The sequence below is a fragment of the Rhyacophila brunnea genome, unplaced genomic scaffold, assembly GCF_057557595.1.
Source record: "Rhyacophila brunnea isolate RB1 unplaced genomic scaffold, BYU_Rbru_1.0 scaffold_2, whole genome shotgun sequence".
NCBI lineage: Eukaryota > Metazoa > Arthropoda > Insecta > Trichoptera > Rhyacophilidae > Rhyacophila > Rhyacophila brunnea.
In genome coordinates, this window is record NW_028232859.1 from 9,130,401 (window position 1) to 9,418,758 (window position 288,358).

At 33.8% G+C, this 288,358-nt stretch overlaps 7 protein-coding genes and 1 long non-coding RNA gene across 19 annotated transcripts; 4 read left to right on the top strand and 4 right to left on the bottom strand.

The window, feature by feature from the left end:
• Positions 1-420: 420 nt before the first annotated feature.
• Positions 421-120,110, top strand: LOC147071818 (uncharacterized). Of its 2 annotated transcripts, none has more exons than XM_085946645.1 (4): positions 421-2,808; positions 52,826-52,975; positions 71,436-71,789; positions 119,306-120,110. In XM_085946645.1, exons 1-4 carry the CDS (start codon positions 1,749-1,751, stop codon positions 119,854-119,856), a joined length of 2,115 nt encoding a protein of 704 aa, XP_085802771.1. In that variant the 5' UTR covers positions 421-1,748; the 3' UTR covers positions 119,857-120,110. The 2 variants fall into 2 exon arrangements, with proteins under 2 accessions (XP_085802771.1, XP_085802770.1); XM_085946644.1 differs by having other exon boundaries at positions 489-2,808; positions 52,823-52,975.
• Positions 66,391-70,763, bottom strand: LOC147071819 (uncharacterized). Of its 2 annotated transcripts, none has more exons than XR_015070595.1 (3): positions 69,186-70,763; positions 68,256-68,869; positions 66,391-67,664 (listed from the first exon to the last, which is right to left on the bottom strand). It is a non-coding gene; the product is annotated as an uncharacterized LOC147071819 (long non-coding RNA). The 2 variants fall into 2 exon arrangements; XR_015070596.1 differs by having other exon boundaries at positions 66,738-67,660.
• Positions 120,111-132,680: 12,570 nt separating the features above from the next.
• Positions 132,681-140,502, bottom strand: Sec22 (vesicle-trafficking protein SEC22). Its single transcript, XM_085946475.1, has 5 exons — positions 140,270-140,502; positions 139,934-140,043; positions 137,106-137,226; positions 135,166-135,355; positions 132,681-134,178 (listed from the first exon to the last, which is right to left on the bottom strand). The coding sequence occupies exons 1-5, from the start codon at positions 140,342-140,344 to the stop codon at positions 134,030-134,032; spliced, it is 645 nt and encodes a 214-aa protein (XP_085802601.1). The 5' UTR covers positions 140,345-140,502; the 3' UTR covers positions 132,681-134,029.
• Positions 140,503-147,114: 6,612 nt separating this feature from the next.
• Uck (Uridine-cytidine kinase) lies at positions 147,115-171,958 on the top strand. 2 transcript variants are annotated; one of them, XM_085947762.1, is made up of 6 exons: positions 147,115-147,288; positions 149,584-149,840; positions 150,548-150,693; positions 153,117-153,214; positions 154,551-154,599; positions 170,290-171,958. In XM_085947762.1, the coding sequence occupies exons 1-6, from the start codon at positions 147,193-147,195 to the stop codon at positions 170,493-170,495; spliced, it is 852 nt and encodes a 283-aa protein (XP_085803888.1). In that variant the 5' UTR covers positions 147,115-147,192; the 3' UTR covers positions 170,496-171,958. The 2 variants fall into 2 exon arrangements, with proteins under 2 accessions (XP_085803888.1, XP_085803887.1); XM_085947761.1 differs by lacking the exon at positions 170,290-171,958 and adding an exon at positions 158,775-160,137.
• Positions 171,959-184,486: 12,528 nt separating this feature from the next.
• On the bottom strand, positions 184,487-193,175 carry ubl (Ubiquitin-like protein 5). Of its 6 annotated transcripts, none has more exons than XM_085946658.1 (4): positions 192,916-193,173; positions 192,390-192,521; positions 187,602-187,805; positions 184,487-185,091 (listed from the first exon to the last, which is right to left on the bottom strand). In XM_085946658.1, exons 3-4 carry the CDS (start codon positions 187,777-187,779, stop codon positions 185,048-185,050), a joined length of 222 nt encoding a protein of 73 aa, XP_085802784.1. In that variant the 5' UTR covers positions 187,780-187,805; positions 192,390-192,521; positions 192,916-193,173; the 3' UTR covers positions 184,487-185,047. The 6 variants fall into 6 exon arrangements, with proteins under 6 accessions (XP_085802784.1, XP_085802785.1, XP_085802782.1 ...); XM_085946659.1 differs by having other exon boundaries at positions 192,390-192,510; positions 192,916-193,050; XM_085946656.1 differs by having other exon boundaries at positions 192,390-193,175.
• Surf4 (Surfeit locus protein 4) lies at positions 188,196-203,348 on the top strand. 4 transcript variants are annotated; one of them, XM_085946650.1, is made up of 5 exons: positions 188,196-188,332; positions 197,284-197,547; positions 200,329-200,559; positions 201,385-201,564; positions 202,042-203,348. In XM_085946650.1, the coding sequence occupies exons 1-5, from the start codon at positions 188,282-188,284 to the stop codon at positions 202,126-202,128; spliced, it is 813 nt and encodes a 270-aa protein (XP_085802776.1). In that variant the 5' UTR covers positions 188,196-188,281; the 3' UTR covers positions 202,129-203,348. The 4 variants fall into 4 exon arrangements, with proteins under 4 accessions (XP_085802776.1, XP_085802777.1, XP_085802779.1 ...); XM_085946651.1 differs by lacking the exon at positions 188,196-188,332 and adding an exon at positions 194,753-194,910; XM_085946653.1 differs by lacking the exon at positions 188,196-188,332 and adding an exon at positions 194,776-194,914.
• Positions 203,349-208,210: 4,862 nt separating this feature from the next.
• On the top strand, positions 208,211-223,708 carry LOC147071824 (uncharacterized). The gene is made up of 9 exons (XM_085946646.1): positions 208,211-208,474; positions 211,952-212,531; positions 213,102-213,624; positions 215,012-215,155; positions 216,691-216,834; positions 217,486-217,659; positions 218,454-218,557; positions 220,905-221,049; positions 221,667-223,708. Exons 1-9 carry the CDS (start codon positions 208,328-208,330, stop codon positions 221,677-221,679), a joined length of 1,974 nt encoding a protein of 657 aa, XP_085802772.1. The 5' UTR covers positions 208,211-208,327; the 3' UTR covers positions 221,680-223,708.
• A 10,623-nt stretch (positions 223,709-234,331) lies between these two features.
• On the bottom strand, positions 234,332-256,827 carry Nup205 (nuclear pore complex protein Nup205). The gene is made up of 16 exons (XM_085946643.1): positions 256,656-256,827; positions 256,236-256,387; positions 251,572-252,260; positions 251,101-251,350; positions 249,750-249,886; positions 248,179-248,361; positions 247,432-247,653; positions 246,668-246,861; positions 244,262-245,564; positions 242,974-243,172; positions 242,489-242,731; positions 241,870-242,085; positions 241,171-241,761; positions 237,738-238,896; positions 236,701-236,825; positions 234,332-234,729 (listed from the first exon to the last, which is right to left on the bottom strand). The coding sequence occupies exons 1-16, from the start codon at positions 256,669-256,671 to the stop codon at positions 234,646-234,648; spliced, it is 5,763 nt and encodes a 1,920-aa protein (XP_085802769.1). The 5' UTR covers positions 256,672-256,827; the 3' UTR covers positions 234,332-234,645.
• Between the last annotated feature and the right edge of the window lie 31,531 nt (positions 256,828-288,358).

Genomic DNA, 288,358 nt, shown 5'->3' on the forward strand with positions numbered 1-288,358 from the left:
TCAAAATCCTTCCTAAAATGATTTTGTTTATTATTCGATTTTTTTTAAATTTTGAAAGATAAAAATTAAGGTGCCTATCGAAAATGCATTTTACTGCACTTCTGTTCGGACCGTGAAGTTGTTATATTATTATTTTATTGTTCCTCATTGATGCAGGAAATCGTAAATAGTTGCATACAAAGACAACATGAGCAACCACACAACAAAAGTTTAGCTGGTATCCGTCGATCTCAGACTCAGACATACAACTCTTTACTATGTAGATTTGCTTTGATTTTGTGAACCTACAGTCCTACACCAATGTACGGCGCTGTAATAGCGGGCCGCCAGACGAAAAACGAAAGTTACCGACGGCGGCCGAGCTTTCGCGAACGCAGCGCCGGCCAACATATTCGCCCGAATGTGGGACAACGAAGAATCAGTTTTTCCTGTGCGTTCAGGTTGGGCGCATGAGAGTGACTCGGCGTGCCAAATAACACGATAAATAACACAAAAAGAACACAAATTGAAAATTCGAAAAAAGAACATCTCTCGATTTTCGCACTGGCCGTCGAGACTGACAGCTGAGCCGGTTAGTTGCTTGCCAGAACGCCGCCTCGCCGGGCGGGAAATTCATTGCAACATTTTCGTTCCAAATTCGAATTTGGTTTGAAAATTAGAATCGAAAGAAAATCCTCTGTTCGGAATTTAAAAATATATTACAAACAAACAACGCTGATTTTAACTGAAATCATTACCTTTTTACAAAATTGAACTGCTAAGAAATAAATTATAAACATAAACATTTTGCACAATTTAGTTTGTTTTCTTCTCTCAGTGACCGAGCTTGAGTCAGGTCAGGAATCTTGTTTTATTTTCGAAGTAAACTCGAAAATCAACATCATTGTGATAAAATTGTTTACGTTTATGGACTCTTGAGAATAATATATTGGAACTGTGTTAACTAATGGATTATTTGTGATTAATTGTGAAGAATATATTTTACGTGTGTTGGACAATAACATTGGACATTGTTGAGATTTGTGATTACTGACGTGACAATACTACACAAATAACGGATAATAATATTTACGTTGTGGAAAATTGACGACTATATTGTCATATTTTAGCACTCGTGACACTGGATTTTATTTATGTGATTTGTGTGAAGTTGTGCATGTGTGCTGTTAACAAGCAATAAACACACTTATGTGACAGACTTTCGTTAATATAGTGAACACTCATTGGATTTTTCTCGGTTAAATCTATGTATACTTACGAGTAACGTATACGATAGTTTTTCGGTTTTACTAAAGTGTATTTTATTCATTATCTTATCATATAACGGTAGTTACAGCCGAACCAATATTGACTTTGCCGAAATGTTTTAGTACACGGATATATAGATAAATTATTATTAAAACATTGTATAAAATACTCGTAAAAAATAACGCATCGACAACATAAAGCATTGAGACAAAAAAAACAAAACAAATCGAATTCAACAAGTGGTGGATTTTCGAATTTAGAAGAAGAGCGTTCTAAATTTGATAGTTTTTAAATATTTATTCGACGTACAAATTTTCGAAGGGTGCGGTTGACAACCAAAGAAAAAGTCATATCAACTTGTTAAATAAACAATATAATATTGTAATACCTGTGAATATAAACACTTATTATCTCTTAAAATGGAAAACAAAGTGAAGATGTCATTTTCCTCCCAAGTAGTACGATAGACGTTGAGAGTGGGGATATATCTGGATTATTTAATGCAATCACAGATCTTACGAAAGATGATGCTGCTGCAACAGCATCCGATGGGTACGGAGACCAGGACACCCGGCGGAATCACATTCTCCGTTGAAGTTCCTCGGTTCTCCCCTCCCCCATCTTCCCCTACACACTCAGAAAAGAATGTGGAATCTGCTTATATTAGCAGCGTGAAATCTGCTGTGGCCAAGAGGGAGTCGTTCCTCAAATACGCCGAAAGAAAACCATCATTTGAAGAACACCCACCCGCTTCTCCAAAAATGATGGTTAGGAGTCACAGTGTTGAAGACATGGACACACATTTTATCAGAAACTACCCGGAACGAAATGTCCACTCCGCTGGACCAAATGCTACTTCTCCTCACCCTTCAGATCCTATTGTGACGGTCACGGCTGCTGGCAGAAAGATGTATCCTCGCGAAGAAGCTATGGAAGTATCGTCAGCCTCAGCAATCGAAGACGGATACCGCGATCTTGCATTATCAGCAACTAAAGTCATATCCAAACAAGATGCACACATTACAAGTTCAGATAAATTCGTTGACAGACCTTCATTCGACAGTGATCACGAAGATGCGAAAATTGAACGCAAAACTTTCACTCCTGAAATCGTTGATAAAGATCACCAGGAAGAATCAGACTGTGAAACTCCTCTTGACCTCAGCATTAGCACTTCTGTAAAAGAAGAGAAATTCTTCAGGCACCCTCGAGAAATCACTGTCAGAGACTTCGCGAGAGAGCCTGCGTCCCATTATCCCAGCCACGAGCGCGAGGAAATGGCGGAACGAAGAGAATTCATCGCGAGATATTCCAACAACTTCCTTCGCGATACGCTCAAGGAATCCAAAGAATACATGATCAGGGACCCTAGAGACTTTGTGGCGAGGGATCCTCGTGATTTCATGGGAGTTCCCGGTGAATTCAGAGATCCCAGGGAATTTGTGAGACATCCTAGTGATTCTGGAACGGAGTCTGATGACTCAGGAGGTCGACTTAGTCCTTCTGATGATCCTCAAAAAAGCGGGAAAGCCTACAAGAAGAGCCTCATGAAGCGATATTGTAAGTGGACAAGTACAGTTTTTTTTTTTTGTTTAATTGCTTCTCATTAATAATTTGCATATTTTAGCAGATTTGCGAGCTGCGGATGTGTTACTGCTATTTTTGGATTCTACTTCCTGTATCGTGCATTTTTTATTATTGACTGGCTACGAGAAAGATGCTGATTTCTACACATTTTATTGATACCTACATATTTACATTATAATGGTAATTCTAGATAGTTGTGCTTGTTTTTTCTTTAGTTGCTACAATATTTTTATATTTCAGAGAATTCTCATATGAAAATTAAATATTCATATGAAAATTACCTACCTACACAAATTTAAATGATTTCATTGTTTTCGGTAGCTATTTTTATTATTAACTTGTACAATCATTAACTTATTATGTATTGCCACGAATAATAATAATAATAATAAATTTAGTAGTACTTAGTTTAACATACACACATGTAAGGTGCGCAGATCTTATTCATTTCATTGCGCATGAAGTGGGGGGTTAATTTGTATTTTGACTACGGTTGCTAATGTTGCTATTACTGACAATATTGACATCATGCCTATTAATTGTATTGGGTGTTCTCTTACCTTATCTGAGACTAAATTTTTTTTTATTTATTTACGTGCCAATACTAGCTTTAAATATTTGACTAGATACCTACTACCTAGTACTACGAGTAAATAAAATAAAAATATTCTATAAATAACCATTCCTTATGTCATAGAAAACAATACAAAGAAAAACATCATTTCTATTAATCAATAAAATAGTCTATGGTTTTACGATATTGCTACCAAGTTAATAGCAATAAAAAATAAACCTGCGCCCTTTGGACGACCAGATAAATTCATTTATCCATAGCCGTAAAACGCATAACTCGATTAATAAAAGGCTGTCTACGTCACTTCCGCCTGTAAAGTTGCCCTGTAATAAAACAGAGATGTCTCATACTGAACGTCTGTAGGTCAAGAATAGGTCATTGTTTGCTTTTTCATTAAAGTTTACAATACATTTATATTACAAGACCATTGATAACCTTGTGTTACCTATGTATATAATTGGAATATGGTATTGTATTTAATATCTCTAATATTATGTACCTATTAATCATACATTAGGCACGTATGCAGATAAATGGTTTATTGATAAATTATGTTAAAATTATTGAACATGCTGATTGTCTAATTTTAAATATATTAGAATTGGCAATTTGATAAACGTCGTTTTCTTTATAAACGTAGTTATTTCGTCAAAGTCAAACAGCCTCTTTCTCTTCCACAGACGAATTGGTGTTTTCCTTTGTTTTCCACGGTATTATAAAGTTTTATAACAATATGTGAAATTACATTGTATGACACTTACCTATATCGACTTGACTTACCCATGATATTTATTTTTTTGTTAAAGGAATGTGGTATATATTATAATACTCGTAGTATATCTAAGTATTTAAATCATAAAGGGTATTTTGAGATGTAAAGTTTTTTGAATATGTTACTTTACCTTATTAGTTCCACTGAATTCTTGACGACAGATTTAGTTTATTATTATTTAAGTACGATATAATATTATGTAAGTAATCACATAGGACATTTAGTAAAAACTCGGTCACTTTTTACGATAAAGAGAATCTATTAATTTATTTGACACAGAAATCGTTGGTTTCTGCGGAGGAAGTTATGACTCACATCAACTAATATTCTTAAGATTTTATCACGAATGTTGGTTATAGGTAATTATTTTATTATGAGTCATCGCTTACCTTTTGAAGACTCAACTTTCATCTCGAAATGCCGGAAATGTATCTCTGCTGTACATGAAATTAATATAAAATACAAATTCCGATGAAACTTTGTTCACTAAACGACATTAAAAAGAGGTGTCATCTCTTTCTCGCTTGAAAGATTTTCACTGAAGTGAATGAGGCGAAAGTCGTTTACCTCACAAATCGTAGGACGTATTGTGTAAAAGTATTATCAATAAACTTCGTTGTGTGCACATAGTAGATACAAACACTGTTATCTTTTCGAATAACCTTGAACCCGTATCATATATTTGTTACGTCTGACGCCACATCCCTAAACGCGATAGTCACATATTATTATTGCTTTAATATTATGAAATCTATCCAGTGATAGGCGATCGGATTGTAAAACTCGGGCTGGATAGCTCAAACGTAATCTCTTGGGAAAGTCTTGTAATGGGATAACGATATTATGTTCTCAGTTACATACCTACATATATTTGAGGGAGGTTTATCTTAATTATTAACTTTTTTTAAAATATAAACTATCTGGCAATATTTTAGTGTTCCTCAAAGTTCATTCTTGGGCCTTAAATTGTCCATGTTGTTTTTGATGTTTACATACAATACGATAATGTATATTATATTATTATGAATAATGCCTATTCAGCGCCATTGTTTCATTACACCCACCGCGACTGGAATGTGTCTAATAAAGGCGCATGGGGAGATGATAATAGGGTGAAATTTCAATAAATTCTATCAAAACCTATCAAATATCTTATAAATTCCTTAAATTAATATGCACGCAAGATGTAATCACTTTTAAGTTTTATTACATAGGTAGATGCGAGTTCGAATCGGGTTGGAAAAAGGTTCATTTTCAATATAAATCGTTGGATTCATGTTCTGGACAAAATCACTTGAACCAACAAAAAAAATATATAGAAATATGAAAGCTGGTCATCATGAACCAATGTTTTAAAGACAGATTTGCGACCATACAACCCAAGAAATACAAAAAAAATCGTCAGAATGTTCTTAAATATCAATTTTGAATGCGCGTTTCGTTTATCTGATAATATTTAATGTGTAATATGATACAGATGTAACTATTGAAAATAACACATTATTTAACACAATATGTTTAAGTTTATCCCGCATTTATATACACAAGAGTTAAACCTTGTTATAGCCTCATCCAGAAGGCGGGGGCATATATTATAGAACATGTGATGTTCTATAATATATGCCCCGGTTCGAAACTGAGTGCTATGTTGACAAATGTACATACTTTAATCAGAAAATATAGTTTTTTTAATATTAATAAATATATAATTGTAAGCGGAATTATTTATTAGTGTAACTTCAACGTCTGATAATGATGGTGATGGAACTTAATTATTGAAAGCACGTGCAGGTTCTAACAACCGGTTGAGATAGGAGATAGTTTTCATCTTAGAAAGATGTTTTTTTCTGCGTACATACATGGTTTGATAAAAAATATTTTTATTTAAATTGGTCGGTATAAAAAAGGTGAAATGCCATACATCCCTTACCTGACCCAAAAGAAAGTCTCCTGTTTCATATTATTTTCGACAAAAAACCCAATCCTATTGCAGTGGCGCACTTGAAAAGCTCACTATAAAATATAATTAAATGCACGCAAATAATGCCATATTCATATTATTGTAGTTGTAGATATTCATTTTGTTTTCGTCGATATAAAACTTTGTTATAAAAACTGAGAGCTTTAAAAGCTCTTCTAGGGAAATATGCCAATTGTGTTAACATTAGAAATCGATTTGCTTATTATCATCCAGCATTAGGGTAATAAATAATAGTACCTAATAAATTGACACTTATCTATGAAATGAGGTTTTACATAAAGAAGCGTTCCTCAGAATCTGAGCATTTAGGAACCAGAATATATGTACCTATGTATTATTATTTTGTACATGACTATAATAATTATAAACATACTTTCTTAATTGGCGTCGCAGGTGAAATAAAACCATGTTCTTCTTGTACCTGTATAGTAAGTATGTGATATTATGACATATAATAATAAATTAATAATAACATAATAAATGAATAGAAATTTCAATTGACGCGGTAAACTCTATAATGTCAATGAATAATGGGACAAATCAAAAAACATTAAGTTGAGTTATGGTTTCACCAATGTCATTTTGATTTAACTATGTACCTACCTATGTTATAAAAAATGATCAAATCTTAAAAACTGTTATTTTTTATATATTTAATATATTTTACCGTCTTTGAGATTGTATGTGTAGGTTCTGATAAATTTACATGTTGTTTTTCAATGTGTGTTTGGATCCAGAGCATGTGATTAATACCAATTGGCCAATATCCAGTTCTTGTAAAAAAAATGTTTAAAATATTTATCTTGGCGCCACACAGTTATTTAAGATTGACCACTAATGGTAAATGCTGACATTGAACTTCTTATTATTTCATATTTAATGATTCCACAATCACGACGATTTTGATAGACTTGTCCCGTAAGGATGATGCAGAGTTTGATATAATCATTAATTACATAACATACCTACCTACATATTATATATTAAAATAATGAATTACCTAAGTAAATTTTATAGAGGCCCTCTTATTCAATTTTCATATTAGCACACTTTTAATACGTGCCGCCTTTGTGTAAAATGTAGATAGATATTTTTTCAAACATTTTTTCTTCGAAATCTCTCTTCCGCACCGTCCTCAGATAACGGTGCATTTTTTGTTCATTATATATATATTTTTTATTCCAACTAAGGGATGCTTTTTTATCGATCAGGATATGTATTATTTCGGCTCGTTGGTACATGTTCCTTCGCCTACGCCCTAACCCAACGTAGTGTCTTTTTTTATTTATTATTTATTTCTATTTAATAAACGATAATCCTAACCCAACGTAGTGTCTTTTTTTATTTATTATTTATTTCTATTTAATAAACGATAATAGGGCCACATTGAATGTTTATAATGTGAAATGTAGGTCATATAATATGACGGATGCACCTTTCATTTCAGAAAATGTGTTTATTTGTTTATATAAAAATACAAAACCTACTTTGAAAGGTGTGCCGGTTATCCTTGGGTGTAATTTTGAATATTTAAAAAAATATTGAAAATTTTTATTAGTATCCTTGAATGATCTCAACCATAGCTACTAGCATGGCCCCCACAAAGGGGGGCTGATAGGATAGCTTTATCTTGGGGGCCCGGCCTCATGAGGGGCCCGACGTGGCGAGTCGACCAAATTAGTGAGATTCAGACACACATCACAAATTTGCTTTAATAGTAAAAAAGTTCCTTTATTAATGGTTATATTTTTAAATATGTAGTTGTACAATGGAATTTTTAGTTGTGTCATTACTTGATAATTCCCACATTCAAGTGAATGTATGTATTAAAAGTACACTAAATACCTACCCTTAATTTTGCCGTGAACACCATTTGGGAAACGCTACTGTAGAGCGTCACACTGCCTTTAACCTTGGTGATAGGTAGGGGGGCTGGGCGACAAAGACCCTAGCTTTGGGGCCCGCCATGGCTACTAGCCAATAAAAAAAATCTGTTTATGTGTGCAAGTATACTCGCTGATATACTTTCTAGGATTTGGCCTGGTCAACGACAGATTTCCACTGACTCCAGTTCCCAGACTTCCCCATGCGTATCACGTCATCATCAGCGCACTCATCCCATTTTACAAATATATCCAGTATCTATGAAACCTCAAAAGATGCGTCGAATCCATAATTACGTCACACAGTCTATATCACTGTGCTTACTGCTAATGTTGTTTAATGACATTAATATTATTAATTAGGTTGAATCTCATACAAGATTCGTGCCAAGTGCAAGTTGCAGTTTTGCCGCCATGCTTAATTATAATGCAATTTCATTCATTTTCTAAGCATCTAAGTTAACGGCGATATTATATTATTATTATTATGACTAACTGCACTTTCTAAACTGCACTTGCAGTTCTCAGGAATTTCTCACAAACTGCAGTGAATTTTCGAATTTACGCTCATCTTCAGAGGTTTGCATTTTGTATTTAGGTACATGCCCGCGAACAACGTGCCAAAGTAAATCATTATTTAATTATATACATACCTAAGCACTTTTCTATGATTTGAGCAACACCAAACTATGGTTTTCTAATAATTAAAATATGTTTCAGGCCATTAAGTATATTATACGTACATATTTTTTAAATTAAGTATTTAAATTATCTTAAAAAAATAGTTGTTATAGGTAAGCATACCATATAGGGGTGGAGTTCCATAGTTTTTTACAGAAAATATGACACAGTTAAAGCGATGCCGAGAGAGAGAAAACGATGCAATAAACTTCATGCAAGAGCAGTCGAAAATAATAATGGAAACGATATTTAAATTTACTCTCTATAATTCGTGCGCAGTAGAAGAAATCGCAATCTGCGCAATTTCAACGTTAAGTTGTTCCACTAAAGAAAAAAATACAATGACAGACGGTTCTTTGTCGGAATCTCGGAATAAAATGTTGTGGAGGTAAACTGGTAGATTTACCTTGTTTATTGGATTGCAAATGAATTACCTACTATACAATTAACTTTTTAACGTCCGTACCGTTTCCCGGCCGCGTGCGGCGGTTAACATCCCCTCACCCAAACATCTTCGGAGTAAATTTTCTTTCTCGCAGACAATGTCAGTTAGTTATTCCATGAACTATGGCACATGTCATATTACTTGTCATATTTATTTACCAACTGCAACACTTGCATTGGGAATAATAGTCATTATTAAGTTGGTATGTTTTTAATGTCATTCCAAACGCTTAATCACCTGCGAACAATGGCCGTCTGTGTTGCCATTGCATATAACGTATTTAGTTTGTTAAATGTTTCAGAATGACAACGAAATCATTTAAAAAAAAAAATGGCAAAATATTTTATTGGCTAATCTTTTGTGTTTTGTGAGTTTTTTGCAAATTACCTAAAATCCCACTCGCCCATTATATTTCTTTATGATTTCTTCCTTTCGTCATGTTGGGTATTTAAAATCCTTTTTGTTCAAGATCTAGGTAGGTAGTTTGAATTTGTTAAATTTACTCACATATTGTGTGAGTTATTAAAATAAGTGGTAGACCTTTGCTTAAACTTTTGGCGAATATCTTGAAAAAATTATCCTCTTAATTTATAATTTGCCGAACGCATAACGTGATCAAATGTATTTATTATTGACAGTATTATAAATTAGGAAAAGGATTATGAAATTCTAATGGATTTAAGTTTTGTACTAAGTATTTTATTTAAGTCGTTTTTTTTGCAACCCGGGTTTCGCCTTTCGGCATCTTCTGGCGCCGTGTACACTCACCAAAAGCAAACACACATAATATATAATAAATCAATACAATAAAGTAGGTAAAAACTCCATTACCTACTTATCAAGTCAAAGGTCACAAAAATTCAACAAACAAATTCTGAATAGCTGAAGAGTCAGTAAAAATCTAATTAGTAAAAACCCTATCTTATTAAATCCATTAGAATTTCAATTCAAATTCCATCAAGTACCTTAGGTCGATAGTATTAATAAAAGTATGATGATTTAAATATTTTTAATTAACGGGCTCCTCGAGTTATTTTCGGTAAGTATCTAGTAGGACCTACCTACATACATAAATATTGTGCAAAGGTAACCGGCTCGTAAAAAATAAACTTGTTACCTGTCGACGTTCCGCTGATTGTGATCTCTCACAAAAGATTTGCCGGCAATGCAAAAAAACTGCACCCGCATTTTTTAACAAAATAATTCCACCTTTGCAAAAAAAAACATCCCTTATTGTTGTGTAAGAAAGCATTTTATAAAATCAAATACCACAGGTACCTAGCCTGCTAACTACATTTCAATACAAGGTGTTTAGATATTTTATATAAGTTCTATTAGTTATTTATAACAATTAATTAATAATAATTGTAGGTAAAGTATTTTTAGTTTATTTTTTAAATTCAAATACGAGTATGTTAAACAATTTAGTGTATTAACGGCATTTTGTTTTTTTATAGTCATTCCCATCCCAATACCTCGCCATTGTTAATTGCAGAATAAAACACATAAACAATAATGAAGTTCACAATTTATTGTTTCAAGAAATATGTAGATAACTACCTAAATGGCACCATCTAGTTCAGGATTCGTCAACCTTTTTCGCCCAACGCCCACTTTTGTATCTCTGTCAGTGGTAAAATTTTCCAACCGCCCACCGGTTCCACAGTAATGGTGATTTATAAAGTAGCGAAGTAACTTTACTTTATGTCAGTCTTTCACTAAATTTGGCAGGAAACTTCGTTATAAACAGTAGTTAAATCTATATTTTTATTTATACTTCAATATAAATCTATCTTATAAGTCTGATGAAATTACATTGAATTACACGGGTATTTTATGAAAATATAACGAACCTGTTTTTAAAACCCCTACCGCCCACTATGAAAGCTGGAACGTCCACTAAAGGGGCGGTAGGGACCAGGTTGACTACCCCTGATTCTACGACTTCAAGACTTCTCCGCCCAATGACAACAAACAACCTGGCTCACCCCCAAGTCTTCTTTGTCGGGATCCATTATGGTTTACTGTAGTACATACTATTATGGAAACTATGTACTTACCTGTGTCTCACGAACTACGCCTGTTGACGCCTATCAATTTAATATCGCATTTTGTTTTATTGCAGTCGCTTTCTGATAGTCACAGTGTTTTTTTTCCATCAAACCATTCAAACCTGTCAGTCAAAATACTGCTGCAATTTTCCCGAGCACCGTGCAAATTTTTGCATGACTCTGAACAAAACAAATTTGGGTCAATAGGAGTGCAAAAAACACAACGAAAACGGTATTCGGTGTGGACACAAAAACTAAACATCCCGCTAAGTTTTTTTTTATTGCAGCTATAATAAATAGCATATTCGAACTGGGCTCATTTTGTCGTATTTTCTTCTCATATATTACTTGCACAGTAATAAAATAAATAATAAGGAACAAAGTAATAATAATGTTGCCAGTACCGTTAGCCATTTTTCTAAGGGCAGTGTATTATATTATTATATTGTTTTATGGCTCTCTTTTGAAAGTGCTTTCATTATTATATAGGTAATATTCTTTTAGACAGTTCATTCCCCTTACTTAACTCACTAAACAGTTATGTGAAAAAATACTTTTGACCGTTATTTCGGAAGAAATGAAACTGTTAATTATTATCATTTAACTAAGTACCAATCTGCTTACTGTACGTAAATGTAAATCACAAGGGTTGAATGCCATCGTAGTTTTTTCATGCCGAAAAAGCAACGCATTATCAACGTAATATAACAATATTAAATTCGATAAACTGATGTCAATAATAATTCTTGATGCAGTATTGGTTTCCCAGACACAAACTATCCATCATAAAGCATGATCCCTGCGGTGTAATTAATACCAAAACAATCATTAGTGCATGTATTTATGGTAGTACCTAGGTGTCATATTCTACGTCGAAGTCAGAATATTTAATGTAGACTGTAATATCCACATACACTTATTCTTCTTCGGCGATGTCCGCTCCTTAGCTGGACCATACGGAAATCACATGGTGCCTCCAAGAATCCCTGGGCTTTTTGTCAGAACTTGCGAGTTGTAGTCGCCCGGTCGACATGACGTCATATGACATCATTGTGACGTACTACCGGAGTGATAATAGCATTCGAGAAAATAACGCTACTAAAATAGTGGCGTTATCCATTGTCCCCATACACAAATAGGTGTTTCAGCATAATAATATATATGGTGAGCCGTGTGCGTTGGACGGCTTGCCTCGAGCGTGTATTGGCTGACGTCACAATTACATCATGTCGTCGGGTGACTTCATATCACTAGTTAGAACATTGGGCTGCCTGTCGCTCGCCTGTCTTCTTGCGTCATTCCAGGTCATACCAGCATCCTGTAGATACGCCGTATACACTATAGTCTATAGAATATATAGTATACTATTAGATAGTATTTAGCGGTCTTTCAGGTTGCCTCTTCACTCTCTTATCTCCTCCGTCACTCTTTTATCTTCTCGTTACTCCTAAAGGAGCACACCGCACACCCAGAATTCGTCGCAAACATCTGTTCTCGAAGCTCAGTATACGGTTGCCGAGCCTTCGTAAGGTGCCATGATTCGCTACCGTAAAACAGCACCATGAGAATGTAATCGTCGGATAGACGGTAATTAGTTTTAACCGAGTACAGTCGTAAGTCCTACACATACTTAAAAATACAATTTTGTTTTTTTGTCTACAGAAAAACTAACCCTTGAATAAAAAAAAAATACAGATGGCCTAGGAGAGTACCTAGTTAATTACCCCGTTTAGTACGGTTAATTATTATGATTAGCAGCAGATTTATAATTCTACGCACGATTAATAGCGACGTATCAAAACTACAGTGTATCTATCTATAACATATTTTGAACGTAGCAAAGCTGTGTACCCAGATCGATCTGTACAGTTTTTTTTATATGGTTTCCTTTCCACTGTTGATTTTGTGAATGTGGAGTACCTACATTAAAATTCGGCAATTAAGTCTTGATCTACCTCCACTATCAATGAATATTATCTACAACTCTTCAGCAGTTTCCGTATCCTCTGTGTCGAAAATTCACACAATATACACATAAATAATTAATGATGCTCTACCAATTCTAACGCCAAAGATATAGTTATATTGTTTTTCTAGTATCCGACAGTCGGTTTGTATAGTCGTTGCGAAATGCTTGTTTGCACCGGTGCTGTTTTCGAAAGTGCGTTGTGTCGAGATTCGCATCCGGAATAGGCAAAATGTTATTATTACCTCTTATTATTATTTACTCGACTGCACTAGCCGACTGCAATTCACGGAGTAATTCCAATTAGGCTATACAATACCTACTATTATAATATAATATGTGCAAATTGCTAAATTCATCGAAAATCATATCACATAATAAAATCTTATGTGTAGATATCTGCCAGCGACGAAGACTGCCTGTTGATGATCTGAAACTCTTTGTTTAAGCACTAAGGTGCATGATTGCTACATCAGTCCTGTGCAGCATTGTTTTCATTATGACACGTTTATAACGTTATGAAAGGTGGCCGTGCACTAACCGTGGCTGCATACAGATGGCGGGTGGTGATTGGGTAACTCAAATCATGTTGATTTAACCCGAAAAATTCAGAATGAACAGTTTATTTTATAAGTACCTGTAGAATCTTATGAACCTTTCTTATTTCCCCAAAGGTCGGTGCTATAGAGTAACAACTTAACTTAACTTAACTTTATTATTTCAGACTGCTGTTACATGAAGCATATTGCATCGTCTTCTCTCGATCTGTCAAAACTATCGAATTTCATGCTTATGTTATATGTTTATAGTTATATTAGTAATATCAGTCATAATAGTTACAGGAAAACAATTTAATTACTTGTGGATGCAATGATAATCGATTCTGACTAGACGTCGTTTATCAATTAATTCTCACATTTAAATTACTTTTTAAGAGTCAAATACGTTAAATAACCATTTAATTGCACGACAGATGTGTAGAGAATAAAAAAAAGATAGATGCTACATTTGAACAATGTCTAGCTACCTACTACCTACATGCATAGTCTCACAACACACGTATGTAACGGAATATTAATCCTAACATTTTTCATATCAACAGGTCGCAATTTATTTATTGTTCTGATTTGCTGAAAATCATTTCATATCCTACTTATTTTTTTAATATTATGTGCACACTAAAATCCCATATAATTATTGTTGTGTCTTTCGTATGCGTTCGAGTCACAGTTTCATAATAATTGACAAGTGTTATTCAAGTGTACATTATCAGTGGATTCTGATTCATAAAAGCAATTTTCCGACTATTTTTCTTCTGGGTACGCTATCAATGCAATCCTTGTCCACCCGAAGAGTGATTGCTCTTTTAGAGCATTTATTTTTACTTCTTCGTGGGTTCATTTATAATCCGTATAGGTATACTGGCAAATATTAATTTTCATGTTCCCACCAATATTACTCGTAACTCTACGGTTTTCACGATACCCCGGACAGATGTGATGTTTCATGATGCTGTGTATCGTGCGATTAACTTATTAGATGGCACCATAAAGGTTGATTTATTTTTTATTAACTATAAATCATGTTTGTGGACGTGTTAAATTGGTTAAATTTATAATTGTACCTATTTATCATTTAATTTAATATCTACATAAGCGCATACTTTCTTGTTATACTGGTTGTTGTTACTGTATTTATTATGTATTATGGCGCATTGGCCAATCGCTGTAATGCCATAATTACTCTTTTCTAAATAAATAAATACTAGTTCTTAGTTAGAATTTTAGTTCACAATTATTGGGTTGTATCAATAGTATGACAAACGAAGGGTGATGTTTATGTGGCCGGAATCCTTCTGTGAGACAGTCGCTTTATGTTGTTTTGCCTCGAATTATTTCCGACGCAAGAACGCCTTACCTCGGGGTCGATTTCAAAACAAATTAATAATCATTCCTTTTCACAGGCCTTGGTAAATAAAGTGTTTTGTATGGAAATTGTATTATAAATTATAGTGACTGAATTTTGATACTGTAGTAAAAATCCGACGCGCTGCGGTATTTGTTACGAAATATTCTAATTCGTACCTATTGCCAAACAGTCGAATGACCCAGACGGTTTAAACTACGTCAAAGTTTTCCCTCAGAATGTTAAAATAAAACTCATAATATCAAGGTTTGACAAGCCTAAATGGTGTAAGGAACGTTTTATCGAAAATGAGCAATTTATGAGGTTTCGAAAGTCATCTTCAGCATCCTAAAAGTGCGTCATCGAGAGTCATTCCATGACGAAGATAATATTATGTACATCCATTTTTTTGGTGGGGTAGTTGGAAACTTGGAAACCAAAAAAAAATATAAACTAACTGTCAAACTACTCTCGTGTAAAGTTGTGAATTGTTACTTACGGCCTTTTGACGTATGAAACTCGATATGTACCTTAATAAATATAGGTAACGTACCTACTGTTTCGGTTTTGTTATACTTTTTATATGACTCAATAACCAATGTTTCGTGATTGTGATTTCATTGCACTGTATGGAAAGAACGGAAGCGAGGGCCGGGTTATAATATACCGTACGTGAAAGCGCGAGGAGATTAATTATTATGCTGTTAAAATCCGACATAAATAGTGCACACTAAACTTTGTCATGACAACAAATAATTAGTATTGCCATGGAACTAAGAATACAAATTGCAGGTGGTGCTGGTCAGTTTTTAAAATTCAATTAAAACCTGCCTAAAGCAAACCATAATAGTTTATGTATGCTATGGGCGATCCGACCAAATTAGTGCATACTTTTTCAGTCGTACTACTTATTTATTTTCGTTTAATTAATAATACTTAATAAATATGATAGATGGTGTTCGTTAGTTTTTATTAAATTCATTAAGCCCTTGCATAGACCAAAACACAATAGATAAAAAATTATTCTATTTACAAAATATCTAAAATTATTTATGATTTAATGGCATAATTTTCGGTAGAGACGAATATTTTTTGACTTAGATCTATTTGGCACAGTTTACGCAGGGTTTAATTGAATTTTAAAAACTAACCAACACTATCTGCAATTTGTAGTCTTAGTTAAATGAAAACAAATATGTATGACTGACAAAGTTTCCTGGGCATTATTTATGTCGGATTAACAGTTTATCTCCACCCTTCGCCACTGTGAAAAAATACTTAATGGTAGTAATAAAATATTCGTCCCAGAAATATCCTTGCAGCGGATGGATGTTCGTCAAACTAGCGAAGTCTTCTTATGGGCTTCCATATTATCAAGAAATAATTTTTGCATGTGTGGAATAGGTATTTATTATTCTGCTATCTATGTTCCAAAAATCCTATATTTATAATATAATAAGTATAATAATAGTATAGTGCTATTTTCATTATTATTATTATTATTACATGTTAGTTTATTATTATAATAATAATATTATTTTCTTTCGCCTGTGATGATAATTTCCCCGAGCCGCCTCTCAGACGTAGTCCGTCCCGCTCGCACTCGTGCGCCCGTCGCTTGTTGCCCGCCTTGCCTCTCGCTCTCCGCGTCACGTCACGTAGGCAGGGATCTCCCTTTGCTGATTCAATGTCATGGTTAACGCTTTCTGCGCCGAGATTGGTTAATTTAATTTATTTGATATTTTTTGTTATCTATTGTTAAATTTTATATTTTTTTCAACAGCCTCAGAACAATAATGTAACGTACATTTTTTTTATAATTATTTATATTAAACTAAACGAAATATTCACGTCAAATAGCAATAAGAATAATACACCTACATATATATTTATTTGACACAAACACGGTCGCCGATTTCGACATCGTAAATTGGACGTAATATGTTTAACTTTTGGTTCTGAATTACACTTTCATATGTGATACTTTTGAATACGTCAAGTACCTACGTCCTCTCTAAAATGTATATATTATATGAGTTGGATTAATCCTAAAAACTAATATATTATTATTATTGATGGGTCTAAGAATGATCCAACAATGAACCAACCATTGATCGATGTTGTAAATAATGTAGACTAACTGTGCCAATTTTTATTATCATAAAATAAAACGCCGCACTTCTGCTTTATTTTTCATATAATCATGCTATCACAGCTTTTAATTATTGATTCCGGTATTTTATATCATAAATACTAAACATAAAACGTTAAGTTATTCTTAATATAAATGAAGATATTGGTAGTTAAACCAACTTTAAAGAATGCAGTTAATCGTTTTTTATGTATTAACGATTATTTTATTTCTTTACGTAGCAACTTTACACTTGTTTACAGTGTATGTTTATTTAAAAAAAAAAAGAAAGATAAAAATAGCCGCAGTTTCGTCCAAACACGTCCTGCCGGTGTTGAATTTTGTCGGTGGTTAACTCACACTCCGATCGCTGGGGCTGTATCGAACGGCACTCGGAATGTGCCGCCCTTGCCGGTTTAGCGCTATACCCGCATGGCAACAAACAGCTGATCGACTGCCCCACGTTGGGCGCCACCCGCCTCCCACGCGGAAACGTTTTGTTCGGCAGTTTTGTTTTTATTTAGCACGGGGGTGTGGGGTGTTAAGCATGACAAAGGTATACGCATCCGTAACGCCATTATACGTACGTATTATTAGTTATACGCTCAAGTCAATTTTGTTGTCATTTATTCAACAATAAATCCTCTTTTAATAATAATTTTAGGCAATTAAGATATCTTAACTCAACTCTTCTTTATGTGACACTGCTTAGTTATGTTTGAATAATTCCTGGATAAAAGTTACAACATTATGAAGATATACCGACATGACGAAGTATTTATTACAATATAAATCTCGATTAATAAAAATTTAATATAAACGTTTTAATGGGTGTAACAAGTCTTAAACTTTATTTGATATTTAATATATTGAGTACATTTTAAACATAATTATAATTGCCTTCTACTGAGTTAATGTCAAAATATTTAGACACCGTTTATTTGTGTTTCATATATTTAGATATTTTATAAATACTATTTTTTAAAACTTTATAAAAGATATTTTATAAAGCTTGATTAACATTTTTCTTCCGATTCACTGCGGAGCATTTAATTACTTAAGGATTAATACATATACAATTTTAATTATTCATTTTTAGAATTTTTAGATATTGGCGTAATATGTAGATATATGGGTACCTACCATAAAATGTAGTTATATTTTTTATTTCGCTGTCATGTGTAATATATTTATATATGGTACTCGTAGAATCAACTTTTGGAAGTTCTTTCTTTACCCAGAGGTGACGTGCAACTTTAATAATAGTAGGTATTCCTTATGAAAGACGTTACAGCTTTTATGTCGCCAGTGCTTATTCTAAAGTCGTAAAGCCTCCATCGTTTGTCTTCGTCATGTTGCAGAAACAACACTGGGTGACATTCTGTCACCTGTCAGTCGATATAAACAAAACCAAACTGGCAGCGAAAGCCGGAAGTTATCAACGGCCGGCGCGAAAATGTTTTCCGGAAATAAAGCCGCCGCAACCACCCGGACATGACGTCACGGTGGCCAGACGCCTTCATCGATCCGACGCCGGTTACTCACCGACCGACGAACCAACCTACCCCGCGGGCGTCGTCTCCACCCGAATTTTCCTACCGCTCTCGTGAGTCCGGATTCGCAGACTAATAAATTATTACCGAGTCATTATGAAATTATACTTAAACACATACTTAATAAAGTTTTCGTTTTGTAATATGACAAACAAAAGGGGTAGTTTTTAAAGTTATCCTAACATAATTAACTTTGACTTGTGAACGTTAGAGCAATTATGTATGTCGTACTGCAGACCACCGATCGGGGCGATCAGGCCTCCACTCTGAGGTGGATGAAACCGGTCCAAATTTATTTATTAAGGGGGGACATGCTCGTCGAAGGTCAAAATTGAGTTTTTATTGTATTTTCAAACCATGATCCTGGTCACTCCTTAAACGTTGTAGATAATCTATTTATATAATTTTGAAGCCTTATTATCCTTTATAGTTATTTTAAACATTTGATGACTGCATACAGTATTTTTGTTACATAAAATAGTATTCTTTTAAACCTCTCGCTCTAATGTTTTGAATATAGTCATATTTCGGTACATAACTGTGCAGTGGTGTTAAGATTTTTTACATTTATTAATTTTTAAACGCATTTATAAAACTATTAGTATAATTTATTACTAGATAATTTTTGTAAAATATTCACGATAAAAAAATATATTGATAATCTCTGTGATCCCAAATTTGACAAGAATTAGGCATTTTATTATTCAAAAAATCGGCAAGATTAACACATTTGAAGATGATTCTAAAGATATTTATTATAAGCTATGTCTTTGACCATTCAAGTGTGATAAACATCTTATGAATAATGATTGCTTTATAATAATTATTGACCTAAGAATAAGGTAGTGTTTTTTTGAAATACGCCATTACTTTTGGCATTCGCCAGTGGTTAAGCTACAACATACGGCCGTAGCCATAAATTGACAAACTATAATTAAAATAGGGAGTAAAATTATGTTAACGCGCGTGTTTGAACATGTACCTAACCGAATTTTTTTTTATTTTTTTTTAAACGGTAATTTCCTAAATCAAATCAATAATATATTACATTCCCCTTACTTTCCAATCTTCTGTAGTCCAGGTTATTCTGAATACCGTCAAGACACCGTATTTCCGCTGAACATAACTTATACGTATAGTTAGGTCCCCACTACCTCTTCATTTGTCCAGCGATTATCCAACCGCCTGTTGACAGGGCCATCTTCCAACTTTTTGTTCATATACTATGGTCTTCCGTGATATGCCCAGCATGCACATTTACATGTCGAGTATCGCTATTCTAAATTCGATTATTTTTTTAATCTTAAATTCTGGGCTCATGTTTCACATAGGTAGTGCATATTTTATTTATAACGAAAAAAAATCATGGCAACACTAATTTAACATAGATATCTGCACGATATCTCTATGAGTGAAACTTTTACTATTCGATTCCTGCCGAATTGCATCATGTGACGACAATTCGCGTAAATATCGACGCAATCCTTCACCCATCGTGGCATCGAGTCACGACTTCATGAAATGGCATCGGGTATTTAGTGCTGTCAAGCGAGAGCCACCCACACTTCCTCCTGTAATTCGACCTCAAGTTGACAGCGCCACTCGCCGCGTGACATTGAAGATATATTTCCTTACCCAGAAACTTTCGCCAGAGAGGGGGTTCCGGCGAAAAGCGACGCAGGAGATGGGGGTGCGTTGCTTCTCGCTCGCGCAGCCTGTCGCCTGCTCGCTCGTGCACCATTTTCACTTTTCGCAGTACCAACCCTTTTCAGAGAACTTCGGCGAAGAGGTACTCAAGTTTTCTATTGAAAATTGTTAATAATTTTTGTGAAGTTATCCATAATTTCATAACACCGATATATGTTTAATCCGGCGTGGACTTGGTTGCATTTTAAAAGTGCTTTTAATTTAAACGATCACTTTTGTTATTAAACTGACGTGTAACTGAAACTGTAAAACTGAAGCGGCCGACTGAAACCAAAACGGAGACAAGATGAGATGGATCAGTTATCGTACCAATCCAGTTGCCAGTTAAATTTACGTATAAATTACTATGTTGCCGTATTTTTAATACTACTTTTCTAATTTCTATTGAAATATTAGTATTTCTTCAAATATAGGTACTACCTAGGTTCCCACCATCACTGTATTAGGTATACCAACCAATATGTTTAGAAAGTTAATTGTCAACTGAGTCTTAAAAAAACAATTATAAATAATACGAAATAATAATTATGCTTATGAGCTATTTTCTCAAATTAATAAATGCTACATCTGCCTAAATGATGAATAAACAACACCGACGACCGAAATAAGAACCTCCGTGTTTGGTACAAGTGCAGCTCCACCGAACTGTAAGAACGATAAGAAGAATACCTACTATTTGCAAATATCTACTATTTTTTGTACGCCAGTGTAATTAATTCTTGGTGGCACGTTAGTCCTTTCCCAATACGGTTGATCACAATGCTCAGAGATCAAGCTCCTGGGATGGAGCAAAATAATATATCCAGATTGACAGTCCATGGCGTTTTATTCAGCAGCGTCGTTATCGAAAATCTCCCAATCCACGCCGCAGGAGGCGTTCCACTAATCGATTCCGGTCCTGTAAGTAGGTATTTATTTCCTCGGCGCAGCCAAAAAATCGGATAAATAACCGCCATATTAAGCTTCCCACGTGAACAAAAAAAGTCCACCCTGATTTTTCCGCAGCGGCTTCACACGACTCGTCATCTATATTGTTTTTACAAAAACATTCAATGTTTATTTAGTGAGTAAATAATAATATGTACTAAATTATGTAAATAACTTGGTATTCAATCCTGATTCCTGGTGTATTGGTTGTCTATGTATTTATCCACGCTATACAGACATGATCAATGCAGTGTTTAATGGATTTGGGTTAATTAATGGAGACCAATCAAATTAACAATCTTCTTGTAGGTACATTATTACAAATTACAAAGATAACCAACGGTGTTTACGAATTTGTCTGGTTGAATTGTTAACTATTGTAGAAAACTTCTTAATTATCTGTGGATTCAACACTGTAAATAACTAGATTTATTTTCTTATACAAAGGCTCAATCTCCATAGAAGAAAAACGTTCTTTGATATTTTTTAGCAAATATACGTACAATTTTCGTAGATATTATACGGTAATAATATGAGACAGCAACATATTGATCACATTGGATTAGAACCATCGATTAATTACGATTTACATATTCTGACTGAGCTGCAATTATTGAACCCAATATATTATATTATACGCTAGTCAGATGCTTCTTCGACTTGACTATAGAATACTACTAATGTAATGAACATATTTTGATTTTCTCGTATTAATTTGGTCAATAATTATCCACTTTTTGGACGTTTCCCATGCTCACAATCGCAATTGGAAAAACGGTGTCTTTTGCCAATTATTGCCAGTATAATAATATTGTTTTGTACATCTTTCATCGCGGGGTCATTAAATAGAGAATAATTTACACACGCGGACAAATTTGAGAACCGTGGTCGTAAATAACTATTACGTAAGTACACATGCTGTATTAATTAAAAAAAAATTACAAGATAAAAAGATTTTTTTATATACAACGTTTTTAAATTTTCTGTTGAATCATATAAACTTGACTTGACTAGCTTAAACGATCAAAAAAATTTGTACTTGATAGAAATAATACTAAAATCTCATTTTGACATGTCATATTGATTTCCATAGTAACGCACGTATATATTAATAATTTAGTTGCTAGGACCCCAGACCCCTAGCAACCAATAATGGTGTCGAAATAACTTTTCATACAAAACAGAATTAACTGAAAATGAATTCAATTCTACTTAAAGATGGTTAAAAGTATTAAAAAATGCATTGGCACCGTTTTCTGATATATTCTAAAAGTTTCAAATGTCTAGATAGTCGGGAAGTTAGTTAAAAATCGATTGCAAGATTTGTACTGGACAAAGAACCACCGGACAAATAAGAATACGAGCTAAGAAAAACGTTGTAATAACTAAATTTCCATTATCGCACCTGCGCATCTATTCTATAGATGAAACTGCTTTCGGCCGCTACGGCAGCTATCTGTAGTAGGTTTGTATCGAACTACACTTATTGTAACAATTACAATAAGTTAGCCGTCTAAAAAGTTAAAACTGTCTATCTCGCTCTAAAATTTAGCACGGCAAAGAGAGGTGCTGTTAAAACATAGCACTTATTATAACAATTACATCTAACTTATTGTAATTGTTACAATAAGTGCTAATATGCTAATACTTCGAAACAAACCTACCCTAGATAGCTGCCGTAGCGGCTGAAAGCACTCTTGTGTTGTGTATAGAATAGATGCGCTGAGCGGAGTATATATGCCTCCACAGAGTGACGGTAATATTAATATACTCGTACAATGAACTATTCGCCCAACCTACTGATTTTTTAAATTGCTCTGACACACATTAAAAATGACAACATTTTTTGCCAGCCGGGGAGGATTGTACTCGCAATCCATAACAAAATTCCTATAATTGTATAGGTAGAAGTGTCTCCTTTAGAAGAATACTTGCTAATAGTTGCTATAAGCGGTTTTATCGTTCTGTTCATTTCTGATTAATGCCACGATAAAATAAACAAACATTACTTTTTTAACCTGGAACTGAAATATTACTTAGTTTTTTTTTGTTCATGTTCAATTCTACGTGACGATAAAGTTTCCTTGAACCCCTTCAATTTCTTTACGTCGTTCAATTTCCGCATCATTAATACATAATATGTGTTATAATATAATATTATGTTATCTTGTAATGTATTTAAAATTTAAATAAAATGATTTACGGAAGAGAATTGTCCGAGCTCTCGAAGTGCTCGGCGAATGCCCACCGCCGTTTTTTTTTCAATGGCAAACACAGAATGTCTGACATTGAAAATTTCACGGTCGCCTCCGGAAAATCAGAAATAGGCGGAAGCTTTCTAAAACTCTTCCACCGTCACACATTTTTCACAATACAAAAGCGCGCAAGACTTTCTTGCGCGAAGACATTGATCACGCGTTATTTTTTTTTTCACTCTTGTCAGCTTATATATTATTATTTATTTATATTTTATCACATTACTTGTTTACACCATCGGCGATTACTCGATACTAGACGATTATTCAACGTTTATTTTGACATGTAAAATGGGAATGTAAATTAAAAACGAGAATTTATTTTACAAGGCACAATACAATTTCAGTGCAATTACCAGTGGCGAAGGGTGGAGGTAGGCTGTTAATACATTGACTGCTGACCTACTAATTACCCCTTAAATACCCCAATTCGATAACATGCTAATAACATCTAATGGCCTTGGGCCAAGCGCGGTGTGCGCACTCAATGAGTTCAGATCTGACATAAATAGTGCACATAAAACTTTGTTAGTCATACGTATTTGTTTGTATTGAACTAAGGCTACAATTTATTTACAGATGGTGTTGGTGAGTTTTTAAAAATCCATTAAACACTAGATACCTAAACCAAACCATAATAGATTGGTATCTTTAAGGCGACCAAAAAAAACTGTGCACGCTTTTTCATTCATACTTATTTGTTTTCAAATTATTAATACATACATACCCATGTTGATGGTTAATTTTTTTTAAATTCATTAGCGCTGCCTAAACCAAACTATAATAATATATAGTATTACGAAATATATTTATAAAATATCCAAAATTATGTATGATTTAGTGGCATAGGTAATTGTAGATATTTTATAGATATACGAGTATTTTTTGACTATTATCTATTGTGTTTTAATTTTCGCAGGGTTTAATTGAATTTAAAAAACTAACCAACACCATCTATCTATAAATTGTAGTAATTGTTCAATGAAAACAAATACGTATGACTGAATAAGTTTAGTGTGCACTATTTATGGCAGATCTTAACAGACTACCTCCGCCCTTCGCTATTGGCAATTACCATGAACAAACAGTACGTATCGATTTTCTATTCCATCCGTAAGTAATTCAATTACAACGTTCTAAACTAGCGATATGTTTAAAAACTATGAAATTATTGTTTTGTATGTATTTGTAACTAAATTTTTTTTATATAAAAATAACGAAGTTTCAGAAGTTTATATACAAAAATAAAATTTAATTGATTGGAATTTCAGCTTCATATTGATATTCAGTTTATTCTGAAAATATCCGCTTATGCCTATTATGCCGGAACAAATTACGTCGTGCTGTTAGGCGTTACTATCTACTGCAGCTTGTTATAATAATTGTTTATCTCCGTGTAATATGTAGTCTTCGCTGCTGGTTTATACTTTTTTAATTAGTAATAATGGTAGGTCTATGATTCACAATTTCATCGTACTTATATATACATACTTCGTTAATTAAATTTTTTTGAATTATAAATTAAGAGGAATTTTTACTTTCGACACTCTACAGACTTACCATAAAACAAATTAACAAACTATCTCAATTTCTGAGTTGAAAAACAATGCTCATTCACGTTTATGTAATCGGTTGTCATCTAATAGTATTTATAATATATTTACGATCAATTTTATAAAATTTCAATAAACTAGGGTCCTTGAAAATGGTGTTTTAATAACATGCATCCGAAAATTTGACCTTGAAAATATCTACTAATTATGTATCGTTACGTGTGTTATAATAAAATTTACAATTATTACAGATTTCTATTAATAAAAATAAAATCAGGTCAATCACCTTTAAATTACGAATATTAAAGATATAATGCATAATGCCATAATACGGAAACCACAAAAACAATTCAATATTCTACATTTAAAAGTATGTTTAATAATTATCAGTTGAAAGATAATTATTATGTAGGTTATTTTTTATCTATGATTTTCTCTATGCTCGTTACAAAAAATAGCACTGCAAAATTAAGTAGGTACGTACACCTGTAGAATCGTTATATTTAATGTGATATTGATAAACATAGTAATGTATTTATAAAATTGTTTTGAGAAGAACGCAAAGTCACGTAGGCCAAACTCGCAAAGCTGAAAATCTCGGAACTAAAATTTTCATAACGGCTTCTCCTCCCATCCCCACTTTCCTTTTTAGGCTAGGTATAGTTTCCCGGAAAGGTCGACTCCAGTGACGCTCCAAATGTAAAGGTATTACCTACAGCCTTTGTTGTCAAATACTAGCGGTATTCAAACTTCTGTTGGGTGGGTACGCAATTTCGGAACAAAGGATATCAGAAACAGAAATATTCAAATCGTTCACAGATTAATTAATTAACAGTAATATTGCGACGTTTTGGCATTCACATCTGAGTAATTCATTGCCTTCTCTAATATGAATTCCGACGGGTAATTATTTTCAATTTTTACCGCGCTTTAGACTGCTGATGGATTTTAATTCCTATAATGATAACGTCGCTTTTGAATTCTCTTCACGTGTTAATGTCAAAGTTGAAACAAATAATAATCGCATTTTCATTCTAAAGAAAATATTGATAATTTATTTTGTTTTCCTTTAATTTCTGTTTATCTACTATTTAAATTAATGATTCTTCTGTAAGGAAATCTCATGATTTTCTGCTAAATTGCTACTAAATTTTATGCTGCATGTTAAATAATATTCGTCTCTAAACTGCAACACTATAACGTAATATTATGTTGATTACTTGATCAATAGGTATTGGCTAGTAACTAACAACTTAACTTATGTCAACTTATATAAATATATCAATTATAGCTACTTATAATACATACTATATAAAATGTTTTATGAATGTGATCAGCTAAACATAATGATATAGTAATCGTCAAATATCAATATTACACCTCTTTGTAAAGTGTGCAAAAATGGAACGCGATGAGATTGGTCATGTGTCAAAAAATGATTACCGACAAATCAAACTATTTTACGGTTACGTAAAATTTATTTAAACTGTATTATTGTCATACTATGTTGTCAACTAATAAATAACAATCCATTACATATTTAAATATTTGAAAATAAATCCACTCTCATTGAATTATTTATTCATCTTTCTAAAAAATGTGTGATTTACTTTCTTTGTATGATTGAAAATAAATTAGCTTCACGTGTAGTGTGTAGGTAGCTATATTATTTTTACACAAAATGCAAACATTCTTTTTTTGAATACCTACACCGGACGGAAACGTTGTAGCTGTCAAGTGTGTTGCCAGCCCAACGTTGATATTCGTCCAAGAATATTTTAATATGAAAATTGTTGCCACACGTATTGTAAGCTTTTTCTTTCAAATTGTAGGTACTTACATGCGAATGCCGTTTTTATAATAATATCAACATAATATTCTTTAAGTATGTGCCCATATGCCAATGCATGAGGCTTTTTTTGTATCTTCAATAGTGGTAATCACAAGTCAGTTTCATAAAGTCCTTAAGCATTTTCAATTTAAACAAACGCTATCTAACGTATCCATTGAAAACAGTGTGATTAACAATACGTACTTATTCATTTTTTCCGATTTAAAGCTGAAAAAATAAAATCAAATTTCTATTGTTTTGTCAATATATAGCTGCTACATTAACGAGTCCGTTCACTTAGTTTGCAAAGTTAGTGTACAAGGTTTATAAGGCGTCCTGTCTATGGTATATTTATTATTTCTCACGTTAAAATCTACTGCTTATAATTCTCCGAACTTTGGTAGACTTCCGGACTCCTCTCGTAAGCCATGTTGAGCTGTATCCTATCGGGACCCATTCCTTCCGGTTTCGCCCGGTCCTCCACCCGCTCCCCAGCATATTTCCTCCGATCATAGCGTCTTTTCCGAATGACCTTCACCTCATACCAGTCCAGTAGCCTGAATAACGTTTTCAATATTATTTTTCGGCTATTTTCGACATAAAAAATAAACGACTCATGGCTGTAACTAAAACGTCACTTCTTGCGAACGAGGAGGTTTCACAATGTTTATTCCGATGGCGCCCATTAAAGCTTGAGGTTATCAAAATATAAAAATATCATCTCTGAAGTAACATTGTATTTATATTATGCATGCTCAACAATAAATCTTGTCACAACATTAACGATCAGAGAATAAACACACAAGTTATTAGGTGTATGCCTTATTAAATTCCACGAAATGTATTATTTTGATTACAGGTAAGCATTTCGGTTGTTATCATTATCAAGAGTCAAGACTGTAAAAATACACGTGAATAAATACTATGTAGTTTTGATCAGGGAACACAACATTTTGGGAGGTGGGCTGGCTTCTAAGTGTGACTGTAAGATAGCACAATTTTCGAATGTGGAAAAATATTAGATAAATTGGTACTGTTCGGAGCGGATACAGCGGAAAACGCATTTTGAAAATAGCCGATAAACTGGATTATTTGTTAGGTTAACCTAACCAAACCTAACCTAACCTAACCTAAACTAACCCAAAATAACAAATAATCCAGTTTATCGGCTATTTTCAAAATGCGTTTTCCGCTGTATCCGCTTTAACCGAACAGTAGCGATAAATTTTCAAGATTATTAAAATACTCGTGAATAATACTATAACTAACACATAATATACATTAAAATTTAACTAAACATTTATTACCTATTCGAATCAAAATAAAACACTTCTATAAATTAAGGGTTTTTTTATAATGTGCATTGGTTTTATTATTACATATTTGAAATATGTGTTGTAAATAAACGATTATTTTACGTTAGCCTAAAAATGGATTCTCAGTCTTCAGTTTGTGTTTGCATGGTTAATTGAGGTACTATTCTTTATCTGTGTACGATACAATGCCTCAGGATGCATACATAACTCGTCCGATCAGCAATCAAAAATTCACAATATTTTCCCAACGGAAGATTCCGCTTTGCACAACAACAGAGTAATAAACAAATACTAATTTTGAAACGTTCTAGCTTTGACTATCACTGACCCCATTGCGATAAAATACCTTGGCATTTTTTTTTCAGTATTATTATCGGTTCAACAGCCGGTCTCGCTCGCTCGCTATTTATCGGCCCTGCATCCATCGACCAAAGGCCGTCCTGCGTGGTTGCACTTTAAAATACTACCAGATAACACAAAAAACTATTCACAATGGATCTATTTTGCTGTAAACAACAATGTACAAAATAATAACGATGACAGCTCTGCTCACCTGTAGCGTATCAGAATTAAAATCGTTTAAACTTCGCAGTAGTCTATTGACGGACTGATTAAGGTGCATTGGCGTTGCCTACAAATTGTCACGTCGGCATTTTGATGTTGCACTTCTGTTTTTGTCACTACGATTGCGACACATTTGTTTTTTTTTACCTAGCCTTAAGTACCTATCTGACAAAATAGTACCTAAGATAATCTAAAGACATTGTATATTATAATATTTACATACCTAACTCATGAAGAATTATAACATACCTGTTACAATTAGATGAATCCGCTCTGTGTAAGGATCGTTAAACCATTTATGATAAAAGTCTTCCACGCTGTTATAAACTACAAATTGTCACGTCGGAATTTTGATATTGCAGTAGTTACATTTTACCACGTTTGTATTTTAGCTCGTATTCTTGTTTGTCTGGTACAGATTTTTTTCTTGTGTAACTAGTATAATTTTTTTCTTGTTTGTCTAAGATTTGTATTGGACGATTGAAGATTTTTAACTAACTTCCCGACTAGCTAGACACTTGAAACTTTTAGAATATATCAGAACACGACGACAATGCATTCTTTATTAATATACGTGCTTTTCTATGGAAATCAGTTTGAAATGTCAAAATGACATTTCAGTATTCTATATTTATTCAGTATTTCTATCAAGTACAATAAAAAGTTTTTATTAATACACCGTTCAAGTTTATATGATTCAACAGAAAATTTAAAAACGTGGTATATAAAAAGTTCTTTTTATCTTGTAATTATTTTGTAACTATAATTACGAAACATGTGTGTTTTTCTTTATAATATTAAAATGTCCTTAGGTAAATGGTAACATATTTAAAGATTATACTTTATAATATTAAGCAATATTTACATACCTAACATTAAAAATGTCCAAATTACAATATTTACAAATCAACAATACGTAAATGAATAGTAGGAACCTTCCTGTTACAATTCGATACTACCGTTGCACCGTTAGGAACCTTCTACGCTAGATACCTCTTTGGTCTTCTACGATCTACGCTGTTCCATTACTCTGAACGGCATTGTTTTATAAACGAACTAGAAATTTCCGCCGTTTTCTGTGAAGAGTTTTACTATGGTTTCGTAACCCCAGATTATTATTTTCGCCTGCAGTTGTGTTGAAATAATAAGTTGACCAAATTGTTTATCCTGTTTTCCTTATACTACACATTAAAATAGGAAATCTACAATATATTATTGTAATTAGGAATTTGCTGACTCCGTCCGTTAGTTCGTCCCGTAGAATCAGATTTTCTTATCATTACTAATGAAAGAGAATATTATATTTGTGCAAGAAACAATGCAATGTACAGGTATGTTTAAATTTAATATCTAATAACTATAACTAGGTATATACTTCTTTCAACAATGAAGTAAATACAAATTATTAATTGTATATCAAACTTTACTCTTATATGGATTTAAAATTTCTTAATATAAGTGGGTTTCAACGATTCAGCTTTTTCAATTAGAAGTGCTAAGTATTTAAATTATTTATCAACTTAATATTATCATAATGTCATAATCGAAATATTATTTGAATACGAATCTTATTAGAGATGTCTCTCATGGTCTCAGAATTGAAGTTACATTCACCTGTTGTCTAATGCAACGGCTGTCACCTTGCATCGATTATTTCAAGAGTCCAACGTCACCGTCCACTGTCATGACACCATATCGGATCGGAACTGTATCTACTGCGAGTGGGGCGATGCGAATTTATTGTACCTCTTCAAATAAATAAAATATACATTTATTGAACCGCAAAATTATAAATGAATCATTTTATTATTGGCTGTTATTTTTTTATCTCCTTAGTTTATAAGTCTTGTAGCTAGTCATCTCGTCGTATTTTCGCAATAGTATCTATATCCGTCAATATGAATTAAATACAAAAGTAGGTAAATTCAGTTGGTTCACATAGTTTATCGCCATTTTTAAATATGGCAGCGAAACCTAAATAAAACCTCACAGCGAAACCTGGTGGCGAAAAATTGGCAGGTTTCGCAAACACTCCATCCGGCGAAACGCAGGCAGTAAAACGATGTTGTTTTTTCCTGCATTGTCGCCACAGCAATGTCAGATATTTTCAATTCTTAATACCTATGTACATAATAATAATATTATGTTACACGAGCTCCTTAGTTGTATTATTTTATTCAAACGCTCGCATTTATTCAACAATTTAGTGAATTTAGTTTTATGTGTGTGTCGAATTTTTCAAAATTGGAACTTGAATTAGTGGTGTTTGAATTGATAAACCTACCCATGTAATCGAGAGATTTAAAACGTTTATTTTTGCTACGGATTCTCTCTCCAATGTAAACTAAATTCTATCATGCAGTGAATATTGTACCTACCTATATCCACAATTTTCCAGCAAATCAAACTACCTTAAATATATTGATTATAACATAAATAACATGCCCTTTATTACCTGAGTTAAAAGCAATAGTATCATAACATTGTCTAATTAATCAAAAAATATATTAAGAAGCTAATAATGGCATCTTATCATAATAATTACATTATATATTTGTCTTGATTTATCTGTCTGTAACGCAGCATAACATAGCTCAGCATGTTCACAACAGACACACTATGTAAGTTAAAGATGTGCACTGAACACATTGAACGCTTTGAGCGCCATCAACGAGAATGTTGACAGGTGGCAACCTGGTATTTTTTCTAGTATTGTGATAATCCAAAGAGCTTTTTTTGCTGTCAATTTATATTGAAAATAATACTTTCAATATAAATATATAGATAAAACGGGCCTAAATTGTATCAATCACACAGGAGGTAGGTATGTTCCAATTCCGCTTCTACTCACTATCATTAAAATAAATAATGTGTCGTTTTTATATAGGTATGCTTTTAAAGCAATCTCTTGATTATCGTAGCGTTGTTTTAGGATTGCGGTTCGCAGCTTGAAATATACTGCATTAAAAACCTACAATATTATTCATGCAAAGATATCTCGCAAGTAGCAACATTAACTGCCTCCTGCTTTCGTTGCGAATCTACATTACCTGCGACTTCGTAATAATTGTATCCATCCGTCGATTTGCAATCACTCTGTGGCCAAATTTCTGTGCAAATTAATATGACGGGCACGAATATACACCTCGTTTCATAGAACAAATGACGTTAGAACGTATGCGATCTGTGACTTCGAATTATTTCATAACCAAACAATTCGGACTAGGAGACTTATATATACATTAGTTCTGTTATGACATTTGAAATTATTTTACAAGCTAATGAAGTATGGTTAAGTTGGTATACTCCACAAATATTAAAATCGCTCAGTTACTATTCCCATTTTCTTATATACGTGATGGCGGCCATGGTTTATGGTCATTGTGATAACTTACCTGAGTGCAGTTTAAACGATTTTACACATTTTTAACTAAATAATAGATAAGTGTAGTATTATTGGCTGCTTATCTACTCATCGTGATGGATTGTCTTTTTCTACGTCCTGGAAATTGGCGAATAAATGTCACATCAGTAGTGTGAAGTTCTCTTCAAATGAGCTTGCAATTCGGGCATTTATAGCAAGTTTCATATCTGGACCACTAGTCCTTTTTTGCTTCAATTTCATACATTTAGGGCATTTAGGCTTTATCCCCATAGAATGAGGCTTTCAAAATCTTTATTCATAACAGATTAGATTTTGCTCAATTATTTTTAACTATCATTCCATTTAAAAAATAATATTTTAATGTCTTGGTTTTGTGTAATAATATACCTACGAACTTATAGCAAGGTACTCATCATCATCATCAGCCGGGGTCGGTCCACTGCTATATGAAGGCATCCCCTAATTCCTTCTACTCTTCTCGGTGCTGGTAGCTTATTAACAGTGGTATATAAACGTAATAAAGACACAAAGAAAATTATGTTGCTATCATTTTATCTTAGAAACCATAGTAAATTAGGCGTAAAAATACGAGAGAAGCGATTAGTCAGTTAAATTCCTAACTGATTATAGTAAAATGTGTTGGTATTTAGCATCCGTCGCTACGTATACGTCGAAATATTAAAACAAGTACAAGCGGTTATAGGGAAGCCAGCGGCAAACACATCTTAAAAATAGCCGATATATTGGATTTTTTGTTATGTTGGGTTAGTTTAGGTTTCCATTATTGAATTCATGAATTTTGCCAAAATCGGCAATGACAATTAGCGCGGTTGCCGCCTGGCTTCCCCATTACAGACTTGTACTTAGAAAAAGTGGTGGGTTTGGATGAATTGGGATGTTTAAAAACTGTCACCCGGCAGTGTTCTATTTAGCACTACACCACTGGTTATCAATGTATAGATGTATAAATTCGTTGTAAGAAAACCATGGTCCATTAATTGCCATAATAGTTTGGTTGTGTTTGCTCAGCCCGTCCGTCCCTACGAATTTAGCGAGAAGCGGTACGAAAAAGTGAATTCGCTTCTCGCGGCTTGCCACATCGCTCGCTTCATGGCGCGACGAAAATCCAGGTCAAGGGGAGTTTGTTGGTCGGTTGGTAAAACAGCGGCCGGCGTGGTGGGGCCCTGTTATTCGCCGCCGCGCCGTGGTCGCTGCCGCCGTATGTTTTTCCTCGCATTATCCTAAAAAAACAAACGCATACGTCACACTCTGCAACGAGCTGCCCGGAGCGACGCGTTTCGGAATACTGGCGACGCCCTCTCGAAATTTCATCGATCGCCGCGAATTTCGAAGGCTTCTCCTTGGTGACATCCACTTTCTTGGTTCTTAATTTTTTAATCGATACTGCAGGCTATTGGTCACCCTTTACTAATGTTGATATCTCTTGGGAAAGTATCACGATTTGTCCAGAGATTTTTGTTCGATACTTCTCTTGGTGCCTTCCTCTTACTCCTTGCAACTTTTGAAAAGGTTGGAAACCGTCGTACCTACTGCAAAATAATAATTGTAGTTTCAACTGGTTTACATCTTTTTGGCGTAGTATTATCGTAGGCTCGACGATTTAAAATAATACTCAATAAAAATACATAATTTACTATGTTCCTTCCAATCTTGTAACGCAGTCGATGAAATCTTATCTATTTCTTGTATTTATGTCACTGCGTTATCAATACCATGTTTTTGTTTTATTTTTGTAAGCATATTTTGCTAAGTATTTTACACTATATCCACACAAGTGTGCTTGATTTAATCCAGATGCATTACATAAATATTAACCATACGTAAATAGGTACCTACGTAATTAATAGAAAAATATGACAAACGCGAATGAAATATAAAAAATAATAATTAATTAACTTATATTGGGAAGTAATGACATTTCATAACATAACATTAACTTTCATTATCAATCCACTGCTGGAAGAATGTTTCTTTGAGCTGATTCTACTCCTCGCATAGTTTACGTTTACACTAATTGTTTTTAGTTTTTGTTCAGTCATTTTCATGTTATACATTATATTACTAGGTATCAAGTTAGTGTTGAATTAAGTAAGTCTCCCCGAATATTTAATTAACCTACAAATAATGCTTCCTAATTCAGATGACACATTCGGCATCGTCTCTTTTTAAAACATGGAATATTATATTTAAACTTTTGAACGCGTTGATCTCTCTGGTTTTTCGTTATAACGAATTATGTTACACACTTAACAGAAAGTGAAAATGATACGGATAACCACATATTATAATATTATTATTTAATTTTCCTAGCATGTCAGCAATGTTATACGACTGCAACACTTTGATTAATATAATGAATGCAATAAATCAAAACAGTGTCGTCGGCTAAAACATAACTTGCTTGCACTGTGTTCCAATTACCATTATATTTTTCAAACGTCAGCATTTTTGGCGGGATGATTGCTTTGTTGGGTATTAAAGTTCAATAAACTCTACAAGGCCCTGAGCTTCGGAAACTATGTATTTTTATCTGTCAATATTGAAACCCTCGATGTATTTTAGAATGAATTACGAACAATGAGTGTTTGTATGCGTCTAATGACGAAATTCTCGACAAAATCTTGTCAAACGCATTGTTTTTTTCTCTTGCATTGTTTTAAACTATCCAAAATAAATTCACACATTAAGATTTTTTTTAAATTACGTTGTCCTGATTAATTATCTTGCAGCTAGGTATACTTATCACTTAGGAAATACGATAAAAGTAACATTATTTTGAGAAATACAATATGAGTTTTATCGTACAATTGCCAGTTTTTCGCGATGTTTCGTTTTCTCTACAATATAAACTTGTTTTGTAACATTCATTGACCCATTGCAAAATGTCATTTATTGTTTATTAAAAACTAATAAACTCATCGGGGTTAAACGAGGGCACATGTTTTGACGAGTCAGATGTTGGTCAACTACGTATGTCGCTCATCCTTTTTAATATTTTAATAAAATTATTTTAATACCAATAAATATTCTTTTAATTGCAATCAAAGCAGTTTTACAATACTTGAACACTTCGGGCTGTATTTTTTTAAACACAAATAATGGCTAATCTATATTTGATTGGTTTGTCCAATTAATGATATATTGTTTTGACAACATAATTCGAATTCTTTTTTTGCTGTATGCACACTTCTCTTTGAAAAGAAAGGCTTCAGAAAGAAAGCAGCCATAAAAGATATAGTTACGTGTGACAAAAAGTTAATGCAGATCCATAGATAATTTTGGAAAATATTCAATATTAATAATTGTAGTAGGTATTTACTATAAATTTTTAATTATGTTTACTGTCCTATGATGTCAAAATGCATTGTATGAACTATTATGCATATTTGAGAGTAATATACTATATTTGAATTTGGAATTCCGTTTATTGCACTTAATATGACGTACTAAACAATCTATTTTTTTAATTAAATATATAGGTACCTACGCGTAGATCCAACTATTGTGAATTGTGATACTTAGGTACATAAAAGAATTTCATTTTCAATATTAATTATATTGACATTCAAATACTTCCTAGGGGTTTTAATAAAAATATAAGTTCATAGGTTCATAGTAAATATATATTTGACTACATGTAATGTAGCTTTTAAGATTGTCCCATTTCTACATTGGCCCAAGCTCCATTCTAGCGCGAGCTTTGGAATTAGTTCAACAATTTTAGGCGATGTCATTCTGCAGGTAGATGGGCCAAATAAATACTCGCCATTGCTAACATACACACTATCAAATCTTTATAAAGATGCAGTAATTATGCAGTTGCCTGACTACAATTATTGAAAACCTAATTTTATTTATAGTATGTCGGTTCATTATATTATTAGTGGTAGTGGTATGTTAACATCCTAGTTCTATACTCTATACTGGTAAATTATTATCAAATACGAACTTCATTGCAGTTCTGCGACGTAAAAATTACTGTAAGATTATCTGTAACCATCTCACAATAATTGTATTGGTCACATCACTAATCGTTTCATGCCAAAGATGCCGAAGAAATCTATCTTATCTCATTTCAAACTCTTTAGCATTATATATTATTTATAGATTATCCGCATCCTTCAAATAGTTGAATGAACTATCAAATGGATATACTAATATACATAGTAAGTGGAAATAACTTATTTAGATTTACATTAAATTAAAAAAAACAGACTCGTTTGGCCGGTATTTTGAAACGCACATTCCGGTATGATTGAGTCAACACAGAAAACAATATTGTTGATTTGTTTATTGCTTTACGTTCTCTCCTTCCGCGCCATTACTGCAACAGGAAAAGGAAATACCTATCCTACCATACTGCCTTTATTCACAGAACAATTACTAATAATAGCAATTTGAATAAATAAAATAGTTCTCGTGGCATTCATATTTTTATATTATATTAATCGATTTCATAAATAACTACGCATTTTATTAACTAACACAGCAGATAAATAATTCTATATTAATTTAAGATCATTGACATAAACAAAACTGCATGCGAAATTTCTGTCACCATCTGTCATATCTCATTCGCGTGAAGTTCGTTAGTAATTTAAAAAAGTGCATTTTTCAGGATGGGATTAGGTAGTTTTATGGCATTGTAAGGATATATAATAATATGTTAATTATTAAAGTAGTACTTACGAATAATAATAATATGCTTCGTTGGCTCCGTTGCTTTGTAATACATGGACTGCAGATATATCTCAGGACAGTTTCAACATGGCGTAGCACTGTCGTAGACTAATAAAATCATCGCTACGGTTGACACATCAATTACCACGAAGCTTTCTTCCTTTCTTTTTATATAATAATAACATTAATATTAGACTATTAATAGTGCAGCGAAATATAATTTGAATTACATACTTATTCACAGAACAACTTTTAAGCGATTTGTGAACGTAACGTATGTACCTACTTATACTTATTCATTTTCAGACAAGGCTTTTCATATTTATTCAAAATAGTTCACCATTTATGGAAATGTATTGAATATCTAAATGCGAATTTGCGTACATTATTGCGAGTGTACTTGTTGGCCGATTGGTGATTTTACAATACGTAAACGTGCCCGCGTGCGCTGATTGCGCAAGAGCGCCGATTATGTATGTAAGTAGGTATGTACTCACATACATTTTATTATCATTTTTTATTCATATGATGATAGTAGTTAAAAGCTCCCATACATACATACATCCAAACACTCACGACATTCATGACGTCACACTTTCGCATTCAGTATTTCACCAACGTGTACTACATACTTGTGTGCAGGTAAATGGTTAGAACTTCCATACTAATTCTATCAGACGACGTACAATAATATTGTTATACATCCAATCAATATGGATTCATTGATATGTTATTAATTATAATACATTTTATCGTTTACGCTATACTTAATAATAAGAATAATAAGAATAAATTGAGTAACTATTGTTATGTAAGCTTGTAGAGTTTTTTTTATTTTGACAATATTATACTAAATGAATGGCACCTGTTTTTTTTTAATTTATTGTCTGGAAAGTTTGACACTCGATTAAATGGTTGTTAGTGATTAGAGAGCGGACTATCTGATACTATTCCACCGCAGGCGCATAAAAAACAAACTTTAAAAATTGTCATTTAATTTACGTAAAAAATATTATTGAGCGTTATTACCTACATGAGTAATTTGAAGCTTTTGACAGATTACTATTTTTTTTTTTACATTTCAGCATAATTAAAACAGGTGCATAAAAATATTTTACATCGGTATATCTAGGTACGTTTCTATTTTCTTGATAAGATCTTGCTATGGGAAAATTTTTACGTTAGGTACCTATGTGAATATTTGGTGCGTGAGGTCGCGATTGCCGAATTATTGTCGAATGTCGGTATAGTTAGGCGTAACCGGTTGTCCACGACCGGTTCTTCGCGTTATCTCTGTGATGCAACTCCGCTTATCTGTCTTGATAATGTTATTGTTGAGTATTTACTTGACATGTAAGTAGGTTGAAATTCCTCATAGCCGAAAAACAACAATAAAGGCCCGTGTTTTGAACATTCTACCGGAAAATAGGCAAGCCGAGATATCAATAGGTATTGAATTTTCGTTTGTATTTTATAACTAGTAGGTACTTAGGTACACATTTCAGTCATTCGTAGCTACGTTGCAAATGTAACATGGCAGAAGTAATTTACTGATTTACAAGGTTTATTTTTACTTCAATTACTATAACTGATTTTTTATACTGGCATTAATAACATAAATATTAATAATGCCCTTCCCTTGACACGTGACTGTTTTTTTTTCAAACGTCACATTCAAAATAAGAACGAAACAAGTAAAATATTTTTGACGTGTTATATTATACCTACATCGGTATTATTTTCAATTGATATTTATGTATGTATAATACATTTATCGTCGTATTTGTACAAAACACTAAAATTATTAGATACAATATTTTATGTGTATCGGCATTGCATTTTAGGAACAGGTGGAATGATCATTGATTTTTAGTTAATAGATAATTAGGAAGCCTGGCAATGACGTTTCTAAAATATTCACCGCCAGCCGAAAAAATTCCAAATTTGAATAATCGCCTAGAAAATTCAACATGGTGTCTTCCATTATTTGTGTTTATGAGTTTATTTTTCAACGTCATTGCACTGTAAAATCGTGTAGGTACGCAATATAAGTACCCAACTATAATTTGGTAGGTATATCTACATTGTTGTTGTCTGATTCTGATATTATAAATGTCCGAATTATTAAAAAAGTGGATACAGTTATTAGCGTCCTGAATTATAATTTCGTTCCATTTTTGAAAATTATACTAATAAAAATATGTACTAGTATTAAAATTAAACAATAGTGTGTATTCGATTTACGTCCCTTTAGCACCGCGATTTTTCATTGGCTACGTCACGCCGAGAGTACGGCAGAAATGTGCAACAGTCTGTATTGATTCGTCTCGTGTCAAAACAACTCGCGTCCTTACAATCTTGGCGGCCCAGTTGGCATGCGATCGCGGTGGCACTTATTTACACTTGACATAACGGCGGTCGCCTCCGAGGGTCGCGGATGGAAAACATTTCGCCGAGATACGCGTTGTTCACGTTTGCAAATGGTCAAAAAATACATTACGTTATTTCTCACTGGTAAATAATAAATCATATAGTTATTTTTACACAAAAACACTTATACTTACTTCTCAAACAATGGTATGAAACAAATAATCACATTTTAATATTTAGTATTCAATAACTTGTAGTTTTTTCATTTAGAAATATGTAGTTATTAAATAATATAAGGTCAAGAGTATTTTTCATTGTCCATTTTATGTTCTGGATTTTATTTAATAAATTTATATTTTTAATTAATAAGTTCTTGTCCGCCAGCAAAATGTTGACGATACCATAAATTCAGCGAATAAAGGTCGCAGCCTCATTTGAAAGCAAAAGTTTTTCGCTTTTCGTTTCTGTGTCGAGTTTCGTCACGTAGTGCCCTCTCGCTCGCGCCAATGAATCCGTCCCTCCCGCACACAATGCTTCACACAAATTACTTCACTCTTCGTGCGAAATTATACCCGCGTCCCTTTCGCACTCGCCCAATTCGCGCACATCGCCGTCCCGCTCGAAGTATTATTTAATGTCAAATTTTGTATTAAGAAAATTGTGTAATCGCTTTTCGTGACAGTTTTCCTCGTCCGGCATACCCGAGACGAGTCTTCGTTAGTTTGTTAGTAATAATTATTGTTAAAAGTTTCAATGCTATTTAAAATTTACATAATATTTTGTTTTGTATCATTGTATTTTTCTTTTCTTTATAAATATTTTTTATTAGAACACACCTGTTGCATAATAGGACTCTATACATTTCGATTGATATAACAAACACGAGTATTATCTATTAGGTGGCTACATATTTCTGTACATTAGAGCTGAATGTGCGGAAGTCATATTTTTATCATTTTTTTGTTAAGTAGGTAGGTATGCAGATTTAAACGTGTATTCACGTTCTCTTAATGCTGAAAGTTTGGAAGTCCATTATCACATGGTTTTCAAAATACTTCTAAAACGATAGTAGTCCAATTATTATACTTTTAGAGCTGAAAGAGTGGATGTCCAATTTAACTCATTTTTTTCTTTAAGCTATAGCAAAAATATTAATTGCAAAAGTGCAGAAGTCCAGCATTACTGAGTTTTAGTCCGAGCGATAGTGAGTATTTTAACTAGATTAGATTAATTATGTACGTATGTTAAAACTGTTCTCCTGCAAAATATTGAAAATGTGACTTCCAGACTTTAAGCTCTAAGGTACAGACATTTATTAAGGCACAGTCTATTTTGATTGCCTTTTTACTATACCTCAAATGACATACACAAGATCGTGCCATTTTCTACTGTCCAACATAACGCCGCGCGCATTCGTCCGTTGCAACTATCCAACACCACTTTAAATATGCCTTATTCATAAATTTAAAAGAAACCAGCATTCGAGCGTGTGGCAAGATGTAAGAAGATCCGTGCATCATTACAATATTATCGACCGTGTGAAAACCGCGAGGTAGCTTCGTTTTTCTCTTTACAATATACTAGCCGTTCAACGCGTAGATCGCTCTCGTAGCACAGCCGAAAGATATCGTTATTAGTTCACTAACTCATCTTATACCACACATCGGGCCGTCCGACTTCGTTGCTACAAAGGCCAATTATCTTGCTTTTAAAAAAAAATCGGCGTCTTACTGCGGACGTGAAGATACTAGGGTGGGTCAATAATTCCTTAGAAAAAAGCATTAAAACAGTTTTTATTTTTGTATTTTTTTTTATTTCTCAACATAATCTCCTCGGAGCTCAATACACTTGGTTAGACGTTTCTCAATTTTTTTTAAACCGTCAGAAAAATAAATTTTCGGAAGGTCCTCAAAATAAGCATTTGTCCGATCGATGACTTCTTCATTTGAAAAAAAACGTTGTCCACTTAGCCATTTTTTTAAGTTTGGGAAAAGGAAAAAGTCACTGGGGGCTAAATCTGGCGAATACGGTGGGTGGTCGACCAATTCGAACTTCAATTCTTCAATTTTAGCCATTGATCGTAAACATGTGTGAACACGGGCATTGTCCTGATGAAAGAGGATTTTTTTCCTGTTTAAATGAGGCCGTTTTTCTTCAATTTTGTTTTTTAGCTGGTCCAGTAAAGATGCATAATAATCCCCTGTTATTGTTTTTCCTTTTTCCAAATAGTCAACGAAAATAATTTCACGTGCATCCCAAAATACAGTAGCCATAACATTACCAGCTGATTTTACGGTTTTCGCCTTCTTTGGACATGGTTTGCCTTCGCAATCCACTGCTTTGACTGTTCTTTCGTCTCGGGAGTATAGTGGTGTATCCATGTTTCATCTACAGTCACAAAGCGACGAAAAAATTCATCCGGATTGCGTTGCATGCGCGACAACAGGGCTTTAGAGGCCACCACCCTATTGCGTTTATTGTCGACTGTGAGCAAACGCGGCACCCATCTTGCAGAAATATTTTTCATGCCCAATTTGTCATGTAAAATAGAAATGACGCTACCTTTTGAGATCCCTGTAACCTCAATTATCTCACTCAACTTTAATCTTCGGTCACTTAACACCATATCGTGGATTTTATTGATCATTTCTGGTGTAGTCACCTCTACAGGACGTCCTGAGCGTGGTTCATCCTTTGTTGATGTACGACCACGTTTAAATTCATTTAACCAGTTATAAATAGTTGCAAGTGAAGGAGCAGATATGCCGTGAACTAAATCCAACTCATTTTTTATTTCCTTTGCTGTTAACCCTTTTATATTAAAATGTTTAATAACAGCTCTAAACTCAATTTTCTCCATTTTCCATTTTTCCATTTTCCACAAGCAAATTTTATTTTTAAATGTACGAGAAACACACAACAACCCGACCAATCTGATTGAAACTTCGCAGCATACTGAATCGGTAGTGCCGCTGCATGAAAACAAACCGCTTACAGTACTAGTCGCGCCACCTGTCGGCTTTTCTAAGGACTTATTGACCCACCCTCGTATCTTCACATAAGTTTTGCTGTCCGTATGATTAGCTTCGTTTTCATCTGTTACATATTCCTTAAATTCTTCTTATTTTTGTATAATTTCCATGTGCTCTTCTCTCCCCGGCACTTTGCATTAGAGTAAATTCTTTAAACTCAAGTCAGAGCTCACGTAGAGCGTAGCAACCTCAGTCCTGGGCATCTGCTCCCAGGACATTCCCAGTCATACATTAAATAGATGCCTCACAGTAGTAGTGTCCCGTGATACGCTCCATTAAGACTGAGTGCGGGGCGGGTTTGGTTTGGAGGGATTAACTTCTAAAAATCTTCTTATAAAATCATAATTGCCACATTTAAAATACATACATCCAATTCCTTCAGCTATGCCGACAGCGGAATGCATGAATCTCTACAGAGATATAACAGGAACATTATTTAAAAGGAATCACTGTTCTCAACAGTGAGTAACTCAATGTAAATGCAAATGAATAAGAATTTCCACATAAGTACTAAATAATATTATATTATTAATCTTATTCATTTCTTAACACGAATATTTTTACTATCGTGTCCATCTCACGCGAAAAATAAACTACACGAGTAGGTACCTAATGTACTAAATTACAATTTTGAAATTAAAACAGCGACGCTCACGACGGACGTAAGAAATTATGCTTTTTTTTCCATATGGCAATACCAATCACGATAATTATTCTTTATTTCGACTTGTAGGTAGAGGTCGACGTGTTTCCAAGACAAACTATCTCTAGATTCGACTGTTTCATCACAATCCTAACAAACGTGCTAAATTTATACACAGCGTCTATTAAAATAATTATAATTTGTATTATGTGTCACGTTTCATATAATATTTATAAATTTTTAATTTCATTAATCCATCTAAACCTAAACGAGGATTTCCTAACTACTTTTTTTTATTTAATGCACATTTATGGTAAAGAAGGGAGTGGCAGTCACATTTTTATCTGTCAACATCCTAGTCGGAAACAGTAAAATTACGTAAATTACAAACACAGTCTCTGTATAGGTAAGTAATCTGCACCATTTAAGTTTTGAAAGCTGCTATAACGCAGATAAAAATGTTTAATTTTCAATGGTAACGTTTTCAACGTGAGGTACCTACTGAAAATGTTTGTAATATCAAAAGTTTATCATATATTACCTCCTTTAGGTATGTAGTTTTGTTTATTACAGCGCAGCATAGTGCAAATTAAATATTAATTAAATAAATACAGAATATTCGTATAGTATTTGTATCGCCTTCCTTTTTCGAATGATGTTCTTCTGACAAATCTTCGTCATCAGATATGTGATCAGTGATCACTAATTACACACTGGGGGAAAGCTGACACAATACCTACCTACATACAGTATTTTTTATAACAGTGTTGAATTTTAATCGCGGCTTGCCATTCAAATTTTGGCTGCTAATAGGTAGGTACTATAAATCCACTTAATAATCTGTAAATATTTCTCTACTACGGATCTCGTATTTTTTTAAAATAAAATTAATATAATAATTATGTATTAATACTATTGACCAAAGGTAGGTACTTGATGGTATTTGAATTTAAATCTATTAGCAGTTAAAATTAATATAGATTAAAATTTTCCTGATTCTTCCTATCTGAAGACATTTCTATTTAATAATTTTGCAATGCATTGAGTTTTTTGCCATTAATCTCTTCTATTCTAACAGTTTTCTGACGTTTACACTTTTTGCAACAATTAATTAATACACATTACAATCATACAACGAAAGATTTCATTATTTTTATTTTTTTTTATTAATTACCGTGTAGGCATATTGTTATTCAAAATTTTAGCGTTTACAAAATATTTTTCAATTATTAGAATTAGGTACATATAATTCTATGCAGCGACCTTTAATAAACAACTCGTCCTGGGGGAACCGGTATTAACTTTGTGATCCCCCTCACGGCCCTTCGAGATTCAAAACTATCAGGAAGAAAATATTATACAAAAGCTTTATTTCGTGTAGGTATATTTTGGAATAATTGAAAATACCTAAGTTCAATCTCGTCAGTCTGTTTAGTCGCTCTTGGGTTATGGTTGAACTAAATTCACATTAACTGCTGATCCGTCGGATAGATCCTTTCTTTAAATACAGCTGTGTATGATGATCCATTCGGATGTGTTTGTAGGTTAATCTAATAGCATTTCTGCAAGCATGTTTTTACAGCTTAAATACAAATTGCCAGATAAGACAGTTCTCACCGAATGACGTTTGGCATTGCGAAACTATTTTATTTGATTAGAGCGAACTTGCACGTTTGGTTAATTATCATAATGCGAATACATTAATAACCATGACATTGTATGTTATTACTATTTGTATTTAAAATACAACCCTCATCAGAGGGACCTATTGGTGGTAGTCTGAGAGTGACCCGGGAAAATGTCTAGTCAATCGACCGAAAATTAAATTGTGCTTTTGGCAATAGTATAAAGTATAATAATAATATGTAGAATGGTTCGACCAAGTGAAGGGCGATATGAGTCTCTTAATACTTTTTAGCTATTTAGCGCACGAAATGTAGGGATTGCAGGAGAGACGTAACCGGGATATTTGGTAGGAGCTACGGTGATCATTAGTGAGTGTTGTTATAACGAAAAATGACATTTACATTTTAGTATTATCCTGAACATTGAACAACTCGAAGGACAATAAAAATGTAGTAAACATTATACTCCGAGGCTTCAAAAATTACTGTGTATGGTCTCATTTAACAGCTAAATAAGTCTATCTATCCTATAGATATTTATTTTGATTCTATACATACATGTTCACGGTTTGCAAAAAAAAATTGCTTTTGAGACTCCTTCGCCTACTGAGATTTCTCCCTATATAAATAAGTTATGCCATTCCTTATGGTAGGTATTTCCACATATTTCATTTTTTTTGAGATATTAGTTTGATAGATGAAACCAGTCATGGTGCAAAAAAAATGTTGAAAGGATGCCGAAAACGTGCTATTATTTTATTTTAACATTATGAAATTTCAACATATATTTTACATAAATACAATTCCAATTGACCAAAATTGTTTGCCTAGGAAAGAAGCCTGCCCATAGACGATCAAAAATAATCATTTATATAAGTCAAACTAGAGCTATGTGCTGCTAACGTTAGTATGAAAAAGCTTCACTTTAAATATTGATTTCGCTCGAACTTTTCTCCCTTTTCTATTTAAAATGTGGTAACCTCAAACATAGGTGACTAAAACGTGACATCGAATTTCCTGTAACTTTTTTTATCAGCGATGGCGAACCACTTCTGTGAAGAATTCTCTCCGAGCTTCAGAGTTACTTAGCAAAATAATAATGTCAAGTAAAATCACTATGTAAGTCTGTTTTACAAGTTAAGGCCTATTTTAATATTCACAAACACCACGGTAGCTTAATCACTAACTGTCATTAATATTATAGAACTGAAAGTATCTTAAGACTTTACAATAAATTCTAGCAGAAAATATTACTTACAAAGAAAATTTCGTATATGGTAGTTTTAATATTAATTAGTTAATTGAATGATTTTTTTGACTTTATCCGATTGTAGGAAGATCATATGGGCCTCCACAGGATGGAGGTTTGTATTAACAGGTTTATATTTTTACGAGAATTGGATGTTAGTCACTTGCTCAACCTATCAGGTGCATACTCTGCCTCTAAACACACATTGAAAAACAATGTGTGTAGGTATTAGCCAGACCCAGGATTCGAATCTGGAACCCACACATTATAAACCGACGCGTAAGCCGCTCAGCCATCGTGGGCCGTTTATAGAACTACGAAAAACATGTTTAGAATAAAGTACCTATTATAGCGATCAATGTTTGAAATATCTGATGATAATAATATGATGCTATTACGAACTCAGAATAAAAGATATAAATTATTTACTAAACAATATATGATAAATTTAATCATCATAGACATGGTCTTCGTTGGTTGTTGTATCAATGCAATACCTATTAGATTAGCTAGTGAAGACCCGTCAAGAAAAAGAATACCTAATAAAAAAAAAAATGTAAATCAACTAAATATTTGGAAATGGGATGCGACTGTCAGAAATAAAATTGGTCAGTCCTCACTAGACTCCAGCGATAAGAACATTTAAACGTTAGGATTTGTTCTTCTTAGTGTACTTGTGAATATCACTTATCAAGTTAAAATATGTGCTTCCAAATAGTGTGGCAAAATCGCCTGTCTAGCATATCAAATTTCGCGCGTTGACTTTTAAGTTAACCATCACTGGTGTACTAGATCCCCGAGAGTGGGTGACCTTGAAGTGCTGACACGTGTTTGATCTCTCATCCCTCATTCCCCACCCCCTAGATCTGGGGGTAGACCATGATATATTTAATCGAGTGTTGCTTAAAGGGGTTTTGTTTTAATGTCTTAACCAACCGATGAAAATTGTACCTACTTAAGCACTATTTGCTTTATGATAACTATAGTATTATATGTCTATTGTAACTACAGAGTTGTGAGCTTAGATTAACTTGTCGGAAATTTAGTAACCTTGGCATAAGAGATCTCAAATAATACTATTGTATGTCGTAAGAAGTAACATGACATTATAATTGTTATTATTCATTACTTGAAATTTGTTAGTCGAAACATTATTATTACCTACTCTCTTATTCTACGATAAAATATTTTTTGCAATCAAAAATATTGGTACATTCAAAGGTGACATGCCTGAGCAAAATGCCGCCCTTAGGCAAACTGAGAATGCCGCCCCATTTCATTCATTTTCTATTTTTAGTCTCAAATTATATGTGACATTGTTAGGTGACCTATGCCAACATAATTTATCATCTTATATAAATCCAATAAAAATGTTTAAAAAAATATATACACCTGAAGATTAGAGCATTTTCACAAAACCTATTCGCAATGGTTTTAATTACGTGGAAGTCTATTGTATTTTTTTTAATAAATACCGACGATACTTTCAAACAAAGCGACCGCATCGTCCGCTTCGTGAAAAGCGCCATTGCTTTAAAAAGCGTATTTGTTCCTTCATTTGTCGCCCCTAAGCAACGCGTGGTCTTCCTACACCCACGGGATGTCACTGCATTTCAGATGTCAGTAAGGTACATTATGACACTGTTTATTCAGTCAGTAGGTAGTGTAGGTACTAACTAACACCTGTGACACTGGCGGCTCTCGTGGTGCAGTGCGTAAGGGGCTTGCCTTCCGCCCGAGAGTTCCTGGGTTCGATTCCCGGTCAGGACACACAATATTTATGTGTTTTTCTCAAAGCCTGGGTGTTTATGATTGTTCAAAATTACTAACAACCACCTTGTACGAAAAAGCAAGGACATGGTTATTAATAATTCTAAAAAAAAAAAAACCTGTGACACCAAAGGAAATCATTGAAATCGAAGATTTCCCTAATAAATTGTAGGTATAACTCTAAATAAATATACTAACAATGTTCAACTGATTTAAATTGAAAAGTAATCCAGTGAGTATAATGTTAGATTAAATGTAGTTACAGGAGGACCTCGACTTTCGCACATAATTGGTTCCTGAAAATGTGTGCGAATGTTGAATGTTCGAAAGTAGAAGGAAGTAAATTTTTTTTTTAAATTGTTTACTAAAATTTGTGTTATTACTTTGTTACATTTTGGATTGGTTATAATCATTTTATTCCTAACATGAAGTCATGTAATATAATATAAACTGATGTTATTAAATATAAAATTAATTTATCACTTGGTATCCACCGCATAATAATATTATTGGTTACATCTTCACTGAGTTCACCAGGATCTCTTTAATTAAGACATTATTCAGTACAATAATAATATTGTTCCCGTTTTATTAATTAACATAACGGATGTATCTATTTTATAATTCACAATGTGAATAATATTTTCATAAGAAGTCACAAAACGATATGTTATAAGTTATAAGCAAGGCAAGGTAAATCCGTAGCATAACACGGTAGAGCTGGGTCCACGAATGTAGCCGTGCGACTAGCCATGATTGTTATTAGAACAATGGCAAATTTATATACTATTATATACCACATGCCGACAACGCTCGAAATACATTCGAGAAATTGTTAGAATTAATTATTTTCCCTTACAAAAACCTCCAAGCAGTAAAATAAAAAAAAATCATCATAAAGTAATGTCAGCTCTTCACTACAGATCAAAGAAATCCTTTTTTTTAACGTGTTAGACCAACAGTGACCAATAAATTAATTCCTTGTTACAATTATCTTTATTATTAGATTTGATAATAAATACTTTTAAAATAACTACTCACCATGCCTTTATACTTTACATTACAACACCATTTAATGATGTACTTAACTAAAAATAAGTAATTTAAAAAAACTTATCTTGTACTATATTTTATAATGCACAAACCATGTTACATGATTATACTTATTACTAAATTATTTTTTCTCTATTTACACTTCCTAAAATATTATTTAAATAATTACATTTTCCACTCTATGTAATGTATCTAGGTATTACCTGCCTCCTTCAAAATATCAACATGCTTCCAAGAATTTTCTCGTGAAGCTCTTGTCTGAGGAGCAAAATATTCATCCAACATAGTTTCTACCGTTCCTGAAAATTCTATTATTTCACAAAAGAGCCAAGGCCATGAGCACCAGCCTAATGTACGTTTATAGAATAGACAGTACCTAATTTGTTCACTCTATTTAAAACTAGTTACTATGTGGTGTGTCGAATCCATTTTCAGATTTGGATATTAAATTAGAAAGTAAAACGTAATTAATAAATACTATTTTTAATTTCTTTCCAATCCTATATCATGATGGTGATGAAACAATCATTGAATTAATTATATTAATACATAAATATAATTGGAGAAAACTTATATTCCGAATGAAAATATACGATTATAGAAATATAAATAAATACAAATGAATCAATTCGATCCGATTATATTTATTGCAATTAATAATTGAATAGAGAATTCTTCTTTTTAAACTGCATTATATAATGATGGCTTAATTCTTGTTTTCGTTGTATGCCTATGACAACTATTCCTGCATACGTCTTTATCTACCTACTTAGTGATGTTATTAAATACATGACCTACCTTATAATGTAAGTATCCTTTTTCATTTTCTATTATGTATCTAATATATTCACGTAGATGGATATTTTAATACATTGAAAGTAAAGTGTGTTGATCGTGAAAAATCCGTACAATTTTATTGAAAAAGATCTTTGTTCTTTTTATTTCTCGCACTTTCTTGTCATTTCTAATAAAGCCATATTCAGATAAATCTATATATTAACGGTTATTGCACTTTTCTAATTATTTTTATATGTATTAAATATATTTGGTAAAACTTTTTATTTTAGTTTGTAATTGACAATAAAAATATTAATATATTATTATGATCTCAAATAGTTGTCTTATCCATCTAATACCTATATGCTAAAATACTGTCTACCAATAATAATTACCACTTAAATTTTAGCCACCTAATAACTTACCTTCATGTTCGGGGTTAATTACGTATTCATGAGTCACCTTCCATCCAGTCTATCCCACGGAGCCCCGTTACACGGTGTACAAAGTGTACATGAAGTACCTAGCTACAGATTGTTCGCGAAGTAAACTGTTATCCGTTCTGGCTTGGCTTGGTAACAACTACCGAGAAAGTTGTGGGAAATCCCACCCGCGCTAAAACAACCACCCCCTCAGGCTATCCCGCTGTAAAGGGGGTTTCCGCTGTTTCCGGGGGGTAACTTGTTACTTTTAAGGGAGGGGCGTTAACGAATTCAATCCTGGGACATATTTTTAAATTTATATAACTGTTGATAGCATTGTTATCATACATTCTGTTATTTTATAACAGGTATCTTACAATCATAAAAATGTACATTTTAATGAATCTAACATGGCTGCTGTTAACACGTTTCAATGAACTAATTTGAAACATCAATTATAAACAGGCCGATGTTTACATTGTTTTTTTTTATATAAATTATTTCCACCAGGACAGTTAACAACATTAAAGTGATTATATTAGTTTTTATATACACTATGTCACCTAGTAATTCAATATTAAATAGGTATTTGGCTAATGCCTATTACTTGACCATGATGTGAAAAGTGATAATTAATAGTAATTATATACTAACATATTTAACCAACCCCGACCGTCCCGCAAAGGAGAATTATAAAAACTTAAATTAAAACAATGTATTTCTAAGAGAAATTTCTGTTTATGAAATCGATATGTACGATTAGAATTTTAGAATTAGTCTACCAAAGTTAAGATAGATTTTAAATGTAGGTACATAATATTATAAAATTATAAACATATTGGCATAACGCCAGCGTTACAGATGATAACCTTTATAAATGATCATTGTGTTACTGTCGTCTACATATTAGGTATTACATAATAATGTGGCATTTCTGGGTCTGGCAAGTACGCATATTGTTTTTCAATTTGTGTCTGTCAGGGTATGGACCTAATAGGTTGAGCAAGTGGCTGACATCCAATTCTCGTAAAAAAAAAACAAAATCTGTTAATACAAACCTCTACTCTGTGGAGGCCCATATGATTCTATTAGGATCGGACATGGTCGAAAAAAAAAACAAGTCTGATTATACAAGGTAAGCCAAGGGAAGCCAGCGGCAAACACATGTTGAAAATATAGCCGATATACTGGATTATTTGTTAGGTTGGGTTAGTTTAGGTTAGGTTAGGTTTTCATTCTTCAATTCATGAATTGTACCAAAATCGACTATGACAATTAGCGCGTTTCTGCCTGGCTTCCCCATAACCGACTTGTACCATAGTGCTATACCTAAGTATAAAATAATAAATAAATTTAAAGTCGTTACATAATACGAGTACAATAATTTAACTTAAGTATTCTGAAAAGTGAAAGTTTCACACACGCTTTCGGGGTCCTGCGGGTTAAACTACTAGGGATGGGGCGCTTCGGCAAGCTAGTCTACAGGCAAGTCTAGACGGATCGATTTTACACCAACCTATGTTGTTTTCTTAGAAAATATATGGAAATGTTTCTACTTATATAAAAAATATTTTTTCTTTACTTTTTTATTTATGAAGTGCTGAAGGATTATCACCATTCTTCACTTCATCCATTTTAGCTGCCGTGGCGTTTATTTGTTTGGTGAATTATTTATTGAGATCGTTTTTCTTTCATTTCCGTCGACACTTTCCTTATAAGAGCGACATAATGCTGTCTGCGTTTGTCGTATATTATTTTTTTATTATTCCAGCGTATTCAGTTTTTTTTATTGTATTTTTTTCGCATCATAATAATTTACTTCGAAGTACAATATATTGTATTCTTATTACTTGGATACAGCATATAACAGTCAATAAAAGCGACCTCGAAAACGACTCTGCTCATAGACATCTGTCTTGAGACCATAATACAATATACGGTGTATTAGATGTGGTCGAAATATTAAATTTACTTACGTGGCAATCGGTCTGGAAAGAATTGTGCATATTCGAATTCATGGTATCGACCTATTCTGACAACGTACCTATTCATTCAATCAAACATTGATATTTTGTTAATCTATTGTAGATATTAAATATTTTTAATGAACTTCGTTATAAATAATGTATTCTATATTAAAACGTCGCTAAGTTCTGACAATTCTATGATGAATACTATGGTGAGTATCTATAATTCAGGGTGCCTTTTTACTTAATTCGTTTGTCAAAATAGTACTGGAATGTCTGTTTATTCCTATATAGAGGCCTGAAAGAACCCGTAGTCAAATAAATAGTCTTTATCCGACTATGATCACACCGCTATTTCTTAACTCACTTTCCAGATTTTATGAAGTTTTTTGCAATTTGTATATGTGTACATTATATAATTTAGAAAAACACTAACTGAGAGAGTATATCACAACCAATAGAAAAAACTTTTTTTTTTTTGAAAAAAGTAAGCCAACCGGTCGGGAATCGAACCGGCATCTCCAACGGGTAAACGCCCCAAACTCTTTTTTCAAAAAAAAAAAAGTTTTTTTCTATTGGTTGTGATATACTCTCTCAGTTAGTGTTTTTCTAAATTATATAATGTTCAATAATCAGAATGATATATTCTTAAATCTTGTGAATTATTCGTTTGAATAAAAGAAATAGTTAATTGTATATGTGTGTTTGTGGTTACGGATTCACACATAATTCATTCAATTTGAAGCATCTTCCTGCTTATGAGAAAGTTTTCATTATTTCCTTTTGTAGATGCCCACTACATTTGATCGAATCTCTCGTCATTGAATACCTTGAACGCCCTGCGTCATGCCCTAAAACCTCAACCAGTATCAGCTGAAGCATTCGTTTCTCGTTGCAGTAGACACCGTGCTGCCCCTGTCGCAGAAGAACGTTCTCCCCAAGGCCCTGCTGCATGGTCTCCTCAGCGCGCCACACCACGCTGCCCATGCCCATCACGCCCACGCCCTGCTCACCCAGCACAGGACCACTGCCTACACGACAGGATCCAATGGTGAGACATCTTAATATAATCTAATAATACTACATATGCTTTCGTAATTTTCTAGTAACCATAGTAATAATATATCATTAAAAAGATAGAATGGCAATTGTTGGGTGTAATTGTGAATCGCTCTCTACAGTTCTTAATATATTATAATATTAATATCATATAGAAAAAAAAACTATGGGAGCGTATTATATATCGAGGTAGCACCATTTGACGGATATGCAGACATTCTGTACTTCTCTTAATATAAGCATCTAGTAAAACTACACTATTCATGACGCAAAAGTGGACAAAATACATTTAACTATTTTAATTAGTGATAAGACTTACCTTATCGATTTTTTCATGCTTAATCGATATGCATGCCCATTCTTATATTCTAATTGTGGTTATACAACATAACTTAAATATTTCTGATATTTGATAACTGTATTATGCGTTTTGTGTATTTTTTCGTAATAAAATTCAATTCTGAGACATTTAGGTACTCTTAATTTATGAATATTATGTCCTGAATATTAAAGAAAATAACTGAAATTGAAGTCATTTCTTTACGTGCCTATACTATTACTATATGTATATATCGTCACTGTTCTGGCAGAAGACACTAATTCGAAAAAATGACATATTGAGTTACTTATACCAAAATGTTCCTTATTTCAAACTTTACCATCTGGAAACCTTCTTAATAAATAAACAGTCTTTATTTTAAAGTCGTCCTTTATACGATTACTTAATAAACTCACATGATAGACCATTTCAAACATTTTAACAACTTCAAAGTCAAATTACTCAAAACAAGTATTCTCCAGTTAGTGTGTTCTGCCAGAACAGAGACGATATTATAATGATAGATACTAGAGATACAGAATCCAACCTAACATTTTCTACACATTATTATAATAACACAAGTGATACTATATTATTTATACGGGGGACATCTTACACTTACACCTATTCATCTGATGGCTGTCCGATAGCGTGTAACTTGACCATTCGTTTTAAGTTTTAACCCTGCCCTACTCTTATTGGTTGGACCACTTTGTCTCCGATGAACAAATTCAAAAGAAAACCGTTGAAAGTTTGTTATGACCGATCTGTCTTTTCTCAGAATACGTAATGTTGCCGCCATTTATAAAATTATTTAATGTGGATGTTTTAATAAAATTCACCCTTTCAAGTGTCTTATACCCGTTATGGTCAAAAGGAATTTTAAAAAATGATTACGTAACTACATACGCTAAGCGGTTATTTATTTCCTCGCTGAGAATTTTTTCAGATATTTTTATAAAGACGATTATTGAACAATGCGTAGTAATTTAATGTCGGACTTGTAAACGATCATTAAATTAAATACGATAATATCGATACAACATTGAACAGTATCACAAAGGCATGTTCATATTCCGCTCTCTCTTTCCAATATTTTAAAGGATTTTCTTAAGAGCATACATAAGTGAAACGGCAAATAATTTTTAACAGTAGGTGGAACGAAATTTGGCAGTCGTCGCCAATCGGAGACTGGCAGTCGAGGTGTGAGCACGTCAATTTGTTTTGTGATGGCGTCGGAGGAATATATTCTTAAAGCGTGTAAAGATGACTAAAAAACGTTCCGCATGTACTTGTGAAAGAAAACATGTCAATATTATTACGAATACAATAATAAACATAACATTAAAAGGACGCATGTTGAATTTTTATGACAAATTATATTTCGTTCGGCTCGCGCATTTGCACAATCCGCGCATCGCCTAGTCGCGATCTTTTTAGAACATGCCTCAGCTGAAATATAACCTTAATAAACGTGTTGTCTGCAACTGTTCAAAGTTGTGTATTTTCAATGAAAAGTGTAACATTTTGAAGTCTTCTGTATTCAGGCTAGAATAAAATTACAATACCAATTAATCGATAATCTGACAAATAATCCTTACAACACTGTCATTGATAGGTATCTAAAGATGCTGAAAAAGCTGTCTTCTATAAATCTAAATACATATATGAACGGGAAGCTGGAAAAAGGTTAGGTTAGGTTACGTTAGCCTTGCTGATTCATTTGCTCTTTAAATCTTTACACTATACTCTTGACATGTATGGCTCAAGACCACATTGTGATAAACTCTTTGCACGAGCTTTGCAAGTGTAAAAAACTTATATTTTTTATATATACAATGGACCACGCTTATTTAGGCTATGAGTCTACGAAAGGTTATTAATTTTTCCCATTGTCAATTTTATCATACTTGAAATCTTGTGTCATCGATATCATTTACATTATTCCCTCTAATTACCTACAGTCTAAAAGTTAGGTCCCGTACATTAATAGTTCGTTACCTAAGTATATTCTGACTATTTCAGTTTGTATCGATTTAATTTTTTGTTGTTCAGGTCAATACTTACACAGTTAGATTGATGAGCTTTTTCCACTCATTCACTACCTATTTAGCTTTTCGTTGAGTTAATTATAATTAATCCATTAATCGTTGCGGTAGGTTTCGGACGTTTATTTTATAATATTACCATATATTTGTATTACCTAGTTTTAGTATTATTTTCTTGTTTTAAGTGAATCATGTTAAATCGCTGTAGGTATATAAGTAAGTAGCTGACGCCAACAGCAATATGTAATAATTACGCAGAATTTTACTTGACTACAACCCGAAACCCATTGCGTTTCGTTATAATAATATAATCTCTTTCGGTGAGAAAAATAATTATAAAAGCTGCTTTCTTTATTTATAATGTACCTACTCGTAGTTATAACATTAAATACCTCCCTTCTTGCCTATTCACTTACATTAAAATATTTTAATTAAAATTCGGACATGGTATATTACTTGTCCTTTAACCGTTCTTTTTAAATAAATATATTGTGATGTTGAAAGAAAAATTTTCACATACGCTAAATGACCGCATAGAAAAATTCATCTCCAATGCTATTTTATATTATTACACTGACCATTGCATACGTAGTTTAATATTATGCAAGACTATTTATGCATTTTTATGCTTCTTGCATATAGAATAATGGATTAATTCGTGAATTATTTCATATGCATAAACGGTGCATCTATAAAAATGCATTATTTATGTTTTTCGGTTTGTGATGAATAAATTATATCCATTGTTTGAAAATTCCGTTGGGATTTTTGAGGAAATGTTTGGTTCGAATTTAAAAATTTACGTACAAGTCTGTTTACTGGCAGCCAGGCGGGAACAGTCCCAATTTTCATAACCGATTTAGGCAAAATTCATGAATTCAAGAATGATAACCAAACCTTACCTAATAATCCAGTATATCGACTATTTTCAAAATTTGTTTGCCGCTGGTTTCCAATAAAATAGACAAGAACCTAATTTTTAAATTAACATAATTTGTATAACTTGTACAAATAAATTTGACAATATCTAAATTTAACATTTAATGTGAAGTTTAACTTTTTGCACAAGTTTAAGGATAATTCATATATCATAGATTTTTAATATGTTCTTACATTTTGAGCCAGCAATACATATTATATGCCTAACATAACAGAGATTGCAAATTATTCGAACATCTATGTCCATCTCTTATTGACTTTTCAATTGAATTCTTTATATATTTTAATGCACAAAGTTATCCTGGAATCTAGATGTAAAACAAAGCACAGAAAATTATCTCCAGATTATCGTCTATATCCTACCCATGGGTACACATTCAAGTTACCTACTAAATGACCTAATAATTATGTAAGTACATAAATCGTTTTATTTTTCAAATGTAAACGCGTAAACTGAACTGGATCCACCAAATTTTTATATGAGCTCACTAGATAAAGAATATACCCGGCAATTGTACCCTATCACTTTAACAAACCCGCGTCTTAAAAAGACATCGCACCCTTGCAAAATGAATCGCTACCTTATTTCTTACCTTACCTATCAACCCTTAGAAATAATACCGTAATAGATGTAGATGGTCAGCTTGGCTGAATATATCACTTATAACCAGCGGAGGGTACTTTAGGACTGCGTACCCAATATGATTTTATTATTTAGATAACTATTGCAGATAATTATAAAATTCATTCACTGTTTAGCTCAATATGTCTGCGATGTAAACTGAAATTGAAATAGTGATTACTAATCTTTCATAAAAATATCAAACGGAAATTACTGTTTTTCAGCTTAATCTGTATATTATGTCACTATAATAATAATATGTACCCTTGAAATTATTAAGTTAAGTCTTTAAACGAATGTGTCGTCAAAAAATAATGCAAAATGTACCTTTCACGTTTTGGTGTCTTCATGACTTAATGTTTCGCTTCATTATGCTGTTATGGCTGTTTTGATATCACCTTAATATTACGTGTGTTCAGTAGACAATGAGTTTTAAATAATACTTAAAATGCAAGAATGTTTAGATCAAAAAATCACCAATGAAACGTGTTTCCGTTATGTAGTTAAAAACTATGCTGAACTGAATTTACTTATGATGATTTAATTATTTACACAAATTTTAGTTCAATTGACGGTTTTCGATCGCTGTCTTATGCAATACCGTCCATCTCACTGCACATTTGAATACACTTACTGTACGTGTGAACTGCAAAACTTCCCCTCTTTTCCGGAATTAAATTCCGAAAACCTGTTGCATTAAGTGCATTATGTAGATGCATTCAGCCGGCTGGTCAATGAGTGACCGTGGGCCGTTCAAAAGGAGACGAATAATGTTGCCTAGATGCCGGACATAGGAAGAGTTTTCGATGTTCACACACTCTACTTTCCGGTTTGCTTTTTGTGTTTGATTGATTTAAAAATTGTATCCGCACTTTTATTATGACGCTCGGATAACATCTGGAGCTTCTCTTGACGATTTCTAAATCGCCTTTTGTCATATTTGCTTTTATTATAAGCTTTTTTTTAACGTTTCATGGTGAATGATCATTGCTTATCAGTCAATTTAAACTTTAAAGTTAAAATTTTTAGCTATCATAATTCTCCACAATAATCAAAAACGCTGTCAAAGTCTTTATTATAAGGTACACGATACGAAATTACTATTAACAATTATTTTCGTTAATAACTCGTAATTTCGTAATTCAAACTAATATTCATTTCTGGATATGATGTGATGGCAGGTTGTACCTAAATGACAAAAAAATGGTTCAAATCTTATAGAAAATTCTTTTAAACACATAAATTTATTCTAGTTTGATGGCAATGTTACAACTGAAATGGCTATCGACCTAAAAAACATGCTGTAGAATTTAATATAATTTATATTTGCATTTGTAAAATAGAATTCTACCAAGTAAATGCTGACTCAATTAATTATTTTAATAAGACACGTGTATTGAATAAATTGTAAGTAACTTGGTAGAACGCCAATTTTAAATATTTAAATAAATTCAATACTTTTTAACTTCTCTAATCTTTCTCTCTTGATCTTATTTATTTGGAGGTACAGTCGTGATGAAAACTATGTACCTATATGAATAAATTAAAATTTCTTGCTCATTTTGGTTAATATTCGTTGTCCGTAAACATGTGTATCACAATAACATACTAAACTGAAGCATAACGCTTACTGCAAAAACAGTAGCCCTTATAGTGAAACAAATATTCTTGTTGGATAGTTCATGGGTTTAAACTTATGATAAACTAAATTGGTTAAACCAGATATACGATATATAATAGAGAATGCACTTACCTGTTCCCGTTTTATTTTCTTCATTTGATAAAATACCTATCGCACCTTGTAATTTTGGTTATTTATCGTCCAGCGAGAAATATATATTATACAGAAAACCGTCCCGATAGCGAAGGGCGAAAACTGGTTTGTAGTTTAAAACATGACGCTGTTGTAATAGTCTAACCGTGTCTGCGGGGGGAATGCATTTTCTATTGTTGTCATTTGCATAATATGCGTTTATGATTGGAATGATTGACAGCTTTAAAAAATACGAATGTTCTTTTTTTAAAAACTGTATTCTTTTTTTAAATATTGAGGGATATACGTTAGGCTTATTTAATGTAGGTACATGGTACGTATCTACCTTGTTGACAATGTTTTAAAGAGGACTATCCAATGACGTCATAATACCGAATAAAAAAATGTAATTTTCGTTCATCATCGGAGTAGGCATATGGGTGTCCTCGGAGTAGACATTATATTAACAAGAATAATTGTTAGCCATTCCCCGAGCTCATTAGTTCATTACTCTGGATCAAAGACATGTTCAAATACGTGAAATGCACGGATTTATAGACGTCCACCACCGCGTTATCTGAGCTATGACAAAACAATAATTTTATTAATTTCATGGCAATGCCGTAAATATGAAATACTGACAATTCCAATAAACTAGTGTTATAATTAAATGAAATGTTACATTTTCTCAAAATTGTGTTGATTAGAGTTTTAAACGTTTTTCCATAAATATGTGTTGACAGTATCTTTACAAGCGGACGAAACTGGTTCTGACAATATTATTAAATTGTGTAAATTATGTTCTGTAATATACCTATGGATCTTATGGTATTTTATTTTAATTACCAAAAACTTTAATTACATAGGTACCCCACCAATATACCCGATTCACTTTACTAATATGTATTTGTAGGAAAATGTACATTTTTATGTCAACACTTTAGTGACATGTATTACCTAATATACGCCTTAATCACCTAATATGGAGTTAAAACTATTTATTTTAAATGTGCAGTACCTACCTATTAGGGTTGCGCTATGATGTTCAAAAACTCTTTCATTGATATACTAAACGGAAAAATAGCCGATAGATGACCGCTGCCCATTGTGCATGTGTTTCGTCATAATAAATAATTCATTTATCCTCATAATAAATCCTACACAAAGGGTTGAAAACTTAATTTGCTTTTATAGGGAAGCGTTTCCGATTGTGATTCAAATTTGGAACAACAAAAAGAATTTATCAAACAACAACTACTTTTCCTGTTTTAGCCGAAACGGTCATATGTTCCGGTTTATTCGAAGTTAGCGGCGATGGCTGAATATTGGCGAGTTTTTTAAATATCCAAATATTTTAGTTAATAAAATAATATTTTCGTATATTTATAATATTATGCCTCGTGGCATCGATTTTTTTGACATTTCAAAACCTAATCCTAATGCTTACCGAATAAGCACCCGGGTCGCAAAAAAAATGATCAATGAGTGCGTGTCCAAATTTCAGTTAAATTATATTATGATTAATATAAAATAAGTACTTATATCAATTGACCCACGATGGCCGGGCAGGTGTCAGCTTATAATACTGCGGGTCCCGGGTTGGAATTTCGAGTCTGGCAAATTCACATGTTGTTTGTTCAATCTGTGTTTGGAGTCTTGGGCAAACGGCTAACATCAATTTCTTGTAAAAACAAAATTCTGTTAATACAACCTCCACTCTGTGGTTCCTGGAACCTCGTTAGATTATTATGATAGTCTTAGGATCGAACATGGTGATGTAATTATGTAAGTACATATTATTTATATCGATTGAATGGTGGAATTTTAATTTTAATACAAATCGGTGCAATGCTCTGTGTCATTCTGAGCCTTCCAATGATATATCATGGTTCATGCATAATATTATGCAGATGCATCGTTTCTAAATTAAGTATAAAATAAATCATTACTAACTATATACTTATTATGTAAAGTCAAAATATGTTTGCTTGATTTCCTTTTCCTAATTGCCCCAACTAACATCTAGGTACATAATATGTAATTTATAATATTATTATAAAAAATACAAAATTTGTTATATATACCTTAAATTCATTTTCTTTTTCGTAATTTACATGTCAGAGCTCACCTTGAGCGTAGCAACCGGGTATTTGTACAATTGGGTATTTTCTCCCAGTGCATTCCCAGGCAAAATTGAAATAGATGCTTCACATCGCCATTTTAGGGTCCCGTGATACGATCGATTAAGACCGAGTGTGGTGCGGGGCGAATTTTGGTTTGGAGGGATTAATTTAAATGTTCAAATTACCTTCCCTGCCAATTCCAATTTTGAATTGTCACTACAGATAAAGTAGGTACTTATGCATATTTTTGAATCGATTTAAATTTATTTTTATTACTCGACTGTCAGACCTATTTTCATTTTTACATGTTGTACGCCTAGATCAAAATATATTAATATTTAAGAATATAATTATTATTGTTTTAAGTAAGATAAATGTAAATCAATCAATGAAGAGACCTCGTGCGAAGCCGGGTTTTATATTTATGTGAACGAATAACATTTTCGTATTAAAATTTGTTGATAAAGCTGCCAGTACGCTTTTAAAGATGAGGTCGCCGCGGGGTCAGAAAACGTTAGGTCAGTTTGACATCGCATTGTAATTCATCAAACGCCGTCCATTGTAGGGTTAAAGCCCCACAAAAAGCGACGGTTTAACATAGAGCGGTGTTTTTTTCGCCCTGTGAATCTTCTTCGACTTCTTCTGTTAAATTATTGGTCAGCTTTGATAATAAATAAACTCGGCGGCTTTTGTCCGCTGACATATGAAGGGTTAATATGTGTGTTATATTAATATTGCCAAGTGAAAAGAAACCTTTTATTCTAAAGCTTTCGAATTTGTCAGTACATTAGTTAAATAAAATACAGCAATACTTAGTCACATCGCAGCAATATTGACGGCAATTTAATAGGCACTAACACAGATTGGAGCGTCTTCTTTAAAATTTTGAATAATTACAGTTTACAACCATTTTCCTTCCAAACGATTCTGAAATCCACTCGCCAAGTGTTAGGTATCAGTTGGTATCGTTTGTGATACTTTCGTGTCATGTCCAATATGCACCTTTCCATAACTTCCGCTACTTGTCTGCTGTAATTATTTATGTGTTGGAATTAATTAACCAACTTTGTTTTAAACTAAAATATTTAAACCATGTGTCCGCCCTCTTAACTCCTTATTCGGGGTTAGGATAATGGATATAAAATACTTTTTTATTTATGAAAACCAAGGCGTGTGTGTAGGTACCCAAAAAGGGTTGGAATACTATTTTTTTTTCATGTGCTCAGAAAAACATTGATAAGAAATTTATATTAATATTTTTGGTCACCAGTATTGTAAAGCGAATAGTGTTATAAGGGGAAACTTGCTGTGACTAGATATTCCTTTTAATAAATAATTTAATTTGTATTCAAATTAAGTACATACGAAAAAGTGGGACAGTTTTTCCAATGTTCGATAGTTGGCGTCGTCTGAATCAACAGTCTCTCATCTGATTCGGGCTGACCTTACATCATTACAGGTTCCCCATTGTACGATTCGAACCCGGGCCCTTCCCGGGGAAGTCCGTTTCACACTCCATTCATCCGATTATTTACTTGTGGGAAATTTCGGACAGTCTCCATGAGGGGTCACAGCCGAATTATCATATTTTGGACATAAAGGATTGCCGTAAGAACGGGCTTTAATGTAGTATCATTGTAATGGTAACTTCATTATTCGTTATCAAAATTCTGTGAACTATTTCAACATTTATAACTTTTCCTGAAACTCAATATCTATCTATTTTTCGCGCTCTATTGAAGAATACATATTGAAATAAGCTCGACTTAAAAAGGGAATACGAGATCAATTAGGTATGTTACCTAAGTGAACGTATATAGCAAGGATGGGGATACACGAGGTAAACGATAACCGCATTCTGGATTTTCATATACCTACCTATATATAAATATATATATATATAAGAAAATAAAAAATGAGAAACAAAACACACAATAATTAGTTATATATATATATATATATTAATAAAAATAAAATACCTATAATAAAACGTTTATTTATCATTTTATCTAAATCTCTGAAATTTGGAAACACGCGAAAATACAAGTATAATGGGGAAAGAAAATACCTGTATTTTTTCAAGATATATTGGGAGCCGCACTTAACCCAACGAAGAACCACATTTGCCCACGTCTGGTATAGTGTCATTTTTAATATCTTCTAGTCGTCGTTCGCTTTCAGAGTTGTCGTCAATGGAGACACCCAGTATACTGAAATCATTCATAACAAATTGTTCAGGTTATAACTAAATGGAGTTTTTTTACGACATAATATTAGTAATATTTAATCACTAGGCATAGTAAAAATATTATTCTGTACATTTGGGCATTGCAACTTAGCTAATATAAACTATTTTTAATTATGTAGTTATTTCATAAGAGATTTTCGTGAACGTTTATTTAAATATGTATTTTGAATAATCATAGTTCAGTGTATTTGGTATGTATGTATACATTTGTATTATAATATGAATGTTTTGGTTATTGTCTTTGATTCATACAATCAATTCGTAGCAACCACAAATAATTATAAATATTTATTACCTACTTCAGGTTGCTTTTTAAAAGTACACCAGGTAGATACCACTTGAAAAATAGGCAGGAAACTTACTGCATTTATATTTATGCTACTTTACGGGACAACACTGAGATATGTATTTATTTTTAACTGGTATAGATATTAAATGCATTACTTAATTCAAATAAGTGAATCATTGATGCTGGCTTATTGTCTTACTGTTTGACGTCAATAAGAGAAGAATTGTATTATATACTATATAGAATAAAATCAATTAAAATAATTAGCAATACAATACTCATATAAGACATGTTCTACTTTCGTCGCTCAATTTTTGACTATTCATAACAAGAGTAAGGAGTAAAAAATCTTATAAGTATCATTTGTTTGACTTTGCATTATGCGCTATGAGAGGACAATGCAAAAAAATATATAGTTGCAAGGTGCACTCAACTCTTTGTGAATAGATTTCGTTTGCAAAATGCATTCAAGCGAGGATGAATTGAATAAAATAATAATTTGAATCCGGTCCAGACAGAAAATCCATTGCACCTTTTGCCTGTTCTAGATATAAATGTATAATGTATCCATTATGAATTATTATTTACCAATGTAAACGTTAGTGGACTAATGCACCCCTAAAATGTACATCAATACGTCATGGGTATGGGAGATATTGGATGAAAATTTAAATTTAAAATAATTTTTCAATAATAGATATTCAATAAATTAAATATAATTATTATATTTAATTTATTGAATATCTACAGTAATAATAAAACCTAGGTTTATCTTTTTTAATGGTGATTACATAATATAGTCGGTGTTTTGTAAAAAGGGCGAATCAACCAAAATGCTACTTTACAGGAGGAGGATTTTTAACTTTTGACATTTATTTGTTTTTTACCTGTAGATGATTATAAATATCTAACAAGTTTATAATAAAGCTTAGAAAGAATACTGTCATTATAATAGGTATTATTATATAATATTTTAAAAGGCCTAATATGTCACATTTACTTTTTATTTCGTAATTTTAATTAATTTAATTTTAGTCGATTATCGTTTTTAAGTACTTTCCTGTGGAGATAAAAATTCGCCATTTTTACACAACAAAGCTAGTGGGGTACATATTGTATTCTCATTAAAATCTCGATTTCGCCAAAATGGTTGATTCGCCCTTTTTACAAAACACCGACGATATTACAAGCCTGTATTTTGTGTATCAATCAAAATTAGAACCATTATAATAAAGTCAGTGAGGTTTACATTTTAGGCAAGCAGAAGAAATTAACTCTCATTTACAATACAAAATATTTTAAATAATTATGGTGCCTACAGTTTTGTGACGTACTTAGTTGCGGATTCTAAAAAATATACAACTTTCAAATTACCTCGATAATTACGTGTCTTTTTCATTGTCAGACACGTTATCAGTTATCATAAATATTTCTTTCATATGCTACGTGCTTTTCCACATTGCAATACCTATGCATAGTGTTCGTAACGTATGAAAAACATAGAAATCGTGTTATAATTCACTCATATTATGACGTGGTTAGTATGACAATATGTACCTTTCATCTCATTACAGTAGGAGTGTTAGGGATTAGTATCTACACTTATATAAATGTGTTAGTATCTAATAAACAAGTTCGACTGTATAATATTCATCTGAATACGATTGATTGTTCAATATTATGTTTTCTACAAGAATATCTGCAGAGCATTTGACCCACCGCCCGAAATCTGATCACAAGCTGCACTTACCTGTGTTTTTTTTCTGCGTCATCCATTCCCGAAAAGTACCAGAATCGGCGCATTGTTTGCCCTGACAATAGAAATAGAACCCTTTAGGGATATTATTCCTACGCAAGGTGCGTGGTATTTTTTCTAACAGCCTCATCGTCCTTCGGCGTAAGTTGCGATTGATGTTGCAGCATTATTTGTTTACGAAACGCCGACGCAATCGTACGCCACAAAATGGGGTGCATTCAGGAGTTTACTGGTCCATCATTATCATAATAATATTATAATATAAAGTGTTAGCTTTTCCTAGGAATGATTATTAATTATTGGGAAGTAACCAACATATTTACTTTTGTTATAAATGATATCTTCATTTCATGTCTTAGCTAGTTTTGCAATGATTCAATTTTTTTCGTGCGTATGGAAAAGAATATACTACTTAATTAGATTTTTAAAAATTACAAATATGTTGGGTGTTCCAATTACCATAATGGGTAATTATAAAACAGATGATTCGAATCAGCGTATCTGAATTAGTAAATTTCACCCAAAAGATTAAATACAACGTGGTCCAGCAGGTCCAACATATCGCTTAATTCCAAAATCAATAAAAAACGTGATAAATATATGATGTCGTATTCAGGCAGTTAATTATCCCGGGAATTTAACCGTTAAGCGTATTATATTTTTTAAAACATGACCGCGTTAAACGCGAGGTGTCAAATGTCATTGAGTAACACAGTTAACACGTCTTACTTGATTACACATGCATCCCATTAGAATCATTAGAAGACGTGTTAACTATGCTAACAATAATTGTAGATAACACGTCTTGTTTATGGAATTGGTCCGAGTGATATCCGTGTTATTTTTAAGCTTTAAAAATAATTGAACCGTGTTTGGAACTATTTGAAATAGCGCTGCTGGACTCTTATATTGTCGCTCATGAAAGTGGTTTTATTTATTTATTTATTTCCATTTAGTACCTACACATAATATTATAATGAGAGATTTAAAAGAATATTATTTTATGGTACAAATGCGGGAAATCATAATAACACAAGATTATTTCCTGGAAAGTATCCGAATTGTTCAGACTTAAACCCTTAACATACCAAAAATTCTTCCTTGCCACATGTAATTTTCAGAATTTAAAATTGCCGAACAAAGATTTACAACACAGATAATGGGCAAATATTAAAGTTTTAAATAAAACCCACACATACATATTATCATCGCCATTTTGCTACCATAACCATATCATAAAACGGACGTATTAATGTAAATCGGCCCAATTTTGAATCGAAACCACCACATCAAAAAGGAGCAAAATTCACATACTTAATATATTCGTTGTTAATAATATATTATAATAATTACGCAGCATCTACTCGTACCTAATTGGATATAGTATAGATTAGGTATATTTATATTAAGATGGTACGCATTCATTTATTTTTAATTGCAGCATTATACATTTAATAGTAAACGGCGATCAATATAATATTGTATAAGATGTTTTCAATCCGTTATAGACTATATTCACGACATAGCTAGGCTGATATCGTTTATTTGAAAACGCATTTAAATTCACTTGGTCAATACAATGCCTAGATTCGGATCTACTAAATATCGATGCATCTGTCAGTGGTTTGAAATTGCATATGGACACATCATTTGTTTGCCCCTACAACCACGAAATCGATGAAGGGTGGTTATTACAAATGCAAATAGGACAAGAGTGAAGCACAAAAAAAATGATCGAAAGTTGGCGACCATTTCAATATGCAACGAGTTTTTGTCAACACTGATTCAATAATACAGCTTTCTTTTCCAAGGAATCCGACACCCGGCATGGTGGATGGTTGATGTCCGGTCGATTTAGCATCGTTTGAAGCTTATGTATATCTATAATATATTTTCTTGGTCTTAATTGGAATTTATCTTGCAATGTGTTTCATTAATAATAATTGGGTATAATAATAATATCTATTGGTACATAGGAAATAGGAACTTAAAAAATAATTATATTAGAAATAGTCAGTTAATTTACAGTGGAATGAAAATGAAGAGACATAAGATTTAGTATCTTACCTATTTCGATATTGATACAATTTTATGTATTTTTGTATGGCAGCACTGCCAAATAAATCCAATGGAAATGCTTTGGAATTGTTTACTTAATATGTGCGGTGATTGCGATGCTATGTGATTGTATATCTAAATAATAATTATTGTAATGGTTTTGATTTTAAAAATAATAGTTTTATTTCGTTAATTCTCCTATATCTGAGCTATTTATGTCATCTTCGGAACGGTCGACTTTATTTCCAATTATAAAGTAGAATTAAAAAGAAAATTATTTTACAACCGTTATAGTGAAGTCTACCACGTAAACGTCCGTTAGATAAATAATGGTTGTCTTGACAATATCTTAATTAGTATAATTTAGTTAGGTAGTAGTCTAAAATTGTGTTCAAATGTTAAAATGTATGCGATTTTTGACCGATTGCACCGAACGGTTTGAAGTTTACCAATAGAGAACACAAAAATAAGGAAGTGCTGAAGTGGGTTACCTTCTTGTATTTGGTATAAGAATGTAGGTACCTACCTACCAGTGGCGAAGGGTGGAGGTAGGCTGTTAAGATCCGCCATAAACAGTGCACATTAAACTTTTTCAGACATAGATATTTGTTTTCGTTGAAATAAGACTACAATTTACAGATAGTGTTGGTTAGTTTTTAAAATTCAATTAAACCCTGAGAAACCAAGCCATAATAGATAATAGTCAAAAAATGCATGTATATCTATAAAATATCTAAAATTATGCAATTAAATCATACATAACTTTGAATATTATATAAATAGACGAATATTTTTAATTTATTATAGTTTCGTTTAGGCAGGGCTTAATGAATTTAAAAAAATAACCAACAATATGTGCAATATGTATTTTTAATCCAACGAAAACAAATAATTATGAATAAAAAAGTGTGCACAATTTTGTCGTTTTGCCCAAATTAGACCAAAACTATTATGGTTTCGTTTAGGCAGGGTTTAATTGATTTTTAAAAACTAACTAACACCATCTGTAAATTGTAGTCTTAGTTCAATAAAGACAAATACATATGACTAAAAAAGTTTAGTGTGCACTATTTATAGCGAATCTTAACAGCCTACCTCCACCCTTCGCCACTGCTACCTACATACTACCTACTATCAATTCTCGAATGTGGAGACATAATTTAAACACGTGTTAAAATATGTTTTACAATTAAAAATATTTTATGTCTGCCTCATGATATGTATTAAAATTTGTCATGCAAACGAAACGCGCATTCAATATTGGTAACATTTCAGGACATTCAGGGCATACCTTTCTATTGTACTTCTTACATTTAATGGCCTGTCTCATTAAGTCGTAACCCAAAACTGCATTCAAAGTCTAGGTCAATGGCGACTGACTTTCACATTTATATTATATTATTTAATCTGTTGTGTGTTTACTACACATTAATCTTCTACATCTTGCAGCTAATTAAATCGTTAATTACTGGCCATGAGTACTTTAGTGTATTAAGCTAAAAATTATCATTTTGTAGTTAGGTAATAATGCAGTTTTATTCATTTTTTTTCTTTATTTAGTAACTCAAACAAAACGTGAAATGCGTTGTAAAGTTACTTCACTAAAGTATTTTGAACATATTTTAAGAAGTTGACTGCTTTACTATGTACCTATCTATATTATTAAGATATACTATGGTAATGCATTAATGTGATGTATATGTTGGTGCATTAGTTTATTATTTTGATATACTAAAGTCACAGAACAGACAATAAATAGAATAGCGATAGGCTATATTCAATACGCCGCATGGTGAAGCAGGCCTTTGAATGTGTGAGTGTCCTACGAAAATGAAGCACGCATTATGCACGTGCAAGAGTGTGTGTAATATACCAACATTAAATGAGCGTAAATGCATATACCGAGAGCAGTTTTCTGTATTCTACGTAAAACGTATTCTAGACACGTGTGTAAGTTTAACCCGGATTCTTCCTTACTCGAGTCGGTTACCTGCTATCGCCTTACCCGTTGTGTATTTCAGTTCCCATTATTTCTGAGTTCCCTGACTAAAGTATTAAGCTCATACGAAGTTCTTAAACTTACCGCAATATTACAGATATACCTAAATGATTTGTAACTTCAAACGTTGATATCTCAAAACTATACTTTTGGAGTTAATTACCCGTCTATATACTACGTACCTAATTGAAGCCTACAAAAATAAATTAAGTTACAGAGGGATTATTTTGTTATTTATAATGTGCTGATTTCCCGCACGTGCTGGGCCCAAAATAAACATCGGTTAGGTGAAAAATCATAACAAAAAAAAATCCTCCACAACAAAACAATAAATCTCTCGAATTGCACAAAGTCGCAGATGCTGACACAGTTTTATAAATAATATATTATTGTGGATGAGAATATGGACGCAGATGTTGTCTGATTCGGTCGCCTGCCTATTGGGTGCGAATCCGGGATGGGAGGGTTGTTTTTCAGCACATACCTATTTGGCTATATTATGCAATTGAGTGCTTTCTTATTCCGGATTCATATTATTCGGCGTCTTATTTTTGACAGTCGTAACTGAGAGCATATCAGAATTGACACTTGTCAAGTGACTGAGATATTTTCTGCTTTGGTGAGGGCGAGAGGAGTTGAATTACAATAATAGAGAGACTAATAAGAAACTTTCCCATTAAGTATGTGATTCTTGTTTTTTGAAGTTATACTTCTTTTGGCGCGTTTGGGAAATCAGATCAGAGTATATTTTTGGCGTGTGACATGTAACACATACTGTGACTGAAATCGTGACGATTATACAGTATAATATTATAGTTTAGAATTGTTCTGTTTCCTATGCAGCGAATTTATTATTGTCGGCCATTTGCAATTCCTTACGTAAACAAACGATTAAACGGCAGTGTATAGAAATAAACAAACGGCGTTCCAGTAAGCGGTCCCTTTTCTTGAGTATGTAATTTAACAAGATAATTAAGAGCTAGTCAAAGAATCTAGTTTATCACAAGTTTTGTTTTTGTTTTGTTACGCCAAAGAAGTATAACTTTTAACGCGCGTACATAAGTACACACACCAGTACAGTACATAAAATAATATAGATTTTTTATAAATAGTGCTGTTAGTAGGTACTGTGACATTAATATCTAGCGGTAAATTGTATAATTCAAAAAACGAATAGCGAAATCAATTGTTTCAAAGATTATATTCCTTCACTCAACTTTCGAAAATCCCCCCGAATAAGGGATGTTTTCCAGTGTATATACTGCTCCCCTTGCGACTGTAATCGATTGATTGGCTGGGGATTACTGACATTTGAGAGGAGGGGGTGTTGTTGTGCATTTGACGCCATTTTTGAATAACATCATAATAGTAGGTAGGTACGATCATGAGTCATCAGCAGAATATATTTTTTTATATAATTAAGACATGAACTAATCAATATGTTAATATGAGATCTTTGTTTTATCTAATGGCGATTTTCTTAGGGTGACCTCGCTTCGTCAAAAATATCCCAAATTTTAAACTGATGCATATTTTTTACAATCCGGAGTTTTTAAAATAATATATAAAAAAATTATTGCAGGACAAATATAATACTGTATTTTGAAACAATTCAATTTCTTAATTTCGTAATTGGCTCCACCGTGTTTTAAAATATGAGCATATAAATAAAATCGTTAAAAATGAATGATGGATTTACCTAGTAAAATAAATCTGATGACAGAAAATCCTATAAAAAATATTGTTTTTATCTCTCTGGTGAGCTCTTTCGTATCAATTTACTATAGAAATGCTATCTTTTTTATGTACATAGTTTATCAAAATACGTCAACAATAACAGCTAAAGATAGAATTCTACCAAATACGATAATTTTTAATACTTACTTATATTTTTCCTCATAAGGTATAAAATAATTACGGAGCTGATAATTAAAGGGACTCAAGTCGAGTAAATACACTTTCAAAGTCAGTATTTTCCCAAGAACAGTTGTATCAGTTTACAACTTTTCATACAAAGTAGTTACGCATGTATCTAATCACACATACAATAAATAAGTAAACACTCGTGGTGATTTGAAAATTGCTCGTAACATAGTTTTTTAATTTATATATCAATGGTAACCTTTCCGTTCTCAGACCCTCAATTCTTCACCTTTGGTTTTTGGTAAAAGTATTTCACCAGTTAGTTAGTTATCTATAATGCATTAATACAACAATTACTACTTTAGGAAACACATTTTTTATCCTGAAGGTACGTGTCTATATTATCATTGCTAACCAATTTTCATACATTGCCAGGTTCTCTTCCACCGAGTCCCGCAGACAGCGGAGTATCCGACGTGGACTCGTCCAGCTCCGGCCACGCGTCTGCCGAGGAGTTGGCGGCCGGGAGAGCGGCGAGACTGCGGCTCCTTCCGTCTTCGGGCGGACCCGGGGTCGCCAGCTCAGCTCCCTTCTACCACCAGCAGCACCAACCTCAGCACAATCCCTCATCGCAGCAGTCGCAGACGCAATCCCAGTCGCAGTCGCCTGCTGTGCTCCTCTCCAGCGTCAGCAGTCAGCCGACGTCTCTACTTCCGCCCCCTCACCACCCTGCGCATCACCACCACAACATGTTGCATCAACAGGTCTTCTCGGGAGGGCGGCCGCATGGTGAGTTCAAATTTAATACATAAGAATAGAATATAGTATGTTTAAGAACCACATTTGTCTATCAAGATGGTAGCTATACATTTATATGAAAGACGTGAATCTGATTTTTTTTACTAATTGTAATGATTAAAATTACGGCAATACTACGACACAGCACACCGTAAATCACATCTGTCAAACTTGGTGTGACAGTATTTTTTTCAAAAATCATCACTATTTTTATTTGGTATTTAAGTACCTACTCAGTGTGTTACTGTATACACTGCCGAAACGTGAAATTTACCAATAGGCCCATAATATGACCAATTTGGTGGCCGCTATCGAATCCTAAAATAAGCCGCCATATTCGGAACACGGCGCATGATTATCTACATCTACATTCTACGTCAATGAACTATTATTTAGCTTCGTATTTTCTGGTGTTTGATTGGTCCTACCATCACACTGTGCATCTTGATAGTCTTATGAAAAATGAATAACAATAAGCTATGGCTACGTTCAAAATAACAGGGATAAGTGAATAAAAACACACAGCTGTGTAGCCGCCTAAGTGTATTATACCAGACCAACGAAGAACGGAAGTCTGGAATACTACGAGTATATTCTTTGCGTCCGTATTTTGTTTTGTTTCCTTTTCCGTTTTTCGGAGGGTTCTTTTACGTTCGGATGTTTACGCAATACGTCGGCCAAGTAAATCGCAAGTGAAATTAATTGGCGAGTCCCAACCTACCGAGTTCGCGTCCCGTTCGCGGCAAAAGCGCGGCGTTATTTTTTACGGTGGTATTTCCTCCCGAAATGTAAACACAATAAACCAGAGACAAAAATAGCCGCGCTATTATTGGCCCGCGCGCTTCCGGCCGTTTCTGCCAACACAGTCTCTATGGTCAGCGGTGAAAGCATTTTTGCGACGGAGAAAATAACTAAATCTGATGAAAATAATATTTTATTATATTGATCATCTAAATTCTGAGTGTCACAGCGCGACGGAAAGTCCGTTACCTAGGCTCGACCGATGCAACAAAAGTAATCGGTGGCTAATTAAAAGGTTAAAGGTTAAAAGGCTAATTAAAAGCCGAGGTTTCAGTGCATCCTTTCTGGGATCAATCAGAATGATAGCAGAACGGCTAAATCTAAAGAAATAATTAATAACATATTATCTATACCTACGTAGGATGCGGTGGGGCAAAGGTGAATAATTATTATTAAGGATTTCATTATTTAAAATTTATTTGTTGATATTTTCTTTTACTGCTTTCGGCCGCTACGGCAGCAATCTAGTGTAGGTTTGTATGTAAGTATTAGCACTTGTAACAATTGCAATACGTTAGCCGTCTAAACAGTCAAAAGTGTCCATCCCGCTCTAAAATTTAGCATAGCCAAGAGAGGTGCTGTTATAACACAGCACTTATTGTAACAATTACAATAAGTTAGTTCTACTAATACTTCAATACTTTCCTACCCTATATAGCTGCTGTAGCGGCCGAAAGCAGTCTTGTGTATAAAAATAGATGCACTGGAATACTTTGGACGTATCTACTTATTTACGTAAATCTTAAATTTTGAGGATAATAATAGTGTGAGTGTCATTAGAGATTTGTGCAGTCCTACAAACTTATCTGGAGAATGAGATGGGGGAGCCTCTGTTGAAAACTACTCAATCACAACTCGTAACTGGAAAATTTTTACATTTGAATGACGTTTTTCAATATGGCGTCCTATGGTAGTTCGTGCTTCCATTTTTGGCCATTCTCCAGATAAGTTTGTAGGTCTGTAATTACTGACTACCTTTTCTCTATACCCGATCATTGTTTCGCGGTCGTAAAATCTTAAACACAAAATATATTTTTTAATATCAACAAAAGAAAATTCCTCGATTGGTTCCGTTGTATTTTTTTTCATAAATTCGGTATTTTACTGCTAATAAACGACTTATAATCGAAACAATGCAGAAGACGGCGTAATCTAAAACGGAAATTATTTATTTTATTGTATTTATAACGATTTATGACGTAATTTTTTATTAAAGTTACATTGATATTTTAAAAAATACGCAACAATTTAAAATATTTCGTAAGATGACAATTTCACTTTATTGACTGGGTACTAGTTAAATGTTAAAGGTTAAATATAGCACTCACTTTGTCTGCTTGTTGTATTTTTCTGATGAAACTAAAGTAACTTTTTGATCAATTCTATTGGGCTTCGACCCAGTATAAGACAAGACTTATTATCTATCTTGTTCCATGTGTCCATGCGCCCATCGGAGTCTACCAAGTTTAACGAATGCGGGGATACATCATTCTTGGTAGATGTTGTAGACCTCCAGGTTATGCCAAATATGCTATTCTTCTCATTCTAGTACCTATCTACAATAGCCCGTTTACGCGTATATGGATTTACTGCTGACAGTGCGTATTATCGTGCAAGTTACAAGATTGCATGCATGGATCAAAAAAGTTCAGCAGCTTTAGAATTTTCACGCGACAGTTGGAACTTGTGCGATATTTGCGTCTGTGCCGTAGAATGACAGTGGTGAACTCGCAGGGGAAAACGAATTACATCCCACAGAGCATTTTCACACCAGATTGGCGAGACAGTCAGCACCTTTACGTGTAAACAGTTATTATCGGGATAGTTTATTTTACACACTATTGATGCCAGTAAATCCATACACGTATACAGACAGGCGCTATAATACCACACGACAACAAAATATTCATTTTATTGAATGTAATTAATTTATATCACTAATTTGTGTGTGAGTCAGGGTATGGACCTGATAGGTTGAGCAAGTGGCTGACATCCATTTCTCGTAAAAAACAAAATCTGTTAATACAAACCACTACTCTGTGGAGGCCCATATGATCCTATTAGGATCGGACATGGTCGAAAAAAAAATCTCTAGTTGCATTACGTTTATAATATCGATCAGGTATTTTATTGTATTTATCGTAATCTATGGTTAGATTTACCATTTACCTATGTAGGTATAATCTATCCTATATACCTATAGAAAAGTGTGTGTTTTTTTTGAGTTATCTAGATTTTAATTATATTCTTATAAATAGTGCTTTGAATAATTTTCATAAATCTAGATTTTTAAAAAGTATAAAGCAAACGCACGTGGTTTGTGGTTTAATTTTAGTTCTCATAAACCTTCCACAATAAAATTTAAGTACAAATGAAGATAGTAACATTTAAAGAAATGCATATTGTCTCTAGAACTATGCATTGCCGATTTTTTCAATACTTTTCGTACAATATCCTTAGAACTATATATGAATAGAAATGTACTATTTGTAATGAAGGAATAAAATGAAATTGTTTGCGTGTTGAGCCATGCAAACACACTTCCATGACACCTGTATCAATGATTGTTTTCATTGTCTAAATATACTGCAGTTTACTTTTTATTGTACAAACTCGATTCAGCGAATACAGTGTATCAAATATTTTACTTGTTAATTTTATTATTGTAAGCTCTTGCCTTGTACTATTCTTCATATTATATTTTACACACTACCCAAGTAAATTCATACATATTTCAAAGCTCTATTAAGAAAGCTCAGAAAAATCCACATATTATGTATTGTATGTGTTAACATTTTTTCTTTTATTATTAATTATTATTTGTGTTCTATGAATATTCAAATGTTAAGACACGTTTACTTTTTAAATCTAGGCTGGTTTAATGTATTGCCAGATAATCACTGTTTGTTAATCAAATGTCAACGAAATAGCTTCAAGGACAATCTTCCTTATAACTTATAAATAAACACCAACGGCCTTCGCAGATATTTTGATAACAACATTGAGTGATACATAAATTATTAGACATATCAAATAATTACTTAAAATGGCCTAACACCCATCACAATATAAAGTTCTTGTTGTATCCATCACCAATTCATCGTACCTACCTACAGACGTACTCATCTTGAGATATTTTGTATTTTTTTTAAAATTGCATTCTTACTACGTTCAACGGTTTGGGTAGGTCACGTCCAGCGCTAATTTGCATTTTAAAATAAGAAGACATTCGTTCGTCTTTTGTTGTTTTTGGTCGTGTCTTTTTGATGGTTTTATTTGCCAATTTATTTTTAATTTTCTAACATAAAAAACATCTCCGATTAAGAGATCGTTATTAGTTTGACACCAAAAATGTACTTCAACATTCGTTAGATTAAAACTGCATTTTGATAAAAAAAAGCATCGTTTATTCTAAGTATACATTAATTTTGTCAGTTCAATGGATTAAACTTTTCAACCTAAAAGAGTAGATATTAAAAAAAACTTAATTCAGGTTTGCAGAACGTTGACAAGTCATTGGCATGTGTTCCTGTTTAGAACAAATAGTGAAATTGACGTATCGTTATCTTAATCAGTAGACCAGGGCTTTTTTTTGCTTCACTTTCATTCATTTAGTCTCCATCTCTATAAAAGTATGATTTCTTCAATGTGTTTCCATTGAACGGACATTTTATTAAAGCCCCCTTCTCGCAGTATTGTCTGCAAACAATATCTAATTAGTGTATTCAAATGAGTATTCTCAATAAATATGTTTCTCATAAAAATCGATGTATCCACCTATCATTTAAATTCTTTAAATCGTATTACCTACCTATTATTATAGTCAATTTACCATAATAATTAAATAATATTCATTCTGATCTAATGCCGGTAAATGAATGCAATAATAAAATATTATCATGGGACCATAAAAAGAAATTAATTGGATGCAATTGTTCAACGAAAGATATTTCCATTAGCGCATGAATCATGTCTCCACGCCATTGACCCAACGATATTCCTGTGTCCTGGCTGGGCAGACTCGTCTGACAGTTCTTGCGGCGAGTGAAATGATACTCGCGAGCGGAATTGACATTGATGACAGTTACAGCTGTCAGCTGATCTATTCCTAGACTCCGCAAACGTCAAACTGCAAAATTGACACGGCCTGAGGTCGAATGATACGGTCGTAGAACCGATTTTTGCTTCCTAATGAGATGAACGTTTTATTGGATCGTATTTCATTTTGATTTGTTTCAAATCAATAACTAGTATCATTTTAATGATTACAGAATCATCCATACACCAGTTCGTTGTTTGTTTGCTGTTTCGAGATGAATAATTTTCTGTATTGATTTATCTGAATCTTTTGGCTGGATTGCATTCAAATATTGAGTTAATAAAACAAATGAACACTGATAACATGTTTGGCTAATCTATTACAAATTATTATCATATTCAAAATAGTTAATATATCTTTATCGACGTGTAAGCTTTGCACGTAAACATATAATATTATATGTTTACATATTAAAAAATATTTACTTGACTTACCTACGTACTTATTGATGGAAGTGTAATAATTGTTCATGCGGTAGTTATTTTTTTCCTGGGCTGGGGACTTGGCTTCCTTTATCACCCTAAACGGTATAAATATAACTGTTTTAAAACGTTGTTGCGCATTATTTATAGAAACTGTGTAAGTGTGTAGATACCTACTGATATGTATGGGTTTAGGTCTGAGTGTTACAGTTTAATTAAAGTCACGGATTCGGAAAAATTAAATATGGATGGATATAGATTGAGGTAACAAAACTTTGGTGCGGGGAAGTTAGGTTAGGCGGTTTCAAGGGCTGCTTCCCCACTATCTACCGGATCTACCCCATAACCTCCCAGTTGCGCAAAGACAAAACAACGGTACTTCTTTTTCACTATTCCAATTTCACTTTCTCACTGTTTCGTTGTGCGTCCCGGTCTGGCATTCAACGATCGTTTCATTTAATTTATTTAAAAGTGTTAGATATAATATTTTTCTTGTGTCTAAATGTGAAATGTAAAGATTATTAAATTGGCTGAAACCGACGCAGCCATTTCATTGATATACAATTATTACTATTAATAATGCTATCGGAATGGATTTTAATTATTGTTCACCAAAAAGGTGATTATTCAGCGCACAGCGATTGCTAATTATTACTGCTGGATGAAAAGTCTATTTGGCCCGGATGTTTTTCGTCTATTTGTGAATCGGTATCATGATTTCGGCAACTTTACTTCGTATAAATGTTTTCGTCAAAATGACCATTTTTTGTACATAAGAAAATCTTTATAATGTTGTAAGTAGGTACTTACGTCAATAAACAAAAAAATCAAATGCCTCTCAATAACAAGATGACATAAATTATTTCCTTCTGCGTCGTTCGAACGGAGTAGAAATTAAATACATTTGGGGAAACAACAAGCACAGTTCCCACAAAACACCTGAACATTTATTTATTGTTTAACAAAGAATAAAGAAAATTAATGGCGTCCTCTGCTGATTCAAGGCCGTACGCCATGTTTGATCACACGGACGACATCAGCAACAACTGCATTTTATCACCTGATAATCAATAATACTTGTTGTGTGTGATTAAATATTTGAGTCGGGAACTAATATTCACAATCAAATAAATTAAAGCTTTCCACCTGTATGTTGGTATGTGGCCATATACTTACATCAATTTTATTATAAAATTGAAGATATTTTACGAGTGCCTTCATTTTGTCTCATGCACTCATAAAATGCCGTTCATACTCACCAGCAAAATATCATTAGGTTGTCTAAGAAAGAATTAATTGTTTGAGATTGACAGTCGTACAGATCCCGTCTTACGACTGAAGTGTTTAGTCTAGATTTGTATTTACTTCCATAGATATACCAATGATTTCGAACCAGTGTTTCGCGAGAATTCGTAAACCTATAACTTATCGCTATGTTTTGTACCTAACAAGTTAAAAAAAATAAACGTTTTCACGTACCTATCCTTTTAAAATAACACAATAAAAGCATTTGGGTGGTTTAGTATGGTTAGCTATTATAGTTACCTACTGTGATAATTATTATTGAATAATTTTATATAAAAAAAATCTTTAGTATAAAATACATAATGTTTGTTTGTAACAATTACGCTAGGCATGAAGATAAATAATATTCTATCTAATATATATTATTATTGTAGGTCAAGTAGGGGATTCTCGAGGAAGGATTCATTTTTTACAATTGAAATAGCATGATATATGTATTTGGTATCTATTATATACGTAAGGCTGCTATCGGCGGCTATCGAGGGTAATTTATCATATTTATGTAATGAGGTATTATAATTGTTACAATAAGTTAGCCATCTAAACTGTCAACACTGTCGTATCTCGCTCTAAAAGTTAACACAGTAAAGAGAAATGCTGTTAAAACATAGCACTTTTTGACAGTCCAGACGGTACCCTCGATAGCCGCTGATAACAGCCGTGTGGTGTGTATAGAATAGATGAGCTAGTATGATCAACGTATCAATAGCACACGATCGCGTCGTATTCGCTGGCTTACAATATCTTTATATACTCATGATTTTATATATTCTGAATTTGTAGCTCCAATGAATACTTAAATGATTAAGTAGGTACAACATACTGGTTGGTTGCTCACCTCTATGGATGATAAATTAATCGTATACTAAATCTACACTGGTAGAGTAATTATTGTATCAGATTATTAAAACCCTTTTGTTACCTCTTTCATCTTATCAAGTTATATCAGTGGCAATGACACAATTCTGTCACTACATAACATAAGATAAGTTAATAAATAATACTTATTCACAATTATTATTAATAAAATAAGTATAGTCTCGACTGTTCTATATTTAGCTATTGAGCCTAAATTAGCAAGTACCTATTGTCATTCAATGCATTATCATGAAAAGCTTTGTACGCTTTTGTACGTGTAAACTTGTGTTTATTTAGTGCTGGCAACATTGCGTCGGTATAATAATGTATATAATTATAACGTGATTGTTTGTCCCGGGCAGGGTTATGAACCGCCAATCGCTTTCCTGTCAGACTCGGCGCAAACAAGCGAAAACTCTTGAGCGGAGGTCGCATTCTTCAATGTTTGCACCTGTGTAAATGACAGACAGTATGTAGGTAACTGCATCAGAGTTTCAATCCTGTCATAATGATTATACGAATGATACAAAATCCTTTCATGCCTAATCATTAGCTAAAAAATGCAATTTTAGATTAGTATTCGCACTAGGCGTTTACAACATTCTGAAAATGTGATCTGGATTGAAAAAAATGCATTATGCATTTATGCATAATATGTCAAGGAAAAATATGTAAGCTTATATTATTATATATTTTATTTTAATTGATCTTGTACTTTCGTTGTACCTAAATCGTTTTTGCGACCGGTATTCGCTTTTCAGCTACTTCAGGTGGTAAATGTACGTGAAGATACCAGCAGAATATAATTAATTGCCTTTTATATACCAAATTAATACACGAAAAGATTTTGAAAACAATATTATTAAGTAGGTAAAGAAAGTGTTTAAGTGTGAAAATCAATTAGGATTTAAAAAAAAATACCTACGTATATGTCACTTATACGTAGATTTGCCAACCGTCCCGGTTTGGTTGGAATTGTTCCGGAAAATTAGTCCCAGCTTCCGATTCCGGGTGAACCTGAACAAGGTTTCACAATATTCCGGAATTTTTGAAGCGACCCGATTATTTAAACGTAGAACCTGTCAAAATTAGTGAGGAAAGGTAAAGCTGACGATGTGGTTTATCTTATGGCCGGGTACCGGGTAGCCGGTTTGGGTTGGAAATCATCAAACCAATCCCCACATTTAATACCGTTGACCAGAACAATAACTGTGTGTTGTTATGTCATCATTAGATTCTTCAGCCACGATATTGCCTTCTGTCTTTTTCCAAGAGTAAGTGGTAATTTCCACCACGAATCACACGTTCAAAATACTACAGTTTATTCTCTGTGTATAATGAATAGCTCTGGCTACTTTTATTCTCTGTAATACCGTGTTGTTTCTTATGCATTTTAAACATATCTACGTCTGTTACTTAGGTATACAGAAAACTTAGGTGCCTGATGTAAGTAACTGATACTTACCTAAAAATTACATGGTCAGTTCTACTTTTGAAACTTCGAGGAGGCAGTCGTTCTTCAAAAGATAGGGATTATATTATATAGACTGATGTTGATATTACGATAACACTTTATATTAGAAATAGTATCGACATTTGAGTGAAATGTCACAGCAATACTGTAAATAATGAAAATGTTGAAATAATCTTATGCTGTCGTTTCTTTCGCGTCAGCCACGTCCAACCTTGACCGTGACTTCCACCGACTCCAAAAATATATATCTCCACTGCCTCCGATCATAGTAATATAAAAAAAACATGCATAATATAGTAAAGTGTGTGTGTATGCATGCGGTGACTGCTATAACACATCACATGCAAAGAATAGCGCATACGGAACGGGATAATCAACAAGTTTTTTTATTCATTTTTTTGTTGCCTATTTTTCCTGGAGATTTCAAAAATGTGTTTCGCGGTTAAAGAACATTAAATTTGGTGGACGAATGTTGGTGGTGAATTAATACTATGAACAGAGAATACAAAATAGACATTAATTTTTAATGTTACAACTATTTTAAACTTTACTCGTCCATATTGTATAATATAGATCGTTTATCCTGAGTCGCGAATATACCTAGATCTTGTATTTCAACTTTAGCAAGACATCGTGGATATTTTTCTGATGATTATAAGTAATCTGTATAATTTGTATTTATGTAATTACTAATACATATATTGATATATTCAAACTCCAATAGTTTAATTAGGTATTGACTGTTAGGGTTAGACTCTGATATTATAATAGTTAATGAGTAGGTACATTTCAGATGCATAATTAGCATCAATCAAGATTCAAGATCAAGTATACCTACCATGATGGTATTACAATTATTTGAACTGGTAGTAAAGTAGAATTAACAAAAATTACCTTCACGTTTCAAAATCATGAACGCCAGTATACCTACCATGTTAGCAATCTATAACATTTTCTATCATATCGCTGTAATAAATGTATAGGTACCTAATTTATTTAGGTACCTACTTAAGAGCATTGTGAATTTTAAAATGTTTAAAGTATAAATAATATTCATTGAGTATATTGTGTATGTATGTAAGTATACATACTTATATTTATTTGATCAACAATATACCTATTAATAGAGGGTTTCATACAGGTCTTTTGACTATACGATTTGATTCCTGATCATTCCCATTTCCAAATTTGACAACCATACAATGAATATAAGGCTGTAGTGTAGAGTGTAGACACACGGCATTGCAGTCGACGTAGGGTCTTATTTGATTCCAATTGCATCCGATTAGAATCACCAATAGGATTTGTTTTATCTAATTGGTGATTCTAATCGGATGTAATTGGAATCAAATAAGACCTGCGTCGACTGCAATGGCGTGTGTCCACGCTTTAGTTGATCGCATAGTATTTTGACCGACTATGTATATCCAAATCTCGCGGTGTTATGCACGGAAAAAGTTTAATAATCCCCCAGATTGAACGGCATGCACACCGAAAAAAACTGCGCACCAATAATACACGAATCCCGACCTTCCGCAATGTCAAATAGCTGAAGCCATTTTTTTTCGCCGATCCCACACCAAGTAAACACGAATAAACACTTCAAGATTTTTTTCTCGCGCTGCATTTTTTTCCGCTAAATTATTTAAATCGCGGGGACCGTTTGATCGCGGCTCCATACGATAAACAGGTCAGTGATTAGTTGCTAGGGGGCATCGCGTGACGTCACAGGCGACAGGCATTATTGGATTTCTCTGACGTCTTCTCTTATGACAGTATCAGCTCCTGATAGTGATAACAAATAACAACACCTCTTTTACTTTCTCTTTGTCATGTTCTTCAAATATTACGTTTTTTACCCAATTGCGACCCCGTTAAACGGTATAGGTATGTAATACGTTTATCAGGTTAATTGATTATTATCCAAAAATATTTATTAAAGTGACATAGCAGGGGTAACGGTATGGTAATATGGATAGAGCAAGGCCATTGCTAAGCTGATTTGGCCTTTGACGATCTCGGTGGTACCTAAGCTTGTTGTGAATATTCCTATCTTGAAACAATGCATTTTTAATATAAAATTATTAAACACGAACCCGTAAAATATTATAGGTATCAAACCGTATTATCTCTGGTTTTTAAATATACTAGCAACACTCGATATTACGGGTATAGGTAAGTAGGTTCATAATTAATTCAAATAACGAACACAGGTCCTCACTTTGACTCCTTGTTATAAGTACAGACTTAGATAATATTTATTCTTTAGAGTACCTACTTTATAGTCTAAAGCTTAGACAATTTTGTTCATGTTCCAATTGTTTAGGTAAAATGACTGTCACGATTAAATGTACTTATCTAAATTCTTGGTTTTAATTAACATACTTATATAAGAGAAAATATAAAATACTTATTCCACATAATTTAATATAGATCGGGATCGGTTTAGGCCGTTTAGCAGAATATTCTTAGTATACCTAGGTCATGTTCACCCTTGCGATAGCACATTTCCGCATACAAAGCACGCCTAGCGGACTACAAAAACATATTGTATGAACTTTTTCATACACATGAATAACTAAATCAATATAGGTACTTACTGGATATTAATAATTAGCTCAAAGTACCTACCTAGTATACGATTGACGCTAGGAAGTGTTTGAAACTGTTGACAATTCGGAAAACGTAGCAGAAAAAAATAGTTTTTTTTTCTTCTTCTTTATAATGTGACCATAAGGCGACGCAGGGTCTTGTTTGATTCCGATTACATCCGATTAGAACACCGATTAGCTAAAACAAATCCAGCTGGTGATTCTAATGGGATGCAATTGGAATCGCATACGACCCTGCGTCAACGCACGTGTACTGCAATACCGTGTGTCTGCAGTTTTAGACTCAATCAATCATTAGTTTTGGTTTTTTCCCTCCGTCCAGCTCAATGTCCACGTCTACAAGAATCTTGCAAATATTGTGATGCACCAAATGAAACCTGTGTAAACTGTAATTTGTTGAATGTTTTGCCAAAAAAATGTTAATTATACACCGCACATTAGCGATGGTGACGCGTCGCGCATGTCCTAGTGCCCCCTAGATCGTTCACCTCCACAAAACACTCTCAGCATTATTGTTATTATGAGTAGGAAAATTACAAAAAATACAGCGGTCATCATCCACCCACCTTTATTTTGGAAAGCATTCCAGCCGCTAAAGTGATAAAGTGAAAAATATTATCAAACTTAGGGTAGGTTTGTATCAAAATATTAGCACTTATTGTAACAATTACACGAAGCCGGTTTTTATTGTTGCAATAAGTGCTATATTTTAACAGCACCTATCTTGCTGCTGTTAAAATATCGCACTTATTGCAACAATAAAAACCGGCTTCGTGTAATTGTTACAATAAGTGCTAATATTTTGATACAAACCTACCCTAAGTTTGATACTATTTATCAATTTAGTGTTCGATAAGTATAGAATAGACCCACAGAACAGTGATTGTTGGTCATGTTAATAATTTATATACATAATTTTCTAACGTCATAATCGAAACTTAATAATTTTAAAGCATTTGGATGTACATCATCTTTTTGGGAAATCGTTATTCCTAGTCGTAGGCCATTTTCCTAATTCTCAATGCGACAAATAACGTATGTATTTATATTCCTGCTTTTAGATGCATACTGTTTGCTTGTCATGATATTATTATATATACGACAAAATTAACTTGATGTGCGGCAACTTGGGGTCCTAAAGTCCCTTCTTGCGCTTCCCATATTCGTTCCCCTCATCACGAAAGCATTGAATGCTTACAATTTTGATGTTTCTTATTTGTGTGTGCTGTAAGTAATTTAGATGTGTAAAGTGATGGTAGACGGATTATAAGTCTTACTTCGAAGAAGAAAACAACAAGAAGAGCTGATTCGGCCTATAATGCTTCATAAAACAATCGCGGGGATGGCAGGATAATTCGTTTGCAATGTTGCCATTTTTATAACTTAACAAAAATATTTCTGTATTTATCAAGGAAGTGAGGAATAATAATATGGCGGCCCGCATAGTCCAGTTCGTAAGGCTCTGAACTTTCATCCGGGGCTCCGGTTTCGATTCCCGGTAAGGTCACAACATATTAGTAAGTACGATTTTCTCAAACTATTACTAATTACACTACTGTCATTGGGCCTTGTGGCCCGTTGTAGTATTATTAACGTGAATAGTAAGTTTTAAAATATATCTCTACTAAAATATTTCGATAATAACAAAAGCACCGCCGCCGACCTACAAGTTAAACTTGTCGCAATCTACCTACCTGCCTAATAGTTTTTAAGAATTTTTCGTTGTTCTCCCTTCTAATAGGTATTTATTTTCAATAGGTAGCTACCGCTATTTCAGGATCTCGAGATTACAAACCCTACCGCAGAATCAATACTTATTAAAATCTATTTCATATAATATATAAAATTATTATCGTTGTCTGTAAAAGGCAGCCAAAGGGAGTTTCTCCTGTGTGGATAGCCATCGGAGTCCGACATTTCGCTTGCCTTCCGGATGTGCCGCCATCTTTAGCGCGGAATAATAATAGACTTGTCGCGTCACTTCCTCCTCCCTTTCCCGCGCTTCGCTGCACCGAGCAAGACGTCTTCTTCCTTTTCTTCCTTTTGTTTTTTATTTATTTATTTGGCGCGTCGATAGCTTGGTTAGTGTGTCTCTGGTGTGCGGGTTGCGTTGGTATTCGCTGCATTTTGTATCCGTGTTTGCAGTAGGTAGAGTTGCATCTTTCGGTTACTAAGCTCGCTGACGAATTTGCGCCCTTCAATCATGGGCAAAATTTAGACCAAAGCCGCGACATAATATAATATTAAGGGGGAGGCTTGTAGGTACCTACCAGTACCTACAATTTGAGATTTTTTTTGATACTTTACAATTTGAACTGTATTAATTAATAAATATGTATCTGAAAACATTAAAAAGATAAAGATAAACTTACAATTGTAAAAAAATCTGAATTTGTTACATTTTATGTCCACAGTTACGTTATTATTACATTATATTTTATGGTCATATTTATTGTTAAAATTTAGTTTAAGTTTTCAATTTTTCCTCGTACAGATTTTTGACTTATTCATAGTTTTAATATTTATTTTAAAAAACATCGATTTTTATAAAAAAAATATAAATGTGTAGGTATAACTTGAAATCCATAGTTTTTATTTCACCAAGCACTTAGGTGCTAGATGCATAGTTTAGTTTTAAATAGGTGAATGTTATTATTAAATATGTAGATAGGTACCGACTACCGAGATAGTTGTCTTTAATTCATTCGCCGACGTGTCGCATCTGATAGCTGGTGATTTTTATATCTCAGCTTTAAAAATGATAAGGAAAACACACTCATTTGAAAAACTGCATTTTTGCAGTTCTGTGTTCCCAAACGTTTAATGTTTCGAGTGGTATGTGTTAATATGTGTGTGCAGGAGCGCATCAGTATAATATAATAAAATATCTATTTTAATTCAATGTTATTACGGCCAATTATACTGACGTTTCTCACTCATAGGGCCGGAAATTCAATTTATATCGTTTTATATACCTATATATATACTTCCTTCAATCGTCTGCCAGATTCCAATTAGAATAGGTACCTAATAATTATTGTTCGTAACCCATTTTAGTGGGTCTTGCTTGATTTCAATTGGATCTAATCGTAAGTAAGCATACCTACTCGGTCACATTTTCACAAAATGCTGTCGTCACATTGTTCCAAAACAATTCTAGTTGGGTAGTCAGTAAAATATCACCTCACTTTTAACTTTCCTCGTGCTCAGGGCCGTTAATACCTGCGTATTTTTAGAGGCCTCAATCTGAAAATTTTACCTTAAAAATACGCAATTTCTTCATACTTAATGGAAACACTGTTATATGACAAAGCTAGTAGTACAAGATTATATTGGATGGTGTATATGTATAAGGTAGATTTTTTTAAATCAGTCTTGCTGAATGTGTGCAGCCTACTTTTTTTAAAAACTTACTTGGGTTAACTGCTGTGGGGTGTTATTTAGCTAAACACACGGCAACGCAGGTTTTGATTCGAAATGTGGTCAATTGTATCAAGCAAAACCATTCCAATTGGATATATTTGGAATCAAATAAGACCTACGTTGACACAACGTCGACTGCGTAGGGCACACACGGCATTGCATTGGACGTGCGTCGACGTGTAGGTCTTATTTGATTCTGGTTAGAATCACCAATTGGATAAAACAAATCGAACTGGTGATTCTAATCTGATATAATTGGAATCAAATAAAACCCTGCGTTCGACGCACGTCCACTGCAATGCCGTGTGTTTGCAGCCGTAGCCATGGGTCGAGGCCGAGTCGATTAATGAATATTATGAATTAAAATTGGTACGGATTGCTTATTTGCGTATTTAGGTATATTTCCGGATGAAATATTGTACGCCGTAAAATATTTGTAGCGCTAGGCACTCTGCCTATTGTGCCTTATGGATAAGACTGCTCTGCTTGCATAATTTTAATAAATATTATAGCAGGCGCTATAATACGGTTAAATAAACACAGCAAAAAGGACATGGTGTAAATACTGTAAATTAATTATTTTTTTTAAATCCACCCACGGTTCAAATTGAATTACTATAAAATTCAATTTCTGTTTTGTACTCATTAAGACTGGAGCATCGATTAGCGATCTAAACATACCTACAGATCTAGTTTCCGGTGTATATTTTGCCCGCTTCGTCCTCACTCTTCCGGACCTACTAAACTATTGCAGTATCGGTGCATCGGTGCACCTACTGCAAGTTTATCTGTGTCTGTACATTCGTAGTGGCTTGACTGTGTTCGTGTCGTGTCCTTGGAATGGGTTGGTAACCTGTATCGGTTGCATCGCAAACAACTTGGCGGGAATGCATTCGCCATCTTAGATGTGGTGGTGGACTGACGGTACGAAGACGTCTCTGTGACCAGGGAGAGTCAACACCGAAGCTCTTGACCCACAATTACAAGATGGCTGATTAGATCTTCTATATTATACTCGTCAAATTTTCAATCAAATAGCTTGTTTGTAACGTATAAAATTTCTTTCATTAATAATAAAAAAGAATACTTATACTTTTAACGTGATCATTTATTTTTTTCCTCTAAACGGGACCACTATTTATACTATTTTATTGGTAATAGTATGTGTACTCAAGAAAACGCGTATTTCTTCATTGTTTTTATTTATTAATGAAAAGATCAGAAATGGACACGTGAACATAAATAATTTATATGGTCTTATATTTTTCTGAAGAACAAAGTATAAATTTGGTTTTGAATTCAAATAAGAATGAAATTATTCGGTAATTAACATTGTTTTAAGGGCTGCGACTTGAAACTGTGTTTTTTCATAAGAGAAAAGACCCTTTAGTGTTTTTCTATAGATTTTTTGATTTTTCGCGCCTCTTTTTGAAATTATTACCGTGGTTGCTCTCTTTCTGAAAATAGGACATTTCGGCGTCCCGAAGCTGTGCTTGGGGACAACGAGATAGTCTACCTAAAAACGAAACGTATGGTCACGTTACTTATACCTACTTCGAATGGAAAATTGAATTTTTCAGAAGAGCCGAAAGATTATCAACAACTCTGTATGTGAATTTCAAAATGTATCTCTAATAAGGCTGCAGACACACGGCATTGCAGTAGACGTGCGCAGACGCAGGGTCTTATTTAATTTCAATTGCATCCGATTAGAATCACCAATTGGATTTGTTCCTATCTAATTGGTGATTCTAATCTGATGTCATGTATCTGCGCCCTAATTTAGCTGCATTGACTTTATTTAGTAATTATAATATTCAGCTTATCTTTCTGGTGTACCTACATATTTATATTTTCCCTTTCCACAACATTTTGACGGTATAATGTATTTGGCTTGTGATTATTGAAATTATTGGATTGTCTTTATTTCTATAGACGTTTATTTCATCATCAAAATTTTCCTGGAACTTATATAAGTATTGTAAATTTCAATCGTCGCCCATCATTTATGAAATAATTCCACAATCTTCTATTAGTACCATCTCGTTGAACCATCGATGTCATAAACTACCAACCATCAACCCTATAGTCTTCATATTAGGTATATGTGTCATGCTAGGTATTCAATTTGCACAGCAATATTTAAAGTCGATTGATGTTTCAAACCTCTGTCTATCGCGTACACTCACAAATGTACAAAACACACACCAGTTGCATTTTAATGGAATAGGTACGCGCGCGCAGCCATCTTTGCTTTGTTTATGGTTGCATCGTTGCATGTCTATTGCCATCAATTGCGCGACCCGGCGTACGGCTACCGTGCCTATCGTAATAGGTAGCCAAGTAGTCAGTTCTAAAGGAAATGCCAGTGCCTTCGGTTATATTGGTACTCCTTTTCCATTATGGCGCCATCGAATTAATAGCTGGTACTTTTCGCGGCAGATTTCCCATTGAAAACTTTTCGATTCCGCTCACCGTAAACAAACATAATGTAATATAATAACGTCAAAATATAATTTTATTTTTACAATAGGTTTTAGATACGGAGACACCCAATTAATAACATAATAATATCTGCCATCTTAGGACACCACGCTTTTCATATTTAAGTGGTGATTTTACTTATGAGATGATCGCAAACGAATAGGATGGGTAGGTGCCTGCCTACCTCAGATTTAATTACTAGGTACCTATATAGATAGGTGCATAAATACAATATGGGTGTAGCAGGCGCGCACACAATATGGGGGGGGGGGGTTTCGTGTCCGAATCCCCCCAGCTCAGAATCGGAACAGATGATTCGAACGCTGTCGAAAAGACCTCTACATCGTATATTTCCGATGCAATGCATGTCTAAAAAACAAGACAGCGCGGATGACACAAACAAACACGAATGATCCAAATGATTATTATAACCATTATGCCTTGTGTATGCGACAGCTCGTATTGACTCGTAAGTAAACACCCTTAGTTATACCTACAGGCCATGTGTTTATCGCTAGACTAAAAGTGTCTGGGTGTGTGGAATGTATCTGGATAAGTGCGGTATTCCGCGGTTGAAGCGACTGGAAACTATCTATAGTAGGCGGGATAAATAGAACTTACCTGCTAGAATGCTAGAAGTAAATAGGTATGTTCAAATCATTTACAAATTATATAATTTTTTTTCCAAAATGTAGGTGCATCTCCCAAACCATTTCTCTGTGTGTTTACCCGGGGTGTAGTAGGATAACAAATAGCAATATTTTGTTAGAATCATTGTTTTTCCAATAAATTCTTTATGTTTTTTATCCTTAGTGTTAAAACACCCGATCGACCGCCGCGTAAGTCTTCCCGCCGATCATATACTTTCAATACGTAAGTACCTACACTCCTACAAACTAATCTGAAGAACGGTCAAAAATGGAACTGCGATCTACCATATGGACGCCATTTTAAAAACGTCATTCGAATGTCAGATTCTGTCCAGTTGCGAGTTTTGATTGGGTAGTTTTCGACAGTAGCTCTAAGTTTGTAGGTCTGTACTCGTGCTTTCTGTGTTGACCAACGCATATTTTAATTTGTGATACTATAATCATTGTCGCGAATGTTAGCTATATCTCTGCGAATGGTCATGTATTTAAAAAAAATCGAAATAGGTAAATTATTGTGAAGATAATAATGTGCCGAGCGCCAAAACACAAGCGGCAACTTCACGATGTTCCTCGCGAGCCAACAAAACCCGTTCCGTATTATGCACGACAATCACGTACGCCTGATGCAGCCAGTTTGATGCAGACTATTATTATTTCAGCTAGGGCAGTCTATAACCAATCCATTATTTGACTTGTTGAAAAGTATAATATGTCCAGGATCAATATTTTTTGTCAATAAATCCAACAGGACAATGATCGTTTTTGGTTGGTCGCTTCTTTCAAATATACATTCTAAATTTCATAATAGGAAATGTTAATGAGTTGGATAAATAATTAGTGCCATGTTTTGAGTTATAAAAAGTTTTACAAAAATGAATGCTTCTGAAACAGATGAAACCAGCCATACCTTATTTTGGTTGAATGAATGAAACGATTTATAATATATTCCACACGTTTTATAATATATTTCAGGATTGTTTGTTTTTCCGGGGACGTCATTTTGTCTCATTAGGAAGGGAATCACGTATTTGACGGTGGCCTTATCTTGTCTCTGATGGTGTTGCTAGTTGTGACAGGAAGGAATCGAGAGGGGGGCCGATGCTGCGTTGAGTATTGCCTCCCCCTCTCAGTCAGTCGATTCCGTCCTCCCTTCTCCTCTCACAACTGCTCGGCTTCGTGATTCTCTGCTATGTGGGACGGCCTAACACTGACCCCGTTATCTGCGCCACATTGGCCAGCTTTTGCAACGTTGGCAATGTTGTTTGCAGCACTGCTCCGCGCCACTCTCGTTTTCCGTGTGTTTCTCTCGTTTCGGTTTTACGCTGTTACAGGAGGCGGCGTATTTTCGGATGGCGTTGCGTCACACCGCTGGGCAGGCGGGCACGAACGTTGCGACACGGCTTTTGGGGAAAATTGCGCAAGCCTGTTTTGCCCGCGAATTGAGTTTGGCAATTTTTTCGGCATGGCAACACTGCGCAGATGTTGGACTCGAGTTTTCCTTGGACGCGTATTTTCAGTACTCGTTGCTCGTCTGTCGGTTAACTATTCAAATGCCACAAAGCGATAAATAATAAATAGGTATTTTGATCAAAGAAAAGCGTCTTTTTTACTCCTGATTTTTATACCAATGAACTACCATTGCAAAATGGCGTAAAATAGGGCGTTGTTATGCCGTTATAAAATATAGATAAGAAGATAAGTATATTGCATTGCAGATATTTTCACGAACTAAAGGTACCTACCTAATTAGCATTTTGAACGTGTCTAATCAGCGCCATCTTTAGATTAATAAAGCCTGAGCATATCTTTTTGCACAAGCAACGAGTGGTCCACTTTTCAGCTGTCAAAGTCTGATCCCAGATTGCTTGACATATTGATTCGCCCTTTCTCGTTTTAAATTGAATTATATGTATATATAATATATTAACTATCAGTGTTATTTATACTTAAATAATATACACTCCTGTTATTCATCAGCTGTCAAAGTCAGACTAGTCCTTCACACAAAAACCGGTGGTAATATCGATTTCCAATAAATATGTAGCATCGATCTATGCATTACATATTATGTAGAAGTTGTGTTAATGCTAGTGTATTATTAACGCCGAAAAGAAATGCATTGACGCCGGCAAGGGCTAAGAGGAATGGAAGTAACTTAGACGTAGGTACTTTTATCAAGCATTAGATTGATGAATATCCGACGATTATAAATTATAATTATTTAAGAATAGGTACTTCAGCGAACGCTCATCTTGAAATAGCTTACTAACTAACATAATAGCTATTAGGAATAAAAATGGTAAATGTATCTTGTTATTCTGGTTGGATGTTAGAAGATGACATCAAATGACGGAAAAATACCTCTTTACTTTCCTTCGTTGCAGCGTTCTCAGCATTTCCTGCTTAACCGAACCGTCCATTACCTGCATCAGCCTGTAATGGCGAATCCTGCAATTATGTATGTCACCGCGATAAACGAACACTATTCAACGCTACTAAGTACCTACATAATATAAAAAAATATATAAATAAGCGATAATATTAAATAAACTCGTTTAAGGATTTATATCTGACAAGATTCTTATTGTCTTTGTGACATTTTATTGTACACAAGTTTTAGATAAATATCTAATTAGATATATTAAATCAATTGACATTATTATTATCCACCGGTTTCTTGTTTTTATTCCTTTGTAACGTAAACAACTCCGCTGGCTGCGCGACATTCGGAAAATGCCTTCACGAAAAAAATGAGAGTGCTTTGAGGATCGCAACGACTATGTAATACCGAAATTGAAAGGGAAATCATACAGAGCGAGACGGCAGCAATGCAACGCGGCCACTATGTCAAGTGCGCCCGAGCGAGATGCGAATACGACATGACGTCTGATAGAAAGTGAAACGGGTCAACGCTTGAGAGGAACAGATGTAGCGGGAGTGTCTATCGGCGTCCCTCTCGCACGTGACATTCTTCACGGAGGAAGTGTGTTTATTTTTAAATTTATAGTATTGGAGAGTGAGTCAGTCGAGTTTCCTTTCAGCGCGTTTTCCTTATTTTACATTATTGTGTAGGATAAACTTTTATCAATCGCTTATTATTCCAATTTCAAAATGACGGCCATATTAATATTTTGGAGACATTTTTTAATTTAGTACTTAAGTATGTACTTACGACTTATTTCAAAAGAAAACTTGTCAACAACATATTAGCATCAGCGTTCGTACCATCGCAAATTACTGCATATGTACGTACAACATACAACAATAAAAACAAAAATCAACCGCAACTTATCGGTATCTGCGCATCTGTTCTGCACACAAGGCTGCTATCGGTGGCTATCGAGGGTACCTACCTAGATTATCAAATTTATGTATTGAGGCGGTTAATTGTTACAACAAGTCAAGCGTCTGAAATGTCAAAAAGTGCTTTGTTTTTGCAGCACTTCTCTTGGCTGTGTGAACTTTTAGAGCGAGATAGACAGTTTTGACAGTATAGATGGCTAACTTATTGTAACAATAAAATTATAATACCTCAACACATAGATATGATAAACTACCCTCGATAGCCGCCATGTATATTGAATAGATGCTCTGATGCAGTTTTTGCTATAAGCAGCCTCGTATCTGCAATATCTTGAGGTGATGTGGGCGCATTTTGAATGATAAAATCAATGCTTAGAATTAGATAGACATATTGACACAGACGCATTGTTTACAGACAGGTGTTTCAAATTTTTAAATCGACTTTTAAAAAAGGAGATTCTTTGTTTTGATTTAAGAAAAAAATCGAACCAATCAAAAAAGGAACAGCCTGTAAAAGAATATCTACTATATTTTTCAAAAATACACCAATACACACAATCTTTCGTATCTGTGATCGCCTCAACTTTCGGTAACAGACCTATACGTGGCATGTACCTATATACCTACATGAAGCATCGTTTTTGGAACTTAGTAATCTGATCGGTGAACGCCATAACAAATCCATAAATTGATACCATTTATCTTATTATGTACCTACTACCTACCTACGTTAAACAATAATCGATAGTTATTTAAATGGGTACCTAATTACGGTAATTTTATTGTTGATATATATTTAATTAAATATAGTTACTTATACAAAAAAACTTGTTTTGCTCTTGTAATAATCATTCAAGGTTTTTTTAATCTTAGTGCAGCCCTGGCGAATAAATGACGTGTGAACTTTGCTACAAATTAATCTGCTATATGAATAATTGACTGTAATTGTAATATAATGATTAGCCTTAGAACCAGGAAACACAAAAATAAAAGAAGTGTGTTGCCTCCTGGGTGAGACTGTGATAAGCTATAATTATTCTGAAACGCGGGATAAACCTAATCACGTGTAAAATAATATCCTATTTTCAATAGTTACGTCTAATTTGCATTAAAGTTTGTCACGTAAACGAAACGTGCATTCGATAGATATTGGTAATATTTGAGGACACTCAGCAGTCAGCCGGCTTTTGGTCTTGGTCTATAGCGAAAATCAGTCTCCATAAAGTTTTATTAACGTACTTACATTTTGTTTTGTACATATTCGTATGTTTTAAATTAAATACATAGTTAAATACTGTTTATCTATGTAGGTATGTACCTAGTTTGTAGATATTATTTGAAGTGTAAAATTTCCGCTTAGGTTTGTCTCATAGGTAGTGTATTATTATTTAGGTCATTGCGCTTTGATGTTAGCAATTAAATTGTAATCAGCAAGACTAGGAGTGTAAGAAGTTGTTATCGTATCTTGCATATTTAATGCAATATTTAATTATTTATTATTAAAGATTCAAACACATGCATAAGTACGTATTGCTTGAATGACATGATCTTATTTTTACTGATAACAATATTACTATTGCAAGTTTGTGCCTAGTTAATAATATAACTTGATAAGTTACATAAATCGTCAATTACTATTGTCTACCATGTCTTCTGGTGTGGGATTAGATCAAGAAATTAAAAACTAAATTTAAAAAATGATAATGTCGTTGTCCATCTGAAATATTAAATGCCTAAGCGCAGCAGATCTTGCCTGATTCCAGTTGCTTCGGTCTTTTAGCATATTGTACATACAAACGACATAAAGTGATCAAAAATGCAGCTGCATAACATGATTTAATAAGGAACAGATCGGCATAGGTATAGTCGTATTCATTTTTAGTTAAATTTATATTAAATATTATACGGTTTTAACTGTACTATAACAAGTTGAATGATCGCACCCGTAAAAAATCAATATGATATACGATTTCTACCGAGATTTATCTCTTCAGTGATGCAGGTGTTTTTTCAAACGTTAATCTCCTAATTGTACATTTATGTACCGTTTTCATATTGCAACCTGTGATGATTCTTGCTTGATTCCAATTGGATTGATGTGAAGTCATGCGAGATCTACGTTATAGCATAATTATAGCACATCTGTTTGCGTTGAGTTGCAGCGCCGTGTATATTGTCACTAAAAATGAAAACGGTACATAACCTAAATTATTTTGTTGATATCAGCATTTAACACTTAAGTATATAATATACCTAAATATTTTAAAATATGGGCCACTATTTTTTTATTATTTGACACAATAATAATACTTCTATTATAGCTAGGACCATGGCCCCCACAAGGGGGGGACTGACAGGGCTCTAGCCTGGGGGCCCGGGCTAAGGAGGGGCCCGGCTTAGCGAATCGATCAGCCAAATGAGATAAACACGCACACACAAAATTGCTGTAAAAGTAAAAAAATGTATTTTTTAAAACGCTATTTCACTTCAAGCGTAATAACATTAAAATATATGTGATTGTGCGAAGTAATTTTTGATTATTGTATTTCAATATACTCGATAACTCCATAATTCAAGTGAGTTCAAAGATACAAAAAAATCGCTAAAAAATACGCAGAATACCGTTAATTTCATCTCGAACGCCGTTTGGAACACGTAAATGTAGATCATAACACTGTGTTTAATTAACCTTTGTGATAGGTAGGGGGACCCTCCAAACATTCTCCAAACAGCTTCAGGATGTGGGGGCCATGGCTAGGACAGAATTTGAATTATTAATAAATGGTAATATTTTTGCTCTTAAACAATATATAAGCTAATTTAACTGTTACGGGAGTGAGTTTGTTGCAAAAATAAAATATATTTATAAAACATCAATAACGTATGTAGATACCTACTTGTTGCAAAAAAAGTCAAAATAAAATATATACCTACGCAGATATAAATTTTATTCCGGGAATCGGCGACGCTTCTCATCGACTTAGGTATATGCATACGGATATGTATGTTGTATATAACATACTGTGGTCGTAATTTTTATCAGGCGATGTATTTTAGTTGCGAATGTCATCTAAAAATTTATTCTGGTTTGTTTTTTATGTCATTATCATTAGGGATATTAAACCGCGAGCTGCAAAATGTCGGATATGTGCTACGTACCTACTTTCGTCATTGGACCGCGCGAATGGGTTTACATTTTACAAGCTTGTCAAGAAACTATTGACAAATCCTACAATAGATACGATATCGAAAAAAATACTAATCCTTATGAGTTATGACTATTACAAAACAATAATTGGGTGTAAGTATGTTTTACCGTAATTATAATCGTTGATAAAACGGATTTGAGTGACTTCGTTCTAACTCAAGTTTGCAGCCAATTAAATTATTTTTCTCTTCTCCTGGTATTTAATTAGTCTATGGTCTATGGTCAATTGTCAGCACGTTCATTTTTACGTGGATGCTTTATAATATAGATTGATATATGTATATATAGTATATAGGTAGGTACATACTATCAGGTACCTACATACTAACATACTATAGCTATATAGGTATAATATATTCAGTGTATGTGATTTAAAATTGACCGTCTTTTATTTGAACTGGGAATGAAATTTTATTATACAATATTAATGCGGTTTACTATATTTCTGAAAATAAAAAAATCAATATAGTTTTGTTTTTAATTCAACACGTCATATTTACAATATGTTTTGGGGGAATGGGACGACTGGACTCCGGACAATTGGACGTCGCACTGTCGTAGACACGTATATACAGAACGTAGACGAGGTATTTTAATCAGTTTCTATCTACTAATTAGTAGTTTTAATTCATTTTACTCTTAGCATTATGTATTCTTTATTGCGGATTGAGAATTACCATGCCTAAGGCTTAATATAAAATAAAAAACTCTTTTTTTCGTTGGAACTTATACATATGCACGATTAAATCATTATTTACGTCTGCATTTTTACATTCTCGCCAACTATTAAATCATAATACAATCATTTAAATATAAATAATAATATTAAATATTTTTTTAAAGTACCTATAGGTAGATAGGTACTAAGTAGAATTCCGTGGCTTCCAGTTGTCCCGGTGCCAAATCGTCCTAGACCCTGTTTTGGGTACCTACCTATTATCTACAGGTCTATAAGTAGGTATGTATTTCAACATAATATCCACTGTTGATGATATTAAATTATTACCTATATGCAGATAAATGTTCAGTTTCAATGATCGAAGGGCACCCCGAATTTTTTTTTCAATGTTGGCCGGGCTTATTACGTGGAAAAGCGCTGGAGGCGAAACTTTTGGTAATATTGTGATATAAATAATGAAATTTCAAAATACCACTCTTTTTTTTTTAATTTAGCCAACTTTTAAAAGTTTTATTACGTTATTAAGCACGTATTCTAACTTCCCTGATAAAGCAAAATACCTACGTATTATTCACACATATATGTCTAATCGCAGCACACTCTTGCCTAAAATCACACACCAATACAGCTGCACCGGCGACTGCATATGACCTTACCCGCTGTTGCAATGTCGAGGGTGTCATTGACCAAGAGGAACGCAGAACGGGCGGCGGCTGGAGAGGGACAGAGACGACGATATATGAGTAGAGGTCCACCTCACTCTCGCCAAGATGCATGTGTGCAAAAGAAAGCTACCTACCTACTATGCGATCGTAGAAAGAGATTCATATATTATTTTGAAAATTCGACGATTTGCCACTGTTCTGCAGAGCTGCCAAAATAACAACTTTGCTATCAAGAGTAAACCAAAGTGTACCAACCAAAAATTTTCTTTCCGTGTTGCATTTCAGCCATGCGAAATAATAATCGTATTGTCATATTGCTTATTTCAATTCAAAATGCGTCTCGTTGTCAAGCCGTTATATGTATAAATGTTTAATATTTTAGTAAAAATAATTATCAATACATACTTAATAAATCAACAGAACCATATTTAAATTCTAATGGATTTAAGTTTTGTACTATTCTTTTTGAGTTGTTTTTTTGCGACCCAGGTTTCGTCTTTCGGGATCTTCAGGTACTGGTGAAACCCGGGTCGCAAAAAACGACTCAAGTATAAAACTTAAATCTCCAATTTAAATTTCAATTCCATCAAGTACCTTCAGTCGATAGTATTAATAGAACCATATTTTTTCATACTTTTCTGCCAACAAGCCAGTTGCCATAGTCACAACGTTAATAATCGGTACATACCTATTAATAATAGTATCTACCTATGTAGGTAATTGTATTGCATTGTATAATAATGGTTTAACCCTACGTTTTCTCTATCGTTCGCTCATTAATAATTTTGATAATATATCTACTATTTTTAGTTGATTGCATATTATGCACATGCAATAAAAGCTATTCAAATTGTGTGTAGAGATGTACAGAACAATTTTATCATTCCGGCGATAGCGAGTTTATCTTCGCGGAAGTTACAATAATAATAAATATCAATTCTAATTAATTACGTCTGGACGCGTTACAAATTTTGCATTAATCTTGTCACAAAAACATCCGTTGTCATGTCATTAATATTGTGCATTATCGTCGAACGGTTTTTGGAGTAATATAGTGCCTGAGTAAAAAATACAGTGGCCATTAAATAGATATTCGATGGAACATATTATTATGACACGTTAGCTACAAATTTACTCTATTAAGTTAATTAAAAATTGAAGCACCTAGTTTCGTTAGTTAAGTAGTTAGCCTAGTTAGTTTTTTGAGTTAGATATTATGTATTTAGATGGATATTTTTGTAATCTATATAATGGCCAAAGATTAAACTTAAAAAACGCCAAAAACCGTCAATAGGTAGTAGGTACGTATGATCAAAAATTAGGGTAAATTTCAAAACCCGCTAAAATGGTTGGATGTGATTTTCAAATACCCCTCAAACGGAAAGCTAAAATACTCTTTAGAATGTAACGAATTAAAAAATAAATACATAAAGTTCACAGATTTAATAGATATGACTTTTTCTCAAAACTACCTAAAATCGTTTTAGGGGCTTTTGAAACTAAGCGCTTCAAATTTGCATAATGCAGGTTAACAATGAAACGTAAACATTAATGAATGAAATTAATCAACGAAGAAACGTTAAAATTAAACTACACAGAAAAATTGAAAAAATGTTGCCACTAATTTTCACATATTTACTCTGCGAACCAATCTCTGCACATTTCCGGGTACATACCCCATACCCAGACACTACGCATTTTGATTCAACAATAAACTCTTGACCAGCAGGTATAACTAACGGTGTTCATCTACGAGTTATTGCGAGCTGTCGCATCCACAATAATTGATTGTCGAATGCGTGTGGTTTAACGGTCATAATTAGTAGTGTCGCTGGTGTCCGTTTGTGTCGTCCGCGCTGTCTTGTCTTTTAGACATGCCGAATCAGAATAGTACCTAAAGCAAACATTTTAGGACCCTGATGAATGTACCAATCCACGAGTGCCGCTGGTCTTCCAATGGCCACAGGTCTTGCTTATCGTAGAATGCCGAAAAGAGTGGGGCCAGCGGGTCATTAAAAGAGTGGGGTGGGGTGGGGTCATACAAATCCCGGACAAAGGAAGAAGATTAACTAATTTTCCATTCACCTAAATAATTTGTATTCTTGCTTCTTTGGTGACATATTTTCCTTAATAAGGCTTTTGTTTTGGCGGGAAATGTGTTCGGTAGGTAGGTACTACCTATTTACAGTGTAAGAAGCTATCTAAAAGTAACGTTGGTATTAGTGGAATAAGATCACAATATTAATGAAATATGAAAGATAACATAAATATTTTTAATAAAATCGCCTGGACTATTGATACGAGGGTGGGTCAATAAGTCCTTAGAAAAGCCGACAGGTGGCGCGACTAGTACTGTAAGCGGTTTGTTTTCATGCAGCGGCACTACCGATTCAGTATGCTGCGAAGTTTCAATCAGATTGGTCGGGTTGTTGTGTGTTTCTCGTACATTTAAAAAAAATTTGCTTGTGGAAAATGGAAAAATGGAAAATGGAGAAAATTGAGTTTAGAGCTGTTATTAAACATTTTAATATAAAAGGGTTAACAGCAAAGGAAATAAAAAATGTGTTGGATTTAGTTCACGGCATATCTGCTCCTTCACTTGCAACTATTTATAACTGGTTAAATGAATTTAAACGTGGTCGTACATCAACAAAGGATGAACCACGCTCAGGACGTCCTGTAGAGGTGACTACACCAGAAATGATCAATAAAATCCACGATATGGTGTTAAGTGACCGAAGATTAAAGTTGAGTGAGATAATTGAGGTTACAGGGATCTCAAAAGGTAGCGTCATTTCTATTTTACATGACAAATTGGGCATGAAAAATATTTCTGCAAGATGGGTGCCGCGTTTGCTCACAGTCGACAATAAACGCAATAGGATGGTGGCCTCTAAAGCCCTGTTGTCGCTCATGCAACGCAATCCGGATGAATTTTTTCGTCGCTTTGTGACTGTAGATGAAACATGGATACACCACTATACTCCCGAGACGAAAGAACAGTCAAAGCAGTGGATTGCGAAGGCAAACCATGTCCAAAGAAGGCGAAAACCGTAAAATCAGCTGGTAAGGTTATGGCTACTGTATTTTGGGATGCACGTGAAATTATTTTCGTTGACTATTTGGAAAAAGGAAAAACAATAACAGGGGATTATTATGCATCTTTACTGGACCAGCTAAAAAACAAAATTGAAGAAAAACGGCCTCATTTAAACAGGAAAAAAATCCTCTTTCATCAGGACAATGCCCGTGTTCACACATGTTTACGATCAATGGCTAAAATTGAAGAATTAAAGTTCGAATTGGTCGACCACCCACCGTATTCGCCAGATTTAGCCCCCAGTGACTTTTTCCTTTTCCCAAACTTAAAAAAATGGCTAAGTGGACAACGTTTTTTTTCAAATGAAGAAGTCATCGATCGGACAAATGCTTATTTTGAGGACCTTCCGAAAACTTATTTTTCTGACGGTTTAAAAAAAATTGAGAAACGTCTAACCAAGTGTATTGAGCTCCAAGGAGATTATGTTGAGAAATAAAAAAAAATACAAAAATAAAAAGTGTTTTAATGCTTTTTTCTAAGGAATTATTGACCCACCCTCGTACCTTAGAGTAGTGGTACACAGAGAGCGCCTATTTCTCGGCAAACTGCAGTCGTTTTTCTTGCGTATAACGCACAGTTGAACCTCGATTTTATTATTATCAACTTAACTATGAAACGTTATACCACCGTGTTGTTTCCCAGTACGGCTACCAAATTTAAACAAAACATAGTGAACAATATGTTGTACTAAAATAACTACCACTAACTTTGTATTTAACACAAAAACAAAGTTTCAGCAATACGCAAGCAAATACGCTCGCAGTTTTTAAATGAATCTAACCAGTCAAATCCATGTTTACCGGCGACGTTTAGAAAATATATTTAATTCAGCCAAAGAAATTCTATGTTACTCTAACGAGTCTAACGCATAGTGCGGAGATATAAGCGTGCCGAATGGTTACTCACTCGCACTTATGGTTCGTTTTAGTTCAGGCCTTGGTTGAGACAACGAAATTGAAGGGTGTTGATAATTCGTAATAAATAATTGACCCCATATCAAAATTACTACCTGTCAATATGCAATCTGTTGCGTTTGTGATAAGAAAATAATATGTTTTATTCAAAAGTTCAACATAATCAATGTGACTTTCACGCCTCATTTGTGGCATCCCTATCACATCTCTTGTAACAAAAATAATAATTACTCAGACTGATAAGAGTAGATAGGTATATGCTATAACAAATAATAAATGTTCATTGCACGGATTGCACAGGAAAGTAAGGGCGCAGACACACGGCATTGCAGTCGAAGTGCGTCCACTGCAATGCCGTGTGACTGCGCTCTATGTAGATCGGAATAACACCCGTTTCCTTAGTGTATTCTGATGCCTGTACCGCATCAAGAATTAGGTATTCTTGTGACAAGTCAAATCAAACACACTGCGGTTCATCAACGTCAAAATGTATCCAATTGGAATCAAGCTAGAACCACCGCAGTTCGCGTCACGTTTCTGCAAAACTGCAGCGCCGCGTGTCTTAGCTGAATAATAAATAGATAGCGTCCCTGTGGGTCTATTCACTCTATTCTATACACAAGCGGCTATCGACGGTAGTTTATGTATGTATTGAAGTATTATAATTATTGTTACAATAAGTTAGCCGTCTAAGCTGTCAAAACTGTATATCTCGCTCTAAAATTTAACACACCCAAGAGAGGGGCTGTTAAAACATAGCACTGTTTGACAGTTTCGACGGTTAACTTATAGTATTGAGTACCGATTATCGACGCAAAGACCAACCAAAAAAAGAAATGAATAATTTGCATGCATTTTCGGGAATTGCAAACCATGTAGATTCCGCGGATTGATCGATGGAGATATTTGTGAATACTATTAATGGATTGCAACTGGATCCATTTCAACAATAAATATAATTATATGTTATGTATATGTATAATATACTTTATCTATGGTCCATGCTTTTATTCAATGATGGCCACTGATAAAGCAATTTTTAAATCGATGAATAGGTATATTAACTATTATGTAATATTATATAATAAAAAATATTTTACTCAAGATCGTAATTTTAGTAAAGTACCCATTCACAAATTATTGTCTACAGGCACTCTGATTTGGTATTGTTTATTGTTATTTTTTTTTCAATTGGAGATTCTAATCGGATTGATTTTGAATCAAGTAAGAACTGCTTTGACGCACGCACACTGCAGTGTCGTGTGTCAGAGGCCTTAGGTGGCCTCAGGGAACTCAGAAATAATGGGAACTGAAATACACAACGGGTAAGGCGATAGCAGGTAACCGACTTGAGTAAGGAAGAATCCGGGTTAAACTTTCACACGTGTTAAGAATACGTTTTACGTCGAATACTAAAAACTGCTCTCGGTTTATGCATTTACGCTCATTTAATGTTGGTGTATTACACACACTATTGCACGTGCATAATGCGTGCTTCATTTTCGTAGGACACTCACACATTCGAAAGCCTGCTTCACCATGCGGCGTGTTGAATATTGCCTATCGGTATTCTATTTATTATCTGTTCTGTGGGTGGCCTATGCCCTATACCGTTGGGATTTGTGAACTATATCGCATACCCGCGCGGTGTGGCTGGCAGCAGACGCTCACAGAAGGACTGGCATATAACTTTGATGCTTGGGAATTTCTTATCGCAGTTGCATCGATTTGGAGCGTCGTGTGTCTTGGCCCTAAACTACTTATATAATAATATATAGGTACTTATATATTCGGCTACTTGCGATGATGTAGGCACTAGCCCTGACTTTCGAATGGTCAGGGTTTTAGTTAATTCTATCTAAAAATATTAGTTTTAACGTAGGTACCTTATCATAATTATACAACTCTAGTAATGCAATTATTTATGTCTATTTCATTTATTTTTGCACCACTAATATACATGACAATGTAGTCCGATAGGCTCATGTAATTGTTTATATGTTGCATTTAAATTATCGTTATATTACCTAGTATCAAAAATCATACGATTGTGATTTTGAACTTCTCCGTTTCGCCCTCCGTAACCTCTCAGCTTTGAATGTCACATGATATCGGTACAACTTTATCGCCTTCTATAGCCATAAATCAAATGTTGTTTTTATTCGTTATGCATTAAAAAACTACAAACAATGTGCTCGAAGAATTTCCACGAATCTATACAACAAACAATGTATGATGATACTAGGGATTGCAATACCGGTTTTAAAAATCCAAAATACCGGAATTTTCGGTATTAAGAAAGCACACTCCATTACGTTTTTGAAAATGAATTACAAGTTATGGCCGCTAAAATGCAAACATATTGAGTGAATCCAACAGAGGCGAAAAAATAATAAAACAAATTTCATCAAATATATTTATTTATATAAGTAATTGTCGCGATGAATTATCATAATATTATTTCGAAATAGAAAACATCCGTGACAAAAATCTTCAATTATTCTATAATTATTGATGACTGTACAAGCGTTGAATTTAAGAAGCTTTTTCTGCTGCCGGACTTATTTGCACTTGAACTTTTGAGGGCTTTAGTTAAAAATATCAATAAGTATATTCAAAGTATTTGTAAAAAAAATCACTAGTTCTACAATTATTATGATCAATACATATTTTTAAATGTCAACATAATAAATGTAGGTTTTTGTTATAAAATAATATTTTAAAAAGATTTTAATAGCTATATTTATTGATAAGCACCTACTTCTATTTTTTTAATGTTTAAGAAATACCGGTATTCAATAAGAAATACCGAATAACCGGTATTGACATTTTCATTCGGTTTTGCAATCCCTAGATGATACGTCTTATTATTATTCATCCTATAATTGGTTTTTTTTTTAAGAAGTGTTAATTACTTTTTTATGCTTTTTAGTTGAATCTAAATTTACAATAATCTATACACAATTATGTAGGCATATAATATAAAATTGCCTAGGTACCTCCCGACGATTTTTTAACTGCAGAACAGTGGCGAATTTTATTGTAAGATGCATTAGTTTTATTGCACATACGTCTTTGGATCTCCGCCAGTCACGAATGCGTTTTGGCATATTTTTTCACGAACGTTAATCAAACTCTAGATAATTTTTGTTAAAATTTACCGAAAAATAAAAATGTGCCACAAATTGTACAGCTTTCAATGACAGCGGAATATTGTCATCATTAATACCTATATTTAAAAATTTACCACTGATTGTCTTTTGTTTTACTACATAAGAAGCTGATTAGTTTTATGACATAAAGGATTCTTCGAGTAAAAAAAAAATAATATGATTGTCTTACCTCTTTGTAAAATGTATTGAGTAGGTAAGGACAATGGGCGGATGTACTGATATACAAAATTCTACGATTCGTGACACTGTCCTATCTATATTCTTTAATCTTATAGCTATAGTAACCGAGTGTTTACTATTAAACGCAAGTTAAACAATTACAAGGTAAAAAGAACTTTTTATATACCACGTTTTTAAATTTTCTCTCGAATCATATAAACTTGACAATTCTATGTATTAATAATTTAATACAAATAAGGCAATTGTCAACAAATCATTTTTTTTGCTATTTTGCAACAAACAAACAAACGTAGTATACTGAAATGTCATTTTGATTTCCATAGTAACGTACGTATATATTAATAATTAAGTTGCTAGGACCACCCCCTTAGCAACCAATGATAGTGGATTGGATTACGGATTTCTTCCGAAATAACTTTTCATACAAAACAGAATTGAAAGTGAATTAAATTCTACTTAAAAATGGCTAAAAGTATTAAAAGAATGCATTAGCATCGTGTTCTGATATATTCTAAAAGTTTCAAATGTCTAGCTAGTCGGGAAGTTAGTTAAAAATCGATTGATTGGATAAACAACCGCTAGACAAACAAGAATACGAGCTAAGAAAAATGTTGAGCATTGCACCAACAGCTTAATAAAGATGCCCCCAATCTTGTCATTAGTCATTATTGGAGATCGCTAAACCAATGTGACTCTTTCTTTTCTTCCAATGTCTCTAAAGTCAATTGGATTTTTTAACTTAATTTTTATGAATACATAATTATGATTAACTAGAAAAACACCTGAATGAAATCACTAGAATTTAAGACATCCCGGAAATGATATCATTTATTTTGCAGTCTGCTCGTAAATAAAATGCCAATAAGATTATACCTAGGTACCTAGGTAGGTATCCATGCAATGTGTATGTTTTCTACCTATTTATGAGACATTTACATCATTAATAATTAACCTGTAGGCATATATTTTTTTCTAAACATTAAAATCGATATAATATAATATAGAGTGGGTAAAATGGAGGGACAACATATTAAGGGCCTACCTCAGAAATAATCGAAACTGAAATACCTAACGGGTAAAAAGTAGCAGTGAACCAATCTTGAGTAAGGAAGAATCCGGGATAAACTTAAACACGTGTCAAGAATACGTCATACGTCGAATACTGACAACTGCTCTCGGTTTATGCATTGATGGTCATTTAATATCGGTGTATTACACACACATTGCACGTGCATAATGCGTGTTTCATTTTCGTAGGACACTCACACATTCAAAACCCTGCATCAAAATGTAGCGTATTGAATACCTACCTATCGCCTATCGGAATTCTATTTATTACCTGTTCTGTGGTTGCTGGGTTATCTAAAAAGTAATCAAAATAAAACACGGTCTGAAAAGTGCAGCTGATTCCGTTCTAACTGCATAATAATTATGAATTATTCTGGTATTCTTTCTCCACAATAGTGTCATCTGACTGCTATTCTTCTCCAAACTTCTGCGTTCCAGTTCTCACGCATCTAATTAATATTAAATAACGTTGTTATATTTATAGAGATTATTATTTTGGTTTAAGTATTAGGTAGGTACCTACATACTTACAAAGTCCCTCGGGATAGGGTCAAAACGGAAGGAATGTCCAGACGATGTGCTTCCTGTCGCCGCTTCGGAAACGGAAACAGAGATGCGCGATAGACGATAAGCCAGATAAAGCTACAATGTGGCGTTAAAAATAATACTTACCTAATGCCTGTTTAAAAATAGAACAAGGTTTGATAGTCAGCTGTTGATAATGTTAGATATCTTTCACTAAAGGCCAGACGAGAATCTTGGACTCTTGAAAGGCTTTCACTGGTTATGTCGACAACACGTTTGGTTTTGCGAGCACTGTTAGCTGTGACGTAAGGTCATGACCCACACAAAAGGGGGCTGATAGGGCTCTAGCCTGGGGCCTGGGCTCAGAAGGGACTCGGCGTGGCGAGTCGACCAGATAAACACACATCACAAATTCTCTCTAATAGTTAAAAATGTAGCGCTATTTTTCTTGAATAATGTTTGTATTTAAAATTATGTGGTTGTACGACACAATTTTTAACACTTCTTCATAATTTAAATGGATGTATTAAAATATACAAAAAAAAACACTAAATACCTATACACATTAATTTTACCGCGTACCTACACCATTTGGAAAACGCTAATCTACTCACACTGCCTTTTTTCTAATCGTTAGGTAGGGGGGCCCGCCAAAAATCCTAGCCTGGGGGCCCGCTTCAGGATGTGGGGGCCATGGGTACGGTTAATTAATACCTAGTTACCTACTAACAGGTTCCTACTTTCGTTACCTAGAAAAATTATTAAATTTAGTGACATTTCATGATAATGTATATTATAATAGACTATCTATTAATTGTCCTAAAAAGTTTTTGATGGGTGAGGCGTTCTTTATAATTTATTTTTGCAGTTCGGCTTTATACGTAGGATTTGTCGATTGGATGGTAGGTGGCCATAGATAATCTATGAGATTAGTACCTACATATACTTACACAATTTATTTACAAACTGGTGATAGACAGATAGGTAGGTACTCAATAATAATCGAAATCGAAAAACAAAGACCACAAAAAGAATGCGCGCCGCAGACAAAATAATAATAAAACTCGCCGGGAAGATGTGCTCAGTGCATACACATAACAAAACAAGATGGACAAACCACCACACACAAAATAATGCATTCAATGCATACCTACACAGCGCACGATAGCGAAACCTAACCTATCTACATTACGGTGCAACAGGGTTACCAACTTTTAATAAATTTACGGATGGAAGAACTTAGTTTTCGAATAACGTGGCGTGTAATGATACAAGTAGTATTATTAAATTTCAACATTATAATATATTTTGGTTTAAATTATACATACCTACGATCAGACTCAAATTGTTAGCAAAAAGCAAATACACAGTTCCACAAATGAACGCAGGACATAATAGGTTTTGCTTGAATCGAATTGGATCCAATTCGAATCTAACAAAACCTCCGCTTTGGTACTGCAGTTTGCGTCTTTACCGTAATGCAAACCGTACCGTGTCACTATATTTACTCGATTTTTTTGATCAGCGACAAATTCAACAATAAAACATGTAAATTAAATACCCAATAAAGGGTTTGCGAAGGTTAGATTTATTTTATTCAATTGGTGATTCTAATCGGATGTAATTGGAATCAAAAAAGACCTACGTCGACGCACGTCAACTGCAATGCCGTGTGTCTGCAGTCTTAGACGGTTAACTTAATGTAGCAATTAACCGCCTCAATATAAAAATATGATAAACTACCGTCGATAGCCACCTTGTGTATAGAATAGCTTCGCAGGTTTTATAGTTCAATCGTACCAACAGGACTAATGTCAACCATCATTATTTATAGTATTCATGTCCAACACGGCGCCGTAAAACAATACAAAAATTAAGTAAGGACCTGTGTTGTGTCTAGGACGAATATTCATATGAAAATGACAACTTGTGTGATTTCTTCATTCGAATCTAACGAGAATATCCGTAAAAACTTTAGTTAGATTTTTTTCATTTTCGAGAATAATTAATTGGTTTCACACAGAGAGAATTGGCAGCCCTGAATTTTAAGCAATAACACCACTAACCTAACCCATATACACACTATTGATAATGTTGCGCGTGTAGGTAGGATGGCTAGGTACTTTATTACGTCCGCTTGTGTGCGCGCGTTTTCCGCCGCTGCGATTGTGTGTGTGCGACTGGCTCACTCGGTCTGAAGGTCAAACGGTTGGTTGTCATTTCCTGGTCATTGCACGTTGCATTTCCTATAGGACAGCGGCGCGGAACCAACGGGCAATATTCATTTTTGTTAAGTTATTCGAAATTGTCGATGACTAAATTATATCAACGCTTAAATTTTATTTATAATCTTACAGTTCTCTGTAGTGAACAAAATGTGCTGACAAATTAGTTTTATTTATATTTTATTCACGGGAGCCACTGTTAATTTATAATAATATTAAACATTTAAAGTGATCGATTAATAAAGTAATGTGTAGTCAGTGGCGAAGGGTGGAGGTAGGCTATTAAGGTGATGTCTCTAGGTAAAGTTGTTATCGAAAAATAGCTAGAAAAGTTTATTAATCGGTAGATATATATTCAAAAGTAATGATAAAAATAAAATAAAAAATTAAGATGTATCGTGGAGTTCTATATACCAAAAATACGTGTCAAATTCGGTACATTTCTATCGGGTGGTAAGAATGAATGACATAAGATTTATTATCAAAATTACGATAAAAATATACCTAAATCTATTACCTAGCGAAACGCTAAACGTAAATTGGAATTTATTATATCCTTATATCTTTTTTTTCAAATTTAAAAAACATCGATTTAGAGGTTAGAAAGCACGCAATTAAAATCGAAATATCTCGGCTTACACGCAATTTATCGCGAATAACGCTTAGCGTTTCTATTAAAAATATTATTTATTAATTTTTACGGCAGTTATTTAAATTTAATCTTGTATTTTTGTATATTAACGAATCGATAGAAATCGAAACCATAATAATTGCTCGAATTGGCAACATGCTGACAACACTAAGCCGACGCTTGGCCGTATAGTGCTGCCGTCGTGGAATTATTTGGAAACAAAATTTCTTCATACAAAATACACACACAACCATAACATGACGTTGAAAATGAAACTCACACATAGACAAGACAAAATAACATTATTTTTCTCTGAATCTTGGCAAAAATCAGTTTGTGTTACTTCTATGCGAAATTGCCATATGAATAAAAATAACTTAACAAATTAAAATTACAATATTTACTTAATATACGTAGGAACCTGCCTATATTCAAAATTTGATACTGAAAATTATTTTCAATTAGTATTTGCTTAAATTACAACTGTTTTTTACCATTATTTATGATAAAAATAAACAAATCTCGCATTTTGACATATTATGGCAGCACCATCAATAATCACCGCGCGCTTAGGCAACCGCCAATCAATTTTATCTTTTTATTAATTAATTGTAATAATTATAATTAATTATAAATTAATTAACTAATCAGTAACATTTTCGTTACTAAGTAGGTCGTGTGATTATTGATTGATTTTTGGTGAAGAAATCACACATTGTATGATTTTCTGCAACCAAAATTATTTTATTAGGTTATGTTGTAGCTACTGACGTTTGGCGTGTTGTTATTCTTTATGTTTTATGCATTTTTATATAATTTATGTTACTCAGTGCAAATTACGTGATATTGTTGTGATAAATTATATTGTGAGTGTTTAAATTACATCACATATTCAGTGTAGTTTAATTAAATAGTGAATACCAGAGGTGTGTGATAAGTGAATATAAATCTTTGTTACATATTGATCTAGTACCTATATTTTATTAATAATTATGGATGTGCCATGTGTAAGTGTTAAAAAATATAAGTCCTACACTAGAAAAAATACAAAACTATCTTAAACTACCAAAATATTGATGGAAAGTCGTGATGAATACTTTAGGAAACGGAAGTTAGTATCATCCAACACAGCCGTTGCTTGTGAACCAATTCCGGTGATAAATAGTGATGTATCCATCTCGGATGACCCAGACAATCTTCCAGTATTGACAGATGAGCACAATTATTGTGTGAGACTTGATAGTTGTGAAGACATTCAGAGCTGTTGGCCGAAAAAATTGAAAACGTATTCGGTATACGGTATATCGTATACGGTATTAAGTCAACATTGCATTTTGAATGCAGGTGTTGTGAGAAAACAGCGTCAGTATTAACTGAACCCCAAACGTCTACGATTAATACATCATTTGTTTGGGGATCTTTAAATATCGGGATTGGTTACAGTCAGGCACAGGAATTATGCGGTATTGTGGGAATTCCATTCATGTCTTCGGGAACGTTCCAAAGGCATGAAAAAAAAGTTAGCCAGTCATGGAAAACTCATTTGTGTGATCAAATGTCGAAGGATATAGAGATCGAGAAACAGTTGGCTATAGAAAATAATGAAATTGATGAAAAACACCCCTATATAACGGTCATTGTTGACGGAGGTTGGTCAAGAAGGAGTTATGGCCATAGTTTTTCTGCCAAATCCGGAGTGGCATGCATCATCGGAAAACGAACAGGAAAACTTCTTTACCTAGGTGTTAAGAACAAATATTGCCACATTTGTACCATCGCAGCCAATGAAAAAAAACCAGCTAAGAAACATGAGTGTAATATATCTTTTTCTGGACCATCGACAGGCATGGAGCAAACCATTGTAGTTGAGGGACTAAATTATATTTTTGACAAACATCAAGTATGGGTAAAATTTTTAATAGGGGATGGTGATTCAAGTGTATTTGCTAGGGTGCGTGAGAGAGCACCGTTTGGGTATAAAATTAAAAAAATGGAATGCGCGAATCACATGGTCAAATGCTACACTAGCAAACTTTATACGATGGTTAATAACGTAAAATACGATACGAAAAGCCGAAGCTTATTGCGGAAGGAGATTAAACGTCTCAAAAGTGCTGCACGATACGCCATAAAACGATGCGAAGGCAATATCACTCAGTTAAAGTTGGATTTGAAAAATGGACCCAATCATGTATTTGGCGAACACTCTGAGTGCCGTGCAGATTACTTCAAATAATTAAAAGTGTTGTTATTAGTCGGCTAAATCGTCAAAATCGTCTTAAGGCGAGACGTTTAGATTTCACTTCCAGGTATAAAAAACCAACTGTCCCTGTAAGCAACCAAGCTGACTGTGAATATGGCCCGCATGCTGCCGATTCAGATATTCCACAGTTGGACTTACAGGAGAAAATGAAAGAAATTATGGAATCTTTACAGGCTGGGGTTTCTTGCGATACAGATTGTAAGCAATTGCAGTTGGCGACAGTAGGGCAAAGTGAAAATTATTTGTGGATTGATGCCAGGCATAAATGTTTGACAGCATCTAAGTTTGGGAATATTTTCAAAATGAGAAATACGACACCACGGCATAATACTGTTAAAAATATACTTTTCCCAAGTGATATTGTGACAAAGGATATAATGTATGGCAGGAAGAATGAACGCACTGCTATTGCCTTATATGAAGCAAAAAACAAAGTCACTGTTATGCCTTGTGGTCTTTTTGTAAGAACGGAATTCCCATTTTTAGGAGCAAGCCCCGACGGTTTAATTGGGGAAAATGGGTTGATAGAAGTTAAATGTCTTCCGTCCATCGGTTCCAAACCAATTTTAGAGGCAGCATTACAAAACAATATATTATGTTTAACTATTGTGAACTCCGTACTTCACTTAAAAGAATCACATAATTATTGGTTTCAAATACAGGGACAGTTGTACATTGCGAAGAAGGAATACTGTGATTTAATTGTATATGCCGACAGTGGAATCGAAATCATACGACTTTTGCCAGATCCACAGTTTGAGACACGTGTTCTACCGCGTTTGATAAGTTTTTATAATGATTGCCTTCTTCCAGAATTAGCTGATAGCCGTATCCAACGGGGTATGAGAATTCGCGAACCTGAGTTTATATTAAATAATTTGCAAACTAAAGCGAAGAAAATAAAAAAGTAATTTATGTTGACTTCTGATATAATTCTCGCAATAAATATGTCATAGTTTTCCTTGACATTTGGACATGGAATTTCGCGTATCCATAAAACTGATAGACTACGTAGTGCGCTCTTAGAAATCACAAAGGCCTACCGAGCAACTTCAACGGACGCGCTTCCGGTCCTGGCCGCATTCTTCCACTTGACCTGCACATACAGGTCAGCGGTCCGTCAACGAAGCTCCTCAAAGGTGAGGAGGCCGTTGTTGGTGACTTTCACCTTGCCCCGCCTCCTCGGCATGTTGCTGAAAAAGTAACCTGACTATACGTCTATTGACGCTTGACGCGGCATAGAAGACCTGGCAGCGACGGTGGAATGAATCAACCAAGGGCCGGCACACATTTTAATTTTTTCCAGACATTAAATGGCGATTGGAGATAACCAAATATCTGACTCCTGACCATCACACCGATCAATTTGTGATTGGACACGGTGGGTTAGCTGGCAAGCTCTTTGAGCTTGGACTTGTAAGCCGTCCGACATGTCCATGCGGAGGGGTAATTCAGGATGCCAACCACATCCTCTGGGAATGTCTTAGAATGTGCTCCCGAACGGGAGGAGATGCTCAGGTCGGTCCAACCAGCTGTTGGGCCCATCGGGCCGTCCGACTTGGTTGCTACTAAGGCCAATTATCCTGCATTTAAAAAAATTGCGGCGTCTTACTGCGGGCGTGAAGATCTCTACACGTAATTTTTGCTGTTCGTATGATTAGCTTCATTATTTTTTCATATATACAATAGAATTATTTTTATTTTAATAATTTCCTTGCGCTCTTCTCTCCCCGGAACTTTGCATTAGAAAGTAACTTCTTTAAACTCAGTCAGAGCTCACTTTGAGCGTAGCAACCTTAGTCCTGGGTATCTTTTCCTAGGGCATTCCCAGCCTAAAACTGAACTAGATGCTTCACATCAACCAATGTAGGGCCACGTGATGGCTCGTGGGTTAACTTCAATAATATTGCTTATTATATATACTTCATTAGAATAAACAACTTCTTTTGTAGCTGTTTATGCATGCCATGCTTGTTTCGTGGATTTTCACGATGGTTTTCAGATTTTTCGTGTTCTATGCTTATAACGATATCTCATAATTATTATTAATTTACAATGCTATACAATGTAACCAATGATTTATTATATTCTAAAATGTTTTAATGAAAATAACTAGTGGAACTTTTTTATATAATTATATACCATATATAGTTAGTTTATTTAGTGGTTATTTTGGTTTCTTTGGCAATTCTTCCAGAATATATTCCTAGAATTGTCGGACTTGAGCGATAATAAAACGCATTTCTAATCTACGCATGCGTTTTACTATTTATTATACATGTTTTCCTGATATCGTCGCCTTGGAAGTGAATAGAGCTTCACGGATGTCATTTGTGTATTAGATTGTTTAGCAAATTTGATGGAAATCATGTTCCTGTAAAAAGATCAGTTATTTTTCTTCACCATAATAATAATTATAACCAATAAGTATTTCAAAAATTGTTTGGTCAAATAAAAACGTTTTTGAATTTTGTGTGGATTACCTCTATTCACTTCCAAGGTGAAGATATTCACCAAGATTTATTTTCAACACGTCTAGTATTCTCAATACTTTCTATAACCTGATTCCTAAACCTAAACAATTTTTCACAAACATGTGTTTGGATCCAGCGTGTCTATTCCTTAGACTATGTACGCAAGACGCTTCCCGCTGCTATCTAAGGAAGGTTTGTATCCAATTGTTGTAATTGTTACAATAAGTGCTATGTTTTAACAGCACTTTTCTTGGCAAAGCTAAACTTTCGAGCGAGATGACTGTTTAGACCAAGGGTTCCCAACCTCGGAACGCGACGGGTTTTCTGTGGGGTCGCCAGCTTATAAAGCTAAAAAAAATTCACTATAATGCAATTTTTATTTTGGGCAGAGAGGTGGTGGCGTTCTCATTGCTGTACGCTCCGACCGACCAGACAGTATATCTGTTGTTGACTGTCACTTTGCTGCAGCTATTGATGTCGTTATTATTCGATTACGGTGAAATGGGTCATTTTTCACTGTTACGTGTATTTTCCACCGCGATCGTCTCGCGATGCATATAATTCGTTCTTTTCATACTTTGAAAACTTGCCAGTTGATAATTGTATAACCATCATTGGTGATTTCAATTTGTATTCATCTCATTTCTTATCCTGTATGAATCTCAAGCAGTTTTCAGAGATAAGAAATTGAGATACCCGGGGTTCCAGCGGCTAGCTCAGGTGTCCATCGAACCCCGGATTCACAAAAAAAAGATAAAAAAAGGATTTATATATGTTGGTAAAATTAAATAAAACACTAAGTCTTTCTCGTGCGGTCTTAGCGTTATATATTTTAATATTTGGTTGGACAACGTTACTTTATAGTCCATTACATATTTTGTTTTTACAATTAGTTACACAGGTCCGTACACGGTTTACAAAGGACGCTTACTAACTTTCTTTTTCAAATTCCCCGTACCCACGCCGTCCAGCAAAAAGGACTCTCGTGATTGGACATACGATTAAAGCACTTGCATCACAAAAAATGGAAGAAAGCGAAGTGTCTTAGCGATTTTATTTTCTTATATCATATCACGTGTATTATATCAAATCTTGTGACATTGTCAATGTTATCAATGGAATCCAGTTTTTACTCTTGGCAGACGATTTAAAATTATATGTGTCAATTCACAGTGAATTAGATTGTCACATATTACAAAATAACTAGTAGAACTTTTTTATATTATAATAAGTGAAGGTAATTCCATAAACAACGTTTTTTGTGTAATTGAATTTGATCAAATTATATACCTACAATATATTATAATATACTATCATAAAAATGTCAATACGATATAATAAAATATTGTACTTATTTAAAAAAATTAATAATTATTTGAATAAGTATATATATATAATAATATTATAGTAAGTAGAATATATTATATTCTTATAATATGTAAATGAATTTTTGTCTAGCGATTTTTTTCATCTGGCAATACTTGCAACTTATTATGGTAACTTACTGCCATCTGGTTGGAATCGACCAAAGTTTTTAGTAACAGATTTTTAGAAATTCATGGTAGATGCCTGTAAATATAAATAGATGGCGTGAAAGTCACATTATATGTGTAATTTAGGCCAAAGACATCGCCTTAAGATCCGACATAAATAGTACACATTAAACTTTATAAGTCATTTGTAATTTGTTTTTATTGAAAGGAGAAGGAGGAAGGAAAGAAGGTACCACAATTTACGGATTGTGTTTGTTAGTTTTTAAAACTCAATTAAACCTTGCCTAAACTAAACCATAATAGTTTTTGTATGTTATGGGCGATTCGACAAAATTTGTTTTTGTTGAGTTAAGAATACATATTAATATTATTACGCATTTTTTTTAATTCATGAAACCCTGCCTAAGCCAAAACATAGTAGATAAAGAATATAATTCTAACTATAAAATATCCAAAATTATGTAAGTATGGTTTCATGGCATAATTTTAGATATTTTATAGATAGATGATCATTTTTTGATTATGACTGGCTTGGTTTCGCAGTGTTTAATTGAATTTTTAAAAAAACTTCTTCTTCCACCCTGTCACGACCCAGCATTGGGGCATAGGGCAAGCACAAGTTCGCGCCACTTCCCTCGGTCAATCGCCAACTCCTGCGCCTCCCGCCATGTCGGACCTGCAGCACGTAGGTCGTTTTTGTAACACCGCTGCAGGGTGAGGGAGGGACGGCCACGGCGACGGAACCCTTGAGGCTGTGCCACAAGGGTACGAAGTGTCGCACTCTTTGGTGGCATCCGGAACGGACATGTCCCATGTAGTCTATCAGGAATAACAAAAATGTGTAAATTTGCGATGCTAAATACAGATAATTTAATCATAATAATTAGGTACTCTTGGCAATTTCTATCCTTTGGCATCAGATTCAAATACTTAGGTATTATAATAGGTATAGCCTACGTCAGTGACGTCCCTAGATAAAATTCCGCCCCTAGGCAGCGCCAAAATGCCGCCCCGTTTTTTATACAGTATTTTTATCATCCTCTCATGAGTGCAGTATCTATGAAATGTTATGTATGGATCCATTACTAACAAAATATCTGACTAATTATTCGCAAATCTACCCGTGTCGTTTCTGGACATCAAGGACGTCGAAGGACAACGGCAGTAAACCAGTAAATAATTATATTTCGTTCAGTTCGCATCATTTGCAGAATCCACGCATTGTCTAGTCACGATATCTTTAGACAATGTCTCCGCTTAAGTATAGCCTTAATGAAAAGATATTTCCGTTATTACTAAGACACATTTACTGCTGACCAGATAATTACTAATTAATTACCACATTTAAATATCATGTTAATTATATCTAATGGCCAACTAATGCAAACGCGCCAGTCGCGTTGTCAGCACTAAATGAATTAAGGTAGCTATTTCTATATATTCCAAATGATTCTCCTCGATTTGCCGCCCTTCGAGTAACTGCCGCCCCCAAGCGACGATCAATCTGCCTACCCCCACGGGACGTCACTGGCCTACGTCCCCATAGAAAGAAGTTGCCTTCGACGTCATTGGTTTTGCTCCTCTGTTTTGAAATATACGCCTGTCTGCCGATTCGAAATGCATTTTTCTCTGTCCCTCTCACTCTTGCTGAATTTCAAGCATTCTAATGAGATTCAATTAGGCCGCTGTCTCTTTCGCGCACGGAGGGACGGGTTAAGCTGTACCCCGTCATTCCAGATTCAAATTCAATTAAAACAAACTAACCCGGCTCCTGTGTGCCATAGATAAAATATGCGTAACGAAAGTGGCCAATTAGATTTTATTACTCGAAATTTTCAATGTAGGCATTTGATACTTTGCACAAGTTTCATAATATTTTAGTAGGTATTGGGTACTTACAGTATACAACATATAAGGCTATAGACCAGGGGTTGTTAACCTTTAAACACCTACCGCCCACTTTTGTATCTCTGTTAGTAGTAAAATTTTCTAACCGCGCACCGGTTCCACAGTACCTATATGCTGATTTATAAAGATGGGAAGTAACTTTACTTTACAAAATTTATAAAGCAGAATTACAGCAAGTTAAAGCATCTTCATTCATTCTGGGACAAGGCTCTTTTGTTTGCGGTCGCACTATAGCGCCATTTAGTTTCACTTACGTAACGTGAACTAAACTTATGTGAGAGCGATACAAATAGTAGATATATTTTCTGAAATTTAAATTGTCAATGGGAATTTTATGAAAACATAATGAAATCTTTTTAAAACCCCTACCGCCCACCATGAAAGCTCGAACGCCCACTAGTGGACGGTAGGGACCAGGTTAACTACCCCTGCTGTAGACACACGGCATTGCAGTCGACGCAGGTCTTATTTGATTCCAATTGCATCCGATTAGAATCACCAATTAGATAAAACAAATCCAATTGGTGATTCTAATCGGATGCAGTTTGAATCAAATAAGACCCTGCGTCGACGCACGTCCACTGCAATGCCCTGTGTCTGCAGCCTAATATAAAAGTTATTTATCTACACATTATTTTAGGTAGGTACCTACTTATTTATATTTTAAGAACAATTCTCATTTCCTCTACTTTCTGATAATATGAATGTACCATAATATTACATCGACCGTCGTAACAAATTATTACAAAATTTTAATATTTAAAAAGTATTCTTTCATCCAATCAATGTGAAAAATGTCATAGGTTATCTTTATCCACTGCAATAATCCGCAATGGTGTTGTTTTCGATTGAAAAACGTGTTATTCTTTAAATAAAATATCTTTAATAATTCATTTTCAATCTTTCACTATACAAATTCGGACATTAAGTTATATTGTATTTACCTACGCACAATAGGTAGGTATTTCTATAAAACTTAAAAATCATTTTAATAATAAGTAATTCGGTAAAAAAAATACGGCCATCTGCATAATTAGTTTCAAACTCGGCCAAAATCCACTTCACTTATTCTATCCCAAGTCACTTATTATCAAAAACGGCCAAACTGAATAGGTAGTCAGTATCAAAAGTGGCCGAGAGCATATTATTTTAGATGCCAAAATTGAGCTTTGTTAATAAAGTTACACTTAAATTTACTTCACGTATTCAGGAAAGGTTATAGTATATTAAGAAAAATATAATACTTAAATTTACATCGTCAAAAGTATAACTACAATTTTTCGCCCTGCCTCTAAAAAACATCAAGTTACCTTTGGCCTACTTTGATACTGGGCGGCTCAAATGTCGTCTCTCAAATAAGATTGACTTGTTTTTTAAATTTGTTTGCTGAAAAATCATTTTAATACATAAAGAATGCTATTATATCATTTTTTAATCAGCGTGATGGGTATGGAATGGGTACTTTTCTTTCTGTTCGTTGATTATAGAATTTTATAGAAGAAGATTATAGAATAATGGACACAACAATTAAAGTTATCATATTTCATAGATTTCTTTTCTTTATTTGCAGTGTCGGGTGATTCATATGGAGGTTACCTGAGCTATGGTCCCCCTGGAGGCTACAGTGGACACCACTTCACTGCTCCTCCTGCCCCTGCACCACCGCCCATGCAGCACCAGAACGCTGAGGATGACATTTCTTACATGGTGGACCTCAATTACTACCAGAACAGAGCGCTGCAGCCGCATAAAATGAAGAAAATCAAGAAACTGAAGAACCCGGACACGCCCACCGGAGTGAAGCGCAAGTCCCGGGAGGGCTCCACCACCTACCTCTGGGAGTTCCTGCTCAAGCTGCTTCAGGACCGAGAATACTGCCCGCGATACATCAAATGGACCAACCGAGAGAAGGGAGTGTTCAAGCTGGTGGACTCGAAGGCTGTCTCCCGGCTGTGGGGCCTCCACAAGAACAAGCCGGATATGAACTATGAAACGATGGGCCGAGCCCTCCGCTACTATTACCAGCGAGGCATCCTCGCCAAGGTGGACGGACAGCGGCTAGTGTATCAGTTTGTGGACGTTCCCAAGGATATTGTGGAAATTGACTGCACGCTCGCGTGATTCGGTTCAGTGTGACCGTGAGTTTGGATCTCCGTTAGGCTAAGTCATTTTGTCCGCGGTATGTATAGTCGGTTTTTAAGTTATACGTTGTCCGCGGTTGAACCGCTGCGATGGGTATTATTCTTGGTATCGTTGCACATAAACGGTGAGTAGATAATTGTTAAATATTAAAAAAGATTCTTTATCGTAGCACTCCACGAGACCATCCTACGTGTCTGTTCCCCGATATATGTATAATGTTAGAGTACCTATAGAATAACAAAAGAATAAAATGGCAATTGTTCGGTGTGGTTGTGAAGCTATTTCACAGTGCTGAGTAAGGTGATCGATTTTTGGTAAATAAATGTAACAATAATGCATTCTTATTAGTATTCTAAACTGACTCATTGTTACTAAAGTTTTGCCTAAAAATCGACACTAAGAGAACCTTAGTACCGGAGTACTATGCCCGCAGCATGTCTTAATATTATGTCTTGCTATAAAAGATAATATGTCTGTAGGTAGAGTATTTGCTTTATAACTTGCACTCCAGCTCTAGGATGAAAATGATGTAATATATTCTGAAAATATTTTTTTTACATTACATTATCTATTTTTTATTTATTACTACACATATGAATACAAGTGAATATCATTTGATTTAATTGTATGCTAGTTAATCTTGCAAAGAGGCGTATCAGTGTTGTAAAAAGTCTAAAAAAGTCCAAAGTTATAAAACGTATGCCTATATAACTATATGTTATATTATAATATGATTTAAGATATAATATAAAGTAATTGTGCTCCAAACACTAGGTGTTAGGTAGGTGTAGGTACTATATAAATGGATGTATAGTCCCACCTGCGCATGTCGAACCGCATTAATAAAATAGCTTCACAAATATATAAAATACAACTTTAGCCATTTTATACTTTTGTAATTCTATGTTTTTTTCTGTTATTTTTAAATATAATGTCATAAACTTACACAATGTGAATGTTTTACTTACTTTTTTAAATTTGCATTCCCGTGGTATGTCTTGTCGAAACTTAATTATTATTTTAATCCGTGTGTCCTTCTAATTCATAATTTCGTCACCAATATTGGTTGGATTATTAAAATGTCACATAAACATACTATAAACAAATTGAAAATAATTGTACAGATAGAATTGCTTGATATTTACAGTACGGTTTGAGACATCTATGGTTGAAAAGATTTAGTAAAGCAATAATAATTAATAACAAAATATATAATTTCAAAAATACCTCAGACTCCTTGGAAATGAAATTTAAAAAATCAGCTTTTTATAATATAAATAGCTTTCATAATGCTTATAACTATACTATAATGTCAGAATATGAGAATAATTTCATTTAAAATATTTACAATATCAGATAGAGTACAAAAATATTTTTAGTGAACTTTAATCAGTACAATAATAATTCTATTCTTCAATCTCAGAGCAATACATATTTTAAAAAAAATAGCTGCGGCTTTTAAACTATTTACAACATAATAATATTTTACAGGACATAATGATTTTCATAACACAAAAAATCTTCAATTTTATCCAGCAACGACATCTGTAAATTGAGTGTAAAAGTTTTTGTTCTAAAAATTTTATCACTTAATTTCATTGTTTAGTTTAAAATGGTTACGTTTTTGAAAAGTTTTATCCATTATTAAAATTAAATCCTACGTCATAGTACAACTTTCAGCAGCTTAAATAAAAAATCAATTTTATTAATATACACGAATTTATTATATAATATTATAACAGCATAAATATAAAAAATAACATATGTTAAAAATCACCATAAATACTCAATTTGTATCATGAAACAAAGTTTAATAAAAATCTAGGTGATATAATTTTTAGAAAAACTCATGATTTTAATCATATCATTGTTACCATTACATTTTTCACTGGGTAATTACCATATGTTCAAAATTCACACATTTAAAATGAACTTATGGTACCTGATAATTACAGTCATTTTTATTTTTGACTTTATAAATAAATTGTTGAAATCCATTTAACAATATAAAGTTTTTTATTGCCAATTAGCATTTGAATCAATAAACACATAAACGTGATAAAACTTCTGACACTATAATCATTATAAATGAAAGTTAACTATACTGGCATATAATATATATCGTGGCTAGCAGACAAAATAACTCATATGAAATTATGACGACGTATTATATAGGTTTTGTTATACAAGCACAAGGGTGTAATAATAAATTATGTAAAGATTTATTGACAGCTTGACATAATTTGAAAAGTAATATGATAAATAAAATGGCGTCTTTTTAGGAGGGCCATGAAAGTATGGTAGCTCTTAAAATATTTAATAAAAAAAAAAAAAAAATAACTCATCGCGTTGTGTTTATGTAAATATATATACAAAAAAAATATAGGTGTAAAATTATTGAATATATTATATGTATTTTATGTAATCGGATTTGTGTGAAATATGTATAGGTATCGTGTTTAATGAGAGTCGTCTATTTTCAATCGTTTCCATTGACAATATTTTTGCTACAATTCTACTTAAGTATTCATATTTTCGTTCATCCATTCGTAATTAGTTTTTCTTTTGAGAGTCTCGTATATTAATTGCATATTGGAAAACATCTGATGTTTTGACCGACTACATAATTTAAATCAATAAATGTTTTCTTCACTTTGGTGCAAAATGATTAGAAAATTAATGTTATTATTATTTCAGTAACGCTAAAATATTGTCAAGAGAAACAGATAAACACATATAAAAGCTCATAACTAAACCAACGAAATAGAAACTTAAATACAAAGAAAAAAACAAAAAAATACATAACGATTGGTGCTCTAAAACTTGGTAAAACGAGTAGAAAGAAGAAAATATTTGAATAACGTTGAATATTTCTGCATATTTTTAAAGGTATTCGATATAATAAAATATATATAAAATTAGTCCATTGTTTCACTGTTAAATATAATAATATACTATATACAAATTATTGAGTAGACATAAAGATTAGAATTATTATACGAAAATTATAATACATACATATTATATAATATATATTTTTTTTTTGAAAGGCTTAACTTCACAAAGGTACGTACTACCACCGACAAGATTAATCCATTTTCTGCCACCAGATAATATTGGTGCGCCTATGATAATGGCCGTGTGTATTTAAATGTATATAAAATGTTAGACATACATAAATAATACAATACAATTGATGTCAAACTGAATGGAATTAGTCAAAATTAGAGATTATTATAAAAATAATTGGTAAAAATACGTTTTTCTTTCAAAATTATGTATCATCCAATTTCTGACTGAAATAGACAAGTCTTAAATAAATGAATTCTTTTATACAACATATTATATTCTTTTTGTAGAAACCTTGAAATTAAAAGCTATAATAATATTATTATGTAATATTTCCTTCGAGTAACTGTAAAAAAAAAAACTTGTACAGTATGGTTGGAAATGTCTATTTTTGTCAGAATTGGCATGATTTTTTTCTTTGCGATTTCGGTAATGTGAAATTGAAGAAATGAAATTTAAAGACAGCAATCTAAAAAAAAAAAACTCCCATTGAGGGATGTGAACACACGTTGGCGACTTTGTGAAAAAACCTTGATGCGTTACCTGATTCATATTACTTGAGGTCCAATGTTTATAATGTTACTATATCTTTATCGTAGGGGTTATTATTATCAGAGGAGAATTTTAATCGAACACATTGAATTCAATTTTATACATTCAGTTGTGAAACTTTACACAGATTATTTATTACCAACAAGAAAGTCATAACAGAAAATTTTAATTTAAAAAATGCAACAGTTAATTTTATTTCAATCGATATCTAAACAATATTTATTCGGTAATAATGATGAATGTCGTCTACCTTAATTTTTTTCTTAAATCTGTGTGAAGGTCCGTTATATTTTTTAATAATATTAACAACCTATTACATATAACGTAAATTAGACTATATGAAAATAATGAAAATATTGACTGTTTAATGTTTTGAGATATTTTTAAAAAACAAAATACCTATTATAAATAACTCATAATATAGTTAGATGTTTAATAAAATAATATGTTGTATTATAAAAAAAACATACACTTTATACGCCCCCGCTCCAGATACAATAGGCCCGGATGTGTTTTTTGTGTTACGAGAGATTCTCATTTTGTATATAGTTAACTTATTTATTTTTATTTCTTTTCTGTATGTTTTTTTGTTTACATTTACTCGTAAGGCGGATGGATGGCAACCCCATTGATGTAGCTCAAATTTTGTAATTATTATTAAAGTGTATAATCAAGAGTGAGAAATTATGTTGTAACTATTTAAAATTCAATGTTACTGTTAAAATATTAATGTTGGCTGTACAAGTACAGCTCACCCTATTGTATTTTTTACATTACGTTTTATTCGTAAATTATATTAATTGTCATACTTAATATATTTATATATTACATATTATTGACCAGGGTTTGATTTTTACCAGTCTTCATTCGGACTTATTCTGCATTCTTTTTGACAACTTGCAACCCGAAACAAAATAAATAAGAATTCAATCCTCGCGTTTGTTGAATGTCGAGCGATGGTCCTTTAAAAATTAATTTCTAATAAAACAATAATCATAACATTCATAACTGTTACATATTGATTACATCGCTTAATAAAATATTGCGGGCATACTTATGTCAAAATTTCATTTTATTCTTTCCGTTTTGAGGGATTTTCTTTTTTTTTAAATCACCACACTGATAATTGAATTATTTACCGGAATTGCTATGTCAAAGACTGATACAGAATAATGACGAATAATTTAAAAAATTATAAATTGCGAATAGTCATAAAGAGTTACTTTGTTGTCATTAGTAATTGTTATTTAATCGCATTAGTTTTATTACGTCAACTCGAATAAAGAGCAATTCGTTTCGAAATGTTACCCATAAATTTAATTTTCATTAACTTTAAGAAGACTGGAGTCTTATATTGATAATTATTATTTCAATCCCTGAGTCGAATGATCTGGTTCCTTTATACGGCTCTCTTTATAGTATAAGAGATGACATGTTACATTTAATAATCTGTCGTTAACAAGTTGAATAATAAAAAAACATTATTAGAATTTGTAATTTTGGGAATGGTATTTTTGTGGTAATACGGTTTCATGCCTTGTTTGTTGTTCAACTAAACCCTGCAATATTTATAACATTTCGTACAGACTCTTTCTTATTACAAAGTGGCATTATTATTATAGTTTTGGATTTCTTAACAGACAAAAACCTTTAATTAGTATAAGAATTTAATACAAATACTGATCGGAAAAAACAAATAAAGATTCTTTCTTAAAATATTTCAATAGAATGTACTTAATCACTTGAACGTGCATTGGCCGGCTGAGTCTCCCATTTATAAGTAAACATGTAAAAGATTTCTGCGTTACCGAACAGATTGTGTAAATGAAATTTAATACAATTATCTATCATTAACTTTTCTTATACACGCTAAGAAACTACAGAGATTTACATATATATCTATATATATATATATAATATATAACAAGACAACAGTTTCCGCATTGAGTAAATTCTTTTTGATATTAATTTGGATTGAGGTCGATATGAGAGGAGAATAAATAAGGCTGATTGAATTGTTGGTGCCTGTGCTCGATTTTCCATTTGCTTAGTTTTTATATTATTGTAGAAAATTTGTAAATATAATGACAACAAAAAAATTAATCAGTTGAATGATTTTCAATGCTCAAATTTCGGAAAATATTAAATGCTAAATATACGTATATATTATAAATTTATACGTTCATTCAATTTGAGAGCTAGGTGAAAAAGTATCTAATTTGATTTTTTTTTTTTGGAATTGTGATAATTAATATCCCTTCAATTTTCATTTTGCATATGAGTTATGAAATAGAAAATTTAAATAGAAGAATTCATTATGTAATAAAAAATTATTATTTTTCACAGAACTTGTTGGTAATATTTAATTGTCAAATGAAAAGGTGTCGATTCTAGAGGTTTTATTTCAGATTGTTTGAAAACATTCCATATTGTATCATAATAGTATTAGGAATGTATGATGTTATGCTCACTGATTTGGTAAAAAAATAGAAAACGTTTTGATTCTGTTGCTAGTATAAATAAATGTTCTTAATGTTTGTAACTTCAGTTATTACCTTAATCCCAGATTTTTACTAAATAGTGTTAATATTTGTTTAAATTTTCACTATTCCACGATTTGTAGTTACGAAACAACAAATAAAATGTCTGCCATTTGAGAGAATGTGACGCAACGTCCATAGACGTTCGACATCGTATGTATGTTTTGTCACATCACGGTGATATGGATTTGAAATGTTGATCATTTGTAAATGCGACACGTCGTTGTTTCATAGCTGCATTTTGTAGCGTTACTAACTTGAATATCAAACCGATGAAAGAAAGTGTGCGTCCATTGTTTGTGATAAGATATATAATGAAAGACGTTTTGTAATCATAACTAAATAATTTAAAAGATATATATATATTATAATGTAGATGACAGAATAGATTTTCCTACTGAATATTTTTACACTGATCTGTTTAAATTTTTAATAAAAATGCTTTTTTTAAATCCACTGTACCGTTAATAATTAATAATAATTACTTTCAAATTTATAAGAATCCGAAGACAGAATAAATAAAAGTCTTCTTTGTACATAAATATAAGCTAATTTTAAAAGAGAGATTAGGTTTTGTTTAATTTAAATAGTTTGTTAATATACAAGGATAATTTTAATGTTTAAGTTAATTTGTACTATTTTTTCATTTTAAGTTTGTCATAAGTTGTATTTTAGTTTTGAATTTCATTATTGAACAATAGTGAAGTAGCGTGTAGGTTCTGTGTAAAAATAGTTATGTATTGTATAAAAGAAAATGTACCGTAAAATGGCGTATATGATGTAACATGTTATTAAAAATGTCTATTCTACAAATATTTTTATTTTTTATTTCATTGCATTACTCCAATCCCAATCCAACCTACATACGGAAAATGAGAAATATTTTGGCTGCTCTATGTCTCTGCGCATCTATTCTATAGACAAAGTGGCTACTGAGGGTAGTTTATCATATTTATGTATTGAGGTAGGTACCTATTACAATTGCTACAATAAGTTAGCCGTCTAAACTGTCGATCTCGCTCAAAGTTAACACAGCCAAGAAGCTGCTGTTCAAACATAGCACTCTTTGACAGTTCAGACTTAATTTATTGTAACAATTAACCGCCTCAATAGATAAATATGATAAACTACCCTCAATTGTATAGAATAGATGCGCTGGCCCCTAGCATGAATAACAAAAATGTATTATTTTGACACTTATAAAATAATATATCAATATGCTGTTGTGAAAATGGATATTATTCATAGAGATCCTTTTGAAGTCTGAAAGGAAAACGGTCTTGAGATAATTCATGAATATTTATATGTGTTAGCCTCCCTCACCTACACTGGACACAGGACCTACTGTAACTAGGCAAGATTACTTATTACTTTCAAGGGTTTAGATCATAGAGGTATTAAATAAAAAGAGGGGCAAGGAATCGGCTTTCTCGTACAACTGTATGAAGCAGGCCAACAATAGGCGACAACTTACGAGAAAATAGTGAGGTGATAAAAAAAATGCAGGGCATCACGGAGGATTTACTTTGGTATATATAACGTACCTGTATAATGTTAACGTGGAAAATTTGCCTCAAATTGATTACCAGCCTGTTTCACCATACTTGCCTGCTTCACCATACTTTCATATAACCTGCCGCCCCTAGGTTTAGATACAGCATATTATAGCACCTTAGTTAGTGGAATCTGTTACTGCTCAGGATGATATGATCGCAGGATGGATTTTGGTGAAAAAAATATTTTTTAGTTTATTTACATTTAGATGTGATTACATATGATTTCATTGACTGCAAACCTCATATTTATTTGTTTTTCATCACTCACGGCTTGCCGTAAGAGTTAGACGAAGCGTGAATCCCCAAGCAGGTTTTTTTTTCTTTAGAATTATTAATAACCATGTCCTTGCTATTTCGTACAAGGTGGTTGCTAGTAATTTTGTACAATCACAAACACCCAGGCTTTGAGAAAAAATACATAAATATTGTGTCCTCACCGGGATCGAACCCAGAACTCTAGGGTGGAAGGCCAGCGCTTTACGCACTGCACCACGAGAGCCGCCTAGTTGCAGAGGTTGCGTTGGATATGCTACATGCAAATCCAGAGGAGGTACCAGCAATCAGTGGCACAGGGTGGAGGTAGGCTGTTGAGATCCGAGAAAAATATAAATAGTGCACACTAAACTTTGTCAGTCATACTTATTTATTTTCATTTAACTAAGAATACAAATTGTACATGGTGGTTAATCTATAGAATTCAATTAAACACTGCCTAACCAAACCATAATAGATAAATATTGTGATATCTATAAAATATCTAAAATTATGTATGAGTTAATAAAAAAAGGGGAGATAAGTCTAAAACTACTTTTCAGTACATATTGGATAATTTGTTATTTCTGTGTGCAATTTACTAATTATTCAGAGGCCTTCATTTTTGTCTTTGTATGTATATACTGTCCAACACGATCTTCTTGGCTACGTGTTAAAACTGTGAACTAACTAGCTCCTACCATTTTCGATTATAGCGCCTTCCGGTTAGCGACGAGTTATCCACGTGTTAAAACTGTGAACTAAACAAGCTCCTCCTATTTATCGATGACGGCGACTTTCGGCTTGTGCCTAAATCTTCTTGTTGGACAGTAGGTAGTTAATTTTGCATATTCAACTAATTTTATAAATTTTAACTCTGGTCTACCCTTTCCTTTTGCGCACTGTTATTTACTCATTATTCTGATTTAAATTCATGTTGTCACCACCGAAAGGAGGGGGGGGCGTAGGATGCGCTGGACCCCCCCCCGGGATGATGTAACGGTCACCGTATCGTCTGCTGGCTTCTTCTTTCAGGGACATGCTTGTTGATTGACAATGCGGAATTACGGGCGAAAACAGGGCGTTTTATTGTTCGGAATACATTTACAGTAAAGTTATAGCGTATAAAATAGGTAAATTTAGCTGGAACGTCGACCGTGCGGCCGACGCAGCCAAGGGTTGCGGACCGAATGTCCTTTGTTTGTCCGCGAGGCTTCAGTCAACTCTCGAAAAACAACAAAAAAAATATCACAATCTGCAAAATTCTCTCACTGGAACTGACCAAGGGGCGCGCTTTTCAACCCGAAGCTTGTAGGTACTTGGGTTTCGAAGCATACCCTTCGCTGAGTCTGTGGCATTTCTGAGAATTTTCGCCTGGCTCGAAAAATTATTACCTACTTACTAGGTACCTAGTAGACTAGTAGGTATAATTAAAAAATATTTCTTTGCAAAGTACATCGCCGGAGTTTTGAAAGATGCGTGCGTATTCTTTTGAATTTTCACCGGCTGGCGAATAATTATTGCTAGACAAAATCGATCAGACAGTAGACATATTTTTACAGTTTAGAGTTAAGTCTAAAAATATACTAGGTATTGTATGGCTAGGAACTTTGCTTCCAATATTTATAAAATATAGGTAAGTATACGAATTTTAATATTGGTCAAAATAGGATGAAGGCTAATGTAGGTAATATTAAAAAAAATGATAATAATTATTACTTTAGGCATTTAACGTGTTGTGCTGAAGATTGTTTTAAGTTATCTAGGTAACTACAAAATCAATTGCTATTTAATATTTATTGGCTTTAAAATTACAGCTTGCTTGCATATTTAAAATTGAATAAGTATAAAATTTATAATAACGCTAGGTTTTACTTCGCTTGCTTCTAGAATTAATGTAGGTATAAAAAAATGCAGGATTTTACATACATTAAGGGCTAGAATGATTCTATTTGTTGAAGTTGCTATAGAAGGGTGACTATAAATTTTCATACATCTAGGCTTACAGGCTAGAAATTTCTGTGTCGTAGTCGATCTGCTCATGTATGCATGATCAGATCCGCCCAATGATAATTCAGGCCTCATGGCCTTGGATCCTCTGGAGATGCCATGGTTTAGGCGGTATCAATGTGCTTTTACCCAATTCGATTATTTACATCATATATGTAAAATTTAAATCCCTTTTGTGTTGGTTCACTTCTACAATCCTTTGAATTTCAGATACCTACCTAACATAAATATTCGCATTTCCTATAGCTTCTGACAAGTTGAAATGCGGATTTAAGGGGAACTAAAAAAATTACAATAGATCACCTCAGAGCCAATTTAAAAACAATTATGTATAAAAATAAATGAAAACACAATATTAAACAATTATAAATAACTTTATTTATCGGAATCTCCCTTACGATAGATACATTATAATTCAACCACCATCCTCAATATTTAAAATTACAGTGATAACTTTATTAAATAATCCTTACAGCAATTTGGAGTAAATATGTATTGTTTTTTTCCAATGGAAACTGCTCCGGAATCCGTAATTTCTAAACAAACCAAAACTTAACACGATCCACTTGTTTCTGTGTAATAGTAGGTTGGATTGTTTTTAGACCTCAAATGACCACGACCACAAAAACAATACAGTGAACTAGTATACCTATATTTACCCAAATTGCACTTTATACAACCATTTATGGCCGGTGTGTTTAGTGATTGATCATAACCATGGCCCCCACATCCTCAAGCGGGCTCCCAGGGAAGGATCATTGGCGGGCCCCCCTACCTAAGGTTAATGGCAGTCTGATGCTCTACAGTGGCGTTTTCCAAATGGTTTTCGAGGTCAAATAAAATTCAGTGCAGATTTTTTAACACACAAGAACCAAAAATTGCATCGCACAACCATATATTTTAAAATGGGAATAAGCCTGAAGTATAATACCGCAGGTGACTTTTTTACTACTTATTAGAACAGATTTAAGATGTGTGTTTATCTCATTTATCTAAGCCACGCCGGGCCCTTAGGTTAGAGCCCTGTCAGCCCCCCCCCCCCTTGTGGGGGCCATGATCATAACTCAAGAACTAGAGCGCTCGAACCAAATAATAATATAAACATTATAATATTATTGTATTACATCATTGAAACTGTACTGAATTTTTTTCCAAAGGAAAAACACACTTCACATTAATCATTTAATCTACAACAAAATGAACCACATTTTTAATTATATTTTGACAAGATGGGTCGCCACAAAATATGTGACGAATTCTATAATAAGGATTTATTAATTTAAATAATCTGTAGATTTTTCAAAACAATTTATATAAAAGCTAGTAGAAATATAAACGGATCAAATTGGAATGTAAAGGGATGATTTCGGAGATACTTTAAAGTTTTCACAACACGAAAAAAGTTAACAGAACAAAATAAATAAGACATTAAACAAAAGAATTTACATTCATAAATAATAAGGAATAATTAATTCCATCTAGCAGAATCGGATTTTTGGGGCGAAACGAGTACCTAATCGCGAGTGGAGAACTACAAGGTTCTAAGTGTTTGTCCTTCATAGTACTTCATTGTTGGATTTGTTTTCTCAAGGACGAACACTTAGAACCTTGTAGTATTGTATTAGGCTCGCGTAATGTTGTTGTTAGATTTTTGATGAATCTTTATTTTATTTTATGATTTCACTATGTATTCTTAGTGTATTAAACGCGAAATCCACATTTGAGACTATATTAATGATGCTATGATTACTATTAAGAGATGTGTTTGAATTCAATATGCCAACATTATTTGTGTTTCTTTGAAAATAACTAAAGCAACATTCCTCCGTGTGACAAGATTCAGATCCCTTAAAAACTCACATAAAAATAAACGAATCTTCTAAAAAATAAACGTTGTCATGTTATTTTTGAACAATAAATAATTAATGTAGTGATTTTATTTGATTACAATAAATGCGATCTGAATATGGATCTCTAAAAGGATCTGGGTTTTGGTATTACCATAATATGAACATTTTTGACATATTTTGAAAATGCTACAATCTAAACATATATCTGATATTATGGTATTAAAAAGATGTATGTTAGACATGCCCCATTCGGTGCTGTTATACATATGTACATATTCTACAATAATAATCAATCATATTTATAATCAACAAACAGAAATTCTTTCAGTTCTTAACTATTTAATCCTTCCTATGCCGCAATTAGTTAATTGATAGTTAACGTAAGAATTGGTGTAACTACGGTGCGGCTCGTAAAGACGTTTTCAGCAGTTAATCGGTTGAAATATTTTCTCATACAGGGTGAGGTAGAAAAAATTATTTTATAAATTTTCCAGTTGCCGTTCAATTTACCTTTGCCCACAATCTTTCAGAATGGCTATTTTGAATCCTATGACATCCATAAATACTAAGACAAAACCAAAAATTTAACGAATGTGTAGTTTTTTTTATATATACAGTTAAAACACTTTGTTTTTATTCTCCCGGTGCTTTAATCGAAAGTAGTCGACCAAATTGCAAATGTATCTTGGGATAATGAACCACTTGCGGAGGTTGCGCAGCCAAGAAAATCTCTTTCTACCTCTACTTTCTTGTCCATTATACTGAATGAATGAATCCTAAGCAAAATTGACTAAAATTCTCTATATAATATCAGTGACTTTGAATGACTCACACTTTACGAGTATTATAATTTTAAATATTAATAGAGAAATAAGAGAAGATTATATTGTTGTTAAATAATACTTAATAAATATAACAATAATCTATCTGTAAACATCTGGATATTGTAAAATTTATAATTATCCAAAGATTCTGCTGTGTGGGACACTAAGAGCGCGATGCAGAACTTTGCAACAAACACCATCCAGAGTTGCTAATTTATCTCAGCTTAGTTAGACGTGGCTTAACAGTATTTTAAATGGTTTCGTTCTGGGCCTTTCCGTAGATTTACTAGATGCTATATGACATATTATTATGTTTTGGATACTGTAGGTGACGTAATTTATGTTTGCCGATTAAATATAGGCGCGTATTTTAGGGACTTACACTCCTAAGTATGGTTCTGCATCGCACTCTTAGAAAGAATGAACATTAAGAAGTGCTTAACGTCGGTAATGCCATCGGGGCGATGGAGTGGTGGGATACCTACGACTCCGTTAGTCAGACGGAATAGAAAAGGACCCCCAGACTCTCGGCATGTCCCACCGGCGTTCCGGGGCAAAAGGGAGGGGATGATGGAGAGCAATGTTGGAGGTGGCCAGGGCCCACACCAGGCTGCAGCGCCATTAATAACAATGAACAGCGCAACAACTTAACCTTTAACATGCGCAGATGTGATTCCTTCTAGTGCGCAGGAATTCAGAAAGGCAAATGCGATTATTGTTACTGTAGTTATTCTCGACTGCAATCAAATCAAGCCTACTGTATCTCTCGCTCAGCGCTGCTCCGATTATGTCTTGTTTTCTGTCAAAACTATCGAACTTGACATCAATGTGGTATGTTTATAACGGCCTGTCTTTTATAGTGAAGATTTCTTAATACAAAAAATAGTATTTATGTGGTGTGATAACATAGTAAAATTTATATTTTTGTAAAGGACTGGAAGATTGTCCATTGACAATATCTTCATCTATAATAAATAAAATAAGAGGTCTTGTGAAATGATCTTCAAAAATCCCACAATCAAGCCATTTTGAGCTGGATATTGGCAAGAACAAACTGTGTTTATCTCATGTCACTAGAAAAATCATCAAACTGACAAATATTATGACACTTGCATAATTTTTCTCATCGATGCAATTAGATATATCTTTTACAGACACGTGTTTTTTAGCAACGTTCCAATCGAGCGGCAGTAGCGTATTTGTCTATTTAGTGACATTTTGCATGCCTGAAAAACAGGGCTCCTCGCCTGCGTACGAACTTCCATGTGCATACAAAATGTACAGGTCTAGACATACGCGCATTTGAAGCGCTGCTAAATGTCAGTGTGTGCGTAAGAGAGCATTAAGAATAGCCCTATTTTATGGTTGGGTTTAAAATTAAGTATATATTAACTATCTTTATTAGGCCGTAGGATACGAAATAGCCTTCCAGAGCAGCATGTTGTCTCGAGACAGCTTTGACGAAATTTGGCGTGTTTGAACAAAAATTTTGTCAGTCCTTATAAAACCCAGAAATATAAAACGATGACGAGTAATAATATACCCCCGACGGCACCTTTCACGTACATGGACTTAGTGTTTAAATATGTGGCATCTTTTTTATACTTCTGTGACAGCATTGACAAATTTTGAGTCTTCGTATCAAGCTCTGCAACAAATTCAAAAACAAAAATATTTAAATTCAGTTTATTTATAACGGTGGCAAAGAATAGAGGCAGTATGTGGAGATCTGACATAAATAGTGTAATATAATATTTACTTTCATTGAATTTAGAATACAAATCGCGAGTGGAGAACTACAAGGTTCTAAATGTTTGTCCTTGGAGAAACAAAAGTAACAATGAGGCAGCTTAGAATACTACTTCATTGTTGGGTTTGTTTTTTCAAGGACGAACACTTAGAACCTTGTAGTATTCGGCTCGCGAAATAGCAGATGGTGATGGATAGTTTTTAAAATTCAATTAAACCCCTATCCCAATTGGTAAAGCACATTTCGTCATTGAAACCTGAAAATTGTGGAATTCCAAAAATACTACTTTACAGGAGAGACAAAAGACATTGCGGTTTCGTATACAAATATAAGGTTGTGGAGCTAAATCATCCATGATTTAACAATGTAAAATTTTTTTGGGAATTTCATCATTTACAAAACGGGAAGATATTAACAACGGCCACAAGATGGCATTCAAAATTAATTTTCGATTAAAACGGAGTTACACATTTTTCTAGTTTCAATGACGATTTGTATTCTTAGTTCAATGAAAACAAATAAGTATGACCGACAAAGTATAATGTGCTCTATTTATGTTGGATCTCCACAGCCTACCTCCACCCTTCACCACTGATGTATGGATTACATTGATTTTGAGGGAATGCAATTTTGTTGGCTTTTCTAAGTGCGTATTAAATCATTGTCATGCTTCTACATTATTCTACTATCAATATATACAGTAAGTATATAATACTGTTATAGTATGTCACAATCTGTTAAAATATTGATTAGGTAATGGAATATTATTGATGATGGTAACATATTGCTCCAGTAAACATTATATTATGTAATGGGAGAAGACTTCCATCATCAAAATACTGCAAGATAGAAAATAATCTTATTATCTCAAAGACAATACGCCACCTGATAACACTGCTCCACGTTGCAAGACATCGTCAATATTCTGCACCATGATCCTCTGAACATCCTGCAGCTGTGGAGCCAGAGCAGTCATGTTCCTTCGCGCTCGCCCTCCATCTGCAAACGCCCTCCGAGCTTTTTGGATGTAAGTATCGAATTCAATGAATGTGTACGGCCTCGTCACTGTATTTACCTGAAATAGAGTGAAGGAAAAGTTAACATACAAAGGAACCCTGGTTTTACACGCTAGGAATTCACGTTTTCTCGCTATTTGCGTGTACGTTTCTCCAGTCCCGTTTCATATTAGTGCATTTTAATTCACGGATTGATGTTTTTATTTTCTGCAATTTACGTCTGAAATATTAATAATTACAAGATAAAAAGAACTTTTTATATACCACGTTTTTAAATTTTCTGTTGAATCATATAAACTTGACAATTCTATGTATTAATTAATACTTTTTTTGGACTTGATAGAAATACTGAATAAAATATAGAACACTGAAATATCATTTTGATGTTTCATATTGATTTCCATAGTAACACACGTATATGTTAATAATTTAGTTTCTAGACCCCCTTAGCAACCAATAATAGTACGAATAATATGATTTTTTTCCGAAAAAATAACTTTCCATACAAAACAGAATTAACTGAAAATGAATTCAATTCCACTTAAAGATAGTTAAAAGTATTAAAAGAATGCATTGTAATCATGTTCTGATTCTAAAAGTTTCAAACGTCTAACTAGTCGGGAAGCTAGTTAAAAATCTTCAATCGTCCAATACTGGACAAACAAGAAAAAATTTGTACTGGACAAACAAGAATAATAAAAACTAATGCTATAAACGCTAATAAAAACGTGGTAAAAATACAATTCAATTTTGATGTGAAAATAAAATTGAAAATCCAATTTTTTTGATGATGTAATGCAATGTAAGGCAATTATTAAAATGAAGTCCAGACGCATGTGTGCATATATATTAATAGACATGTCTGTAGTCCAAGACCAAGGTTACACAATGCAATCAAATAAGTTTTTTTGTTTACACCCGTTCAAATGAACGCCTCGGCAAAGAAAAGCATTGCCAATTCAAGAGAAGATCAACATTCTCCAAAAGGTTGACAATGCTGCAAACCAATTTGTATGCTTTTTCAATTTTTAATAACCCCAATACCGCCTTTATTTTTTTTGTCAGTCCATTCAAAACGTAAAATCAGAAGTCAAAAGATATAACTAGGTACAATTTTTGCACCTGAATGCACCATAATATGGTATATTATATCTCCGCACAGTGGATGTTACATTGACGCACGTTTTTGACATGTTCGCCAACAAGCGCCCACATATCATGCAATCCAAATTGGAATTCCTTAGAGGCCTGGACCATGTACATAGGATGAACAAGTCACGCACAGGACAAACCAAGGTAAAGGAGTAGTGTTGCGTGATGGAATGACTGGAGAGAAGTGGCTTTGGACAGACATTTAATTTAATTGTATTAATTATTATTATTATTTATATTATTTTTAACACTACAACAAGCCATGAGGCCCAATAACAGTACGCGAGTGGAGAACTGCAAGGTTCCAAGTGTTTGTCCTTGGAGAAACAAAAGTAACAATGAGGCAGCTTAGAATACTACTTCATTGTTGGGTTTGTTTTTTCAAGGACGAACACTTAGAACCTTGTAGTATTCGGCTTGCGAGTAGTGTAGAATTGCAAATGCCCAGACTGCATAAATATATAGTGACCTCATCGGGAATTGAACCCGAAGCCCCCCCGGGTGAGAGGCCAACACCTTACGCACTGTACTATGACGTTCGACATGGATGAAGGCAGATGCTGGATGAGGCCACGGCCCACATAAGGTTATAGTGCATCGAAGAAGATCTTATCGTTGATATATAAATAAATAAATGACATATTACTATACACTCACCCGTTTTCCATATTGATTATGAAATTCTTGGGAGATGTCTTCAAGAAAACTGTAGGCGAGACGTTTGCTAAAGTTCTTTTCACACAATACCAAGTAACAGATGTCATTTTCGATAAGATAACTGAAATATACAAGGTACAATACATACTATTATTAATTTACAATTTCTGGGTATGCATCTACAACATTAAATCAAGCGACATATAATTTTAAAAAGCGATTTATAAAAAAAAATGTAAGCCAATTTTTTTTACATTTACTACCAAATATTAAAGTTTCATGCATTCTGTTATGCATCAATAACTGTGCGACAAAATATTGAATTAGGAATAATAATGATGTGTTATAAATTATAGAGATTAAATGGCGGAAAAAAATATTACAGTTAATAAATTAATTATCCATATATAATTTCTTTTCAAACTTTTTCTGCAATGGAACACTTCGCAAATCCTGATATTTTAACGGAACACCTTGATTATTTTGTAGGGTAGGTAAATAATACATTAAACAATAATTATTATCTTTTTAGTTGGTACAGTAACACTCTCAGTAATCCGCTGCTCGATTATCTGACAACTAGGGATTCCAATCCCGGGATCCCAAGCTATTTTCGATACCTATGAATCCCGGGATTGATAAACATAATCCCGAAACATTCGGGATTGATTTTTTTATCAATTGTTATGGAAAATAAAATAAAAACGAAAATATAACAGAAAAAAATCTTATAATAACAAATAACTACATTAGAAATAAACTGAGTTTGAATGAAGTTTGATTAATACCCATGTGTAAGTTGACGATTCATTTTATTTTTTCACATAAATCAATAAAAATGAGAAAGATTGGAAAAAACAATGCTTCGCACTATTAACAAAGTAATTCCACCATGATCTCATACGTTTTATGGCAGTTTCATATTTGGCTGACTAATTAGATTTATGAAGCGGAAAGGCCACAAGTACACCATGATTTGCTTTACTATTTTAAATCTCGCTAATCCATTCATTAAGTCTTTACTATCAGAAACAGCAATCTCATATTAAATTCACATTATTATTTATATTACAATATTATTTACTCCATTAAACTTACGTATTTCCAAAATTGAATGTATACAATATTAACAATAAATGTCTTAAATAGTATAAATTATACTACAATTATTTTTGACCGATTTCAAAATCGTATCAATGTTATTTGTAAATATAAAAATTTTATATTAACAATGGAAAAAAATGCCAATCCCGGGATTTCAATATGACAATCCCGGATCAGAATTTTGGCTCGGGATTGGATTCCCTACCGACAACTACTATAAACCGCCGTTATTTTTACTAGTTGAAAGCACAAAATCAAGCTCTATAATTCGCCGGTATTCGATTGTATAATTCAGTAGTCCGCCGCGAACAAGTATACAACGCAGATGAGACGGGTTTATTTTGGAAACTTCTCCTTCGTAAAACATACGTTCATCGCGAAAAAAGTAATGTACCAGGGAGGAAAGTGCCCAAGGACCGCATCACAATTATGCCGTGCTCCAATGCAACCGGGACACACAAAATGAAGCTTTTGGTAATAAGGAAAGCCAGGAATCCTAAGCCATTCAAGTATATGTGCCGCACAGAACAACTGGTTGCGTCAAGTGATTTACTATTTAACATTTAGTTAATAAACTTAGTTTATAAATATGTATAATTTAGAAAATACTTGATTTTGAATATAAATAAAACCGTGATTTGCTGGTACAAATTTTAAAAAAAAAAAACTATTTTTACGAAATACCTGTTTTAATTTTTACCATATTTTTTATGTATGCACTATAATCCGTCGCTTTCACTAATTGGACACTTGTCTGGATTTTGGGGTGGCGGATTAATGAGAGAGTACTGTACTTTCGTAATTATTTTTAAAACATAACACATAAAAATATAAGTGAATGAAGTTTTTAATGACTTTGATGATTTTGCGTCCATGTATTGCAAATCTTCTTGATATCAGGCACAATATTAGAAAGTTGAATTCTTAAATCTGGTGTGGCGTCAAGCCTGTTCCTGAACTTGTGACTTCATTGCAGCATAAGATAATCCTGGTTCGCATAAATATGTCGTAGTAAACAGAAGTACAACGATAATAGCTTGTTTTGACACACTGAGCTACTTTTCTGATAAATTCACCCAGAAATCATTTAATGACTGATCTTTTTATTTTTGTTTTAAATCAGTCACTGATTAAATCAATTAGATTTTCATAATCATTTGCACTTAACCCTAGTGGCTTAGCTGTTACGGAAAATGGATTCCAAACCCAGGAATCGTCCTTTTCGGAAAATATTCTTCAACACGTTTATCAAATATGTTCCAAAATATGTGTGTGCAACCAGTCCTGCGCCATCTGTAGATTAACCCATTTCTAATGCTTATTCACTGCAAAGTCCAAGTCGATGAATTAACTTTTTCTCTATGCCAGTAGAAATATCTTCGATGCGTCGTGAAACAGTATTATTTGATACTTGTACTGCATGTATTTTTAGCAGCCGAACTCGGCATATAAAGCCATGTCAGGAACATAATTTGGGAAACCCTGCTCTAGAGTATCTGAATTGTCGAAAGCAAAAACTGTTCCAGGCCATTGAAACGCCTATGAGTAATAGTGAGTACACACTTTTCAAGTAAGTATGTATGTAGGTACCTTGTAAAATGAGTTTTTGGTTTGGGAAAATATATTGTAGATAATATATGAAAAAATTTGAAAACAAACCCTCCTTTTAATTTCCAGTCAATAATGATCTTAGTTATTTACAAGTAAGTATTTACGAAACTTACTGAAATAAATATGGGCCAGATTCAATTGAGCATCTAGTCGGCGATTGTGGTCCTATTTTTCTAAAAAGCAACTTGGCTTGATTTTGATATTCCAGAATTCCTTTGCCAGACTGTAAAAAATGTAGAAATATATTATATACCTAGTTTGGATTTTTAAAGTATCATTATAGTACCTATGTATGTATTTGAAATTATATTAATAAATGTTAACCAATTCGTAGGAGATCGACAATGGTTTCATGTTAAGTTTACAGTTTTTAAACGTAAGATAAATGATCAAAAGTAATTATAAATACTCAAGAAGCAAGACTAAAGTAGTCTGGTACAAATAATTACCTGCTCATCTTCTTGCATAGTGGCTGCCAGTGGAAGCCCGTCCACAACTCGAGCTATCATCGTCATTAAAACCATTTTTATATGTATTCAAAAACTACTTTAATGCCGAACATAAATAATTTTCCCTTGAACGGTTCGGCAAGAGAATAAAATAACAATTCTATGAAAATTACAAAATACACGTCATGTCAAAATACACGTCACGACACGACGCCGTCGGTAAAACAGATTTCTTCGATTCGATGACTTGTTTAATAATGTTACCTTTCACATACTAATATTGCCTTTAATGATAGAAATATAATCACGTATGGGATACTCAAACATAGATGACACTTCGCAAGACGAAAATGTTTTTTTCACCAAACGGGCAACGGCAAAAGACAAATTATTGTGACTAATTTTTAATTTAACTACGGGCCAATGCTTCAAACCCTAGGTCCTATATCTTCCAACATTTATTTTTATTAAATAGGTAGGTAGGTACAAAGAGATTGTCCAATCTCTTTGGGTAGGTAGGTGTATCATTGTAATACCTACGTATTTAAACTTGTAGTTTTCATGAAAACTATAATTTATAAAACAAAAGGTATAATTATTATAAACTACAATTATTCTACACTAATAAATTCATTTATTACGGTATAAAACCAGTGTACTGATCGCACACGGGGAATAATAGTGGCACAAGTCGAATAACCTGTTTTTTCAGGAGAGCAGTTTGAATATTGTATGTTTGTGTGTTAAATCAGTTTATTATAAATTTCAAAATATTTTTGCATCAAAATGTGGGAACTAGGTATTAGATTAGGTTACAAATCTGAATTTTTTTTTTTTTTTTTATATTTTAAGGGTATATAAGACAAAATTCGAGTTTGTGCCATTGTTATTGCCAAAATATTATCAAAATTTTAACTTATGTCTCCGAACAATATAATTATGAAACATGATATTGTTAAAATATAATATAAATAAAAGCCAATTTGTAAACATTTTTATTTAAACCAAATACTTATAAACAAAATAAAAATAAACCTTTTTTCTTATTACAAAGTTGCTTACGCTTATAAATTAAAAATTGTCAATGAAAATTATTATTGAAACAAGTAGGTCATCAGCATAATTTCAAAATAGCTGGAGAAACATTTTAATTATAAGAAACAATAGTTTATACTAATGAACCACAACATTGAAAAAAATATAGAATAAAGTCAATAATACATAATAACGAGGAAATCAATTATCATCAAGAATATTATCAACCCTATCAGCATCGGTAGAAGTGGAAGCTTTCAAATTTTTGTAAAACTGATGATAGTGACTTGGAATGAGTTGTGCTTCGAATAGAGACCATAGATTTTAAAAGACATTCGCAAGAATAGAGGCACAACTTTATATAAGCGTGAAGTTGGCACACTTGCGTCATCTGGTTTTGAATTTTATCGGCATTAACAATGGCACAATGATCATTGTGCCACTATTTCTGCTTGAATTTAAGTAAAATTTTATAATATAATAATGATAAAATTGCTTTTAAGGTCACCATTATATTTTTAAGAATTATGCCGCTGTTTGTGCGGATAGAAATGATATCTAGGAACATTTCTGCATACTTAACTAAAAAATGTCAAATTTGGACTTCTGCCACTATTATTCCCCGGGTTCGAGATGACAACACCTGATAACTCGAATTTTTGACGAAATTGAGTTATCACTATATTCAGACTCCTCTCGCTGAGATCTATAAGATGACAAAACCCAATATATCGTAGACCCATTAGTATTGGAGTTATGAGCGTTGGCATTTTGTTATATCCCCAAAAAGTTGACAGATGCTTATAAAACAAAATATCTCATTTTGCCATCTTTCGTTCCCAAGGTTTGAGTGAAATGTATAATATGACAAAACATAGTATGTATCTGCCAATACTGTGATTTTGCCATCCGATATTTTGTTTGCTAATATCATGGTAGGTATTATAAGATGACTAAGATGACAAGATGGTTGGAACTAACGATGAATCAGTAGGATAAAGAATACCCTAATAAATTTACTAGAGGAATACTCTCATAGGTAACGTAGTTTTAAAAATACCTCTCTCTCTCTCTATAATAATATATACCAGCAGGTGCAAATAATGATCTGGAAGTCGGTGTAAGAATTAATTGTCCAGAAAAATCCGTCGAATCTGATCCTCGAACGTCAGTTAGTGATGCTGTATTAACAGAATGATACTACAACAATTATTCATTCTGACAAATTCATCGCCAGCTGGCTTTCATGGACAAGATTTAAGAGGAAGACATCCACAACAAAACAAATTGGTTTATGAACGCGTCCAGATCGAGGCATTTAAAAGAAAGCGTCCTAAACACGAGAACCATTACTCCTGTGAAGATGTTCCTATTTAAATATGCTTACCATGTCATTTAAATATTAAAATTATGTAATGGTGAATATAAAACAATGAAGTTGGAAAATGGAAGTGTGAAAACTGCATATTATGGTGTATTTAACAAAACGGGTTTCAAATTCAATAAACCTTATGTGGATACATATAAGGCGATGAATATATTACATGTAAACGTTATATATCTATCAAAGATGCAAGGAATGAAAGCTCCAAATAACCCAATGCACATTTTTTTCATTGATGCACATAAAGGTTATTACAGTAAATCAGGAGATAAAACTACAGCTAAGGAAAGATTAAACCAACTAGTTATAGTAAGTTTAAACTATGCCTGCTAGGTATTATCCACAAATATTGTGTACCTACTATACAAGATTATGGTTTGTGTACAATTTAACTACCGTCAAAACTGGTAACATTGCCCGCTTTTTTGATAAAAAGTTATTTATCGACACATATAGTGATGTATATTGGTAAACAGCTAGGTATGAAGTTTGAAGGATTGTTTACATGTTATTGCATGAAAAACTGGTTTTTATACTATTATCGTGCCATAATACCATTTTTTAAAAATGGGCAAAATAAACCAAACTTCGGGTAACTTTGCCCACGACTATTTAATGTACTATTTCAAGACTTATGGCTGTTTATTTAAAATACTCGATTTTGTGCAGGGTCTAGTTTACGTGGTAGCTTATATTACCATTAAATTCAGAGTGGTATTCTTAAAATCCATCTTGGGTAAAGTTACCAAAGGTACTTTGAAACTTTTCATACAAATGACTAAAACATCACAGGGTTAGCAAAAAATAAAAATGATAGTGTGTTATTTTTTCAGATTTATTTAAGTACCTACATACACCTTTTTGAAAAAAGAATTATGTACTAATTATAGGGTACATACAAAACTTAAAATTATATTAGTTTAGCTGAAAATCAAACAATAAAATTGTCCTATAACAACATATTCTATTTATATTTTGACATATTTGTTTGAAATATCAATAGACCCCTCCGAATCTGAGGTTCTGGCATAATTTTCACAATTTCAAGTACCTATATTAACAACCGAAATATCCTTATCTCTGGGCCAAAAAATGTGTCAGTATTTTGGCTTCTTTCTTAAAAAAAATTGCAGTTTCACTGTTTTCGGCAACTTTTAAAATTTGACCCATATTGAATTTTTCGCTTTTAACAGTTAAAAACTTTACCAATGCATACATCTCAGGTTTAATACTATTAGAATTGCATATTTTTACTTAGCATTCCTCATTTTTATCAACAATTCAACAACAACAATTCTAGCTCATCTTCTGTTTAATCGTCTGATTGTTCTGAACTATTACTGTCATAACATGTATGACTTATTTCGGCGTATTGACTATAAATTTAGAATAGTTTTACGGGGATTCTGAATAATTGTATTGTTGTTTTTATTTAATAAAACGCAATTTTTTATATATATATATATATATATATATATATATAGTACTTATTCCACTTAAATTAATATATTAGGACCGGTTTCGTCCGCCTCAGTGGGACATTTTGAGTTGAAAATGTCCCACTGAGGCAGACGAAACCGGTCCTAATATATTAATTAAAGTGGAATAAGTACTATATATAAAAAATTGCGTTTTATTAAATAAAAACAACAATACAATGCAGTTCCACCATGAATTGACAGTTAACAAAATAAAAGAAATTCTGAATAATTGTGTTTCTGTATCACGGGACGTCATCTTTTTACTTGCAACCAGTTCCGTTGCAATACACAGCGTTTCATAGTTTTAGTTATTTTATGGTCTCGCTCCTAGTTTTCTGCGTTCTCTTTTCATCTTATTCACGGCTGGTGTGGTGTTATGACTTCCATTCGGAAAATAAAGTAAATAGTAAAATCTAATTTATTGCAAACACATTCATAAACATTGGCTAACCAATCTACATTATTGCACTATTACTTAAAAATATTATAGTTGGCATCAACAAGGATGATTTTTCGTGCTTTTACGTACTTTTCGTGCTTTGTACAACATGCTTTTTCGGCGGGAAAGGGCGTCCAGCATAATAGTGCTTTGGAACTATTGGTAAGATTTCCCAAGAAGAAAATATAGGCCATACCTTCGAAAAATGCAATAATTCAATTGTAATTGTGATCTCAGTTATATATTTTACCACACACTCAACATTTTACTCACCTGACTTCCATAGTTTAGATGTATAATCAAAAGTTTGACACAAGAGCAGACGGACACCAAAACAGTAGTTTACTTCTGAGTAGGATATTTGGATTTTAAATGAAGTTAGCGGGAAAAATGGTATCAGTGTAGCAAGTAAACAAATATATTTTGCCATAGATATTTGGTCGACTTTATTTGAAGATGCCTTGTCGGGTAAAATCACTTTTTTGTCCGACTAAATCTTCTGGGTAAAGTTACCATGGAAGGGCAATGTTACCAGTTGTGACGGTACCTATTAGAGAATGTTCTTCTCAAGAATTCTCCGAAGGTTATAATGTGGCACGAATCAACCAGTGGAGAGGTTCTAATGACATCGCTTATTTAAGAAAATCATGAATCTTTCACCTGAAATCAAACACGTTGTCACATACTCAGATGCTTCAGATGGACAGAACAGAACTATTAATGTGGCATGTATGTTTACTTATGCATTATAAAAAATACCTCGCTGAAGAAGCTGATTGACCAAAAATTCCTTCTATCCTGTCATACTTCGAATGTGATAGTGACCATTCAAGAATAGAGATAGCAAAAAAAGGTTGACGACAAGAACTTAAAAAATATGGTATTCCGGGATTTATTTCAATTTGTAAGAGTGGCCAGAGATCGGAAGCCGTTTGAAGTGATAAAAATGTCCCAAAATACTTTGATGGCAATGAACTTGAGGGCAATACGTAGAAGATATTGTTAAGGATTAAAATATAAAAAATATATAATGATTTAACCTTTTCTTTATAATATTAGTATATCTACCTGTAAGAACATACCTAATATTGAATTCATATTATTTCATAGAACGGAAAATTCTCATTAGGAATTATTTTTGCAACCCTCTGAAAATATTTGAATTGGCATCAATGTCTCAATCGTCTGTGTTAATATGTATCTATGTAACATTTTTAATTAGTGTCAAGCATTAAACATACCTATATATTTTTAAGCTATTTTTTGAAGTTTTATTATCCAATTACCTCACATATCATGTTAGTTCATCTTACCATATAATTACAACATATTGGAACATAAGATGACAAAACATGACAACTTGTAAAATCTGGAAAATCTTTTTTTCTACCAAACGCGGAGAATCAAAATTTTGAAATACTTATTCTATATCTAAAACTCATTTAAAATCCATCGTTACATTATAATATTATTTTCAAAAGACATATTCGTCAGAAAGATTCAAACAATCTCGAAATTTAAGACAGCCTCCTGCACAATTAACAAAAGTGCACATACCTATCAGGTTTTGCCATCTGATCACTGAATAAATAATATAAAATGATTAAAAATAATCACGGTTTTTTCCCTGTGTACCTATCATCATCATCAGCCGGGGTCAATCCACTGCTGGATGAAGGCCTCCCCAAGCTTTCTCCAACTCTCTCGGTCCTGTGTCGTTCGCTGCCACGTATTTCCGTCGAACTTTACCAGTACGTCAATCCAGCGGCTTTTAGGGCGACCCTGTGGCCGTTTCATGCCCCTTGGGTACCACTGGATGACGGCATTTGTCCAGCGGCCGTCCTTTCGGCGAGCAATGTGCCCCGCCCATCTCCATTTCAGCTGTTTGGCAACGTCTATTACATCGTGTACTCTTGTCTGCTTCCTAACCCATTCGTTTCTCTTACGGTCCTTTCGCGTGATGTCCAACATGCACCTCTCCATGCCTCGCTGTGTGACTCTTAGCCTTTGGATACCTATCTCTCGTGTTGAGGGTCCACGTTTCGCAGCCATATGTGAGCACGGGTAGCACACATTGGTTGAACACCCTACGCTTAAGACATAATGGTAGGTCACTCTTGAAGATACTATTCAGACGTCCGAAAGCACTCCATCCCAGCTTTGTTCTTCGAGCAATTTCATCATGCATGCTTCCGTCTATGGACACCTGCTGTCCGAGATAGACGTAGCTGCTGACTTGCTCGAGTTAGGTGTCAGAAATACAGATAATCGCAGGGTCCGAAAAACAGTTCCTCATCACTTTTGTCTTTGAGACATTTATCTTTAGACCGACCGTTTGACTGACATCCGCGAGTTCTTGCATTCATTCTACCTTGGAGGTCTTTCGGGTCTTGTGAGAGTGTGTACCTATAATAATATAATAATAGATAATATTATTATCTATGGTGTACAATTATTTTTGACATTTATGTTATCTATGAATTATTTGCGGTTTGCGCGACCTTCTGATTTTCGCTCCTGCGTCCTGCGACGCAATCTACAAATTCTACGATCGAAGTAATAGATAGGTACCTACATAATAGATATGAACGGTGCTAGAAAATTTAGCTTGAAGATGAATGGCATGGAAGGAAAATCACCATTCTTGATTGGCGTGGCTGGAGGTACAGCTAGTGGCAAGGTATTTGAGATATTTATTCTATTTAGGTTAAATTGTGCAGGAAATGATCTATTTTTGGTGCATTAGAACAGGAAATTCGAAGCTCTGTGTTTTGTTAAAAATGAACCACTGAGACGTTTTATAGTTTTACACGAATGCGGTGCGGAAAAAAGTATATTGGTCAATGGGTTCGGACATAAGAAAGCGAAAAACAAAACATATGGGTAGTGCCTGTACATGTGCATGGGTTTACTGGCAGCAATAGTGTAGTGCGTATTTTAAACTATCGTGACAATAACTGTTTACACGTAAAAGTGCTGACTGTCTCTCCAATTCAGTCTTTAAGAGTGATCGAGACGCGATGTTGTCATTTTATGGTACTATTCCATACTATTTGACAGGTAGTGAAAATCGGTCAACCCAAAGCCGACTTAAGTACAAGCCGAAGCATTTGGAAACTTTCCGACAACGAGTGGTCCTACCTCTTCCACCCCTCTCGCTGCTGTCAATAGGTGACCTATCATTGTTCTTTACAGTGCACATACTGACATGTCTGTCGTGCTCACTAATTTTCAGAGCATATTTATTGATTTAGTTAAAAACTGACTTTTAACGTATCCTTGGAGACTTAGGCCCTCCGCCGACGCAGCAACTAAAATCCGCCGGAACTGAAACTCCAGTATCTTGAAACTGGCCTGTGGGGGTGCTTCGCACACAGTGCGGTTCTTTTTACTGGTTCTCCGCCACCGGCCGCTGTCATCTGTCAGTGAGCGCAGTGTTGCCAACCGAACTATAATTATAGTACATTTTGATTCGCGTACTATTCGAAAAGTTACATTTTCGTCCGCGTACTATTAAAAAAGTATAGTACGTCAAAAATACCACAATTAAAAAAATGCTATTTTTTATAGTACTTATTCCACTTTAATTAATATATTAGGACCGGTTTCGTCCGCCTCAGTGGGACATTTTCAACGTTGAAAATGTCCCACTGAGGCGGACGAAACCGGTCCTAATATATTAATTAAAGTGGAATAAGTACTATAAAAAATAGCATAAATAAGATCTCAGTGTGCGATTTTAGTCAATGGACATGGTTTTGCGTTGTATACCTACTCTAAAAAACTAACGTGACAGTTAATGACGGCGGCCGGTGTTAGCATTTTTCGGTCGTAAGAGGTGTTATAATTAAGTAGGACATCGGAATTTCTCGAATTCTCCGTTATGTTTGTGACAAACAAAAAACTTTCATTTTCTCTACACGTACTATAATTTTTGCCGAAATACTATAATGGCTTGGACCGCATACTATAATTCGATGACAAAAAGATAGCTAAAATTCAAAATGGCGACTGACAGATTACGATGACGGAGAACCAGTAAAAAGCACCCACAGTGCTACTGGAACATTAATATCATAACCTAAAACTGTCAAACTGGCATGATGCCGATGTTGCAAATCGTACCAAAAATCCGACAACACGCATGCTGACGCAATTACTAGAATACATCACTCTCTTTAGTTTATTATTCTGTCATCGAATATTTAATAAATAATGTCTTCGAGCGGGTCAAGTGATGACGAAGCTTTGGTACTATACCAATATTACAGATACAGAAGACAAGATAAAAGAAGATTTTGGATACATCCTTATATTGTTGCCTTCTTTGACGTCTTGGTTTGTAATCTTGTATCTTGATGGTTTATGTTTATGGCATGACGTTGTTAGAAGTGCTACCAATTTTGGTAGGCAAATATGATTTTTTCATCGAATCTACTGATATCGGTACCACTGTTTAATGGATGACTGGCAACTGAGAGACTGGGAGCCTAGCATGTCGCGTTTCCTCATATAGATGATTTACATGACTAATTATACACTAACATTAACACACCTTCTACAAATGTAATAGCTCAATCCTATCTAAGACAATTTTTGGAAATCAATATTACCACCGGTTTTTGAATGATATAATCTGCAGCTGTAGAGTAAAAGGAATCGTGCTTGTCTCATATTTTGTGAGTCACAGGATTGAGCCCCATGATAGGGTTCAAATCACATATTGCTTGGTTGAAGGGTACGGATCTCATGGCCAATCTCCTAAAATGGCGAATCTTCATGTAAAGTCTTATTAAGATTCCTCAAAAGAATGATTCTGAGAAATTCTTTTTTTAATATAATGCCTCCCCCTCCTTAATGTATGACTAAAAATTATATATTAATATGTTAATGCTGCCTGTGTGTTCCGTAATCATGCAAAATCATCAAAGTATGTACTAGTTATTCTAATGTATTTTGTTCCCTCTGTTTGTAGTCAACCGTTTGCCAAAAGATAATGGAAAAGCTGGGACAGGTGGATGTTGATCACAAACAGAGACAGGTGGTTTGTATCAGTCAAGATTCTTTCTACCGAGAGCTGACGCCCGCTGAAAAGCAGAAGGCCGAGAAGGGCCAGTTCAATTTTGACCATCCCGATGCGTTCGATGATGAATTGATATATTCCTCACTTAAAGATATCCTCCTAGGGAAGAAATGTGAACTTCCTGTGTATGATTATAAAAAAAATTCTGTGTGAGTTAAATATTATATTTTCTCTCTCGTTCATTTCCTATTTTACATAATATATAATAATCCTGCATATATTCATTATATGCAACAGAACAGCATTGCCATGTTAATATTGTAATGTTATGTCTTCTGGTTTGGGTTCCAATTTGAGTTGGGTAAGTAAAATTACATAAGTTAGCCTTAGCCACTGCAACACAGTTGGAATAATAACACTACGAGAGATCACGAGTTCGGTGGCTGGAGAGAGTAAAATTGGACCTCACAAGTAGTAGCGAAGGGTGGAAGTAGACTGTGGAGATAATAGTCCACACTAAACTTTGTCAGTCATATTTATTTGTTGTCATTAAACTAAGAATACACATTGCATATATTTTTTAAATTCGAATTAACTTGGCCTAAGCCGAACCATAACAGAAAAAAAATACTGCTCTATCTCTAAAATTATGTATGATCTAATAGAATAATTTTAGATATTTTGTGGATGGAAGAATATTTTTTATCTGATATCTATTATGGGTAGGGTTTAATTGAATTTATAAAACTGAACAATACCAATTTGTATTCTTAGTTTAATGAAAACAAATAAGTACACATTGATGATAAAGTTTAGCATGCACGATGGCCGCGCGGCTTAAGCGTCGGCCTATAACGTCATGGGTCTCGTTGATGGTATTAATAATGATAATAATGAATGTCTGAATATTTTTTAGGTGCAAGGATCAGAAGACAGTGATATATCCCGCAGATGTTGTATTATTTGAGGGCATATTAGTGTTTTACTTTACAAATATAAGAGAGCTGTTTCACATGAAGCTGTTTGTTGATACAGATTCCGACACTAGATTGGCTCGGAGAGGTGAGTTATTATCCTAATCACATTTCTTACACAATATACCGAATGTAAACCGCATAGCTATTTGATTAATGTTTTTCTTCTTACATAAGAAGTAAATTAGTAACAATATGATGGAAACTAACATAGTTCATCACAGTAAATACAGAGGGATATTATTGAAAGTACAGAACATTCCATGGTGTGCTTACATATGCATCCAATTTAAGCTAATAGCCAGACAAGCGCTCCTTGAACACTAATTTTATTTTTGTGTATACATGTTAAACCGAATGTGTGAAATTGCATATTACATGAAATCGGCAAAATTTCGCCTAATTCATGAAAAATCCAAGCCCGTTGCCTTATCCATGAATTAGGTAAATTATCTGCTGAGTGCGTGAATTCGGCAGGGTATGGAATTCTTAAACTGTCAACATGACAGTAGAAAAAGTAAATTTAATACGGGTGGTTTTATTAGTTATAATTGGACATGATATAATTATAATATAATATTATTAGGTTAGGTTTTGTGATTTTGAATTCAACTGAATGTCCATTTTGAGCTTAGCTAACAACTGTCAACAAGCTATCAAATCATACTATCACAAACATTCGACCATTGCCTGATACCCAAGCATGAATCAAATCGCGAAAATACCTTTTAATAAAATTCTTCCGTTATCATATAGTTCTAGATTTTTTTTGGGCATAGTAAATGGATTTGAACGTCATTGTAGTTATTGATTGGTATATTTTTATATAATCAATGACGTTTGACACATTTGCTTAGTTTGATTAGTTGCAAAAAACACCACCGGAACGCCACCATCTATTTTGACCAATGCATGAGCATTTGACACATTTGCTTTAGTTGCAAAAAAACACCACCGGAGCGCCACTATCTAATTTGCCCAATACATGAACTAGGCAGAAAAATTACTGCCGAATTCACGCACTCGACAAATATTTTGCCTAATTCATGAATAAGGCAACGGGCTTACATTTTTCATGAAATAGGCAAAAATTGCAAACATTGCAAAAAACAATTCAAATAGAATAGTACAAAATTATTTTTTTTGTTTTTTAATAACTGCACCACATCGCCATTTTACATTTATTTGAAACAATATCTATCATTTAACTCAGCAATAAATTAATAATATTCTGCAAAAAACATCGATGTTTTATAATTTTTACAAGTCACAAATAACAATATTTTTCACTATAAAATTATATGGACCAAATTTTTTAAACTTCGATATACAATATTTGCAAATGATTAAGGCTATACTTCAGCTGAGGCATGGTCTAAAACGATCGTGACTGTGCGACGCGCAGATTGTGCAAAGAACGCGTGACGAACAAAACATAATTTGTCATAAAAATTCAACATGCGTCCATTTAATGTTATGTTTATTGTTATTTAAGTAATAATAATAATATATTCATTAATATGTTTTGTTTTTCGAGTAAATTCGTATCGTTTTTTAGTCATCTTTACACGATTTAAGAATTAATTCCTCCGACGCCATCACAAAACAAATTGACATGCTCACACGTCGACTATCGCTCTCCGATTGGCAACGCTTGCGAAATTATGTCCCACCTATTGATGAAAATTATTTGCTGTTTCACTGAAGTATGCTCTTCATTTTAATTTATGATTATTGGACATCAATTTCCGAACAGGCATACTTTCAAAATCATTTGTATCTACTGCACTGCAAAATGAAGTTTACAATGTGTTGAATCAACAGACATCTGCAATTTTTCTTTTACCTATTGTGCTGATTTTTTCAAAAAAAAAAGTGTGTGGCTCGCCTAAAATTTTTAAATTCTTAATTTGCTCGAGATATACTAAAGGTTGGGCACCACTGGTTTAATGGCATAATTTTGGATATTTTATAAAAAACGAATATTTTTTGACTATTATCTACTATGGCTTGCTTTACGCAGGGTTTAATTGAATTTAAAAAACTGACCAACACCATCTACTATATTTTGTACTTTTAGTTTAATGAAAAAAAAATAAGTATAACTGACTAAGTTTAGTGTGCACTATTTATGTCGGGTCTTAAGTCTACCTACACCCTTTGCCACTAATGCATAGCCTACCTTTCTGGAACCTCCTCTGGAATTTGATGCATCTAGCATATCCAACGCAACCTCTGCAATGTCATATGCTATGTGATCTTTTCACCCCCAAATTTTAGTTAGGCAGGGTTTCATTGAATTTTAAATACTAACAAACACCATCTACATACACATTGTAGTTCAACCAATTCATTTGACTGACAAAGTTTTAGTTTGCACTATTTGTGTCGGATCTTAACAGCCTACCACCATACTTTGCCACTGTTGTACTGTAACCATAGACACTAGAATGCGGTGCAGGTATTACGGTAATAATTATGATGGCCACTAATTATTTTTCCTTCCAACAGTGCCACGTGATATTATCGAAAGAGGCCGAGACCTGGACCAAGTGTTGAACCAGTACATGAATTTCGTCAAGCCAGCTTTTGACGAATTTTGCTCACCAGTGAGTTATTCTTTTGTTTATTAACTTTGCATGCTTTGCACTTTCGATGCTTTTTATCATACATTATGTTCTAAAAATAGTTTCTATATAACAAGAATTTATTCCGGGAACATCTTACAAAATCGTCTCGTTGGCGACACAGCCATAGATCAAACCTCGTAGGAATGTTGCAACTCTCGCATGCACATACAGCTACGCGACAGTGACGCGCGCAACCTCTCAAAACGTCAACAAAAATTTAAACTGGTAGGAGTAGGAGACTGATATGGTTAGATTAGAAATGGCCGATTTGTAGCGTCTGTGTATACGTAACTGCAATACCGAGATGTCCGACCCAGGTTAGGTTATTGGTCTACATGGGTTCATATGAAAATTTGGTGGTAATGATGGGCCAAAAATTGATAACAAAATAAAGATACTGCTTTTTGAATTCTACCATTATGGATATTAAATTAAAGTACAGAAATCGCTTGAATCTGAGAAAAAAAAACCCTGATGTTGTCGTACAAAAGAAATGTTTTGAAAGAAATCTTCAATCCATTCTATTAATGTCATATGTTCGCTATTCATAGTAGAGCATGTCGTGCACTCGAAAAAAAAATATTCTTCATTTTAGTGCACTTACCCTTTATTTTGTTCCTTTAAATCTTAGAGGATTGATATGTATAATCGCTGGTTACTCTATCCAGTCTGCTCTGTGTTAATCGTTGATAATAAAGCTATCAATATTGAAATAATACACCCTTTTTTCTCCATCAAGTTAAAAAACAATGTTGGTCATGTATCTGCACTGACTGCGGGTGATGCTCACCTGTTAGTTTGATGTTGTGTAGCTTATTACGGCCTTTAAATTTTTGAAACCATCCGTGGCTTGCAGTTAATGTATGTATCAAAACTATCATCATTTTTACACTTTAGGTTTTCAAAAAGACTAGGCTTTCTCCTGTATTACCAGGCTTATTGGAATTTGTTGTTGCTGCACGTCTTCTATCCATATTATGCATAATTTTTCCATTTATTATATTACTATTCCTCTTTTCTTGGTAATTAACATAGATTACATAGGTACTCAACTTTTCACATGATCTGTGATTAGAACTTTAATGAGTATAATTATTCTAATCATAGAATGACACAAAATACTTATGACTTTTTTAAATCGTGAAAGTAGGTACGAATTTATGTAAGTCGAGGATTTACTGTATGTTGGACATATTTTTCTCTCATTTAAATTACCGATGCAGCCCTTTGCCCAAAAATTAAAACTATATCTATAATGAGGTTTTCCAAAACAAATATAAAATTCAGAGAATAATAATTTTTTTGTAAATTCCAGACCAAGAAATTTGCTGATGTCATCATTCCAAGAGGAGCAGAAAACACTGGTGAGTGAACATTTCCTTTTGCTAGTATATTAGAAACCATTTTATTTTCTTATTATGTTTTAATTTTGTTACACACTTGCAACATTGTTGTCTTTTCTATTACAAATATTTGGCATTATCGAAACACCAATAATTTATTTTTGTGGTTCTAAATGACCCAAACAATTGGTAAGTATGCATACTTTGTAAAAAACAATATTATTGTGATTTAGAAACGCATACATACATAAGAATAATCGTACATCGATATTTATAGATCAAGCGATGTTTTAGAGAAATAATTAGATTATTAATAGAATGGCTGACAGTCACTCCTCCCTTTTATAAAAGTTTTTTAAGATAACCCTGCGGAGGCCCATATCGTGTGCATTTTGATATTGTGTCTTTTTTGACAAAATTGATATTTTACATAAACAGCCACTGAATGAATGACACACATATTTTGTAATTGGTCGCATGTGCTCAAAACATCTGATGCTTGTCTTGAATACCAAATTTATCGTAATACGTTACACTGGAACATTTTAAATAGGAAGTTAAAATACAAGTTGAAAAAAATTAAAAAAAAAAAAAACTACTGTAATCGCATCAAAAACATTCAATATGTAATTGAATGTTTTTACTTTGGTTATTTTATAGGTTGACTATTGCCAGAATACTCAGAAATTTTCCTTTCCAATTGGCAAAACTGTGTTTAAATCAAAACATTCTCAAATAAATATTGATCTAGATCGGTCCCTTCTTGAATTTATTTAGTTAATTTGATTGTAGTAGCTACATTTAGTCGTTTCAGCAGGCGAGTGGAATGTGTGGAAATTACTTAATGGTAAGACAAAAACATGATTTGAGTAATTTCGTCTCGTCCTGCACACCTGCTGAAATGCAATACAGGCGGCCCTCAATTTTCGCACGTAATTGGTTCCTGAAAAATGTGTTCGAATGTAAAGGGGTGAAAAAAAAATCATCAAAAAGTGTACTTATCAATGGGTGTAATAAAGTTAACGAGGCGTATTAGCAATCAGGTGTTTTATTTATAAACTTGTCAAGAGACAGTTGAATTACACCCTTTTACGGATTTGAGAAGGTGACGGGGAGCGGAGGAGAGAGGAGTGACTGCATGGCATCGCACAATTTTTGCATTATCAATAAAAATCTAAATTGGAATGTACGAAAAAGCCAATAGTGCGAAAGTAGAACGTTCAAAAATCGAGGGCCGTCTATACATTGCAAGTACCACGGCTAAAAATGTAGCTATTCTAGCAGTCATTCATAATTATATTTTTATGATATCACTTAATCTGTTTTTGTATTCATTCATTCGACCATGTCCGATCCTAATAAGTTCATATGGGCCTCCACAGAGTGGAGGTTTGTATTAACAGATTTTGTTTTTATTAGAAATGGATGTCAGCGACTTGCTCAACCTATTAGGTCCATTTTTTGTATAATGCAGTCAAATTATTGACCGCACACATGCTATGTCCGATTCTCGACCATACACGCTATGTCTGGTACAGTTCTATAAAAATATTTTGGAATACTGTGCACCTTCTATATATTGACATCTTCGTTATGGCGCTGTATGCGATGACAGTATTACGTCACACGCTTTTTGGATGCTGGCGGTATTGCAACGGTTTTAGTTCCTGAAACGACCGCAGTGACATGTATGTCTTGATATAGAAGCCGCAGTGTACATCCTTCATTCTGTTATCTATTAATTGGTTCTTGAATACAAAATCATTCTCGGCAAACAATATCTTGCACATTTAAAGATGTTTGTATATTTGCATGTTTCTATTTTCTTTACTATAAAATCTATTGATTACATTGAACTCGTGAGCAGATATTAAGTTATCATACACATTCTTTTTTCATTGGCTTTACAATCCGTTGTGAATCTGGGACACTTTAAGTCGTTTCTCAATAGATGTCAATTACATGCTTTTCTGGGTCCAAACACGTATGAAAAAAACAATTTGTCAGAATCGGGATTCGATACCGGTATACACGACTTTATAAGCGGATAATATATCATTCGTTAATCATGAACGCGTATGCCTACACATTAATCAGGTCATGTAAGTCAATAAAGTGTATATTTTATGTACTCTCAATGTGATTGAATTTTTAATGATGAAAAATAAAATCGCACATTACATTATACTCTTCAATACTTATAGCTCTTGAAGGGTTTATTTTTCAATTCATAATATTGTCATCATTCTATTTTGTAAAACTCAAATCTCATTTTGATCAAACTGAGATATTCATTGTAATCACACATCTGTGTAAGATTATTGCACCCATAACATGTCTAATCATTTTAAAAATCAATCCTCAAAAACCTCATAAATTATTTACTTCAACCATACATCAGAAAAATTCGCAAACCTCATGAATACATACATACCAATTAATAGTCGTTCCTATTTTGCATGAGGGTTGTTTTTATTTCCATTCCAAATATTTAACCCTTTTCGGTCTTATGTTTGAGTCTACTTTGTAATGATTTTATTCCCACAGTTACTTTGATAAGTTACATTCGAGTCATTAGCGTCAGGTTTTAGCATTTCGACGATATGATTCGCATCTTCGTCAGAATATGTTAAATTACAGCGGAAACACTTCCTTTCAGAGAAAATCGCAAATGATTCGAAAGAGTTAAAATGAAAATTAGTTCGTTGTCTCCTGAAAAAAAGTGTTTTGGATTTACAAGGTATAATAGATAGTTATGTCATTTAGACATGCTTAATTCTTTCACCACTACATACAATGGGATTGATTCTCATACATTTCAATTGTTCACACAAATCCTCATTCCGAATTGGCATTTTAAATGCAAGACTTTTCATTATTTGGCATATTATACTTTGTCGATTCATCATCATAAATTATACGTAGGCTGGAAAAATATTTTATGGAATATTTTTATTATTGTATAGTATACGGGTACCATATTATTTAAGCGGAATTTATTATGCTATCATTGATAGCTAACTAGTAGGTTATTGTATACTATGTTAGATTAAATTAGGGAAGGGTTGTCACAGTATTCAAAACAATATTGGTGTCAACTGCTATTAATTAAAATAAAACACAATATGTAGTACTTATTCTACATAAAGATTGGTTATTAAATTATGCAGAATATTTACCAAGGGCCAAATGCATAGTCATACATATTTGTTTAAGTGGTCTTAAGCAACGTTTATTCTTATGCCACCGCGCTACAGAGACTTAGTGGAAGTGAGAAAAACAAGTGATGAATTTAATATTCTTATTATATAAGACTAACTTACTGTAGAACGTAGACATCTCTGCATTTGGCAATAGTATGATAAAAAAAAAATTACGCCCGCAATTAAATGGATATTGAAGTGTGTTTGTTAATTTTCGTTGTTGCAATGGTTCATCGATTAATATTTTCATTCTTCACGTTTTAATAACAATCTTTTCACGCTTCCTTCAAATGAATGCCATTATTATTTTCTTGCTATTGATACTTAATTCGTAATCGGTCAAAATAAATCATAAAACCAAAAACATCCCGATGAAGATAATAATTGAGGTAGCGAGGATTAAAAGAGTACAAGTGATATATAAGTAAAAAATAAGTTAGTACCAGTTTTCACATCACCACATACCTATTTATGCGTTAAAAAGGATTCAAAAATGTATGCTTTGTATGAAAAAAGTATTTCATAGCATTGAATTACTTTTCTTGAACTACGTGTATTTGTAGTAATAGAGACCTATCTTCATTGTATGTTTTGCCTGATTTATTACCTTTCAAACACTAACAACAATAATATAATGAAATATTATTATTTTTCCGGGAGTATATTATTTCAGAACAATACCTCAGTTGAAAATATTGATGTGGAATTTACAATATCATATTTAACTTTGCAGTTGATTTACTCAAAATGGTTATGTATGCACTTAGATCCTTTTATTCCGCAGTTCCTCAATTATTTTATGGAATTCTTTTGTTACAAGTCATTTATGGTAATTATTCATTCTGTTATGGTATGTTTTTTGAAATTATTATCCGGCGTCGGCATTAGCTTGTGCAGACAGAGTTGTAAAAGAAAATGTAACGATGCTGTGATAACAGAGTGCGAAAAGACAGAACAGAAAATATCCGACAAAATGCTGGTTGCTTGTTGCAGTCGCTATCGACCTAATCGTCCATCACATCGGCGACATTCTGAAACAAAAGAAATTGCAGGCGGCCAAAGAGGAGGCAGACGCGTGGGACGCGGAGCTGCAGCCTGAAGAGGGCGTGGCCTCGGATGCAATCCGCCCCCTCCCCGACACCCTGCGGCCATGGCTGCTCACCGACGGCCTCGAGGACAACATCAGCCGATAGTGACACGCTATCACCTTAACAAGTCAAATTACTTTACTAACTATACTCGAATGACAAATGATTCGGTTCTTTTGTCCGTGTGAATTTCTTGTTTGAATCAGTAACGGTCAACTCTTCTATTCCACATTTATAAACAAAACAAAATATGGCCACCACACACTTGGAGGTACAGTAGAGACTCGATTTAACGGCATTCCATAAAATTCAATCCCAGAATTTTGGAGTTAAGAAATTGTAAAATAAACATTTCTAACTGTATTAAAATTTTCGATTAACGTCTAAAAATACCATTATAAAATCATTGCACAGAATTGAGAGCGTAACCTCTGCCCAGAAGCAAATATTATAAATGAAATAAAAATAAACATATAACAATGTATGTGTACTGATATTATCGAAACATTAACAGCTCGTGTATGCATAAATATGGGAGTTGATCTATACGAATTCGAATGCTAATGCAATGATTTGTCTAGTAAAGGTGTGAATGATTTCTTAATATTGATATAAATATTATGCACAGTAATTTAGCATCATTTAATCTTGCCACGGGGTTTTAGGCATAAATACTTTTACTCTATCAATCTATCTAAATCATGTTATAGTTACTACAAACAGAGGACAAAAAAGTTTCACTCCAATTGCATGAATGATTTGTATTATAGTCTAAATAAGACTATTACATTAATGTTGTATACCCCTTCAATCAATCAACCAATGGAATTGTTGGTTTGAATCCTTCATTTGTTTCTGTCCCTACGATTTGTCTCATCAAAAATGATACTTACAAATGTTATTTCTAATTATCTGTATATTATGTATCGAATTAATCAACCTCTTTGTATTAATGTTTAGAATATTATTCTATTAGTAATACTAGTGTGAATCTTTGATTTTTTAGTATAACTCTATTTTATAACAGGAAACATTATAATTAAGTTTTGAATGCAGTTTTCTTAACTACTTTTCAATTATAGCATTAGAAATTGATAAGGATTTTGCTGACTTGACACAATGTTTGCCCTGTACGCATATCGCCAGTTAATTAAAGATGGCGAATATAACCGCACAATATTCGGTTCACTTTAAGAAATTATTTACCAATATTTCTTTTTTTTTGTAAAAACTGTGCCTTAATATCTACCTCAAACATAAATGCATCCAAAATCAAACAAGAAAATAATTTATACACTTCTTGTAAACGTATTTTAAGGCAATTTTAAAGGAAACTATAATATTCAATTTTTGATGTCGTCCAACCCTCTATCACTGTTGAGAGACATTGTTATTTGGCTGTTGGGTTCACATTGTGTTAAAACAATTTAAAAGTGGCACCAAAATTTGCCTGCATTCAATGCATTGAGTGTTCTCTAAGGCCATGCGTTACAAGGTTGCCACACACTGCAGACTGTATTTCTTTGAGACATTCGCACACAAAGCGTTGTTGAGTCGGACAGTTGTCACTTGGTACGGTAGTCATTGACCCATCTGAGCGGTGAACATGTGTATATACAGCTGCAAGTAGCTTGTGTATGTGACGTGTTCAACCACCGGTAGGTACTCTCAACCATACGTTATTATGTCTGTACTGGGCCATAATTCATAATATATAATATCTTATGACAGGGGTGATAAACCTTTTCTTGTCGGAAGGTCGCATTCATTTATCTTAAATCAAATAAAGCCGCATTTAAGAAACATATATAAAAATTCATGTATCCCTCAATTTTCGCGGTAGAGGGTTCCAAAGGATTTTTTAAGAAAAAATAAAATTTGTTTTTGTTTTTTCTTCACCGCGTAAAAGTGAACCGCATAAATCGAGGGATGAGTGTACATTATTTTGTAAATGAAGGAAAACAATGAAATTTATTAATTCATTTATTTACGGGTTTACCCTTTAAAATGTATGCATACATTATAATATACATATATTTACACGGATATAACGGATATAGTAAATATTTCAAATTAATGAAAACTATGTTTATTAATTTGACAGCTTTTAATGTCAAGCTTTTAATCTTGGAAAGCGTTGGAATATTTGGTTGCAGCGTAGGATTCCGGAGTTTTAGTTGATCCTCGAAATGGGTATCTGTCAATTATGACCTTAATCGTGTCTTGATTAGGGTTAGATAGGAGAATGTAGATTCACAGCAATATGTAGTTGAAAAGCAGGAAAGCATTTTACGAGCATGTTGCCGAAGGGTATTCTACCGCATTTTTCCATATTTCAATTGGATCTTTTTAGCATCAAACAATGACTTGAAAATATCATCTACTGAGCGCTCAATCAATTCCATCTGTAGGTCTTTAGGTGCCTTGATGACATCAACTAGATGAGGCTGAAATGCTAATTGCAGTACGATTTCATGAGTCTCAAAATCGGTAAATCTTTCATTGTATTCTACAATTAATACAAATGACTCGAAAATATATAATTATTCTGCTCATCAATGATCTTCGCTAACTGGGGGAAATGTTCATCCGAAATTTCTTGTTGAAGGAGTGTTGTTAAAAAAGATAGCTCTTTACAAAATGCTGGGATTTTTTTCCACCTTGCAAGGAAATATTCAAGTCATTTTGATTTAACATATCACACAAAAATGCAACCTTCATATGGAAATTTACTTTCAATAACTCACATTGCAGATTCTGTTCTTCATTAAATTCAACTATCTGTTCTCGCACCTGTCCCTGTGATAGCCAAAGCATTTTAGAACGATACGGCAAATCCACACTGAATATCTCATTGTTCGACTTCAGCATGTTACGAAACTGCCGATGCCGTGTTGCATTTGCTCGAATATAGTTAACAATACTTATAACTTGTTGCAAAGTGTCACTTAAAATATTAGACTTAGCACAGAGATTTTGTTGATGAAAGATACAATGGAAAGAAATGAGGGCATTTGGATCTGTTAATTCTTTTTTTATATGTGCAATAAATCCTCCTCCAATTTCGCAACATTTTTCATTAAGGTTCTTGAAGATATCTATTCCACGTGTTCTGCCTGTAAGAGTTCCCAAGGCGAGTAACTCTTCATAGTAAACAAAATCTTCTGTTATAAGTTATAACCCGAACAAAGTAAAACCTGTGCCGAGTCAGTAGTATCAATTGATTCATCCAAAGCAATCGAATAATATGTATTTTCCTTTGGAAGAATTGTATGGAGTTGTTCTGTTAAGTTCAAGGCTAATTCATGCTGCCTATCAGTTGTGGTTGGTCTTGAAAGAGGCAATTGTTTGCACTTTAAAACTGTATCGGGGTCTAAGCATCCCGCATAAACGACTTTATATGTTGCTTCAGTTGCATTATTACCAGGATTTTGGTCCTTATGAGTTTTATAATGCTGGTGAGCATTGATTTTCTTCAATGCTGATATTATAGTATCACAAAACAAACAAAATAATCATCTTATCCTTCGCAGAAACAATATAATATTGCGATTCCCGATCCTCATTAAAATATCATCATGATTTCATCCGTTGGCATTCTCTTGGTTTTCTTTCACTTAATGGATGGGCTGTTACGCAGACAGACTTCAAAAATATTGTCAAGTTGTGCAACTATTTACAAATTATACTTAAAACAGAAACACAATGCACCGTTGCCAAATGCCAAAAACAAACTAGCGCACTTGTTAGTTGAAAGTGGGACAGGGTATCGTGTCAGACAAATCAATGTCTCAAATATATGTAGAAAGTTCAAATATATGGTCTGAAAGTTTTGGCAACTCTGCATTTGCTGATACAGAGGAGGGGATAAATGCACACTGCCAAGCCATACTGTTGCGATGTCGTCCGTCTGCATAAATACTATTTAAACTGGCAGATTTACTAAATAGTTATACATATTAGATTTACGTAAAAAAATGACTGCGGGCGTATCACAGATAAAGTACGCTCTCTATCCCGATGCTTGCGCATTCACTCCGTTGATACTCTACGGGGTTTTATTATAATATAAATTTTATAAATATAAAACCGCATTAAAATGATAAAAAAATAATCAAACATTTTTTTATACCTAATAAATAAAAATTTATATAAAAATAAAAGGATTTATTTTGTAAAATTTGGATTCAGTCAAAAGGCCGCACTTGAGACCATAAAAACCCAGGCCGCAGGTTGTCACCCCTGTCTTATGAGATAATTCCGCTTGTTTGAGTTTCTGCCTATTAACAAATATTCAAATTAAATCAAATTGGTTTGTAAAACATCATTCATGATCTGTGTTTTGGGTTTAGTGTTTTGTCTAGTTGCTCTTTGAAACAAATATAATCTTCCTTATATTATCGATTCCATTAATTTTTAAGAAATCTATTAGCTTGATTCCGTAAATGTCACCTGTCATTAGTGATAAATTATTTTGGTGGGACAGATTACCTGTTTGTCAAATGTCTGTATTACATATAAATTCTGACTAAGGGAAGTAACTCTGGTTAGGTCCAATCATTTCAATCCCTATCACTTAATACTACAATTGGACGTAGTTATGCAGCTATAGATCACACGATACTTGTGCAAAACCGAGATTGATTATCGCTTGAAGTTGACTTCAATATGAAAGCAATCGCCGCAATGGCATCCAAATCAAAACCCCCCTGAAGAACAAGGATCAATCTAGTAAAACTAGATCTAGTTGTCAACCACAGTTATTTTTAATTGCATAACTGCATTCAATTGTCCTGCATTACTTAGTCGAGTATTTCCATATTAGTATTATAGTATTTCCACTAAGATTATGTTTTTTTAAATTGGTCAACATTTATATTTTCACATTGTATGAACATAAAAAAATGCTGCATCTAATTTATAATTTATCTATATCAAATTGTAGTAGATTCTATGATATTAGTTTTATAAAAGTTTATGTAAAATTATGAACAATGAATGATGAACGATTTAGTAAAATTTAGATTTTTCCTACACATAATATTCTTACCAAGTTATGACTGAAACTAAATTATCGATTTTAATACCTAGTTATAAAGTTCAAAAAAAAAAAAATCTAATTGTGTATATTATGTAGTGTTGCAATTATGATACAATAATGACACAAGCAGACACACACACTCAACGACTAACCGACCTTCTGACCTCATCAAGACATGTCATTTTCAATCTGTTCACTGAGTCTCGAGTGATGTAGAAATATTTCTATTTTAGGCCGATCCAACTACTCAGAGTCTGACCGCACACTGCTGTCAGTTTGTCATTTGGTTTTATAATTATAGTTTCCCGAGTTTATAAATTATTTTTACAGACAATAATATGCCCACAATAGCTGAGTGATAACGTGTCTGTTTACAGTGTCGTCTGTCTTTTGGGTCTGGAAAATTCACATGTTCTTTCAATATGTGTTTGAACCCAAAGTATGGATCTAATACAGCGATACTCAACCTGCTGCCCGCGTGCCCCATGCAGCCCTTTAAGCTTTTATGTGCGGCCCGAAACACATTTATTATCAGGAATTTCGTATATCTTGAGATTCGTTCGACTTTGACGCACAGATAGTGACATCCGAAGAGTATTGTCATTATGGTCCACATCAGATCTGGTATAAGAGTGTTGCTATTGCACACGATTAATTTAAAAAACACGCATAATTTGTGAAAAAAGGGGGAGTTTCATGATTTTTTTCGTCACACCAGTAGTGATGCGGCCCGCGTTACTTTACAAATATATGTATTTGGCCCGAAGAAAAAAAGGTTGAGTATCATTGATCTAATAGGTTGAACAAAATGGCTAACATCCATTTTTTCATAAAACTTGTTGAGACAGGTCCACATAGGATTGTAGAGCCAATTAAAAAAAAAAAATGTTTATTGTAGGTACCAGGTGAGCCAACACATATTTTTTGGTTTACTTTTAATTTTGAAGACTAGCGAACATGATGTATGTTGTGAACCAATCAAAACAACCACCGGGACAATCAAATTGGTATTTGAATTGTTGCGTGGAATTGCAGTTGCAGGTTGAAGATTGCTCACTGTAATACTAGACATGAGTCTGCTCGTGTAATTAGAACATTATAAAAATGTAGTCGTCATTCCACAAAACATTTTTTGAGAATCTCAAATGCACACGTCTCATGTGAAGAAATATTGTCTCGAATTTTTAACAAATATGTTATGGTAAATTTGCTATTTGTTTTAACACTATAGTATGATGCACACCCAAACAACCAAAGTCAATTAACTTGACAGAGTGACAATATTATATTATGCATGTATTAGGCAATTCCACAATGACATTGCAAATTCTATAGTACAGTAGGCGCTCAGTAATCCGGCACCAGTGTTGCCAACCGTACTATAATTATAGTATTTGTACTATAATGTTGGTCCGCGTACTATGTACGATATAAAACAGGTATAGTACGCCCAAAATACTATAATTTTGAATATCGCAAAAAATATGTAAAAAGTACTAAAATTTCGATATTTCCGTTCGATAAATTGGTGCAAAGTACTATAATTTCGCAGCATAAGATTTGGAAAAAAAATACTCGAAAAACGTAAAAAATCCCTTGATTTTGGTTTAAAATGAAATTTCTTCGGTAAGCATTTTTGGTCGGAAGAAGTACCTACCTAAATGAAAAGGGGTCTCATAGTTACTCAAATTCTCCGTTTTTTTTTCCTGAGAAACAAAACCTATACATTTCCAACAGATGACAACGCGTACTATATTTTTAATATACTATAATTTTGGAGGGTCTGTACTATAATTCCACTTTCCGGTCGATGTCCCTGTCAACAACAACAACACTGTCCAGCACCCATATTTTTTCACCTATGCCGGATTGTCGGAAATGCCGGATTATTGGATTTCTATAAAAAATAATTCTATCACAGATTTGCACAGTAAAAATCTTTATTAGTTTATGTAAACATAAAAATTGATGTAAACATCTGCTCTGTAATCCGGCAGTTTAATGTGAAACCTGCCGGATTATAGAGCAGGAGAGCTGTGTTGCAAAATGCCAGACTATTGGACGTGCTGGATTGGTGAATGGCGGATTACCGAGCACCTACTGTAGTTCATGATCTTAAAACTAGTTAATATTGTATTTGAATATCCGACGTATACGACATTTCGGACTTAAAAATTAGCCAAATCTATAAGACTGTAAACGCTTTGAATGTATGCACAATAATTTCTGTGGGAAAAGAATGATACTGAGTGATTAGGAGCGGATTATTATCTATTCACTTCATATAAGCCATAAAAAAATTGTGAAGAATTTTTATTAAAATTATCTCACTAATTTTTCATCAGCGCTTTCGGAAGATATCTCATCCTTCTATTTATTTGAATTGATCCTTTTTCCACAGATTTGTTTTAACAAACACCTCTTAAATAAGATTTTTATTATTGAATTCTCTTTTAACAAGCCTAGCCATCTAATAGATGGCGACACAATTTCTACATCCAATGTATGATGTGAAATTATTGCAGTAAGCTCAAATTAACCATGTGATTGGTCATTCAACACATTGGGGAAGACTAGGTTTATATTCTATACCTGAATCATAAACATAATGTTACCACTATAAAATATTTCATTCCCCTAGGGTAGGCGTCGGCAAACTCTTGAACCAAAGGAGCCAAATGTGAGTGGCACAACGGTTAAAAAAAATTCGAGAGCCATACGTATATTTTTATAAATATGATTTATTTCAATGAATTAATTACATTTTATAATTATTTATTTATTAAGTTATGAAGATTTCCTGAATAAACTAACGTAAATACTTAATATTATATGTTTTTATTGTTGACATTATAAATATAATTTTTACAGAATATGAATTACATACAATGTTTACGCATTCCTTAAAACTAATGTGAACAATGACCTTCCATGGATTTCTTTGGAGAGTGTGTATGTTTGGTATGTAACTTGTAGTTTTAATTTCAGGCGCGACTCTCAAATTCTCAGAAAAAATTCTATCGGTTATTTGGCTTCTCTAAATGCTATTTATATTGTTCATGTTTGAAAATGATTGTTCACATACATACTAAAATGTAGACTCGAATATGAGTTCGGAAAGCTATTCCATAATATGTATTAAAAATCGTAATATCTACTTTATGTAGATCTTTTAGAGCGCCCCACTTGTGCCATCACGGAGGGAAAATTAGGCTCGTGATAATGTCATATAATATAATAAGTGTACGAAACAAAGAATAACAATTGTGAAATTGGCAAAGAGCCGCACGCCAATACCCAAAGAGCCTCATGCGGCTCGCGAGCCGCGGTTTGCCGACCCCTGCCCTAGGGGACTGATAATTTTAAATATGGCGATGCATTAATGAGATTAATATTATTTATAAAAAATACTGGTTCATTACATTTGATTCTATTACAATAAATTCGATTTAATCGATTTCAAATCTTGGGATATACTTGTTTTACAACAATTTGTAGTTTTGTTTTTTAATCATGTATTATGAAACAACAAATAAAATACTGCTCAAAACGTTATCCACATAGTTTTTGGTGCTTAAAAAATATGATAAGTTATGTATTGCACTATAACTAACAATTATTAAATATATTTATGGCATTTGTTGATTATATAATAATCATTGTATAATAAAATATAATTAGCGACTTTTTCTACCCAATACATAATCCTAATAATTAAATTTGAATACCGCTTGCTTTTTTCTCTTATTTAAAATCGTTTCTTATTTCTATTTAACTTATTTATTGCTATTATTCTGTGTCAAAATTGTGAATTATATTTATTTAAAACACAGCAACACTTTGGGTATTATTAACTAAATATAGCCAATAGACAATATCAGAAGAAAGTATTCCAAGAATCGCATCTTTGAAAGGGTTGTCTTTTATTTATTTTTAATTTGTAGGATAAAAAAAAAATTAATAACTGAGTAACTCTGTAAATTTTGTACGTCTTAAGCCATACCTACTTATATAATTCGTTGCCGTAGATGTCAAGAGAGCCTACAAGTCTACAGTCTACAAAATCATAATGCTGAGAAACAGGCGTGCAAAGATTTTGTGTGACAAATAAAAGCAACTTTTTATTGAACTTTTTTGTTATTAAAGATATAATGGTGAAACTTTGAACATATAATATACTTTGTGGTGTTATCTTTTTATTATTTTGTACAAATAACTAAAAAAAATATTATCTTAGAAGTTATGTGTGTTATATCTCTTGACCACTGAATATTGAAATGAACAAAAAATGTAGTCAAAAAAGTTTTGTGGCTTAAATCCATTGACCACTGCATCTTTGATGATTTTAAAATGATTTTGTATACTTTACTCATTTTTGCCACATTTGTGGCTTGGCCCCCTCGACATCTACGGCGACGAATTATTGTTTACAACTATCTCAAAACTATCGTATGAAAGTGTATTTACCGTGTTGTTGTGTTCGATATATAGGTATTCCTCGACTTATAACATTTAGCAGTTGTAGCCAAGGAAATGTAATATATTATTATGAAACTCAACTTTCGACCAAAGGAACGTAACTTGGTCACGTGTCGAGGAATACTTGTATTGTATTTACGATCCATTCCATGTCTATTATTCCTATTTTCTTCAATAAAATTATGAACGAAATATATTTTCCCTATTGGAAAACAATGTACAAAATTTTACCAAGAAAAATTGAACAAAATAAATACTGTTGACTGAAACCAAATAAAATTATCTGACATGAATGTACATGGAAATGAAGATACTGAAAGGCGAAACCTGAGTTATTCTTGATTAATGTTATTCAATGTAAAGTTTTCTTTGATAATTTTAAATTATCAAATATATACATATATAAATATCTTGTATTAGTCATCTCCAGTAGATTTTAGTGAGCACTGTTGTTCATCTTTAAAAGCCTGTTGATTTTTTTTCATAATATTACTTCCTTTTCCTATAAAGGCTGAATAATATATATATATTATTCGACCTGATGAAGTATTACAGTAGAACCTCGATTATTCAGATTATAAGAGAATGGTGATTAACCAATAATTTTTCTTCGACTGAGCTAAATAAAAGTATCATCTTTTTCGATTATCAGGATTTATTGTTATTCGAAATACCTCAATCCTCTAATACTCAGATAATCGATGTTCTACTACGAAAGAATGAAATGAAACATCATTATTCAAAGTATTATGATTTACGCTACATGTTTTAATATTTAAAAATATGAAGTGTTTCTGAGTTATAGAATGAGTGATATAGTGTTAATTTTTATTATCTAATAGTTCTTTTGATACCAATATGTTTTTTCTTTATCCTTTGTTGTTTTATAAAATAATGTATTCCGTACTATGAATAAAATCTATTGCATAATATTAATCTTGTGTTTTATTTGTCTTATTGTCACGTCAATTATAATAACAGCACTTTTAATATAATATAATAATATATAATAAACAAACTAGCATATTCTCTAGTTTCATCTAGCATATTCTTCATAATGAAATACAACAAAAATGTAGTATATACATACATACCACAATATTTTTTATGACGTTTTTCTTAGCTCGTATTCTTATTTGTCCGGTACAAATCTTGCAATCGATTTTTAACTAATTTCCCGACTAGCTAGTCATTTGAAACTTTAAGAATATATCAGAACACGATGCCAATGCATTTTTTTAATACTTTTAGCCATCTTTAAGTAGAATTGAATTCATTTTCAGTTAATTCTGTTTTCTATGAAAAGTTATTTCGACACCATTATTGGTTGCTAGGGGGGTCGGGGGTCCTAGCAACTAAATTATTAATATATACGTGCGTTACCATGCAAATCAAAATGATATTTCACTATTATTGCTATCATGTACAAATTTTTTTTATCGTTTAAGCTAGCAAGTCAAGTTTATATGATTCAACAGAAAATTTAAAAACGTTGTATATAAAAAGTTCTTTTTATCTTGTCATTATTTTCTCTTGAATCACTCATCGTAATATCTCTTCAATTATTTAATTTTAAATGACTAGAAAAAAAGAGATTATTCAAGAATATAATGCATAATGATGTTAGAATTTTATGAAACATTAATGACATATTAAAAATGGCCGACAAGAACAGCTGTTTAAGTTTGAATATGTGATAATCAAATAATATGGTACTTATATATGTATCCAGATGTAGTATCATTCTGGATTAAAAATACTGGTCTATCCGGAGCAATGTGCTGTAAATTAAGCCGACTTAAATTCCAGGGGTCCCACACCTTTCCATTCACTACAAGTAAGTGAACTGACTGAAAGTTTTATTTTCCCACGTTTACTAAAATACTTTTATTTTTTCCAGTTGCCATTGATTTGATTGTCCAGCACATTCGGGACTTCTTGAACGGGAGAAGCGGCAACATCAGACCGGACAGAGTGGAGCTCGGCTTCCGCCCGATTGTGGATTCGTTGCCCCCGTCGCCCATGTTTGAATGCGGATCTCCGCAGTTGCAATCCAGCCCCCAGAGAGGCGGGCGAAGATCTACAGTCGGATCCAGACCGCACTGAGGTGCTGCTGACAATCGAGTCTCAGCAGCCGGGTTGTAGAAAAGAGCAAATTAGAATATTGTTAGCCTAACCATTGACGATAAAACAGTTATTCCTAAGTTGCTGTTTCTTATTATTATAAACGTTAAATAATTTTATAAACAGTGGTTTATTTTATGATGTATGAATGAAAGACGAGAATTTGAAGGAGCGTGTTATTTTTATCAGTAAACTTTGGTATTGTAATATTATTTTTTCTAATACTTTGTAAATACCAAAAAATACAATACTAGTCAGTATATTTTGTTCGAATCAGATAAATATAACCACAGGTATTGGTAAAAAATATTGAAATTCTGTTTTGTCATTTTTCTGCTAATTTTAATAATAATGTTATATCAGTGGCGTGCAATCCAAGATGGTTAGATGTTCCTTCAAAAGAAAACCCACTATCAAAAATTACCGCATGGCACTATTACACAGCTATGGGACGGGGCAAAACTGATATTGTAATATTGTTTAGATTAGTGAATTTTACCTTTAATTTCTACATCTTCTAACATGAGAATAATGTTAATGGTGGCTATTTACATATTATTACCTATTTTGAAAACAGTAAAGGCATTTGTCCACGGTCGGATCTGAGTTCAGATGATGGACATTTCTATCCAGAAGACGACAGTATAATATGAGAGAATCCATGTCCGATTTCGTATGAGCAGTAATTATTTCATAGTTGTAGAAGTGCACGCCAAACAATTGTCATAGGTCCTCACTTGGAAAATTTAAAATTAAATATGTGATTTAATAATCTATACTCACTTATTTCTTCTTTCACTTTATCACCAAAAGTCTGCAATCTCTGGCTTTAAAAATACACAAAATTCTCAGCATGTATTTATCTACAAAATCTTATCTCGCTCTATTTGATATATATAGACTGTGGACAAAAGCCAGTGTCACTTCCATTGTTGTTGAAAGTAAAAATTAATTAACCACATCACGTTTAATTAGGCGAGGAATTATCAATCAATTGAAATATATTTTCATGTGTGAAATAATTAAAAAAAACTAGATTATGTTTTATATTCGATTGTTAATTAAAAAAAAAAACATGTTTTATTTTCGTCAGTTTGATGTAATATGCTCTGTTTAAATAATATTATATGGGTGATACATAATAATTTAACACAAAGACTAAAGGATGTCAGAAATTCTCATTTTATTAAATTTATTCAATTGATAATAAATTATTAATGATTAACTTTATGGATTAATAATTGAAAGTGTACGGAGAATTTTATCTGACTATAATAATATAGTCTTACATATTCATTCATAGGCTAAAATATATGCAAAGTTAGCTAAAATCATGGGGGTGGTTGACATGCAAAATATAACCGGAATTTACAAGCTTTGAACTTGACCGATCGCCACACTACGAACTATCCATGTGCATGTTTATTGTCCCGTGAGAGATTACCAAAAGGAAGTACATATGAATGTTTAAGTACGGTACTGCTTTAAGTGTAGGTATTATTTAAATGAAAAGTGTACTTAGAAATGATCAAGGAATTTGAATGTAAGTATCTATCTATCTAGTGCAAATTTAGCCAAATGTATTTTTGCAATTCAACATTATTTTCATTTGCGACTTCATATATTTTTTTATTGACAAACAATATTTTATATATCAAAATATACTATATATTTTATTAACTGCCAATAATTATTAATTTGGCACACATAATAAATGTTTCTTATGGTCATTATTTGTTATTTTTCATATTATTCAGTCATATATTTTTTTTATTATTTTTGTTACACCATGACGTTTCAAATTATTGGAGTAAATATTTTTTATTTATTTAATAGTTCTTCATTAATTATTTTCACTATTTTGCGCACTGGTTAATCATATACCAGTTTTATAATAAATATTATGTAAATAATATTATATTTTAATGTTGTGTACTGTAATTTTATTGAAACAACATTTATTTATTTGGAAAATTAATTACTTGCCATTTTATTTCATATTAGGTGTTCTTATGATTACTAATAAAATGATTGCAAACTGAATAACTGATTGTTATGGATATGTTGTTTATTATTTTAATACATCTTTATCATAAATAATATATTATCCATAAAATCTCCAAGAAACTCGAATTAAAGATTACATATCTATAATTTCAACTGTCATAGAGTATTAATTTAAATTACGACAGCTTTTTAAATTAAATATATATAATGGTTGTACCATTGATTGTACAATCGAAGAGACATTTGATCACAGTAAAATGCACAAAACATTTGTCAATGCAATACATTTCTTTGAAATACTTTAGGTATCTTAGAAAATAATGCCTTATTTATAAAAAATATCTTAGATATAAACGTAGCAAATTATTAAATTAGATTTTAGTTGTTTACAGTGTAGTGTAATATAAGAATTTATGTTATTTTATATGGTGTTATTTTTCAAGTTTTTTAACATTGGCAGAATAAGAAAAACATTACTCCTTTGTGATTGGTATCTTTCTATAGCAGTGGTTCTCATGTGCGGCCACTAGAGGATTTTTCTGCGGCCACCGACGTCATTTTCAGTATTTAATTTAATTAACTGGGCTAATGTTAAATATGCGTTATTGAAAATGAGTCGTGACCAAGTACCTAAAGACCATTTTAATAATACCACGGTTGAAAAATTTTGGTCGAAGTTATACGTTGACCAAGAATCAAGTCAATTCAAAGACTTTGCAACAATTGCTTTATTAATATTGTCGATTTTTTCTACTACTGTATACTGTGAAAGGTCATTCAGTGTAATGCACTTCATAAAAAACAAATATCGAAGCCAGTTGACAGATGTAAATTTAGAAGCAGCCATGCGGCTCGCATTGGATAAAAGGAGTATTGACGAATTTCCATTTGCATTATTTTTAAATAAATAGATATGTACCTACTAAAATGTTCAAATTTCTTTTATTAAATTTAATGACTTGTCTATTAATTCTTCCATTTTTTTAGTAAATAAAGTTTAGCTTTAATTTTTTCAATCACAATAAAAGTGAAATTTGGTGCGGCCACCAGAGGTTTCCATAGAACTGTCAAATGTCAATTGTGCGGCCACAGTTCAATTTCACGTGAGAACCACTGTTCTATAGTATCCGAGTCATGGCGACCGCGACAGGAGACAATGACTGGCATCATACAGTATACATTTGACCATGTCCGATCCTAATAAGATCATATGGGCCTCCACTGAGTGGAGGTTTGTATTAACAGATTTTGTTTTTATGAGAAATGGATGTTAGCCACATGCTCAATTTATTAGGTCCATACTCTGACTCATACATATAGGGTTTCCATGGAAATAAGCCGAACCGAATGGTTTATGACGGTCTCACCTTAGGCCGAAACCGTTTATTGCCGTAATAAAACTTGTCGAGTGTTCACCCACTTAGCTTCGGATTTGTATATACGGGCGCCGCCGTGTTCCATTATGCTCTATGCAAATAACGGTGTTTGTACATGCGCGCCTATTTGAAACAAGTATTCCTTATATTAAAACAGAAAAATATTTTTTCTCTATGGTCAGTTTTTGATGTCTATGGGCACTTAACTGTCAAATAAATGACAATTTCTCACATTTTGCCGCTAGATATCCCTAGTGGTCCATATATTTTGAACTCGCTATTACATTTACTTTCATATTATTTCTTTTATTTTTCGATTAATACTACATTATGGCCGGATAATCTGAATGCCGAATAAACGTTATTGAATAAATAATCATTACAATATAAACAAATGAAAGTAAATGGTTATCGTGATAGTATACCTACCTACCATATAATTATTATGCATAAATCGATTCCAGCATAATCATGTGAATTGAGTTGTTCAAAATATTATATTACTTGTATTTATTTGATTTCATGAATCTGCGTCTGATGTGTATTTACTAACGAGACTCTTAAATTTGAAAGCGTCGCCTCTTTTACGAAATTTGCGGCATTGTAGATTAGCTTTATCTACGAAAGCAAAGTTTACTACCTATAAATAAAGCATTCATGATTGAATAAAATAAGCACCAATTATAGAATCAATTGTAAAATAGATAGTACCATTAGACAATAATCAAAATAATACACTGAATCATAATGAAATACGGAAGAAAACAAGAACCTATGACAATTATCAACAAACGCGGGCTGTCAGTTGCGATCTGTCAAAAATGGACTCTGCCGAATTTAGCAATCGGTTTCGCTAAACTTATGGTAGAGGGGCATTAGGTGTTCGGGTTCGGCGAGATGCTTATGTACTAAATTTGGATGAACGCAATTATACGGGCGTATTATATATCTGGCGTAAAATCGCATTCGAAAATTTTGGATGAACACCCTAATAGATTGAAAAACAATTTGTGTACTTGCCAGACCCAGGATTCAAACCTGGGATCCATGACGCTGTACGCTGACACTTTAGCCGCGCAGCCATCGTGGGGTCAACATTAACTGTGCTTTTGTACTAGTGCCGTCGCGCCCCAACCTGTCTTTATTATACTTCAGAATTAAGTACCTACACACCTATGTAAGGATTCTATGTATACCTTGTGTCATAAATACATATTTCATTTACAACCTTCCGACAAAGATTGGAAGAAGAATTTATCGTTTTGTGGACAACAAATAATCATCAAGTAATTAACAAGAAATTACTTAAATATACTATAATAATAAAATAATGTGATACAACAAAATACTAAATTTAATGCCATACTCCATAATCTTATGCGTTTGTGTAAGCTAACATGCTAGATCTCACAAAAAAGTTGGCAATTTGGCAACACTGTTTCTGAATTGATAGCATTAATGGCTATCTGTGTAGCCAGTCGGTGTCGTAAAAGTATATAAAAAATTTATTTATATTTAAATTTTACCTACCACAGGTACAAAGTAGGTATGTCGTCATACTACCAATGTTTGATAAAAATCAGCAAATTTTAATCGAAAAAAAATTATATGACTTTTGAACCTTCTGTTGTACATTATATAGTTGAATCAAAATTTAAAAAGCATTTTTTTTAAAATATCAAATGACACAAAGTTTTATTGTTTTATGTTTATTATTGATTTATTGAAATTATTAAAAACTAATGAAGATTTACTGTGCTATCCATTTTGACCTCCTGTCACTATAAAGCCACTGTCCATAAGCAATATATTTTATGGATACCGATTAAACGAAATTCCAAAATTAAGTGTATACGGTTGCCCACCAATGTGGCATTTGCGGTTCGTAATGCTCGGCTACTATAGAACTCAACATTGGCGAGAGCGGTATTGAGATACGAGTTCTTATTCAGCATACTGGAATCAGAAAAAGGTTACCAAATCTATTTATGTATAATGTAAACTCACATCTTTGTAAATTTACATGTAATAAATATAATCTATGTATATAACAATAATATTATCAACTGTTATGTTTGTTAATTGTTATTTTTTAATTTATACATTTTTTTTGTAGTTAAGTAGCGTATAGTACGTCAACGCCAATATGTAAGTTTTAAATTGAATCTCAAAGAATTGGGTAAATTTAAGCTGTATTTCTAATGATTGTTCAAATTTTAATACATAATGCCTGCTTAGTGAAAGAAGTAATTTTTTAAATGAAAAAGAAAATGTATAATGAGTATTAAGTTGTGATTATATTGTGATGCAGGTCGCGTACTATCACGTGACATCACAGTAAGCTGCCGCTACGGGATAAAAGTGTGTAATGTTGTTTTTATTGGTGTTAAAGTGTTATCAGACTGATGCTCCCATCCCGTAGCACATTTTGAACATTTAAACGAACATTGTTAGTTAGCAAAATCTGCCGAAAACACCAGAACAATGAGGTCACCTCATGTTGTACCGCACTGCATCGACACCTGCATGACTCTATGAACGTTTTTTATCATTTTCTACATGACTACACATTTTTAGAAGTTGGCACTATGTATTTTCTATAGTTGTCTATTATCTATGGTCTGCAGGTTGGGTTCTATTCAAAATATTGTCTATGGACATAATGTTTTCATTGAACTTGCTGTATACAAATTAGAAACTACATTAATATTATTTATAAAACTTTCCCAAAAATATAATTTCATAATAATGAACCTCAATTTGGTATATATAAAAAAAAGGATTTCAAGAAAAATTATTTTTACCTATATAAAATATATCGAGGGTTAAGAAATGACACCTCGTAAGTGAAACGATATCTCGTATCTACTATAAAACTAACGATAACTTGTAAATGAATCATTTTATTTTCCGCCAGCCACCTGTCAGATGCATATAAGTAATCCTCATACTACATACATACATTCACTATAGATGACAAAAATATTGATTTGTAACATCAAATACATAGTGTGCAGGCGAGCTTTTCCCCTCTCCTGTAAAGTTGTTATTTTGTCACTTACAAGGTGTTGTTTCTTAACCCTCGATATAATCATAAAGATGTATTAATACTATGTATGATTCATTAAAATGTAATCTTTCATATCGTCACCTCAAGACTACAACTAGATATGTTATAAATCAAACTACATTTCATTGAAAACAAATCAGCACAATATTCAATCTTGAATTTTAAAAAAATATAAAATTTTATTTTCTTATTGTTTTTAGATATATTTTGAGAAAAAAAAGGCAGTATTGAAATTCAATTGATGAAATATTAATTTTTTGATTAAAAAACATTTAATTTGGAGCTGAATTCTTGCACTAAGTAGGTGGTTAAATATAATTAATGTATTTAAATTGGTGCTTTTCAATGTTATAATATTAATATTACCTATAATTATTTTGCGTTACGGATCGATCGTGCCATTGTTTTCAAAGATTTGATACCTAAGAAATGTACTTGGTGACTATAAATTATAATATTGAAGAACGTGTATTTATCAAGAAATAATAAATTGCTTTTTAATATTAAAAAAAAAATGAAACACTACAGTAGAACCTCCATTATTCAGATTATATGAATACGTGTATTAAATAAGGCTATAAGTACCAAAAAGTAGTATTGCCTGTAGTTACAAAATACCGAGTCATTGCAGTAAAAATTCATGAAGCAGACCTTTTGAAAAATGTAGTTTTACAGTGTGAAGCAATCACGGCAGCTTCTATAATTTTAGGTATTAAGAACTCGCAAGTATCAACACACCATCGTCAGCTATTTTATATTGAATGCCGTTGACCACTTCAGTGCTACTTACACCATTATAAATAAAATACGCCAACAGACTTACATCGTCGACAGGTTTAATTATTTTGCTGTATTTTTTTGACTTGCTTGAGGCACTTAAACTATAGTTGAAGTTATTGGCGTTGGTATGTAGAACATTTTTCTATAAAAATGTCAGTTTTTATTATTTTGGTACTTAGCGCCTTAATTAATACACGTATTCATATGTTGATTACCAGTTTTCCATGAGCATCAAAAATTCACGGGTGAATGGTGAAAATTTTAAAGGTGCCATGAAAAGACCATAATTCCTATTTTATCTTTCCATCATTCTGACTACTTTCATCCCTGATTAGTCAGGATAATCGAAGTTCTACTGTGTTGTTGTGGTATTAGAAGCCTTTAAAATGGGGCCAGAAATTATTGTTTTATTTTTAAGTGTTTGTTTGTTAATATGCTAGTCACATTATTTTTGTGAAAAATATTTTCTAGTACCTCTTTGTATTTTTGTAAAATATTTCACACTTATCCCTACTTCTTTACTTTGATTGCTTTTATAATGCGCTCAGATAGTATGTTGTTTCTCAAAGGCCTTTATTCAGATGTGAGTCGATAATAATATAACATCCGATAAAAAGAAGGACGATCTAATCTATTTTACAACACTGACATATTTAGAAGAGTACTTATTCAATTGATTCTGAAAGTATCAGAGTTTACTACACATATTGTATATACGGTTACGATAAATCAATTTATTATCTGTGATTTAATTGCATATATCATGGGGTTACTGCCGTAAGTATGTACCTGCCTACCAAAAACATAATACAACAAGTTATAATTAACTTTCCCCTTAATTTTTCTATTGAACATGCAGACTATAAACTTATCTGAGGATATTTAATTTGGTATAAAAAAAATGTGCATAAATATTCAGCATTTTTTTGCATAAACGAACTTGTCAAATTATTATATCCCGTTTACACGCGCATGGATTTACTGCTGACAGTACGTTTTATTGTGGCCATAATAAGAAAATACACATCGACTGTGAAAAGGTAAAAGGATTTAACCCTCAGTTTTTGCAAAATAGGTTTTATTGAATAATAGCATAGCACACAACCAAATACACATTCTGTCTAAAGGATGTATGGAGGAATTGAAATATTATTTCTTCAAACATAGGTACTGTATTCAACCGATATGTTTAGAAAGTTATTATAAAAAAAACATTTTTAGTGGATAAAAATACGTAAATAGACATTTCCGTATCTGAGACTGAACGGATAATTAAACTGATCATCTAAATACACCGCCGTTTCAAAACTGAACAGACCAAAACAGAAAACTATACTGAACGGACAACAGAACTGATGTATTAAAGGACCTTAAGTAAAAAAATATAACGGGTTGTCATAGGTAGGCAGGTCAAATTATGAAACTGGCGGTTGAGTTTGTCTCTTAAAAATCTTTTGGTTACATTAATTAAAATAAACGACGATTTATTGGCACACCCACTAAAAATCACAAATACTTATATAATAGCCATTTATTTACAGCATGCCAATAAAAGTGTAGGAATATTATTTATCAGTACGTTTATTGTTGTGCGAAAGTACAATTATTTTTATGCATGCATTATAATATATAGTTTTTGTGAAAAATCAGTATTTTAATACTTCTATAGTAAAATTTACAAAACTATTTTTAATTAAAATAGTGTTTAAAATCATTATGAATAGTAAGTAATACATGCAATACGTGCTTTAGTGTAATGAAATATTTTTTAAAATTTCATATTCAGAAACTTAGTATTTGTAATGATAAATAGTAATTTTCGGAACCACATGTCAAAAAGTATTAAACACATTAAAGGGCCTATATTTTTCAAGTAAAAATATATCTATTGATTATCTCTTTACTAAATTATGTACTTAGTTTCATACGTATTTTTTTAATGATATTTCACTTGGTGCTTGGAAACATTTACCCTGTTTAATAATTAAACAATTATTGTTCAAATACAGTGATAATATAGATTGCGTTAAGTTTATTTATTTGATGCAATTGTATCACAATAGATTGTAAGTACTTACCCTTATATGTAAGTTATTACCATATTATTGTTGCCGTAGATGTCAAGAGAGCCAGTCCACAAAACCGGCGCGCAAAGATTTTGTGGCAAAAAAAGTAACGATTTTTTGTTTTTATCTTTAAAAACCGGTACACTAACACAGCCATATAGCCCATTTACACATGCATGGATTTACTGCTGGCAGTATGTAATGTCGCAAGCATAAAAACAAAAGGCAAACGTAACACTTATTGTCATGCAAGTTGCAACACTGCATGCATGGCAGTTCCCAAATTTTCACACGATAGTTTCAATTGGCGTGAAATGTGAGATTGTGCAACGATAGTGGCAACCTTATCGACAAGATATATAAAATACACTGCGCAACACACACGTCTCACTGTGTGTAAACAGTTATTATAACTAAAATTTAAAATTTGCACACTTGCTATCACTAAATACATGCAAGTGTACAGGCGCTATTATACTCATATAAATGCAAGAGGTTTGAAGAACTCTAATACCTGTCATCTGGACACTTATCATTAATAATTGATGTTTTAAATTCTATGGTAAACAATATCTTTGCAAGTCTCATTTGTCATTATGCTGCGTAATCATAGTCTAAATCTTTTAATTCTACTCACCCTCGTCAGTAGGGCTATAAAACTGATTCGGTCCATACATAATGAGGATGTGATAATAGCCATTATTATCTCAGCATTTGAGCGACATTATGTTTGTTAAAACTATTTTAGGTAAATGAATGTGTACTTAAAAAAGAATCTGAAGCAATGCTCACAAACTATATTTTTAGCCAGATTGTACTATTTCTTTTAATAAACTCATAAATAAAAACTGTTTACTGATTCGTTTTACCCTTCCCTTTATCCTGAGACAACATATCTATTCCAGTTACATAACTTCGTAACACCGTTTCATTATATTTCCAAGGTCTGAGATAACAACGTTACGCATGTATTGTCTACAAAACGGTTATCTAAAACAGTGCTCCGCAACCGGTGTGCCGCGAGACGATGCTAGATATGCCGCGGAGCATTGCTTCCAAAAAAACACAAATAATTTTGTATATTATACAATACTTACTTAATAGCCAAATTTGCTTACATAGCTGATAATAAATACATTTGAGCACCTGCATGAACTTAATAAAACAATGCAAGGTCAGAATGAAAATATATTGACATGATCTGATAAATTAGAAAGATTTAAGACAAGAATCTCTATAAATGTACCAAAGGACCTACCAAACCACCAATGAAAACAAGCAATTAATTTTGGATCCGTCTCAAAAACATTAACTTTGCTTCAAAAGAAATTTCATCATTACTTTCATACAATCAATACGACTGGATTCGAAACCCTTTTGCAACCAATGCCAAAAATTCTGTAGAACTGCGTATGGTATTTTCTGGATTTCGGTTGATAAAGAATATCCTCGTATTTCTGACAAGGCTACCAAACTAACTAAGTAAGGCTAAAAACTTGTACGATCATTGAAACAAGCTATTTATTGATAATACAAATACATGCGAATAATAATGTACATTTGGTTCTGCGTCGTGTGTTATGTTTATTTAATTATTTATCAAATAAGTAGGTATGTAATGTAATTTTGGTGCCCTGGAGGCCCAAGCTCGTTGGCGTGGTAGGTCAAGCAGATAAGTGAGATAAACACAAATTACAAATTTGCTCTAATTGCAAAAAAAGTCGCCTGCGGCACTATTTAACTTCGCTGGCTTTAATATTTTAACACATACGATTGTGGGATACAATTATTGTGTCAATACTCGACAAATAATTATTGTTCACCGAAAACTAACCGTAGTTCAAGTGAATGAATTAATAAATACAAATCGCTAAACATAGAATCAATACGATTTATTTTACTTCGAACATCATTTCAAAAACGCTATTTTAAAGTATCACACTGTCTTTAACCTTAGCGATAGGTAGGGGGGGGGGCGCCGAAGATTCTGGCCTGGGGTCCATGTTTTGGTGTATAAGTTGTTTTACGTGTGGTGTGCCGCGGAATTTTGGGAAGACCTTTTGTGTGCCGTGGATGAGAAAAGGTTGCGGAGCACTGATCTAAAAGGCGAATTTGAGTTGACACCCGTGTTTCACCCTTTATTCAAATTCGTACACGCGATATTTATAGCACTTGTATGCTAATGCCGAGGAGTAATCTAATTAATTACTTTTGAAGGATTTTCGTATAGACCAACAGAAGATCCTTTTTTATGGACATGGCTGCATTGTACAAGGCCAAGTTTATACAGTCGATTAGGTGGGTGATCTTTTACTTTAGCCAATGTGGGCACATGGTATTTTTTGTTATTCTTATTGTTTATTATTTTTAGGTTTTTTTTGTTATGAGGGTTGTCCAAGAATTAAAGATATTTAAAAAATCGGGAAAAATTTATTTTTATAAAAAAACATGAAATTTTAGGTACTTATCGTCGGTATTTTGTAAAAAGGGCGAATCAACCATTTTGGCGAAATCGAGATTTTAATGAAAATACAATACGTACCCCACTAGCTTTGTTGTGTAAAAACGGAGAATTTGTATCTCCACAGGAAAGTACTTTACAACGATAATCGTAAGGGCGACATCCATTTAGTATTAAGAATAAAAAGCGAATGTGACGTATTAGGCCTTTTAAAATATTATATAATAACAGTATTCTTTCTAAGCTTTATTATAAACTTGTTAGATATTTATAATCATCCACAGGTAATAAACAAATAAATGTCAAAAGTTAAAAATCCTCCTGTAAAATAGCATTTTGGTTAATTCACCCTTTTTACAAAACACCGATGATATCCTCGCTATTTTTAAAGATTTAAGCGCTTTTCACATGATTTTGTTTTTGAGTTTCCATCAGCATTTTGGGTCCCCAATGAGCATACCTTTGCATACCCCAATTTTTCCCTCAAAATCGTTGGTATGGTAGGACGTCTGGGATCAAAATTGCGAGCACATGGACTGTCAGACGATGATCTTCATCATTGATTTTCTTCAACAAAACGTCATCAATTGACGACCTCTTTTCTCTCCCCTCATCATGAAAACTCGTTCTACCACTCGAAAACTCGGTACACCACTTCCTGACATTCCGCTGGTTCATCAGATTACCATGAGACGACGATGGATATGAACAGGGTGGACTCCCTCCTGGTTATGATTGAACGCACCTCGCAGGTGGTGGGATTCGACAGCATAGCATCCATCTCCAACAAACGCAAAGGTCATACTGAAGCAGGTACCGAGCCAGCTCACCACTCGTTCTGGAGAGGAAAGTCTACGCTACACGCCAGTGCTGCCATCTTTTGAGAAATAATATCCCCATCGCCAAAAATGAATAAAGGTCTTTAATTCTTGGACAACCCTTGTACATAAGTTAAATTGTTTTATTTTTGTTTACATCTTCAAATAATACCAGAAGAATTCAAATCAATTTATAATATTGAAAGAGTTTTATATAAACAAGTCAAAAAATGCACCAAACCAATTTGAATGATTTAGTAAAAAAATTCTAACATTTACCTGCTATTTATGCTGATTTTTGTCAGCTCTTTCAAAAATTTTAAATGGGGTTTGATTGTATAATACTGTAATAGAATATCGTATTTAATTTTTGGGTTGCCACTGTGTTCTGTTTCTGGTGACAGTGATAACACAAAAATCTGACATGATACCCGCAAGCAGTATATTATAATAGAATAGTTTATAATTTATTAATGACGGATGCATGATATCGCCTGCCGGAGTGTGTTCGAATCACTGACATTAATATGGACGAAGCATCTGGAAAAAAAAATGACATGCACTTTTTTGTCAGGTCTGCCGAATGACACCATTACAATAAAGGTGATATTGCTATAAATTCCTGATGCTTTTTGTCGGGTCTGCCGAGTGGTTCTCTCAAATGAACATTGACACTAGAAACACTGTTCTAACACCATTACAATAAAGGTGATATTGCTATAAATTCCCGATGCGTGATATCGCATAATGGAAATTGCGTGATGTCTACCTATACATGTGCGAATGTCGCTATGCCCGAATTTACTTGCTAGCTACTGTATTGAGTGCGTTGTCCATTAATAATGTCATTGGTTGGAATCAAAACCTTCACTCGTAAATGAAATTTTCATAATTTTTTCAATCAAAATTCTTTACCAGGATTCAAGGTGTTAGTAATGTTTTTCCCTTGGTAACCAGTCTAAAAGCGTACTGCATTGTATGGTTCCACATCGGAGTGGAGTAATAAGGAGTAATAATGGAGAAATATTGAACAGCTGATTCATTGCCTCTTATTAACATAATGCTAAGTACCCACGCACGTTCTTGCTCTTTACGCTCATTCGAACATGTCTCAACGTGTGTACCATCTCGCTCGATGCTTTTTTGTTCGATGTGAAAAAGATTCAAAGTCCGTAATTCGTGCTCGATGCTCGACAAAAATTCGTTTGAACATAACTTAACGTGTGCGCTTTGAATTAGCATCTTGTGTCGAGCCGCTCGAGCGTGTGTACGCAACGACGAGCATGCTTACAAGTCATGTTCGATCGAACAAGAACATGCGTGGGGTGGGTACTTACCTTAAGGATAATATGAAGTGAAAATTGAAACTTGCAAATAAAAAATCTGACCCCAATATGTAGTTCATATTTTATTACATATTAAATGTTTACAAAAATAATAAATAAGGAACACTAAAAAGTTACAGTATTCATAAAAAATAATGTTTGAAATAAAGTAAACATAATATGAATTGAAACAAACATTGCACTTATTATTAACTAAGCGTTCTGTTTATTTTACATTTTTTTGATTTAGTGCAAGTAACTTATGTCCAAGACTAATTAAATTCTACATTGTTACTTAGTCACAATTTTTAACAGATAAAGACAAAAATGGGTGTAAAACTGACACCAAATTAGATTAGTTTAAATCTCCCTCGCTGTAATAAGTTGTTATATAATTATTATACTTCTGGTTTCACCATCTGATACATTGTTAAATTGTGTAACTTTAAATATCAGGATACCGGTATAATATGTTTTGTAGAATCACAGCACAATTTATTTAAAAAAAATACTCGCCAATTTCCACATCGGGGCCTCGGTGGACACGTTAAATTGAGACTTTTCGTAAATTAAAATTAGTTATGATGATAATATTTACAAGTGTGATGTCTCATTTCTCATGGTTTTCTTCTTACTGGTAATACAGTTCGAGATTCATGCCATCGTGAATCTCATCTAGAATCCAATGGTCAAGGAAGTTATTTCAACATTATATTCATATTATTTATATTAAAATAGAAATTACCTGTTTGTTTGAACATGGAGTCCGTATTCTTTAAGCTGGCGTTCACGTCACGTTGCTCACGGACGGAAAGCATTGTGTCATCGCATTCGACTGCTGCAAGTTTTCAATGGGAAGGATCGAGAGGGAATGCAGTGTTAAGATGCTGAAGCGGGGGGAAAACTGCATGCCAGCATAAAGAATACGGACTCTACATAATTCGGAAACACATAAAATCTCAACCGCTAGAAAAATTTGTGAAAAAATATATGTGCCGGGCGGGACATGGCTTCTGGCCAATATGCTAGCCACCTGCACCATACCTAATTACGACGAAATCAACCAATAGCTATACAACTGAAGGATATCATATTTTATTAATATTGGCGACCAGCTTTTGTGGTTTGAATTAAGGTACCAATAATAGGTACTTAGCCGGAGTCAGGATCTCTCAAAAGTTTTTGCTAATAATTTTTAATCAAACTATTTTTTTATTCAACGAATAATTCACAAAATTTAAAGTTGTGACATCCTTTATTGAACATACATAATAATTTTGAAACATCACAAAAACACACCCATAAGAAAAAAATCTTGAAAAATATAATATAAGTACATTCACCATTTCGAATATAAAGATTATTGATACATTTTCAATGGGCCAACGTGCAGAATACTCGAATTAGCAGCCACTATTCGGATCACATTTTTGGATCAACATAATATGACGATTATTGATATTCGACGATAAATTATATCAAATGAAAGTAAGACATACTTGGCCTTGATAATGATTTCACAGAAGCATATTGTGTACCATTAAGAATCTCCAAAATTATAAACCACCAATAAGTAAATTAACATCAACATTAATGTAAAAACATATTTGATTTTTTATTTTATTTAACTGACACGTGACTTTTAAAAATGATTTTTGTTCATAACTTGACACACTTGTGGAAAAGGGTTCACTATCAGTGTTCTAGATTTTGGAAGCAAGTGGGTATTGACTAGAACGTCAGAAACAGCTACTAGTGCTAGGAGTACCGGAGCTAGTGTTTAAGCCATCATCACCCCACAACCCACTACGGGCCTCAAGAAAATGGATTCATTCACCTCGTTTGCCTTGCTCCAAGATTGCTGTCTCTTTCTATACAATATCTAATGATATTCTTACCAAACAATCATATTGAGTTGCAGTAGAAAGGGTCTTTAACAAAGAAATTGGAACTCTTAGCCTGCTTCTTACATGAATTATATATATTTATGAGAATGTATCCGGACAAATTCACAAGCGTAACAAAAAAAACTATTACCTAACTCACTATTGATATTTAAGAAACTGAATAACTCTATGACACTGCAAAATAATAATTGCATATTCACCACTTTTATTTCCCCACAAATAATATTTAAAGTTCGGATAGGTGTAATTTTAGTAAATATTATTTACAGGCAATTGAATGAGGTACACCATTTGATTTTTCTTTTTAACCATCCCTCAATAATGCAGCAAGAATAAAGTAAACAAAGAAATGGTAAGATAATCCTGGAATTGAAATATAACTTAGTTGTTGATTTTTTTTTTTTAATTATTAATAACCATGTCCTTGCTTTTTCGTACAAATGGTTGTTAGTAATTTTGAACAATCACAAACACCCAGGCTTTGAGAAAAACACATAAATATTGTGTGTCCTGACCGGGAATCGAACTCAGGAACTCTCGGGTGGAAGGCAAATGCCTTACGCACTGCACCACGAGAGCCGCCTACTTACTTAGTTGTTGATTGGTACTCGATTGTCGAGGCGGCCAGTTTACCATGAACCATTGATTTATAATAATTATAGGATTCGATTTTAGCTAATTTTGGATAGGTTATACACTGTCACAGTTTAAGACACCGAATGCATACAATGGCCGTGCGATTACGTGTCAGGCTTATAGTGTCGTGGGTCTGAAAAAAATTCACATGTTTATTTTTGAGTGACTTAGGTACATCCATTTCTCGTAAAATAAAAATCTGTTAAGAAACCTCTTTGTGAGGCAGCATAGAACCACATAGGATCCGTACAGGCTCTATTATATCGGTATTGTGCAGCCAACTTCAAAGTAGTCAAAACGGATAGTGGTCACTCATGACAACATTTTTAGCCTTGTTGCCATGAACCCTATGAGAATGACTTAACCGCTGCAAGGCTAATAGAGCAAACAGGCGCGGGACATGATGATAACATAAATATTATGAGGATGGAGTGTGACAGTGACACAGTAGTAATATGAATGCAATTTGCTATACTTTGGTGACTTCCAAATCAGCAGAGGAAGGTATAGCTTGGGAGTCATTTTTAGATGAGATCCTTGAGCTATTTATTCTAGCCCAAAAATTACAATTAGTATATTTGGAGCCTAATACTGGTACTGTGTAATAAGTCATTAGTGTCTACAATGCGTTTTAAAGGATACAATCCGCCAATTTTATGTGATCCTTGAAGACTGTGTACCATTTCTTCAAAACTATTTTGTCGCTTCGGGTTCCTGTTTGGGCTGCGATTAATTTCTTCAGGTCGCCGACTGTGTCGTCTGGGTTACATTTCACGCGGACTTTCTTGCCGAGGCGATCGTTGCATGTTATTTCCAGCATTGTTTTGATTGTTTACAACTGCAAGTCTGAAAGATAGGTTAACTCACGGTTTATTGAAATGATTGGGAAATTACTAATTGGATGTAGCGCAAACATGAAGATAACCTTGCAAATTTTGCAATAGGACCATTAATTAGATTCAGTATTCCATAAGTATCGTTAAAAATCTAACCTATGTCAAAATACGAAACAAGTTTCGAGCGCGACTTGACAGCTTTCACTCATGCGCCATATTGACTTTGTATTGTCCTATCATAATGGTGCTTATATTATTTAAACAACATATCATTTAAATTTATATATCGGTTACTATATTTGCAATTAATATTTTAAAATATTTTTTATCGGTTTATGGTCTACGTTTAGATACCTATCATTTTCTTCGTGACGACCTTGTTTTATTCAATTGCCATTTTGTCCGGAATGTATAAATGATTATCCACATCACTCGTTCGTTTCGCTAGTAAAATTTCTCCGTGAGTAGTGTAAGTGTCGTGTAAAAATGCAACTCCCAACTGAATATGTCACAAATGCAGAAGATGTGGCCGACCAGGTAATTAAGTGATAAATAAACTGACGCATTATTTACTTAGGTGTGTATTTAAAAAAATACGTCCATATTTATGTAAGATTTCACTTTTGCCGCTGATTTTTTCTGTCACGTCACCTATAACTTGTATTTTCATTACTAAAAGTGTGTTTACTCTCGATTGTTTCGATTTTCAATTGACTGCTTTACCTTTCTTTAATTTATATTTTCATTGCCGAGACCTTGACATTACGTTGGAATTTTCTTTGGCCCATTGAAAATACGTGACGCGCAGAGCTGTCATTGCCGAAGAATATTTGGGGTTTCTAACCTACTTTATGCCTCTGTTATTCAGATTAACCCATATGTTCACTTAAAATGTGCGAGATCAAATACAACTGATCGGTTTTATCTCTCGATAGATTACGTGTCAGCTTATTTGGTCAGATGCACTTTGATGATTTTAATAAAATGTTGAAGTAGGTAGGAAAATATGTTACGCCTTTTACTAAAGTATCCTGTACATTTTTTCAGCCAATAGTTTTGCATCGAATTCTATTTTTACAACTGTCATAGGTATACGTCTTGTCGAACAGCAGAGAAAGTAATTTATTTTTAAAAGTAAAGTTTCTTCTTAAATTTTTAATATTGTGCACTAAAGTGACATTCATAAATATTTGATCTCTAAATCTTTTCCGCCTTTGTCACAGTCAATAATTATTATTCATCATTATCCATAATCAAATAGATAGGTACCTACTTAATTGGTATAACAGGGATGGCGAACCTATGGCACGCGAGATGATTTTGCATGGCACGCGAATGTTTTGTGTTGGAAGAGAAAAAATAGATACTTATATAATTTAAAATATTTTTTTTACAAATACCTAAATATATATTGTATAATATTCTTCGGTTTTTTAATAATATGTTTACCAATAATATTTATCAATCGATGCACAAACGGATGCATGCATAAATGACAAATCCCATTGTAGAAAAAATAACAGGCAGCTGATACTCTTGAAGAATAAGCATTATAATTAATTTAAATTGCATAGATGGGTCCTTAGGTTTTATGCGTTACACATAATAATATTATAGCACTGACCTCATCAGCAGGCGGGTTAAGCCGTGTCGCGAACCTCTAAATTTGATCGATTTACAATCATTTTACAATGCTCGAGACCACTGTAGCGAGAGGATGCCTCTTCTGATCCGAGAAATGTTGGCGTTAATTTGTGCGTAAAGAACCAAACCAAGTAGGTATTATAAGTAATAATACTCAAGAACGCAATTGCTTACAATTTTTGAACTATTTTTTCATTTTTTTCCTGCTTGAACTCCTCGAAAAAACAAAAAATAATATTTGGGAAATTTTGGCTCGTGTACGTAAAAAGGTTCGCCATCCCTGTGGTATAATGTGTACCTACTCATAGGTAATAATAATTAAATGTCGACATTATATTATTAAGTATATTCGATGTCAGGTAGCACAGTTTTTTGTGCAATCAGCAACATTAATGTAATTATTATCAACAAATGCAAAAATGATTAGGTATGGTATTCAAATCTACGGTTATAAACAGCTAAGTAGGTAAATAATTAGTTAGTCACTCAGAAATCGCAAGATATAAAAAAATACAGTCGAACTCGGTTATTACGATATCGGACATAGCGAGATCTCGGATGTAATGAGGAAACATTGGTTGACATTTTGGTTTATGATTTTCTCCATACGTTTATATTTATTCACTGTTATAACGAGCAACTTATCAGATATACCGAGCTAAAATACTGTTAATGTGTCGATCGTTTAAAAACATTTCGACCCTAACCAACAAAATCCAGGCGGCTCTCGTGGTGCAGTTGGTAAGGCGCTCGCCTTCCACCCGAGAGTTCCTGGGTTCGATTCCCGGTCATGACAAAAACATTTATGTGTTTTTCTCAAAGCCTGGGTGTTTGTGATTGTTCAAAATTACTAACAACCACCTTGTACGAAAAAGCAAGGACATGGTTATTAATAATTCTAAAAAAAAAAAAAAAACCAACAAAATCCGACCGGACAGGATGCCGCCATCAGATTACGTTTATGACACTAGTTAAGTGTCTAAGTACCTACCTAATTGTTGTTTTTGCCGACTATAATGAAAAAGGATCCACGCATATGGTTGAAAAATCCAAGGTTTGCAAAGTCCGTAGGTACCCACCAGCGTTCATTACAACAAACAACTACTTTTGTAGTTTATGAAGGCCATGTTTGTTTCGGGGATTTTTACGATGGTTTTCAGATTTTTTGTTTTCGACTTTTTTTTGTTGTGTCTCATTTAAAAATACCTATTTTATGATATAACGAGTACCGCTTATAACGAGCAAATTCAGTCGGTCCCATCTTCCTCGTAAAAACCAAATTCGACTGTATGTCTCTTTTAATAAAATCTGGACCCTAGAAGTAAAGTGTCACTTGCAGAAACTAACGTTTTCAGTAGGGTCAGAAATCAGAAAACGTGTCATTCACTTAAGTATTTGTAAATGAATATTTCTGATATTTATTAATTGAACTGGCGTTTACGTGGTAGAACTCCATTATAATGGTTTCGAAACAAAGTTATTTTTGTTAATAATTATACTTTAATTAAGTCATTTACATTTATATATTTCTGTTTCGGGCTAAAAACCCATCTTCGGTATCGTCGATTATCACTGGGTTTTTTCAGTCCGATACAGGAAATCCATTCATCGCGGGGGATACGTTTTAAACATGGTCACGATAAGCGGTATTTTGTGATCAACGGAAGATTCGAAAAGCAAAGCAATTTAAAATATGAATACACTTTATTAATAAAATAGACCAAATTAATAACAAAATAGTCATACATAAAATAAAACTAGGTAATATAACCTGAAAAAATAACATTCATTTTATTCCGCGTTTAAAAAAAAAATCTACATAGTTCTCCCTGCTTGGCCTGTCTGCACTTATTATGTAAAATTTGTCGACAATTGTCAAATAATCTGATAGTGCGCACATGATTTCACTCATTATGATGATTCCCTGGCAGGTGGTACAAGTCAAAATAAGTGCGGGATGAAAAAATATTGTTAAAATTCCATAGCTATATAATGAATTTGCACTTGCCAGAATCGCGATGAACGAGGGTTACCTGTATGTATAATAATGTTCTCAAACAGTATAACTTGTAGGAAAATCTCGGAGGACAACATGCTGTTGTAGTAAAAATTTTGTAGTGTTAAATAGTGTTGGTATTTATAATTTTGGTATAAAATATTAGTTTTATTCTATTTCTGTCTAAACTAACTTGCATTAAATTGGCAAGCTGAAATGACAACAGTCACTATTCAACAATGTTTGAAAATTTGCTCATAGAGACACCTACACGTGAAAGTCGTACAGAGTCCATGTTTAGTTTTAGCTTATCTGTACCTTAGCAAAATAAAAATCACTGGTCTCATACCAATAAGCCGACCAATGGATGGCTTTTGTGAAATGTCAAAAATCATAAACGTATGCAAAATTAGTTAAAAGCTTATCCTATACAGTAAATCAATGTCCGTATTACTATAATTGAATAATATAATAAATCGAATGCATTGTAGAAGTCATCCAATCAATTTTTGGAAGATATGTGTGTGAAGAGAGCAATAAGCCACATCAAACATGCCATTTATGCTAGAACCACATTACTATCACAGTCGTGTGCTGTAAATTACCAGAACATTCGATAATAAAAACCGACAACCTACGTCCTACATAAACATTGTGTCAATTACCTGTCATTTTCAAACCCAAACCACTAAAATAAAAAATATGTGAGAAATTGTGACTAAAAAATGTGTAAACTTTCTGAATGAAAAAAAAAATGTTCTAACATCTGTCAGGTTGGTGGTGTGGCGTGATATGCGTGAGGTTATCTTCGTTTGGTTCTGATATATTTTCACAGGTTTTGCTGACTGGTACTAGTTTTTGGTTCAAAATGTGCTATGGGATGGGATGGGAGCATCTGTCTGATAACATTTTAAATACTACATTGCACACTTTTTGCCTCAGAGACGAGCTTACCGTGGGCTCATGTGACGTGATGTGATGTTGAAACACTGTTGCCATCTTTTTCTTGCTGATTATAGTACAGAGGTGTAAGAATTGTAGAATTTTTAGTATATTTGGCATCAAATTATAGTACCTATTTTACATCTTTTGTGAAATTAAAATTATACTATTACATCCTGTGCATGGATTTACTGCTGACATTATTTATTATCGCGACCATAACAAGAAAATGCATGTGTCGACACGTATTATTGTGCGAGTTGCAAGATTGCATGCATAGATCAAAAAAGTCCAGAAGCTTTTGAATTTTCATGCGATAATTGGAACGCAGTAGAACGATAGTGGCGAACCTGCTGGAAAAAGTATGAACTACACCACGCAGCGCATTTTGACGTTTACCAATTTTTACAACCTATCAAATAGCACCATACAATGACAACAACGCGTCTCGCTTACGCTTGAAGAATGAGATTGGCGAGACAATCAGCACTATTACGTGCAAACAGTAGTTATTATCGTTGTAGTTTAATTTACTCACTATTGGTCCCAGTAAATCCATGCACGTGTACAGGCGCTATAATACTCTAATTATGGTACGGTTGGCAACTGGCAACACTGTATCGAAAACATTAAATAATAAAATACTATATAAAAGTGCTGTCAATTCTATTATCTTTTTTTTTCACATCTGTCACACAATCCGTAGAGGGAAAGTGACAATCTATCCTGTGAAATATAATAGGTATTGAGTGACATTTAATTTTGTGTGTGCAACTGAATTAAAATTCAGAAAACTGCTTACGCATGCATTGTTTGCGTGCATATTTCGTACTCAAATAGTATCAACACAGGTGAACAATTATGTTTACTCAATAACACTATTTGTTGCGTACTGTCAACGAAATAACTTTCAATTGAATTGGCATTATTAATTTATTATTTTCACTCACACCAATGCTTGATCAATTATTGTCTTGGTCAAATTCAATTTAAAGTTATGTGAAGAATTATATCAGCTACATGAAACACTTTCATTGTCTGTGTGCAGAACACTATAGTTGTCCTACATATCAGCATTTTAAGGCACAAAAGAGACTAGTCAGGATGTCATTACTTAGCATCGTTTGGATGATTTCACTGTATGACAGCCTTCTCCACCGTTTGACTCTGGCCCCTTCGGCATTCAGCGGCACATGGCGTGTGTCAGTGGAAAACCCATGGCATTCTTGATTTGGTCAGTTCATCTGAAGGGACCTTCTCATTGTCCTCTCCGGCCTTTGACATGACCTAATGGGACAAATAGATTGTAATTTTATTGAAAAACAAGCATTGAAAGTGGATGATGTGAATTTATTAACGGGGAACGTAATGCTGCTAGCAGTGCTTAGCGGCCGAATATGAATCATGCAATACTTATAATAAAATTTTCTGATATTTTCTTTAGTCAATATCGTATTTAAAAACATTAAAAATAGAAATTGATAGGTAATTTCGAAATTCAATGTTAACAAATATTAAAATTCAACCTTACATTTAAAAAAAAAAAACCACTATAAAATGGGTGTTTGTTGGAAATCATATTTAGTTTAATAAGTTCTTTTGAAGTTCATATAAAGATTTTTGTATATAAATGCTGACTTACAATTAAAGCATCGGTTTTCCTAAAATAATATGTCTATAACTTGAATTCTTTTATATTTATATCGAATCGACTTTCAGTATGGTCAGAATAATTAAAATGATTTCAAGTTATACAATGTGTTTCTCACCATGAATTTACCGAACATACATTTCCGTTTATGTAAGTTATAAATATTGTCAATAATTTGTGGTGTAGATAGAAAAGGAACTATACAATGTGGGAAAGGGCTATAGTTGAAAAATTCCAAGTAATAATTGAGTGGAGGGGATGGAAATTTTTAATTGGACTGGGTAGCGATTAGATCCGAAATAAAAATCTCTGCAGGGAGGCGTCGAAGATTCACATCAGATTTAGGATCCAATGATAATGATGATGTATTTACAAGACTGCATATAAAAGCCTGATAATATATTATTAGGTAGTTATGCAGAATGTAGTCAGTCCACAATAATGTCGAGCTGAGATAATGGCACTTTAGTAACAACATGATTATAAGAAATGTATGTAAAAATGTAAAATGTCAAATTGTAAATAGTATTTTATTTCAAGAATAATTTTTTTCCGGCTTGGCTATTTTCAGCAGAATGTAGAGAAAACCTTCTCGCATCTGATCTATATCAATTTTCTAATTTTAAATTTTTTGTGGACTGGCTACTTTTTGCATAACTATGTCCAATAATAAACCATCGCCAACTTCACAGTGTTTACTCACATGTTTACTAGTAAAACATGCAACACTCTTTGTGTACAGATGATGTGGTCTACACACTTTTTGTTCTGTATGTTTTCAAAGACGACTGTAGTGCGTGGCGTTTCATTTAAATCAAGCAGAAACTGTTCCTAACGAAAATGACCAGTGCCCCTTCGAAGCTATTGCTATTTAAATATAATGTTGGTAATTATTTATATTATATTATGAGAAATAGTTATTAAAAATATGGTGAGAGTGGTGAAAATTTTAGCAACAATACGTTACATCCTTGAAATTAGCACTCATCACTAGCCGCTGGCAGGTGAAACTCACTTGATGAGTGAATTGCGCCGTGATAGAAATTCTATGGTAAATTTGTAAATTTAAAGTGTGCTTCTCATATTTCGACTGTTGTCTCATACCTGCTCACAGAACCGACATATGTAAAATGTTGTACATTTGTTTCTACTTAGACCGCACTTCCATGAGCGAACAATGACTTCTATGATCTCCTAGAAGTCGTTATCAATGTATTATTTCACTCTTGTTTGTAAAGGATTATCCAAGTTCTAGTATGAATTTGTTTTTTTACACGCACTAAAGCCAGTGTTTCACAAGCCGTACGGCATGTGGCCCCATTCATGTTTTCGAAATCAAAATATTCTAATTCAGGCCGCAACGAAAACGTCAGTTATCATTTGCTTATAGCGAATACCGTTTACCCGGTTTACCGTAATGGTCGCTCTTTTATAATTTTCGATGAAGTACGATGACAAATATGGCAGCTTTGTTTATTAACGTACCCATTGAGGTGAAAATGTGCCTCATCACTGATGATTAGGGATTGCAATACCGGTATCCCTGTATTCTTCGATACAACTACCCTGTGGGCTTTGAAATCCCCTGCTTAGGAGTGAATCAGTAATGTATCTACTTTATAAATCATGTGTTCACTTTATATTTTCCTAAGTAGGTTTACACTAAGTATTTTTAAAATAGTTACTTATTATCTAAAAAATGTCTCAAATTGAAAGCTTCGTGCCTTAGGCAAGTGGAGTATTCACCTTAAGTTGGAGCCGCCTCGAATGTCTGCGTTAAGAGCGTTTAAGATCCTCATTTTTTTTCTCTGTCGTAAAAATCAGATAAGAGAACTGTGTAAATGATTTTGTCCAAATTAAGTAATAATATAATATTAGTGTACTTGTGTCTATAGTGATACTTGTTAATATCCTTTGACACGTTATGATTTTGTGGTATTTATGATAAGAAATACTTTACATAGCTGCCGTCAAATAAATACTTACATTCCTACAAGATAATAATGTGATATCAATTTAATTAATTTAATTTAATTTCCGTTTTTCTTGCCATCATGTCTTATGGCCTACTAAAAATCTCATCATAAATAATGAATTAGGAATTTAAATAATCATGAATAAGTGTAACACGGCATAAATTAGAATGTGGCACAATAGCGTATTTTTTTATAAAATTTGTGCCAGAGAATATTATGGTCACTAGTTTTTGAAGGAATTATAATTTATGTTAGATATGGTAATCATTTATTTTTGTTATAGACCTGACCATAGTAAAAAAATTAATGTGCAATTCTGATTATCATGCTATTTTTGTAGGAATTAAATTATGTATCTCTTTTTCTGTCAATGCATAATAATACAGTACTCTCTCAGTAATCCGCCACCCAAAAAACCAGACAAAGTGTCCAATTAGTGAAAGCGGCGGATTATAGTGCATGCGTACAAAATATGGTAAAAATTAAAACAGGTATTTCGTAAAAATAGTTTTTTTGAGAAATTTGTACTAGCAAATTACGGTTTTATTTATAATCAAAATCAAGTATTTACTAAATTATACATATTTATAGACTAAGTTTATTAACTAAATATTAAATAGTAAATCACTCGACACAACCAGTTGTTCAATGAGGCAGATATTCTTGAATGGCTTAGGATTCCTGGCTTTCCCTATGACCAAAAGCTTCATTTTGTGTGTCCCGGTTGCATTGTGGCACAGCATAATAATTGTGATGCGGTCCTTGGGCACTTTCCTCCCTTGTACATTACTTTTTTCACGATGAACGTACGTTTCCAAAATAAACCCGTCTCATCTGCGTTGTATACTTGTACGCGGCGGACTACTGAATTTGACAATTGAATACCGGCGAATTATAGAGCTTGATTTTGTGCTTTCAACTAGTAAAAATAATGGCAGATTATAGCAGACAAAAATATTAATAAAAATGAATCTTGATATAACGAATTCGCCTAACCATGTAAATTCATTCTGCAATACTTCCGGGGCAAGGAAATGTGCTTTATAAATTTTTGTAAAAAAAAATGCATTTGTTTTGTTGTAAATGTCAAATCCCTGGAAATATGGCAACTTTTGTTGTAATTATATTTGCACCTAGCCTCTAGTTAGTAGCTTAGTAGGAAGGTAACCCGAGGGGAGAACTGACATTGTATAATTGCATTACAATGAACGGGCAAATCTTTAGAGTTTGATTGTTTTTTTTGGCAAAATTTACCATTATTTTATTTTTTATCTTTCAGGTGATCCGAAAAGGAAAACACATCCTGCCAACAGTAGCCAGATTATGCTTGATCTCCACATTCCTGGAAGACGGTCTCCGGATGTGGTTCCAGTGGAACGAGCAACGGGAGTACATGGACATGTCATGGGGCTGCGGTAGTTTTCTCGCCATGCTCTTCGTGCTGGTCAATTTAGTCGGACAGCTCGGAGGGTGCATCATGGTCCTGGCGAGGTTTAAGGTCGAAATCGCGTGTGGAGTACTTTTCTTCATTGTTGTATTACAGGTAATAAATGGCATTATTAATAAATATCGTACAAATTGATTACATTATTATTATATACTGGTGCAGAGGACTCTTGACAAACACAAACATGCGGTCCCTACAGCCAATAAAAAATCACAGTTGAAGAATTACTATTGCAGGGGTTCCAACCATTTTTGAGTCGTCACCCTCTTTTATTATAGCATAAAAAGACATTTTAATAGAGTGATAGGAAAGCACATCAAAAATAATTTTGTAATCAAATTTTATATACTGGTTATTGTGGATCAATCATCGCATTTTCCTAGTAATTCGTTTCAGAGTTGTTTATAGTTTTTGTTTGCATTTTCATTAATTAGATCATAATCGAATATATTGTAATATTTTTATCAGTAGTTATAGCCGAGGTAAAAAAACTATTGCATTGCCACTATTCAGGTAATTGTGATAATGTGTAGCAATGATATTGTTAGACGGGGTATAACCATAATATGGGAATTAGATAAATACGTGTGCTCTCTTTACTGAGAAACTCTGTTTAAATGTTCAATGTCATAATAGAAATTAGTGTTTTTTTTAGATAAGAAATCCAAGGGTAGTATTTGGTAAAGGCTGGTGGCAACCAATTGCTTACCCTTTAAAAAAGAAAATGAAAAATGTATATAACTTGATTCGGGATGTCTGGAATTGTCTGTGTAAGTTATATAAAATGATCAACATATGCAGCGAATTAAATCTTTCTTGATTTACTCCGTTCTCAAAAATGATCGCCTTCCAAAACTAATGAATTCATTTATTTTTCTTTTATAAATCATTACTATTGTAAGTTATACATATTGGTTCTTTAATCTGACGTATGAGACACATAAAACTTCAACTGTTCGTACTAAATAGGTGTACGGTTTATATTGAGATAAGTGAGTGATAACTGGTACTGTATGAATGACAATGACATGTTGAGCGATGTTTTAAAAAATGCAAGGAGTGCAGTGCACTGGCATGATGTTAGAGCAGCCGCCACTGGTAATACTACGAAGGTTGCTCAAACAATAAAACAGTCAAAGGAATCAATCAACTAAATCAAAATTAAAAAATTATTTTCTTTGCTTCGGTAAACGATACGGCAAGAAATTATAAGACTGGCATAAATTTTAAATTGGTATATTATTAGAGTAGAGTTTCAGAAGTGGTTTATATTAAAATGAAGAAATAATGTTATCAAGTTCACACTTAAAATAGATAATAGATTCAATCATAAGTACTTGTGTGCAAATAGAGATCAACGACTTGTTTATTTATATTGTAATTTAATAATATTATGCTTTACTATCAAAGCCAAGACGTTTATCAATGAGTGATAATGTAGGTACTGATCATTGCGGCTTGCATTTTATTTGTACGAGAATAATTAATCATTCGTGTTAAGTACATGTGGTTGGTTTATCTTTTAGTCCTTAAGAGCCGTTTCACACGAGACACTGGTGTCGGGACACTGCATATACATATAAATCAGTGATTGCCAAACGGTCACGGCGGCATTTTCGGTAGCTCGCGTAGGATTTTATCACATTTATAAATTTGCCTCTCAAATTTTATTATTGGACTCTGAAATGAAATATTTCTCGAACTAAATTGCAATGAAATGCTTAACATTTGTTGCCTCAACTGTAGAATCTGAATGGCCTTTCGTGCCAACAGAAAAGTATCAAATTTTAGTTCGAATTGCGCTCAAAATGAAGACATTGTTTTGTTCTACCTATTTATGTGAATCAACATTTTCCACTATCAAGGTGGTTAAAAGTAAATATATACAAACAGACTTACAGATAATTGCATTCGGATGGGAGTGACTCACCGAGAATTGAAAAAAATGTGGAGGAATGTGAATGCCATTCTTTTCACTAATTGTTTTTTCTTTTACTCACTTCTTCTAAAAAAGAAGTTCCAGGTTTGATTCCCGGTGAGGTTGAGGTGATTTGTTCATTACCTACACCACTGTAATTGGGCATCATGGCCTGTGAGGTGTTAACAAAAAAAAAAACCAACAACATTTGCTCTTTGCATTTATAGGATTGTCTTTAGTAATCCTATTATAGTAGTTGTGTTTACTGTTATACTTGATCTGCATTAGGATGGCATATAGCTGGAATATATATTATACTATCCCATTTTCACAGTTCTATCACGCATTGGCCAATGGAATTTAGTGCAGTACCACTTGGTATCTGATATCAAGATTACAACGTATCAATTCAATGCAAGTGTCGGCGTAAGCGCATTATAATGATTTATATTTTTGATTTGCTTTATTACATTATTACATCAATTAAGAAAAAGTTATTAAAGTGTCGTAACAGTGTCGCGAATTCATGTCAAATTATGTGATTGACAAATTTATCGATGTTCAATACTTAAAAGATAATGACTGATTTAACTAGCTGACTTCTTACGATAGATAGACTATACCATGAAATTTTAACACCTGCGTACTCACAATATTGCCGTAGTAATAAATAATGAGCATACCCTTTTTCAGCGTAAGGTTGCCCATAATTTCATGTTAACTGTAAGCATGACTGCTGGAATAGAGTTGATGGTCGACATAATAAAATTCTATTGTTTTTAAATCATTTTCATGGTGTGTATCTTTTCATTATAAAATTTGGGACTTTAGGGTTTCTAAATTGAAAAAATATTTGGAGAAAAATGTATTGTTTTTAACTGTTATGTATGTATGGCCTGCGCTGGTATGTGACTTTTTTTACCGGACCTGTTTCATATGTGTATTTGTTTATTTTTCAGACATTAGCGTACAGCATCTTATGGGATATCCAGTTCCTGTTCAGAAACCTAGCTCTGATTGGTGCACTATTATTAGTCCTTGCGGAATCTCGAGTGGAGGGAAGAAGTTTATTCGCAGGGGTGCCGTCCCTCGGTGACAACAAGCCCAAGAATATCCTTCAGTTGACTGGACGTGTTCTCCTAGCGTTCATGTTCATCACTTTACTCCGATTCGAATTATCATTCCTACAGGTTGGTATTTTGTCAAAACCACGGTTCTTTAATGACTCCGTTAACATTTGATGAAAATATTTAACCTTCCTTAAAAAAGTTTACTTTGAATTATGTATTTCTTATGTTATAATAAATTACGTTACATAATATATAAGCCACAATCTTTATTTTATTTACTTAAACTCAGATTTATATTGTAAATCACCATTCCATAAATTGAAAAACGAGTAATGAGAAAGTCTAGTTTTTATTAGTTGCCAGATTTAATATCGAAAGTTTAATGACATAATGCCTAATGGTAAACACATATCAATTATTGGATAAATATAGGACCATTGAATCAAATATATAACATAATTATTATGTGGAATAAAAATAAATAGATCAATTGAGGTAATAATATGATGTCTGTTAATATGCTATTGGCCGAGCTGCTAACATGTCGGCTTTCTATGTCATGGGTCCCAGGTTCGAATCTTGGATCTGGCAAATACACATTGTTTTTTAATGTGTTAGCAGCCAGATTATTGACCTAATAGGTTGAGCAATTGGCTAACATTCATTTCTCATAAAAACAAATTTGTTAATACAAACCTCAACTTAATGGTGGCCCATATGATCTCATTAGGATCGGACATGGTCAAAAAAAATCTAATTTGTGGAATTTAATGCATATTGAAAAATTTTCTTATTCATAGAGGAATTATTGCATAATATTACTTTAAAAATTGAATTTGATCAAAGTACCTTTATCTACCGATTGTACTTTATACCCCAAATTTTATTTGCTATTGAAGGTAAAAATACTTTTTTGTTTTTCATGTTTATTGTCAACGCTTACAGATTGTTCAAGATATTCTCGGCAGCATCTTGATGGTGCTGGTGACAATTGGTTACAAGACGAAGCTGTCGGCGCTGATCCTAGTCGCGATGCTCACATTACTGAACTTCTACCACAACGCGTGGTGGAGCATTCCCTCATATAAGCCGCTTAGAGATTTTCTCAAATATGACTTCTTCCAGGTAAATTTGATAAACAAAATCAACGAATAAAATACTTAAAAATTGGTTTCAGAAGCACCCACGATGGCTGAGTTCGTAAAGCTGCCATCTATGAAGCCGTGAGTTGCAAGTTCGGTGCAGCAGTCGGATAAATGATACATGTTTTTTTTTCAATGTGCGTATGATCCAGTGCAAAGACTCAATTGGTCGGGCGAATTGCGAACGACCATTCTTTGTATTCTGGATGATCCAGTGCCATAGCTTGATTTGGCCGACCATCCTTAAACCCCACAGTTCAACCATTATGTAGCCCTTAAGGGGTGCAAATATAGTAGTGGTGAAGGGTGGAGGTAGGCTGTTGAGATCTGACAAATAGTGCACACTAAACTTTGTCAGTCATACATATTTGTTTACATTGGTAATTCAAAAGTAGAAATTACAAATATTGGAAGATTGAGACTTTTTTTACTAATTCTGATGTGTTTTTGATATTTTCAGACCCTATCTGTGATCGGTGGTCTGCTTATGATAGTGTCCCTCGGACCGGGAGGCGTATCAATGGATGAACACAAAAAGAAATGGTAATGAACGATTACCATCGACGTAGCGGAGATACGACACAAACATCCGACTGAACGTGAACTCTCCACGTACTCCCGTTATAATTATTACATAGCAACTAATTAATAAATTATTAGACAATGGATTCCTGGCCGAAGAAATCTGCTGCATTGGGTTTTTTTTTGTAATCGTCTTGTTTCGCATATAAATTGTTATCGTTTTGTCAATCTGTCTCGTTATAATGTCTGCATTCAAAATTACTACGCCATAATGCCATGCCCATATCTGACACTTCAATTTACATATAATGTGTATTTAAAATGATGTAAAATCACAATAACTATTTATAAACAATATAAATTGCTTGAAATTTATATACATCATGTACATACAAGGCACGTTTTCAGTCTTTGAATAGCATGACTCTTCTCGGTCAGCTATTTTCAAATCTATCTTAATACTCAGATGATATTTGACATACATTTTAAACCTACAACTAATTAACTGAATGTATTTGGTAGATTTCAAAATGGCCACCTGAAACATAACATTGATAAGTTTATCATGTTTTTAAGAAATATGCAATGTATAGAATAACTACTAAATAGATATCCCTAGTAATTGACTGTATATTTCAAGCTATTTCTGATGTTTTAAATACTTATTAATGTTTTATATCAGACACTTATTTGCACAAGTAGAAGTGCCTGATGGAAATGTGGTTTAATATGCAGTCTGATCTCTGTACTTAATGTGTTGATTTTTTTTTTTCGGAGAAACTATAATGAATCTTATCCAACAGAGTCAGTTATATAGTATATACAAATAGCCATGGAACTGTACGTTTAATGAAATAGGTGCTCATGTGCCAAAAGAAATTATTATTGGAATCAAATTTGCATAGAAATAAGTAAGATTTAATATAAGTTTTTAAATTAACCATGGATAAAATTTTTGTTATGGCTCAATTTAAGTTACTGTTGTCAGCACCTTGTCAACGACTATAATAATAATATGATAATGGATGTATATTTTATTTATTCTAAAGGTAACGAATGACATCTCTGTTCTGATATGCTATGGTAATTCCAATAGAGATTTTACCCAAGCAGGTTGCACTTCTTGTTTTTTTCTGGTAAAAAAATATGATGCAGGCTGTCTTTGTGTTGAATGAAATACAGTAATCAGGTATTATTGTTTTTTATTTATTTTAGTATGTTATTGGAGTTACTGTAATACGGGGGAAAATTTTGTTTTTAGGATGGTCGTGTAATTTTGAATAGAGACATTTGTTGGAAATGTAAATTTACATACATGGTAACATTGTCAAATTGTGTTCTACACTCATTTGAATGAAGAAGATATTGTAAAATAAGGATATGAATGTGTGCAATAATACGCTGTTCCGATTATTTGAATTATTTTATTTGCCACAATACATGAACTAATTCTAGATAAACTAAATATTTTAAATCATATAATTATTTATCATTGTGCAATAGTTATTCGTATCTATTGAAACATTGAAATGTTTCAACTTTATGATATGATAGCAGGAAAACAAGTATTTAATGAAATGACATTGTTCAAGTTTTATAATTAGCAGTGTTGTAAATGTGCACAGACATAATGAAGTATGTAATACTGTTTGAATTTTGTTAATAACTGAAATTTCCTATCTGCACATAATGTAACTGTGGTTTAATACTTTGCTGGAGGTCATTTCATATTTTAGAATCTTGTTCCCGGTTCAAATTTATATGGCAAATGTAGAATTATGTTCTTTACAACAAAGTCAGCCATAGTTGGTTAAAATTTTATTTACTAACTATTGTGAATGTTATTTAGTGTATTGTATTAAGGAAATTATGAATTATAAGGGCTGAGTTTCACAGTGCGGTATTGCAGAAACCGAATAGTCGTACTATAAATGCAATCCTATAGATAACACCACATTAATATGGAATGGAATGTCCTAGCTCAAGAACCGCTGTATCTCTGTCTCCGCTACGTGATGCATTTTTCTGCTACTCATAAAATAACAGATGTTATCTTCCGAGTACCATTAAAACGCTCTGTGGTGGGCAGCACTGCATTTCTGTCTCGTTCGGTAATTTTGTATATTTGCAGCTAATGTGGCTGGCAATCTGCGGAAGTGAGTGTGGCTAAAATCAATTCCACAGCACACAGGTGGCCAGACCCTTATAGGGTATGGCCTCAAATTTATGTTTTTTCCGTTTAGGCTTCAAGATGATTCACACAATTGTTTTTTTAACTAATTATACTTTTTACTAAAATTGATTATTACTACATCTTTTGATGGTATAAGAAAATTAAAATGAAATGTACTATTCGTATTTTATAGTGAAGAATGGTTATTCTGGACTACAAAGAGAATATTTAATACGATTTGAGTTATTTAAACATTCTAATCATCGAATTTCATGACAAGCGTTTCTTTGTCAAAACATAATAGACACAGTGTTGCCGCACTTCAAGTTATAGATTAATCACGAATTATCATTTTAGGTTTTTATTTACGTGGTTACATTGATATCATGTTTTGACATTGAGACATTTTGTCTCCGTGGTGCAATGACTGTACATTTGACATGGTTACGATGTGTGTAAACTGAATTTCATTGGTTTTGTTAGCAGAGTGTTGACAATTATTTTAATGTCATTCTTAGTGTAGTGTAGGGTTTATTTTTCTACCTATACAAATATTTTTCTTCATATTATTATTTATTTCGACTTTTAAATCAAAACCTTCAACACCTGACCATCTGTGGCCGGTCCAATCTTCTCATATATTATTTATTTTATCCAATTTGACTAAGCAAGTACTATATTATATTATTTCACTTAAAAAAAATAGGGACTTTTTACTCAAAACTATATCAACTTAAGAATATTCATTCACTTACACAAAATTTTCTAATATAGTATTTGCCATTTTGACCTCTTTTTTTAATATTATATTTTGTGTCTTTAACATGTCCTTTTTATATGTCCACTTAAAATCTAAATAAAGTTTTGTATGTTTATAGTTGGTGATTTTTATCGCTGGTTTTCATCGTCCATTCAATTAATAACGATATTTTTCATTCATAAAGATTCTTTTTTTGTGTCTGAAACAGCTGAAGATTTAATGTTTATTATTCTACCATGCATTGATAGTTAATAACTAGTCGCCATTTAGGTATTTTATGCATTGATAAAATTTGCATAAAATATTCTTCTGTTTCCACTGTGAATATATTGGCGAAACAGATAAAATCCTAAAAATCATTTGCATAATAATTAATATTTTTGTTTCAAAATGAAATCCAGCTTGTACATTCCTAAAAAATAACCCTTTTAAAATAGTCATCTCTTGAAATAAGTTTGTATACCAATAGTTTAGTTTCTATATTTTCTTGACAAATGGTGCTCCAATGTTTCTGGAAAGACTTCAATTACAATTATTGTTTATTCTTTGCTGCATGAAAAGAAATTGATTATAATTTTTCTTCCTACAAATTGAAAAGCATCACAAGTACTACTGTATGAATGTCATATTTAATATTAATTATTTAGTGTTGTGTTTTAAATACGTGATAAGTAACTGATTAGTGAATCAGTATATTTCAGTATTACAAGGTTTTATGCATTTTTATTAGATTGCCAGCCATAACATCACATTGTTTGACACTTATGAAAATATTGAAGAGCTTTCGATAAAAAGTTACTCATATCTTTTTTCAGTAATTTTAAAGTAGTGTTTGAATGTTATTTTCTTAATATTACTTAAAAAGTATAGCTATACGGCCCTGTCATATTGACGTGACGAATTATAGAATTAATTATTACTGTTGGACTTCGCTATGCTGTTTATGATAGTGGATTTGGGTATATTGTGATGCTTTTCTATCATTCCTGTAGTATTTATATTTCCTATCTTTAAAGATCATTAATAATAATATATAAATGGAATCCAACTATGATATTATTGTCATCTACAAAGAGGTTTTAATCACTGATTCTAATTACGATAGACAAATGACCAAGGCAGACGATTTTACATCCCCTCACCACATATTTTAATATCATTTTCAACATTCACATTATTATTTCGACTGTCATGAATATGTAGTATGTGTACTGCTCAGTTTGCATTACAATCTACAGTGATTAGAACCTAAGAGGTGTATAATTTAATTTTAAATATCTTCCTAACAATAAATTAGTACTGATAATGAAATATATTTTTTCACAATATGAATAATTTTTATACACTAATGAACATAGATTTTTCAACTTTGGTATATTGTTAAGAAATGTGCGAGGTGCCAATAAATTATTTTATATTCCTATGGCATGTTTATACACTATCATAGTTTTTTTGTCCCGATCGTTTTGTACTGTTTGGTTAATTATAAAGTTTATAATAAATGTTTCGGTGCAATGCGATTCAGAAGAGTCTTTAGGATGCGATATGAAATGTAATTATTAATATTGATTGAATGTATTCTGTGGGAAGATTTTTGTAAACATTTGGTATTGTGTTTTCATTTGATTCAGCATATTATACTTTGTGGTAATTAATTCACGTTGATTTATAAAATTTATCTGTTGTATTCACCACATAAAAAAATATTTAATATAACACATTTTTTATTCAAATGGAAAGCTTTATCAAGTATACTTACAGCTTGTTGTGTTAGTGAAACATGACGTGTTGTTTTAAATATTTTTTATATGTATAAGTAGGTACATGCGAAATGAATTTTATAAAAATCACAATATTTATTTTAATCTCATTTACACCATTATTTGTGAATACTATCAAACTTTTATTCTAAAAATGGATTATTCAAGATTTGTCATGAAATTGTTATCAATCTTTTTTTATGCAGCAAAGTATTTTATTCGATACGAAAAGGTTGCAATCTGTAAATTATTTTCCACAAAAAATTAACCATAGCTGACAAACAATACTTTATTTTTAGATAGGGAGACCGTTGATCGTTTAAATGGCTGCCGATAAATAATATTGTTGATTTTTGAAATTGTGACGTGGCGTGGGGTATGTTTCCTTTTTGTATAAAATTTTAAAAAGAATCAATGTTCGTTATCTTATTTGTTATTTTCCAATTGTATATTTGAAATTAAAACATTGTGAAAAAAAAACATTTTATCGATTAAAAGAAATATTTTTAAATATGTACAGCATGGTTTTTTTTTCTACCTCCATTTCACAGGATTGAACGTTTTTATTAAAAAAAAAAAAAAACTAACCATATATCGTACCCCGCAACTAAACCGCCACAAGTCCAAAATTACGTGTTTTGAGTTAATTACTACGTTTCATTGTCTATCGATCATAGTATATGTACCGAAAATTTCATATCTCTAAGTCATCAAATTCATTCAATATCTAAATATATTTCAAAAATGCGAAAGGTAAAAACTTCAAAGCTGATTTTCTGTTTGACGTTTTTTGGATTGTGGCAGTTAAGTTGCGGGGGTGCGATATATCCATAAATGCCATGCCATTTCGATTTAGTGATTTAATTGATTAATAGTTTTAAGACACCTGTGCATCCAACGTTGAAATAGTTGGGTTATCAATATTAATACTTCCAAGAGTTAGAAAAAAACGATTATTTTCGGTTATAGCTAAATCCAAACAAAAGTATAAGAGTCTATGATCCAAACTACTGGGTTTAGACCAGGGAGGGAGGCTTGAAATCTTGCGACCGCGTATAGACTAATAATATATCATCATGTCCAATTAAAATATCTCCTTTACATCCAATATTGATATTAGAACTCGAACTGTCACTACTGTCAGTGTCAAAATTTTCATAGAGTAGGTACCGACTTCCTAATAAGCATAGACTATGAAATTATATTATGGACTATTTTGTTTGTGACACATTTTATTTCCAAAATAAAATTAGTTTATTTATAAAAGAATATAACTACCTACCTATTTGATAGATAGAAGATTGATTTCATATTTTTCGACAATTTGAGACATGCTGTGCGCATAAATATTATTATTATGCTCATGTCGAAATGAAATTATTGGGCATACATGAGTACTACGATCCTGCTGTCATTATTTTGTGAAAATTTCGTGGCGTTCGTGAACGTTCAACATTTTCGCGTCCTTTACGTCAAATTCAATTTTGACTGCTTCGAAGTTAGGCCGGTCCATTCTGGGAGAAGTGCGAAGATGATGGACGACGGAGTTATCATCGTGCTGGACTATGAAAAGATATGTCGGCTATGCCTGCAAACCAAGGGAGCGTTGTCGGACATATTTGACAAAGATGACGAGGTGCCACTATCATTACAAATAAAACTCATCACGTCAGTCGAGGTGAGAACAGTCTGTGAAGCTTGTTTATTTACATGCAAACTATATTGCGTGGGTCAAGCTGTGTGATGGCTAACATAGATGCTACCTAATTTGAAAAGTAATGCTTAATAATTTTTATACCGCAAATTTTAAACGACTACGGCCATACCTAATATAATGAATGGCCCACTTTAAGTAATTATAACAAAGAACAAAGGTAAGATGAAAGAGCTCGCGATGGCAATTGTCAAAAGGTGGAATGATAATAGATTGATAGTATTACCCGGACTGTACATCAGTCCATACCAATATAAGGACCATGCACACTAATGTTATTTTAAATTAATCTTCTTGTGTAACAGTCTTCTATCGAATAGGTCATGAAATGGGGGTTGTACATTAAAATCGGACAGTCCTTGGGGCCCAATAAATAAATTAATTGGTGTGGGAAGTGGTGTATTTCAAATTATTACAACGACACCATTAATTATTTAGTCTAATCAAAAAGAAAACAAATTTTACAATATGTACTATGACAATTAGGTAGATAGACAATTACAAATTAAACTTAGTGAAGATAAAGACAAGTTGAGTAATTTTCGAGTGCCAAAACGGAGATATAGAATTTGTAATTAAGACTATTTTAAAGATACCGGGCATATGAAAATCTTTGATTTATAAAAATAATCATGAAATGTGGCTGATAATTTTTCTGATATTGAGTTAGGTTTCTCAAAACAGGATCATGCTCGCAAGCTCGGGCCAGTCGAAGATTGAATTAAGAGCTTTTAAAATATCCAGAACGTTATTATTTTAACACTTTGATTTTTGATGAGTTGACATATCCGCTGTTATCCATAACAAATCACTGTTGGTACCAAATAGTTTTAGCTGGAATAAGTATATCGAGTGAAGTTAATGAAACATATAAATTAAAATTTACATCTTTAAATTGGTTTCGATGCTTAATGTATACAGTAGAAACTCGATAGAACCAGTGATGCGTTTAGTGACGTAGAGGCCCGATGCAATGCCTGATTTTGAAGTCCCTACGATAAAAAACAAACAAGCAAATTTTAATTTTCTCTAAATAAATCCATGTGTTCAAACGTGTTTTTTTTATTTTCTATAAATTATACAACTTTAATATAAGTAAGTACAGGCGGACCTCGACTTTCGAACATTCGACTTTCGCACAATTCGCTATTTCGCACATTTAAAAAAAAATCGTTTTTTTAAAACATCGCGCTGTGGGTTAAAGATATCCCCCTCTCGCTCACTCACAAGCAAGTGCATTTCTTGCATCACTTGCATCCTGCTCGCACCCGTCACTTTGCTTGTGAGCTAGCTTGCTAGCTAGGATAGGTTTAGTCTTGCGCAGGAGCACGTGCAGACTTGTTGTGTTGTGCGTTTTGATAATTTGATTCATTTGAAATATTTCACCCTAAATATTTATAAACAAGAGTGAGAAACAGAAAAACTGCAGTGTTGATACGAACAAAGAGAAATCAAGGACTTATAAATTTCATACGACGTTCTGATTGCGGTGAATCTTTTGCTTCAATCGGACGTTCGTATGATACAAACAGGTCTACTACGATATGTTCAATTTTGAAAAATAAAAATAAAATTAAGGAATACGTTCAAAATTGTGGAAATATATCTTTAAAGGTTGTTTCCAAAAGACACGGCATAGTTATGGATGAAATGGAAAAATATTTGTCATCATGGATCGACCAACATCAAAAAGATGTCCCTCTGAATATTTCAATTATTCAATTATTCAAAGATTGGAAGGCTAGATTTTTCAAGCAAGTAACGATTGGTTTATATTAAATTCACTGGAGAATCGGCTGATTTTCGCGGAGAATTTATTTCCTCATTATCCAAAATTATTGAAGATGGAGAATATTCCTCTAGCCAAATATTTAATGTAGACGACACATGTTTATTTTGGAAAAAAATGCCTAGTCGTACATTCTTATCTAAGGAAGAATCAGTTGCCCCTGGGCATAAACCTTCTAAAAACCGATTGACATTGCTTCTTGGTGGAAACTTGGCTGGTGATTTAAAATTGATGCCAATGTTAATTTATCAACCAGAAAATCCCAGAGCATTGAAAGGGAAGGATAAAGAATTGCTTCCAGTAATCAAATAAAAATCAAAAAAAACCTGGGTTTTCTGCGTTAATATTAAAAGATTGGTTCACTTTACATTTCTTGCCAGCAGTTAAGCAATATTGTAAAGTTAATAAAACTCTCAGTAATCCGCCACCCCAAAACCAGACAAGTGTTCAATTAGTGAAAACGGCGGATTATAGTGCATACCAATGGCAGCTGGCCCTTTAGGTCAAATGGTCAATGACCCTCCAAAAATAAATATCTTACAATCTATGTACATTGTACAATTTCAATTATCTCCTATATGTTATTATCCTATGACTAATTTTCATTGAGTAGTATACCGATACATCAATAAGTTATCTTTTATTCCGAAATATGAAATAATCGTAATATAAAAAAAAATACCCGAAGTACGCGATGTGATAAAGGTCGTTAAGCAGATGAAATGGCAACGGGCTGGACATGACGCTCGGCGAATGGACAGCCACTGGACAAATGCTGTCATACAGTGATACCCAGTGGCCAAGGGTGGAAATAGGCTGAACCAACATAAAAAGTGCACACTAAACATATTCGTACATATCTGTTTTCATTGAATGAAGACTAAAAATTGCAGATAGTGTTGGTTAGTTTTTAAAATTCAATTAAAGCGTGCGTAAAACAAGCCACCATAGAATATAATAGTTGAAAAATGTTCATTCAACTATACAATATCTAAAAAATTAATCTATTATGGTTTGGTGGCAGGGTTTAATGAATTTTAAAAACTAACCATTCTGTATTAATATGTATTCTTGATTCATAAAAACCAAATAAGTATGACTGAAAAAGTGTGCACTATTTTTGTCGGATAGCCCATAGCGTATTTCAACTATTATGGTCTGGTTTAGACACAGTTTAATTGATTTTTAAAAACTAACTAGCACCATCTGAAATTTGTATTCTTCAGTTCAACGAAAACAAAATAAGTAAGACTGAAAACGTTTATTGATTGTGCACTATTTTTGTTGGATCATAACAGCGTACCTCCATCCCTTGCCAATAGTGATACCCAAAGGGAACTAAATGACTACAGGCGTCTTAAAACTCCCTGGATAGGTCAACTCATAAAGTTCGGTGGATCTATGCAGCAGTGAAGAACTAGATACTGAGAAGAGTGGAGTAAGATAGGGAGGCCTTCATCCAGTAGTGGATAGAACCTGGCTGATGAAGATAGAAACAAATAATGAACTGTCATCATATGAAGCTTAAAAAGCCTATTTTCGGTCTTTTTGGACTGTGTTGATTTCGCCTATGTTAGTTTTATGTGGCTTTGTCAGTTTATTAAATGAATATTATTATCATTTTTTAATATATTTCTTTTTTTTTTTTTAAGATAATTGATTCTGACATGCTTCCTAAGAAGATCTGCCACAAATGTCGGTATATTGTGGAGCTGTGCTTCGACCTCCGCGGGACTGTTCAGAAATCCAACAAACTGCTCTGTGACTCTAAAGACATGGACATGGAAAAGATTACTCAAGTTTTAGAGCGAGGCATAGATCCCAGTAACGACTCTGACTTCTATCAAGACGAAGACATAAACCTGGCATTCATGGAGGAAAACGATGACAACAGTCAATTGAAAAATATTCTCGCTAGTGACGGTGATATGTTTTGCACCAAGCAAAAAAAGAATGAATTAGGATCAGAGAATGAGGAGAGACGTTTTTCTAGTTTCTCCTTACCATCTGTAAAAACTGAAGAAGCTGACGGCGGAATGGAGAGTGGAGAAGCATATATCAATTACATCAGCGGAAAGATCGAGGAGTTCGGGGTGAAGATCGAAGAGTCGATGAAGAGTGAGGAAGAATATTCGGCAGCTGAAGACGGCCGCCTCGTCCGACGTCAAAGAGACGCAGACGATGCTGTCGATTGGATGCCAAATAATTTGCTCGGCTCTGTCGAAGACAATGGTTCGTAACATCATGATATTTATTATCCTAATCCACTCTAGTAAAATCTGTTTAAGAGATTCAGCATATTATATACATTAGTAATTCATCATAATTTATAAAATTTAATATTACGACATATTATTATGTTTGTTTATATTATTATTAATTAATTGTGCTATTGCTCAATGTGTGTCCTGGCCGCTTACAGCATTGCTTTCCACCATATTACGCATGCCAGTTAAACACCCTGAGAGAATGGAGGTCCTTACTACTCTGTCCAGATACCGTCTACTGGCACCTTGCTGCTCTGTGCTATGTTAAGTACTCTGATACTGATCTATTGTCCATCCAGTGTAATCTTTATCCAACCCATTGCTTATTGTACAGTTCATGATTAAATGGCGTCGTCATACTCCATTTTCACAGATTGGCTCTATAATCTTTTTGAATACCATTCACACAAAACACCAATATCAAGTACAAATATCAACATTTAATAGATTTGGGTGAAAGCGTATCATCTACGCAAAGTTACATCAGTCAACGGTATTTTATTAATAACCGATTGATGTTATTCTTCTATTGCAGGTGAAATCTCCTCGAAAGATCAACAAGCCAACAATATAACAAACCTTGGTGATAGGCCTCCGAAACATCTGACCTGTCAACTTTGTCTCGCTACCGCCGAAGATAGAATGGAGCTGGCCAATCATGTGTTGTTGCACTATCAAGAGACGGATCTCATCCCATATACCAAAGCCTGCAAGCCATTCTTGTGTACGGAGTGTGATCAGACGTTCAACTTCAAAAAAGACCTGATCATTCATCATCGCCTTCATTTGAACATCAATCCTTACACTTGCCTGGTTACTGGATGTGCCTATGATGTAAGAAGCAAGGATGCTCTCCGGCACCACATGTATTCACACGGCGAGAAGAAATTCGTCTGCGAAGAATGCGGAGCGGCATTCAGGCGCAAGTTTGAATTAGGGCAGCACCGCGTCAGACATCTGGACGAAGGGAGTCAGTACAGATGCAGCATGTGTCGGGTGGTTTGTAAGAACCGTCTCAGTTTTAAGGCACATCTCAAGCACCATGAGACGGGACGGAGGTATGAAGCTGACTATTTCTATGACCACTGCACTCTTATCAATTTTTTAATTTTTTGTGGTAAAATGAAAGGGGGTAAGGCTGAAAAAAGTGAGTTAAACATACTAAATTAACCATAATGCAAATGAGATGCTGAGGATTAAATTAGCACAGGTGACATATAATTGTAAAATGAGTTGGGAGCAATTTTCAATTATCACATACAAGGCTGACTATATACAGGCCATGGCAATGAATTGCAAATTATGATGGTGGTGCTATAAACATACCACATAAGTGTGAAGTTCGATAGTTTTGACAGAAAATCTGATTTAGTTAGAGCGATGCCGAACGAGAAACAATGATGCAATAGGCTTCATGTAAGAGCAGTCTGAAATAATAATGATAAAAATAATTAAATTAACCCTATGTAATTCGGGCGCTGTAGAAGAAATCGCAATCTGTGCAATTTCAATGTTAAGTTGTTCCACTATCGTTATTGATTATCATCAAATGCAATGCGGTAACCTGTTCACAATAAATGACGATTTTCGATTGCATGTTTCATTCAAATTATTACCATTTATTTTAATATGCAATAGACATCATTTTCTACAAACAGTTTACCATATGTATTGCATTTGAAGTATGAGCAATAATTAGCACTACAATTGAAGGCCTGACTATAGTGGGCCTTGCATCACATACCGATTTATGCGTGAAACATGATTTGGCCTGACTTGTTCTCCTTCAAACGCTAATAAAATTAATAAACAAACTAATTTCAACATTTTATCTTGAAATAGTTATAATGTTATAATACATACTGGATTAATCGAGATCAATATCTTATTTACAGAATGTTGAAAACAGTTGTGTAGAATTATTTATTATCACATAATATGTATTTTAACTTTGAAGTCGATTTACTCAATTTGTTCATCTGTTCACAGCTCCTCATATATGCGTAAAGGAGAAAGGGACAAGTTGAATCAATTTCACGTACAACATTGTCAAAACTTAATCTTTTAGCTCTCTTAAAAATTAGTGGCGCCCAATCACGAAGGAAATCATTGGAAAAAAATCCGTAGTACAATGGAAATCCGCTGAATGCTTGTGTGCAAGATGCTCATGTTATTTTTGCCCTTTCTTTCGCATACAGAATTAATCCAATGACGTAATGACGGTCAGGCAATTAAATGCAACAAATGCGATATTTACATGGCAAACTTTAATGCATACAAAAGAAAATACCATATTCTTTAACACATGTTTAAGTTTATCTCACAGCCACACCTGGAAGGTAACCCACTTCCCTTGTTTATTTGTTCTCTGGTCACAATGAAGATGGTATTATGTACTAATATATAAATTGTATATGGCATTAATCTATTCGATAATGTTTTTAGGTTCAAATGTAACCGTTTGGGATGTCCAAAAGCATTTTTCTCAAACACTGATCTGATGATCCACGGGAGGGCGCATTCCAACGATAAATGCTTCAAGTGCCCTCTCTGCATCTGTGCGTACATATCACAGTCACAACTTAACAGGTATCCAGCAATTTTTAATATAAATGACTATAATTAATAATGTGAACAGTTTAATATTGTGAAGCAATATTTCTCATAAGTGGCCATTAGATCTAATGCTTTCACTGCTGACGAGTTAATTACCACATTTATTTATCATGTTAATTGATACACGCCAGGCGTGTCTTTAGCAGTGACCGTATTGTGGTAACTAGTTAGTTACTAAAGCTAAGCATGGCCAGTTGGCCAGCATGGAATGTGTTTAAGAGTTGTTTTTATGGCTATTGCATTGGCTTAATTTCACTTACTAAAATAATTTCATGAGATGGCAGCACAATTTCAAAAATAAAATGATTACTGGCAAGTATCATTCTTCTAACAACTCTGTCAAAATTTTAGTCAGATCCGATGCGTTGTTAAAGTGTGACAGCCATTGTAAACTTTGTGTGTAAATGGAAAAAAACGCATTATGTGCTGTCATAAAACATTTTCATTTGAAGAAAGTTACAGTTGTGTAGATCAAAGCAGAATTGGATGAAGTTCACATTGACCAACATTTGGATAATATCAATACCAGTGGCGGCCGGTGATTTTTTGGATTGTAATTTTTGAGGGTGCGCTGGAAACTTACCTTATTGAAAAATGAAATCAATTCGGCGTTATTTTTGATTTGACAAAACGTTATTGACATATAGGAAATTACCTGTATATTTTATATTTTTAATAAAACATGTTGCGAGTTACTTAAATCTTTATTGGATTAGTTTTAAGAAACGATTGCATCTCTTATAGTAGATAAATACCTCTTACTTTTAACGTAAGCCATCTTATTCTATATAAGTACATTATCTTTAGCAATTTGTACACTATGAATAGGTAATGATTATTATGAAACTGCACTTTGTGAAATAGTATTAAGATTTATTAGCTTATCACTAGAATTCATGAATTAATAATTTTCTATACCTATTATAAATAACCGACATCATTTCGCGTTTAGTCAACACACAGGATAATGAAATATTAATTTTTCAGAAATGCGGTAGGTACCAAAATTATTTTTATCTTCACTGATTTAATTTGCAGTACACATAAATCAAAATATCTTACCAGCATTGTATTATATTTCTTACCCATTTTAAATTTAGAAAATAATGAATTCTATTGTATTTAGTTTAACAGGCATTTTACATACGAGATTGCTAAATATATGATACTAAACATAATTTGAGCGTGAACAGTAAGTTACGTATACGTATAAGTATACGTCTATAATAACAAACCATAATTCAAATCTGTAATTGCTCTTTACTCAGAACAATATGATGTCATTTTACCCGGTCGGCGCATGATATTCTGGAACTTACGCATGGCGTAAACGATTAGTACGTTATAAGTTGTTTTATAATGGCATTAGTTTATTACTAAACTTTGGGTCTATTTTAAGTAAACAAAATATATTGCTGGGGTGCAAACGACTTCAGTGAAGATGACGTATCTCGCTATTTCCGTGATCGTAATAACCGAGTTCGACTGTATTTGACTTTTTGTTCCAGGCACTTACGCCAGCATGAAAAGCGTCGCATAAACAAATGCGATAAATGTTCAGAAAGTTTCTCCGATTACGCAGAGTTCTGCAATCATCGGATCAGCACTCACGGAGAGTGGCATCCACACAAGTGCAGGGGCTGCAATCAAGGGTAACTATGTTTACATAATATCAAAATAAGTTATGAATCGCACACATTTACTTCGCGAACCAGATGAACTTTTTGCATTACAGTGATGGTTTCCTCGACTTTTTAGTGTTTCAATCGGTAGTCACAGAAAAAATTATATTCTGTACGTTAAGCTTATTGAATGATTGTGGCATGTTTTGATATGCCATTATTATGTACGTATGACATGCGATTTTGTGAGTATTCATTATGTCGAAATATTAGTTTATTTGACTGTCCATCTATGTACAATAACTGACATGCCCTCTCCTTTTACAGTCAGTTACAAATCATATTTGTATTATAGGTAATATGAATGTTTTAGTTTCAGTTCAAGTTCGAAATGGCCAATGTAATTAATAAAATAATACCATCCATTCATAACAAATTCAAGATTTAGTGTTTATTAGAGTAGCGCTTATCTTAAGACACTCTTTATTTAATTAATCGTCTCAGAAAATCATCATTGAATCCGTGACAGTATGTTTACCGATAATATTTACTCAGCACAGGTAAAGTTATCTTCAAAATCAAGGCACGCTTGTGGTGTGATATGACAATCCAAATTTATTTGCTCGTAGTCTTCAAAATTAAATGATGTGACATAATAATGGGGAATTTAAAAACATTCAGATACCAGAGTGAAAGACAGCTTGAGAGACATGTCTCGAGATGCAAGCTTGCCCAGAAACTTGAATTCCTGGCTGTAACGGAAGAAAGCGAAGGGGCGGAGTTACTGCAGAATGAAGAGCAGACTGACGACCAACCCGAAGACTTCTCACATCTCGATGGTACTGTGGACATTAGGTAATAACTGTTAGGATTTTTGTAATGGCTCACCATCTGCGAGCAAACATCATAAAGTCAAACCCCTCTACTAATCCTGGAAACCATTTTAGTTGCTTTGAATTGCCAGACTGGGATCACAAATTCGTATAAGCATAAATTTTAATTGTTTTAGGCAGATATGATGTGTTTAATCTGGATCACTGATCGTGGAAGTCGAAAATCAAAAGAATCAATTCATCAATCAGCTTATTACATTGGTATACCTATGTGGATCACGATTGTGGATTAAACTGGCTCGATCGTCATCAAGATTGAACATCTAATACCTGCACAAGAGATAGTTATCTAGGTTTGAAATATTAACCTATTTGACATCTCTGCATCTGGTTCTAAGCTTCATTATCTCACTTTGGTAATCCATAACACCGTCCGATTGATGCAAATCTTATGATTTATTTCGAGATACAGTGTATATCCCAACTTCTACCTTTTATGACATAGTAGTTTGCATATCAAAAATAGAAAAAAGCAATAGTTACAATTCTGACGATCTGTAAGTGCGCTTTGCTACTGAGTCGGGTAAAAAAAGTGTCCTCAAAGGATAGATCTTCATAGCAAAGTCAAAAACACTGCTTTACAATGATTGTTAAAAATTAACCTTCTTTATATTATAGAATCATTTTTTCAGAGATAATGAACGAAAGTAACATTTGAAATGCTTTCCTGAATAATTAGGGATTTACCAATTAGACTAGTTCTGCTTTAACGGGGGTGTCAATAAATATTTATTTGTGTTAATGTTTTTGTTGCAGTAATATAAATTGCACAGACGTTGCAATGTTGGACGTTGTCAGCGATTCAGCCGATCAGACCGTCGTAATTGAAGCATCACAACTTCAGCACCTCACAGATTCAGGTATTTATACAAAGAGATTGTACTAATAAAGAGGGAACCTGTTCAAAGCTCTGTATAATATTTATTACACCGCACAAAGTGATTCGAGGAGTTTTTAGTATGCTTGAATTGGCAGCTTTGGAAAAATTAAATATCGGTGTTGGCGACACTGAATACATAATGGGAGACAACTGTTGATGCACTAGATTTGTTGTTTTAGGGGATTGTAAATTAGTGATGCAGAATTTTTCCATCATTAGGGCCAATTTAACAATCCTCTAATATTTTGCAGGCTGCACAGGATAAGATAATGATATATTATTCTCTCCCAACTTTTAGTCATATTATTTTTATACACCATTTTATACCAGATACTGCATAATATGCTATATAAATGATATTTGTTACAGCATAATACATAATCTTTAAAAGTCATAATTAACACGATAGAAGAAACCATTTTACTATGTTTCACTGATAACCTAGTCTACAATAATTGTAGATTTGTTTGTCCATATCTAATTTATATCGTCAGTATACTGGCAGAAAACGTTAAGTCAAAATTTAGCTGTTTTGACCTAATAATGCAACTTGATAGATTTTAACACGCTCTATCGTCTGGAAAAACAAGCTCATTCATATTCCATTTATTGTTTTCGTAACTTAAAGATGTCAATACGAATTAAGTTAATTATGTTCGCATTTCTTACTGGAAAATAACTATAAGTACACTTAAAGTTTTATGACTGTTGAGATTTAATATTTCTATAGCTGCACAAAAACGTCAACGTGACTTATATCTTTTTGGCTGTACACATTTATGCCACTGCTCGGCTATTTGTACCAACTTAACTAAATTGCGTACGTCACCCGCGCATTCTACTCATCGATTGACAGTTGATTTTATATGCATCAGGCAGTTTTGAGCGCAAATAAGATTTTATTTTGGGAAATATTGACAGCAATGCACCAAAGATACGGAGGCTTCGAATTGCTGAAGGTAGAGCGCGTGTCATTCGTAATTATGTATTTCTAAGAAGAAATAAAGATTTGTTGGCCATGTGTCGTAGTACCTAACATTATACCTCCAGAACTACATCCGTGGTGTGAAAATTTGCCTACTTCAACTTCATTGGATAGGACGTCATTACCTGAGCCATCGGAATTTGATTCTGATGTGGAAGAGGAATAACTCTTATGTAATTCATCTCAATTTGTGTAAAATTAAATGTGGCTAACATAATTAAATATTACTTATATAAGTTTTTTTTTTATAAAATAGATCATAGGTAGGTAGGTACTTAACTCTTGTTACCCTAAATACACGTAATTGACATAATTAATTAGGTATTGATTGTATGAAAACAATTATAAAGACTATTTTAATTTGAAATTAAAATACCAATGATACACAAAAAAATCATCAAAGTAGATATTTTTTCATAATGTCAAACAGAAGTACCTCTATTTCTGTGTAAATTTCTAATTTATATAAAATTGCAAGTAAAAAAATCCATTTTTATAATAATTAAGAGTCCTGTATATTACTAGCCAACTACCTATAACATTTAGCCTATTGCCACTCCATTGACTCCAAAAGTGTACTGGTAGAAAACGATAAGTCACCATTTTATTTACAAATTCAAAAAATCAACAATAATTATTACAAAAAACACTTGCTTATACTTGAATTGAATTCTTACATGATTAATGCATTTCATAGAGTGGTTGGTTTAATAAATAATGATTTAGGTGAAAAAATAGAGAGCTCCAAACTTCTTGATTCTTACATGATTAATGCATTTCATAGAGTGGTTGGTTTAATAAATAATGATTTAGGTGAAAAAATAGAGAGCTCCAAACTTCTTGATTTTAGAAAAAGTCGATTTTCTCAAAACAAGGATTTTTGACTTATAGCTTTCTGCCAGTATACCGACGATATTAAGTAATCGTGGGTTATGATCGAAGGTTTTATAGCTCATTTGACTCTTGACTGAACACAGCGTATTCGTTTTTAGAGCTCAAGTAAGGCTAATTAATGTACTGAAAACTGGCCGAGCTAGATACTAGACTGAACTGAACTCATTGATAACTGAATGTCACACAAAGAATACAATTTCATATATAAAGGCTCCATCTATATAAAATACGGTTTTCTTCAACATCTTTGAATATAGATTACTGTATGCTGTGGAGAATTAGAATGCTTGTTTTTTGATTATTAGACGTTGGCAAGTTCTAATCTTATTTCTGGTTCAGATACAGATACACACGTTTTTTCAATGCTTATATGTGTTGGATCCACGGCATGGGACCCAACGAGTGTAGGAATTACACTGCCCAATTGAAATGTCTTTTTATTTTACAGAAACAGTAGTGTGCGGAGAGAATTACCTGTATATTGAAGCCCAGGACGATAATCAGCAGGCCGATGATGATAACGATGAGAGTTGCTCTGCCCAGTACATGATCATTGAAAATGGTGACAGCGTCAATTCTGAACAATACACGTAGTAAGTTGACGTTAATGTTTATTTATTCATACTTTTTATTAGTCACTTGACGCTGTAGACTGAGTACGTACAGAGAATCAGTACGCATCAGTACGATTCCATCTTAATCTGAACACATAAAAGCCAAGATTTTTTCAAACTTACCTGCGATTTATAAAAGCAGACGTGATGGTATGGAATGTGTTTCTAGCATTAGTGTTTACATTTTGTCTTTTATTTTTATTATTGGGATAATACATATTAATACAAAAATTACTCTGACATGATTCAGCTCAGAACGAACTCTGCGGATACGGTAGTTCGCCATCGGTTACATGGAAATCATTGACGTTGCGTCCATATCAAGAGTTGGTTATAGTATCTGAAACGGTCACAGTTACGGCTCTCTAATGAGTACCCGGCTTTAGAGTTCTGCCCTCGCGAATTTTGTAAGGCAGTACATACATAACAAACATAACCTTAAACAAATTTGAATCTTTTATGTAAATGGTTCTAATCAATTCATGATTCCTCTAAACATGCAATGACAACTTGCTCATTATTTTATTGTAAATATATTTTTTTAACTTCATTTGATTTTTAAACTGTTATTCACAAGTTTATGTTTTTGTTTTCAGCAAACTGATTTGAAGAAATGAAGACGTAATGAAGAAGACATAAATGAAGTATAAAAATACTATTTACATAAATATGTTGGTACATTAAATTGACAACTAATATCGTACTTTAGGACAAAGCGATCAATCTCAAGATCTCGTTTATCAATTAATGTTTGTTAATTTTTCGTATATCCATCAACAATAACCAATGATTATTCGGTAGATAAATAGTATATTATCATTTTCGCCTGTCAGCGAAGCATATCATAGCAGGTTTATTTTATGAGTAATGATCGTTAACCAATCACTCAACCTATTGGGTTTGTGATCTGGATTAAACGCACATCACACTTATGAAATTGCCAAATGAATGATTCAAATCCGCGACTCACGCCTTCAGAGACGGATGCTCTGCCAATAAGCTACTTAACAGTGGATACTTTATTTTTGCTTGTTTGAAAACATTGTACATATTTTTGGAGCAGTAAATTGGAGAGACCAAATCCGTATGCATAATAATATGTGTACTTAGAATATCCATTATTACTCTGGATATAAATTTGTGAAATGAAACTTTTGTGTTGAATGAGTCGCTTAGTCGCCAAACCTGCTTTGGGTGATTTTTCCATAAAATTAGTTTTGAATGTACGTATTTGCTATATCGATTCATATGTCTACCAGCATATCGAGGTGCGAGTTTTAAATTCCGCCCTGTTTCGTAAAAAAATTAAAATTAATATTGACATGAGTCGCCAAACCCGCTCTAGGATAAATAACAGGTTACTAAATCCGCTCTACATAGCTGACTGATCTGAAATCACGATTCAAACCATGATTTTTAGCATACGTTTAAATCGCTATACAAACGTCACCACTACTAGCATCAACATTATCGTAAATGCACAAAAACATTTCGTGATTTACTCGAAACTCAAAAAAACCTCCAGAGCAGGTTTAGCAACTAAGCGACTCAGATAGTGTTTCATATAGGAACTGAATTATTGAGAAATTAAAATATTGTTATTCTCCAAGATGCCAATGAATATTTTCTGCACAACTATGTCATATCGTAATTATTTCTGCTTGCCTATATTCTTCGTAGATTCAGCAACCGTAGAGGCAGCATTATAGTCAATTACTGTATTGCAATGATTATAATAAACACCCTTATTTTTAAATACCAACAATAAAATTAAAATATTTATATGTATATAGGTACTAAGATCTTAAAAACTTTAATACGAATATGTATGAAAGTCATACAATGACAAATGTTTATATAGTTTTGTCTTTAATATTACCATCAATTTTTAAATCACATTTTGACCAGGGGTGGGTTTTTTGACATTGATTGAACGCCATTCTGATATTTGTTACAGCATTGTTTATACGTATATATATGTTTATACAGTAGAACATCGATATAATGGACTTCGGATATAACAGACGAAATATTCAGTCAAATGTGAAAATTGTTGAAACATTCTGTTAATTTTATACATGTTTAAATCCAAGTGTCACCGCTTGTAAACTTCATTCATCTCTCACTCGAATTCGAGTCATAATGCCGTCCTGCTCGTGGACTGAACATAACATCGACGTTTGCATCGCTGGTCACACAGCTGCAAAGCAGTTCAATGGATGCATTTATTACTCCATTCAGTGAGTTTACAATGGTTAGAAGTAGATGAAGGTGACCCTGGGTATATTAGTAAGATATAATCTTGAAAAATGAGGATGAAGTGAAGATAGCAGAGGAAAAAGAAAAAACATGCCCAAAAATAAAGTTATCAGTGATAAGATCGCATCTCGACAATCTAATAAAATTTATTGACTATTCGTTAGATAATGAAATTCAACTACTTTACACGCATTTTTTAACGTACAAGTTGATTATAAAAAAACAGCAGACTTCAAAAGTGCAAGTTAAAACTTGATTCTTTTTTCAAAGCAAGCGTGTCGACATTGAACATTAACGTCACTCCACAACGGGCGTGTCCGGATATGTCATCCAAAGACGAATAAACAGGATTATTTTTGTGTTTTTATATAATGGACTTTCGACTTGAATGGACACTCCCTCACCCGCATTAGTCCGTTATATCGAGGTTCTACTGTATTAAGTAATCTGTGAAAATATGCTGTAATATTTGCTTGGCTCAATAGGAAAGAAAATTATTGTATGAATTGTGGAGACAATGATATCCCATTAAATGTATATTTTGTTACTTATTATATTTAAAGGTGGATAATAATTATTATTTGTTGAATATTATTAGGTTAAGTGTAAAAACAGGTGTATTTAAAACATGGCGATTATACCTGAGAAGCAAACCGTAATCGGTTTTTTATCGCACTGATTATTGTGATATTAATTAGGTCCCGACATTTAAATCCGGAACATATTTAAAATAAGGTAAAACTGCAAAGCCAATCGTTATCAGTTTGACATAAGCAATTTACTTATTTCACCGTTATCACTTTCCGTATACCCAAACACAAGCGCCATTTCCCTACGTCCAGTGCCTCTTACCATATTGTGAGTACTTCAGAGTAACATTGCTACGGATCAGTCACAATGACCGAATCCACTCTAAATTCATAATCCATCTATAAATGCGCTGATTATTGAACTGTAGGTAACCTTTTAAGATACAAAAAAATATTTATTAGAATATTCGCGTCACCTTGCTGAAGAACAGGTTTTAGAACCATTAAATGAATTGGTAACTGCAACCGCTTCAGGTAGTTTGGCGGGTTCTCGACATACTCTGAAGGCGATTGAACTGACTGCAAAAAAGGAGTATCCGTCAAGGTTCTGACAAGCAGTGGCGAAGGGTGGAGGTAGGCTATTAAGATCCGACATAAATAGTCCGCAATAAACTTTGTCAGCCATACCTATTAGTTTTTATTGAACTAAGTCAACAATTTATAGATGGTGATATATGATGATGATGATGGATAATAGTAAAAAAATAATCGTCTATCTATAAAATATCTAAAATTATGCCGTTAAACACAAATACATACTTTTGAATATTTTATAGATAGTATAATTTTTTTTATCTACTATGGTTTGGTTTAGGCAGGGCTTTAATGAATTTTAAAAAACTAAGAAACAGCACGTGTAACATGTATTCTTAATTCAATGAAAACAAATAAGTATGAATTAAAAAGTGTGCAGTATTTTGCCGAATCGCCCATAACATACCAAAACTATTATGGTTTGGTTTAGGCAAGGTTTAATCTATAAATTGTAGTATTAGTTCAATAAAAATAAATACGAATGACTGACAAATTTTAATGTGCACTGTTTATGTCGGATCTTGACAGCCTACCTCCACCCTTCGCCACTGCTGCCAAGTGTGTGCTGTATATACGAGGAGAGGAAAGACACAGTATCTTTGTGAAGAGAGCAATGTGCCGTTTCACAAGAGTACTGGCAAAAAAATACCACACAAAAAATAATTATTAGTTCAATTATAAAAATATATTGAAAGAGTTAAGTACGCCGTTAACTGAATTTTTTGATTAAAGTCATGCGGTGTTTATTTGTGGAAATATTAGACAACATATGGAAATTCAGGTTCAGTTTGTTATCTTTGGTAATACAATCAGAATATGATCGGAATCGATAGACTGATTTGTACATAGCTTAGTTGACAGACATAAGCAGACGACATATAGCTCAATGACAACAGTAAATTCTAAAGTATATACATAAATATTGCTGTAGTAGTAACAATGTAATTATTTATTAAGATGTGAATATACATACCATTTTTTCACATACGCCAAAAAGTTGGCAGCGCTAATTATCTACTGTTGCTATCGCTGACAGTATTTATATCTCTGTTGTCGCTGTCAACCTCTTCCTCGTCCGAACTGTTACAATACACTTGTTACAATAAGTGTTAATACTTTAATACAAACCTACCCTAAGTTTGATAATATGTATCACTTTTATCACTTTAGCGGTCGATAAGTATAGGAGGTCGATAAGTAAGTGTGGCAAATCAATGGGGAAGGTAAATAGTGCACGACGCAAGTGGTACTCTAATAACTCGTTGTGATGTCTGCAGCTTGTGGTCTGTCTCACTTTCCATTCCACCTAGGTGATACCCTTGCGAGTCCCTAGCATCGTATTGAATGCTCATGTCCAGACCGTCCATGCTGAACACTTGGTTCACAGCCACATATGATTGTCGTGTGCGCGAAGCCTAAATCAAGGGCTAATTTTTAGGAAAGCCAAAAGAAAATTGAGTTATACAAGAAATTTACATATTCAGCGATCTGAATCTATTCTACTTAATGTAAATATGCATTATGATTAATTTGGCATTTGTAACTCATTTTTCAATATTTTTGACTTATCGCCCTTTTTCCTGTGCCACAAATTTGTACCGGTAAATTTATAGCAACTAAGCTTTACTGAACGAAAGTCAGAATAACTAAAATAATTAAGAATTAAATGTTTACTATGGTTGAGTGTCTATTAGTTACATAGCCGAATCACTATTCATATAATAAAATAATACAGATATAATCATATAAATGTGTTACATGTTTGATCAGGGATTGCAATACCGAATGACATTACCAATACTGGTATTTCTGTATTTCCTATTGAATACCGGTATTCGTGAAATTGATGAAAAAGACCTATTTAAAATAATAATATTTTATAGCAAAAATATCTAAATACGTACGTAAACCTTTAAAAATATGTAAAGGTGAGATACGGAAGATATACTAATGTATACAAATAGGTACCCAGTAGTTGAACTATTGGTACTTTCTACTTCGAATGATCTTTCAATAAATTTATATTATGAAGTTCTTAGAAGTGTATGTGCCCCACTGATAATGCTAATGTTTTATTAGTTTATTGTACTTTTTGCAATTTCTTTACTTTTACCCTGTAAGAACTAATCAACAAAATTATATTTCTTCATTATTGTATAAACTACTCTTTAGTTACTTTAGTAGATAAACATCAAAAAATTAGGCGCAGACAAGTCCATCATAGTGTATAATTATTATTCAATGATGAAATATTCGCCACTAGGGCTGATTATACAAATGAACGACGTAAACTGACAAAATAATTACAGTCCTCTTAAACCTTTCATGTCAATTAATACATTTTCTTTCCACTCTTATAATCGGTATTGTCTGAATTCTAAAAAGTATTTTTCAATACTGAAATATTGGTATTGCGATCCCTATGTTTGATGTATGTATCCAGTATCCATAGTTGTCAAAACGGGTAATTAATTACCCACATATCTTTCGGTGGATTTATATATTCAAATTCTAACTCATCTTTACTAAATTATTAGTCAGAATTCGAAATGTATGAGTTTAGTATCACATTTAAGTGTCTATTATCTATTATACAACACAGTCTAATTAATATGCATGCATGCAATAGAATACAGATATATTCAAATATTATGTAGGCAATACTGGTTTGTATCCCTTATTACAATTATTAACCAGATGGTCCTGTACTTAATAACAAAAGTTAAGACGTGTTGATAATTAATGAGTTCTATAAAAGCAAAATCATCATTGCCATTAAATCATACATAATTTTAGATATTTTAGATGGAAGAATATTTTTTTATCTGTTATCGTTTGGGAGGCAGGGTTTAATGGATTTTAAAAAACTCACCAATACAATCTATATTATGTATTCTTAATTGAACGAAAATAAATAAGTATGACTGAAAAGTTTGTACTATTTTTGTCAGATCGCCCATAGCATACCTAAACTATTATTGCTCATTTAGGCAGATTATAATATAATTTTATATTATAATTTTAGAAATTAACCAGCACTATCTGTAAATTGTACTATTAGTTCAAAAAAAAAAAATTAGTATGACTGACAAAGTTTAGGGTGCATTATTTATGTCAGATCTTAACAGCCTAACTCTAGGCTTTGTATAAATGTAATTTTCGTATTCTTCTGGACAGTGGCGTTTTCTCTTTTAAACAACTCAAATGACAAAACATTGCCATTTATCATTGAGATATCCGGCTTGAAGTTAAAATAAAATATTTCATTATATGTATATCTTTTTTGCAAATAATGCCTGACCCTTGCGGCTAAAAATTAAATATTGCGGTCTTCTGACAGTTAATAGTCCACTGTCCATTATATTATCCTGACAGTCAAAGAATAGTAATGTAAGTGGTTTATTTTATTTTGACTATGTCCGATTCTAAGAAGATCATAAATGGGCCTCGACAAGAGTGGATGTTTGTATTAACAGATTTTTGTTCTTACTAGAAATGGATGTTAGTCACTTGCTCAACCTATTTGGTCCACACTCTGACTCCAAACACACATTGAGAAACAATATGTGTATTTGCTAGACCCGGGATTTGAACCAACCCATGACATTGTAAGCTGACACGATAGCCGCTCGATACTGTAATAAAAATCCAATATGTCATGGTGTTATATCTATCCAAGAGGTCAAGACACATACAGAAAATTCAAGCCACACGTTGCTGCCAACCCATGTCTATTGTGACGACTCCTTCGGTCTTCGCATTGAACATTTTTTGCCCAGACAAATTACATATCTTTCGACGTACACCTTGGAGGTAATGTTGCTTGTAACTGTAAAGCGGCTCTCATATCAAAACTCGCCTCGTTTAACTCGACCGAGTTCCGAGCATGTTGCACGCGCAAATCTACTAGCGACACCGGGTCTTGAAACGTCAAAATAATAATATACTCCCAGCCAGACGCCATTACGCAAAATAACATCGAACGCTGAAGCAGAGATTATTATACGTTGGTACCGCAGACATTTAAGTAGAAGGCGAAAATATTGGATTCATCTGTCAATTAGGCATATATCCATGCACAGTGCTTCATTTATCGCAGTAGAACGAAATAAATGTTAAATCGTTTGTCTGCCATTTTTGTGTGTCGCGCACTGACGTCCAGATACAAATAAGCCGCATCAGGCGCTTTGCGCATGCGCGAACTTGGCGGGCGCGACAAACAACATTCTTTCAATGTCGATGGTCGACCTGTTGCACATGTTGTACAGTCGCATTCAACCAATCTGCGGAGCTGCCTTTGGCAACGTTTGTTATGTGGATTAACGATGACGTCACATCGACAAATTCAACATGCGGCGCATGAGGCGAATTCTGATGTGCGAGCCGACTAACATATAACTTTTACATGAATGATTGTAGCAATTATAAATACCTATACATGCCTAATACTAAATGTCAATTATTATCGTAATTCATGTTTTTTTTATTAATTTAAATTGTTTGAGTTAGATCCACCTCTGTCCATCTTCCACCAATTTATTTATGTTCATTAATTATTATCTATTGAGTTGTTTATTATTATGTGTTTATCAATGTATGTATATATTAAGTTTTAATAAATGGAAATATATTTAAAATAAATGTTTTATTTGCTTCATTGTCTCCTGTATTCTATTAATTTATCTAAAATTATTTATTACATTGGTGAAGAGTGGATTTCAGTCCAGATGTGAAAAGCATGTAAAAGAAAAGACTAATAATTATACACACATAAAGGGCTACAAATTCGTTTGTGTAAACTGTTGATATTCAACTTTTCTGAAGTATTTTTTTTTAAACACATGCCTAATAAACATTTCTACATATTAGAAAAATCCAAGAAACCCTTACTTCTTTCATCCAAGAAATTCTCAATATTGGTTTTTTTTGCTTAGATAGAACTTATGAAAGGGTCAAAACGAGCTTTAATACTGCACTTACTTTTTGAGATTTATGATCAGTATAATCTGGAAAACCATCATGAATAAGTCACTCTTGAACAACGCTACTAAATTTACTTTTAAAATCAAAATTGCGTACAGCAATGAGGTTCATTTTTAGCTTAACATGTTTGTTTAATAAGCAAAATTGCTGCATATGGAGTAAGAGCAATCCAGAAAAGACCCGACAGACTCCATTACATCCACAGAAATGCATCATTTGGTGTGCGCTTTACACGATGGTGGCAATATCCCTTGGTTCTTTCAAACATGAGGCCGGAGCTCGCATTATGGTCAATGGAGATCGTTATTGTCTAATAATCAATGATTTTTATTTAAAAAATATGAATGACATTGATCCGGACGAGGTGTGGTCTTAACACTTTGCGGTTTGCCGCTGCCACATTGGCGTCTTTTGCGAGCAGAAAGTTACGGACCGGCAACGCCTACGTGGCGTCTTTACATATGTACATCTTTACAATGAAAAATAAATATGAAGTTTAATATTTGCTTGCAAGATCTACCGATAGATGGTTGAACGACATGTGCAAGAAGTAAGATCATGATGGAAAAAAATATTTTGGGGTTTTTACAGAGATGGCAGATGTAACACCATTCAGTATTTTTGTATCTATATCATTTTTTTAATTAGTTAAGCTCATTTCTAGGCGGCTGTATCACGAGACATGAACAAAAAAGGTAATAAACACTCAATGTTTATATTCCATGTGTCGACACTTCAACTTCGAAATTTAATTGTCGACCCTTTTCAGTATTTATGAACCTGCATACTTTCTTTAAAAAATGATCCCAATTTTTGACTATGACATTGCGTGCTATTTGATATTTTATTATATTTTTTAATTAACAAATAATACATTGAGATTGCTTTATTATCAATAGGGTGTTTCCTTTACAGTATATGGAACAAATTGAACTTAGTTACAAATTACATACTTTACCTTTATGGAACGCGGGATAGAGGTTGACAAGACGTGTTGAATAAATGACACAATTTAATGGATTGATATATTTTAAGTATTTTCTGAAAATTTTATTGAAATATATCAATAGTTACAAAAGTTATATCATTTTTAACTTCGTGATCGTAATTTGTTGATTTTCATTAAAAAATACCGGATATCGGGGTAGGTACTTTGCGAAAATTCGCGGGCCTTATAGTGTTAACAGAATGGCACTACGTGCCAGATGGCGATCGCTACTATCGACTTATTGAAATCATAATTTGGCAATAAGTTGATTTTGAGAAATATACCTGTTAATTGACCTCCAAGGTCGTGCGATTTGACATCTCTGAATTATTTCTTGTGGGACTATGTTAAAGTTCCCACCACCACCCGTCATATATGTACAGGCGTGGATATGCACGGCCGCTTTCCATGACGCTTTAAACGTGTCTGAAAGAAGTGATTTTAAGTGCTCATTCCGTCCCGAGACGGAGCCGCACGGGACTGATGCTGCAATCATGCACCGTAGTGTTTAAAAAAGAAAGTTAAGAAAGAAATTTTTTGTTTTTTGGACTGGCTAATCCAGTGCGAAGGTTGAAGTCGTCTAGTTTGGTGCCTGCAGAATACGTCTGGAAAAAAACGGTAAGTGTGCCGCCCTTGGGGGAGGCGGTCCACCTCGCCTGCCATGCCGCAAATGCGGTCTTGTACACACCTCGGATCTCTGCGGTGGTGTCAGATGGACACCGGCGAGTGTTGTGCTGATTCCCCTCAAGAGGAGGGTAATCGTAGCACCCCCGCGAGTACGGCAAGCGCGTCAGTAGAAGTTGTGCAGTAGGCGAGATCAGCGCAAGTTGCTGCCCGCTTAGTAGTGCGCGTCTCACGTGAGTTAAGGAGTTTGGGAATGCCAAATGCTGGAGGAGTAACCGGCAATTCCCGTGAAAATTGCGCCATATGCAGCCTTAAGTCCCCAATTGCTGCCCGCCATTCGGGCCATTCCCTGATAGGCCGAATTGGCCTTAGAGACGGCCGTCTTGGCGTGGTGAACGAAAGACAGCTTGTCATCAAGAATTACTCCCAGATACGTAACCCTTTCGGAGTAACGCACTGAGGTCTGGCCGAAACGAACCGTGGGCGGCCGTCGAGTTATGTGGACCCGAGAACTACCCCTGAGGAGGACAGCTTCCGTCTTGCTCTGGGCAAAGGTCAGCTTGTTCAGCAACCCCCAATTAAGGATTCTGCCCAAGGCGTCCGTGGCTGCACGCCCAAGTGCCGGTCGGCTCGTCGCCCCATACCTTTAATTCGAAATGATTCCCTGACATACAAAAATATTCAATAAATCGTAATAAAGTACACTATTTCATGAGCCAGTCATTGAAAATTGTGACAGACTTTTCTTAAAAAATCAAAAATTACTTATTTTAAGGTAATAAAAATAATCCTGACATTTTATGACCCAATTCGGTAGGCACATCTATGATGTTCAAGGTACTCTTATTTTGTGAAAATTTCGAATTACGGCGAATTTCGAATTATCCGTGTTCTTATTAACGAGGTTTTACTGTATGAAGTTTACATCAAATATTACCTGCATTGTGAGGTCACTTTAGCTAACTTAATCAGTAGACTAGAGGTCCTTTTTTCCCTTCAATTCCATACCCTCTATAGAAGAATGTTTTTTCTTCAATATCTTTGGGCCTAACCCATTCCCTAGTCTGAAACAGTCTGAACAGATTGAAAAACATGTGTGCCAATGGCGTAGATTGAAGATTACTCTGTCCATATTTATTATTGTTTGTAAATGGATATACTTTTTTGCATATTCCCAGTGACGTCCAGTGGGGGTAGGCAGATTGAGCGTCGCTTGGGTGCGGCAGTTAATCGAAGGGCGGCAAATCAACGAGAATCATTAGTTATGTATAGAAATAGGTAACTAAACTTAGTAAAAATATCATAAATTTATAATAAATATCTTTCCGTTAAAAAGAAACAAAATGTGTTAATTAACATAACAGATTTAACAAGACTGTAATTTTTTTGTCAGGTTCACGATCTCTGGTTTATTTCTGTTGTCCTTGGATCTCACGTCTCGATGCCCAATAATGACAGTTGCAGATTTGCAAATTATATTTGAATTATAGGTAGGTACATAATTAAGTTTTGAAAGTTGTCAGGTGTATTTTTAAATGTATCTGAAACAGTGGTCTCGCAATATTGTCTATTGAAGCAGAGATGGCATTTAAATTAGATTGAGTGGTATATATTTTGTTAGGAATGTATCCATACAACCAAGGCCTGAACAAAAACGATGTATAAGTGCGAGTGAGAAAGTATTCGGCACCTTTATAATCTCTGCGACACACGCTAGAGTAAGATAAAAGGTTTACAAATGTGGGAGATGGTTTGCTACGGTGTCGCCGACAAATCTTAGCTTATTGCTTAACTAAGCGTCGATAACCGTGTTGCTAAAATTGCTATTTTTTGTGTTAAACATAAAGTCAGTGGTAAATATTTTTAGTTAATTAAGTAGAAAAGATGGTTCTGTGTGTTGTATTAAAATGTGGTAGCCGTACTGATAAGCAAGAAGATGGTATTACGTTTCATAGGTAAGTTGATACATGTTCGTGATAATTTATTTGTATATTATTATGTATTTTAATATCAAGTAACCAAGTGTTTCTTTAACAACTTCGCTGCCTTCAGCTCCGATCGGAGCCGCGTCACCACTCATAGTCGGTGCCGCCTGTATAGTAATCACGAAATTGTCATTATTTCACTGGCACTACCATTGAGTGATTTATTTCTTAGCTGGCATCGTAGATGAATACGTTACCGATATTTTTCGCTAGTTGGTTTTTAATTTGTTTTTTTTATAGACATTTTTCGGCACTGTGTTTTATAAGGTCCTACCTACATATCACTTATCAATTAGTTATCATTATCACTTATCACATGTTCGGCAGTGGCAGCATTAGGTTATTTAGAATATTTTTCAGTATGATTTTATAAAGATAAAAAGTTTTTTAGTCAAGCAAGCCACTTTGCAAAGAAATTATTAATTGGTATTCACATTAGTGTTACTCAAGTGGATTGCTTTGAAATTTGATACTTTTCATAACATGGTGAACACCAAATCTCATAAAATCAATTAGGGAAGATAAATTTCATTATCTCAGGCCATAAAAAAATCCATAAAATAAATTGCGTAACATAATAATATTTTCGAGCATTTTACAAGGGCCTTCTTTCACAAAACCCACTTGAATGTTTTCAATGTTAAGTACTGTGAAAAATTTTATAATTTACAACTTGTAATAACATAACTTATTTATAACAAATACGGTTCAAGTTCATGAGCAGTGCCGCCGGCTCCGATCGGTGACATTATATTTACTGCCGTATTGACATGTTTATATACTAAAAAAATATTATTAATATAGTCATCACTTGTTTTCATCTACCTTGACCTAATTTTTACGTTTTCGTGGATTGGCACATGGCGTCAATTCTATAGTATATACTAGGCAGCGAAACTGTTAAAATAACTTAAATTATGGATATCTTTACCTAATGGTTGCATTTTGACCGCTTAAAAATACTATATAACGTAAAAAAATATAAAATTGTATTTTAATTCTGAGCAATTCTGTGCGAGCACTAGCGAAATGGTCTGTGGTCTCAAACATTTGTATACGAATGCGTTCGCTCACCCACAGACTAAACGCACGGCACGCAGCTTCATTTAGCAATGCAATGGGTGGCGTCTAGATGTATCTATAGTCTAAGCATACAACACATTTTTCTTCGATATCGGAGTCATGAAAGGATGATAAAAAATACTGTATAAAAAATGGGGCGTCATTTTGGCGCTGCCTAGGGGCGGCATTTTGTCTAGGGACGTACTGCTTATTCCAACAATAATAAAACAATGTTAAATTAATATTGTGTATTTAATATATAATTAACCATAAAAAAATAATTACAAATACTACTTATAATACATTGACGATTCCTATTCATAGATCAGTTGATCATTTAACAGGATGTTAACAATTTTAATCTTACAACCTCGCAAGAAAATGATTTCATGTATTGACTATTTTATGAAAAACAATCTAAATATCATTTTATGGCATGCTACCATTTAATTAACCTTCAGTCTTTTAAAATATACATGAGAACATTTTCTTTATCATTGGTAATAATTATGTACTAACAAATTTATGAGAAAGAATTTTTCTATTACGACTAGTCGACCGGCACAAATTGCAGCAGACATTTTATTTTTCTCAGCAGTGCTTCAATGAAGGCTTTCTGTGCGACTGGTTTCTCCTGAAACAATAAGTCATCAACCATTATACAACCAATTTATGTGTTACAGAAAATAATTCTTCACGCCCAGATGCAGACATGAGATTAGGTAACCCATTGACACCCAATTACTAAAAATTCTCATGTTAGAAAAGTTACTTAATAAATATAATAAATAGCAAGGATTCTTACCATTCAGTATAAAATATTGGATTTAAAAAAATATCATATAAGAGTTCAATGGATAGAAAAAATTCAATTTGTTTCCTTGTAATATTTAGTAAAAACAGATTATTTGAGAATGAGTTACAGAATGTTGAAAACACATATGTAGTTATCAGTGGCGAAGGGTGTAGGTAGGCTGTGGAGATTTGACATAAATAGTGCACACTAAACTTTGTCAGTCATGTTTTCATTGAGCTAAGAATACAAATGGCAGAAGGTATTGGTTGGTTTTTAAAATAAAATTAAACCTTTCTGTTCGATTCTGTGCCAAAGCGAACATTTTCGCGTTTATGGCCGAGCGCACAAGGCCGGCCGTACGCAAAACGCGAACATGTTCGCCTATCTTTGAAGACAGGCGGTCAGACTCAGGCATTTCTTTTCAATAATTTAAAATCTCGAGCATTTACTATTAATTATATCTATTGTGAGGAATAATCAACACCAATTTATTTAAATTCATATTAATTTAAGTTGATATGAGTGTTTTAAAAAGAGCTTCGCTGTTTATCCGATATGCCGCTAGGCACTTCAAAGCAAAATATTATTCGGGAATTTCCTCTGTTCAAATGAAATATCACTTGTACGTGAATATTTTTGGGAATCCCATATTTTTTTGTTGAAGTGTGTCATCCTATTTATTTCGCGCCTGGAATTGGAGCGTGAGTTCATTTTTTTCTTGTGAGCCTTACACATATAGTACGGACAGGAAGAAAAATTCGTTTATAATATTTGCCAAATTATTTCGGGAATTCGTCGGTACGTTCACGATTGCGAGTGTTTGTTTCGATTGTGTTTCTTCTGTCAAATGACACGATTAATTGTTTTGTACAGTGTTTTATGTTAACAAATTTATATTATCAATTCATAGTTTCTACGGTGTTTGAACTATATTTGTGACTTTCCGTTTTGAGTTTTTCCACTGTTTGAATATGGAAGGAGAATCGAATACTTCGGGACTTCATCAATCGGCTGAAGATCTTTCTTTTTCTATCTCGACTGGGTTGGCATTACTCCTGAATCTGACGAGAGTGATTTTGAATCTCCTACTGTTGATGAATCAATGCCAGTTTTCGAATGGAAAACTGGAGATTTTGTGCCAAAAATAAAATTATTCAATAGCTCAAAATCATATTTTGAAAGTTTCGGCAATAGCGAATTGGATTTTTTTAAATTGTTCGTGGATGATAGTCTTATAAATTAAGAAGAGAATCAAGGTATCGGTGTAAACAATGCAAAGTGGCCCTCTGCTTGGTATTGTGTTTCGAGACTTATCAGACGGTAGAACACTGACTTGAAAACTCTTTCTAAAAGTTTTGTGGCAACCCTGACAATTTTTAATAGTTAAACTTGTGTTTTTTCAGAAGAATACTGGTCCAAATTAGACATTTTGCATATGATTGGTAAGTGTTTATGATAAACTTTCATTATTATTAATAAGGTTAATATATATATATATTAATATAACTTATTTAAAAAAAAAATATATTAATAAGGTTTTATTTTTGCTAAAAAATTCATGGCCTCCCACCTGCCGCCATACAAAACCTCCTGGCACAGATCAGGTTAATACTAATAAATAACACAAAACTTCATAGTGCAAACAATATAGGTACCTAACAAAGGAAATCAAAGTGAAACTTCGTAATGCAGTGCCCATATGATATTTAAACAAGAAAACAATCAAAATTGAAAAATGCCAGTGTCAGATGTCAAAATAATTTTTAATCCATCATTATCATTGAATGTAGATATTTCTGTGTTACTTACCGGGGCAGTTTGAACCAGCTGCAAGCAGAACGTGTCGTTGAAAATGGAAACTAGGCCATGTTTCAGCTCAGCTATGTCTTGAACTGAAGAATTGAATCCCGCTTCCGAAGCGGTCATTACAGCAGCTGGAAAAAACCACATTTTTTTATTGCATTATTCTCATACAGAGAGAAATTAAAATTAGTTGAAAACATTTTATAGTTGTCAGTGTATTTATTGTACAGGGTCGGCAAATATTGATGATCTTCAACATTGTAGTACAATGCCAAACGTAGCTGTAAATTGTTTCTATAATAGAGGAAAGAAAAGACTAAAGATGTTGAAGAAAACCTTCTTTTACGTCGCCTTAATATATGAAGCTGAAGCTGAGAGCAAATGGTTACTAAGGTTAATGATTAAATTAGTTGTAAATCATCTGACATTGCAGATTCATTTGAAGTAACATTCACAGTTATGTTTTGAGATTTATTTGCCAGATCCACACTGAGATAAAAACAGCTTACAGTATAGAGAAATTTCTATAGCATGTCACTCATTTCGTTCACGATGAGGGCATCTATCTATACATAATAAAATACCATAGATGCATTCAAGTAATATGGTATCCTATTTGTTACATATATAAAATGTATGTCGAACAATCCGTGGAGGGAAGCGACAATGATATTCGTGGTTGTGAAGTGACAAGCTACGTTGTGGGAACAGTCATGTTAAATCGCAGACAAGAGAATGTAATTGTATAACCATAGCAATATGTACAATACAGGTCACCATTTTCTTTTACAAACATTGTTGCCAACGCAGAGAATATTATTTTCTTCAATGGTTACCAATTTAACCATACTAAAATCTGTCTGGAATCACTACCAAATGTAATAGAACAAGTTCATATTTCTTTTAGCTGTGATATTTATCCCTTTGATTTTATTACAAAGATCTCAATCTTTGCTGAAGAAAAGAGTGATAGATTATGGTACCCTAAAGTAATAAGTATCTCCATGTACAAACACTAATGGTGGCTATTATGTATTACTCACATTTATTGGTAGTCGAGTTCATTCCGAAGGCCTGCCCATTGACAGGGACCGCTCGCAACATGTAGAAGTCCAAATGCGCCCATACCAAGTACAGACAGTTGTCGATGACGAACCGGCAGTACTCCATCTCTTTGCGCTTGTCTTTGGCTTTAGCGGAGAGCTTCTCGCAAGCTACAATCATACTCTCATTGACGGGCCCCTCCATCATGTCGCTGGGCACCAACTCTTCTAACTGCGACATCCTCATATCGGGCACGCCTCGGAACTTCCTTACGATCAACTCCAACACCAGCTTCTCTCGATTGAAATGGATGACGGAACTGACCAACTGCTGGATGAGCACGCCGAGGTGGGGGGAATTATCAGAGGAGGCGGCGGCCCACTGGCCTTGCCGGTCCAATCCTCCGGAACTCAGCACCGGCCGGAACACCGCCCCGATGCTTCCGTGGTCAACGCCGTGGTTTGCAGTTATATTACGAGCGAAACACACCAAATTGCCGACGATTTTGAAGTAGATTGACACTCTGTTAATGGTATTCTCTTGTGATGTGTTATTGTTGTTGTATTCCATGTTTTTGGAATCCTCGATCATCTCACGCAGCAAACCTTCAGAAAGGGTGAAGCGAGGAAATAGCGCCAGCATTAATTTCTGTATTCTATAAATTGACACAATACTCTCCTGCAACGCCGTTTCTGTTTCTATGGATCCGAATATTTCTTGATTAGACGATCTGGCGATCACGCAAGTCAAAGATTCGAGTTCTATCAACAGACCAATGGGCACCGTTGGCCCGCCGGCTCTCAGAATTGATTCCACCGTTTCCGAGTGGCTCAACAAGAAGTGAGTGATTTGCAATAGACAGCTGTGATTTTCCGATCCGAGAGTCGTGATGAGGGCGTCGCACAGAGCAAGAGCCGGGGTCAAGATCTGGCGATACCGACTCGCCACGGACGGGATGAAGTCTCTCGAGGGGTTTTTGGCAGAGCTTTGAACGTCGGGATGGCAATCGAAGACTTGCATGTTGGCCAAGCATGCCAGAGTTCCCTGCTGGAGAAGGAGTTCTGCACCAATGCGACTGGAAGCCATCTTGTTCAATAGGCTCATTTTTGATTCGTACACGAACAGAGCTTTCAAAGTTTTCGGGACTATTTCCAGTACCTAATTAAACAGAAATTAAAATAACAGATATATGAGCAATTACAACTGATATTTCAGCTAAATAAGTCAGCTTCAACTATTATTATTATTCTTCTAGTTCTTGTGATATTTTGGTGATGTTCTGATATTTAAAATCATTAAGCCCTACCGCGCACGGGTGACTTTTGTCACGGTGACAGTTTTGTCGCTGTGTCAAAACACATTGCAGTATATGGAGGTTCGCACACGAAGCGACGTGACAGTTGGGTGACTTTTTAGTTCCTCCAGCCGGTGACTTTAGAGTGACGAAACTGTCACCGTGTCTGTACTTTCATATGGGAGCATGGGCGACAAATTGTCGCTCAGCGACGCGTCCGCAGCTCAGTTCAATACACGACGCTGCGACGGGAGGACATACAAATAGCTAAATCAGTATCGCTGATGAATCGGAGACCAATGCATAATATGATCTCATAATATCCCAACTCCTTTAACGTTCCTAGTACCATAAAATACTACAACTTTGCCTTTTTAACATAAAATTACCTAAAACAGTCAAATATACTTAGAAAATACCATTATTAATAATAGCAGTAGGTACCTACCTATTAGCTTATTGATTTTTGTTTTAAAATATATTTGTCTGAATCTTTTAGTTTTGCCTTGCTCTTCATTTTGAAATACAAATTTATTTGTTGGTTGTGTAACTGGCATTTTATTGAACTAGGTGTTTTTAATAATATTATGCAGTAGGCGGTTCTCGTGGTGCAGTGCGTAAGGCGCTGGCCTTCTACCCGAGAGTTTTGAGCTCGATTCCCGGTGAGGACACAGTATTTATGTGTTTTTCTCAAAACCTGGGTGTTTGTGATTGTTCAAAATTACTAACAACCACCTTGTACAAAAAGCAAAGACATGGTTATTTATAATTTAAAAAATAAATATTATGCAGTACCTGTGTATTTGCCAACAGGATTTTTGTGTTATATAATAATTTTATCCAGCTTTTTATTACCTTGGTTTTGCACTTTATTCTGAAATATAAATAATAGTATTTTTTTGTAGGTAACAGGTATTTTATTGTTGTTTTTATTTAATAAAACGCAATTTTTTTATAGTACTTATTCCACTTTAATTAATATATTAGGACCGGTTTCGTCCGCCTCAGTGGGACATTTTCAACTCAACGATTATTAGGACGAAACCGGTCCTAATATATTAATTAAAGTGGAATAAGTACTATAAAAAAATTGCGTTTTATTAAATAAAAACAACAATACAATGCAGTTCCACCATGAATTGACAGTTAACAAAATAAAAGAAAACTGGTATTTTATTGAATTGACCATTTTATTCATATTTAAAGCATTAACTTTGTGGTTTTTTTACTTACTTTGTTAAGTACCGTTTATTTGTTACAAAGTGAAAATTTGTCATCTATGTATGTACGAACTCAGTGGGTACTTACCTACTGTTAAGTGACATACGCACTTGCGGCCTGCCGCCTATCGTTTTTTGTATGCAAATTAACAAATATTGCGTATGGTGTAGGCAATTTGCATACAAAAAACGATAGGCGGCAGGCCGCTGCGGCTAGCCGCCCTGACGCAAGTGCGTATGGGCTCTTACAGTTGTTTTTTATTGCTATTATTATAATTCACCTTTAATATACATAAATGAAAAAAATGAAATGTATTAGGTTTCACCATTCTTTTATGTTTTGTTTAATAAAAAGACAGGATAGGTTCGGAGTCCTCGTATAAAGTGTAAAACTTTCCCTTGAGTAGCCGCTCATTACTAATGGGATGTACCCAATAACGTCTCTTTCGTGCATTTTTTCTATGTCTGATTATAAGAGCACAAATCACTGCTGCATTGTTGAAATCCATTGCTAGAATGAAAGCGTGACGGGTGACAGTTTGGTCGCCCGTGTGGGCGCTCGATTGGAAGACAGTGACAGCGACTAAACTGTCACCGTGACAAAAGTCGCCCGTGTGTGCCTGGGCTTAGACAGATTGTAATGACAAATTATTAATAATAATATTTAAAAAAAAAACTCTAATAAGGTATCTATCGATTATCAAAGTAAAAAGCGTAGAAAACACTGAAAAAAGTTCCCATTGAAAATCGCCTTTTCAAAATCTGTATGTTCATATAGGTGTTTACACACAGAAAAGAGGAAGCCAGCAAAAAATACTAGACAAAAAGCATGTATAAAACGGGCAATCGCAAATTCTAGTTAGGTATATGTCAATGCTAAAATTGTTGATGAAAATCATAATAAATATAAATACACACCTGTCTAAGGCAAGCATCATCCTTGAGCATGGAATCAATAAGGTTCCTGACATGCCCGGCCGCCTGTAGGGCTTTGGGCCACGAGTCGCCGGGCTGGAGGGCCAGTAATTCCTCGAGGCAAGCAAGCGCGGCAATACGGCAAACTTCGTGGCCGGCTCCTGCTGCATCGGAACTCACGCACTCCCTCAGACTATTGCCGCATTCTGAGACGGCTTCTAAAACGATAGCCTTCAAATTGCCGGCATCGTCACTTCTTGCATCGGTGTCATTGATGCCACGTGTTGAATCTAATCTACCGACATAAGTATTTTCCACATCGTCCAGATCGCACTCCACTTTCTTCGTGTTGGCAATCCGGGTGAAGTTCAAAAGAGCTCCGTATAAGTTGACACGCATTTTCTGCGACGCCGATCCGGAGACTATGGTCCAGTTGAGGATACGCTGAAGGATAAATTTGAGGTTGAGGGTGTTCTGCGGCGCCACCAGCGACTGGTCGGCAAGGAATGTCGGTTCGAGATCGCTCCGCCACAAGATGGACGGCCGGCGATCTGCTATAAAGCCGTGGCGGATGCTCGACAGCAATATGAGAACCTGAAAAGACATTGAGATGTTGATAAAAGAAATAACAACTCGTCAAATAGTCAGCGTTAAAACTATGGAATATAAACGGTGAATGAAATAATACAACAAATAACGTACAGTGCCAGATGCCCTTTCGGCCAAGATTTCTGAAGGGGGTCCTGACTGTGAATTGCTGAGCGCAGTCAGAAGGGCGATCAGCAGAGGGGGGGCAGCCTTGGGGGCTCGTGCGCAGCAGCATAGCGCCTCTGCAGCTCGACACCACGCCTCTGCAAGCCGAGGCCCGGCCACGCAAGCCAGGCGCCACTGGTTTAATGACAGGGCATGTGAAAGAGCCTGCAAAAAACAGAATGAAGCAAATTTCAGACATTGCATAATGTAATTATTATTGTAGTGAATTGTAGGATCATCTCTTGTTCGACATATACAGTAAAACCTCGATACATATAATGGACAAATTGTATCTATTCATTCAGAAGAACTTCAGCTAAATGAAAAACAGGTATTTGTAGTAGTTTAAAAATTTCTATTATTCACACTGTTTGTATCAAAGTCATGAAGAGTTCACTGAAACATACTTGACACTTATGGTCATCTGTAAGTTTGTATATCAGTTACTTGAAGATAGGCAGCTGATCGGTCAACATAGTGAAACAGACATGAACATAATTTTTATTTCCATTTATGATTCTTTTTATATGTATTTGACATTTTCTTGAATAAACTGTTCACGGTTCACCTCTTCAACTTCCTTGACCAGCCGGGCTCTCTGCGGGGCCGCAGGTCTCAGATTACCCGCCAGCTCATTGGCCAGGAGACCCCGGAGGCGAGGCACGCTTATGAGCCCCATTCGACCCACGCACGCTTTCCTCGCCACCGTGAGAGCGGCTCCGTCCAGCATCCGCCAGTGGGGTTCCAGCGGTGGCTGCGGCACTCGGCACAGAGACGGGAGAATACGAGGCAGAGCACCGCCATCTTCCACCTGCAAATAAACAAACAATTAAATTTATTTAATCATATAGTGAACTTTGCAAATTACAAATTTAAGACATTCATAACATGAATTAAAAATAAAAGAAATAGGTACAGTAAAAAGAATACGAAAATTGCACGAAATTACGACGCCGAATGAGTTGAATAATAGACGGTTCAGTTATTAAATATTATAAATAACAAAGAAATATTTCTGGGTGTCCAAGAAAACGAATTGTGTTAACAACTTACTTTGTCAGGCGAGTCAACAAGTTTAGTTGCCAACGTGGTGAAGTAGGATGTCTGGCGTTCGCATGCCGTCACGTGCAATTCCACAGCGCAGAGACGTAACAGCCAGGCGGTCGACGCCAACGCACCTGACTCCGCAGGAGGAGGACATACCACCGCACCCACGTGCCGGGCGATAAACTCGTTGCAGGCCCGGAGATATCTAAACATTGAACATATTATCAACACAGAAGGACAGAAACTACACTGGGCAAGCAATGTCTCAAGGATAAAAGAATCCGTCGGATAACATAAATCCGGTGGTTGGACTGTATAGGAAGAAGTATGGCATCTTTAGAAACAGTTGAAGACGCCTTAGTTAAAGTATTTCCTGTATCCAGCTAAGAAGATCCATTGGGAGTTGTAGCAATCGATTGATGAAAACAAAATAATGTGGGTACATTACCTTCATGTTCTTGTTTGTAAAAGTTCAGCTATGTAATTCTAAATTTTCCCTTCAGAATCATAGTGATTGAAATAAAGAACAAAAGTAAGTTTTGAAAGAAAAATAATGATTTTACTATAAATTCAAGGACAAATGGTTCAACTTCAATTTCAATTAATTTCTTTAACATATTGTGGACATTACAAATTATAAGTTTAAGACGGTCACAACATGACATGAAACATTATTATAAAGAAGAAAAGTAATGAAAAAGATAAAAATGAAAATATAAAAAGAGAACATAATATAAACATACAAAAGCAGTGAAAATACTATTATAAGAAGTACAACGAGTTTGCTAAGGAGACCCTATTTTAAGAATTTATAAAATAGCGTCCACCAAAACTCACTTCACGGAAGTGGAATATATCAACACCCGAAGCAATTTGGTTGAACATAGTTATCGCCCTCCCAATTGGCATTACCAGTGGCAGGTTGGTTCTGCACCTTGGGAGAATAAACAACTCTTCTCTCTATTTCTAAGATAGTTATCAGGGACACACAGGTCAACTCTTCAATTTTCAGGCCATATAGCACACAGAGAAGATGACAGCTTGGAAAACTCGTAATGTCGGGTCGGGTCAGGTCGAAGGTCGGAGAGGGCAAGGAAGATCTCCCTTCAGATGAACAGACCAAATCAAGAATATGACAGATTTCACATTGACGAAGGCCATATTACCTACTTAACCGAGATTGTTTTTGAAATTGGAACTACGCAGAAGCTTGAGCATTTTGGGATTCAAAATTTGGAAAATGTAAAATTATATATTATTTGTAAGATACTGGTAATAACGATTAATATCATACCTCAAAATAGGTCCTGTGGTGGACTGACGCGAGCACAGCGAGTATAACAGTCTATATGAGCCTTCGATGAGTGAAGAAATGCCAGAACAACTTTCTGGAGCTTGCAAAATAGCCGCATCTAATATGTCAATGACCGAATGGAGACAGGTTCTTGGAAATCCCATTACTCCCGGCTGGTGGAAGGCTGACTTGCTGATGTCCTTGGATATATCGAATCCTAGCAGGTAATGAGATATATTCGGTGATGCCGCATTCAAGCAAGTTTGCATAAGATTTACAATTCCTTCCTTCGTCTCGAGTATGACACTTTTAGTTTGATTCTCGCTGACTGCGATTTCTTCTGCTTCCAAGCATTCCACGAAGCCGTGTCTGATTTCCATGTGAATATTGGGATCGCACGACAGCATTCCCATCAAATGCTGCGATGCCGACGGTTGAGAGGCCACCATGGTCAGCACTCCGACTGCGGCCAAGGAATGCTTCCGCAGCCAAGAATTATATGTGACGAATTTAGCGACATTCAGCATGTGATCGGGTTTTCCGCTTCTCGGATTGGTGCCCAGCAACAATTTATTTATGCCTGTGACTAGAATTGAGCATCCAGAATTGGTCAATTCGGCTGTGAAGTAATGTTGCGTGTTCAATGCTCTCTCCAGTAGATTCAGACAGCCCAGAGCGGAGGCTTCTAAGTATTTTTTGCCAGGGAACGGTTGAAAACTATCGAGATGCAGAACGCTTTCATCGAGAATAGACAGAACCAACCGCAAGAAGTCTGATTTTGTATTCATTTGCAGCATGATGTGGAAGCCCGGTGGCGGATTCAACTCGCTCTGATGACCGGGAGATGGGAAATCTGCCGCATTAGGCTCGTACTGATTCAAAAACTTCTCAAAAAGTCCTAAGCAGAGTGTAGCTATCTGCCATTTCTCTTCAGGGTTTCTATAAAATCTCGTCCCGAATTTTAAGAACACAGAATTAATTATGAAGGTCAAGTAAGGATCGAATCCCGGCTTCCTCGGCCCGGCTCCTAATGTTCTAGGGATTCCTGATGTCGACAGAGTATCGAATAGTTGTAGCAGAGCTCTGGTCAATGGAAATTCTTCATTTCTGGCCTCAACTTCTTCTAATTCTGTTTCTACACCGCACGGTTGATAACTGCTAGTGGAGGGAACCGTGTTGATCAGTTGAGCGGATTCTATTAAGTTCCAAATGTAAATTGCTGTCTCGGAACTAGTTCCTAGGGCACCTAATGTCAACACCATATCCGCTTTTAATGGAATAGGTATACTGCAGCTGACGAGGCCTAAAAATAATTAAAATATCATCATAAATAAGTAATTAATTTAGTATGTACCAAGGTCACGCAAATATCTGACAAAATGGCCTATTTAAGGCGGGACATGCTCAGCGTATGTCAAAATGGAGCTTTTATGCTATTTTCAAAGCATGATCCTGGACATTCCTTAAACGTTGTAGATAATCTATTTACATAACTTTGAAGCCTTATTATCCTTTATATTTATTTTAAGCATTTGATGACTGTATAAAGTATTTTTATTACATAAAATAGTATTCTTTTAAACCTCTCGCTCTTAATGTTTCCGAATATAGTCATATTTCGGTACATGAATGTGCAGTGGTGTTATGATTTTTTACATTTATTAATTTTTAAACGCATTTATAAAACCATTAGCATAATATTTATGTCGACATTATTATAGTGAAATATTTACAATAAAAAATTATATTGATAATCTCTGTGATCCCAAATTTGACAAGAATTAGGCATTTTATTATTCAAAAAATGGGCAAGATTTACAAATTTAAAGATAATTTTAAAGATACTGATTATAAGCTATGTCTTTGACCATTCAAATGTGATAAACATTCTACGAATAATGTTTGCTTTATAATAATTATTGACCTAAGAATAAGGTAGTATTTTTTTGAAATATGCAATTTCTATTGGCATTTCCCAGTGGCTAAGCTACAACATACGGCCATAGCCATAAATTGACAAACGATAAATGAAGTAGAGAGTAAGATCATGTTAACGCGCGTGTTTGAACACCTACCTAACCAAATTTTTTTTTTTTTAGCAATAACTACAAATACCATCATATTTTACAGTTTGGTGTCACGGCCTGAATATAGCGAGCTTTATAATATGATAACACACATACATGCTCTTAACAGAATATGTAATGATTCTTATTTTTGTATCGAACTGTGTAACACTGTGAAGAGAAGGTTTTCTTCAATGTTCTTAGTTACGTAGCTTGTTTCATAAGGGGAATATCGGAGCATAGGTATCTTTTCATTTATTGAAAGGGACGGCAGCAGTGGAAATAAAATTCCTATCAATAAGATAGGAGTTTGACAATTTTAGCAAAACAATATAGTCACCGATTAGGACAGGGACAGCCGCCCATCCGGCGTGGTCGCAAATGGCCTGGCGGGCGGACGCGTCGTTGGCCGCCACCGCCCTTACCAACTCCAGTGCCGCTCTCAGAGCCCCCACTTCGTCCGAACGCACTGCCCTGCGCACGCCCATCGTCGGGTTAAGTAGCCCCGGAAGGCCACATTCTTGACGGAGATTTCTAGGGAAATAACAATCTAATCATTCATCTGCATCATAACACAACATAAATCATTAAAAGAAAATAAGCTTGATGTAAGTGAAGTTGGGAATAGAAACCGTAACAATAAACACATCCGCCCTGTATAATTTGTGCGCACTAGAAGAAATCGCATTTGCGCATTTTCAAGATTAAATTGTTACACTATAGGTGCTCTTATTTTTTGATAACCCCGAATTTTAAGTCATGCCTAAGGTCCAAAATTATCTTAATCCGGTCATAGTGGAAGTGATTAAAAAAACCCTATAATTTGACACTACGGAAAATAGATATTTAATTTATAATTCTATATCTATATACTTATTTTAACTGGATAATTAACATATGAGGTTTTCACACAAAAGATATTTTTACACCCAAAGTGTCATGTCTTATTCATCATCAGGGCATGTGTATTTTAATTTACCCAGTACCATGATTACTGCTGGACAATGCTAAGAAGTTACAGTTTATTACCTCTACATTCTGAAGGGATATTGTAGATAATTATACAAAAAAAAGAAGAGAAATGAGTGGTAATTATGTTCTCACCTGTAATACTTGTTGAGCGAGCCGAAGATGTGATCCCAGGAGAGTGCCGGGGGGGCTTCAGGCCCCGTGGGTCGGTGAAGGAGGGCGTGGGCTCGGGCGGCCGCTCCCGGACCGGCCGCCAGAGCAGCACAAGCCCTCGCCCAAGAACCCAAAGCGCGGGCGGCCGATAATGATCCTGCCGAACGGACCAGCTTCACCAGTGACGCACCACGAGATGAACCCCTGAGAGTCGACCAAACATTCAATTATTTAACACTGTCTTCTAGTCGTCAAATTATGATTCTAATAATCATTTTTCGTGTGCTGAATCCAAGCTAAATGTATGAGTAACTATTAATCGTAATGATTACCTTTTCGAGTGCAAGCAGTTTTTGGTAGGTAGTATTTTTGAAATTTTATGGCAAAGTTTTCAATCAAATGAATGAAAAAATATGGCACACGGATAACATGTCTTCCATCTCTGGCAGGCGTGCTTTGACAGCGTGATCACGCAACAATTCTTCGCAGTAGTTAATAGCGCAGTCAGATTGTAAAATAGTTAATCGTCTCAGCAAGTTAATTTCTAAGCAAATCAAAAAACAACTTTCGATATTTCGTTTAACGTAGCTTTTAAAAAAATATTTAGATTCTATGTAATATTACATTTCTTTTATTGGTCTACTTATGCGAAAAAGTACCTTAAAATCCACATACCACACATTGGCAATAATATTCGGACTATTTAATGCATTTGAAAGTTTGTCTCACCTATAAGCATTAGGAGTGTGGTGTTCGCCAGTGGACCAGTACTGCATACGTAAATTGAGCGTGTCACCAGAGTAGAGCCTGGCAACGCCCAGCAGGAGTGCCTCAAAGTGTCTCGGTAAAGCTGCTGGCGGCTCCAGTCCCTCTGCAGCATATTGCTGTGCAGTTCGAGCTGCTTCTTCCGCCCTAATGACAAATATCATTACTCGTGAAAAAAAACCAAACTAATGCCCTTGAACCATTCATTGTTAACTTTATGATTTTTATAGGGCTCATTATGTTGATTCTGTAACAAGACTCACTATCAGTGTCAGGCCGTGATATGAAACTGTAAACTTTGATGGTAGTGCTAGTTATTGCTTATACTTCAAATGCAATATGGTAATAATTTTAATGAAATATGCAATGGAAAATCTCTATTTATTGCGAACAGGTTACCGCATTACATTCGAAGATTATCAATAATTCGAATCATCAATCAAGAAACATTTTACTTGTAGAATTTTTTTTTTCGATTTTTGTTCTCGTCAATTTTGAATTAACGTTTTCGGTTTTACTGTATAACTATGAAACTGTGATAATTGGGGCAATGGAAACTCAGTGTAATAAAAAGTCCTAGTGTAATCTAAATTTCCCACAAATGTCTGGTGATAGCCGACTTATTCTAGTAGGAAAAGGCATCCAAAGAAGAAAATAACTAATTGAATAAACATAATTATTTCTTGATTTAGGGGAGCAAAGGGTAATGGGAGCGACTGCAAAACAGGTACCATCTAACACTAAAATGACTAAAATACATAAACATCAACGAAAGTACTTAAAATTTTACTTATTCCATCATATTTTGTGTCCATTGTATAGCCAGATACATGTATTTTTGTTTAGTAGTTTCAGAATCAAGGTTTAAAATGGTTTGGTTACGTTATTTATCAACCTTCAAAGTGGTTGACATTCGGGTAATTGGAGCCTAGGTGGCTCCCATTACCCCTATATAAATTTCACACCTCTTTTACTAGTAGACAAGATTTTAATTGTTCCAGATGCCCAGAAATAGAAAGCTGACAACTTTCAAGGCTGGTTGGACGGTGACTTTGTTGGAAAATGCCCTCCGAAACCAGAAAGATTATATTTGTGTTTTTTGCTTAGTTCCATAACATGACGTATTGATTCTTTTGATATTTTTAGTAATAGAGCACATTTTTGTTGAATTACAATAGTAAATATTTAACATTTTATTGTACCTATGTCTGTTATAATGTGTATAAGTGTTTGTAAGCATATTAAAATATGAAGCTCCCATTACATATTTGGTAAATTTTTGGCTCTCATTACCCTACATGTGGGGTAATTGGAGCCAAATGTGTTTTTTGGGAAAACGTTTTCTTTGTACTTTAGTTATAGAATTTTTGAGTGGAAATTGCAGTAATATTATTACTATGTAACCAAAGGACTCATTTCAAGTCTTAATAATAAACGATTAGAACATTTTGTTACTTTTTTTCAACAATTTCCTTAGTAGGCTCCAATTCCCCCTTGCTCCCCTATTATGTGGAGATGGTGTTTTTTATGCTTACTTGAGACGTAGATCCATGAGCTTGGAGTGCATCAACACAATGAAGTCGGTAAAAAGCGTGTGCATCCTCTTCGCATAGAACTCTTCGGTGTTCACATTTTCATTTAGCAGGAAAGTTTCATGTAAGTACTGGAACACCTATTTAAAATTGTAAAATAATTCTGTTAACAAAACAAGGTCTAAGAACGCTGGAAAAACATCATTTTGAAAAACCTAAGACAACATAATATATTCTTGAAAAAGAGTTGGACCGAGTGGAACTCAAACTCACATCATTCACTTTCCGGGTGAGTGCTCTAGCCTTTGAAGTATTTCATATACTGCAGTGTCACAAGTCACAAAGAAACGTTGCTGTTTATAAATTTATATATAATATAGTAGAAATTCCATCTTACTCTAACACATCTTGCGAGATACAAGTGTGCTCTGATGCTTAAGTAATGCTTTCTCATTCGTATTTATGGTTCGTTTTTGTTCAGGCCGTGGTGCAGATGGTTTTTTACAAGTGTGCGCGCACATACTTTAGTAAGAATGTTGGTCATGACACGGGGGAAAGAAGTAACCTAACCAAGGCCTGAACAAAAACGATGCATGAGTGCGAGGAGAAATTATTTGGCACCCTTACAATCTCTGCAACACGCGCTAGAGTAAGATAAAAGGTCTACATAAATGTGTTAGCTAGTTTCCAAAAGTATCGCCATCAAATCGGGGCGAAACGCTTCACATAGCTTCGATAACTTGCGAGCTCGTGTTGCGAAAATTGATATTTTTTGTGTTGAACATAAAGTCAATGGTAAATATTTTTAGTTAATTAAGTAGAAAAGATGGTTCTGTGTGTTGTCTTAAAATGTGGTAGCCGTACTGGTAAGCAAGAAGATGGTATTACGTTTCATAGGTAAGTTGATACATGTTCGTGATAATTTATTTGTATTTTATTATATATTTTAATATCAGTGATCTAGTGTTTCTTTAAAATAACTTAAATTATGGATATCTTTGCCTAATGGTTGCATTTTGACCGCTTAAAAATACTATATTACGTAAAAAAATAGAAAATTATATTTTAATTCTGAGCGTCTAGTGCGAGCACTTTGGGCGAGCACTAGCGAAATGGTCTATGGTCTCGAACATTTGTAGACGAATGCGTTCGCTCGCCCACAAACCAAACACAAGGCATGCGGCTTCATTTAGAAATGCAACGGGTGGCGTCTAGATGTATCTATAGTCTAAGAACCTAACCCAGTGAAAAAAATAATTATGTATAACCTATTACACATGTTATTTATAGCCTCGTGTGGTGTTTAAATTTCATAAATTTGGCATAAAACTATGTAAAACCTTAGCATAGATACCTTCATCTCAATAGCTGCATCAGCCAAAGCTTCTTCTTCGTCTTGGGCAGTACAGATGTAAGCCGTTCTAGAGTTAGGGGAGAGTCGTAAGGCGGCGGATGCCAGAGACCAGCCCAGTAGTGCCACGGCCTGGAGACCAGAGCACTTCCAGGCGCCGCGTGATTGAGACAATTCGGATGCGACAGCGGGAGCAAACTCTCTGTCTTTCAATATTGGCAAGGATTGTGCGAGTTCTTCGCCGTCCTCTCGTCTGAAAATAATTAATAATTAGGTGGGTGATGTCAAATAGAAACAATCCTTTGATGCTTATTTTCTTATCTTCATCATATTTTTTGATCTATACTTGCAGTGTTGCAACTACAATAAATGTATGCATTTTCATTACCGCCAGTAAATCTACGCTTGTATAAAGGGTCAATTAGTGAATACTAAATATATGTAAAAAAACAGGAATCGTAAAGGAAAACGCACCTGTGAACAACTGACAGGTCAATTGCATAAAGAAATGCCATCATCAATGCTAGGGTAACATCGTCGAGAGCACCTGTAAAATCCGGTTCACCTGGACATATTCGCAGGTGTGCGATGAGCCGAACAATGGGATCTCTGGTCAGACCTCCTTGAGCACCCAAAGCCACCAAAGTACCTGCTAATAATTCTCTGATTTCTGACAGCAATTTATAAACCTGACGTCTGTGCTTAGCACCTCCCAGAGCCCTATTTCTTTGCAGCAGCTCCATTTCTTTAGAAAGATCCCATGTTTCCAAGGCTTCGAGTATTTGACATACGAGACCGTCAGCGACTAGTCGATCCGTGTAAGCGGTGACGTAATCGACAATTTCTTCCGACACGTCTGTGCTCCACGACACGCCCCGTCGCGCAGTAACAAGACTTTTTAGCGCTTGCACTAATGCTTTCTTGCCATCGTAGTATAAGACAACGGCCACGAGTCCCCTGGGTAAGCCCGGGAGTCTTGGCATTTGTTTTTGGGCGGTACACAGCAGTTCCAACGAGAGGTATTCGTTCAGATCATACATGTCTGACACTATTATGGTTTCGTCAACTAATTGGATAGGCAGGATGGTGTGACCAGCGCCGGACAATGTGACTCCTTCGCTGGCACCTTGTTTTATCTCTTCGCGCATCAGGGGGTTTTTAGGCTGTTGGTTAATAAGAAATATATCATATATCAGTTCAAATGTTTACTCAATGAATTCACACATTTTTCTTTAGTCTAATAAATAACCATTTCCACTTCAAGATGGAGCATGTAGACAACTATCTATATATGTAATGAGCGTTATCGTAGATTGTTTATATCATGAGCATACTGCGAAAAGTGACTAAGTCAAAATTCTTGTTTGTTGGTAAATTGAGATTGAAATATTTCGATAGATACAAACTCACAGTTGATATAAACAAAGTAGTATTTTAAGAGATAGGTTACACCTGCATTAATGATCGCAGAGTAGACAAGACACAGTGTGTACTATGTCGTGAAGTATTAAGAAATGAATCATTGAAACTAAATAAACTTAAAAGATATTTTGAAATGAAACATAAAACATTTACGTTTCAAAATAGACTGCAGCCAGAAGAAGACCTAAGAAGCAGCCTGTCTAATATAACACGAAACTTTGATGAGCTCTCAAAGCTTATTTAAAGTCAAGGTTCACATTAATAGGTCAAATTTTGTTTACCAAAACTATATTTAGTATGATTAAAATAAAATAAATTTTTGTCAGTACGTGCTATTTTATTTATTTTATCTTGGGTCGCGAACCGAAATTATTACCCTAAATTGGGTCGCAGATCAAAAAGGTTAAGAAACGCTGCTTTAAAGGTTCAAAATGTGCTAAGGGATGGGAGCATCGGTCTGATAACATTTTAAATAAATAAAAAAAACGGTATGTGTACTTATGTATGGGCATTAGAAGTTATACTTCTTTGGCGTAACAAAACAAAAACAAAACTTATGATAAACTAGATTCTTTGACTAGCTCGTAATTATGATCTCCTATATTCATTATCCTAAGAGATTTTGGAAAACGCACCAATTTTTTTAATTTAAATACCGTCTTGTTGATATTTTAAACTGTTTCAATTCATTTTTTAGAGTCCCGAATCCACTTCAATTTGAATCCGGCACAATCTGATAAACTTGACACAATCACAGATAATATCATTTTTAAATCGCGTTTTATATCCGTCACTATACATTTTTGCGTCTTGCTGTCCATCTACCGCAAATTGACTATAATGTCGCTTAATACTTTCTATATAATCGATATTTCCCAAATCACAATGATAATTCCACAAAACTATTCAAATCTGTAAGAGGCACATTGGCGTACTATGAGTTTTAACAAGAAATAAATGCATATTTCCTCACTAATTACTACGAAAATATAATCTAAAACCACATCACTGTTTTTTATCTGTCAAACTAAGAGACTAATGATTGCCATTTGTTTTCTTTCGCGAACCGCCTATAACAAGTTCATTTGACGTGTCAAGTCAAATTTAGAATTTGCAGGAATAATCGAAAAAATGTGACATTTCTATTAGCACCCATAAATAATTAATTTCAATCAAGACATTTATTGTAAGATGAAGATAATTTTAATACTGCTATCAATAAATTGAATAATTTCAGACTTACGAGTAATATAAGAAACTACATTATATTATACATATTACGTTCTTCTCAATATTACAGTAAGTATCACATACTTCCATATAAAATAGATAGGTAGTTATCGTGATTCAGTAATAATTGTATTATTTTTAAATTTAGGTAGGTAAATGAAATTCATGTGACGTTTAATACAAGTAATTAAAAATTAATGATATTCATATATTTTATAATAATAATTATATATAAAATTACAGTAACATTTCTTCTTTTTTTTATATCATTAGTAACTATTAATACTCAATAAAAATTAAATTCCAATAATGTTTCTTTAAATAATGACATTATGCATGTTGTTTGCTATTTTATCTTTAATCACTTCTAAGTGAAATATAATATACCTACTTTATAGTCAAATATAGTCAATTATGACCTTTTTACGACACAATTAGGTACAATAAGTAAGTACCTGCAAATTTTTCCATTTTTTTACATGATAAAAATAATATTTTTTTTATTTCCCCACCCAGATAATTTGTTAAATAATAAATTTAGCATGTTGGAATTTATTCATTAGTATATTAAGTACTTACGAATATTAAAATAAAATACCATTTTTGCTCCTAAGCAAAGCACACCCCTTCAGAGTGGTAATTACGAATATCTTAAAAGACACTATGAGAAATAGTTTTTACATTTTTTGGGATCTTCCCCCATTGAATAAATACAACGTTTCATAACGCAATAATCTAAATGTATGAAAAGTTAGACTATCCTGCAGTGGCGATGGTTGGAGGTAGGGTGGATCCACCATAGATAGTACAGACTAAACTTTGTCAGTTATACGTATTTGTTTACATTGAACTAAGACTACAATTTACAGATGATGTTGGTCAATTTTTTTAAATTCAATTAAACCCTGGGAAAACCAAGCCATAATACGCACCTGTCTATAAAATATTTAAAATTATGCCATTAAATCATAAATCATTTTGGATATTTAATCGATAGAATAATATTGTTTACTACTATTGTTTGGTTGAGGCAGGGTTTAATGAATTATAAAAAACTAACCAACAATATGTGTAATATGTTTTCTTGGTTCAACGAAAACAAATACGAATGAAAAAGTGCAATATATAAATTGGTATATTCTATTCAAATGTCAGTGGTAGCAATCGGTCAGTCAGAAGTGGTGTCAGACGATATTGTGAAGCCCAGACTCCAGAATAGACTATGCATATGACCCCAAATTTATATTGGCAGTGACAACTTGCAAATCTATAATAAATCTAAAATAATATATTATATTGCTTTATATTTGAATGATTGAGATGTATAATTGATCATATTTAAATGCACGCGATTTAACGAAACATTATAAACATATTGATCAAAATATCAGTGGTAGCAATCTGCGATTGCCAGCTGTTCTGCTAGGACTAGCAGCCTGAGGTGGTATCAGACGACATTCTGAAAGCTAGACTCTAGATTAAACTACGCATATGACCTCAAATTTATATTTGCAGTGACGACTTGCAAATCACAAAACTGACAAATCAGCGAAATGTCAACTGTCTGAGGTGCATGAAAATCCATCCCAAAGGGAAAACTATAACTTCACAATTTTATTAAAATCCAACACCATGTCATTATAACGAAAAGCTGTATGCAAGACCTAGCGAAACATACTGGCGAGAGTCAGCTGGCTCAGCTAGTCTTGTTAAATTACACACTCAAGAAAAAGGACCACTTATTGGAACGCCATTGGTTTATTTCTATCCACATTAACTTATATTACTAAATTATATAATGGTTTCTCGTTGTTTTTATTTTTAAAGTACCGACTCTGATGTTTAATAGTTTGTTTACGTAAGGAATTGCAAATGACCGAAAAATAATAAATTCGCTGCTTAGGCAACGGAACAATTCTAAACTATAATATTATACTGTATAATCGTCACGATTGCAGTATTATACTGTGACGTAAAGGTAGTGCGTTCGGCTGATAACCAAACAATCGGTGGTTCGAATCCAATCGATTGCATTTTTTTCGTGTGAAAAAATAAATTATGTGTTACATGTCACACGCCAAAAATATACTCCGATCTGATTTCTCAAACGTGCCAAATGAAGTATAGTTTCAAAAAAAACAATACAAACTTTTTCCCGTACGAGCAGCTTACTGTGACAGCGCATAACGTGATCGTGATGTATTTGAACCTTTACAGTCGTAATGTACAGATACTTCGTACAGATTCTAGCAATGAACACCTAGCCTGTGGCTATAACCACTGCGTTGCTCACCTATGAGTCACTGTGTTCTATCACACCCACTAGTAGTTATCATGTGTATGTGACAAATAACAGAACTGGCTCAAATTTTTTTTTCAAAAGAGAATCAACTAAATTACAGTATTATGAAAATCAAGAATTCAGCATAAAGTAATCTAATTGACAGTTGCTATAGATTATTAAGTAATAATAAAACAATTATTACTGGATTTTTCAATAGAGCCAAGAAGTTTTGGCGATGTCTTCTCAAGGCGGCTTCAAATGATGAGTAAGATCCAGTGCTGGCACTTCCCACATGCTGCTCTACGATTGACACCAGTTTTTTATACTGTGTCCACAGGTCTTCACTCTCCACTCCTGCAGTTAATAATTTTATTAGTAATCAGATATACCTGAGGTAAAACATGTTGGATATAAAATAAAATATTTTTATCTGTCAAATACAATAACTTTAGTAGTTTGTCAACTCTACGGTTGTCTAAGGAGGCGTCAAAATGTCAGTATTGTGCAGTGTTATTGTACCAAATTGATATTATTGTATGGTTTGTACTTAGTGCAATCTGACATTCTAACCTTTAAGAGACGGAGATATTGAAATGGGTTTAGCGAGTTAGCAATGTCTTACCATCGAGCAAATCCATATTGGCGATGTAATTTATTTTTTTGGGATTTATTTGAAGTAATTATTGAGCTAATGCGGCTAAATATAAAATATTGGATGCCGCAAAAGCCGGATTTCAACTGTCAACATGCTTTATCCCGCTTGTTTGAAATAAGATTATCCATATCCATAGACTAATTATCTATGGAAAAGTGTTGCTGCTTATTAGCTGTCAATATTATTTATGTCTACCTACCTACCTAATTATACTAAAATCTTATTTTCCATTATCTATCATTAATCTTGAAAATTTGAAAGCAACGAAATAATTTATATACCTCTAAAATCGGATAACTTCAAGAGCACCGTTCAATCTCTTTGGATTGCTCATATTTTAAGCATTTAAAGATTCTTTCAAAAGATTTGCCGCCACTAATGAATTTTGGTGGTCAACGGCTGGTCGGCCCCAAATGGACACATTGACGCCAGTAGATGTGTTCATAGCAAAAGTTGGGAAATGCCAAACTGCCAGCAAGTCCCATCTGCTGGCCTCCCCGCGGCGACCTCCGGGCAATGCAGCGTAAGCTGTAGCTAACAGCAGGGGGCGAAGGGCGAGTGACCGGCCCCTTTTGGCTAAGGGAAGGAAATCCCCGACAGAAAAACCTGGTCGAGCCGACCTTCAGGGCCCTCGTGGCTCAGGCCTCAGGAGCGCTGAGCTAATCACCTTGCCTCCTTAAACGAAACAGATTAACAAAACACCTACACAGCAGCCTCGGACGACAACCGGCTCTGTAAAACGACGACCTTGCATGGAAATGGACAATGAAACAGGTAGAGTAATCCTCTCTAACAACTCGAGTATGCGCATTGCGACATATAGTGTTCGCACCCTGCGTACCACCGGAAAGGACCTGCACGCCACACGCATGATGCACACCTACGGTGTGGACATCCTAGGGCTGAGCGAAGTGCGCTGGAAAGAAGCCGGGAGAAAGTTGATTGAGGGTTACTCTATTGTCTACTCAGGTCAGGAGCAATACCATCGCCAGGTAGTGGCAGTATTGATGTCAAAGAGAGCGGCCAGTTGCCTCGCGAAATGGGAACCAATCTCGGAGAGACTGATACGTGCCTCCTTCAAGACGCCTGATAGCTCCTTGACCGTCTTTCAGTGCTACGCCCCCACTGAGGATGCCGACGCGCAGATAAAGGATGCTTTTTATGATTCTCTCCACGCGGCAGTCGCCGCCATCTCCCGAAGCGACCGCGTGATTGTAATGGGGGATTATAATGCGAGAGTAGGAGCAGAGCTGGTGCTTGGCCCCACGGTGATGGGACGACACGGCCTCGGTGACCCCAACGATAATGGTGAGCGGCTCGTAGAATTCGCCACTCTGAACGAGCTCGCAATCGGAGGCACTGTTTTTCCCCACAAAGACATTCACAAATATACGTGGACGTCTCCTGATGGACGCACGAGGACGCAGATTGACCACTTCTTGTACAGCTTGAAGCACCGAAAGAAACTTCTCGACGTGCGTACTTACAGAGGCGCCGATATCCATAGCGATCATGAGTTACTCATTGGAAACATCCGAGTAAAACTCAGTCGCCAGGCGAGGCCTCCAAAGCGCGAACGAATTGACGTTGAGGAGCTCCGACGCCGAAGAATTCGGATCGACTTCGAAACTGCTGTACGAGGTAGTGTAGATCGTATCTACGAGCGGCACAAATCTGAATCCGACCTCATTGAGGCGGACTGGAGCCTCATAAAGAGTGCGATTGTGTCGTCGGCTCGTACCGTCCTTGGTACCAGAAGGAGTGAGCAGCCAAAGTGGATGTCTGACGAAACGTGGGTTGAAATTGGTGAACGAGCCAGGCTGAAAGCCCTGAGAGACGAGGAGACAGACCCCGACCGAACCGAGGACCGCCAGACTGACTACCAGACCAAGACAGGGTAGTCAAACGATCCGTGCGGTTAGACAGCGCTATTTTATGAACCGGCAAATTGAAGCGGCAAAGGAGGCAGCAAGCAGAAATGACACCAGGAAACTCTTCCGAATCACCCGTGAAGTCTGCGGCAGGCGACCACTGACTCTCGGAGCCATTCGTGGTCCCAGTGGAGCAATAGAGCCTGACGCAGAATGCGTCAAGAAGATTTGGAAGAATCATTTCTGCGAAGTGCTGAACCGCCCACCCCCTTTGGATCCCTTTGATATATCTGCGGAAGCTTTACTTTTGGACATTCCCCGAGCAACCGACATTTCCGATTGCCCGCCCACGCACACCGAGATAAAATCGGCTGTGAAAAGGCTCAAGAACGGAAAGGCACCGGGGGAAGACGGGATTCATCCTGAATTCCTCAAGTACAGCTTGAGCGCAATCCTGCACCCTATGTTTCATCTGATGACAAAGGTGTGGGAAGAAGAGCGCTGCCCAAGGGACTGGGTGAACGGTGAAATCATCACACTTCTTAAAAAAGGTGACCATCTAAGCTGCGACAATTACCGAGGCATTACGCTACTCAGTGTTCCGGGAAAGATTCTGGCAAACATCATTTTGATGAGAATAAGGGACCCAATAATGCACGTCCTCAGGAAAAACCAAGCCGGGTTTCTACCTGGTCGAGCGTGTGCAGACCAAATCCACAACCTTCGATGTCTTCTCCAGCAGAGCCATGAGCTGAACAGTCTGATGGCTTGATGCTTTGTGGATTATGAGAAGGCTTTCGACAGTCCGCACCGCCCCTCCCTCTGGATGATACTGGGAGCATACGGGATCCCCCCAAGATCATTGCCATAATCAAAAGCCTGCACGAGAATAGCGAATGCTGTGTCAGAATTGGAGACACTGTTACGGAATGGTTCGGGGGTCACGACCGGAGTCAGACAGGGTTGTGTCCTTGCACCGTTTCTCTTTATCATTCTCTTTGACTTCATACTACGGAAGTCATTACCACCCGACCGAGGCATACCTGTTACCCCACGGTGAAGCTATGCGACCTGGAATACGCCGATGACGCTGTCCTATTCGACAACTCAATCGAGGGCATTCAAGAGACAATCGACAGGTTGCATAACAACTCCTCTCGCGTTGGTTTGAAAATCAACGCGAAGAAAACCAACGTCTTGTGTAATAGCACCTGTCCTGATCCAGATTTCCCTCTGATTGGCGATGGACAAAACATCGAGAGCGTCGACAGCTTCAAGTACCTGGGGGTACACATCACGGGAGATGGCATTTTGCAGAAAGAGCTCGCTATCCGAATGGGAATGGCTGGAGCAACATTCAACTCGATGCGAAATGTCTGGGACTCACGATTGTACTCGGTCAAAACCAAATGCCGCTTATTCGACGCTTGCATTCTGACGGTGCTGCTTTACGGTAGCGAATCATGGCACCTTACGAAGGCTCAGAGCAACCGTATACTGAGCTTCGAAAACAGATGTTTGCGACGAATACTGGGTGTGCGGTGGTATGACTTTAGGAGCAACGAGGAGATAAGAGAACGCACCAAGCAGCCTCTCATCACGCTGAAAGTGAAAAGGCGACGTTGAACCTGGCTCGGCCACGTGCTGCGGATGCCAGAAGAGAACTTTAACCTGGCTTGCCTGTTCTTCAAGCCAACCGGATTCCGGCGACCTGGAAGGCCGCTAAATACAATCTACAAGAGTGTATACGGCGGAGCTACGGGATGCTGGTTTGACCTGGAACGAAGCAAGAAGACTGGCGAGCGACAGGGATTCTTGGAGGCTCCGCGTGGTGTCCATATGCTCCAGTTAAGGGGCGGATATGGACAAAGAAGAAGAAGAATGAATTTTGAAATCTATTTTATGTAATATATAATATTATCATGTTTGTGAGTGTTTGCCAATTATGGATAAAGAGTGCAATTTTAATATTACATCTTCATAATAAAGTATTTTATGACTTTATTTCACCCCACATTGGGGTGTATGTTTTTTTAGTATATCCTTCCTAAATTTGATTACCAATGTACGAAAAAAATGTGAACCGCTGCCAATGTTAAAAATAAAATTATTTTGGGTATATTTTAATAAACGTCAAATTCGCAGTAACTAAATTTGAAACTACATATTGGAAAACATTTCAAGCTGGTTTTTCCGCTAAAATCGATTAATTTTTTTAACCTCATGGACGAAAATAATTTATTTTGTAGCCGATTACAAAGAAAAGCTTTAGCGGAGCGGATGATAGGCGAACAAAAATTAATTAGAGAGAAATATTCCAATAACTTTACTGAGATTCAGGCACAGGAGAAATGGGAAGATATTGCTGCATACATCAACACGTATCCCGGTCCGAAAAAAGACTGGCGAAGTTGGAAAAAGGTATATCTACCAATAATATTTTGTTAATGAAAATTAAAATTATCACCAGCAGCCAACAGAGATAGGTGTAATTTATATTCAACAATATTCGTCTTGGAGCTTTGTCGACATAATATCGAATGTGCATCTAACCTAAATGAAGTATATTACCAATAATTAGTTAATGTCTAAGCGCTTCATCATTGCAACTGCTAAAATATTGTTTTTTTTACTTACTTTATTACCAAGGAAGCTGTAAAGAGCTATATTTGAATGATCAAATAGTTTCAACAATGAAGTTACCGTTCATAGTATCTACAAGACACGACATAAATCAGAGGTGCACAATATATTTTCCAATGTAGTCTCTGGTTTGGCCATTGACTAATATGCTGCCAATACAATATTATTATAGAAATGTGGAGGAAGTACTAACTTATTGGAAGGCTGTGTTGAATAGATTATTCATTGTGGAATGTTTACAAATATATGCAGGAAATAAGTTACGACCACCACCACCTACCATTACGAAAAAGTTTATTAGATTGTGGCAACCGGCAAACTCAAATTTGCCACACTTTAATAGCCTATTCGACACTTTTCTATTTTTTTTTTGTTTACTGCGTGGAAGGAAAAGACTTGGTAGCTTATCAATTTTTTCTTCTTGAACCATGTTTGTTCCTTGGTTGGGGCATATGGACAACATGCGTTGCATACAAGAATCTCTGTTGCTCGACACCCAGGTCATACCAGCATCCCATAACTCCGCCGTATATACTCTGTGAATGATATTAGGTGGCCTTTCAGTCCGCCAGAATAGAGTTGGCTTGAAGAATAGGCAGGCCAGGTTAAGGTTCAATGTTACTTCTTCACTCTCAAAATGATGAGAGGCTGCATTGTCCGAATTATTATCTGCTTGTTACTTCTAAATTCATACCACACGCACGCATTGTATCCGCCGCAAGCATTTGTTTTCAAAACTCAGTAATCGGTTACTCTGTGCCTTCGTAAGGTGCCATGACTCGCTACCATCAGAATGTGTCGAACAGGAGGCATTTGGTTTTGCCTGAGTATAGTAGTGAGTCTCAGACATTCCACATTGAATTCAATCTACTTCATATCCTTTGCCTCATTACTGAGGACGGTGATACCTGATTAATTACAGGCATTGCCAACAATCTCCTTCCATCTAGATGCGTCCGCGATCACTTTTGCATACACCCATGGATTCATTTCTGCATTTATATATTAAAAAAAAAACAAAAACATAGTTATTATAATATTTTGAATCGATTAATAAAAATAATTGCAATTGAATTTTTGTGTCAGTTGATTGTATATGGGCATTTTCGCCAAAGTTTGTACATGTTTGAAATTTGGGTAATATTATTTTTTCACTCAAATTAACCATTTTTATATAGCTAGCAGATTCCTTGTTCTATTGCTGAATTGGTGATAGCAATTTTTCAGCAAAATATTGATTAATACAATATTTATATCATTTTTATTATGAAATTGGGCATAATAAGTTTCCGTTCCGTGACTACGAAACTAAGCTTATAAAACATGAATGAGACACTTTTTATCACTTAAAAGAGCTCTATTAGATTAAAAAAACCATACACTTAAAAATAAAACTACAAATAGTCAAAAAATATTATTGAATTCTAATTCTTGGGCACATTTCGTTCCACTCCGTTACCCTATGTCTATAATGGCAGAGCATTTTTCCTTTAGTATTTGAAAAAACCTATCAATGTTTGTTCTGCTATTTTTAAGACAGTAATCACTTTTACTAAATTTTATTGGAAAAATACATAAGTTTCGTTATTTAATAATCAAATGAAAAATAGTTAACGTTCAACTTTTTTGGGGACATTTTCGGAATGGAACGAAATGGTAACGGAGTGTAATTTGTAAAGCTAAAGTTACATGTTACCATAAAAACAAATGTTTGTTTTATGAAATTTATTTGAATTTTTTGATAGTCAGATATATATTCAACGTGCGTCACAATAACAAAACAAATCAAACTTAATCACTAAAATAGAGATATTTTATAATATATTTCACAATACTAGTAAAATAAGATAGGTAATAATTTTGACACACTATACATTACCATAACTTTTATTTGGCATTTATATTATTTGTAACTCAGATAAAAAATATTTTAAAGCAAATTAACAATATATGAAAAAAATTAAATCAGCAAGGGATTCGGACGCAAGTTCCTAGCGCGGCACGGAGTATATAACTTTTACGAAAATAATTACAGTCGAACTCGGTTATTACGATCTCGGCCATAGCAAGATCTCGGATGTAATAAGGAAACATTTGTTGACATTTGGTTTATGATTTTCGCCATACATTTAATTTATTCACTGTTATAACGAGCAACTTATCGGATATACCGAGCTAAAATACTGTTAATGTGTCGATCGTTTTAAAACATTTCGACCCTAAGCAATAAAATCCGATTGGACAGGATGCCGCCGGGGTCGGATTACGTTTATGACACTAGTAAAGTGTCTAAGTACCTACCTTATTGGTGTTTCGCCGACAATAATAAAAAAAAGTATCCACGCATATGGTTGAAAAATCTAAGGTTTGTGAAGTCCGTAGGTACCTACCAGCGTTCATTACAATAAACAACTTCTTTTGTAGTTTATGAATGCCATGCTCGTTTCGGGGATTTTTACGATGGTTTCCAAATTTTTTATTTTCGACTTTTTGTGTAATGTGACATGCTCGTTTAAAAATACCTATTCTCTGATATAACGAGTAACGCTTATAACAAGCAAATTCAGTCGGTCCCATCTTTCTCGTAATAACCAAATTCGACTGTATGTTGTCGTGAAATTTACTTGTATTCATCAATATAAAATGTAGCTATACAGGTTGATTGTAATCAAGACGTACTTTTCTGACATTTCGCGAATACCTACAGTTTCAGGTATTAAATCTAATAGGGTACACATTTCTGTTAAACGTGACAAAAAAATACTTTTTCATACATTTTTATAAATTTCTATGGCTAAAATGTATGGAGAAGTTTTAAAATTTTGGTGGCGTATAACAGAAAGTGTATGACAGAGCCAGAGCCTGTCTCGCAATTATTTTAGTCTGGTGTTTTTTCTTTTCCTTCTGTTGTTTTTTTATCTCTACATACTTTTATCTGCGCTAGTTTTGCGTATTCAGACATATCATATACTTTTTTAATCTTTTTTAATCTTTATTATATAGTCAGGTTATTTTCTATATTTTTTAATGAAAATATTTTTGCTTTTATACAAACAGACAAAATAAAACTTTTTATAATCTATGAAGAACTAAACACACAATGTAAACCCAACTTTATGCATTCCATTTCGTTACTTTTACATTCCACATATACGTTACCACCAATATATTTTCGGAATGGAAGTAACGGATTCTGTTTCAGAAGTGGTTGAAGCCAAAATTTAGCTTAGTTTTATTGTTAAACCTGCGATATGCTTTATTATATCTGTAGTATGAAAGATAAGCTCCATATGTATAGTAAGTGAAATGGAAATATGTGATTTCTTACCTTACAAATCGTGGTAACAGTAGTGGAACTTCTTAAATGACCAACCCAGAAAGCAACCTGTTCCGATAGCGATACCGACACACACCAACAATTTAAATTGTAAATGGCGATCAGTATTATACAAAAGTGTTGCTACATTAAAAAAATACATATTTATAGTGGAAATTTTTCGCCTTCATGCTAAAATCGCGGTAACGGAATGTGGAATTCCACTTTTTCAAATATCCTGGGACACACTTTAAACGTCATTTTTTTCAATATTGGTCCTATTTTACGAAAAAACTGTATATTTTCCAAAAATATATAATGTAAGCTGTTGAAGACACTTCGAATTTAATTTTACACACTCAAAATTAATGACGAAATCAGACTTTGTTTATTTGAATTTAGGGGTGGGACATGGTAAAAACACACTACCTTTCGATCTAAATAATCAATTAAAAATATATACAGGTCATACAGTTGTATTTAACTTATCGAATAAAGTAAATTAATAAATTTGCATGTTAAAAATACATAATTTTCCAATATTATATCATATAATAACTATGAAAAAAACAATCAAAGTCATGGGACATGCCAAAAACGCAATGTACAAACTTTGGCGAAAATGCCCATATATTAAATCTATCGTCTATGTATGTTTGAACAAGCAACCTGGTGGATAAAAAAAATTATCCCTCCCTAAATAGTAGGGTAAATAAAATTATGGTTTGGTTGAACTTCTTTATGCGAATCATTATTTTCTACAATATAAAATGATTGTTTAAGAATAGGAATATCCACATACATTCCTAACTATGAAAAATTGATCGAATAAATCCAATGCCAAAGATCCTGCTAATAAAATGGTCATTCTTTTTTGTTATTTACTATTATTTTTTTTATATGACTTGAAAGCTCTCATACATTCTGACAGTGCTGCTTACGTTATGACATTTTCTGAAAACTGTCAGTTTGCTGACGTTCAAAAACAAATGCTTGTAACCAGTGGCGATCGGTGAGTTATTTTACTGGGAGTTCACTTTTTTTTAAAGTACCTATGTTATTGTTCATTTGTATGAGAAATCCATTCTTCTGTTTTTCATCGACACAAATTCATTCTTTTTTGGATACTGAGCATATATAATGCCTTCAATCTTGGTTGCGTGATGGTTTTTCTGCTAAAATACTTGATCCGTTTGAGTGTGGAAAAACATCTTTCACTTTCCACTGATGTCATCGGAATAGTGCAAATAATTAAATTTAATAGTAAAACCGTTTTCATAATGTCTCAATAAGATTTTTATCTATTACTAGCTGGTACCCGGCGCGTTGCTGCCGCAGAAGAAATAATTCTAGAAATATCGATTGAAATTTGAAAGAGTTATCATGTTTAATTAGGAATGATAGAAAGAATGATATTTATTTTACTTCCGATAATGTATGCATTTATTGTAATTAAATGATATATAAAGGAAAAGTATAAGTAAATAATATGTATTTTATTTTGTTGACTTTATTTTTCAAGTGCTTTAGGGTAGACAATATTTTTTGTTTTTCCGTCTTTAGCAAAAACAAATAAATTTGTTGGCTGTCCAACTCGTGAGCATGCAACATACAACTGGCCATGTGAAAAACATGGATTTTCTAGATTCAATCCGCACACTTGAAGTGATTGACCTTGTGCCTTGTTGATGGTCATTGAGAATGCAAGTCGAATGGGGAACTGGGATGGAAACTTTTTCGTGCATTTATTGTTCACCATGCAAGGAGATTGTGGATTCATTGCTCCGCATGGTCCATGCACCATGGTTTTGGTCACAATATCGAACAAAAGTGGATCTTCTTCAGGATTAGGAATTTCTGCACAAATGACATCATCAATTTGAGCTGCGTGTATTTTAGTTTTGAGCCATATGAGAATATGAGCATGTGGAAGTCCTCTCTTCTGCCATTCAATCGCATACATCCAGCAGCGAGTTTCACCATAAATGTGATACTTCACAATTAAGTCCATCAATTTAGTAAGCTTTTGTTTGAATATTCGTGCAGTCAAATCGTGTCGATCGGATGGAACCTGACCGGGTAATAGAAGCTCTTTTATCTCGTCCCATGCTGGATTGCATGTAAATGTGATGAAAAAGTCGGGGCGGCCATATGAACGCACATATGTCATGGCATCTTGTGCATATTCATGCATATGCCGTGGGCTGCCATTGAACGTTGCTGGAAGTATGACCATTTTGCCAATGTCGGAAACATTTCCATCTTTTGACATTGCATCACGTAAGTGAATGTATTCATCTGAACGCAACGATGTTTGATTTAAGCGAATAAATAACAAACGTTCCGATTCAATTTTGGCATACATGTCTACCACGTATTGATGAAATAATTGATGGCATTGCAGAATATGATTTGTTCCATTCTGAGGTATCATTATGCGGTATGAATAATAATTCATCGCTGATACTTTTTTATTGAGTTGTTCACCTGTAAGAATAAAGTAAACAAAAGATAAGAAAAATGTAAATTACATTTATGAATGTTTGAAAGCTTAAAAAAAAAAATTCATTTGATAAAATGAAATAAAGATATCTTTAGTTACCTGTAATTGGATTAGTTTGCATAATATTGAAATGATATCCGTCCTGCCCCTCCCAAAACATGATGGGATACTGCAACGCATCGTAAGATCGATGTGTTTCAGCGACACGTTGTATTGTATTATTTCATCGTTGAAGAATTATATCACGCGTATCACGTTCTTCGCCAACTATGACAATCGCAACTTCATTGATGGTAGGTGTGTTGTAGCGTCCGGCATGCTGTCCGCGTGGTGTTTTGTCAGCTCGTATTTGAATTGCGTAGTTATCCGCCGGTAAGTTGTCAATTGAAGTTTTGAATAATTTTATCAATGCATTGTGCTGGTGGAAAAATGTTTGCAAAAAGGATATTATGTGGCGTTTGGTGCCTGCAATTGCATCGCAGCGTTGATCAACTTGTGCGTCATTGTCACCCATAAAGTAAATCTGTAGAAATTTATGTTCAGCGTTGGAAACCGGTAAAAATGAACCAACACGGTGATATATTTGTCCTTGAATTTTGAAAGTAGGCATGTACTGATCATGGAAAACTTTATCGGCTCCAAAAGATGTCATTTGAAACGCTGAATTATATTTGCGAATGTTCTGCAAGAAGTGTTTGGAATCAGGTGAGTCGCCCGAAAGTAATGACAACAATGGATCAGGTGGTGGATACAATGTCGGCAATTTAACTTTGCCATTCGCGCAGCACATTCCTGGTGTTTCATTGTTGAATTTAAGTGAACCGCAATGCCTACACACCTTATCCATTTTGCCGATATTTACACTGGGATGCGAACTGTAATTGTAGTTAACATCATATTGGAATGCAGCAAGATTCAAATCAACATGTACTGTTCGTCGAGATCGAGTAGCTCGTGAACGTTCTCTTTCGATTCTCGCTGCATGTTGGTCGTTTGATTCTGATGCGCGCGATTGGGTGGCTCGTGAACGTTCTCTTTCGATTCTCATTGCATGTTGGTCGTCTGATTCTGTTGCGCGCGATTGGGTAGCACGTAAACGTACTCTTTCGATTCTTGCGGCATGTCGATCTTCTGAAACTGATGCACGTGAATAAGCGATTCGTAAACGATCTGCTTCATTGATCGCTTGTCGTTCCTCGTTTGTTTGAGAAGCTCGAATTCGCTTATTTGTACGTGCTGCGCTGGTAGAACTACTAAGTGACGAACGTTTGGGAGGCATATTTTTTAACGAATCAATTAAAAAAATAGCGTTTAACTCAAATTTATCGGCATCGATGATAATAATGTACGATAAACTGCGAATGACATGTACCGTTTGACGTTTGCTGTTTGTCTTTAGCCGATTGTCTATATTGTTCAACAAACAGAAACAAAAGAACACTAAATTAAAATCGAATCCAAAATATGCAAACGTTATTCATTAATAGTATTAATATGTAGTAAAAAAAAATCAAAATTGGATGGAATAAACAAACAAAAAACTTTGTATTTTATATAATCTCCTATATATTATTATCCTAAGAGATTTTTGAAAACGCACCAACAGCTCATTTAAGCGACATTTTATTGTTATTTTTACACCTTCACTTTGAAATGTGCGCTACCGATTGAATTGAACACATTTAAGAAATTTTCCATGATTTTACAGGTACGTGGCGTTTATATCCGATATTTTCTTACATACCGTATACGATCGTCATATTTACTGTTGACGCCTAATGAAAGTACATGTTCGTCGCGTAATACATTCTAATCCTTTATTGACAGATAGAACTAATTATTTTTATTCAAATGTCACCATGTACACATTGGCGCGCTTAATTTTTTTGCGGTTTTTTTGGAACGATTCGAAATCCTCGCATTGTCTGAACCCCACTGGAATTATTCCATAGATAACGTAATTGTATTCAACATTTGATTTTTTAAAATACTTGTGGCTATTCACACACTATTTTTTAATTGAATAATTACTTAAATATATTTGAGGCTATTACAATAGTACTAATTGTTTATGCTTAATGTGAATCATTGCAAAGAATGGAACAAATTTAAATCTTTATGAAAGACATCATTATTATTATAACGGGTGATATTATAGTATTTTAATATCTAACTACTATAACTATAACTCTACTAACGAATTTGTGATATTATACCTATTTCTATCGTCCTTATCATCATTGTCCTGAACCTATTCACTGCTGGATAAAGGCCTCCCATGCCTGATTATACTCCTTTCTGTCATTTGATTTGCTGTATTTATCAAAATTGGTGATATTATATTATATCTATTATTGCAATCGGATGAATGGAATAGGAACTCATACAAATAGAAGAATATAGAATAGAAGAAGAAGATGGTTGTACTAATTCAGAAACCTTTGCGGGTGTTATCACAACAACTGACGAAGGTTTCATCGCAATCGGATGAATGGTATAGGAACCATACGAATAAAAGAAGATATAATGAAGAAGAAGAAGAAGAAGAAGATGGTTGTACTAATTCAGAAACCTTTAGGGGTGTTACCACAACAACTTATGAAGGTTTCATAGCAATCGGATGAATGATATAGGAACCATACGAATAAAAGAAGATAGAATGAAGAAAAAGAAGAAGATGGTTGTACTAATTCAGAAACCTTAACGGGTGTTACCACAACAACTGATGAAAGTTTCATCGCAATCGGATGAATGGTATAGGAACCATACGAATAAAAGAAAATAGAATGAAGAAGAAGAAGAATATGATGATTTTTCTAATTCAGAAACCTTTACGGGTGTTACCACAACAACTTATGAGGGTTTCATAGCAATCGGATGAATGATATAGGAACCATACGAATAAAAGAAGATAGAATGAAGAAAAAGAAGAAGATGGTTGTACTAATTCAGAAACCTTAACGGGTGTTACCACAACAACTGATGAAAGTTTCATCGCAATCGGATGAATGGTATAGGAACCATACGAATAAAAGAAAATAGAATGAAGAAGAAGAAGAAGATGATAATTTTTCTAATTTAGAAACCTTTATGGGTGTGCATACAACCACTTACCAAAATTTCATCGCAATCGGATGAATGGTATAGGAACCATACGAATAAAAGAAAATAGAATGAAGAAGAAGAAGAAGATGATGATTTTTCTAATTCAGAAACCTTTATGGGTGTGCATACAACCACTTACCAAAATTTCATCGCAATCGGATGAATGGTATAGGAACGCATACGGGACAGACACACAGACAGACAGACATACAGACAGACAGACATTCATTTTTATATATTAGTATAGCCTGTACTCTTCGCGAAAGTGCAAGCAATAAGTTGACAAAGTTTTATTGCAATCGGATGAACGGTATGGCAGTGCATTCAATACGAACAAACAAACAAACAAACAAACAAACACACAAACAAATATTATTTTTTATATATTAGATAATGATTAATTATGCTGAGGCAATATCAGCATTATAAAAAATATCCAAGCTGTAATATGTAATTATTAATTAACAATAATTATTAATAATATGAATCCGCTTTCGGAAGGTTTTACTGGGCGTCTTACGAGGCTTGAGCGGCTCGCGCAACTCAAACGTATAAACCGTGTGTGAAAATGTTCGTAGACAAAGTCTTTTTTTGGTTATACGTTTATACGGTTCGAGTATGGAACGCGCCTTGGCGACAGTGAGTGGCGCTCGAAGAAGTATTGCTAGCTCACGCTATCACCTACAGACGAATATTATTGCTGTCGCACTCATTCTCATTACAAGGCATGATTGCTTGAGCGATCGAGAAACGCGCTCCCAAATAGCATTGCATTTGGCAAAGCGAAACCACCCGGACGATGCCAGCACGACGCGTGAATTATTGTATATTATATTTAAAATAGCCGGTTAAAAACACATACTTATTACAATTTGTTTTTGTATATAAATTAATGACTACGGTAATAGATCAGAACACTTTTAATAAATGAAATACTTATTTTAAAAAAAAAATCTTTTCGCATAAATTGAGTGGGTAGGTGTTCACCGTTCCAGCGCTCTCAAAGGCGCATCGCCACTGCTTGTAACGGATAATGCTATTCGTCAGCTGAATGCAGGACTATTCTAACTGACATTTGAGTTTTTTGAGGAGAGAGTTTTTTGAATCAACTTACTGAAATTATTTATTATCTTTTTGGATAAATGGATGCATCATATTTTAGTAGGATTATTGATGAAAAAAATGGTGCATACACCTGTCCTTATAAATAATAAATAACTGAATTAGGCTGTTTCACAAAACTCTTCTGCAAAATATTTCAAATGTGAGTTAGAATAGTTCTGCATTCAGCCGACGTATTTATCACAACTAGTGTAGTGATTCTAACCTTCTGCTTTTGTTTCAGACGTGGCACGCCCTTCGAGCTAAAGCAAAAGCCAGAAAAGTCTCGTTCGCTGATGCACCTACAACCAGCCAGAACGTCCGCAGAAATATGCCGATGGATGTAAATGGCAATTGCGATTCATCTGTCGATTCACACGTCGAGGTGCCAGAGAGTGCCGAGTTATCTCAGTTGAAATTGTCAATTAGAGAAAGCTATTACCAAACAAAGTTGTTGTACATGGAACGCCGTTTATTATTGATGGAAAGGCAGACCATTGCGCTAGAGCAGATAGCAACTAAATTATCATAGCTTGTTTGATGTGACTGACTGAAAATCGTTTTCATATACAGTAGAGTCTCTGTTATCTGACCCAAATGGTCAAACAAACTGTTCAATTGTATGGATAAACAATGGAGCATTTACACATGAAACAAATAAAAACTTAAAATTAATTAATGGATTTACAGGTATAATATATATTTAAGTGGTTGAGACTTTTACAGTTCACTAATGAAATATTGGGCTATTGGGTAGATCAACAATATTTTCATAAACATGAGATCCTATTCCACTGTTATACTTTTGGTGGAGAGACGTAAGAAATATATATTTAATATTGTTAGTAAATAAACAAAAGTGTTTGTTTACTTCACATTATATTCACACAGATTCACACCATCTCTTACTCATTGTAGTTTATCAGAATATATGTATAAAACTCTTTAATGAGGAAGCTAGATTTTTCATTATTTTGATGACTTTTTCAGGGCAGGAATTCAAAATACATACAACGAAATGTTTGTTAATTAATTATGGTCGCATAATTGAGACTTCACTGTAAATTTACATGCAATATTATGCTGCAAAATTAGACAAATTTGACTAAGTAATTAGGTATTTGATTAAGTGTTATTGCTGCAAAATTTATCAATGAAATTAATATGGTTTTGCACCTAGAAGCAATTATCTTATGATATGAAAGGAAGAATGTTTTGTTTTCAAAATTTATCAGCAATCTGTTACACCTACTTAGAAATTTATGTCAGTAATTATCAAATATTGATCGTATTTAAACATATGACCTTAACATGAAATTAAACACCTGTGTGCGTACTTAAAAAAGTGTATTTATGTCCTCTCGTTAGTTACAGCATATGAACACCACACGGTGCCAAAATATTTGTCGCTCGTCAGTTCTCTTGCATCTTCCCAGGTCATGCCAACATTCTGTAGCGCCACAGTATATACTGACACCAAAATCCTCTTGGTCAGGTTTAGATTTTCTTACGGCATCCGTAGGATATGCCCGACTCATGTCCAACATTGTATCTTCAACATCGATGTGATGAGAGGCTGCATGATAAGCTTCTTTGTCTCCTCGTTACTCTTAAAGTCACACCACCAAATACTCTGGTTTGTTGAATTTTATTATTATAGAAATATCATGCGCATGCGGGTGTTCAATTTCCTGTTAACTCTAAATCTAGCACGAATAGCAGAGAATTATTGACCTCCAGACTCCAAAGCAAAGGAGAGGCAGTGGCGAAAGGTGGAGGTAGGGTGCAGAAATCTGACATAAATAGTGCACACTAAACTTTGTCAGTCATACTTATCTGATTACATTGATCTAAGAATACAAATTGCAGATGTTGTTTTGTTTGTTTTTAAATTTTAATTATACCCTGCCTAAACAAATCATAATAGAAAAAAAATATTCTTCTATTTGTAAAATATCTAAAATTATGTGTTAGTTCATAATTTTAGATATTTTATAGATGTGAGAATATTTTTTATCTAATGTCTATTATGATTTGGTTGAGGCAGGGTTTGATTGAATTTTAAAAACTAACCAACTTCATCTACAATTTGTATTCTTAGTTCAATGAAAATAAATAAATATTACTGATAAAATTTAGTGTGCACTATTTATGTCAGATCTCTACAGCCTACGTTCACCCTTTGCCACTGAGAAGAGAAGATGGTGAAGAAAGACTTTGGAGACAGCCATGGTCTTCACTAAGTTGTAATATCATTAATACTAATAATAAATAATGGAAATACAGTTTTTAACCCGCGCGCATATACTAAATTTCCTATATGCAATAAACACAACCTACTGCCAATATACGGGTACTGACTTGAACCATTATATCCATTGCAAACCTATGTATGCTACACCGAGTAGGTAAGTGCAGCTATTGATATCCATTGGCACCACGATTAGTGTTGTTAATTAGGGATATGGTTAGGTGGCAAGTAAATGTGGTCGACATATTTTATGTTTACAGTAACTATATAACTGCTATAGAAAGTTAGAAAAGAGTTTCATCCACGTAATGCATTATTCTCATCAGTTTTAATCCAGTGACCACCTCATAGTTAGATTAGTGTGCCGAGTTACAATACGAATACGCTTGTTTAGAAAGCTGAATACCGAAAAATTTGTAGACATCATCATGTCGTTTATTATGAGGGAGTCGTAATTTATGGTATTTTTGGTGGAGCCGAAGTAGTCGACAATCGCCTGACTTAAATACAATTTTATTTAATATTATGTTTTTTTTAATTGTTAAAATTTGCATCTGAGTCAAGGTCAGGTTTGCATATGGCTGCTTCACAGCCCTAGTTTAATGACAACTTTATATGCGCCTATCTAAAATTGAATACATCTGAAAACAGTATGTACCTACTTACTAAGCCTATGTTTTGTTCTGTTCTGAAAAAGATTAATTTAGAACGGTGCAAATGGCGATGTTATATCTTTTTTGTACTTTTGAAGTTTATATTATTGTTATGCCTTGTTATAATGAAAAAAACTGTATAACGAATTATTAGTAGCAGAGGCAATATAATATTACTGTACGTATTATAAAAAAATTGATTGTCATAATATTATAAATAATTATTTATTTATTCTAATTCATTTATAAACTGAATAATCGAAAATACAGTTGTGGTTTTGCAAAATGTTCTCTTGTATCGTGTGTTTCATGAAAAGTATGAAAAAAATCAATTATTCGTGTATAATGTAGTAACACAGGTTCCCAAGCGGTGGGCCATGACCCCCAAACTAAAAACAATACTATGATGCAAAATTCTACGTGGCTTAATGTTAGAATAATAAACTTTTAAATACAAACTTTATTCGTATGAAATTTTTTATTAACAATTAGTTTTTATGTATAAAATAAAATTTATGTATGTGTCTCACTCGATTAAACTCAACAACCGAAAATCACAGAATCCGTCTGACCAACAGTTTTTGTATAAAATTATCCAAAAACGAAAATGGTCAGTTATCGGTGAAAAAAATTAATGTCTTCAAGAGATTAGAAAAGTTGTAAAATGTTTGTCAGTTATACAGACTATTGAAAACGTGTTTACTGATGATCCACGTATTACAAAAACATATAAAAACAGATACAATGAAAGGGATTGTGATAATTTCGAATTCAGCTCTAAACATTGACAATGTGAGAAAATTGATAATCCACATGTTCAATTGTATTTAATGATTATTTATAATGTGTTTTTGTCATCCAGGCCACTATAAAAAGTGTTTGCGATTCTACAAAGTTTGGGAATCCGTGATTGTTGTAGATTAATTTTAGAATTTACCAAGCAGACTGTTTTGCATGGATAATTTACAATTATTAGTAATTCCTCTTGTTAATATACTATATGTATGTTATTTTACGTGTTTTAATTATTCTAGACCTGTTTTTGTTTGTATAATTATTAAAAAAATATTTTGTTTTGTAGGTACGAATTGTTCACCAATGATCAAATTGTTATAATATTATTATGATTTGACATGTATTGTATATCTATGTTATTGATTGTTTATTTTTATATTAATAAATAAATATTATTCTGAATAAAATATTCATTTTTTCTCTCTCTAAAAATACTACCTACAATATACAGTTTTTATGTTTTGTCTTGGTAGTATAGTTTCTGGAGTTAGGATCCTGATGGATAATTAAAAAAAAAGAAGAAAAACACATGTTTTATGAAAACATTAATAAATGCTAACAAGTCTTTTTATTTGCTTGGATATTTTTAATACTGACTCGTACTCAATGAGAAGAATTGAATCACTGCTTATTATAATATACTTAGTCCAAAAAGCATTTTCCGAAATATAAAAGAAAAGTCACTCAAAAAAATGTGAACTAATACTACTATAAATGAAGCACATTAGATTGTATAAAAAATCTTTATTTAAAAAAAAATCAGCTAGAGAGAGGTGTTTAAAAATGCTGGACATAGGGTGTTTTAATTATCAAGCAAAAATTATACTAAAATAATAACTTTACCTACATATCTTGAAAAACTACTTTTATTATCATTTTTAATAAATTTAATCCATTTTTATAGATTTCGTGTCTTTCTTCACTTTCTGTCGTTTTCATTGGATCAATATACGAGTATTATTTTATCAAGCTTTTTATAACATTAATTTTTTTCTTGTTTATTGGTACATAACCTTGAGGATAGGCCTTAGAAGTAGGCATTATTACTGGAATTCTGCTAACCCGCAAACAAAATGTATGTTCTACAGCAGTGGTCTCCAACCTTTTTATCGCCGCGGACCGGTCAACGTTTGATAATTTTACCGCGGACCGCTGACGGGGGGACGTTGTTTATATTTTAGATTTTTTTGATTTAATTGTATTTAAACACGCCTTCAAAATAAAATACAGTTACACCAAAAAATGAATGAAATTAACATTTTAACTCACTAGAACACTAAATCAATGAGAAACCTGAGCTTGTTTCTTTGCAACGAGACGGTTCCATCTGGGCGTAATAGGAGACAATGACACCCAAAGTGTGTTGCTTATGTCCAGTTTATTCCGTTGTTTTGTTTTGGTTGCTGTCATTGCAGAAAACCCCGCTTCACACAAATAGGATGTCAGAAATGGCAATAAGGATTTAAGTGCTGTGGTGGCAATCTCAGGGTATTCCGCCATGACTCAATCCAGAACACCGGCAGAGACGTAGTTTTAATGCCGCCGTCATTTTCAATCTCTCAGCTCCCGGTTAACCTCTCGTCCATGGAAAGTCGCACAAACCCGAGAGAAATACACCACAGTAAATGAAATGGAAATAATTTAATGTTCCTTGGGCGGCCCGGTACCATTTGATCCATGGACCGGTACCGGTCCGCGAACCGGGGGTTGGGGACCACTGTTCTACAGGACTTCCAATGAATGTTAGTCCATGTCTTGTGTTGTTTTAAAAGTCAACATTTTTTTTTGTCTTGGTTTTATACCAAAGATATATTTGGCTGAAGTTGTCTTAATGTATAATGGTAGATATTTATTGAAAATAGGTTTTTGGAATATAATCCGAAATTTTGAATTTTGTGACTTCTGTTCTTTTAATTATAAGTGATTAATTGCATATTCGGCACTGGAGTTCTACAACCTCTTCAAAGAAGAATGCATCTCCCTCCGCATTTGTTAAATTTCGTAGACTCCGATGGGCGCGCCGTGTAGCAGGAATGGACAGTGCCCAACCGCCGGGGAAATCCTGGCAAGGACGGACGGTATCAACAAAGATGCTGGACCAGGACATGTAGTAATATCGGATGGTCGCCAGGTCTGTTGTGTTGAGAAAAGTGATTACTGATATTAAAAATCTTTAAGAAGCTGAGGTCTATTCCAATTTTACACTACATATATAACTTATGGACGTTTCAAGCGTTTATAAAGACTAATTGAGAGGCCGAGGATTAAAATAATCCAAGTGCATTATTATGTAATCAATTTGACTTAATTTCACTAAATTATATTTACAGCTTTCACTTTGGTTTACTGTACGCTATTCAAATAATACCCTGTACTTCAACGTAGTTTATTGTTCAAAACGGTTTTTGATTGGTCGAAATGCGGACCTCCCATTGGCCGAGCGTTTACTCTAGCGGTTTTCCAAACCTTACTACCATAACGTCAAAACGCCGCAATCCACATAGAAAAAGCGGCATTACGCGTTACGTAAATAAGACCTAAACTTGAATGGGACTTGCCGACGAAGCTTTATTCTGCATGGTAAATGGAAAGTATTTTGATTGGTGGCCTACGAGGTTGTATTGAGTCGGAAAATATGTGAAAAACATTCGGTTTAGGTTGAATTCTCCATCACGGTTGAAATGATACGGGTTTTAAATTTGATTTTAGAACACGGAATATGCAAAACGACTCAGTGGCTGGCTGGTTGGAAAATTAACGAAGTAAATTATTTATTGTTTATACCTACGTCAATAATTAATTAGGTACTATTCGGTTATACGGAATACATCGGAAAACACATTTTGAAAATAGCCGATAAACTGTATTATTTGTTAGGTTAACCTAACCAAACCCAACCTAACCTAATCTAACCTAACCCAACCTAACCTAACCTAAACTAACCCAAACTAACAAATAATCCAATTTATCGGCTATTTTCAAAATGCGTTTTCCGCTGTATTCCGTATAACCGAACAGTACCATTAATTATATTCATACTGATATGTAGTGTTGACAGCTTAAAAAATATCAAAACGCATGTGAGCGTAGAGGGTCTACGCATCCGTAGACCCTATTTGGACAAGCTACGATGTGACTTCCACCACGTTTGTACCAATAAACTTTTTTTTGGAATCATGCTAATAAGCCCCGTATTTAGTGGTCAACTGGAATAATAAATGTCCGCGTCTGAAAAACAAATTGACGTGATGTTATTTATAATTATTTACCAAAATTGTCTGCAATTTTAAAATCGGCTATTAATATTTTTACGAAAGCGAATTACCTAGAATAATACCGTTCGTCTCTGAGGCCATGGGTTGAGAATTCGTATCCCGCATTTGACAAATTTAATTCATATGTGGTTTTATAAATGTGTTCGTTGGATCCAAAGCAAGGACCTAATGTATTACAATAATTGTTTCTCGTAAATCATGTTAGGAAACAGCAAATAATAGCGGCCAATACTAACACCAGATTGTAGAGCACTGACTGCTGACTAGATAATTACTTTTTAATTACCACATTTAAATAGCATGCTAATTATATCGAATGGCCACATTAATCGTTACAAGCTGGGCGCGTCTTTAGGGGTCAAGGACGATTTGGCACCGGGACAACTGGACGCCACGTAATACAAAATTAAATAGACGTTAGTACTTATAGGTACTTATTATTATTTATATTTAAATTATTATATTATGATTTAATAGTCTTTGAGAATTTAAATATGCACACGTAAATAATGATTTAATCGTGCATATGTTTAAGTTCCAACGAAAAAAGATTTTTTTATTTTATATAAAGCCTTAGGCATGGTAATTCTCAATCCGCATTAAAAAACATTATGTTAATAGCAAAATGCATTAAAACTACTAAGTAGAAGATAGAAACTGATTAAAATTCCTCGTCTACGTTCTGTATTTATACGTGTCTACGACAGTGCGGCGTCGAATAGTCCTGGCGCCGAGTTGTCCCATTCTCGTTTTTAGCTTACAATGTATTAATGCATACAAAACAAACGACGTAATGCGATGACTAATGCACGTTTTATTTTATAATAATGTGATGTAGTGTCGCCAACTCTTGCCGACAAAAATCTACTAGACGGGATAAGAAACGAAGTTAATTAACTGTTTTTCCCAGATTTCCTGATAGTTAATCATCGGTTGTTGTAGAGGTAATAAATTTTCTTGTGACTTTTTTTTTTAAATTTTGATATCTGATTTTAGGCGGTTCTTAGGTTCTTTACATTCTACGATCAACAATGAGTCAAGAGTGACCAAGTAGGCTGGTGAGATCGGAAGTGCTTTCGACTATTCCGAATTAATTACTAAATTTACGCGAAATTAATTAATTAATAAAAAAAATTATAAATTTCATTAAAACTAACATTTTATATTTTCTTGCTCATAGTTTTGAATTTAAAAGGGGGAGGGGGGTCAAAAATACCAGAAGCCGGCCTCAATTTTCTCTGGAAGGCCCTGCTTTCACCATCCTATTATTTCAGTGTAGTATGTTAATATTATTATATCTACATGTCTTGTATTGATACACACATATAACTATCGACTGTTAAATAGAAAAAAGACTTAACACACACAAATCAAATCATTATGCAGAAGGCACAAAAACGTTTTTGTTATAGTTTACGGTCAAAGTTGAAATATACAATAGACATATACTTTAAGTGCCTGTTGATAATTAATTTAATGTTTTATTTTCTCAGTCTGATATTCACTATTTAAGTAATTAAAGAGAAACCAATACAAATTATGGTTAAGTTTTTTTCCCACTTCACTTTCTTCTTTTTAAAAAATATATAAGCTAAACTTAGATAATAATTCAGCATTTGCAACACTTATATCCTATGTTACACCGTGTTAATTATCGTGTTACTATTACATCGTGTATTTAGTCTTGTCCAATGTTATTATCCAATAAGACATATTTTGAAAAAAACTGAGGGTTAACTCCTTTTTCCTCTCTACAGTCAATATATTTAATAATTGGTAAGTCATGGGTTTTCAATGACCTGAAATTATCTGCTGATGGATTGTCTGTTTCCGAAACTGACGACCGTATTGCGCGATTTCGACCACCGCAGTTGGCAAAAGTCATATGTTATATTTTCAATATTTGTTTCATGCAGATCCAGGACTCAATGGGTTAGGAATGTACTATCCTTCCCCGTTTATTATAAATGTACCACGTACTTGCGAGCGACCACCCACCAAAAATTATATAAATATATACAGTACAATCCTATTTCTAATTTACTTACCTACCTATTTTCTTCTGTTTTCCTTGTATTCTGGTGGTTTTTATTATTTTGGTTAGTATTTACTAACACATGAATTTTTCTCATACTATATGGCTATATATATTTCCAAAACAACATCTCACGGTGAACTGCGATACACTCAACTACATACGTGAAAATTTCTGGAGATAGAATTTTACAAGGGGAGATTCAAACAAACCCCATTATAAATACGAATAAAGATATTTTTAATTTATAGGTATTGACTTAAAGTTTTGTCGTAGAAGACCACGAATTCAGTGAGTGCTTGGGGTTACCACGTACTTCTATACTGTGCCATGTCTCTAGCTAAATTTTGTTCTATTGTATTCTGTAACAGTAAAGTTAATTTGAATTTTAGCAATGATATTTTGAAAATATACAAAACCGTAGATGGTCTACGGCTATGGCGTAGCTATGGCGTAGCTATATGATAAAATATATATTGAGGCAATATTGTTATATGTTTAAAGTCTTGAATATTAAATGCGTAGCGATAGAAATATTATATTGAAATTGATTGTGGCACCAGGAAAATATCTTTTCATTGAAACAAACCCAAGCATGCGTATGATGAAGCTTGAAAGAAATAAAGAAATGGTTTCACGCAAATTAAAGGGAATAAAACTTCCGCGTGCACGTACAGGTATTTTTTTTGTACATCGCCACACTGCTAAAGAGGTCATATGTAATTTTATAGTATTACTTTAATTGATAAAGATGGTTTTATAAAAACAAGTATGTAATACATACATATCTAGCTACATACTACATAAATTCGGTATATTATGTATTTTTAATAATGGAGATAGTAGTTAAATCGTCCATGCATAACAGTTCAAATATTTCCATACACGTCGGTATATTTTATTGTATTGCAACCACTTAAACCACGTAAATACAAAAAGTTAAGAGGAGGGGGGGTCATTTAATTTGAAAATTGAATTCATATAAAAATACATACTTAGATAACAAATAAAGCAGTAATGCCCAGCCCTTTTGTAGCTAAGAGTTATTTTCATAATTTAAAATCGTGTCATTTTTTAACTTAAAAAAAACACGACATCAAAAATATGGGTCGATATTCAGTATATTTATTATAATTACATTGCGCGCAATTTTTGCTGTAGAAAATTTAGTTTATTTGAAAATTTAACAGTAATATGACTTTTTACTAAATTCCAGGTGAAAATAAGATAAACCAAATTTGGTGCCTTCGCAAGCTCTTCGCAAGAGAGCTTTTGCATAGCTACCGGTTGGATATCACTAATACAAAGAATAAATAATAATAGTGTATTTAGTAAACTTATCTTGTAAAATGGGGGAGCATTTTAGTGTTGTGTGTTATAATTATTATCATCATTTCTTCCCTCATTGCTGAATTTGACGATACTTCGTAACGATGAGTTAATATTTTTAAAAGATCAGATAGCTAACAAAAGTAGTACCTACGAAATTTCTAATACAGCTGCTGTAAAATTGAAATTGGTTTTGGTGGCAATACAACAAATTTTAAATGATTTTATTTTTCAGGTATTTGCCTACAAATAACATAAAGTGTAATCACGCGCAGAATATTATTATTACTTTAAAATAAAATTTATCCATGGGGGTAGCCATAAATATTTAGTTAACTTATTGAAGGAGAATTATTTTAAGTAAGAATACAAAATATCGCTGGGGAAATCCGTGAGCTTTCTCGTTCCGTTTTGGCAGTGTCGATGGAAAAGCTCGTCTGCAAACCACGTTCCGTTTCACTCGTATAACGGAAACCATTATGTTCGTTTAATATGATGCCCTCTCGCTGAAACCTACCCCCACACCCCCACTTATTTGCCACTGCCTCCCCTTTCGACTAAACTTATGTCTCTATGCTTATGCGCGAGGGTGGGTGTGAATTTAACTACACGGTCGTCAGAATTACGATATAATATGTCGTTTATCAAAATATTTAATATATTTGGGTAGGTAATATTGACTCATTTGTTGGGCTAACTAGGTTTCTCACTCTTGATAAATAATATTATAACAAAATACCTAATTCACTTCAAATTCAACATAAATAACATCTTGCAATTTCAGTATTACAGTAATGTTCTAGATTTATATATGTGGGCAAATAATCGGAATGTATTGTAGTCAATGACATTATTGATTGTAGTATATTCTTTAGTTATGCGGCGCTATAAAGACTCCTTGTGTCTTGACAAACTTCTATTTTCGCAAGGCATGCCAGCATCCTGTAACCTGTAACTTTGCCCTATACTCTTAATATCGCCTTTCATAAAAATAAAAAAAAACCTTAGCGGATGAAATCGGTTTTGATTATGAAATTATCTATGGATTACTTACATATTATATATTGGTATATATTGTGTTTTTTTGTTAGTAATGTCTTATATTGTATCCTATTATTTATTGAAATATAAAAAAATGATTTATTAATGAGTTTTTGGGCGAAGAATGTAATGTGTTCTCAGCTGCTTTCTTCACCACATTCTTGCTAAAACCAGAACGTTGGAGCGGAGCTCGGAGCAGGAGTACGGAGCAGTGGAGCAATGGGGTTTTACCTGGAGCACCGAAAATTTGTAGTGCTCCACTGCACCGGATGTTTTTTTTATCATTAAATTTTCGCCCTAAAATCTAAAATATTATATTTGACAATTTGCAACACTGGAATTATTTTAAATACGGCAACACTGCCGGAAGATCCAAATAATGAAAGACGATTTGCTGTCGGTTTTGTTTAATAGAATTAATAATGAAAATGACGATTTTAAAGTATTTTTTTTTTAAACATTTGTATACATATATGTAATACCCTTTTTACCCGGAGCGGAGCAGACCCTGGAGCGGAGGTGGAGCAAGTATTAGGTCCCGGAGCGAAGCTGGAGCGGAGCAACTCAAAAAAGCGTCCGCTCCAACGCTCTGGCTAAAACAGACAATATGGAGTTTTCAGATGTGAAGATATTATTAGGTATGTTAAAAAAATTTCTCCGAATATAATTAGTTGTTGTCGTTATTAATTAAGTATTCGCTAAGGAGTGAACAAGTGAGAAGGGAAACAATCGTAGATATTCCAAAAAAATAGGTAGATAAAAATGGGTATAAAACTCGATGTAACGTTTTGATCTATTGATAATTTAAATACACAATTTTATATCTAGACAATCTATTGTAAGATCAATTCTTTGCGATACCAATAACCAGTGTTGCTAAATTTCAGAACTAATTGATAAAGTTTGTAGGCACCCTATGCCCATTTTCATGCATAGAGATAGCTCGTTCTACAGATCTGTCAACTGACAGCGATTATTTTGAGGTTAGTTGTCAATTTAGCGCGGGAAAGCGAGCTTCCACGACAGTTGCCCGCATTATCTAAACGACTTTCGCACGTTCGATCGAAAAACAGGATGTTTAACTAAATACTACCGAAAAATAAATAACCCTTTTTTTAAATATCATGTTGAATCCTTGCAGTTAATTTTTTAAACAATAACATAAAAAAATAATTTATAGAAATATTTTAATTTAAATGTTTTCAATATTTTCCCGTCGGATAGTGATAAATTAAAATAAATGAAACGTCTTTCTGGAGAGCGATCGATTTTCTAAATGATTTAATAATACAATTTATAAAAACATAATAAGCGGTTGTTTATTGAAAACTGCTAGGTAATAAATTATGCAAACAGAACAAATAAAAATTTAAGCTCAATAGGACAATGAAAGTTTTATATAAAACAAATGAACAAACTTAAATAAACAATTATTGTGACTAACATTTTTGTTGTGAATATAACTTTAAAATGCACCAAGACGGGCACAAGTCTTTTTTGATTCGGGATTTACTCGGAGATGTTCTACAAAGAAAAACACAAGGTAGATAATAGTTTTCAGATTAAAATTAGAAAAAATCATTCTCCATTATACTGGTGGGTATATTTCTAGTTTTATAAATATGCACTTCCTCATATTACAAAAAAATATCGCTTTTATAGAATGACTTTAATATTCTTATTTCAAATAAATTACAAGATAAAAAGAACTTTTTATATACCACGTTTTTAAATTTTCTGTTGAATCATAATATAAACTTAACAATTCGATGTATTAATAAATACTTTTTTTTTGTACTTGTTAGAAATACTGAAATGTCATTTTGACATTTCATATTGATTTCCATAGTAACGCACGTATATATTAATAATTTAGTTGTTGGGACCCCCTTAGTAACCAACAATAATAACTTTCCATACAAACAGAATTAACTGAAAATGAATTCAATCAGAATTCAATTAATAATGGCTAAAAGTATTAAAAGAATGCATTGTCGTCGTGTTCTGATATATTCTAAAAGTTTCAGATGTCTTGAAATTGATAATTTAGTTGCTAGAACTGGACACACAAGAAAAAATGTGTACTGGACAAACAAGAATACGAGCTAATAAAAACGTGGTAAAATATTATGAGTTCTGATGAATTCCAGTTGATAATTAATAATATTACTTATTTCAGGCTATTCTAAATTTAAAATCATCCTTCAGTTGAAAGTGCCATCCTATAATTCTTAATCAATTGATTATATTACTTACCATGTTTTTATTAGCTCGTATTCTTGTGTATCCGGTACAGATTTTTTCTTGTGTGTCTAGTATAAATTTTTTCTTGTTTGTCCAAGATTTGTATTGGACGATTGAAGATTTTTAACTAACTTTCCGACTAACTAGACATTTGAAACTTTTAGAATATATTAGAACACGACGACAATGCATTCTTTTAATACGTTTAGCCATTATTAATTGAATTCTGATTGAATTCATTTTCAGTTAATTCTGTTTTGTATGGAAAGTTATTATTGTTGGTTGCTAAGAGGGTCCCAACAACTAAATTATTAATATATACGTGCGTTACTATGGAAATCAATATGAAATGTCAAAATGGCATTTCAGTATTCTATATTAATTCAGTATTTCTATCAAGTACAATAAAAAGTTTTTATTAATACATAGAATTGTCAAGTATGGATTCAACAGAAAATTTAAAAACGTGGTATATAAAAAGTTCTTTTTATCTTGAAATTATGTAGTATAATTTTATAATGGTAATTAGTCCAAAGTAAATAATTAGGTACCTATTACATCGTGTATTTTATTGATTATTAAGGTTAATATTATTTGTATAATATATTATTTTCACAACGCTATTTGAAATATTTTATTTTAATTTAAAAAAAAATAAGCATCAATGAAATCCGCTGCTGACTTTGACTAAATTACAGTTTTTGATCGTTCCCTCATGGGTGACAATCGTAACTATATCCACACCTCTAATTCCTCTGCTTCTCTCAAGACAGAGTGAAGGCACAGTAAGCGCGCCGACGCTCTTTCTTTGCATCTCCTTCCATAGAGGCTAAAGTAAAGATTCCAACACCTAAATGAGTCGCCTATACTTCTAGAAGAATCTGACACCATTATACTTTTCTTGAATTGACCAACATTGTACTTAACCAAATACGTAGATACATATTTATGATTGTGACACATAAATAAGACATCGTCGATGTAATAATAATCCAATTTAGAGATATTTTTTATTAAATTACTAAAATCTAGATTATTTTTAAAAATTTAAATACCTACTCAATTTTGTTGGAACTCCTGCGGTACTTAGAAAATTTAAGTGGTGATTTGGTTAAAAAGAAAGGGTGCGTAAAGACGAAGTTGATTGTTAGCGATAAAATAAAAACCCTTCAGAGATTTCGAAAGACCACTTGGACATCCCTTTATTTTATAGACGTAAAACTACCCCAAGCGAATATGATGGGTTATAATCATCTCACTGGATTGAGAAAAAATGAGTTACAGAAAAGATATAATTTAATAGAAACTTTGTATACATAGCATTTTTATAGTCATTTAATTACAATCGCAATAATTACTGTTATGTATAAAAAATATAATTCCATATTATGCTTTAAATTATGCAAAAACCACTGACCTTAGAGTTTGATGGTTTACATGGAAGACCTGGGTCCCAGGATGAGTGCAACAATAAAATTTGATATCAGAATGAAAATTTGATTTGTGTTTCTTGGTTTTATTGCCTAAAGTAATAAAGCAGATCCTGCTTCAAACCTGCTACCACGCCCGGTAGGGTAAGCCATTTTCCTTTCATTTTGTGTTCCCTGAGAGTAGCTCAAGATTGAAGCTATTGTACAAAAAAGCCATATATTCGCATATCTGTATACTATAAATTACATGATGTGTACTGAATAAAAATGTTTTACTACATCTAAAAAAATTACGTTGTTTCATTATAGTAAAACCAACAATGTTAAACTTACTTACTTACTTAGGGTATGTGCTTATATATTTGGGCCACCTAGACGGTTTTTAGCGCCTATCCCCTTTATATGTAGTGCCTATCTGGAGTGAAGCATGATTGAGAGTGAAAGGACCCGGTTTCGGCGGCTTCGCGACCGACCGAGACCAGGTTTGGGATCTGGGTGAAGGAATCTCTAGTAAGTATATTTTAAAAAAGTGTTTCTTCTGAACAAACAACAACAAGGACCATCGCCGTCACAGGCCTCCAACATCTCCCCACCCCACATCTCGCTTCTGTCCGGTTCTGCGGAGTCCAGCGTTCAGTCCGTGGGGTCTGGCGTTCGTCCAATCCGAATCCAGAGCCGGGGTCGTCTTCTTCTGCACCAGATGAGTGCTCCCAGGAAGACTGAGAGAAGGCCAAAAAGCAAAGATCGGCATCCATAATCGCATCTTTATCGTGTGTTACTTCGGGTCTTAGCCCGTTTGCTCATCAAAATTTGAGCCGCAGAGGGGGGAAAAACTCCGGAGGTGAGCAAGCCCACAACCGGCCAAAAACCCCTCCGCTGTGGTTTTAATCTGTAGGGAGAAAAAAGTTAGGTTAATAGGTCCTCAGGTCATCTTAGGTGGTGATCGGCCTTGGCTGAGCGGCAAGGGAACTGTAATCATAAGAGAAAAATACAAGAAGAGAAGAATATGGTATGTTATTTAGGGGAGGGGGGCATTAGTAGAAGTACCCTCCTTGGTCGGTCAAATTGGTAGTGAGCGTGTATGTCGTAATGTAATAAGTCTTTGATTGTCGTGTAAAGAAACCCATATCTATATTTATAGTAGACGGACAGGCCTCTAGCCTGGGAGTCCACCCCCCCCCCTCGGCGTGGCCAGTTAAGTTAGACATATATACACCACAAATTTGCTTTAATAGTAAAAAAAAGTCGCCTGCGGAGCTTTATGATATATAAAGAATATTTAAATAATGTGCGATTCAATTTGGTGTGATATGAAGATTGATATACGTCGTAAAATAATAATTCATGTGTAGAATTTTATTTTATAATTATTATAGTGTGTTTCTTGACTATAAAAATGGCTATTTATCCAATATGTCGAAGGGTCGCATGTTACTTGGCCACCACTAAAGGGATCGCGATTAGTGCTTCACAATATGATTCTGAGTGTCGACAACTCAATAAATCAACTGGATTTATTTAAAAATACAAAAATCGCTAAAAATACACGAAACACCCTTAATTTGACCTCAGAGAACTCTGGAGTTCCGCGGAATACCATTTGGGGAAGACTTAATTGTAAAAAATTGCACTGCCCTTCACCTTAACGATGGGTAGGGGGACCCACCAAACATCCTGGTTTGGGGGCCCGCTACCGGATGTGGGGGCCACGGGCATCACTATCACCTTCAATAATAATTAATTATGTTTAGTTACAGCACGGAATATAAGGTTTTTGTTAATTTTATTGTGGGGGGGGCTTTAAAATCAGGGCATCCACAAATCTAAGCTCGTCACTGATGTATGTAGGTACATCCTTTAAGAATAATAAAAACTGAAAAAAACTGCACTTGTTCGTCGAATTAACACACGATAAGACGATCGAATGCATATAGTAAAATGCCTCGTGTGTTTTTGTAGTATTTTCCCAATGGCCGTGCGTGTTAGGTATAATGAACGGGGTTTGTGAAGCAATGGGGCGTGTTTTGCACACACGCGGCGGACACGCGACCTTTTTGATTCCTAAACCAATTGAACGA

Excerpts from the sequence above, each read along its gene's own strand:
- LOC147071824 (XM_085946646.1), top strand. The coding sequence starts at position 208,328 with ATGATGGACGACGGAGTTATCATCGTGCTGGACTATGAAAAGATATGT. Across the intron at positions 213,625-215,011 it reads CACCATGAGACGGGACGGAG|GTTCAAATGTAACCGTTTGG; the intron begins GTATGAAGCTGA and ends TAATGTTTTTAG. Across the intron at positions 215,156-216,690 it reads TCACAGTCACAACTTAACAG|GCACTTACGCCAGCATGAAA; the intron begins GTATCCAGCAAT and ends TTTTTGTTCCAG.
- Surf4 (XM_085946650.1), top strand. The coding sequence starts at position 188,282 with ATGCAACTCCCAACTGAATATGTCACAAATGCAGAAGATGTGGCCGAC. Across the intron at positions 197,548-200,328 it reads TCTTCATTGTTGTATTACAG|ACATTAGCGTACAGCATCTT; the intron begins GTAATAAATGGC and ends TTTATTTTTCAG. Across the intron at positions 201,565-202,041 it reads TCAAATATGACTTCTTCCAG|ACCCTATCTGTGATCGGTGG; the intron begins GTAAATTTGATA and ends TGATATTTTCAG.
- Nup205 (XM_085946643.1), bottom strand. Across the intron at positions 245,565-246,667 it reads GGCTGTCCCTGTCCTAATCG|GCCTCGTCAGCTGCAGTATA; the intron begins GTGACTATATTG and ends AATTATTTTTAG. Across the intron at positions 242,086-242,488 it reads TGGTCAAGGAAGTTGAAGAG|GCTCTTTCACATGCCCTGTC; the intron begins GTGAACCGTGAA and ends TGTTTTTTGCAG.
- Uck (XM_085947762.1), top strand. The coding sequence starts at position 147,193 with ATGAACGGTGCTAGAAAATTTAGCTTGAAGATGAATGGCATGGAAGGA. Across the intron at positions 149,841-150,547 it reads GATTATAAAAAAAATTCTGT|GTGCAAGGATCAGAAGACAG; the intron begins GTGAGTTAAATA and ends AATATTTTTTAG. Across the intron at positions 153,215-154,550 it reads TTGACGAATTTTGCTCACCA|ACCAAGAAATTTGCTGATGT; the intron begins GTGAGTTATTCT and ends TGTAAATTCCAG.
- LOC147071818 (XM_085946644.1), top strand. The coding sequence starts at position 1,749 with ATGCAATCACAGATCTTACGAAAGATGATGCTGCTGCAACAGCATCCG. Across the intron at positions 52,976-71,435 it reads CTACACGACAGGATCCAATG|GTTCTCTTCCACCGAGTCCC; the intron begins GTGAGACATCTT and ends ATACATTGCCAG. Across the intron at positions 71,790-119,305 it reads CTCGGGAGGGCGGCCGCATG|TGTCGGGTGATTCATATGGA; the intron begins GTGAGTTCAAAT and ends CTTTATTTGCAG.
- Sec22 (XM_085946475.1), bottom strand. The coding sequence starts at position 140,344 with ATGGTTTTAATGACGATGATAGCTCGAGTTGTGGACGGGCTTCCACTG. Across the intron at positions 137,227-139,933 it reads TCTGGCCCATATTTATTTCA|TTATCTTATCGAAAATGACA; the intron begins GTAAGTTTCGTA and ends TGTATATTTCAG. Across the intron at positions 135,356-137,105 it reads ATAATCAATATGGAAAACGG|GTAAATACAGTGACGAGGCC; the intron begins GTGAGTGTATAG and ends ACTCTATTTCAG.
- ubl (XM_085946656.1), bottom strand. The coding sequence starts at position 187,779 with ATGCTGGAAATAACATGCAACGATCGCCTCGGCAAGAAAGTCCGCGTG. Across the intron at positions 185,092-187,601 it reads TCACATAAAATTGGCGGATT|ATGAGATTCACGATGGCATG; the intron begins GTATCCTTTAAA and ends ATTGGATTCTAG.